Source organism: Lates calcarifer, linkage group LG10 (assembly GCF_001640805.2).
Source record: "Lates calcarifer isolate ASB-BC8 linkage group LG10, TLL_Latcal_v3, whole genome shotgun sequence".
In the NCBI taxonomy this organism is placed as follows: domain Eukaryota; kingdom Metazoa; phylum Chordata; class Actinopteri; family Centropomidae; genus Lates; species Lates calcarifer.
This window is the reverse complement of record NC_066842.1, coordinates 8,249,749-8,506,544: the sequence shown is the minus strand read 5'-3', so window position 1 is coordinate 8,506,544 and position 256,796 is coordinate 8,249,749. Positions and strand designations below refer to the sequence as shown.

Sequence of the window (256,796 nt, the reverse complement as noted above, 5' to 3'; positions counted from 1 at the left end):
CTGGAATACAACAGCAATACAAAGCAAATAAAAGAAGTAAGTTTCAAGGCTGGTCAGCCTTTTCTGCATTGACACATAAAAAAAGCAAAACTGTAGGATAATAACACAGGAAAAGAGGAAGATGTCATCCATGATTTGGTGCTGATTTTTCTGACACGAGTACTGAGATAATCAACAGACAGTAATCAAGAGGTACCTCTGTTCATCAGTAAAATTATTATTCTTATATAGCATGCTTAAAAATAAGACATCACTTCACATGAGAGAGATTTTTTAGAGAAACTATTCCCCTTCACTGATTTCCAGGAAATTCAACACACTCACACACACACTAAAGACAAACAAGACAAGAAGACAATTAGAACATGTCAGTCAGTGCCATCCTGACCTGAAAGCCTGTAGACTAAAGTTTGCTCCTGTATTGACATGTCTACCGAAGTCAGTTATTAAGATCAATAAGTAAATCAGCTGATTCCATTTAGTGGCATCACAAGGCAGCTCTTGAAAGTAGCATCCCCGGCTGCAGGGATTTACAATTACTTTAACTCTGTCCACTGTGCTGTAAATACCAGCTGTTTGCAGAAGTTTTCTCATCTGTATTTGATCCTTAGGAGTCTTGTAGCTCCTCTGTTCACATCTAAATCTGGTTTTAACCCCAGAGTGTTGGGAGCCAGACTGTCCCACAGCAGCTTAAGTGAGTGAGGAGCTGGGTGTTACACATAGTGATAAGGACTTCACTGTTGCAGATGCCTTTGTTCTGCTTATTGCACCCAGACAACACATTTTAAAATTATTTCATTTTTTATGCAGCTTCCACTCAAAACAAGGATTTAGTGTGACATCTAATATATACAGGAGAGAACATGCTCATAAATATGAACCCCAGAACAAATTTTCAAGGAGTTTTCAGGGCAACAAAGTTTTTGAGAGACTGCAAAGAGCATGGATTTTCTTTCTTACAGACAGTAAATTAACTTAAAATTGCAAAGCAGGTCTTCAAACATCCTCTGGTTTAGAGTTAATACTGTTCTACCAACTATCAACCATCTTCGCTTCTTCTTATTCAGGCACTCAGACTTTCAGTGTCTGCCCTTAAAATTGGCCTTCCATGTTTTCTCCTTTTTAATTTGGTCCAGTAGTTTCTTTCAGAACAAAGTCAAACTCTGACACCACAGTGAGGAATGATTAAACCCTGAGATGTGATCATTAAAACACATTTTCAGGACGAAAGGAAGAACTTTGCTGAGTGAATAGTGCCATATACACACAGATATAATGGCAGTGGCCAAGCTTGTACTCCTTAACAAAACAAATTGTCTTTAATACATACTGTCATACTTTTGCCCCCTATGTGTTAATACAGTTAGGCAGCCAGTAAAGGCTGCTCCCACTCAATATAGAGAAGTCATAATGTAATTACACAGCAGGCTGAGAGAGGAAATGCATCCTCCTCTGATGTAAACAGATCTGACTCATGAACTTGTCCCCCAGCAGTAATCACATCAGTAATTTGATTTCTTTTGCACCTTTGGCCAAACCTTCAGACTCTGAATATAAATACATCTCTTCAGTCCACGTCAGAAACAGATCTAGAGGAGGTTTTGACAGGTCCTGTGTTCTCCCATCTTTGTTGTTATGTAACAACTGTTTATCCTCAGGGTGGCTGCTACTCAATTACACCTCATATTTATCTGCAGCAAATAAACCCAGCTCATTAGCACTTAATTAGTTTTTGGAGCGGGTGGCTGATATTGAGATAAGAAGTGAAGAGTTTCATTTCAAAATATGATTTTCACATTTGAAAAAAGTGAAAATTAAAAAATGATAGAAAAACAAACCCTGACAGATTGAACAGATAATAAATAATGTGAATTACTGTCTTTGACAAAGTCATAAACTTTTACAGATAAACAACATTGTAAATACCGACTATGCCAATCTGAATTTCTCGCTCATTAAAAGACATAATTTCAAATTGTGAACATATTATGACTCTGATGATGATTTAGACTGCTGTGATTTGATGTAAGTTCTGACTATGAGCCTGCTGATCTGTGTGGAATCTGTGTTAGTTAATCATCACCTCCGATGGGAGCCAGGCCATTTCATGGTTGGCTTGCTGGTGCTGCATCTGTTATCTACTTTGTTCTGAAAAGAATACAGAAATAACACTGAATCACTGAAGAAAACAGGCCAAGTGATGACTCTGTCTCCCCTGCACAATATCCTCGCCATGTGTGAAGTTTTGCATCTCAGCGAGCAGAGGACTGCAAGGATCCACCACAGTAACAGGCACAGTAATTGGAGTTAGGCAGTGAGGCAGAGACAACGTCTTCTCTGCTGGATTTTTGCATTTCAACACAAAGCCCTGACAAGATTCACTTTGCTACTTGCAAAGTGCTAACTTTGTCTCCACGGTGCTGTATCCTTGAACTTATGAAAATCCCTCAGAGTACTTTATGGGTAATATGCATAGGGGAAATTAAGAGAATATTTTAATGAGATTCAAGAGGTATTCAGACATATCTGGAGGCAGTCTGAAATGAGAGGCAAAGACAATTACTATACATCCCAGTGTGGCACTGGGAAAGCAAGAATCCCCTGGTTCCCTTCAGTTGATGATGAGGGAAACTTGCTGTGTTTGACACTGGGAGATTAGGTCCAACAAATGACCTTGGCTGCATGTCAACTCCCCTTTCTGTCAGTTTTCAGTCAGTTTTAAGTACAAACTGTTTAACAAAGCAGAAAGTCCTTGGAGCTAAATGTGAAAAAGGAAGATGGAGCACTGAAAAAAGCAAAAGGGTGTTGGGAGAGATCTCCTCCACTCTTTGAAAAGGTAATTTAGTGTAGTTCTTCAGGCTTCTTATGCTGAACAGCATATTTCCAAATTATTATTAAACGTTAAATTCATTTTCATCTTGCTTCAAATCTGTGCCACAACCTAATTTTAGCTAATCTCCATCAACCAGCTTCTGAATGGCAACTCCAACCAGAAACCCTGTCTTCTTGCCAAACCAGGCTTATCCCAGTAATAACTGCATCACTTGCTCTCTGTGTTTGATGCTATGGCTGCAGATGGCTACCACTGCTAAGCCTGAGATAATGTATTTGTGTGACATGCAGTGAGAGAGGAGAGCATGGCTGGCTTGGCAGCAGTCTGAACTGTTAAGAGAAAATGTCGCTTTTAAAGTCACATGATCTCATCCAGCAGAGTCTTGGTTGATCCCACGGGCTACTGTATGATTATTAGTGCAATCCTGCTCTCAGGGCAAAATGGCAGAATGTACCAGGGTATGCAAATGGGTCTGAGCAATTAAGGTCCTGAACAGCTGGAATAAAGTTCAGTATCTAAAAGGTGAAAGTAGTAGTAGTTGACTAATTGCAGTCTGTGGATTAGGTGTTTATCCATATTTTGTTTTCACCTCACTCCACTTTTTCATTTTGTGGGCCTGATTAATGAAAATGTAAGGGATTATTAAGCCTTTAAGGCTCGGAATTATTTCAGTGTTGAACATTATTAGTGCTTGTAGCATTTTCGTGATGCTTAATTCTAACAATAATAATACAGCTAAATTAAAAAGCCGCTCCCTGCTGTTAAATAACAGAAAAGGACATTTCTGAGCATTAAAAGACAACTTTTGGCTTGTTTTATCCTAAAAGTCGTCCAGCTGTTGTCCATCTGGGGGTTTTGAGCCTGTGGGCTGGCAAAGTATTATTAGCGTGTCTATTTAGATAACAATTTGCTAGAATGGTTCGCTTCCTTAGGGCCACCATACATCGGCAGCGACGCTGCATTGCGCGTGAGGTGCGTGCGCACGCCCTGGAGTGCTGCTGCGCGCCCCCGCCTGTGTGCATGTGTGTGTGTGTATGTGTATGTGAACTGGTGGGAGAGGAGAGGACCAGTGACTGAGAGGCAGAGGAGACAAGTGCAAGAGGCTCGGCGCTGAGCGGGACTCCACGTAAATAAACACACAGCCGACGGTATCGCTCTGTCGCGGGGGACTGAAGATACAGAACAGGCTTTGCGTTTCGCACCGCCGAGGGAGGAGATAAGGTGAGCGAAATTATATAATTCATAACAAACACGTGTCGCGTGTAGCTTACAGTTCACTGTCAGGAGTTTGTGGGGAGAGAGGAGCAGCCTGCTACACTGAGTTGGATGCTGAAAGCCTGCCAATAAAATCACTGTCCTCTTAGCAGCTTCTTTCCTGAGGAGCGCAAAAACACGGACGTTGTTGTTTTTTTTTTTTAAAGCTAAACCTGAAAAAAATACAGCGCACTTTTCAAGATACATTGACATGTTAGCCTATAGCTCTGTGGTCATCAGGGGGAGCAGGGGTGCAGGTGTGCATATACATATCCGGAGCACGGCTGTCAAACCAAAGCTTGACACAATGTGTGTTGCTGAAAAGATGCAGAGATGAATTATTGTCACTCATTCTCCACTGTGAACCTTTCAGATAGATGGATAGATAGATCTACTATATTTGACAGCTGTTTTTTGTCCTGTTTTGATGAAATTGTTGTCCTAGTACACAAAATCCCTGTCCTAAGCTGATTTGTTTCCCACATGTTTAATTCCCTTCATATTCATAGCACAGCTCTGTCTTGTTTTGACTGACCACTCAGTTTGTTTAGTCTAAATTCCTTTCATCAGACTCAATCTGAGTATTACAGTCCTCCCTGAGATTCACCAATAACATCACGTTATTGGTGAATCTGCCTTTTTTCACTGGGAAAAAAAAGTAACCCCACATTCCCACCCAGTCCCCGCTTTACTCAACCCCCCCCCCCCCTCCTCCTCCTTCTCCTCCTCCTCCTGCTGTCTCCTCATGGTCAAAGCTTCAGTCCCCCCCTTACCCCTCTTCCCCTTCATCTGCTCATCCCCCAGACACTCTCACTCATATACACACACCCAAACACACATGCCTCGGCTGCACACTTTCGCTGCCTGCTCAGATAGCCACGTTAATACAATGCTAATGACCCCTGCTTCATTGTCTGACGCTCTCGCTCTTACTGCTCTCTGAAAGGGCTGACACACTTTCTAGTAATGTTTATTCTCTCCAGGCAGACTATTGTTAATCTGTTTAAGAAGATAACAATATCCTCCTATCCTATCCGTATGTCTGCTTTGCATTAATTCACAAACCGGCGGCAAAATGTGCGATACCACTTTACAGATGCATGACCCTGGGTGTTTGTGCGCCTCTTGGTGGTCTCCAGTCGACAGTAGTTTGATGGTGGTGAGTCAGGATGTAGCTTGAGCCCATGGAGCCACTACTCCACATGGCTGCTGGGGCTCCGCTGACAGGACATTTCAGTGCTCATTTGACCAATGTGGAGAAATCAGGACAAGATAGTGACCTACATTGTGCTGCCATCTTTACTTTCACCCTCAGCACAAATGGCACTAGGCGGGGAGATTTGCATAACTAAGGGATTATCATGACACACGTTGGCCAGAGTTATTGTGAGAGCACCAGTCAGTCACACCGCTGACCTAAAACCAATGGCGGGCCGGGCAGCTCTGCTCTGGGGGCTATGGGAAAAGCTTGGGTGTTGGAGGGAAAATGCCATTAATTTCACTCTGTGGGCCGGAGAAAACACACAGACTATTCTGCGAGAAGTGATCAACGCTCCTTTTTGTAAGCTGCCGTCTGTGGCATTGTGACCCCCCGCCAACCTCAGGACGGGACAAAGTGTCTCATAGATAGGGACAGTTGTTGTGTGTCACTTGTGGTAATGATAATGACATCATTTCTGAGAGGAACTGATGTGAACCTGAAAGCCTTTAACTTGGTGATTCATTTCACCAAGGACACACTTTATTTATGTAGAAGAAATGCCTTTGTATTCATGTATTCAACGATGGAAATATTAACATGACCTCAACAAGTTGCAGTCAGCAGAGATTAGTGTAGTAGACAAAGTAGGAAACTCAAAGACCTCTCCGGTGTATGGCACTGAAACACCAGACATTTTAATGGCTTCTGGTTAATACTAACTGGGCTTTTCAGTGATTTATGATTGTTTGTACTCCCACAGCTAATTGCTGCAAGTCTAACAGGGCAAAATATGAACAATCAGATTAGAGCTGAAATTATTTGTTAGTCAGCTGTTGAGATCAGTTGTTTGACAAAAAATGACCAACTAATTGTTTTAGTCATTTTCAAGCAAAAATGTGAACAATTCTCTGATTCCAGCTTCTTGAATGTCACTATTGAAGTCTTTTCTTTGTCATCTATGAATGTAAACAAAATATATGCGATTTTGGACTCATGGTTGAATAAATGAAGTGATATGAATACATCACCTTGAGCTGACAGTCACACACATATGAAATTTTGGTAATAGTCCCTCATTGCAGAGGAAAACTGTGCGCATGTACAACTACAATAGGTAGCAGGTCAAAGGTGAACTAGTGTGTTGGTCTGAAAACTGATCAAGGTTTACAATGAATGGTTTGCCTTGGTTCTCTCTTCCAAATAATGTCTGTGGAGGTTAGTCATTATCCAAGAAAGGGTTGAAACAACTAGACTCAGCTGTAGTTACTTGATGATGTTTCACCTCTTATTCAGGAGGCTTTTTCTCAATAAGTTTAACTAACCTAGCTGGTTTAAAATGTATGGTATGATTGTCTGACCACTCATGACTCTCACCCCATCTGACCTCTTTTTGTTGCCAGTTATTCAGCGCAGTATTACCAAAATTATGAAACTGAGGTCTAACTTGACAAAAACTGAAATCCTTGTTTAATAAAGGGCAATGGGCAAATTGCACAGGGTCAAGTTCAGTAACGCGCCATCATAGGTCACTCCAGCTGATTGACTGAATGATTGAGTGTCTCCTTGATACGTGTGCTGTGTGCTTGTGCTCTGAGTGGAGACGATCCGTTATGAATAGAAGTGCTGTGCTGCTCAGCTGTGATGAGGCTAAATCTCCAGGGACTGATGGAGGCCCATGCCTATCCATTAGTGTCACTGTGGTCTGGGTGTTTCGTCCCAGTGGGCCAGTCACACACAGCAGCACAGCACGCTGACATCTCCTGGACCTCCTTGTCACAAGCATGTTCGTCTCATTTTGGGACTGATGAGTGCCTCATTAGAGGACCACAGAGGGAGCGGTGTCGCCCCCGCTTTACGGCTGCCTGAACACTTGCTTGGTTGTAATTTGGACAAATGTATGCAGGGGCAGATGAGTGCATGTAAAGAAGGACATACGTGTTCATTAAACACACACACGTGTTTCACTTTCCCTCTCTCTCTCTTTGTGAGTGCGGCCTGTATGGTCGCAAGCTGGTGGGTGCAATTAGAGTTTCACACTCAGTTAGGCAGCAGATCTAATGGGAATTGACACGTTCCTGCGAATCCACTCCACACAGCTGCAACTGTTGATGTTTACATCCTAGACCTGTATTATATTATCAGGAGTGGACGGTGACAGATAACTATGAAAAATGGGTATTAGGTGATTTATGTGTTGCTCATAGACAGACTCAGACTGGTTGCCAAAGTAATTAGATAGAAAGATGTGCAGTTGCTTTGATATTTTCTCTTTTATCTCCTGAAGCAACACAGGTTCAGTGATTTATGCAATGTTATTGCTGAAAGGATCAGTTGATTAATTAGTCGATTGAGAAAAAATTATTGAGTAACTATTATGATAACTTAATCATTTAAGTAATTTCTCTCCAAACATTCCAGGTTCCAGTCTCTCTATTGTGAAGATTTTCTGGCTGTTTTGTGCTTCCTGTAATTGTGAATATGGTTTTTGAACTGTTGCTCGGCCAAAACATCAAATATTAACAAGGAATTGGTTAAATTCATTTTTCTGTTTTTATGACATTTTAAAGATTCAACAAAACATAATTGACAAATAAATTGGTAATGAAACAATCAGAACTTGCAGCCCAACCATGCTTTGGCAGTTTAAAGTGCATTAAGTAGAGTGGAAACTATTGTTGATTAATCAATTAGTGATCCATAGAAATGTAATCGTTTGTATTGTATCTTTGGATTTTGGACTGTTGGAAGTGTAGATATTGGGAAGGACATGTTTTGCTATTTCCGGACATTTTCTAAACCTAAAGAATAATTGAGGAAATAATCAGCAATCAGTTGCAGCCTTTACATTGTCTTCTATGAGTTAAGGTGCTTTACTGTTAGATTAGGTTGTATTTTTTGGGGCAGAAGGTGGTGGTGGACAGATGGGGGATGAGGAGCGGTCAGTGCGGTCTCCCTGGACGACTCACTGCGAAGGAATCATTGCAGCTGAGATTTACACCATGACAATCATCAAGCCCAATGACTTAAGAGTGCCCAGGGAACATTGTTATCACCCACGTCAGGTTATTACACTCCTTAGTGAGAACAAAGCATTTAGAGGTGCTCTTTTCTGTCCAGACCAACTGCCGAGTAGCGACAGCGATAGATCCCTCTTTTGAAGTGGGAGATTGGGATAATGGAATGTAATGTTGTGGGTTTTATGTTTCCTTTCTACCCCCAGTAGAGTGCCTGACATGTTAACTAGCTCTGTATAGCACTGGATCTGACTCCCAGTCAACCTTGAGTGTAGAGATCTGAGATGAATCAAATGAAGATGAGACTCGACATGTGCGCTCGAGAGTGTTTTTTCTGGAGTCTCATAAGATGCTTCGCTGTCTTGCCCCCTGCCAGAAGAAGTGGAGGGAGGGAAAGTAAAAGTGGGAGTGTTTTGAAGCTTTTGGGATTGCAGGAGGGAGGAGGGGTGGATCATGTACCTCAGTCGACGCTGAGAAGGTTCATGGGGAACAAAGGGGGTCTGTTTTCTCTGTCTGTACTGGCGGGGCGGCTGTTCTAGCCCTTTTCTTGCAGTGTAGGGGGGTGATGCAGGGTTATGCCCGAAGAGATCCACAATAACGACTCGGGTGTTGGAGCCTCTGTTTGAACACACAGTTGTTCCTGCTCAAGAGGACTGGAGAGGCGGTCGCTGCTACTGAAAGCCCCGGGCCTGTTGAAGCTCCGGCCAACTTTGGATGGGCAGCAGATGTTGGAGAGGTAGTAGGTGGCCCAGTGGCAGCACATAACAAGGACCAGTGCTTCCCTTTCCTGTCCTGAAAACAACAGGAGGTGGGCATTGCTCCACCGGCAGGGTGTAGGCTCCGCCAAAATTACAGAGAATTCAGGAAGAGTGTGTGCTTGAATGCTTTCTACTCTGTTCTCAAGCCTCCATCTTCCTCCTATTTGCATAGAGCTTAAGAAAAACTCGGCCACACGCATCCCACTCTCTGTTGGCACAGTGATGCATCCCACTTGTGTTGTCTAATAGCTAAGCAAATATATCACCACAGCTCTTATTCTGCTTTTAACATCGGAGATGTAAAGAGTGAGCCCTGCCAAGAAATCCACCACAAGCCTCCACACTCTTACCAGCCTGCTGTTGAATGTTACATCCTATAAACTTGTAGTTGTGGGGGTCTGCAGAGATAAGCAGAACGAAGGCGTAGATTATCTTTGTCGCCCCAGCACATGATGCAACAGTGACTGAATCAACAGGAAAGAAGGGGACACTTAGCTGTCAGCTCATGAATAAAGTTGACATGGAAACACAAAGTGGCTTTGCCATGGTTGAGGAGGCTCGCTGACCTCGAGGTCTTATTTAGGCCAGGCCCTCTAATGCCCTTACCCTCTGCTCCACCCTCTACCCCCTCCCATACCCTGACTGAGGGTAAGACACCATGTTAGCAGCTCAGCAGCCACCAGTGAAGGGCCCTTAATCCAAGTGGGATGACAGCTTGGCTCTAGATGCTGTTTCTGTGGCGCTGAGACCAATGGGCTTTTCTTTCCCTCTTTTTCATCCCTTAAACCCCCCCAAACACAGCCACAGGAATCCTGGGAAAAAATTCTCCTGGGGGGAGACAAAGGAATGGGATGGTAAACAAATCCAAGTGTAGATCTGAGATTCCTCCATTGAGGAGAAGATAAATGTGCACTGTACTATGAGATATCAAAAGCATAAAACACAGTGCAGACTTTAGCTGCTTTGTTGTCGATGGTGGTGTTTTTTTTGTCACGTGTTGTGTAAAAAATATAATCTATACCCAGATAATCTTTGTCCAGGCTTCAAAATGATTAGGGAAGATTGAGGTCAGAAAACCATTAGAATCAAAAAATTTGCCAAACCAAATCCCCTCTCCTTCCTTTACATCGATCAGCTGAGCCATAAAGAGACTACATGTAAAGAGGTTCCAATGGGAAACATGTTAATTAAGTCGATCAACAGACAGTAATTGAAATAATTTGAAGTAATTTGCTGCTTTCCTCTGTTTTACATCATTCTAGACTGAACTTTTTTTTAACTGTTAGTGTGACAACAGATTCATACTTTATACTGTATGTGTGCCATGTTGAATAGGCCGATACAGATGGTCAAACAGGTTTGAGAATTTTTCAGGACTCCCTTTATATCAAAGACATCATTTTTAAGCCACCATGAAAAAAATTGTCTGTAAATTTGATTTATTAACAAAAAAACCCAAGGACATCCACTGTCGAGTTGACTGTGCTCCGGCCCTGTGCCAGAGCAATTTAGGATCAAATTCGAGCAATGGAATAGCAATCAGTATAATCTCCTTGCGGTCAGTCCTTTGCTGGTGTCTCAGCGCTGGGCATCTTTAGGAGCTGGAAGAATGTAATTGTCACTAAGATAATTCCTTGCTGTGGGCTAGCAGTGCCCAGCTGTGAGGAGGGGAGGATGGACAAATGGCAACTTCATTTATCAGGATCTCCTCAGAGGCTGGCTGGCCTGATAACCCAATCAAATGTCTAGTGTGGCTGAGAGCTGTCTGGACCAACACTGGGCTTTTTCAGCACTGTGTTTGCCTCTCTGTCTATGTAGAAATATCAATGAATCTTTGTCAGGCTGCCATGGTTTGTAGCCAAAGCCCCATGGTCTTACTGCAGTCTCTCAAAGAGCAAATGACACTAATAATCTTTAAGTTTGCGGACATTTACAGCAGTAAAAATCATCTTTTCAATGTGCTCTTTTTCTGTATATTTCGACACACAATTACACCATTGTATATTTGGTTCTTGGCCATAAATGGCATTCCTTATTGGTTTTAGTTGGTATTGTGCTGGCAGAGGTTGAAAAGACTGGTCTGAAGCAGACCTAATGCTCGGGTCTTCAAGGTTGGCTGGTTTTGGGCCTCTTAGGGTTCAAGGCACAATGACCACATCTCTCCATGAGTGGAGCCATGGTGGACATGTTACTCAAAGGGGTTACTGCGTGACAGAGAGCACGCCTCCACAGATCCTGTGAGAGAAAAATAGGACACTTTCACCCATTGGTCATTTGTGATGTGTCACTGAGGTGGAATTCATATAGCTCCCAGTTTTGAAGTTAGTATCTTGATTGTAGCTGGCATTTCGGGCTATGTAGAAGGCTCAGTTTTGAGTCAAAGGGCACTCTTTAGATGTTCACCACTACTTTCATGAAATAGGATTTATGTGGAATAACAGATGAAATTGTTAATGCACTGAGAAGATGCATTTGGCCTCTGTACTCCCTCCCAGCTTATATACATTTTGTCAGTTATTTGAGCTAAACTTAAGTGCACATCTGAGGCTTTTACATAATTGTTAAAACCACTATCTCAGTAACAAATCACAATTTTGAGATTCAAAACGATTGAATGATAATGATTAAAATTGTAGTTTCATTTCCATAGACCGATATGCACAGCACTTATGGAATTATTAAAACCAGGTTTATAATCTCAGCTTGCAGCCATGTGATTTAAATAACGGAGCAGTCGTTACCCTGAGAGCAGATTATGAACTCATCTCTACCACTGTATATCTGTTTCTCTGTCTCAGTCTGTGCCTTTCTCTGTTCCTCTGATAATTTCCTTTCCTTTTTGACCCTCTTCCTCTTATATCACTTAGTATATTTCATATCTACATTTGCTAACCTTTGCTCTACCTGGACCTTGTGTGTTAAGTCTTTCTTAAGTTCTTGGTGACTAGTAGCTAATTTCAAATGTGTGATTTTATAAAAACAGGCTGGACTATTAAACCTGAATGTTGCGTAAATTGCAAAATCTTGTGAAAAGCACCATGTGCTGTAGCATATCCTATAAATAATATAATAATAATATTAAATTTACAGCTCTGAGGTAGCAAACAATATATTAAACTTAACTGCCAGTTCTTTTTAAATGTAGTTATGACTATGTTTTATGTGCATGCATGGAGGAATTTGAGTACTTTGCAGTTAGCCTAACATTAATAGTGCTATAAAGTGAGTGGAATCTCGCTATGCTAACCTAGCTGATGTAATTAAGTGGGTTAGCGTAAAGAAAATGAGAATTAATGCAAGTTTCCATCCAATACTAACAGTGTGAATATAATATATAGGAGTTACTTAGTCAAGCTAAACAACTGGTGGCGCTAATTCTCCAGTCGGGTGCCATTAAACTATGGCAGATGAAGGGGGCAATGAGATAATTCATTTAAGGCACATAACCATCTCTTTATCGCTCCACACAGATCTGATGTTTTTCTCCGCCACTATTTTCAATTTCTTCATCCCAACTTATTCATTAACTCTGTTTCCACTGCACTTTGTCGCATTTTGCTTTCATTAATACACCAACCAGCCAAGCATAAAACTTTGATCAGGTGTCGAACATATCCCTTTACGTATTTCACCTTAAATGGGTAATGTATTAGTAAGCAGTTGGTCAGTCGGTCAGTGAGCTATGCAAGTTACTGGGTATACTGTAAATATTCTGTAGAAAGTAAGAACCTCTTTGTGTTGTGCATCTTGTTTTCATTTAGTAATGCTTATATCTCTCCTTTGAAAACACATTTATTACAACTAGCAACAAGTTTAAACAAGTTTGAATATGTGAACAGCTGGTGTGACCGGCTGCAGTCTCTATTTTAAAGCATTATAATGCTACAACAAAAAGAGGCCTTACAATATTTCCCTTCTGATATTTTTCACTGGGCTGGTGAAAGGAACATTTAACCATATGACTCAGTGTCTTGTCACTCACTTATTTGTGAAAGTGAGACAAACCACTGTCTGATTTCCCCTGTGGCTACTGCACAAAATCTCCCTATTGCGTGCTATCACGTTATTATAATTCTGGGAGCTTACATGTTTACACTGTCTTATCCAGGGTAAAGCCTAAGGCAAGCTAGTAGCATTCATTATATCTTTGCATATATTATGAATTTATAGATTTCCCCATTTCCAACACTGCTTTTAAATGTAGGCGTTGTTCGCTACTATAGTGCCTAATAAGACCAGACGAAGGGAGCTACATGGAGGTCGGACTGATTGGATTCTCCACGGTCACCGACAGTGAAAAAAGTCTAATTAAGCCTTAGGCGTCCCAAGTCAAACTCCCCAGGATTACCCTGGCCCTGCACCCAAAACCCAACCCTGGGAGAGAGTGATAACTAGACTCCCATAATCTGGCACCGGGGCTGACTAGAGGGGGGTTGATGATGAAATCCATGTAAACTGAATCTGACGTCACCACCGTCGGGTTCAGTGGTATGCCACTCACGTCATCCCGGACTCAGTGAAACACACCAGGTAAATTAAGTTCAAATCAAACATCACAGTTTGAGATTTACCAAAGTGGAGTCTGTGTTAATGCTCAACACCGCAGCAGGAAATGGTGCATATAACTACAGCAATGTTAGTGTGTTTTGGGGAGATAATGATAGAAAAACTGATTTCATGCGGAGTTTCATCCGTATCGTTCACAATCCCCCGCGCTTTGAAGTCAAATTAGTGGTGTGTCTGTATGGGTGGAAACGACAGACAGATTAGAGAACAGAAAACATGCTTTGGAAAAGCGTTTAACCCTCCTCCCCCTCCTCATCAAATCTGCCTTTAGAGACAAAATAAAACCCAACAAAGTATCTTCCCTTTTGTCCCAACTTTAGGGTGTGGGTTGGATGTATACTCTGAAATACGGGGTTTGCTTTTCACCCACTCTTTTGTTTGAATGAAAGTACATGTTTACTGTGGCCATTGCTTTTTAAGTGTCCTTGAAAGAGTCATTTTGTGAGGAGAATAACTCCCAACAGGAGACCACTATTGATCAGGTGTTTGCCTATAGGAGGCAGGGATGAAGGGAGGAAGAGGTGAGTAGGGTGAGGGGGTCAGGATAGGGTGAGAGACAGGGAAGACCCAGTGACCAGGACATGCTCTCCTTCTCACCAGGATGCAGCCAAGTCTGAAATATGGCTCTCTTCTTTTGATCCTGGAAACAATGCACCTGCTGGAGGCCTGAGGATATGTCCTCTCCCCATGTGTTCTTTCCCATTTCTCTAAGGTATCACTGACCTGTGCCCGTGTGAATAAAGCCTCTGGAATTCTGGTATCATTATATAAATGACTCCTTTTGGACAATAGCTTCTTTTCTGTATCGCCATTAAGGTTAAAAAGTTGCAAGAGCTTGTCTTCTCTTCTTCCCCTCTCATGGGAGTCAATTGTTTGTGAGTTGTGTTTCTCAGTCTCAGTCAAAATACAGCTAGAGTAAGAGCTGAAAATGCTCCTTTGGCCTCAAAACAAAAACCCCCCGAATTTGTTTCACTCTGTGTGTTTATCTAAGCTGTGATTCTGGCGAAATGGGACTTTGGATATGAATTTCGAGTGGAAGCGGCATGTTGGCAACAGTGGCAGGGCCATGTCCTTGACAGCCCTGTTGAATTAATTTCTTCCAAATGGCTAGCTTAAAGAATGAAAAGAGGAGTCTGATTCAAACCCACTACTGATCTAATGCGCCACTATGACAGAGGTCCATTTTTAACCATAGTGTCTTGTGAAAGCATCCTTTTTTATTCCTGTGGCTCATATTGTGTGGAATTGAAGCATAATGGAGTAGGTGGCCACAGAGAAACCACCCAGGACAGCTCGTCATAGCACTTCAGTTTGATTGACATACCACTTCTTTTTTCACATCAGACATGGTAAAATGGTATAAAAGTGGCTCTTTTACATAACACTGGACAATTGCATGCCTAACCTCCTTCATTCACCACCGGGCCTCTGTGAATTCAAACTGGAGCAACCTCAACATATCTGTGTTTTGTAATGCTAAAATTAGCAGAATCTGTGGCATGTGCTTGATATGGTAATAGGGCAGGAAAACAGTGTTTGACTGTTAATTTTCTGCTTTACCATGGCTATTTGCCAGAACTGGCTTCTTGAAGTCAGACTAAAAAAATTGTAATCGATTAGTCAATGGACAGAAAATGAATATACAGCTATTTTGATCATTAATTGATTATTAGAGTCATTGTCCACATAAGAATGCTGAATATTTGAAGATATATGAGGATCTGCTGCTTTTTTCACTTTTCTATAGGTATAAACTGAATATCTTTGGACTGTTGGTTGGACAAAAAATGACATTTGAATAACTTCCTTTTGGATCTGGGAAGTTGTGAGAGGAATTTTAAATTATTGTCTGATGTTTTATAGATGAAACAATCAGTTTATTCAGAAAGTAATTGGCAGAGTATGAAAATAATCTTCAGTTGCAGCCCTGATAGATGGTATTCAGTAGACATGGCATATATTGTTTTATCATCAAGCCCTAATGGGAAAGGCTTAATTCCATATTTGCCTTTGCTCTCATAGTATCACTGTACTGATAAGATGATTTTAAGTGGGACTGTCGCACATGGAAAGTCATTTTCTAAGCTTTAAGCATGGATCACTACGATCAGCCTAACCACTCTGACCATAACTATGGCAGTGTGTGGATTAAATATAATGCAAGATAACATCTTTTAAATCCCCATGGGCTAATTTAAATAGCTGCTGTCATGGTACCATCTTGTTTTTCCCTCTGCTTCGTTCACCTCATCTCCTGCTTAGAACTAAGCTTTCTTAGAGAAGAAGAGGAAAAATGCAGAAAAACATCCCATGAAATCGTGCATTGTGTTGGATGATTTATGATACTGTGGGTAGATGTGGCATAAACGAACATATCTGTGACACAGAGACATTTTCCCCTCATAGATTCACACAGTAGCAGCTCTCAGCTGTGCCGAACGCAGGAGTGCTGCTCTAAATGTTTAATGGAGAGTTAAGGGATAAGGGGCATCTTCTGTCTCTGTCTGCATAGTGTCTCATTCCCACCTGGCCAGGCTCCAGTGCTCACTGCAGCATTCTGACCCACTACACTGCTGCATTGAGACCAGATACAAGGCCTCATTGGAGACTTTTTAGCTCCACTGAAGTTATGCGGTATATTGACTAGTTTTTGCAGTGCACTCTTCTGTTCTCAAACTTGGCCAGACTATAAAGTTCCTCAGTCACTTGACTCTTGCGCACTTATGTTTCATTTTCTGGCCAGGCCTTCTTCTTCTTCACAACCTTAGTGTCTGAGTAGTGTGCAGGTCATTTGACCACCACCCACCAGTCTGTGTCACGGTCAAAGCTTCAGCAGCCTTGGCTGTCCTTCAATGGCTCTTTCACTGGCACTTGGTGACAATGCATTTTTTCCATGCCATAAAGCAGATGCTGTATTATAGTGGCACAATGCTGGGCCCATCTGAAACTGTTTTACATGTGAAAGGCACACCGGGATCAGGATGCCTACCACTGTGTGAGGCTTTTTGACTTGCCACTCTGTAATGAGTACACAGTGGAAGGAAAAGGAGCGGACTGCTTTTACTGGCATTGTGATCACTGCATAGAGAGAGGAAATGCAGTATAAAGTGCTGATCCAGGCTATTCTTCCAAGGCTGGGACTTTTTATATTTACTAGAATACAGAGATTACTGTGGCATCAATTGAGTTTGTCAGCAGTTACACCCACCACAGAGAGCAACAGATAAATAGGCAGGAAAGTTGGATTTTAAATATTCTTCCACCTAGAAAAACATCATACCCAAAATGATTAAATCTATAAAATAATTCCACAAGTTGTTTACGTTTTAATCAGTTAAAAATATGTAGCAGGTGTCCTCCTCCAAGAGGACACCTGCTACAGGTGATCTTTTCAGACCTCTTTCTCCATAAGTCAGCAAATCAAGAACTAAGACGTGAGGTGAAAACAGCTTGACTACAGAGGCTTAACAGGCAGAACAGAAAAGCCCTGCAGTTAAATGATTAGCTTCCTTTGTGCGACCAGTACCTGTCTTCTCTTGTCTTGCTGTTTGTTGTCAGTGAATTGAAGAGGCTCCCCTTGTTCAGAGTTGTTTGCCCCCAGGCCTTGTTGCATGGTATGGTCCCCCACACCCTACCCCCCTATAAAAACAACTAAAACAGTGTTTAACCAGCGCTGCTGTAGGACTTACTGGTACTCTGTCAGCAAGGCTTTTAGTCACTAATTGAGCACTCAAGCAGAGAGGGACCTTGAGAGATCAGAGGTGCCCAACCAGACAGGCTGGTTGGTCAGTCACCCTACACAGGCTTGATTTCAAGCCCTAGAAGGACCTGCTAGAGACAGGCACCACTCAGACGTCCCCCTGAAGCGGAGGTGTCCTTGGGCCCCCAGCACCACTCAGAGGGCTTATCCTCTCTGACAAGAGCTCTCCGAGGTCTCCAGCTGGTCATCAGTCATGTCAAGGACACACATCTTTCATGTTAAGACCCTGAAGAAATAACAGCAGCACTGCACACATAAGAGGCCAGATGGGGACATGTTTAAATGCATTAACCCAACTCTGGTCCCACCTCAGAAGAAGGATGCCACTGTGGGAGAGAAGGAAGTAACTGTGGGTGTATAAACCAATTGTGTAATTTGATTTCTGCCTGTCTAGCAGGTTGATGGCTCTGCAGTTGGGTGAATGTGTAACTGAGAAAACAGTGCTGCTGGCTCTAGTTTAAAAATGATTGAGCAGGGCTTTGCATCTGTTTTTCTCAGTAAATACAACATGTACTCCATATTTTTAGCCAAGCTAGTCCACCCTTTTGGTCCAGACTGAAATATCTCAACAAATATTGGATGATTTGCCATAACTATTTGGAAACCCATTCATATTTCCCAAAGGATGAACCTCTCAGACTTTGGTGCTTACATGACTTTTCATTTAGTGCCACCATTAGGTTTGACTTAGACAGGGTGAAACATTTGAACATCTACTAGATATTGACACAAATTCATAGACTTTCATGGTTCCCAGAGGATGAATCCTAATTACTTTGGTGATCTGTTGACTTTTCCCCCAGTGCCACTCTGAGGTTGACATTTGTGATTTTGAGTGAAATATCTCAACAATTATTGGATGAACTGGCATAAAATATGATACAGACATCCATGTCCCCCTTGGGATGAAATGTAATCACCCTGGTGATCGCCTGACCTTTAATTACTCCAGTTATTTGGTTTACAACAAAATACCTGCAAAACTAATGATGCTCTCATTAGGAGGATAAAAACATGCAACACAGTCATGCACATTTTTTTACTTCCTGACAAGACAAATTGGTGAAATACAACTAAGTTTTTAAATTTGTGATTCCTTGCCTTTCTGCTGTATTTCAATCTGCTTTTAGAGCAGAAACAAGACAATTTGCATCAAGCACTCTGTTGCAGAACATCTCCTCCTATTCTATGCTACACAGCATCTTTGACAACAGCTTCTTGCATACCAATTTGCTATTTTTCTGTCCAACATGTCCATAAAAGACATCTGGTGTTGATAAGTAAGATGGAGAACACTTTTAAGCATGCTGTCGATACATTCAGCTCGCAACAAATCTCCTCTCCCAGCCAACATTTGAATTAAAAATAATGGTGATCTATTCATCACTTTTCTTATTACGCCACTCCCTGTGCTGTTATCTAAGTTATTTCGGCAGAGCATCTGTCCCATTTTGTTATATCATTTCCCTGAAGAGTACAAGGTGTCTTGTCACAACTGCAGTAATGTTAGTTTTGCTTATCAGCAATGTGTCAGAGGGAACACAGACCACAGAGACACACACACTACATATAGTAGAAACTGTATAAAATCCCTGCAGGTTGTGAATAACTGAGCATGTAGCACACATATGAGAAATCATATCACTGAGAAAACCCAGGCCTGAATGCCTGTAAATGACAAGACCGTTGTTTCCAGCAAATCAAGTGAAGGCTTTCTCCTGCAGCTTCCTCTTATCCTCAGAGCCAGTTTCCCTGACATCGTGCATTCAGGCAGAGCTTGTCTGTCAGCTTCGTTTTGTCACTAATTTATTCATTTAAGCAGTGGCAGCCACATTCAAAGACAATGGCACACAAGCTCTGAGTTGAATTAACCTCAATAATTATGCAGATTTGGGGAAAGAAAAGCCCAATTGTTACACACTCCTCAAAACTCCTACCCCCTCCTGTGCTCGACATCCAAGTGAATACATTACTACACCCAAGAAAATATTCCAACGTCCCTCTTCAGGATCCTATCAGAAAAACAGTGCACTACATCATTTGTGAATATTACCTTCAAGGTCAGCCATTCTTGTTTGTTTGCATTACCAATGGTCTTCACATAGTCCTCAGTCTAATGGAAGCATGTGTCCACTGTGAGTGCATTATCTCATACCAGCAGAGCAGGGAATCCATTTTCTCAAAACATTTTAAAGGAATCCACTTTAAGCGTTTCCAATAACGACCTGGTTTAAAGTGCTAATGGGTCATTTGATCAATACACAAGCTTTTCCACTGTAAATATCAAAGGTGGCTGAACACATTTATTGGAGAGCACTGGAATCCATTAAGTGTTCACTTTAATCCAGGAGCCATTTGAGCTGCAATAGGATGTTCATGGATGTTGTAGTTTGGGTGTCAGTGTCTCATTCAGTTAAAACACAATTCCTTGTTGTCCAATAGTTCTTATATCCATTCCATATGGGATCTATCAAACATGTAACAAGATATGTTGCAGTAACACATACACAAATCCAAAAGAAAAACATAAATGATAAGGTCTTGGATAATATATTTATCACATTTCAACTCTAAGAAAAAGAGAGTTATAGCTGATAACGCTTTTACACACCTGTATTTTACAGCTACTTTCCTGGAAACCTTTCTCATAATTCTCTAAAAAAAACTACAGATATTTTGTTGTAAATTACAAGGACATTTCCAAGAAAGACTTATGCAATTTGGTATAAATTATAAGTAAAATAGAGAATATGTTACCTCAGCAAATCTATAAAACTGCTCACATCTTTTTACCATTTCTCATTGATTTATTTGTTGACCTGAATAAATATCCTTCCAGACAGCCTGCTTTCTTCCATATCAAACGGCTGATAGAAAAACTGAGCAGCACAGATCTTCTAGCAAACATCACATAGTTCCATTCCCATTTATACAGCTGATTTTGGCTATTTGTCCGATATATACTATTAATGGAACCTTTAGTCAATTACTCAATCAGCCGAAAGTTAATTGGTAGTTATTTTGATAATCAATGCCAGACATTTGCTTGTTCCAGCTCTGCAGTTGTTGCTGTTTTATATTAATGTCTTTTGGCTGGACTGGTTAAACAAAACAAGACATTGAATGAAAAGTGATGGCATTAGAAGAAACAAGGAAGAGTAATTGATAATTAGAATAATTGTTAGTAGTATCCCTAACATTCAAAGAAAACATATCAGAAACTGACTCTAAATGCAGGACAGATCTTCAGTATTGACTAATCACATCTAATGACACCGTTGAGATATAATAAGGTATTCTGATTCTGGTCTGACTGAAAAAAACAACAATAACAGAGGCCCATTTGCATCTTGTACTTAACTGCTAAAAACAAGGGCAGCTGAAATTCTGCCTAATGCACGACACAGTGGAGGAGATGAAAGCCTACCTCCAACAGAGTGGCTGGTACTCAGCCTGTCTCAGATGAAGTCTAATGATGGATCTCGAGAATAGGAAGCCCAGAGTTGTTGTTTTTATTCAGGTGTTTTCTAAGAATAGGACAGCTCGGTTCCAGAGAAAGTCTCCTCATTGTCTATGTTTACAGAGCTCTTAATTGGTTTAATAACTATAATAATTACAGTAATGTGAGCTGTAATGTTGCACAATCAGTCTGTGGGACGTGTGTTAGCCCCTAACCACAGTTATCCCATGTTTCTCTCAGTATTACTGTGTGTTCCTGCCTGTTTGTAACCACTGCCGCCTCCAAATGCTATCAGTTACCCAAAGACAACCTGTGTCAAGTGTGTGCGCTTGTGTGTTTTTGTGTGTGTTCGGGGATATATGTGAGGGTGAATTATTGATGCCTTGTAAATCCAATCTGGCTCATGACAGGTGCGCCGTGTGCTGTTTGCTCTGTGTGTGTTTGCGCGTGTTTTTGTACGTGTGTGAGACATTGTCAAGAGAGGAGGAAGGAGCTGTGCTGTAATTAAAAGGCAGCACAGTCTGCAGTCCTGCCCACACAGATTCAGCTGTAGGCATACAGGCTATAGGCTGTAGTGCACTTTGCCTACACACATGACCACCACAGTGTTCACATTTATGGATGCTACACAGAGAACTGAGTATCTCTCTTCCACACTCTCCCCACCCTTCTTCTTCCTTCAGTCTCAGTTGAGCAGTACAGTTTGTTTTTCTTTCTCTCTCCCTCTGTCTCCCTCCTCTCCCCCTCTGTCTCTCCTCCTCTTTGTAATCTTTTCTCTCGCTCTCTCACAAACTTCACAATGTACCACACTTGAGCTGCAGCAGTCTGTTATTGTGCAGCATGCAGACAAGCTGCTAGGAGCCGGACCAGTGATATCATCCCATTGTCCCTGTGCTGTCACCTGCACCAAGGGGCATGGAGTCTGGGAAAAGAGGGGAAGGAAAAGAGAGGTGGAAGGAGAAAGGAGGAGGTGGAGGAAAGAGGCAGAGGGTGGATAGAGGAGTCTTGAGAGGGATGGAGGACAGTGTGGTCTCCCTCCACTGGGCCAGTTAGAAACACCAACCTCTGCAAATGCATCGTCTTTTGGGGCAAACATCAGAGAAGGCCAGGCTCTGATTATTTAGTGAATTACACATGCTCATGTTTCAAATTCTCAAATATTGGTTTGGGCCTGTATTAACCTCACAATGTGCCTTTGCATGAAACAGGCTTATGTCAGAGACATATCCCCTCTCATTTTAGTATATTTGATTATTTTTCAGAACCATCCTTGTATTCTGATCTGATCCACAGCACTATTATACAACAGATAATTTAGTGTCTACTGTTTTGACTATTATTTGACTATTTTTTGCTCTTATTAATTCTAATCATTTCTGCTTTTCTGTATTGTATATTGCTGTATTATTAGACTGCAGTCAATGAAGCAACAGCTCCTCTACATGTTTAACATTCAAAGCCCTATAGTGTTTCAGACAATATAATCGTTTCCTTTCTTGCTAGGCATTTCGTTTTGAGCATGATAGTAACAAAATTGGCAAGGCAGCACCTCTAAAGCTCACTTATAAACATGTTTTTGGTCCTGGCCAAGAAATAGTCCAGGACGTAACTCCAAATAAAACCCTGGCAAATTGTCACTTCTGTTTTACGCTTAAGTTTTTATATGAATTCAACAAAATGAGGTACAATGTGTTAATAAGTGAGCTTTAGAGATAGAGGTTAGGCAAATTTTGGGCTTGATGTTTCACTTTGTTTCCACTCTATGTGCTAGCCAGTAGCTGTAGCTTTAAAAAGCAGTGTTGATGTTCTCATCTCAAAAATTGTAACATACAGTGTGCTAATTAGGGAGTTTTAGAGAAACTTTGGAGAGAGCACACTGCTTCCACTCTTTATGACCAACTAGACTAATCACCTCCTCAGTCTAGCACCGCACTAACATGAGAGTTATCGGTCTTCTTATCTGCATATACAGAAGTAAACTTTTATGTCTCAAAGTGTTGAACACTTTATTTAACAGTGAGCAAAAAATGAATGAGCAGCATGAATTTGCAAGTGGAATCAGTAGACCCTATCTCTGAAAAAGAAAGAGAGACTCAGACTAGAGGAGTGGTGAGTGCTGATAGCATGACTATGGAATTAGTGCTGTGGAAAAGTACATTATTCTAAATTCACCGTATTAGCTATTTTACAAGAATTCCCATCTCCCCAGTGTTTCTAACCAAGTCTTTCTTTATTTGTGCTGGCCATTCACACGGCTGTTATTTGAGAATTTACAGTGCACGCACACACACACACCAAGACACACACTCACAGAGGATTCATGTTTTTAGTGATGTAGTCTTATGTCAAACAGACACACAACCTCACACTTGCACACATACAAGCACAAACATTTGCAGATTCATGTTGCAAGAGTGTACACACACTTCTCCCTTACCACAGACACAAACACATACACACACACACACACACACAAATATATACAGTATAGTGTCCACTGCAAACACACAGCAGATAACTAGCCAACACCTCCACACCTTTACTGTCTTTTTCACTGCTAGTCGTCTCATTTGCTCCTGCCTTTGGCATACCTTCTTCCTCTCCTATATTTCACATCTCACTGTCTCCCTCCCTCTGCATTTTTATCTCAGCACCTGCAGCAACCTGATGTGTGTGTGTGTGTGTGTGTGTGTGTGTGTGTGTGTGCGCGCATGTATGCATCAGTCTGCTGTAGACAGGCTGATTAAACCCTTCGGCACTGTCTCCTTCACCACTGCCTCAGCACACCTCAACATAACGCCACATCACTGACACTGCCACCCTGCCAGCTGTCTGGTTGGTTTCACTAGTATCAAAGTTATTTATTTTTATAAGAATACCTGTGAGCAGTATGTGTATTGAAGGACTAAACAGAAGTTGCTCTTTTTACTCAGCCTTTGTTTTTTTGTGGTTGACTCATTGAGTGCAATATGGATTTTACATCAGAGGAGGAGTAGGAGGCAAAAGATCAGATTGTCTGTTTTTGGACTCACTAGAAAGCCCATAATTTTGTGTTTTGTGTTTGTTGTTGTGTGCGTATGAAAAAAGAGAGGCACAACATGTGATTTATTTGCTGTGATGCAGGCGTTTCAAGGTGTTTCTCCTGGCTTTTGCTTTGCCATCTGTTTTATCTTTGTAGAGGTATGTAGTTGTGTATTTAAGGTGAAGCTTTTATTTAACCCATGGAATGCATTGCCTTTATTATCTCTCTCTGCTCATCCACTACACTGCAGTTTGGTGTACGGATGCAACACACAGCCAGAAAGGCAGTGTGTTCAAAAACATTATATATGATGATATATATGAGCCTTTTTTCTTCTTCTTTGTTTTTATTCTTTACATGTTGATAGTCTTGCTTTGATGCTTGTTTTCCATAATAATGTCAGGTCAGTCACTGCTTTGGTCCAGACTGAAATATCTCAGCAGCTATTCGATGGATTGTCATGAAATCTTCTGCAGACATTCATGGTCTCCAGAGGATGAATCCTGCTGACTTTGATTATTCTCTGACTTGAATTCTAGCGCCACCATTTTGACAACTATTGGCATAAAATTTGGAACACACATACATGTTGGATAAAATTCATGAGCCCCAGCTGTGATTTGTGTTTAGTGCAGATTAGTAAACACTGCCGAAGTGTTTACTAAGCTGGTGAGCATCGTACCTGATAAACATCAATGTACTAGTATTATAGCTCAAAACACAACTGTGTCTGAGAATAGCTTCACAGAGCCACTAGTACAGAAGTCAGGCATCTTGACACTCTTGACTTGACAGCAGTACTGTGTTACCTCTGTTATCCTGTGTTTGTGTAAGTGCAGATACTATATGCTCTCACGAGGTTTAGGTTGAGTTAAGGAGACAGGTGGTGTGAGAGCTGGACACAGCATGGGTGAGGATGAAGAAAAGGAGAAGAAGAGAAATCTCATTCCCCTCCTGCTGCCACAAACATGCACTTCAAAGATGGCTTCTGAAGACACCAGGCTCCCTCAGCTGTTGTTGTGCTTGACTAATGAAACTAATGGAAACTAATGAAATGTAAATCAGGAATGACAGTTGAACAGCAAACTAAGGCTCTGCTTCTGCTTCTCGGCTTCTGTAGCTAGTAGCTGGTAAAGTAATGGGTTAATGCTTTTGCACAATAAAACTGCCGTCCAGCGATCTGGCCGTGGATGGTGTGTAATGCGTCAGTAGGGCAGGTTGTTTGTGCTTATGGCCGCAGTGTTGCCAACAGTAATGAACAGCCTGGATGACGCGCCTCGCGCAGCATCGATCCCGCTCTCTCACAGACGGTGGATGGAAATTGGTCCTGGTGGGGAGGCAAAGGAGGTGCACACATGCCTACACCTTCTGTGGACACATATGGGAGTGAGGATCTGCACACATGTACATACTGGGAGAGCACGAGAGTGTCTGTCCATGTGTGTGTGTGTGTGTGTGTGTGTGTGTGTGTGTGTGTGGCAGTGTGAGTTTATTGACGTCTGCGGATGCTCACTGGACCGAGGATGATCTTCTTATTGGTGGCAGTATGGAGCATATAGAGAAGAAGATCTGCTCAGTGGGTCTCTCTCTCTCTGTGCTGCAGAAAACACTTGGATCTCTTCCACCTCCCGTCATGTCCTCAGCTGGTGCTCTCTGCAGTTGGAGGCAAGCCCCATACATTGACTGTATCAAATCTGGCTGTAGAGTTTCCTCTCCTGCTTCATTACCACATGAATGGTTGCCATGTTGCCATATACTGTAAGACTTTTGTTGGCAAGTCACTCAAAGTCACTGGCTAGAAACATGGTGAGCTAACAATAGCCAAAGGAGGAGGGATTCCTGTTTTGGATGGTGTATATCCTTAAGGTGAAATTCTTGTTTATTATAATAAAATAAGACAATCCTTTATTAGTCCCACAATAGGGAAATTTACATAATATTTTTCATATTTAATATTTAATATTCAGCTGTATTTTTGTAGCTTTTGTGATTATATTGTACTCGCCAGGTTAAGTCCTGAAATCTGGAAACACAACAACATTGCTGCTGTCAGATGATCAAACATGCTGTAAATAAGCCAATAGTTTTAACCACAGCGGAAATATCATTAATAATTCCATATTGCACAGGGAAGCTGTGCAGCAGAACAAACAAGAGGGCAGACAGACAATCCAAATAAACCTAAAGAAACCTCCGGGAACAGCACAGTTGAACAAAAATAATGTGGATAACAAGTACATTATTCCTCTTGACAGGTGTGTTTGTTTTTTAGTTCTTCCGAGATATAAAGTGTGTGATGTCCATCGAGTGAGATTGCCAAGCCATAAAGAAAAACTATGGTTTATTACTTGGGTTTTATTTTTTAAGCTCTGGCCTTTGAGTTTCCACCATCTATGATAACACTGTAGCACGGCTACAAACATTTCTAAATATTGGTACAAGTGGGCAACAAACACGAGCATTCAGACAATCATACCTGTGGCAAACAGAACCCAGGTCAACCAGGCTTATTTGGAAACAGAGGAAACAGTAAAATTAATACTCAAACTGTCAGATATGAACATCCATCACTGACAGATGGCCTTCCTGGTTTAGCTTTGACCTGCTGCACTTGCTGTAGTGTTGTGCACTCACAGTTTGCCTGTGCAGAGATGGATTATTAGCAGCATTGTGGCTGCACTGCCTTTAGGTTTTATCCTCAAATAAAGTTTTTAAATAACCTGGCAAAACTCTTGGCTTGTTTTCCATACCAGTCTGATCATCTACTGTTTGTCATGTTGGACCCTTTTCTTTAGTTATTTTGCCATATTCCAAGATTTCAGCAATAAATTTTGTTAGTGCAGTGATAGAACTGATAGATGATGACTGATAGAAGATTAGCCTGGTTCCAGACGTCTGAATCCCCTCTGACATTTCAGATTGATTGAATGATTAAATTAGATCTGGTCCAGCCAATCAGACTTTAATGGATGGGGTTAAGATCGGGGACACCAGCTACCTGACGACAGTCATGAAAAATGGCAACAGAAGAATTGCAACAAGTGTGGATGATATTGATGCAGCTGTACCAGTTGTTGTAAGACCATGAAATAGCATGTTTATTTGAGCAATGTAAATTATAAGTAACCTGCTCCTAGCAACTTCTACTGCAGCTTCTTTGCCCTTCCTTGATTGGTTAGGACAGAGGAAATTGGCTAACATGAACACAAAGTCACACTAACTGAATATAGTGAAACAAAATGGCAATTTAGTCTGATTATCAGGTTAGGAACCAGTGGCCTGGGGTATAAAAATAAAACCAAATTTTCATTGAACTGTAATTTTCCTTCAACTGTAGATGACTGAGCATTATTCAGTCCTGCTGTCATGCCTTCCAGAATCATTACATTAAGGAGAATTTCTTTATTTAATTGATTGATTATTTTATTATTGCACCTTTCTGGTGCCCAGCCCATATGGACTTACAAGACACTGAACAAATAAACCATGAGGTAATTAAGGTTACCATATTTTAAGTGACTGCACACATATATAGAGTGATCTAGGATTTTCAGATAATACTGTTTGTCTAACCCAAGGGTTTGTTTAAAACTTGTATAACTTTTTTTTGTGCCTCATCGGTCGTCTTTTTTATGGTGTTGCTGCATTCCCACATCTAAGCAGTTACCTTGGTGAGTGCAGTGTTACGATTAATGATAAGAAAGATGGCCAAAACTACAAAAATAGCACCCAAATTGAATTAAAACAAAATTATCTCTTAATAATTTACATCACAGAAACAGAATTAAGGCTGTGAAAAGTTAGGGCTGCTGCTGCTCTGGCTTCTGTTAAATGGAACTATCCTGTGTTTCGAAATGTGTCAGTGAGGGTCCTTGAGTTAAAAAGAAATACGATACACAACGCTACAGGTCCTTAACCTCAGGGATGGTCTGCTGCCTGTGTGTGGTAAATCTCTCCTATTCTTACACTTTCTTTGTTTTTTTTACTGCGCTCTCTGTGCCTCTCTCTCTCCCTCTGTCCTTTTCTTTTTCTCTCCATCATCCTCTCTGTTGTCCGTGAGCATGTTAACACTCCAGCCCTGTCAGTGAGCCTCACGGCACCATGGAAACCAGTCACACCATTCTCCATCGGTTTGTCTTTGTGTGTGTGTGTGTGTGTGTTTGTGTGTTGATGGGCGGGATCAAGGTCTTGTTTAGTTTCAAAAAGCTGAGGAGAGGTCGTAGCCATCCCTATGGGCCTCTTGCTGTAATTCATGTAAATTCCCTTAAGACCCCAGCTGCTTTGTTTTTCTCATTGTCCCCCACGTTGCATCGATGCCTGTGTAATCGATGCAGCTTGATGCAAAATTAACATTTATGGGAAATTCCTTCTCCTTCCTCCTTTTATGGTCAACCAGATACCTCGAGTTACAGTGATAGTGTTGCTATGTGATACCTCTGACACCAGACTCACTTCTGTTATTGTGTTGTGATGAGTTCAGTCAGAGTTAACAAGGCTAAAATTGCCACAAACATGGATGAGGACAAAGCGAAGTGACTGCCAGAGGACAGCGCTCTTCTGTCTTATCAAGGCACTGTCATGGTTTATTACTTGATAGAGAATCTAATTTAAACAATTACTGATGTGATGTGACCTCCGAAGCAATATTGTTAAGAGAATTCAAACAAACAAGCGTTGAAAATTACTTGTAGGAATGTGTTAGTGGGAAGCTTAAGAGGACTAAATCATCCATACTTGTCCTTTCATTCTTGCTCTGACAGCAGTGAAGTATTTCACGAGTGCCCCCCCACCTCACCCAGCCTCGATAGCCTTGTGAACCCAGCCCCTTATTCTCCTCCCAAGCCAATCATATTTCACTCCCATTCACATTTCTGAATAGGAAACTTGCTCTCAAAGGAGTCCTCGCCATGAACACCCACTGATAGGCGAATGCATGCACACACGCGCACACAAACACACACACACACACATGCAGACGGCGTGCAGCTCTAGTTAGGAGGGCTTGGTCTAGACCACAGCGTGAACTTTGTTCTGTTAAAAGTTGCCATTGAAATATGCAGTTGCCATTGAAATATTGTCCTTCTATTGGTGTCGTGACAAAGAGCAGGGAGGGCGCCGGTCCTATCTCAGTGTGAGTCTGAAGGAGCAATGGGCCGACTGGGATCGCCCAGTGTCTCTGCTCAACAGAGTCAGTATGCAGAAATAATGCCCATTAGACTTGGTCAATCACGCCCCTCGCTCAATGAAATATGTTCCTTTCACTCATTTCATACCATAATCCATACACCTCAACGCTATCCATCATCTCTGAAAGATGTCTGCCACTATGAATGCCTTTATTTATGATACATTTTTTAAATTAACGGCCTCTCACATGGTGACGCTAGATGCTGAGAAAGCTCAACGTGCTGAGTTATGTTTACATAGAAAACCACTGAAGCTGTTCATTAGTTAATTAAGGTGGAATTCCAGCACAGAGGTTTCAGGTCTCTTGACCACCAGTGCAGCTCTGACGGTCTTCAGGCTGATGGTTTCGTACGTGGGTGGAAATTATATACTCACAGTTTGCGCAACAATACCCATGTTGTGCAGCCATTGAGCAAGTCCCACTAGTGCAGACAGAAGGCATATGCCTTTGTAGGGTTATTAAGTGGTTATTCCCAAAACTACAAGGAACACTACTCCAGTGGAAACAAAACAAGTAAAAGTGCCAAAACAACAATGCAACAATACTCCATGTAAAAGCCCAGTGTTCATAATCTAACTTAAGCAAAGAGGCCAGCAGTATTATCAGCAAAGTTTACTTCTATCAAAAGTAAAAGTAGTGGTTCAACCACCAAGTGTTTCCTGTGACTGATTCATTGTGAGATATGACATGTTAATACTGATGCATCAGTGTGCCAGCAGCATTTTACTGTTGTAGCTGGTCAAGGTGGAGCTAGTGTTAACCACTGCAGTACATATACTGTTTGATAGTCTAATCCAGTGGCCCCTCTGAAGGGTAACTAGATAAATATGAGGGGTAATGATAAATGATTAATGAGGGAGGAAAGAAGAAAAAAGTTTTGCAACACAAATCCATTTTCATTTTTTGACTTTTTTCTAATCTTTGCTTTATTTGTGACACATTGAAAATTTTAATTAGTCACTTAACTGACTCCATGTAAGTAATTTAGGGGGGAAATGTCTATGTGGTGTAACTACTGACATCTCCTAGACATTTGAACTAGATAAATCATTAGTATTGTATTTTATAAACTCATCATATGCTTTTGTAATCCTGAATAAATATAGAGTACAGTTATAAAGTAACAAGAAATAGAAATACCCAAGTAAAGCAACTCAAAATTGTACTTGCACAGTACATAAGTTAATGTACTTAGTTACATACCACCACTGCAACTGAGAGGAATGAAAAAGTGTGAAATAACATTTTAGGGTTTTCTTTGTTTCTTGGATACTGGAGTCTAGATCATTGTTCACTTTGATAGACAATGTTCTTTGAGACAGATTATGTTACATTTTCTGTGCTTTTGTGGTGAGAGGGGCATTATTTAGGGCCGAGCCCAGAGAATAGTGACTCTTTCAAACCATTGTTGCCCTCTGCAACCATAGCTAACAGACACCAAAAGACCTTTTTCACATCTATTCTTTTAAAACGGGTTGCAATAATACCAGTGAGGAGTCGGCAATAAATAAGCTTCCCCTCACTGAGTCAACCAGATTAGATTGCATGGGGACATCTGTTGAGTGTAGGTGAACACTTTCTCTGGCTTCTCACTGTATGGGAAAGGAAGTCCTTCGGATGTGCCTTGAGGCTTTTTCCTTTTATTAGCGTTGCTGTGCTGCTTCTACTCCATCTCCACCCTCTATTGAACATCCAGAAAGCTGCATTGACTCGAGCACAGTCAACGCAGCTGACAGTTATTTTAGTGTATGCAGGGTGCCGTTTGATTTAACATGCAATTATAGTGTCAATTTTGCTTTTATGCTCTGCCAAATTCATATTGCCGGATGTTATGCTCTGTCATCTCCATATCCTGCTGACAGATGCATCTGATATAAAACAAATAACTTTTTGAATATTTAATGCGCTTGTACAAACGTGTCTTAAAAAACCCACCCGGTAACTTTGTGGATTCTAGTAGCTGTTTCATGTGATACCAGGAAATGTTTAACCCCTATTGTAGAGAGACAAAAGGTTGTTTTAATCCTACTGTGAGAGGGGAGGGAGAGGGGAGGGAGAGGGGAGGGAGGGTCAGGGGAGGGACGTGGGAGGAGGGGAGGAGTTGTTGTGGGTGTGTTGGAGGGGGTGGTGGGGGTGATTTTGTGAGGGAATCAGCTCCTCTCTCTTTACTGTCACTCAGTCACAGCAGACACATCGAGGAATACACAGCCACTGGGATTAAAACAATTGAACTATACGCTGAAGCAACGGATGCACACACTGAGGGGATTTATTCTGATTGACATGTTCAGAGATAAAGGTGATGTATATTCGATTTTGTTCACGGGGATATCAGACCATATAATCACCTGTTGTGTAGAAAGTAAAGCTTGCGGTGCGTTTGAAGATCTGCAGGTGATGATCCAAGTCCACTGGATTTCTTTCAACATGTTTCATCACTCCTGAACTAGTGAAACCTCCTGGAAGATTCTACTGCTGAGACACTTAATTGATTTGTCAGTGTACAAGATATTGAACATCAACAATTTTGACTTTTTTTTTTTAAAGCTATTTATCAAGGAAAAATACAAAATATTTGATGCTGAAAGCCTCTTGTGTGAGAGGATTTGCTGTTATTCTCATTGTAAGAGCTTTTGGAACTTACCATGGGCATTTTTCACTATCTTCACTATTTTTCACTGTTGATTATAGACTAAATGATTAATCAATCAGAGCTGAAATAGTAGTCGATTGGTTGATCAGCAGAAATCTGATTTAGCAGTTATTTTGCTAATGAATTGTTTCAGTCATTTTTCAAGGACAAGTGTTAAACTTTCCCCAGTTCTTTGTCATATGTGATAATATTTTGAATATCTTTTGGTTATAGACTGTTGGTTGGCTACCTAAAATAATGATTAATCACTATTTTCTGATATTTTATACACAAAACAATGACTAGTTTTAGAAAATCTATTCAATTAATCTGCAGATTAAAGAATATAATCATCATTTGGCTCTCAGAGTTTCAAGGTTTAGGCCTGTGAAGCCTTGACAGGTGAGGATGTTTTTTGCCATGTAGTAAAATTTCCTGAGCAGGCTTTTTCTCTCTCCATAAAAGCTTGTTTCCTCTGACAATCAGCTATGCTGTTAACATTTTCATGGATAGTTTGCACTTTTCCAGCACTTGCATATCTACACATCCTTCACTCTGCTGTTTATTCTGCTGAATCTCAGCTTGTCTTCAGTTTAATGGCAATAAGAGAGCATCTCTGTCTCTGCTAGCAGTGTCCCCTAATGTAAATTCATCAGAAGGGGAAAAAAGAGTGTGTAATTATTTCTCCAGTCTTTGGTGGTAATGATGCTTCATCGGGAGAGCGGTATCGTCTACTGCCACACTCTGCCTCTCATTAGCCAAGAGACTAAAATTAAACCCACTGGCCGCTATGCCGGTGCTGAGCCCCCTTCCCCTGTCTGAGGATGCGCACACACATGTAAGCACACACATCAAAACAACACAGGCTAGAGGAGAAAACCAACAGACTCTCATTAGAGAAATGTGTGACACCTCACTGCCTGGCATTATCTGCAGTGAGCAATGTTTATTCAACCTGTGGACATCTCACTTTACTTGACATGCACGCGCCTGTGTCCGTGTGCCTGTGCGCCTATTTTGCATGACGTGACAAATGAAAACATACACTAGGTCCTTAGGGGTATTTATTTTAAAGACTCAGTTATAGCTGGGCTTTGGTGGCTGTGGTGTCTGTTAGTATAGTATTTTCTTGGTCTTCACTGCTGTATTACAGTTAAGTGACAAAATGGGCAGAACATTAATTCATGTTTGTGTATTTAGTCAGTACATCCATATTAATACTAAATATTTTATATATCATTTCTATTGATATTCAGCATATGTGTTAAAAATGTAATAATTCATGCATCCAAGATTTCTTGTTATTGATTCAATGATATTATTTTTTTAACAGTAGGCCTACTTCTCTGGGCACTTGGGGGCACACGCACAGCAAGCTGTAAAAACAATGTAATGTTGTGTATCTATAAAGCTGATTATGGCAACTTGTTAGCCACATTTCATAATTGGCAGGTAGTATACAGGTTTGCTAATGATTTACAATGAGAGTGAACCAAAGAAGTAAAGTCATTTGGGGAACTGCAAAGTAAAGTGATAATTATCTGTGAGTTCGTTCATCACAGGGTGTGATCCCTTTCACATCACACATGGTAATTTGATTGAATGTGAACCTAGAAATATTGATTAGAGCAGATATAAATTTCAGGATGATTGTGACACACATTTGCTGTAAGTGTTCACCCTTAACTGTAATACTTTTTTGTTTGCTGCAAAATGTTGTTGTGCTGTCTACATCCATCAAGGATCCAGCTGTATTTTTTGTTTGTCAGCACTCATGGCACGAGAGTGCTCCCTGAGGTATTAAGGGCACCGTACGCCTCTTGCCACCCACTGTCCACATCCTATCTCTGGCTATTTTCAATCTCACTCCTCCGTCTGTTTGCTTATCACCATGGCAGCTGAGCTGGACTGAGCTCAGCCCGACTCTGTGGTGTCTAAGGGCAGAGGTGGGGCGGTGGGATGACTGGCTCGATGTCATGGGGGGAGGCCGCTTTTGATGGGATCAGACTTTAGCTCATTCAAACAGGATGTGGAAAGGTCATTTTGTTGTTGTGTTTTATTCATAGATCTCAGCTGTAATCAGCTGTTTCGCAGCTATCTAGTAAGTGCAAAGTGAGGCAGAAATTATGACCTATAAGATTGAACTGCAAGAGCTGAACAAGGCGATAGCTGTGCTATAGTTCTGTGCTCAGGTATGCTGTCAGCAATAATATAACGTGATGCTGAATGTCAGTGGTTTTTAAAATCTGGGTCAGGATCCTTTTTAAATTCAGAGCTGAGGGAATATCAGATTTTCTGGTGTAATATTCTCTAAGAAGTAATATGCTATTGACTACACAGGTGTCAAAGCTTTCAAAATCTGTGAATTGTACTAAAGCTTGAATAAAAAAATATCGATTTGCAAGAATAGTATAAAAAAACAACTCTGATGATTTTAGACAAGCTCAGAGTGTGCAGATGTTGCAGAAATGAATTTTAGGTGGTGGGACAAAATGGTGATTGTACGAGAAAAAAGCTGAAAAAACAACAGCTGTGATGGTGTGAAACAAAATTAATGTAATTCTCAATTGTAGTATTCTGCGTAGTGACAGGAGTGTTCATATTTAACTGACTAGAAGCAGCCGTGTCTCTCAATGGGGTTTCCACACTCTTATTTAGAGAAGTAGACTGAAGTCTATAAGCCTTTGCTAGAAGTAAATTGGATTGGCTTCTTCGGTCATTTCACCCATCGATTCTGGTAGGTGTGTCTGTGTTCATTGTGACAGTGTTTGAGTTGAAGTGAGGAGAGGTTTCGGCATTTAACAAAGGAAAGCAGGACAGAGTAGGAGGGTAGGAAAGTGAACAAATGCAAAGGAGAAGAGAAAAGGACAGAACATCTGCGCCTTTTCTGAAAAAGCAGTTGTCAAGTCATGTGGAATGTATTTTAGCACTGTTTTTAAAGAGAGAGTGAGTTACGGAGAGATTAATCTCAATATATATATATTTATTTGAAAATATGTCTGTACAGTATCGTCTCCTGCATGGGGGCCCCCTAACTTAAAGCTGAAAAAAAGAAAAGGAGAAGGGAGGAGATTAGAAGAGAGGATTAGGTATAAAGAAATGAAGAAAACAAAGACATTATCAGGCAGTAGGCAGGAAGCGGAGGAGGAGGAGGAGGAGGAGGAGGAAAGGTGATGTGAGGAGAGGATGTGATTAGAGAGCAGAAAAAGGACAGGGTAGATCAGAACAGGGCATGTTAGTCTTCTCTGGACTGTGACCCAATGTTTAGGTCCCAAATTTTCATGATTAGAGCAAAGAGTTGTCACGCGAAATTATAATTTATTTCCAAAAGTGTTTTTTTTTCTTTCTTTTAATCATGCTCAATGAAAGTGCTCTTTGGAGTAAAGGGCCATGACAGCTGCAAACAAAAGGTAAAAACCTGAATTGTACATAAGCCTTTAATTTTACATACCTGACACCGTTTAATATCACATCCCACGCCTGCATGAGGTTTTGATCTTAAGGATGAAGAGCCTGAGTGTTTTTTGGCAGAAAGACAGGCCAGAATATGAGAGTAGGAAAGAGAATAATAGTAGTGAGAGGAGGTGATCAGAAAGGAGGTAGAGAAAAGCCAAAGACAGAGTAGTTAGGACAGCCTCAGCCTTTCTGGTTCTTAATGCCATCTTTAGGTCCCAAATTCTCATGATCTGAGTAAAGATTTGTCAAATTGTCGTGTTAAACATACATTTTTGAGACAAACATCTGTCACTATTAGAAATCCTCTTCATGGAGGGCCCTGACCTTAAAGTTCAGAGATTGAAAATGGGGAATGTCCTCTAAAAGAAGAGGACAGAACAGAGGTGCAGTAAAGAGAAGAGCTAATGTGAGATGATATGAGATGACGAGATAAAAGAAAAGGGCAGGAGAGGTCAGAACAAGGTATCCCAGGCTTTTCCATCTCCCTAGATGCCATACTTAGAATTGTCATGTGAGAGATGACATATGTTACAGAGAATTGCAGTTTATCTTTAACAAATGTACTGAAAACATCTGTCATATCAGTCATGAATGCACCATAACTTTGTGCATATTTTATGACTCCAAGTGACCTCCTGACCTTACGGCTGTAAAAATTCTGAGATAGGAAAAAGGAGAAGATGAAATGAGAAAAGAGGAGAACACAGGATTGGACATGGCCGGTTTAGAAAGCAGAAGAGAAAACAGGAGGGGTGAGAAGAGATGGAGGGCAACAGACAGAAAGACAAAAGAGGAGACAAGGTGAGAGAGAGGAGGACAAGAGCAGAGGACAGGAGATGGCAGTAGGTAATAGAGGACAGAGAATAGGGAGTATAAAGAAGGACAGAGGAGGAGAGAAGATGAAATGAAGGAGACGAGACAAGACGAGGAGAGACAAGGGGAGGAGATGTGTCTCTCCTCCAAGCTTTCAGCCACAGGCTTTTGTGTCGATCAGTTTGGATTACACACTCCTGCCTCTGAAAATCCTTGTTCACACTCTGGTTTACACAGCTTGGGTGTTTGCTTTCTTTTCACCACTGAAACTTGTCACAGTTGGAAGTGTTTTAAGTGCATTTCCAGCAAGTCGACACACTTGCAGATGCTCTAGAAAAAAATTAAAGAACCTCCTCTTTCATAAGACCAGGCGTTTGATGAGAAGAAGAGATTTGATGTTGGAGCATCCTGGTGTGTAATCTGTGGTGTGACTGTGACAGAGCAGGAGACTTCCAACATGAAAAGGATTGTAGCAGATTATGATAAAACCAAACATGGAGTAGGGGAGCCATTGTGAAGTCAAATTGATGCACTGGATGTCAGAAAATATGCATAGCTGTGCAAAACGTCCTCCCCAGAAACCTTATTAAGAAAGATTGGATTTTCCTATCTTGGTTTAAAGTCCTGGTTGTTTCCACAAAGGGAGAGGAGAGAAGTCTAAATTATGAATACTAAAATTTGTTATTCTCTTCCATTTTTGTTTAACCAGATTGAAGAAAACCACAGAGGAAGACGAACAAGACGACTTACCAGGGAGGAGGAGGAGAGAGGGGATTTGGGTTTCTCTGGTAAGTTGGAAACATTTCTGTCAGACAGTCTGAAACCATTCAGAATTAAACTTTCCTGTTCTTCTCAGAGGCATTTCCCCTCACGTAGGATGTGAGTGAACACAAATGTCAGTCTGTTTGCCATGCCTGGCAAGTGTCTGCAGTCCAAATATCTTCATCTATGATGCTGCCAGAGTGCGAATGCATTAATATTAACACTGTCTGTAGAGCTCGTAAGTCCCTAAACGACTCCCCAACCTTTCCACTGTTATGACTCTCACTCTTTCGGTCTCTGTTGTGATGCCTGCACTTTTGTTCTATCTGTAAGACAAAGGTCACCACTTGCTTGACTGGCATTTGTCCACTGGCAAAGTGTGTTTTTGTGTCGGCATCTATTTTGGCAGCAAGGTTTTGGCAGGGAGTAAAAACAAAACACTGGCGTTTCTAGTGTCCAACTGTCTGTTTGATGCATATGGTTGTCAAGGTAACACACCCTCTCCTGGCCCACTGCTGTGACAGTGGGCGTCAATACTTACAAATCACAAAATAGCACTTATAGCCTAAATTGTGCCTAGTGCCGCTCTCTTATTGACACATAATGTGTCGTAATGGAGTTCGCAGAGGTAGAAAAGTTCCCCTAATGGCAGTCACATAATTAAGAGCTAAAGTAGCTCCCTTAAGCAAAAGGTCTTGATGTGCATTAGAGCCCAGAGAATTGACTCTCAGCTCACACAGTGTTTTTGAAAATGACCCTCTGTAACCTTTGGCTCATTCCCTCATTCCGCGGCGCTGAAAGTGTGTCTGTGATTCAGCAGGGAGTTGATCTAATGCTCTGTGAGTGGAGGTGACACGGTGTGATGTGTGTCCACCGTCCAGTGGAGTGTGAACGAAGAATCCCACCTCAGCCTTGCTGCACGCCGAGCCGGGCGGGGAGGCTGCACGCACACAGCTGAGTGGAGAGTTAAGGGACTCTGACGGCTCTGAGCTCATCTGCCTCTGCTGTTGGTGCCACGCTTGTTTTACTTTTGGCGATAGGGGGGCTTTCTCTCTCTCTCAGTTTATCCATTGATGTCCCTGTTTGAATCTTTCACGTCGCCTCTGCCTATCTGTCACTCCGTTTGTCTCTGACTCTCTCATTCTTTCCGTTTTTCTCTTGTCATTGCTCTGTGGACAGCTGGTTGTTGTTGTGAATGTGTGCTGCAGGCCAGAGAGGCTGAGTCCACAGTTTTCAATGGCCGAGTCATAGAGGGCCACACTTAGGAGCTGCAGACCGAATTTGTGGTTTGAAACACACTGAGGCGTGAAGCGTCCATTGTGAGCAGCAGCATTCAGGTCCCAGGCCCTTCAATAGAAGGCTGTAGAGGTTTCTGTTTACCTCTATACTGCGGTCTTTCACTGGTTTCCCTCACGTGGCTGTCAGAGAGTGTGGTATCATTGTTTGTGTGTTTTGATGCCAAGTGGGGGAGGATGGGAAAAATATCAAGGATCATCCAATCAGAGCTTTGCTTCTACAGAAATAGCTCTACATTAGTATGGCTTTTAACTGTAAATCTTTGAGACAGAATTACATAATCTGATCTTTTCCTGTACAGTGTGAACAGAAAGTATTTGCAAACTACTGCATTTTCCTTTTTTATTTTACTCTACTGCAATATCTTGGATTTGAAATAAAAACTATGAGGCTAAAGTGCTGATTCCCAGTTTTGAGGGCATCCACACACCTATTAAGTGCATATTCCATCCTGAATAAACAACAGGATGTTTAGCCCTTTTTAGAGGCCTAAATTAAGCAGTGCTGCAGGGCAACAATCCTCAACACATAAAAAAGGCAACCAAGGTGTTTTATGGCCAAACTTTTAATTGTCCAATTCAGCCACCTGACCTCAGGCCAGCTTGTGTGTTTCACTGAGAACCAGCCTGAGGGCTGAAATCTCCTGACACATGCAGGAAGTGCAGATGGCTGCAGTACAGGCCTGGCAGAACAACACCAGGGAAGATGCCAACTGTCTACCAATGTCTATGTTGAGGTATTTTAAAGAAAAGAAAACCCACTACAATACAATGTATATGGAACAGCCCACTGGCCTAGAATGTCTCCAGACTCTGGCTGTTAGTGGATGTCATTTTTCACCTCTCTTTTCTCATATCCTAACACTTAAAACTGCTAAAAACTGCTAATTACTGCTATAATTCTCAGACATTGTTTGTATCAATATTAATAAATCTGATCATGCCAACAGTTCTACAGAGAAAATCGGTGTTTTTAGTTTTAGTCTTTGTTATCCTCCAAAGATGTTTTTCCAACCTGAGGGTTTCTTTAACTCTCTATAGCATTGTCACCATTTTCCATCAGTTTGTGAGCGCAATGTAGAAATGTTTAAAACCAGAATTTCTCTTTTACTTGTCTAATTATATTTTGTCCTCCAAAACCGGGAGGCATAAAAAACACATATAAAAATGGTAATAATTCCGACACTAAAAATTTGACTGTGAGCCACTGACTCTCAAGAATCTACTTTACGTGAAGCTGCAGCTTTATCGCAAGCAGTTGGAAAGTAGTTATATTACACAGCAGCAGTTCTGAGATCAGATGAGCTGCAGATGGGGAGAGGGATTCATATATGCACACAGGGCCCCTGGGCTGCTCCCAGCGCAGGTTGTTTTAGATGTGCGCGTCAAGATATTTGTTAGGTTTCTCTTTGATATGCGCCTGACAATTCTCCATCGGTTCTCTATGTCAACACTCCTGTCTGTGCACTTTATGTTTAAGAGTTGCTGTATGTGAGAAAGAAGCCATGTGTGGATGTTAGTGAGTAGATGTGTGTGTGTTTTTCAGTGTCTCTGTGATTGTATGGCAAGCAGAGACGCAGAGGTGCTGGGAGACGCTGCTAAAGTGTCAGAAAGAAGGACATGAATAAACAAATAGATGAATAGGTGGATACAAAGACAATGAAGGAGAGAAAGAGACTGAGTGATGTGAAAGAGGTTGTGAGGTCACTCCAGAGGGGCTTCTGCTCTCCCTCTCCATCTTCCAGGGTTGTGGAGAAAGTCGGCTTCATGCTAAATCTGACTCACTAACTGCTTAGCAGCCAGCCTGGAGAGGCTGAGGAGACACTTCTATATCTGGTGCTGCATCTCCATCTTTTTCCAACTCCCTTCTCCTTCTCTCACTTGGACAACCTTCCTCTAGGCTTCGTTCTACCTTCACTGCTTATCCTGTCTGTGCAGTTATCTGGTCCAGTCTTATAGAGTTTACTCAATTTCATTACTGATTAGAGTTTTTTTTTTTTATCACTCTATCATCAATCTGTCTGTTTTCCATTGAAGTAAAACAATCTTATAATTCCATTATTCATCAAGTAGTTTGTGGTGCAGTCAGCTTATTTCAGTATGCTGTACAACTCTACAATAGCAAAGTGCAGTAACTATGTATTTGATTGAAACTGAGCCAGTGTTTTAAATAATAAAAGATACCACAGAGATGTGTTATTATTTGAAAAATAAATAAATAATTAAAGACATCAACAAATGGAAAGTACACTATTGGCTTTCTTGCTGAGTCAGGAGACGATTAGTTTAGCTTAGCTTAGCTTAGCATAAAGACCAGAGGCTAAGGGGGAAACAGGTAGCCTGGCTCTGTGCTAGACATAGTTCCAGTGCATAACTCAAAGCTACCTTTTGGTTTTTGTTCAGATTGAATAAGCATATGATTCAGACAGCGTAATGATGCAAAGCAGGGGAATCAGCAGGTCTAAGTTGGCATATTTAATTGTGTATTGATAGCTGTCCAAAGGAATCAAAGTCTATCTAATCTAATGCCTCTAAAGCTTACTCATTAACAAGGTAATTGTCTAGTTGTAGATTGTCAGGGAGTTATGTGCCAGAGGGTTTTTTTTTTTTTTTTTTTTTTGACAAAGTCAAGCTAGCAGGCTAGCTGCTTCCCCCTGCTTCCAGTCTCTACACTAAGCTAAGCTAAGCTCATTGTCTCCTGGCTCTGCTTCATATTTAATACAGCCATGAGAGTGGTATATTAATCTTCTGATTCCCTTAAAACAAGAAAGCAAATAAGCATATTTTCCAAAATGTTAAACTATTCCTTCAACAGAGTGATCCACTTCATGTTTCTAAGTTGTTGCTCTTGTTTCAAGTAGCAGCATTTCTCACTTGAACTGAAGAAAAAAAGATGTTCAGACAGAATACTTGACTGTCCTAAGAGGATGGTATTTTTTGAAAAAGAACATCATGTAGTCCACTTGCCCTTAGTGTTTTTATTCTTTATTTAGACAGAGAGAAAGTAGTGGAGGAAATAGAGCCCATAGTGGCCATACATGTGAATCCTGACTATGTAACTACCTTAAAGCATAATGTGTTCTTTTTTTCAGCAAACCTTAAAGGTCCATACAAAATTCTGTATCTTAGCACAGGATTATTGTCTCTGCATGATTTAAGGTCTTTCTGTTTAATCTTTTTTACTTGAAAGGACTCTGAATATATCATAACACAGTGGATGATTTCTGTGTCTGTTTAGTCTGATTCTCAGTATCAACGTGGCTTCAGGACACAGACGATTGTCCTCACACCGTCATAAGCTGGTGGGATCTATTTGTTTGGAAGGGCCTCTAAGAAACCAAATGATTTATGTGGCTGTTAGGCGTGGGTCCTGGTCCAAGGCCAAGTCTATCTGCTCATCAATATAAACAGCCGACTCCCCGGGTGTTGTGGTGGAATACAAATGGCTGAATTTAGATGTAACCCCTCACTCACCTGCATCTCAGCCAATTCTAATGAGAAATCTCTTGCTGTACCTGGTGAGAAAGCGAGCGAGAGAGAGAGTAAAGGAATGAGTAAATCTGAAATGTGAGACTAGAAAAGCAATATACACAGACATGTCTGTGGATTCCTGCTCCTTTTCTGTTTCTAGATTTCAGTTCCACACTATTGGATGTTGAATTATTTTATTAAATGACAAAATAAGTTTATCACAACTTATGCATCTTTGCCCATTTCTGGTTGGTGTTCACTGCATTTTATGGAACCTGGAATCCAGGGTAAAATTCACCTCTTGAGTCAAAATCCTTTCTATTTCCCTTTTGAATACCCTTAGATTTTGCTTTCAGTAATTTTGACTCAAAAAGTTCTAAATTATTGAGAATCTCTACAGTGTCATGTTCTGTCATGTTCAACCCACAGGTGTTTTCACCTATTTTACCAGTGTAAACTTCTTCTCAGGAATCTGTGGGCATGTACAGACTGTGCTTTATTACATACCTCCTGACTTTCCTGTTACAGGTGTGGTCAGGTGCATCGTTGGTGCATTGCTATCTTCAGGCAGTGAAAAAGCGATTGACCAACAAAAGGCTGGTCTGAAGTCCATGATGCAGTATTTCACTGTTATTTTAAGGGCACAATATAAAGACAGCAATATATGCCTGCATAGGTGGGGGCACAACACATGCTCACTGTCTAACACTGAAGATGTTTGGCTTCTTTGGCTAAATGATAAAGTAGAAAAACATGTTTATATCTTTTAAAGTTGGTATCAAGAAGTCTGTTTTTGGTATATAGAAACCATGATGATTGTATCAGCTCTAGTATCAGTGAAATTCAAATGATACCCAGGACACATTTATATAGGTGACCATAAAATGCAGATAGTCATTCTTCATGTTTAGACAGAGGAGGGCAAGGTAGTTCCTGTACACATACTGTACCATTATCTGTAATAGTAGTAATTTATTCCTCTGTCATGTTCAACCCAGGGGGCAAAAACAAATTGAAACACCCCTGGTCTCCTTCCCCAGAGGCAAGTCACACACACACACCTTGTACGGCCACGGCGTTTTCGCCTCCCACTGCCGACCTTTCCTGTAACTGCACTGACAGAAAAAAAAACCTAAAGCTCCACTACAGCCTCACCCAGGCATTATCCAGCACTCAGCAGACACTTCTCCTGCATTAGGGACCAGTCTCATCCCGTCAAACACAGACACAGGACAGAGGCTGTTAGCGGAAGCTGGGCGGACTGTTAGTGTTAAATGGAAGCAACGCATCCTCCGGAATTACCGTTTGACAAATGAGGGCTGATGGAGCAGTTCTTGTCGGGGCCATTATTTCTGATGGGGCCAGACGATCTGTAAGGATGGAGCACTGTTTGTCTGAGCTGCGACGCCCTCTGGGCAAAACTACCAGACCCACTCAAAACACACTCAAACTCTCCAAATGATGGATGTAATGGGGAAAAAAACTCTAAACTATAACACCAGGAAACCTTTTTTCAGTGTTGGGTCTCTGGTGTGTTTTCACTTCACATCCCCAACTAAACTTGTGAGGAGAGTTTTACAGCTAATAGAGGAACTTCCTTTATGTGAAAGCGAAGTCCTTCATTAGTATCATTAATACTCATTAGCTAACATTTCAGTCATCTGGACCCATGAGACAGATAGAAACATGTTCACTCTGAGCCTTGATGAAGTGCCAACAGTCACCATCAGTCAGTCACCATAGGGGCTTTTCGTTGTATTCTTTAATCTTCAAAATTCTCTCTTTAATTTCATAAAAACCAGTGCTTCAAATAAAATGGGGTCATCCAATTACTTCCTGACAAAAAATATTTCCATTCGCTTAAGGGAGATGTCGTCTCGTTCTCTGTTATTTTGTCTTTTTTGGTAAAATATCACACGTTTTTCAGTCTCAGAACTTAATTAGATCAAATTCCTTCCAAAGCAGATTTAAAATGGAAATTCACAGTGCCGCTCTTCAATTCAGATGCAGTCAGAGTTTACTTAGGGATATCTTTGATGAATTGTTCACTTCCCCATGAGTTGTTTGTTGAGTTTAGCATATGAAAAACTGGCTTGAGAAATAGAGTGGCCATAGCTCAAGCCAGTGTAATCAAAGCTCATTCAGACTTCGCTGAAAGGGGGTGTTTAATCGGTCCGGGTGGCACACACATTATTTTCACATTAAGCAACATTTCTGCATGTGCTGTGGTGTATTTCAGATCATCATGTTTCTTATGTTAATTATATTGTTTATAATGACAAGTTGGAGAGTGTGTACAGTTGTTTATTGTACACACTAACTTTTACTGTGTCACTGTTTCTGCGTGTGGTCATACAAGTGTTGAAAATAAGTCAAAACCAACAGTGCCGCTTCAAAGTAGTGCTGAAACAAGTTGTTTCAAAAGTAGCTATATGTATTAAACTAATCTCACTGCTGCTGCATTTGCAGAGTCAATATGAAATTGATAAAAACACCTCAAATACTCAACCAAAACAACGATGTCACCTCAAAGTACTGCTGAAATCATAGGCCACTCATCAGTTTGTGGTTCGACAGGCCCTTAATCGGTATAAATCACAACCACATTGATAATGGATTAACTGTTCATTTATCAATAAATAAATTCCAAACATTTGTTGGCTCCAGCATCACAAAGATGTGTTGCTTTTCCTTCTTTAGTGCATCAACAAAAAGCACTGACAAAAATATGCACTTCTTCACTACTTAACCTGTTGCACCGGTACACAGGATTCAATACTATCTCCATTTTGATAAAAAAATGTTGTTGACATATTAATCGATCATAAAAAATCATTTGAAGCAACCTCACAACCTCAAAGCATTGAACTTTCAGCATTAAGTCCTTTGAGGAAAAAAAATAAACAATCTTTTATTTTTCAGACCTTGTTCAGCAGTTTTGAAGGGTTAACTACTGATTGTGTCTTCCATTAAAAAAAGGCCTTGATTTGATTTTCTCACACTTTGAAAGGACTATTGTTTGTGTCCTCTATGTCTGAAATTGGATGGTGAGTCCTTTTGGAGAGCAGCAGAGGGGAAATGATTTGTATTCACCTGCAGTATCTGAATAGAGCTGAGGAGGGGCCGGGAGAGAGAGAGGGCAACTACATAGTGCTTCCTTTATGTGATAATGGATTGCTCTGACATTCACACACATTGTGGTGTGGTGTGTCTATCAGTCAATACTCACTAACTCGTGGGATGAATGGCAAATTTTAAACAGATGCCATTAAAGAACTGTCTTGCAGTGACACAACAGGTGACAGAGTTATGTGTGATGTGTCTCCTTTATGTCAAACCACTGACTGCACCAACACATGCAACATATGTGTCTTCACATCATCCTCTCCTGCAAATGAACCGTTTTCTCATTTTCTTTTTTCTTTTTCTTTTTCCTTTTTTTTTTTTTTTACGTAACTGCACTCTCTTGTATTGGTGCGGCTGGACAACTGGATTCTTCTGTCAGCTGCACAAAAGAGACAAAGTAGAACCGGGGATGGGCAGTAATGAGCAACTCCTCTTACAGTGTTACATATAGACCGGCCACGGTGTGGGGAAGCCTTCTGGAGACAATGGAGGGTTTTGAGAGGTCTGGAGTCCTCTGAAGCCCCTCTTTGATTGGGTTTCCTGGCACTGGGCTCCAGTGTTGGGGCTGATTGTGGAGTGGGAGCTGTGGGTTCAGGGAGGGGGGCGAGGACCCTCCTCTGCGCTGACCTTTCACAGACACAGGTGGGGTGGAGTGGAAGGGGCTGGCGGAGGGGGAGGAGGGGAGCGGCAGGAGAGGCCTATTGTGGTGCTCTGTGAATGTAGAAGGTGGCACTCAATAACACTAGACCTCACTGCCTCTGTCCACCTGCCGGGGATTTTCTCACCGCTACTTTCTCACTGGGAAATTATATGTTCTGGTAACACACAGTGGCAACAAATTGTTCCTGTGCACAGTCATTGTTCATGCCTTCTTATCTGATGTTGTTGGGGGATTTTGCTCAACAACTGTAGGCACAATTTGCTCTTTTTAGCCATGCTATGTGGCATGGCTCTAAGGATAGAAATGTTGGTGTATTGACATTAGTTAATCCACCACTTTGGTCCAGACTGAAATATGTCGACAATCAGATGGATTGTCATGAAATTTTGTACAGACATTTAATCCCCAGAAGATGAATCTTACAGAATGGCCACTTTCTGTCACCATGAGGTTTACATTTGTGGTTTTTGGTGAAATATCTCCAAGCGCCATTATTTAGGCAAAATTCCAGATCATCTAATACTTTGTTCTATGACCAAATACCTGCAAAACTAATGATTTTCTCATCAGCCTCGCCTGTACTTTATCTATTGGTATTTTTCAACTATTAGAATGCTAAAATGCTAAACTACGATAGTGAACATGGTAAACATTAAAAAATTGTCATCTCGCGCATGTTAGCATGCTGATTTTAGCATTTAGCTTGACAACTTTACCATGCCACTAGCATGGCTTGAGACTTTTGGTGTTATTTTTGCATATTTTTGTTTTCTATACAGTGTTACAGGTACCTTTTTAAAGACACTGCCTTTCACCTCTTTTACTTTTCTTAATGCCTCTAAATCCTTTTTCACACTGTGAATGAATTCCATGGTTAGGAGTACTGGCACGGCCTCAGGACAGAGCTTGTCCTCAATAAAACTAGACCTCAGTGCCTCTGTCCACCTGCTACTCTCTCACTGGCAAATTACATGTTCTGGTAACATGGAGTGGTAACAGATTGTTCCACTGCACAGTCAGTGTTCACGCTTTGTTATCTGATGTTGTCGGCAGATTTTGCCAGACTGAATGGTACCATACAAAGCGTACGCAGCTCTAAATGACCCATCGCTCCCTGCCTGCCTGTACTGTATCAGCACAATTCAAATTCCACCAGTAGAGTGTTTATTACATTGTAGTGTTTTTCTAGAAAGGCCTGGTTGTATTAACTGTTGACCGGGAGTGATCATATAAAAACACTGTTTCTCTGTGTAACCCCAGCTGACGTGGTCCACAGGAATTCATCTGGTACAAAACATCACAGCTGCCAGTTTTTGTGTGTCTGAGGTGAACGTTTCCTGCTCTGCCTGTCTCACGCAGATTTTTTTTTATTGCACCCCTAAGCTTAAAGTAAACTCTACATATTGGCCCCATCTTGAGAGACCCTTCACATGTGGAGTAAGCCATCCGGTGTGGACACGGTAGCAAACTGAGATTCTAATCATACCTCTTTTGTTGAGCTCGGAGGAGGTTGAGATGTTTTGTAGGGCTGAGCAGATGTCAAGCGTACAGTTCCTCGCCAAGGTTACTTATGAGATGACAAATGGGTCTGGGCCTCTTTGTCCCTGTTTTTTTCATATGTCTGTGTTTGATGAGAGGTTTGACATCTTCTTGTCGGCATGGAGATCTGAGAGCACTGGGGGATTGCCATGGATACAGAGTACCTTTTTGGAATGCAATTTTGAGTGGCTCTTCTCTGCTTAAAAGTGTATGGAGAGTCCCTATATTTAGCTATAAAACATTTTTCTACATTTGCTGAACTATGAGGTTTATTGATTATATTTGTATAACTGTTATACCAGTATTTGCGTCTGATTCTAAGTGTGCATGGATGTTTCTGTCTCCGGTCTCAAAGGATTTTCTTGTCTTCCCACAGCAGATTGGTTTTATGTTGATTACTTTCGCAAAGCTGTTATGTTTCTGTAGCTAAAGTGTGTCTTGTGATGTTGTATGCCGAGGATTTTGAGAGTCCTTTTAGCTATTCAGAAAGCCGGTCAGCATGCATTCCTCCCACTCTCCTGCATTTGCTCATGATAATGAACCTCTGCTCAGCATATGAATGGCCTCACCCATAACACTCTCATGTGGCAGGGCAACCGCACTCAAGCTCCGTCCTGTGTATCTGACGTCCTACACTGACCCATATGCTGTGAACACACATAAACAAGGAGGATGCATATGCAAATTGATGCATTCGAGTATGAATTCGCATACACACACGCATGAGCAGGACAGCTAGGGGATATTGAAACATCCACTCTTAAGCAGTAATTACAGTGAGGGGATCAGCTATCAAATAAAGGTCAAGTTCAGATCTACAGTTGCTCATTCAGGCTTGTGCTTCAACTCCTGATCTCATTTTAATGAATGCTTTCTAAAAGTGCCCCTCCCAGCTCCCTTAATTCTCCAGTAATGAGCTACTGTACAAGTCAGGGCTCGGGTCAGTCTCTAAGTGTACAAATGCACTTCGGAGACTTAACTTTTTGCAACCTTGCTGCCATTGCTACTTTATTAACAAACGATTTAAAGCGTTTGCTACATTGTTAAGCAGTGAAAAGATTGAAAGACCTCCGATTTTCCACCAGCAATTATCCTGACGAGAAAGAGAGGGCTTCATACACCCATCCCAATCATGAGAAGCCTCTCAGAGGGAGTGCTGGCATAATGTGGGGATGTGACTCACTGACAATATGTTATATTTAGCTGGTCTGCAGTGATAAGATGAAAGCAAAATGCCTTTCAGTTTCATTCAGGTTGAACAGGCAGGGATTTCCTCCTTAACACCGTCGTCCCATCTAGTGGTGCTGCTTCCATCTGCATGCTAAAGAGGAGCCCCCTCTCAGAAGTGCCGGCGCCGGCATTGATTAGCATTTGGGCAGAGGGGACAGAAAGCGAATCCCGGAGTGTTTTTGGCATGTACGGGGAGGAAGCTCGGTGAATGCCAATGTGCGGTGTCCTGTGAAAGGAGGAGGACCAAACAAATTGCCGGACATGTTGCATTAGTAGCAGATGCCTATTTGCATTAAGAGTTGTGGTATAATGATAGCTGTGGAGGAAGTATTGGAAACAGAGCAATAGATCTTTAAAGGTTTACAGGTAACTAATATTGTGCTTTCATTAAGTTGGGAACATAACTGAGACAGCTTTTAAAAACAACAGTTAAAATTAGACCAGCAGAGGCTGAGAAATACTCACTTTTATTTCCTATTATGGATCAAGGTTCAAAAACACTTTATTTCCCATAATGCAGTATAGTACAGAGTTTATTCTTTAGACCCTCCTTGCCTGTTAAAGGCTGCTAGTTTGTAACATGGGAGTTAGTTTATGTTGTGTACAACTGGGGGAGTCTCTCTTCAGCACATCATAAATTAGGGTTTATTATTAGCAAATAGACAAAAGCTATGTAAGGTATATAAATAATGTGGATCACATGTCCAAGTATCAAAACCATTTTTGTTTTAGCTTGTGGTATTCATCCAACCAGAGAGGAAAGAGGAGGATATAAACAACAACATATTTACAGTGGAGGAGATGAATCAAAAATCCACACTTTATTGTCTGGTATTGTACAGTGCACATGAAAGGGCCGTGGTGTGTTTTTGAGCTGCAGGGTCTCCCCGAACAACAGGACCCCAATTCATATGTTAACCACACCAATTATTTGCATACGGTCCCCCAATTATAAAAGCTAATGAGAAGATTATGGGAAACGCACGCTGATGCCGGCCCGTGGAATTTCCATTGTGATCCTGTAGCTGCAGATAAAAGGCCTGTGAGAGGTATTAGTCAACACCAGTGAACATTAAGCACCATACATCATGGCTGTACAGTTCACTGCTAATGCCTGGCCGCTACATTAGCTGTGAATCCATAAAGCAATCAGAGACAGCTGCTAAATGTGACAGATTTAATGTTTCTTTCAGCTTTTGTTTAAAATGACAACAGAGGATTATTTAGCAGAGTGATGTCTTTGTCTTACATTCAAATCCTATATGATTGCGACTTTCTAAACTTTGGCTGAAGGACTGTCTTGCTATCTGCTACAGCAGTGCCTTTGAAGCGACCCCTCACTCCCTCATAGATGTTTAATGACACAGAGAAATGGGCATGCAGCCCTAGGCATGAATAGCAGGCAGTGACATCCTGAGCTGCAGCGGGAGCAACCGGCAGCCTCGGAAAAATAAACTCTTCCAACCGTATCCGTTTTCTCAACACCACCTTCCTGAGTGCAGAGCCATTCTCATCATTATACCCCCACATTCAACTGTCTGTAGGGGATCCCTGCTGCTCCATTAAGGCCATAGCGAGGCTCACAAACCCCTGATTGCATGAGCCTTCAATAGCGCTGATTATGGGAGTTAATTAGGGTGCTTGGCATGAGAGAAAGGCTTGTCTTTCATCATAGATGTTAAAACTATACAGTACTGATGCAACAGCAGTGATTCTGTTAGTGTTGCAATATTGCATCACTATTGTTTGGCGCAGACAATGACAATATCTTTTCTAGTGGTTAGCATAAAGCATATGGTGTAGTATTATCTGTTACTGTAAGGGAAATTCAATTGGGCTTTTTCCCCTGCTGACTGCTATTCATTTACACTGTGGTGTGTTTCAGTGCTCAGTGCTCGTGCCCCTGTCAGCTCCATCTGTGTGCTCAGACATGTCTTGACCCTCACGTTCCGCAATGTGTGTGTGCGTACAGCGCAGTATGTGCTACATCTCTGACATGTGCACAAAACCAATTAGTTTTGGGATGGTGAAGTAGCTGGCCATGGGAAAATGACAATGGAGTAATTGAAGAGGCTGGCTGAATGAGAGGCCAGACAGCTCAATGCAGCTTTTACACAAGTGCTGAGTGTTTTTTCTCCACAGACAAAATGAACAGAGCAAGAAAAGCAAGTCCAGAGTGATGGTGGTCTTATGTAGTTGTAGACATTAACAGTCATTAACATTACAGCCTTTCAAGTTACTGACATTATTTTTTTCTGTAGGAACACTACTAGTTAAGGTGTGTATTGGCATGTAAAGGTCTTTTAATGGTGATTTTTCAGCCTGTTTAATAAGGTACATCATAGCTCACCACACTGTTGTATCTCAGGTTTAAATTTTTTCCAATCATTTCATGCAGTTGACTTGTATTCATTTCTGAACTGAACAAAATCAGTTGAAACTTGAATAACTTGTGTCATCCATCACTATGAACATCCAAGTCTGCATTATTTTTTGTCTAAGTCACATTATTCTTTCATATTAATGCAGTTTAAAGCCAGATCTGTTGTAAATGGAAACCAATGGCTGCCAGAAACATTCAGGAAATTCCAGAAATAAAAATATCAAACTCTATCTGCTGCCCCCATGTGGCCAAAAAATCAGCTAATGCAGGTTTATGAAGCTAAAACTTTCCAAATCTCTGGTAGTGCTCTTTAAGTACACTGGAGGTCGTCACTGTGAGGTAGTGCCTTAACTAACTATTATATTGAGTTTTCTAAGAGAGACAGCAGCTCAGTTTATTATCCTCCTGTTCTCATCTGTTTTGAAAAATAGCTAAAAATCCTCAGTGGAAGTGTCCTCACCAACCTGTCGTGTTCCTCTCTGAGAGACCATTTCCTGTTCGATTTTATCAGTCGTCTGACAGCTCTTGGCGCAGCACTCCAAACAGTACTGTGGTTTTATCTGGGCCTCAGCAGTCTGCGGCGAAATGAGCTTTATTGACTTTGTCTTTTCCAGTTCTGTCAGCAAAAGATGCATAGGTAGACAATAGTGATGGTTATTCCCTGATTATGTGCCCCCTTGAAGAGTTGTATACTCATATAAGAAATGCGCTTTCTTCTTTAAGACGCAGGACTACTTTAACTTTAGCTCAAAATATACTCGTTATGCAACCCTTTGCCTCGTGCCACATCTGTAAAGTCAAGGTTTTAGAATCAGGATCATGAATACTCCAGTACTTAATTTGAATAGAATAAAGTAAATCTGTCAGGATGTGAATAGTTTCATGCCCTGCTGGTTGGTTCATCATCCTCAGAGCCCCACTTGAGTTTCCACCATCGTCCCACTGTGAGAGGGATGTGAGGGGTTGGCCCTGTATCACCGTAGCTCACAGGGATAATTATAGCACACACACACTCAGATGAATACAGGCACACATATACAGTATGCACACAACACACACATGCTGACCGACTGGAACTGAGCTGCTACACCTCATTAAATTGGGAAATGAATCCTGAATGAAGCCCTGGCTCCTTTCCAGATAAGAATCACCAGGCTTTTCAGGGATTCAACATAAAATTTATAATTAACACATTTATTCTCTTGCTGTCACAGGCTGTCTTTTCTTTTCTTTTCACCTGAGACTGTGCATTGCCAAGTTCAGGCTGTACTTTATTCATTTATTTATTTATTTAACAAATAATTGTTCTCTTGGCATTAATAACTTTTTATATCAGCAAAATTGGATTGGAGCTGAGAAATTATTACAGTACAATACTTTACTCATCATCGTGAATGGATAAGTGACACCTGATCATAATTTCTAGCATAGCAGGTTGAAGATAAACATTGAAGGCAAGAGTCTGATGGAGGTTTTCTGCTCAGAATGGGTCAGCACCCCTGCCTGCAGCCTGCAAATGAGCTTAATGAAATTGCCCCCTCCTTCCCTGGATCTTTTTTTTTTTTATGTCAAATCCCAAGATGGAGCTGCCTGATGGTGTACACAGCAGTGTGATTGGGTGCCCTAGGCTAATAATACAGGCCATCCCTTGAGAGGTGTAGTGGAAGCTCGGAGCAGCAGACATTGGCCTCAGTCTCCTCCCATGCTACCAGACGCCAGCTCTGGGGCTGGTACCGAATCATGACTCGAGGGCAGCAATAACAAATACATTGGTTCCCCAAGGAGGATCAGGCCAGGGTCTAGCCTATATGCCGTCTAGCCTGTGGTCTCAGACACAGCTTCCACCTTCCTCATCTGCAGCCTTGACCCACCCCCACACCCAAAGGCAGGAGAGCGATACACGTATAGCTCCACCTTTAATGGGATTGATTTGATTCTCTCATACACTAACCGGCATTAATATCCCAAATTTGATAGTGTGGTTTTGTGATAATGCAGCAAATTAGTCTGCCTAAGCTCTAAATTAAGCTGTGACATTTTAATACTGTGCCAGCGGATGCCTTGGGTAAGACAGGCAGGAGAGCAAGATAAAAACAGGTCAGGCTGCAGTTGTTAAAAGACAGAAAACGACTCCTCCCTAAGTTCTGTTTCCTCATCCTTTTTATCCATCATTTGCAAGCTGTGCTCGCATTCATATAAAAATAATGAATTATGCTGATCATTTCATGGTGATGGCGCAGAATTATGCAGATTGAAATTCAATTGAGCAAAGTCATTTTAACTGAGTATTCATTATTATTATCTGAAGCTTGGATTACATTCTGGTTTTGATGACCCTGACAGTGATTATTTTTAACATTCATCATTTTGTTGTTATGCCTTTTTAGCTTTGTCTAAAAAAAAAAAAAATTGCTTCTGGTTGGATGAAGGTGTGATATGGCAACACTGAGCTGCCTGGCAACAAGAGAAGAATCTGTAACCTGGTATGTTTAATACAACCATTTCTGTTTTGGTTTCCTGTCTATTCACCACGCAACACTAGAGTTGTGATGGAGGCGTAATTAGGTTACACTGTGTAACAAATAAATCCTCACTTAATGAACAATTAATCAATGGCCAATTAGCCTTTTACCAGTTTGTTCGAACCTGTTCAAACAAGTCACCCCGCTTGAACCTAAACACCCTGTTTGAACTTTTACCATCTGTCCCCACTGAACGGAGTCTGCTAAGATGTCAGAGATGTAAGATCTGCCCAGTCACGCATGATGTTTCCATCTCATGAAAGGATGATGGTTCAGTGTCTGAAATCTGACCTCATTGCTGCTGGATCAGTCAGTCAGTCAGTCAGTCAGTCAGATAAAGCTGAGAGTGAAATGGAAAGTGAAGTGAGAGTCCGCTTGTCTTGTCCCTTGGCTTGTCATCTGCTGGCTGATGTGATCGATATGGCAGAGAAGCCTAATGGCATCATGGCCACGGCAGTGATTAGCTGAGCAAAATGAGCCCATGTGGGCCGTGTCGGTCCCTATTGGAGTGCACTAGATCAAAAAGATAGCTTCCAGCAAACTGCACTGCATGGCAACTAACATCGATCTGTGGCCAGAGCTACAGTATATGTGTCCGTCTCGCTCATTCTCTCTTTCTCTCTCTCTCCCTCTCTCAGCAGCTGATGAACACAAAATAGAACAAACTCCATATTATGATTGATAGCCTCAGTAACTGGATGTGCTATTCAACCCAGTAATCTCTGCTTCTGTTTCTATCCTCTTATCTCTGACTCTCTTTCTCTCTCTTTCTTTCTCTCCCCTGTAGTTGTGAGTGTGCACGTGTCCTCAGACAGTGTGACCGAGAGGGGAGGCGGGGCGTCGCTGTATTTTGGGGGCAGACCTTCACGTCACACACCGATGATGGAGAGGAGGAGGATGGATGCAGCACTCCTGGTGCTGTTAATGGGACACCTCGCCACGGCGCTGGAGGTCCCACTAGACCGTAAGCCAACAGAACACATGGCACACAGCACATTCTTTTTGTCTTTAAGCAAGTAATTGATTAGTTGAAAGGCAGAAAATTGAATTCTCAAATGTTTCTTTCACATATGACAAACTCAGTATGTTTGGGTTTTAGTGTTAGTTTGACAGTTGGGTTCTCAGAAATTAATGTAGTGTATGTCAATCTTTTTATCTAACCCTTGGCAAGAGGGAAATTTGCCAAAATGTAGAACTCTTCCTTTCATCTGTTTATATAGGAAATACCCAGATTAATTTGCAGTGAATGTAATTGCTGCAGGCCTGGTTTTATCAAAATGAGAATTTGGTTGATAAAATTTTGGCTTTAATTTCTTAACATGCATTTTTCCCCTTTTTATCTCCCCTCAAGTAGCTTTTTGGTTTTTTGACAGTATCGCATTCAGGGCTGCAAATTATCTCAGAAACTAGTAAAAAATGCCCACTGGAATTTTCCAGAGCTTGAGATTATTTTTATCTGACCAGTCTAAAACCTTAAGATATTCAGTTTACTATCATATATGACTAACACACATCTGAGAAGCTGGAACTAGCAAATGTCTTGTTTCTTTGCTTTTTTTTTGCTGCTAGTTGCAGGTTAATTTTCTGTGGATTAGCTCTACATTTATTCTGTCGATGCTTATTCCATTTTTTTATTTTTATTTTTTTTTACAGTTCATATTATATTCTTGGAGGAAACTCTAAATGTTGCATTGGTTTTATAAAATAGTTAGACACAGTATTCGTCACTTTGACTGATGTGGTAAAGAAAAGAGTTTCCAGACTGACCTGCAGCCCTGCAGCCTGATGTTTCTGTGGTACTGTTTTACATCCTCTACAAATCGTTTGGAGCTGTTGTCCACTGGAGGCTGTCATTCCCCATCTGGGGAAGAGGCCTCATCCAAATCTTGTTCTGAAGCATAAATAATGCAGGACGATATTTTTCCCCACTAATGTCTGGTTCTCTTTACTGTCACAATTCTTCTTTCTTGTTTGCTGATTCTTTGGGAAAACACTAAAGTTCTGGAAGGATGTAAGTGTCAAACCAGTGTGAATTCACTGCAGAGGTTGTGCTAGCAGTGTTTTTTTTTTGTTATTGTGCACTAAGGGTTATATTTGATTTTTTTTTTTTTTTTTACTATATTTTTGTATTAGATTTTGACTGTTTTATGATGCTGAGTGTGATTTGGAGTGGACTTCATCATATTGCATGCATTGATCCCTTTGTTTCTTTGTTTGCTGTTTTCTATGTGTTTCTGCAGCAGTAGAGTGTTTTTTTTCATAGAGCAATTTTGCAAACAGCATGAGTTCTTAGATCATTTGTTTTGTCATAGTCCATTAGTTATCTCCCTGTCACTTGACAGGAATGCATTAAGCATCGGATCATTACAATAAAGTGAAATGTACCTGAGCGTTCTGCATGCTTTTTTGCTCCTGTACATGTTATGAGAGTTTTTTGAGTCTGTCAGCAAACCGCCGTCTGGCTTGAGTCAGTGTGGTAAGTCTGCATGTGATTGGTAATGACTGCTTGCGTGGTCAATACAGCAACAGAAAAAGGCTTAGTTATGCAGTAAAGGTCATGATTAAATATCGTCCTCTTTCTGATCGCTTTTAGTGCCGCAGCCACCGACCATAACTCACCAATCCCCCAAGGATTACATCATCGACCCACGTGAGAACATTATAATCCACTGTGAGGCGAAGGGGAAGCCTCATCCCAGGTAGGAATCTGTAAACTGTGATTTAGCATTCATGAAGTTGTCAGAGGAAGAAAAAAATATTCCAGGTGTGGATTCAACCATCACCTATCATATTTCCAGTTAAAAGCCTCAGCTGACAGCAGGTCTCCAGAAATTCAGTCTAAATTCTGATGGGTACAGTCCTGGTTTATTCAAATTTTGTAATAAATAAAGATAGTATTTGTATTCCTGCACATGCTTGCTTTGCCTGAGGCTTCAACACCTGATTAGTTTGCTGGCACCAACACTACCTGTGCACACGTTTTTAGGCAGCTCAGTGCCAAAATACATTTCTTAGCCCTTAACCCTCACTTTACCCTTATGTAACACTCTTTTGAAGAACTGAAACCTGGAAAATACAAAAGACTTTGTACCCCCAAAACCTTTAAAATGCTCTGTCAAAGTCCCTGAAAACTTGAATTTAAGTCTTAAGATTTGTTCTGTAACATTAAGTATTCATGACTGCATAAGCAGCAATCAAAGTTAAGTTGAAGGAATGGGACCTAGTAGAGGTATTATTTGTTAGGAGGTTAAAGCTAATGTGCTTCATTAGAACTGTGTGGATGTGGTTTGATCAGATTTGATTGGACTTGATTGGTGATTGACTAAAAAAGGATTATGGATCTGTTATCAAGAAATATTCCCTTATGACACTGGTTTGTTTGTTTGTTTGTTTGTTTTTTTGGCTCAGTTTTTCCTGGACGAGAAATGGGACCCACTTTGACATTGACCAGGACTCCAATGTAATCATGAGGCCCCACTCAGGGACCCTGGTGGTGGACATCAGCAGGGAGAAGGCTGAGCATTATGAGGGGGTGTACCAGTGCACGGCAAGAAACAAACATGGAACAGCTGTTTCCAACAACATAGTCGTACGACAGTCCAGTAAGTGCTGTGCAGTCTATCATAATATTTCTATTCATTTTTCTCTTCTTCCATTTCCTTAATACCATGCATATCTCACATCATATAAAATCAATTTCTTTTTCTTTTTCAAACAATTAAGTTGCATTTTTCATCTTAAGAGTACTCCTGCAAGGTAAAGGTGCATGTAGAAAGCAGCATGTTTTATTTCTCAGGATGTATGTAGCTGAACATCCCTCTGTATTTTTCCTCTAACATATTGTCATTCAGTTAGGTATCATCCCCCTTACCTTGCCTCATCACCTCTGTCATCATGTCAGCACCAGTCCATTAGCAACCCATACCTCACGTCAAATTATGAGACTCCTCATCCGCTGATGTGTGTTTCCTCTTCCAACCACTCCAGGGTCCCCCCTGTGGTCAAAGGAGAAAATCAAGCCAATCGTTGTTCAGGAGGGTGTGTCCTTGGTGCTTCCGTGTCGTCCCCCTGCCGGTCTGCCCCCTCCCATTATATTCTGGATGGACAATAGTGAGTATTTCAGTCATGGGGAATTTTTTCAGCTTTCGTAGCAAACTTGAAATTCACTGTAATAAATGACCCAACCCAAGCAAGTTTCAACAGTCAGTTAAGTGATTTTCCTGTTGTACAGAGGTGAATGGCAACCAATGGCTGCCTTTAACAATAGAAACGGTACATCCGACTGTTTAAACAAGGCAGCACATAACAAATTTAACAACTACATATTTAAATTTCCTGTACACTTCAGACTTTCAGAGGCTGCCTCAGAGCAGCAGGGTGTCCCAGTCCCTGAACGGAGACCTTTACTTCTCTAATGTGCTCCGAGAGGATTCCAGGAATGACTACATCTGCTACGCCCGCTTCCCACACACACAAACCATCCAGCAGAAACAACCCATCACTGTCAAGGTCCTCAACCGTAAGTCTGACTCTGTGTGTGAGGAGACGAGCACACAGAAATCCACTGAAAGTGTAATGAGCTAGCATGACTGAGACGAATAGAGTGACAAGTGTTTGTGTGTCTGTGTGTGTTCAATTACAGTAGTATGTGCAAGCATGACTGCGTAGGAGGGAAACAGCATTTCCTATCTCTAATCCCAACCTCCTAGACGCCAGTGGTCGTCGTCCCACTGAAAAGACATATTGTCAGAGCTCTCATGGCACCCTGCAGTATCTGCCAAGCAGGCGTTCATTTATTTCTTCTCTGAGACGTTCTGTATATGCAGTCTGCACCAACCACAAAGACTGCTCTCATTCAGTCTAGCATTTGTAGTTGACATGACGGCAGACTGCTCCCACTAGATTCTTATGATGATCCTTCCTAAGCTCTTGACTTTTAAATCATCTCAAGTTTTGTTCTGTCAGTTTTGATTTCACGTTAATTTGTCAAAGCATGTGTGTGTGTTTTTTCTGATGATTTCAACTTGTGGCGTGTGTGATTTTTCTGTTGTGTTACAGTGGATGCAATCAATGACACAATGGCAGCTTTTTACAATGACACTGATTTATTTAGTGGTGAGTTTTGGCACCCCCTAGTGTTTACTTCCCCAACCTAGTGCTCCAAACTCTGGCTCTTACCCACTAACACTAACCTCTTCATCCTGACAACCCCAAGGCTTTGTACAGTCACACCGATTTAGGTAGGGGGGGGATGTGGCACCCTCTAGTGTTTACCCCAACATAGAGCTCTGAACTGTGGCTGTTACCCACTAACACCTTCAAACCTTTAAACCCAAGAATCTAAGCCAGTTCTATATCCCTCCTTCACTCCCACTCTATCCAATCAAAACCCTGTTGATAACTATTCACTTCCTCCTGTAATCTGCTTAAATAAGCACTGCATGGTGATTTCAATATCAACTGAGCTTTTTGCTTAAGTCGGGCCACATCTGTATAATCTTGAAAATCAAAACACAGCTTTGAGAAAACAAACCAAGTGTCAATAGAAAATAAGTAATTAGGAAATTAAAATGAACACATTAAAAATGGAATTAACTGATGATTAACAATACATTTCATGAAGTGTAGATATGTTAAAATTCTCCTTTCTGTTTGCTTTGCCTCTGTCAAATGGCCAGCTGCAATCTTCATTTCCAAAATCACTCTTTCCCTGCTGCCCTGTCTAATTTTAGAGAACACCTAGTTGTTAATCTCTCTGTCACCAGCTATTTTCATCTCACTTCATTCAAAGATCTTCAGTTTGTCTCTGTCAATCCCAAACATCAGCTAGCCCAAAACATGCAAGCAGTTCAATTTTGATCAAATCACTCTCATGCCCGGGTGTTAATTTATCGTCACTGTCATCATCAACTCAGTAGCCGAAAACAGATCTGTATTCTCAAGTTTCGATTAAGTTCATTTTAGCTTTTGTTATAACCCCAGAGGGCAGTTAATTGGCAATAAACACCCACAGAAAGCAGGGCAATAAAACACAACATGGCAATAAAATTTACATGTAACCATAAAACATGAGAATTGTGGTCTGCAATGAAGTGGATTAGTGCCCGTGCATTGCAGACCCATTATAGAACAGAGGTTTCATTATACCACAGAGTAAAGCATGTTGTGAACTGATGCAGAGGAGATGGTAACAGTTTTCTTTGTCAATCTCTGTGTGTGACTATAGAAGACCCAATGGATGAGAGGAGGCCAACTTTCCTCATCCCATCTGGCTCCTCCAGCTCCAAGATGGTGTTGAGAGGACAGGTGCTGGAGATGGAGTGTATTGCAGGGGGACTGTAAGTGAAAGAGCTCTCCATTACTTGAGTCCTGGAAGCCTCCAGCACCCACCTGCTCAAGTGTCATCATCGCTCTTTGCTTTTCCCCTCCCCATCTTCCTCTTTGAATCCAGGCCCACTCCCGAAATCTCCTGGACCAAAGTCAGCGGAGATCTCCCAGCCAAGCGCACGTCCTTCCTGCACTACCAGAAGACGCTTCGTATTGTGAATGTGTCGGAGTCAGACGCAGGAGATTACCGCTGCACAGCCCGGAACCGGCTTGGCTCGGTGCATCACACCATCCGTGTCGCAGTCAAAGGTGAGTCAGTGGTGAAACGCACAGTATCTGGTCAGGCCAGACCTCCATGTGGCCGCACAGTCACCCCCTCTTTCTGTCACCTCATTTTCCCTTTCCCTCCATCTCATAATTGATTTATGCACAGATGCCAACAGGGCAGTGTGTTCAGTGATTAATTCTCCAGCCTTCTGTTCTATTTTCAGCTGCTCCGTATTGGATCAGTGGTCCTTCCAGGAACCTTGTCTTAGCTCCAGGAGAGAATGGTGTGCTGACCTGCAGGGCCAGTGGCACTCCAAAGCCCTCCATCACCTGGGCTATGAATGGCATCCCAATAGAGAGTGAGTGCAGCCTGTTCCTTTTGGCTAAAACTCACTCTGTTTTGAAAATAGACTTCCAGACTATATGATCTTTTTCATTTTTCATATAAGCTGAGCATGGTTAACTTTCATTATCTAAGACAGGATTTTATTATTGTACTGATATGAAAATGACTCTGTCACACACATATATATACACCGATCAGCCATAACATTATGACCACTGGTGGATGAAGTGCATTGATCATCTTGTTATAACACAATGTTCTCCTGAGGAACCTTTGGTCCTGACATTAATTTGGACATTACTTTGTCACGTACCACCCACCTAAATATTGTAACAAACCAAGCGCACACCTCTCCAATGGCAACAACACTCCCCAATGTCAGGGGCCTGACGTGTTGTTTTTATGTTTTGTTTTTGTATGAACACGACATAATGTGTTTTGTTATCTTTTAAGAGCAGTAAGCTAGCTACTTCTCCCTGTTTACAGAATTTATGCTAAGCTAAGATAACCAGCTACAGGTGGTAGCTTCATTGTAACATACAATAATGTCAACCAAAATTCACAAAGCCAGAAATATATCTTATAACTCCTTGTTATCTATGAATAGATTCACCTAATGATGTTAGTAGAAAAGTGGAGGACGACACCATCATCTTCACTGATGTACAGATTGGATCCAGCGCCGTCTATCAGTGTAATGTCTCCAATGACTATGGGTACCTCCTGTCCAACGCCTTTGTCAACGTCCTCTGTAAGTTCATTACATTAGATCCGTTTGTACTTGAATGCTGTTTTCCATTTACATTGATTTCTGGAGTGTAATAACATGTCAATAATTGCTGCTGCCTCACTGCAGCCGAGCCGCCCAGAGTGCTGACACCGGCCAACAAAGTCTACCAGGTCATCAAAAATCACCCGGCCCTGATAGACTGCGCTTCCTTCGGGTCACCCATCCCTAAAATTACATGGTGAGTTAATGAACTTTATACAGAGGAAAGCATGCTATTATATTTCTGCAGAAGCTCAAAGTGGTTTTTCTTTCAGGTTCAAAGACAGTCGGTCCAGCACCCTGGATGGAGAACCTTACATCAAGCATGACAACGGGACTTTAGAGATTCACATAGCACAGGCTGAACACAGCGGCAAATACACCTGCGTGGCCAGAAACATCCTTGGTATCTATGAGAATCACATCTACCTGGAGGTCAAAGGTGAGAATGTTTTTGTTAAAATAATAATAAGTCTTGGAGTGCATACAAATAACTAACACACTGTTAGTATTATTACAGACAAAAAAATCCCACTACAAGGTCCACTTAGCGGCTACTCTGGAGTTTATTGATTCTATCACTCATTCTTCAATCTTTCATTCTTCTTCTTCAATCAATGGCATCAACGACATCAATCTTCTCATCTAACTCTCAGCAAGAAAGTGAATACCCCAAACTGTCAAACTGTCTGCTAACTTTAAATAGGCCTTCGTCAGTATATTTAATATTTTAGAGACTATGTGATAAATTTTTGACTTTCCCTAACCTCCCTCCTCCCCTGCTTTCAGAGCCCACCCGAATACTGAAGCAGCCAGAGTACAAAGTGGTCCAGAGGGGTAAGTCTGTGGTGTTTGAGTGTAAGGTGAAACATGACCCCTCGCTTATCCCCACCATGACCTGGCTCAAAGACGATGGAGAGCTCCCTGATGATGAGAGGTGAGAGCTGTTGTTCACAATTGGAAATGTCTCACTTTTTAGACCATTAACTCTGTGTAACTCCCTTACCTTAAATGAATATATGTTGATATATGTTTGTTTCTCTTTTTTGTCATGCTTATTCTCAGTTTTACTGCCTGGCTGTAAGTTAAATACCTTTCGGATTACATACAATCTGAAGGTGCTAATCTGTCTGTATGAACTGCTTTGTTTACAGATTAATTGTGGACTCTGACAGCCTTACCATCAATGATGTGACAGAGAATGATGCGGGCGTATACACCTGCATCATGAACACCACTTTGGACCATGATTCAGCCAGCGCTGAGCTCACTGTTGTCGGTATGCTGCTTTACAGGAGCTATATTTCACTGACTCATAAAACAAACTCACAAATTATTAAAGCGTAACCTCGCTCCACCCCAGGTCTTCTCAGAAAAGTGAATCTGTCCAATAACTTGCACAACAGATTGCCTTTCAGCCCTTCAAGGTTAATTGCCCGAGAGTTTACTTAAGAGGGTTGGAGTGGATTTATTCAGATATCCTGTCAGCAGCATGAATATTTAATTGTTGCCTTCTTAGCGAGCCAGATAATCTTCTTTGTTTTCTTATGGCTGACTGACCACTAAACTCCCTATTTCACTCCTGCCCTCCTACCTGGCAGAGGCCACACCAACACCAGCTGTTGCCTACGGTAAACCTGCAGCACACACGAGTACCCAGATGTGCTCTGCTGACATGGGCTTGTGACGTTCGTTTCTGTTAAGTGAAGCATGTTGTGGCCTGAAGATGCTGCTTGTTTTGACAGTTACTGAGCATTTTCAGTTTTGTCTTTTATTTTTGATTCACCAGCACTGATTTTTTTGTCTCCTTTCATAACTTTTTGTAATTAACTGTATGTTTTTACATTTTTGTAAGTTTGTAAGTTTGAATGCATTAAGCCACTGATGCAAAAATCAAACATTTAGGCACAGGGGAAGCAATTTCCTCTCACACTTCAATGACAATTTGTAAAGCAAACATCTCTCCATTTCACCACTTGGGATCTTTTCAAATGCACCATTTCCTCATCACTCATTTATTCAACGCATGCATTTCACTTTATCAGTGCAATTCCAAAAACACGAGCATCAATTTATCTTCTCTAGTGAGCCTGAGACTCAATTTCATGCAGAGTGATTATGGAAGATGCTCAAGTTGAGCATCAGTCGTTTCATATGCATGATGCAGTGTCTGCATGTGTATCACAGGATGAAAACATTGTCAAATAGAACATGTAAAGAAATGGAGGAGTAACTGAAAGGTGTGCTTGGTTGTACAAACATACTTAGCATTTATCATTTTTATAGTATCATGCAAACAAATGAATATAACCAGATATCCTGTTTTGTTTTTGCTTCATTTTGTGGTGGCATGAACCCTTCATATGCTGTAACTATAATATGAAGTCAGTGTGAATGTCATTCCAGTAAAAAATGATGTGTTAATGTTGCTCCCTGTGATGCATCTCCCTCAGAGAAACCTGACCCCCCAACTGACCTAGAGCTGACGGACAAGAAAAAGAGGAGTGTTCAGCTCACTTGGACCCCTGGGGATGAACATAACAGTCCTATTAAGAGTATGTCTTAAGTGTTTGTGTATATGTGTGTGTGCAGGAGCTGCTTTATATGGCCGTTTTTCTCTTTGGCTCTTATGTGTATGTCCTCTGACAGTAAGCCTACTCTAAAAACTTGAGGTCTGGCATTTGAAAGAAGTCGACATTTAGGAGACAGGGAGGGTCTTAATGAATATGCTTTTGAGCTGCATTTTGAAAATTAAGGATCCAGTGTTACTGTCCAAAGAGTAAAAATCAGGATATCTTTGCCTCCACTGTTTCAATTTTGACCATTTTCTCATCATTATATATGAGTACCCCTTTAATTCATTACATGACTCCTAAGCATAGAGTAGAGATATGTGAACAAAATCAGAATGATCTAAAAAGAAACTTGAGTCTCCATAGTTATAATCACTCAATACTGTAGTCTGCAAAAGTAACTGAAATATTTTTTTAAAAAACCCCAACAAAATCTGTCTTTAAGAGAAAAATAATACTTACACCTGCAGGCATGAAGGGAGACTATAGAAAGTTTGTCATTTCAGTTCAGTGGTTGCTATGGATTTTAATGGTGAGAAGTTTTAACAGCAAGTCTCAAACCACTTGTGCAGCATGTGCTATTTCTTCACGGTTAGTGCTGTCAGCATGTAGCATCATTTCACCATCTCACAGCTCTGCTGGAAGTAGCGTATTTAGACATATTCTGGCAAAACTTTTTGTTTTTTGAGATACAGTATCCAAATACACCTTGAGGGCATTCATTCCAGTTTTGCGAATCTACTGTCAAACCGGGTAGAAAGTGTTCAGTTATGTACAGTGCTTGTCTTTTTTTATTTTTCACAGAATTTCTGATCCAGTATGAAGACTCGCTGCACAACCGAGGTCACTGGCATAATCTCACAGAGGTTCCTGGAACCAAGACGACAGCTCACCTCAAACTATCCCCCTATGTCCACTACACCTTCAGAGTTTTGGCCCTCAATGCCATGGGTTTCAGCCGTCCCAGCTTCCCCTCTAAAGTGTACAAGACAGAAGCTGCAGGTAGAGCCTCAGCTGATTTTCTATGTAGTGCCTCATTTGGAGTTCCACCTCTAAATTAATGCTAAAATACATAAGTAATTAGTGAATCAGCTGATATTTTCTAAATACACATGATTCCATCTTGACAAAGCTGTAAGTAAACGAATAAAAGTAAGGTCGCATAGACATCAGTTTTTGTTGAATGCCTTATTTCAGAGGCAAATCAGCATGTTGATTTGAGCCTTGGGGGGGAAAGGCTTTCCTCTGGATAATGTTTCATTTTGTCTTTGTTAATATATTTTTCAGCTCCAGACGAGAACCCAACAGGTGTACAGGGATTTGGAACAGAACATGACAATCTTGTAATCTCATGGAAGGTAATAAAGCTGTATAAGGCTATCCATTTTAACCCTAAGGCATTTACTGTTGTCCAGGGACTACAATGAAATTTATTAGCTTTCCCTTGTTCTTGTTCTTTTCAAAATTTCTATCTTTTCTCTCTTATTATCAGGCACTAAAATCATATTTTATAAAGTATAAAATCATTTACTTTAATTTAACACACTCCTCTGCAGCCATTGTCAGGCCTCCAATCTAATGGTCCAGGGCTTCATTATCGAGTGATGTGGAGGCAGAAGGCAGTGGACAGTGAATGGACCACAGTGACTGTGGCCAACAACTCCAAGTTTGTTGTGTCTGGAACGCCCACATTTGTTCCATATGAGATAAAAGTTCAGGCTGTGAACGACCATGGGGCTGGACCTGACCCTGCTATTGCCATCGGCTACTCAGGAGAGGACTGTGAGTTAGACCGACTGTGTACAAGAGCCTGGGGTGATGCATTTGGCTGGGTAACCTATAACATTTACTCAGTATGTTTGCTTTTATATTTAGCTGTTGTTGCATTCCTCTGCTTTTGTACAGTTCCAGTAGCAGCTCCAGAAAATGTCCAGGCTGTAGTGCTGAACAGCACTTTGGCAGAGGTGCACTGGGATCCTGTGCCTCATAGATTAGTCCGGGGACATCTCAAAGGATATAAGGTGCAGTATAAATAGACAACATGCAGTGAAGCATGTACACCAATCCCACCAACCATAACACAGACAAGCACAGACACCCTCACTGTTAACTGTATACAAACTGTATGTTGCAGGTGACCTACTGGAGAAAGAACAACATCCACAAACACAACCCCTATCATACAGAGAAGCTGTTCCTGGTCTTCAGTGGAAACCACAGCCACGGCATGCTACCTGGTCTGCACCCCTTCACTCTCTACTCCGTCAATGTCAGAGTTTTTAATGGTAAAGGAGATGGTCCTGTGAGCTCCGACCAGCACTTTGAGACACCTGAGGGAGGTAAGAGAAGGAATGTACACTCTTTATGTTTGTTAAAGAACTGGACTTTATAACATTTTCGTTTTAGTCAGAGTTTATCCACTGTCTCATCTGGAGCACATGGAACCCACAGCATTGTATTTCAGGCACAATCGGTAACCCAAAGGCAAACAAAGATGCCTCTGTACCAAGAGTGAAACACAATACTCAAAAGAAAAAAACTGGTTGTGGAACAGGCATCTGTACTAAATGTCACATTATGAAATATTAACAAATACAAAGTGATTTTCCATCTTCAGCTCAAACCCTCTGTTTGATGGTGAAAATCATCTGATGGTCAGTTATTGATAAATTAAGGATCCCCTCAAGAAATGTTTGAAGATGTAAAAAATACTCAGAATAATAATTTGTATCTGATATGGTTTTTAGACACACACGCGTGCGCACACACATGAATATACAAATATCTTTCATGTCAAACGTTTCATCTCCTACTTCACCTCACTCACTGTTTCCTCTGCACATACATTGTTATGTGAATGTCAACATCCAAGTGAGGGAACAATGAGTGAATTTGGCAATCTGCATAAAGTGAAACTCTAAAATCCTTGTCTCACATACTGTGTCTCTTCAATCTCCACAGTGCCAGGGGCTCCTACTTCCTTGGTGGTTACCAACTCAAACCAGGATTCTTTAACTCTTGAATGGAGTCCTCCTCATGATCACAATGGACGTATCACTGGCTACACCCTCAAATATCAGCCAGGTGAGGCTTTTAATGTCATTAAAACGAATCATACCACTGGGTTTCAGTGAGCTTTTATATACTTACTTAGCCAAGTGTTTAATGTCACCTTCCGTCATGTAGTTTGTAGTTTTGTTTGTCGTTCTTTTTCATGTCCCGTACTGCCATCCTGTTCAAAGTCAGATTATGAGTGAAGGAGTTAAGATAAAGAATTAGAATCATCAAACAAGTTATTTTGTAAATTAAGCAACACAAATTAACAAATCAACTTTTGTCACTCTCGCCTTCTATTCCTGAACCCTACACCTCCAAATGCTTTCATTTCCACCTTTCTCATCATTGACACTCCAACCCCATCTACAACCCCCCCAACCCTTCCTCCTCATACTTCTATGGAACTTACCTTTACTACTTCCAAACTTCCACCCCCTTCCATCCCATTATTCTTGTCACCCAACCTCCACCCTTGTAGTCAATAACTCCAATGAGCTGGGCCCAGTGGAGGAGCTGGCCCTGCTCGCCAATGAGACCTCAGTCACTTTGCCCAACCTCAAGTACAGCACACGCTACAAGTTTTATTTGAATGCGAAAACAGTCAGGGGAGCAGGCCCAGCCATTTCTCAGGAAACTGTCACCATCATGGATGAAGGTAAGTCTACAAATGCAGACAATTTAAAAGAAAATAATCTGATTCTTGATGTTTCTTCAGCTAGAAAGCTAGATGAATATTTAAACTGATTAATATCTTTCCTGTATAATTCAGGTAAGAGTATCCAACTTTGCATTAATTTACAGATCATGTTTGATTTACACTGAAGGCCATGCAAAATGAGAGCACATCAGACAACTCTTCAGCACACCATACTTTATTCAGTGTTTTCGACTCTCTTACCTTTGTCAGGATGCTTGATGGGTTAGAATGAAATATTTGATAATGGCTATTTATTTTTCTCTCGGAAATATTTGTATCGATTGTGAGTAAATATTGCATCTTGTGAAAAGTAATTAAAAAAGATGATGGTAAACCAGAAACAGCCTCAGATTCTACCCTAATGAAGGCAAGATAGTCAAAAACATAACCAAAAACATAAATAAAAAAAACATGGTGTTATGTAGAAGAGTTGTGCCTTGTATTCCTTGCTGTGTCAGAAATTGTTGGTTTACACTGACACTCTCCAAACAGTGAAATGCTGTTTATTGTAAAGCACGGTGCAGAAACAGACCAAAACAAAAAACATTTAATCGACAAATGATTTTTTAAAAGCAAAAACCTCAACATTTTGCTGATTCCAATTTCTCAGATGTAAAGATTTGTTCCTTGTTCTTGTTGTTATGTGACTCGTGTATGTAAAATGTTCAGTGTACAGTATAATGCACATTATTCCATAGCATTTTTATTTTATTTTTAATACTTTCCATAGCATGCTCTATATTGGTTCTTCATCTATGTCCATATTGAGTGGAACATGAGTGTGATCCAGTTGCATTGCTATAAAAGGTGACCCATGCTGTTATGAAACCTCAGACTGATCATCTTACATTAAATTCACCCTTACATTACACAGCATGACCACCTAAATGTCTCACTGTTACATACAGTGTCACAGGTGGTGGTGGGGTTGTGGGGGTCATCTTATAATGACTCCTGTCCTGTTGTTTTTCTGTCCTGTTTCTCTTTACAAGTTCCGATATCACAGCTTGACGTAGATGTGGGCCAAGGTACCAGTGGTATCTAGACTGATGCATGTTTTGCAGATACAGCCATAGTTTCAAAACCCCACCGCGAGCATGCACTCCTTGCATGATTTGAGCAATTTCCCCAGGCCTCTTTTAAATTCTGCTGCCCAACAAAATGCTCCACTGAGTTCAAAGCTGGGGAAAGTTCAAAGCCACATAGATAAAGATGCTATGTGACGTGTACCTTTTTAATGTCATGTGATAAAACTACACAAGTCTTTTCAAAGCCCTCGGCTGCTTTTTTTTTTTTTTAAGTGCCTTTGGCGACTTTGACCCCTTCTCACTTCTTCCATGGTCACTGCTGGTGATGCTTCCTGCTGTAGGCAAGGCTTTGCTTGGCATGCCAATGAAATATGTGCAGTGTGTATAACGACTTCAGCGTCTGTGGTGTCTCTGCCTGTGCTTTGTGTCTCTGTGTATGTCTTGTGTGTGGTGCGGTCTTTACACCTCTCCATGTTGTTTACAGGAAACCAAACCTCTCATCCCATTGCACGGCCTCCTCCACAACATCCAACCCAAAAGGGTACAGATACTGCTGTGATTGTAGTACACTGCATGCCTGATTTACATGATCAGCTTTGTGCATTTTTTTGTCGGTTTAGTGTCCCGTTTTATAATTGCTATTGTGTAAGGCTCTAGATTCAGTTATGCTAATAGTATTTAATGGGACTATAATTAAATCAAAGCATGTAATTGCCAGTTATTGGATTGTCCTTTGACCAACAGGCCGACCTTTGATGGTTGTCTTTTTTTCTTGTGTGCTCAGCACGGCCTGCGAGTCCTTTCGGGAACCTTAGCTCCTCGGTTGGAGAGCACGGGGCCCTGATCAGTTGGGAGTACTGGGGCTCAGGGAAAACCATTTATGTAGAATACATAGTAAAAAACAGTAAGCAAAGCAACACATCGTTATTTGTGTCAGTTCTACACATAGGTGACAAGAGACCCCTACTTCACTATTGGCTTGTGCAGGTGAATAGAAATATTGGCAGTCACGTTGACTCTGGCTTCTGCCAACGTGGACCCAGATGTGATAAACAAGGCTGTCTGTGATTGGATTGCTAATTACTCAGAGCTGTTGTTGACTAGAGTCGCGTTCATTTCCCGTGATAATCTCGCTGGAACGTCTGTAGACAAACGTTATGAAAAGCAGCACAAACATTCTTGTTATGCCAATTGATTTTGACTGAAGTGCTCACTATTGTTTTTATCCACCTGCAGTGAGGATGAAAAGCACTATGTTGTTGTAGTATGGCTCTCTCACACCTACTGTTTAATGAATTTAGTTAGGGAATATCATGATCATAGATCCCAGCATTTTAGAAAATGTCGTTCTCAACCTTGTGATCATCACCGAAACACATTTCATAGTTAGCTTGTCACCAACATGTACAGTGGCTCTGAGAGCTCAACGCACTGCCACTTACGAGAACACATTAATTGGCGAATTAAGCCAATTTGAAAACACGCGTGCAGCATTCAGAAAACAAGGAGTCTACAGCCATGTTAGCTGCTCTGTGAGGCTGTACTGAAAGCACTGTGGTACTTTCAGGTAAATGATAATGTTAGCATGCTAACACATTCACAGTGACTATCTTGCTGCCGTTTAGCAGGTATAATGTTCACCCTGTTTGCCTTAGCATGCTAACATTTGCTAATAAGCACAAAGTACAGCTGAAGTTGAGTGGACTGTCATTAGTCTTAGTATTGGCCAAATTGAGATTTTGACCTGATGGTGGCGCTAGACTGAAAGTCAGAAGATGTCTAAAGTTATTATTTCAGCATTAGGTGGACATGAATGTGTGTACCAAAATTCATGGTAATCCTTCAAAAAGGTGTCTACACATTTCTTTAAAAATCACCTCATGGTGGTGCCAGAGGAAATTTAAGAGGATTACGTAAGGCACTAGGAATCATCCTCTGGGCAAAATTTCATGGCAGTCCATCCAGTAGATTTTAAGATATTTCAGTCTGGACCAAAGTGGTTGACAGACAGACTGATATTTATATTTCTAAAGCCATGCTGTGTGGCATGGCTAAAAATTCTGCAAACTGAGAAAACAACCAACACTGCACAGAACACAAGGGAAAGTAGTGTTCGTCACTTTTTATCATCTCCTAGAAACTCCTGTTGTTTTGTAACTAATTTCCATTGGATCCTTTTAGCCCTGTAGTATTTCTGTGCGTGGTTGAGTTTCTGTAATTTTCTCATTTTGCAGTGTTTTTTCTCTTAGTGCTACACATGTGCTGTCAAGTTGCTTGTCTAGTTATGTGTGTTTTTCTCAGAGCTTTCAGGGTCTCTGTAATAAATAATTCAAAGACTAAATTAACTATTTAACTGTCTAATATAGAAAACATCGCCTGTAGTGTAATCCCATGCCCATAGATGTTTTTTCAACCATTTAGTTCTCATGTTGTCATGACCTCCATTGCCCATTTGAAGTTGTGTCCGCTCCCTCAAACGTACCTCTCTTCGTGAACGTCCCTCCTGCAGGTGAAGGTGAAGAGGAGTGGCAGAAAGAGCCTGTGAACGGCTCTCAGAACGTTACGCTGAAGGGCTTAAAGGGGGGCCTCTCCTATAGGGTGCGTTTGGTGGCCAAAGGTCACCACGACCAGCCGCTCCACCACTCTGAGGAGCTGTTGGTCACGGTACCAGGTGAGGCAGTTCCTGGGCGGTCGCCTCCACCTCGGCCTGGCCTGGCCTTGCACTGTGTCGTGTGTAGAGTGTGTAGTACTTCGTGCCATTGAGTAATTATAAGCCAGTCAAGCATGGGTTTAACAGATGTGTTGTGGTCACTCTGTATGTGAGGCATGTGCTGTAGTGGTATAGAGACAGCATATAGCAGCGTGCATGATCGTATGGTTCAATTCCAGTATAACTAAGTCAGTCCTGTAGACTTGGTGATTAGAAAAGTGGATATTATTCTAATATAGAAGTTGATTATATGTTTAGTGTTATAATATCCAACCTAATATCACCCAGTGAACCTATCTCTATGTGTGTGTTTGTGTGTAATTGTGATTATATGTGTTTGTGTGTCAATGACTGTCTTTGTGTGCACTTGTGAGACAAAGATTTCATACATTTAGTACTAATGTGGTTTCAATATCTTCAAGTCACCATTAGCTTAATTTAGGAGATTTCTAACTCATCTAACATGAAAGTTTATTTTTTTGTAACAATAAGCAATCATGATCCACTCATGAGCTGGAATCCCTAACTAATAGGTGCCAAGAGAATGCTTAAACATATTTATTATTACACTCGTTAAATGTTTGTTTTGACACATGATTGTGGATAATTGTTGCTATCTTTCCTTCCCAATGGAGAAAAGATAGTCCAGCCATAAATTCTAAGTGTTCCTCTCCTCCACTGGCCAGCTGTGGCGAGCAGACAGGTGGACATTGCCACTCAGGGATGGTTCATAGGCCTCATGTGTGCCATCGCTCTGCTCATCCTGATCCTCCTGATTATCTGTTTCATCCAGAGGAATAAGGGAGGGAAATACCCTGGTGAGTAGTTGCTTACCGTCATGGACACACTCATATATAAACCCACACTTAAATTCTTTATTTTCTAACATTCACTTATATTTAATAGGGTTTTTAAGATTAGATTTTCACCTGTTTTGTTTTTTAACAGAAAGCACATTCATCAGATAAAGATTCAAAAACAAATTAGTGCACCATTCTACATAATATGCAATGTTACACACACCCTCATGTTACTCTGCTCCATAAGTTGGTTTGTCTAACTTGCCTCCTCTTTTCTCACCAGTCAAAGAGAAGGAGGACGCACACACAGACCCAGAGTTCCAGCCCATGAAAGAAGACGACTGCACTTTTGTGGAATACAGGTGAGAGAAAGTGCTGTGGCCTCTGGAGTCCCCAGAGCCCATTTTACCCATCAACCCCTGCCCCGTCCCTGCTTTGTGCCCAGGTCTGCTCTCTCTGGCTGGGCTGGAGCTCTGCACCCTCTCCCTCCTCTCAACCTTTACAGCTGACCAATAAATGACCCAGGATCACCACTAACAGAATTCAGAACAAGAAGTCATTGTCCCCTCAACCATTTGAACTTCTACCACCATGAAGCACAAGATTTTTTTTTTTCCTGGGTTTTGGGACGTTCTGGATGCGACTTGTGTTGGACTTAAATGTATTGTATGTGCTTGATATGACATTGTGGTGTCATTTGATAGGATTCTTCAGGTTCAAGGGATTTAGGGGCTTGGGTGTTTTAAAACTTTAAATAAGACAGTCAGGAAAAAAATAAGCTAAATTTATTTGCAACACATCCTAAAATGACCCTAGGCATCCAATCCCATCACAACTAATAAGCTACTCATAATACATTGTGTGTACAGTATATATAGTATTAACACTTTGCCTAGTGTATTGCTACTTACATACACGACCCTGACAGGATTGAGAATCACGGAAACTATCATTCCTGCTAACTTACAGCAGTTATCCAGCTATGCTTGTTAGCATCCTCTTTCTAGGCTGCTTCTCCAATCGCACGCTAAATAAAGAAATATGAGGCACTTTACTTCTGTATAGCTAGCATTTTTGAATATTGTTTTTTATAAGTCGATTTATAAGATGTCTTGCTTTTATATTTTATATTCCTTTTTGTATTATGTATACATAAATCTATTCTATGGATTTTTTTGCTGTGATAAATACATATCGATAAATATATAATATGTGATATGCATGGTGTGAAGATCTAATATATGAAAATATGCTCTAGGCAATAATGTATTGAATGGAATTATTGTTCATATATAGATATACAATATATAGATGCATATTGATCTACTATGAAATTATCAGCATGTTTGAGGGAAGCAGTCACTGCTGAGTTTATAAGAGTTAGTAAATGCTGTTTATAACAGGCCAGTCTTTGATAGTAATATTATTTAAAGGATAAAACTGGTGATATTCTATATTTTATTATAGTCAAAAAATTCCATGAAAAGACCAAAACTGACAATGTATAAGTCCAGTATATTTTATATTTATATTATATATTTACTCTCAATATATTTCAACCTCAGTTTCAAGGCCACATTCTTGCTGAAGACTAAGCTAAATAAGTTCCTGCTGGGCACTGCAGTTTTTGGTAACATAAAGAGTAAATTGTATATTGGTTGGGAACTATTTTCAGCAGCAGATTTGTCACACTTGTGAGTATTCACAGCAGTAGGACAGTGTATGAAGGATTGACTATAAATAAACTGCAGCATCCATAACAACGGAACATGTCACCCAGTGCTACAATGTGGCTCATTCATGTGTTATTAATAGTCTCTGAACAATAATGGAGCTCTATGGGACAGAGGAATGAGATATATCAGGCTTTGGACATGCAGTCAACACTTGTTATTTTTATTAATTCACTCTTTGTTTTTGTCTTTTTATGGGATTTGCTGACAACAAGAAAAATGTAGAATATCACAAGACTCATCCTTTAAAATTGATAGTTTGGGAAGATAAAAAGAGGGGCACTGCAAGGAAATTTCTTCAACGGACATCAAACAACGCAGTAGACAATAAATCACAAGGCAAAGTGTACAAATATTATAGTGCCTTTGTGAGAGTATAATTTACATCCATGCTGTTTCATTAGGCTCAGCTGGCACCTTACAGTATGTCAATAAAGGCATAACATGACTCAACTGAGCTGTTGTTGTTTGACTGCAGGAGAGCATACTGTAAGTTCAGACATGTACATGTATATGGCATATGTGCCTGTCAAAGTGCCACACTCACATAAAACCTTTTAAAAGTGTGTGCATAGTGCAGTCATGTCAAGGAGCGACTGTTGTGTTGTGTGGGATCTCAGCTGGATCTCCTCATCTGAATCCAGGGGTGTAGGTCTCAGTTAAGGTAAGGGTGATGATGGTGTGTGGAGGGGAGAGGTTTGGGGGGTGGGGAGGGTCGTCGTTTTGTAAGTCTAGCATGTGAGCAGGGTCAGTGGACAGTCAAGTCACTGTGGAGAAAAATGCTCGCTGTACACACATCCCAGGTTTTCACGGCTGCCATCAAGTTTAATATTTGGTCATAAAGCCTTCATCATGTACAGTGCATAGAGAAATCTTTTAAGTTATTAATCTGCAGCTTTACTGTGCTAGTTTTCCTTTCTGAAAATGCTTTTACATTCTGATTATTATCTATTATATTTCATTTTACGAACATTTCAGCATTATGATGGCTTTGTGATCTTATCTCATTGATGTTCAACTCATGGATGTGGGATGTTCTCACCTATCTGATATCCAAAGAAAACTTTCTTTGCAGATTTTTCATGCATTTTGCCAATTTGTGATTATTATCATGCTTGCTTTGGGGGATGTTTGGCTGAATCCTTGCTTTCCAAGTTTTACTCATATCATTGCCTTGGATTTTTTCAGTTTTCTCATCACAACCTCTGTCTTGGGGGCAAAGTGCTTTTGTCAAACAATGCATTTACCACCTCATGTTTTGGTTTCGGGGGGAATTTGAACAGGGTATGATTGCTTGAGTTTTATTCCCCTGTTGCCTGATGGAAACCAACTAATCATTCATAGCTACCATTTTTTAGATATGGAGCAAGCCAAATTCAAATTAGCTTCTCCTGCGGTGGGCAGAAATGTTCACTCTTATGAATATTAATGAAAGCTGCTGAGTTTAGTTGGAAAAAGTAAAGTAAGTCAACTTATTTTAAATATGGGGAAAAAAAAAACTTTACCATTACCTACCAAATTTACAGTAGGTCGTGGTAAAAGAAACCATTGGCTGCTCAATGCTCCATCTAAAAAAGTGATCACTAATCTCATTGTGGCATCTGTCACATCATCTCACCTGTAACACCTGCATGTTATTTTCTCCTTCAGTGACAATGAAGACCATAAACCATTAAAAGGGAGCCGCACACCGTCTAATGGGACAGTTAAGAGAGAAGACAGTGACGACAGTTTAGTTGACTACGGGGAAGGAGGAGACGGACAGTTCAACGAGGATGGCTCGTTTATCGGCCAGTATAGCGGAAAGAGTGCCAGCAGGGACACTGCTGAGGGCCACGAGAGCTCAGAGGCCCCATCTCCCATTACTGCCATGAACTCCTTGAACTCATTTGTGTAGCCAGTCAGTCCTTGCAGACCACTACGAGGTGCTGCACTGACTGCTCAATCCCCACACCTCTCTTAGAGGGCTGTCCCAACAACGCATGGCTTTATGATCACATGTCCACATGAAATACAGACAACGCATCAGAGACATTTATTTTCACTTGGAAATCTTCGTGGAGAGGCTTGGAAACTGATAGCTCATTATATAGGAAGTAGCTCAAACAGTCATATGATTTTAACAGTGCATGAAATACCTGATATTACCTAAATCCATATATAAATTAACAGTTTGACATTAACAAGTGTTGCATTCTTGCTGTACCAGGAATCTCTTACAGACTATGCAGTGCTCATCTGAACTATATTTGTTTTTGTTATATTATCTACTATGTTCAAATAGTAATCAGCATCAACAGTGAATGAATATTACTCAATGTATTTTTTCCAACACAGAAGCTTGTACAGGAATCTGTATTTAATAATGTAATTAATTCATGTAATTCCATCATGCATTTACAGTGCACAAAGCAGTTCATGTACAGTGTGTATATATATAAATATAAAGTGAACTATCTGTAAAGTGAATATTGGGAGCAGTGCACACAGCATGCTTGAGATTGCTGCATTGATACATCTTCATCTGTCATCACTCTGTCAAATTATATATCTGCACCTATGAACGCAGAAGCTGAAGTGCTGCATGGCATGTCAAACGACCTTTGCCCTGCATGTGACCTCCTCTTATTGAGCTTGATCTGAAGGCCGGTGGGAAACGCTGATGGTGTGACAGCTTGTCTCTGTCCCTGCAGTGCTCCTTCAGCAGGTAGTGCCTTTTCTTTAAAAAAAAAACAAAAACAAAAAAAACAGTTCAGTTCTGAAGTCTCTTTCTGGGGTTCAGTGACTGGAACAGAGACAGTAGTAGGACTGCAGAAGTCGCATCCAAGGATGGATAAGATAAGCTTGAGAAGAGGGCCCTGTGGAGGGAGGAATAATTCATACACTCTTGTCATCTTTTTTTTTAAAGACTCCTCCCAATGCCTAGAGACACTGGACTGGCTTTGATACCTCCAAGAAGCTTAAACGTACCCACATTGGATCAGACTAAAACATTAAATTCTGCAATCATTATGTACAGTACCTGATTGTATTCCTGCAGTGTATGAATGTATGGATAACTGTGAGTGTATAGGTGTGTGTGTGTGTGTGTGCAGATACATTTCATTATTCAATCCCAATTAGGAAAAAATGTTCACTTGTACTAACTACACTTGAGGGCCTTTGGATGGGATCAAGATTTCTTTTCTCTTAACTTGCATCAAGTTTTTTTTTTTTTTTAAAGATATGTAGAATATTTGTTGAATTTGTAAATACCTTCATTGATTGTACAGGGATAAGCAGCTCATAAGGCAGCCTAAGAGGCAGTATTGTGCATGATATGGTTTAACTTGTTGATAGGACTGTATTAAATATAGACTACTTGTAGAGGATATCTATATTCTTTTTTTCTTGCTGTGCCCAGTGTACATTGTATTGTAACTAACTGGACAGAAAAGTGCATATAAATTTGAGTTCGTTTTCCGATTTGCTTGTCAGCAAGTTATAAAACTTTGGTATTGTACAACAACCATTAGGGTATAGCTACCATGTTAATGGATGCACAGAATGATATTCTGATTTGTATTGGTTCTACGCAGTATCAGTATACTGCCAAAATGATGCTCTTTTCTGACAGTATTGGAAATGGTTTTGTATTTAAGAAACAGATTTGTACTAACAGATACTTTCTTTGTCTCTATTTAAGTTTATCCTTTTAGTGCAAGTATGAAATTCAAGCTCCTGGAAATATAATGAATGAATAAATAAATATCTGCTTTAATTTCAGTATTCAGACTCTTCTGTCATTTCCTGCTGAGTGATGCTCTGAGTGGCGTTAGATTCAATGACTCATACTCAGGCATGCTTAGTGTTTTATAATGTAACCACAAATCATTTATTGTTTAACAAAAATATATATAGTAAAAGTAATCATTCTAGGTAATTACCTCCTATGACTGACATATCATTATAGAGTGTAGTGTAGCACATTATTTAGTGGTTTAGTCCAGTGGTTCCCAACCTGGGGCTCAGAGACTTTCTGAAAGTTGACAAGATAAATCTGGGGAGTCTTGAGATGATTAATGAGATAGGAGATAAGAGTAAAAGAATTTAGTTGAGTAAATGTACCTAGTTACTTTCCACCTGCGTTTGTGTGTGGGTGTGTATGTGTGTGTTGGCACTGGACCAATACCATCTCCTGCTGCACATGCCTGAGTTATATTTAAAGCTACATAGACCTGGGACAAACTGTGCCAAACAAACATCATTTCATCCCCTCCAGTAAGATCCATGTTCAAATGAACACATAAAACATCTACACATACTTATTCTGCTGTATAGTCAGCAGTAACACCACCCCATACACTGAATAGAAGCTGGGGGGCTGTGTAAATATGGATGCTGCCTTCACCTGTCTCAGTCTCCTTAGTGTGAAGCAGCTATAGAAAGGCCATATGGAACACAACAGTTGGGCTTCATCTTTTTGGCTCTCACTTGTGGCACTTCCACTTCCATTACAGTCATATTGTCAGGGTAATAGCAAGAGAGCAGCCCACCATCTGGTGCATTATCACACAGCAATGGTGTCAGGAAGCGGGGAAGTCTGTATCTTGTGTCTTGAAAATACTTTCTCTCCCTCTGGCAAGGACTCTTTGCCTTCTGTTCTTTCAGGTACACTAATTCTTCTCCAAGGTAAAGTTGTTTAGGGATATCTCAAAGAATTGTTTGCAGTTGAAACAGCTGTGATTAAAAGTGGACTGCTCCTCCTCATACTCATGAGTTGGGCTTGATGATTTTTTTTTCTCTCCTTTCCATAATGAGCCCAGGAGAGTTTTATGAAGGATGATGGCTTCAATGTGAACTGCAGCTGGCTGGAACAATGTCTATGTCATTTCAACCCAAATACATGACTCTCACTCTCAGCAACAATGATGTCAAAGACCTGATGACCTTCAGCTACTGGAAGATGATTCATCAATTTGTTTTTGACTGATTCTCCCTCTTGACTTTACTGCCACCTAGTGATAATAGGCAATTACACTGATGACTGAAACTAGCAACAGGCTTTTAAGAACACTGAATCAGAATTGTAATGCAATTAACATAGATTCAAGTGTGAATAAAGTTGGTTTTTGGTCATTTTATTGTTAAATAATTCAGAAAGAATGACTGAAAATATCTTATAGTAGCTTTAAAAACTATTCAAATCACAATGTACTGAATAATTTTTTGTTTTAGCTGCCTGCGTATGAGTCTATGAATTTATTTGACTTTCTGGTGACATCCCCTGTCCTCACTTACAAAGGCTTCCTGTAAGAGGCTTAGCTATTTATTTTCATGGCAACGGAATCACATTATTTGTCCGTCGATTGGTGATCATTGCTACCAAACAAGCAGCTGCCCCATTACCTTTCTAAACTCCATCCACCCCCCATCCTTCCACCCACTCCACTCTGACCCCACCCTCCATCTTCTCATTCCTCATCCAATCCTCAGTGGATTCATTCTGTGTCGTCTGTACATCTGCCATAGCATCTATTATCCATTCCCAGCTCCTCTGTGTCCTGCTCCTTGATTTATTGCCAGGCAGAAAGCCTGGTTTGAATTGATTTACAGCAGGTTTTATGTCCACCTCCAGTCTGCTTTCAATGGGGAAAAAGATCATTACATGGTCTCATTGTGATGTCCTGTTTCCAAACAACCTTGGATGCTTTCAAATGCATCCCAGATGCTCAAGTGAAGGATGAGATCTTTCAGAATCTACAAGCTTCCCAATAAGACATTATGCAGAATAAAGGATATCAAAGGCAGGTATTAGAAAAACACCATCATTTAGTTTCTGGTATTTTTTAAGTGTGTGCTGAGCTTCAGGGCGTCTGTTCCTTAGATGTAAGTGGCTGAGCCTTTGTGCCTTTATGTTAATTTGCCCTTTTCTGATACTCTGAGAGCTGGGGAGGATAATTGTTTATGATTACTCTGTGACATTTCCATATGGCTGACGAACGGTTTGCCAACACACATACTCACTTACACAACACACACACACACACACACACACACACACACACACACACACACACAAACACACACACACATCTGTCAAGACCAAGCTGTTTGGAGCCTGAATGGTAGATTTGGTTTGCATGAAACTAAAAACCCCAAATGGGGGGAAACCACCTCCTCTAGTATGATGTTATGATAGTGAAATAAAACAACATAGTACAAAGTAAGCACAGGCAGAAATACCATCTATATATAGCCTCTCTATATCTGCCATTTTATAAAGACACATTAACAGAAAAAAGAAAAACTCCCACAATGCTTTATTCTTTTTTCACTGTCTTTATAATACAGATTCTGTGGGTCATTGTTAAGAGACCTGTGAATCAGAGGCCAGAGCCTGCAAGCGTGTCATTTCTTCACTGGGGGTTTTTATCAACCCAAGAAGGATTTTTTTTCCCTGAGGGGGATTGATGAGTTGATGTGGTTGGCAGATATCATTGTATTCCTGTTGGATGGATGCAACATAAAGTGAGAGTGCTTTGTTCTATCGATCTGACACTCTCTATCAAACCCCCCTCTCCCTTTTTATTGTGATGCCACCAGGATTATAACCCTCTCCACACCTCAATTCTTATTCCCCATGCACCCCCTCCATCATGTCTCATGTGTATTTGAACTGGGTGGGTGGTGGGTGGTTCATGGGGTTACCTTTGCATGAGCCCCTATGGAGATCACTGGGGCTAAATCACATTTACCCTCCCTCCTTCCCCTTCCTCCTCCATCTCCCTCCTCCTCTGCTAGGGAGATAGATGACAGCCACCTATTCTTTCCTCCAGACAGCAGGGTGTTTGCTGTTCCTCTTATCCACCCTAGAGACCGGCCTCGTAACAGTGTTATTCACCAGCAGGATCTATCTCTATTTGCACTGTCATGTTGTAAGAGGAACAAAGGTGTTTGTCTGAGGGTTGAATACATCTAGATCTCGGATAACCTGTGTGCAAAATAATATCCTTCTGGGCCCTGTATTAAGCTGCTCTATTTGAATGTCATAGATTTCCTCAGTGTTACTGAATTCCTGTGGCCTGGCTATTTTCTGCGGAATGACATATTTTTCTAATACATCCCCCTCGGGTGAAAATAATGTCTTTTTTTGTGTATTAACAACAGTTCCCATCTCAGAGGAAACAATACTTTTTTTGATGAAAAGTCAGAACAATAACAACAGCCTTAGGGAAAAAAGCAGCACTGCTTGATATAAAGCTATAACCTTCATGTAAAGTCAGTTTCTGATCACATTAAAAAGAACTTCTTTGATATGTTCCCTCAAATTCATCCAAGGGGTTAAGTCCTTCAATTAATTCTACGCTGCTCTTTCTCAAAGATTCCTGCATTATTTATGGGCTGCCGCCACTGCAGATTATTATTTGCTGTGTGGTGTTTACATCCAAGATTTAAATCTAATCCCAGGGGATTGAGACGATCTCATGTTTGGAGTGACACATGGGCATGGCGTTGTAATTAGTAGAGGTACCCTTTTGATATGCGCCTGATGAAAAAACACAGGCTGACAGTTAACATGCGGGATGCAGCCACACTCATTGCTCATTTACTCCTAGTGGTGTCTAGTCATACAGATCGATAGGTCTACATCTGCTCGTGTTTTGAGAGCTCTTTCTGAAACTTTTGCTGCTGCCATAAAACAAAAAAATAGAGGGGAATTTAGTTTCTCCAGAAAAAAAAAATATGTTCACAAAACCTCACTGTCAACAGTTTCACAGGGACAGTTTTTCTTTGAAAGTAGTTTCTAGCTTCAGCTGCTATGTGCACAAATGCCACTTCGATGTAAAATAAACAGTGAAATAAATAAACCACTTGGGAATAATGTGGATATGCATTAGGTTTTGCCTGTCAAACAAAAACACTTTACTAGGAAAGAAGACAGGCGGGCAGACAAAAACAAGTCAAAAACTGATGCAACATATAGTAAACAAACTGGCTAAAAGGTGAATGCTTGGTGGTGTGTATTGTTGGGTCTAATGACTAATGGGAAGCAGGTGTGTAAGCTGAAGGCTGGTGCAGGGACAACTAGTGGACAGGTGAGGAATGGCAAGGAATGACTGGAGAGGTTAAAGGAAATGGAATGAGAAGCTAATCAAGTAGATAAAACCATTACATTATGAGATAACACATTTGCTCTTCTGTTAACACTGTTAACAGTGCCCCAGTTATTAATTCTTGGCACATTAATTCAAGACTGTAATGTTTACAATGTATATTTACTCAAGTACGCAACATTGTTTTTGGTCAAATATGGAGAATTAACCCAACTCTGCAGCTCTAAGAAGGTTTTCAGCCACTGTAAACGCTTATTTTCGTATTGCATATTTGCTGTATGGTTGAGTTTCAGCATCCCTTATCATTCACAGCCATTTAAACCTCCCATTAACAGAGCTCCGGTGAAGTGTATACTCCCACAAAGTGAGAGTTAGCAAATGGCTAGGAAACACATTTGGACGCTACGTGAGTCGCTATCTCGAGGTGGCCAGTTGGGCTAGCTGTTTAGTATGCTAATTTGCTAACCAGTAGACGAAAATAAATGATAGAATCTGCAGCAAAACATTAACTTTGCTTTCCACCGCCTGGAAATAGCTCTAGACAAGCAATGAAGTTTGATGCTGAACTCCCAATATGTCCTCTAGACTGGTAAATAAACAGCTAGCATGCTAACATTAGCTATGTAGTCAAAAGGCACAGCTCCTTTAAGAAGCTAGGTTAGCGCTAGCCAGCTTAGTGGGTAATGGGGATGGTATATGCTGTATGTCTCTGGCTCCCCATGAAATTACATGCAGCCTTTGTATAGGCATGAAAAAAGCAGAGGGATGCTCTGTTACATGAGAAGACTAGAATTAAGAGTCCATTGGTATTAATTAATTTTGATGAATGAACAGTGTAGCAAATGATTCAGTGATGACTAATGCACTAATACACATTGTAGCTCACTGCCCCAATAGAAGCTTATTTTTTATACAACCCCCTTTAAAATGTTGCCATAATTAAAATGAAAAACAGGAAACAACATACTGTAATCTGTAATAGACTGTATGTTAAGCACACATATTAAGGCTAAGTATGATCAGAAATGCATTACAAAGGCTGCAGAGTGAGAGATATTTAAGGTTTTATAGGAATTAACTTTATAAAACGTTAGTCAGGTTATATAAATGCTGGGGAACCTACGATGGAGCTCTGGAGTAACCCGGACAACACTGTGGGAGCCACTGGGAACAAGCAGGTCTAGCGCCCCCCTAAGTTGACAGTCATAACCCTTCATCCAATCCACGGGGACAGGACCGCGGCTCTGTCAGTTCCTTTCCCCCGCTCTTGAGCGCCCGGCGATGCGGTGCTGAGCAGGTGTGAGCATCGTGAAGGACACACAGACGGACGCATTTGCCCGCTACGGAAGGTAAGGAAGGACAACGGGGAGCACTGGGCAGAGACAGTGAAAACTATTTTTTTTTAAATTAAAGAAACATTATTTCCAGAGAAGCCGGGCGCTGCATTTTTGACAGCTGGGAAATCAGTGTTGTTTACAACAGAGCTGAGTGGGATGTGCGGATGGAAGGGAGCTTATGCAGCCCTCCGCAATGCAGAATTGTTAACGATTTAAGTACGAAGAAACTGCATTTTGCATTTTTGTGTCGCAATGATAGATATAGGGAGATACTGTGTGTGCAATACATGACTTATCGTGGCGTGGTGGGGATGCTGCTGTTGCATGATCTGCAGCACATCCTGGCATGTACTTCCTTCCCAAAAAATGTCGATGCACAGAGTGGATGCGATGGTTTTGTGATGTTTCAACCATATATACCACATCTGCGTTAAGTGAGTCTGAGCATTAAATTCAGGATTAATTAGACCACGCCAGAGGCCGTGGCTTAATAGCGCTGCACATACCGACGATTCAAACTGTCGCCTGCCTTTAAGCCAAGATTAGGAAGCACCCGACGACTGTAAACACTTTGATCTGGGTGGAACTAAAACGCATGTCCTGGTGTTAGTGCCGCGATTGATTGAGGCATATGGTTCGGCTCTGTCGTCTTCACTGGCAGATTGAGCCGTAGTGGCTTAGTTATGGCCCGTCGCAGGGTTATTCTGTCAGGATGTCAGGTGCTGGAGAAGGTGTCATGGGCGCGTCCTGGCACACCAGACTAGGCTTCAGTGGAGAAAAACTGTTCATGCTACACGTTGCCAAAGTAAGGTTTGGGTACTTTCAGACGTCCCTAGAGAGATTTCCAAGGGGGTCTTCATCATGTAGCTAAGTGGTGAAGAGTATTTTGTGAAGTTATTTCACTCATTTGGTTGCATGATGACATGATTGATGATGATTTTCTCACATACAATTCAAAGAAGTCATCAAAATATCAGATATATTTTTTTAGCTGTAAAACAAATTTGATTACATTGGTTCTCTAGATCTATATGGGGTCAGTGATAGGAAATAGTTTTCTGCAGCTATAACACAATTAATAGCTGCAGTGGATCTGGTATGACCACCATCACAATGGATGTAGAAATACATAGTTATAGTTTTCATAGTGTTGTGAAGTAATGACTTGAGTGCATAGCTTTGAGCACATGTCCCCACAGACAGCAGAGTATCATTTAAGCCACTACAGCTTTCTATTGTGGTCTAATGAGTTTGTAATAGTGATTCACGATGTAATCAACACCACCTAACTACAAGGGAAAATTACTTCTAATGGTCTGTTTGCGGTCTACAGTTCTAAAGTTGTTTTGCTCTTGCGAGGGGTACAGCTAACTGAGTCAGCATGTGTTATTTTGAACTTGTGGTCTCAGGTTAACATATAATGTATGTTTGTGAATTGGTATTGTGTTCCTTTAATAACTTACTGTAGGACTTGTACCCCCAAACTACCTACTAACAATTATTTCTCGTCCAGTATAAAATGTATGTATTTTCAGATGATCAGTAGATACTACTATGTTTCTAGGAACTGTGCATTCAAATATTTTTTTGACTTGATCTTTCATCAAATCTTTTTTTGGTGATGTTTTTGCTGTTCAGTGCCATGTGCAAGATTCTCTACCGTGTGCTTGTCCTGACTGAATCAGAGCCATAAATGTGGCACAAAATGTCAGTGGGATTCTGTGGCCGCCTGTCAGGAGGAGCACTTTATGAATCTTGTAAGCTTGACTGCTGTTAATGCATCCTGTGCTGTCCTGTGTACACCCCCGAGGACAGACCCTCTCCTTCATGCTAGGTGAATGAATTTACTCTGCTCAGAAGTAGGCTAACCCACTGCGTGCAAAGCAGCATCTTGCGTTTTATCCCCCTGCTCTACAGCCAAATATGTCTGAATATAGTAGTTTTGAATTTTGTAATAAGCTGTTCCCTGCCAGCGCATTGGCAGAGCTTTTTACATAACACCCTGTAAGATGTGGCTGTCCTGTGATGCATTTCAAGGCCTCAGTCTCCATTAGTGTCACAGTCAAATGACTCAACATAACCGTACACTTACTTCTCCTGTGGTTTGAAACTTCAGTCGCACACTTCAGTCACTCATGTATTGAGGTAGACAGGGTAACCTCACCTGAGGCGGAAACTAGAGCTGTCTTCAGCCTCCACATCTCCACCTCAGCATGTAACATATGAACATGAGTATAAGGGTGGGAGAGATTGGTTTTTCACATCTTGTGTATGGAATTTTACTGCAATCTGTCTGGTGCGTGAACAGTTTTTCGTTTTATATTCAGCAAGACAATGAACTCCCCATTTCCCCATCTCATTTAAATACTACTGTCTAATCTAAGCAGCATGATTTCAGCGCTCACAGCAGACTCTTGGATGTTTGCCATCTAAGATTAAGGTAATTTTAGAGTTGTTTTAGGAGATTAGATTTGTTTCCTGATGTCCTTCCGACCCCTGGGTGACAAATTCTTGGGCAAAGAGTCAAGGCAGTAGTTGAACAGAGGAGGGTAGATTTTGTGTGTGATTTTGAAAAGGCTCTAAACTGATTGGCAGCGTTGGCATTTGGCATCAGCAAGGCTAGTTTGTTAGGCGCTGTTTGTTCTGTCATGCTGAATGAAGTGTCAGTCACGCTGGAGGGAATACGTCCTGTAGACTTGTTTCATTGTTAAAGTTTATGCACTAGGAGAGGATATGGCAAGACGAGACAACCTGTGCACATGAACGCTGTGTGGGGAAACACACACACAAACACCAGCCTTTATTGCTGCAGTTGTCTTCACTGTGCGTACATGTGCGTCTCTTTGTCTTCCGGATAAAACATGCAGTGCTCTCCTCTTGATGCTTCCTTTAGATTGCTCAGCAATTTACGCACTGGTGATCAATAGTGAGATCCACTAATGGTACGGCAGTGAGGCAGAGACATGACGTCTTCTGTGTTTGCCTGGAGACAGACCTCTCCTCTGTTCATGCCTGAGGAAGAGAAAGGGCCTCAGTCCCCATCTGCCGTCTCTGGCCATCTGAATACAGTTTGCACTTGGCCTGCCATCGATTCTCCCACTGTGGAATGCTTCCTGCTCTCTGTATACACCAGATCCATAGATCTTATGTGGAGAGACAGAGCTAAGTGGGAAAAACTCTTAGGCACATTTGTATTCCACTTGTTGATCATGCATCTAATTTGTGCAATGTTAGACTTAACATTAGAGCTAATGCACATGTAACTTTTGTTAGGCTTTCAGATATTTTTCAGACAGCTTTGTTATTTTCATTCTGTGAAATGTTGAGAATTGTTTGCATTGTAAAGCCAATAGAACGAGAAGAGAACCATGCAGCTTAGAGTCAGTTCAGTACAGTCAGTTCATTGACAGAAAAGTGATCATTTGAATGTAAATGCAAATGTAAAAAACATGTTTAAAAAATGCCATGGGTATTTTTCAGGATTTTTTGGATAATTTACAGAATGATTAATTCTGAAAATAACGAGCCAATTAATTGGAAATCAAAATAATCATCTGTTGCTGCCTTAATGCAGGTGCCAGCATTTGCAGCTAGTTGTATCCTTTAAGCACATTTCTGTTTTTTAAGGATAGGAATTTCGTCTTCCAGCCACACTGGATTTAAGCCTTTTTAGTGTGTGTGTGTGTACATACACACGAGCAAGTATGTGAGTGTGACTCATCTAGCTGTTCTGCAGTCCATGATTTGTAACTGCCATATCTATGATGAGAATAAAATAGAGAATAGCCTGTATAAATGGTCTTTTGTTGATCCACACAAATGCAGCTCACTGAAGATAAAAATAGATTTATTTGATATCAACTGCTGGCCTTTTGTCTATTTATAGCATTAAAGAGAAGGATAAGGAGAAAGATATTATTCATTTACTTACTATGATTACTAGAGTAATCAAACTCCCTTCAAGATATAGCTTAAAAGTGTCTTTTATGGTGGAACATTTAATCTGTTCCTCTTTTCTCTATCAGTGTGATTTTGTTTGTTGATAAAGTGTCAAGCATCCTCAGTGTGACTAGTGACTCATGTGGTTCCGTCAGTTTGTCTGTTTGCCAAAGTGATGTCTCATTCAAAATCTGATTACCCCATTTCCATTAAGATAATGTGGACCAGACAAGCAGGTAGTGTTCGGAAATTGCCTGGTATCTCCCCTTGCCATTCATGGGGGAAATAGAATGACATTGAACAATGTCATCAAAGTGTTATCATGCAGTGGGTAGATATTTCAGGTTTACTGACAAGGATTTGTCATTGGCCTGTTGGAGCAACTAAAGATCAATTCCTCAAAACCACACTTTACATCAAGATTGATTTACTTAAGAGTTTGCAGAGGAACTGGATAAATGACAAACCACTGTCATTCCAACTATTATTTTGAAATTTATTTATTTATTTATTTTGTAATGAACGCCTCAGTTTTTGGTTCCAGGCCATCTACACATTTTAAAATATTGAGTTGATGATTTTTGCTATATTTAGGAATAGTTCAAATCTGTAACTAGGTTACAACTGACAAGATCTGATGTCTTTTCTCATATTTGCCTCTCAGTTTTCTCTGAGATATTTTTAGACTTTACAATCAAAGTAAATCTTTTGGGATTTACAGACTCAGTTAGAGAGAGATTACAAATGTGTGCCCTTCGCCTGTTAATTTCTGTTAACACCATGATCAGCCATTTTAAATTTTCCTGATAATATTTGACTTGCTTCATTACAGTGTCAGCACAGAATATTGTTTGTTTGCTTATTAGCAGGGCAAACCTTATCTGGCTTCACTGGGATGCGTTCAGTTTCCACAATAATATTGAGAGTTATTTGCTCATCAAATAGCTAATTGTATTTTGGTTGTTGTTAGCCATTGTTAAAGAGGTTTGTATTTAATGATGATAAGTAGTAAAAGTGACAAGACTGCAAGGTTAACAAGTTCAGGGCACAGTTTTCCCTAATTAAGTAGTCAATTTTAAGCATCTTAGTGTGAATGGGTCTTAATTAAAGTACTCCTCAAAGTGTCAGATTACCTCTTGCGAATTTGTTTAACGTTCTACTGAGCAGAAATATTGTGTTACACACAGTGGACTGATTTCTCACATGGGAGTCTTGAGCCATCTGCTTTTGCACCTCCGTAGGTGCAGTCACATACATTGTTTACAGGGCTGTTGAGAAGCTGTGCAGCCAGACAACACTACATGCTATTTTGGTCCTGTAAGAGATGACTTTCAGTTTCATGCAATTTGAAAATCAGTGGAGTGTGTCTGATTTGTTCCCTGGGATTTCAGCCAGAGAGCCCTAATGTAGACAATATCTACAGTTGTAAAGTGAATTCTTCATCTTTTCAGATATTTTGATTGTTTTCAGGGTGTTACAAAGCATGTTATAAAGTCCAGATTAGACCAAGATTGTCTGAGAAAACTTTAAAATAAAGGGGTAGTTTTTACATGGTCTGCAGGAGATGTTTTTTCATTATTAAAAGGTTGGAACAAAGCCTTACCTATATAACCATATCCCCTCTGACATATAGTAATTTATTCTGTAATCTACCACATGAAAGCTAGTATTTAGCAGCATTGTGAAGATTAGATTACCTCTGTATCTTTCATCATTGATATTCTCAGTAATGGGCTACATTGTTTTGGCTTTAATCCTATTTAATCTGTGTTCATCATGGGGATGTGGAAGCTTACAGTAGTTTCAGCCGCTTGAGCTGTTATCTTATAGTGCCTGGGATAAAGAACAAGCCTGATGGCACAGGGAACTATCCAGTTAGGTATGAAAGTGTCTTCCTTGTTGGGGCCAAGCCACTCTTGGGGCCTTTCAGCAAGGCCTGTTGCTATGGTGCTGGGAGCATGTGTGGAAGACAAGAACACAACTTCATCCACATGCTAGTTCAGCATGCAAAGCTCCCAAGCATAACCACACTTCTCTGCTTATACATCACTGTTCATGTATACTGTATGTTGTTTTTCATGCTAACCCAGTGTATGTTGCCTCATAGTGATGATGCATGCTGTGTGTGGCTGACAGCTCGGCCCTGTTACGTAGATAGCATACTAAACCGGAGTCAGGAACTCTCCACCAGTTGTGTGTTGAAAATAATGAAAGACTGAGGGGGGTCAAAGGGGATTCATACACTAATCAAAAACGTCCTCGGTGAGAGTCACACTAGTTCTTTAGCTAGCTGACCTCTAGCCTTCTGTGGGAGGGACTACATGTATGAAAAGTGTATGGATTGAAGGGTAATCGCAGAGAGAGCCCAAAGGCGAAGGCCTCCTGGCACGTGGAGCGAATACTGAGGACGCCAAGCTCTTGGGAAGCCTCATTATACATTTAGGGGCGTCCTGTTTTCCCCCTCTCTGGACAGCTGGACAGCTAAATTGTTAGTGGATCAATAGTTTAGCTTCCTACTGGCTCCACAGAGTGAGTGAAGTGCATTTAAACCCAAGAAATCCCATTACGCTTGGCAGAGATGGGAAGCATAGCACTAGGGGCCTAAGCAAGTGCTATTGCCATGCCCATTATTCAATCTGCCTGTTTGTTTACCTGCAGTGCTTCTGCTGAGACCACCCAAAGTCATTTTATGCTCATGTTATCAAATTGTTCCCGATTTCCATTTTCTTTGCCACACAGTTTCCTCTATAAGTATCCCATGATTTTCCCATTTGATTATATTTTTTAAGATAATGCTTTATAAGTTGTGTTTTTAAATCACTCATTGGAATCTGTCATTTCCGGGACACTGCAGATCCCTGACAGATCTTCACTAAAGGGATTGATTGAAAATTATAAGGTTGTGTTGTGCTCCCCTACAGACCAGCTGATTGTATATTAATCTTTCTTATTATGGCCAGAGCCTGACTACAGCCTGTCTGTATTGATTCAATACTTATTTAGAATGCTTGGTGTTGTTGTTTTTCAGTCCAGCTCATTGGCTATGTAAAAGGCAGAGGGAGAAAAGGGGTAGAGAGAGAGGGATTGGGGGGGGGGGGGTATAATGAGAAACAGAGAAGAACAAAACATTTGGAGCTCTCCCTTCATTCCTTAGATCAGTGTAACCAGAAATAAAAGCTGTGGCTGGTGCAGGCTCTGGGCTGTGGGCCGCCGCTGTCCTCTCCTGGCTCTCATGCTGTGCTGCCGGTGTATTAGTGTTTTGCTGGTCAGCCTCCGAGCTCCTGGGCCCTCGGCTGTACCTCTACATGAAGAGCCCATTGATGTGTATAACATTAGCATTCGATGTAGGCAAGCACGACAAACAGGTTGGTTTTCCGTTTCACACTAACAAACCTGTTCTCTCTGGATCCTCTCAAAGGGTCTCAAATCAACCCTCTTGTTGCATAGCTAATGAATGTGGATAAAAGAGGTCAAAGAATGCTTATGTAGCCCTCTTCAGTCCAAGCACTGCACTCTTTGTATAAGACCTTGCCCTGCCAACTGACATGTCAGCCCAGCACTTTTTAGCTGGCATGACACTGTCACATCTGGCCCACAAACTCACAAGGTGATGTAACCACCTGCGTCATGTTTTCTGTAAGTGCTAGTGGGACAATACACCAGTACTAATAGCTTCCGACAAACTACCCTAAAATGTCCCTGAACAAAAGATGTTCTTTCCGGTTGGCATATCATTATTAAGATCTGATCCCAGCATTCTGAGGGAATCTGGCTGACTTATGCATGAGACTTGCGCACTAATTATGCTCCAGATTCTTCTTCCTTGGCTCAGTTTGTAGCTGCAGGAGCTTCTGTTGCAATCTGCTAATTCATGCTGCTGACATTATTCTCACAAATTTTACTTAGCAACAGCAAATTGCCCCCGAGAAGAAGTGGCTAATATTACTCCATGAAAAATAACACATGTGATCTTGGTGTTCTCCATCTATGTGTTTTAATTATCATGAGTCAGAGTATTCCTTGAATGGGTCATCTTGATGCCAAGAGAGAGAGCCAGAGAGAGAGAAGGAAGAAAAGAGGGAGGGGGCAGGGGAAGCCAGCTTCCTAATTACAGATTTTTTTCAATATATATTTCAACATAAGTATAGAGGAATTTATATGAACAATAAATAGGCAGTTAATTAAGATGTAAGCAAAGATACCACCATTATAATTCTCTTTACTTCCTGGCTAGACTGAGGGAGATGCCAACATTCACAACATCAGTTCCCTACCCATCTGAAAAATTCTCTCACATCATTCCATGGAGGAAAATAAGTCATGCATGCATATTAATAGAGTATTTCTTCACAGTTCAGTAGGGCATGGTGGTGGACAGCCTCCATACTGTATGTGTGGTCCTTGTGGTGAAATGTGTCAGTAGTGTAGTGGCCAGTGTCACTGGTTGGATTATTCATGAGAAAGGTGTAATGGCAGTGAGTGGGGGAAAGGGCATCCAGAGGTGAATCTGACTGGGAGAAAGAGCATTGAATCCTTTTTTTCTGTGCTCTTTTTACACACACAAACACACACAACACACACAGACACACACAGACACACACATACACACACCCTCTTTGCAGTACTCTGACTCTTATCTGCAACACACAGCTCCACTCATGCTGCACACACAGGGCCATAGTGTGTGGAGGACAGATGGAGCGAAGGGCACAGAGTCACAGTCAGGCAAGCACACCCCCCTAAACACACTCACAAATCCACAATCATATGCACAATGGATAGAAGGAGGGGGGGTTGTACTTGTCTTAATTCCCCTGCAACACAGGACAACCAGACAAAGCAAAACACTGCTCTTCTATATGACTGAGGGGGATGGAAACTACTCTGCGTTAGACTGCTGGAGTATATAATGTTATTCACATTGACCTATGACCAACCAGATTATGATTTGACTCCTCTACAATGTAATGAGGTTTAAAAAAAAACTGGTCTGCCTGCAACTAAGTGTATATATTAAGTATCACACCAAATAATTGATGAATCATGTTTTCTACAAAAATGAACAAATAAATAATTGCAGTAAAATACAATATGACACAGGAGCCAGGGAGATGGTTAGTTTAGCTTAGCATTATATATCTGCGATGTTACTAATTAACCAACGTGTAAAAACACGTTGGTGTTTTACACGTGGTTTTATGGACTATGTCATGCCTGGTTCAGTGTCTAGAGTCTTGTTATTGTGAGGTTGCCAGCAGAGACCAGCATAGATCCCATACTATTACTGGACAGAACCAGGCTAGCCATTTCCCGTTTTCAGTCTTTCTGCTAAGCTAAGCTAACTGTCTTCTGCTTCCAGTTTAATATTAAATGCACAGGCATAACAGTGGTTTCACTTTTCTCCTCTGCTGTAACTCTAGCAAGGGAGCAAATAAGCAATTATCTCAATGTGTCAATCTAGTCCTCATAAAGCTGAATTGAAATAGTCTGACATTAATAGAGCAATTTTCTTTCTTTCTTTTTAAATTTTTGATTATGATATCTGGTAAATAAAATATGTTATTTGTTAATCCCGGTCTGAAAAGCAGACTTAATGCTGCTAAATTAGCCAGAGAGAGTCATGAGAAAAAGAGCTTGGAAATATTTTGGAAAGTTATAAAGCTGCTGTTTGGAGCTGTAGTTTTATTTACACACTGGAATGAATCAAACCCATCAGAATGTAGGTGAAAGGGCCCAGTGAGTACTCTTAGGGCAGTCAAGCAAAAGCATCTGTTGTAATATACAAAAAAGTCGCTTAACCTAGTTAAGCTTGATTGGAAATGCTGTAAACCCATGTAGCTACATGAGCTGTTTTCCGAGCTGTGTCTGTAACAGCAGTTGGGCCGTGTGCAAACAGCTTCATAACAATGAAAAGATGGTTTCCTTATGTGAAAAGATCATCTTGTGATCCAAATGCCAGAGTGCTGTTCTTCTCTGTTGTTTAAGTGGGCACCTGTTCTGCGTTATGAGCCACGATCACATGGTGTGACTTGGCCAAGAGGCACCAGATGACTCAGGTCTTTGCCCAGGCTGTGCTCATTGTCAGTCGGCACACACACTGCTTTCCAACAGGCTGACTGACTGTGGCCATGTGCTCTGCAGTAAACACAGGTGACTGGGTCTGTTGACATGAACACTCTGTTCCGGACATGAATGTATATGATGGTGAAAAGCCTGGCCCACATAAAGTGTTTTTTTCCCTTTGCAAATATCCTTACATGCACAAATGAGACTCATTTGATTATTACATAAGAAACAATTAACAGAGGAACAGGAAATTGGATAATGTGTTCACATAGCTTAATATATAAGCAAATATTAGCTTGTCCCAGCTATCATATTCAGGTTTCTGGCAATTTAAATAACAGCTCGTGCTGTGAGTGTTTAAAAAATATATGCTGCTTTTTAAAGGAGTATTTGAGTGCCAATTAACAGGGGAATATTATTTTACACATAACTGCGCCCATTGAGAAAGACTGTGGAGCCTGCAGTGGCACAAGTAGTAAAGGAAGACTTCCTGATGGGTAGGCATGAATATGCATGGTGCTGCTTAAAAGCACTGGCACAGACTAATACAGTATGGCAGTCAATGGATTCACAGAGCAGGCTTTGTCTCGTATACTTTCAGCTCTGGAGGAGGTGTCTGAGCCTCTTGTTTGAACTGTTGAGCCCCAAAGTGCCACTGCAGAGATCTCTGATCTTGCTTAGGAAAATCTTTAAGTCTTATTAATGTCATATCATATGAGGAGCTTTAGTTGTGTTAATTATATTTTCTCCCTCTCTACTTAATTACTTATTTATCAGTACGATTGTAGGGTGTTTACATTTTTGCCCAACTTGGAATTATGATATTTCATTTGGGATTCATTGAGTTTGAGCCGGTTTAATGAATCGTCAAGTGATACGTTACCAATGTAAACAACTCAGCATGTGTCTGATACGCTAGAGATCTTTAAAAAGGCCTGTTGGTCTGTTCTCCCTAAACCTCTTTTTGTGGTCCAGACATACAGGCACCAACACTGCTCAGTGGCAGGGGACTTGTTCCTCTCCTTCTCATTTCCTAGAATAATCTGTCATCCATCCTCAGCTGCCTCAGAGAGAAATTTGGAAACAGGAAATATTAGAAGTAAAGAAATATCTGCAGGGTCTGCTGTCAAGTTCTTAAAGCTACAACTTGGCAATGGGACTGCTGTTGCATCAAGGCTGCAGCGACACTGGGAGTTAACTGCCACAATAACTTCACCAAATCTGTCTGCCTTTCTCAAGCCTCTGTTTTCGTCCATTCTTCTGCAGTCTGTATGTGGCTGTGTGGTTTGATATAAGAATGTGAGCAAAGCCACAGATTTCCCTAGATTTTTTTTTTTTCAAAAAAAAAAAAAAAAGCAGATGTGGGTAGAACCAGACACATTGTTCTGTTTCACAACAATACAATCATACTGCAATCCACTGCTGATTGAGAAGAAAACCTAGGATATAAGAATATATACTGTATATACTGTAATCTGAGCGGTCACGATATGGGATTAGATGACTAGATGACTAAAAACTCAAACAGAAAACATTTCATAATGGTAAAGTGAGGGAAATGTCGATGGTAAACTCATGCCCAGAGTGTTCTTCTGTTCAGTAACTAGTAAGTTCAGTAAGTGGAAAAAGGGATAAAAAAAACGGCAGCATGAGAACGGGGGAAAAATAGCTACAGCCATTGATACAGAAGCTGAAGGCTTTAAAGGTTGAGTTTAGTGATGTTCTCTATTTTTATTGTTGACAACAAATCCCATGAATGTACTAAAACCAACAATACATTGATCCAGTAAACAAAACAAATGTAGCCTATTTTGAGTCCATGCCACATACACTATCTTGGTACTGTAAATACTCACTAGTGCACTAGATCCACAGCTGAAAAAGTAATGATTGCCAAAAACTACAGACTCTTGTCTTCAGTGGGAATGAATGAGCTTGGGGCTTAGAGCCACAGACAGACTGGTGGAGTCATAAAATACTGAGACGCTTAAAACATTGTTGGTTTTGGTCTTTGCTGACAAAAAGACATGTCTTAGTAAGAAACAGTGGGACACATTAGCACAAACAACAGCATTGGAAACAAAGCCACTTCTGTAATCATCCTAATTATGGTGTAGATTGATTGCTGTGGTGATGGTGGGAGGAATAAGTCCTGTATTAATGAATCAGTACTGTGGAATTGATCCAGCCTGTCTGACTCAGATTTGCCTGAGCTGTAATGACAAACTTTGATTCATCTTCTGATGGATTCCATTTCTCAGGTATTTCTCTGTGCATCGTAATATAAGAGTGAAGTGATTAATAAATGTCAATGACTGGTTGCTGTTTCACCCACATCCACAAAGACATTTCTGTATCTCTTGCAGTGAAAAGCATTTGTTGTGACTGTGACTGTCACTGACTTACATTGTGTCTCAATGGTTATTATATCCTCGTGTGCTTGGAAGGTACATTTTTGTCTGCCATTTTATAATCACTGCAGCTGGTGGTGAAAAGGTCCACTTGAGTGTTAAAGCGAGAGAACACTGGACTCTTCAGCTGACTTGCACTTATAGTGCAGTGCACACATACTACTTATTAGCACACATCCGACCATACACTCACTCACTCTTGAGTTGCCAGGTTTCTCAGACAAAGCTGAGGAAAAATGTTGAAATTAAGCAGGTGGCGGAGACGATTGTTTGGTTTGACTGTGTGTCAAGCCACTGTAGAGGAAGGTAAAGATTACAGCCATTACACACATACAATACCTCTGTGTCTGCTAATAGTCGCCACTTCAAGACTCCTCTGCTCAAATCTTCTCACCTGCAGTTTGTTCAAACAGTTTTCAGAGCAAGCATGGATAATGATGACAGAATAGGGCATGGTGAGATGTAGGCTTAATGCTTTAATATATGGTAATGATTAACAGGCAGCCTGATGTTCAGTGTTCAGTTCCCTACTCTGTCTTAATGGGAAAGAGATATTTGTATTTGAGCAAGTCTGCATTTGAGTTTACTACAGAGAAAGTGAGAAAGAGGATGTGTGTCAAAACACCAGAATAGTGGGAGACACAAACATGGAACCCAGGTTATGTGCTGTGACCTTGTTTGCTAATTAAGTGTCAGACCTATTTTTCCACTCCAGAAAGAAGAGTTCATATCTTAAGGCTTAGATTGCCAGAAGGCAATGGGAACACTCATTTTGCTACTGTTGGCTGGCTCCTCAAGGGCTCTATCTTTGTGTGTATGTGGGTGTGTGTGTGTGTGAATAAAAGTCAGGCGTATCATTAGATGCTACTGTATGGGGTAACCCTTTCTTATGAATACTGCATAAAGCTGTGAACATAGATGTAACAACACAGTATAATGCTGCAAAAATGTCACTGTGACTGTCACAAGTATTGGCTCCAGTGATCACACAGGCCCAATCCTTACACAGATACTAAATTAGTCACATGGAAGACAGCTCATAAGTAGAGTCAGGCAATAAATCAAGTTAATATTTTTATTGTGATATTGAATCATTTTAAAAGTTGACTTTTGAAGGTCTTTAAGGCAGTGTTACGTTTACATTATATAATTTTTTAGGTTATCTTGTCGTTCTGCTTGTTTGTATTCACATTTAGGGCTCAGACTGATAAACTGAGAAATCAAATGCTAACTAATCAGTCAGTATTAATCAGCAATCATTCTGATAGTAGTTTAAGTCATTTATAGAAAAAATGCCCCAGATGTAATTGTTGCAGGTTCTCACATGTGAATATTTGCTGGATTTCAAAGCCTTCTGTGATATTACAGAGATGCAAACCTGTCACCTTGTGGCAAAAATCTCAATTTTGATTCCAAAATAGGTTATTTGTGTGATTTGTGTAGATCTGATGAAGATGTACATGGTTCTGCAAGGACATAGTCACGGGGAATGAAATGAGATCCACTAACGCTACTGAATATTAACCTCTGACAGTTTTTGCAGTGGTTGTGAAAGCAATTTATAAATGTCATGTCTCAACCCAGTCTTTTAATTGACGAAACAGCAGTTAAAAGAAAGAGCAAAAACCACATTCATTTTTACAAGCTGTGGTTGTAGATTGTATCCATATGGCTGGCCCCTACTCATAGAGTCTAACTGTTAGAGACATGTTTTATTAAAAGAGATGATCTCTCTGTTAACATTAATTTATACCATTGCCTTTACATCAAATTCCAGGTTCATCATCCTGGTCTGTAAAGTTGTTTTCTTGACATATTTCCTCTTGTCTCTTTGCATCTAGCTGCCCACTTTACACTGTATGTGTTTTGTTCAGCGAGCATGAAAATTGCCCTATTTAATGACGCCCTCCCATGCTTCTCAAGATGCAACGCCTCTTGATGCACTGAGAACAACTCATTGACCCTTAATCTAAAGGCTCCCACTGAACCTCTGTAGAAGGTACTCCTCTAAGTGAACAACAGGGTTCACTTCAGATTTCTGGTTTATCCCTATTGTATTGGGCATTGTTATGTGCTAGTGCTGCAGGGCATAAGTGATTGTTTGTCCAGTCCTAAAAAGAGCAGCACTGTTCATGAGACATATATCAGTCATTTGAATCCCAGTGTTGACCTATATGTAAAGGCCTGGGTCAAAGGAGGGGCAGGCCAGCCAGAGCGTAGGGCAGATATCCAGTCTAATGAGCCTTAATGTAGTACCCAGTGACACGACATGCTTCAGACTGTGGCACTCATAGATATAGCCAAGAGGAAGACAGGAGTTATGTGGTTCTTCAGTGAGTTATTCTAGCTGAAACAACTGTGTGTTTTTATTGTGCTTATTGTTGTGTAATACAGACCACTGCCTTGTGGATGAAAATATCATGCATGAAAACTGTCACACATGCATGCACACATTTACTGGAGACTCCTTTCTGACACTACAGGGAAATTCTCTTTCTCATTCTGCCTCTTTCTCTTGCTCAGTCTTGCTCTTACTCTGTTTTACTACACATAAATACATCTAAATACACCTCCAAATTGCATAATTCCTAATTTGAAACCGATGAATCCATTTGCTAATTGGATGCGTACAGATGTTATGTTAGACAGGACAGACAGTTGAGGACAGGAGAAGATGGACTGACTCCCTAAGGGGGGAGGGATGGATGCAGAAAATTCAGTGTGACTCTAAACCTTATTATCTATGCCTTGATGACTCCTCTGGTGCAGGAATCAATACAGTCTGCCTGGCTCTAGGGGCACAGGGCCCACTACAGGAAGCGGATATCTCCAAACCATCCATTATGGATGAGAGGAGAAGTATAAGGATGGATAAAAGAAGATGAGAAAGAAAGGAACACTGGGCCAGTGCAGAGGGATAAGAGGGTAGAAAGACAGGAAGGAGGGATGAGAGGAAGGGAAGTAAAGGATGGGTGGAAGAGCTGATTCAAAAGATGAGTGGTTCAGTGGAGAAGGAAGAAGTGACGGTGAAGATTGCAACAGGGCAGTGAGCCTTGCAGCTGTTTGTTTTTTGTAACTGCTCAGCTGCCTTGGTGTGGCTGGTTCCTGCTGTTCCTCCATTGTGGTTGTACTGTTTATTTCCAGCTGAGAGAACGGACACAGCCCTAACAGCTATCAAAATTAAATTGTCTTCTTTCCTCCCTCCCCACAGTTTTTTCTCACCTCTGCAACTTGCAAGCAACATTTTTTGTATTATTTCTTTGTCTTCTTCTTCTTCTTCTCCTCACAGCAGCATCCTTCCCATGGTGCATATTGTAGTCTTCTTATTCTTCCTTGCTGTAGTAATTTCTTCCACCCCACAGTGGCTGCCATGCTTTCTGGCCATACCCTGTTATCATTCTCCCTCTCTCTGTAAAACACACATATGCGACCCCAACCCCCCTCCTCTCTCTCTCACTCTCTCTCTCTCTTTCTCTCCCTCTCCCCCTCATCACCCTCATGCTCTCTTTCCTCCTCCTCCACTGTGATGTGAGGTCACAGCTGGGGAGCCCTATGATTTGACAGCTAAATGTTTATGTGTTGGTGATGGAGGCGGCTTCTGTGCCTCTGAGTGCCTGTGATGGAAGGGGGCAGAATGCCATGACAGCGGTTGCTAACCAGCACTAGCAGACTAGCAGTTTATCCTGGGGCATACTGTTGAAGAGAGATATACAGCTGGCTCCACTGCTGCCAAGTCAACGCTAACGGGACTGTAGCTACTAGGCGTGCTAGGTGCGTCACACCTCAGGGTGTGTGCTTGGGAACAGAGGTGGGTGGCAGAGTGGGCTCGCTGTTTGGTTTGTGTGTGTACTGTGTGGAGGTGCCAGAGCAGAGCAGTGAGTTAGGAAGTTTGCTTGCTTCTCTTGGGTTATTGTAAGCATGTGTGTGTGTTCTCCAGCACAGCTCAACTCTGCTGGCTCTGGGATTCTGTCCTCTGCAGAGGGAATAGCTCATTATCTGCCTCTCAGAATGAAGCATCCTACCTCAATTCTGCAATGCTGCACACTGAAAGGATGAACCTATTGAGGCATTATGTGTGTCTGTGTGTATGTGTGTTGTGTGTGTGTGTGTGTGTGTTTACTGTACATGTCTTTTTTAGTTTGTAGGTTGTTCAAAGAAAAAGGGGTGGTGGGTATTGCAGTATTGGCGTCTTTGTATCTCCTCTTCCGTGTATGTGTATGTCTGTAAGTGCATGATGCAAGTGTTTTTTCTTGTCATGTTTACATTTTTCTTACTTGAGGCATTGCTGGTACATGATTGAACTACCAAGGAAGCCCTTTACTAAAAAATCATGGCTTGTATTCATTCTTTTTAATACTTGTCTCATGTGTTGTTTATTCATATTAAGCCTCAACTCTGAGGCATGTGTCCTATATGCCCAGTGTAGCCTATTAGGGCAAACAGTCCAGCTTCATCATCCTGTATGCTGTAACAGTGTTGTGGCCTATATGTGCATTGTTCATTCATGTATGTGGTGTTTGTAGGCCTTAAGTATTTGAGCAGTGTTTGGAAATGTAGCTTCTGGTGAGTGTTTTTTCAGCTCAGAAGCTGCTTCACAACCCAACACCATATGATGTGAGTCACAATATACATAATGACTTTCTATGCATAATTTTATGTCAGTGGGTTTTGTACAATCAACAGCATCATGACATGTTTCTCCTCACCTTCAGAATTGAGGCTCTCTTTCTCTCTGTGCTTTCATGTAAAAGACAACCTGCATGTGCAATTTTTTTTTCATTATGGTGATGGATGGATTATTTCCAGCCAATTATGCAAAATGAATATTGACCACATTGCATAGGAAAATGCACCAAGGAAGTGAATCGAATGATATGCAGAGGTTAAAATGGATGTGTGTGTCCATTAGAGGCCCAGAAAACCAGTTTTCTCTTTCAGCTACTTTAGTGTGAAGAACAGAGATCTACAATGTAACACAAAATGTTCTGAACATTTTGAATAGCTCTTTTCTTTTTAATTTCTCTATTCAAGTTTTTCTCTGTGCTCTTCTCACTGGTTTGAAGTGGAGTTGGAAAAAAGGTCATTTCGCTGGTTTGCTGATGTCCTCAGGCCACTGTTGACCAGATCTTGTTATGTCATGACTATTTGATGTTATAGAAAATACTAAGAAAACCAAGTTTGGAGATGCTTAAATAGATGCTGTCACATTTGGATCACAGCTAGTAAAAAGAAATCAGTATTTTGTGTGTATTTTCTTCTCTGCCATCAGCTAATCAAAGTAATCCAATTGCACCATACTCCCTTCCTCATTCCCCAGATGACACAGTTAAAAAAACACTTGCAACAAGAGCTGCCTGCCTTTCAAGGTACCTTCATTCACTCAAATCTCCTAGCGCTACTCATATTTACATGCACACAAAAGCTCTTTTGGGCAATTTAGGCCCAGTTGGGTTCGTCTCCTATGTCACAAGTTGGGTAGCTCATTCTGCATCTATTCTCTTTAACTGACCCAGTGAGAGGCAATAAAAGGGCTCTAAGAAAAGATCAGATCTGGATAATTAGAGGCAATTTACTTTGGCTTAAATTCAAGCCTTTAAGAGACTGTAGTCGTGTCTGTCCTTTTATTAATCCAGCCATGAACAACAACAGTAAAGCCCTATTAGCATTATGCAAGTTAATTTATTCATGTGTGGCATGTGAATAAATTCTGATCCACTGACCTGTTCTTAACCTATAGTACATGAGGTGACAGTTCACAACATATTGAGCACAGAGTTGATGACACACACACTGTCGCTTGCTTAGTCGCCAACACATCTACACACACGCACTAGTTTAGAGCCAGAGAAGCACAAGAGGGTGTTTGTGGGAATAGAAACCAGTTAAACATGGTCAACAAATGAACGTTTGAAGTAAAGAATGTTTGACGTAAGATGGCAATGGAAAGATAGATTGTAGACCCCCAACTGTTGAACTGTAGAAAGTCTGTTTTAGGACAGGAAGTACTTCATAAGAGCTATAAACAGCGTCATTTCATTCAATATGTGTTTCTGTTTTTCCTTTCATGCCTCCAGTCTCCTCATTGTATTGCTGACACGCAACACCAGATCAAATGTAGTAATAGGGAGCAGGGCACAGAGATTTCAAACAGCTAAAAGATTTTCTCACATGCCTTCATGTGTCAGTGTCAAATAGCTTCTATTCCATGTTGTTGCAGAACCCAGTTTAAACTGTACTTGCAATTGACATTCTCTGTGTTTGTGTGTTTTAACCAGTTGGAGCAAAAAATAGGTTGAATTTAGTGATTTAGTAATTTGCACAATTAGATGCATGATCAGTCAGCTGCTGATCATAATTTGCAGTTACACACTCTAAATAGATAATTGGTAAATGGCTGGTGATTTTTAATTTCACAGTCTCAGATAATCAAATCAGTTGTTGTTCTATAAGCTGCTGCAGACTTTCCAATAATACAGCAAACCCTATCCACCTGCTACCATAGACTGATAGATATCCAGGAGCTACTGTATATCTAACTGAAACAAACACCAACAGTTTCCTGTAAATGCTAATGCTATTTCTATCTGTTTTGGTCAGAGTGAAGTTGTGAGACAGCACAAAGTCTTATTTACACATTTTGAATGTACTGTAGTTCTGGTAACATAGACAGATGGGAGGAAATTATCCTCTTTTATTCCTGTCAGTGGTGTGATTGGGCTGAGTCAGAAGTTTTGGATAAATCACATTGGAAGAAAAAACCTGGAGCAATGAATCCAGCCAGACACAAGCCTTATGCTCTGTCATCGCTCCATGTGCCCTGCTCTATATGCTGTATGCTTGTGAGTGATTTGCAGTGGTTTTGATTAGTCAGATAGCTCATGCTTTATGAATAGTGGCAGAATGCCTGCTAAAAGCAAGAAATGTTACTTCTTGCTTCTTTGCACAGTTCTCCTGACTTTTTAGTGATCTATCTGTTTGATGTAAATGGAAGCCATTAGATTGTATTTGGACTCACGCATCATCTGCAGCTCTCTTGACCTGATCCATTAGCTTTAATGACCTGAAGGTTGAGTGAAGACATTTGTAAATTCCATTTTCATTGAGTACATATTAGTACAAATGCAATCACACTGAAACACTGCTCTTACCACTTGCTCTCCATAATCCCTTTTATTTTCGTGTAATCACTCAATCAAAGTTGAATGACCCACAAAGTTAATGTTACTTACAGCCTTAGATGATACAAGAGGATCTGGCTTTTGCTCTATTTCTAGTTCTTCAGTCTTTTCTGTCCCAATCAACACACACACAATTTAAGACCTTAGGAGTGAGACAAGATCAATTAATATGTCTTTCCTTCCCTTAAAGCATCAGCTGGACATAAATTGCCCAGTAAGATAGATGGTGGTAGGGTATCTGGAAAGATCTGGGACCTCTGCATTATTAAACACCATGAAATCCAATAATTTTAATCAATTTATCGCTCTGTGTTTTGTAGTCCTGGCACAAAGCCTTTTTTTGTTTCTTTTTAGCTCAATCACACAATTTATCATGTTGTCAGATCTGGCTGGACGGCATCCAGGCAATACCAAATCACTTGCTAAAAATGCTGCTGTATGTGTTAATACAGACCCTAAAGCTTACTGAAACTCAGACAGATTTGTTGTGTTGCCCTTACAAAGCTCCAACTCTCCTAAATCTGTTGTAGTTTCCCTTCTACCAAATCCCTGCAACACTTGCTCAGCATTTCCTCAGTTAATGCAACCCAAAGGTACTATATGAGAATTTGTATAATGGTGGCTGCCTCCTGTGCCCAGAACAGAGCAGATACACTTAAACCTTGTGTCAGCACACAGAGTAAGAATTCACAACTGGGAGCAGCTGAATAATATATCATCCTTTTGCTGTTTGACCATGAGCTCTGGCTCCACTGGAGAGGTTTGGGGGTTCAGTGTTTTGCTTAATGGCTGTTGAATAAAGGCACATTACTTATTTTATTGTTTCTCTACCTCACAATTCCTACTCCCCTGTACTAAATATACTATAGTCAAAATCTGTATTCTTTTTGGCTAAATGTAATGAAAAGTTTTTGAGGAATATATTGAAGTGACAGCCTAGATTTTAGGATAGAACTTTATGGTGTTGGTGACTTTACTCTTGTGTGACAGATGGTGTCTTTAATAACTAGAAGCTTGGAGATATTCAGTGTGCATATTTGTTACTAAAAAAACTTTTTAAAAAAAAGTAAAAGTAGACTTAATCCTACTTCTGTTTAAGGTTAGGAGATAAATGAACTTCAAAGAAGAGCTCAATCATTATTGGCTTTCTTTAGTAAGATAAAAAGAATAGGAGAGGGAGGAAGTGCAAAAGAAGCAGGAACATTAACTGCACAATGTGCTTAGTACTGTTATATCAACTTTTAAGTGAGCAACGCGTATCTCAGCAACAGTCTCTCTTGTCTTATTGTCACTTCATTGGTCTCTTACAGAAGTGCACATTTTTTTTGCAAAGCATGTGGTTTTTTGGCCTCTTCAGCTTCTCAGCAATGAGCATCTTTTCCAGGAGAAAAACAGCTTTCTCTGCGACAGTAGTGGGGATGATGATTATGACAGTGCTGATGATACATCTGGCTCTCTGCCAAGCTAATGATGAGAGTGAAGTCGGGAGGATGGAGGGTGGTGTTAAACTTTGGATGCAGCAGGAGAGGGGGTGAAATTGTGTGTGCCTGTGTGTGTGTGTGTGTGTGTGTGTGTGTGTGTGTGTTTTTCAATTTGTATCTTTTTTGTGCTGGAGTGTTTCTGCATGTGTGTGTGTGTGTATGTGAGTGGGACGGGAGGGCTTAAAAGATTAAACCGCAGCCTGGCCACAGTGACGAGAGAAGACCCCTCTGTGGAGCGCTCTCACTGCAGGGAGGCTTCTTCATTTGCATGGCTCCCTGTCCTGCTCAGGGAATTAGCCTTTTCTTTTCCCATCGTCCCTCTCTCCTCCTTTCCACCTTGGAGAGAGTGCTTCCATCCAGCAGCACTGCTCCTTTCTGAGGCAGACAATGGAGTATTTAGGACACTTGGCAGAGTAGGCATGTTGGAGGGGATGGGGACACGGGCTGCTAAGTAGCTCATCTCGTCACATAGCCACTGGCATGATAGCTCTCCACAGCAAGGTAAGCACTGAGCAGTCACACCACACACACTCCATGCCATGGATTGTTGTACTGTGTCTTGTAGGTTTGTATAGTGATGGTTTTCCCCTAACAGGTAACCTCTGCCTCATCTTGACCATAATGCAATTAAGGAGGATGTTTGTGGCTTAATTTCTGATTACATATAAACATTCCCCTTGTTAATGTATGGTCTAATGTGTTATTCACACCCTCTAATCCAATAAGGGGGTGCATAATAGATTAATCTTTCCTTTGTCTGCCATTTATTGTTGCTACCCCTGTGGAAAAAATGCACTGTATTCACACTTTCCCTCCAAGACCTGTCTTTGTGCAATCTGAAGGTATTGATTGTTTTTCTCAGTATACGTCAGGACACTCTAATTGCTATATATGAACTCAACTCTCTTATCTGTACAGCTTTGCCATCAGCTGTGAGCAGCAGATTGTCACTTAGTAATTACAGTTATTTACAGCTGAGTGTAAGGCCATCAGTGAATGGGGACCAAGATATGTTGCCTCTAATGTCACTGCTCTCCTAGAAACCTCTCAGCCAATATCTTTATTGGACAGATGTAGCACAAAGTAATTAAGCTGAATGCTCTTTCTTTATAGAGTGCAAGCCTCCTCTGACCTTTGCTTGTATGGCACAATTTATCATAAACGATGTGGCATACTTTCTACTTGGAGGCATGTATATTATTTCAGCTCTGGATTTGTCTTGAGTATCATGCAACCATAGCATTAGTCACACTCTACCAAGGCTGCTGCACTGAAAGGTCGATGCATTTCTGTGTTATTAATGATTCCTGTACCTTTACATAAAAACTGCAAACCTGTTTCATGTTGTGATTTTCAGTGTCTTATATCAATTATAATGGTAACAAACAAGTGTACGGCAGAAGAGGCCACTTTTATTCATAGTTACCTCTAAGATTCAGTCCTTTTGGGGTAGTATCTTTGATAGTATTTCAGATGTAGAGTCTTCATCTTTGGTGATTAAAAAGATCTATGATCTACTTCAACCAGTCCACAGGCTGATATTTTATATCACATTGTCTTATTCCTGCCAATTCCTATTTATTTAATTTTATTTGACACTTTGCAGATGGCAAATTAATCAAGAGGGCTATCTCTGTAATAAGCCATTACAGAAATGGGCAAAGCACAGATTTAAACCATCATTCTAGAAGTGGAAACGTATACTTACTCATGATAGCAAAATTATCAGCTGTCATTGCATGCTCTTGGTTCGTCGCTCACAGTTCAGGAAGAGCATCGAATGATGGCTTCCTTGTCACACAAAAGTTGTAACATTTTTTATGATTCAAGATGCATTTTTGTTATTGCACTCCTGCATTAGTTTCTAGACATTATGATTTGAGGTTAATGTAATTCATACAGCAGTCCAGCTCCACTTTGATTGAATGACTGAAGTCATTGATATTCAGGTCAGCTGAGGTTGCTGAGCCTGTGTGGCCCTGGGGGGCACTGTGTTGACTGCAGGGGTTGGGATAAATAGCTTACATTAGCATGGCAGCTTCTGTTGGGTGAGAGACAGAGAGAGAGAGAGAGAGAGAGAGAGAGAGAGAAGGCAGGAGGGAGGGAGACAGATTAACACAGTGAACGAGTGACTGGATCATCTGCAGCTGGATTACATCATGAATAATACTTCATACTGAGTCTGTCTGCTCTCTTGGTTCAGGAGGTACTGAGGTATTTTTGCTGGTGAAGGACAAAAATAACTACTGTTGAAAGCAATCTGTGCATTAGATTGCACACAACAAGTAAAATTAATGCAGACATGATTTCACACTGTAACACAGCAGGGACATTACATTAGACTGCAGTGTTCCTGTTATTCAATTAGTCAGTTTCATGCTAAATTTGCCCTCACAATTTTCTTTATCAGTGAATAATAATTAGTTATTGGTTAGTTTCTCATTTAGAAGAACAAGATCAACATAGTTCTGTTGAAAATAAAACATTTTTCTCTCCTGAAAAAGTGAAAAATGAATTCTGACTGCAGAGGAAATCAAGCTGTTAGATTCTGAGAAAGTTATTTTTTCTATCAAGAGCTGAACCAGTTCCTGCTTAGCAACAGGGGGCCTGTGCAGTACAGAGCGTGTAGAGAGCATCTTTTTCTGCAGGTGTTGTTGTGTCTTGGGGTTACTGCTTGATCTGCTGTGTAATAGGCTTGGATAACCTATGTCTGTATCCTTTTATTTAATTGAGTCATTCTGTTGGTCTTCTGGGAGGCATAAACCTGTTTATCTGTAGCCAAGTCCAGTCTTATTTTCCACACAGATATGGAAGAGAAGGAGTGCATCTTTCAGAGCTGAGGTTGAAGAGACACACAGGCTGTCTACGGCTCATTTTGGAATCCAAATCATTGATTTTGTCATAAATAATTCATAAATTAGACTAAATGTATCACCACTGCTTTGTGGTAAAGTAACACTGATTCAGCAGAAAAATGAAATGGATCAGAGCGTATTTCTTCTTGACTTATGCAAAAATACAATATGTAGTCATATCAGTTGTCTGATCTCAGCAGATGTAAAGTGATTTGTGCTGTTTTCTATTTCTTGCTTTCCATTTCAGAGAAAATCATGTCAAACTACATTTATGAAGTTAGCATTTGATAGCAAAACCTCATACACTTTGGCTTTTTCCACTGATCAGAATATGTTACGAAGAAACACGTTATAAAGCTAGAGAAAGTATAGTTAGTGACACCATGGCTGATATCAACTTCTAAAATTAGACCATGAAAGAGAGAGAACTGTGCATGTGTCTGGTAAAGTGGCTTCAAATATGCTTTTCTGAATCCCTGATGGAAAAATTAAATGATGGAAGTGGTTTTACTGGGTAACTGTGAGGCATGTTTGTGTATAATTTCATGAATGTTGATCGGAAGGACAGCAACTCTCAGCAGGCTCTGGATAAATACAGCTAAAGAGATTGAGCAGTAATGCCCCTTAAACCAGACTAAGTCACCGGTGCCTCTCTCAGATGATGTCAGACCCAATGTCTCACTGTTTCATCTTAATTTAATCTGGATCAATATTCCTCTCACTGTCTTGCTTGTTTTTCCACCAGCAGAATTTGGCGATGTCACTAAATCTTATCTGCTATATCACAAAATGTGTGATTTCGGGATGAGTAGTCATCAGATACCTTATTAATATTGGATTCCACGTCTCATGCCTTGGTCTCCAGTGGTAATACACCAGAAGAGGCGTGGTGAGATGAAAAAAGTAAAATAAAATCCCACATTAACCAGCAGACGCTCTTCCAATATTGAAGGAATAGTTTGACATTTTGGGAAAAACACTCACTTTGTTGCTGAAAGTTTGATGAGAAGAGTATCACTCCCACGTCTGTCTGCTAAATATAATGCTATAGAAAGCAGCAGTAGTTTTACTTAGAACAAAGACTGGAAACAGAAACTGCTAGCCTGGCTCCATCCAAAGGTAACACAGTCTGCGTGCATATTTACCATGCAGATATGAGAGTGATATTGATTCTCTCATCTAACTCTAGGGAGGAAAGTGAATAAGGCTCTTTGCTAAAATGTTGAACTGTTCCTTTAATATATGGTCATATATCACAATATGATGTTTAGGAATTAAAATGAAATTTGTTTTCTGAGACATTCTAATTCTAGAGAAATTATTCTGGGAGATAAATTAAATGTGCTAGCTGTTATGTTAATTCAGAAAACAAAGCAATTCATCAAACTTCATAATATTAGAAATACCACAAATTGATAATAACAATGGACAGTGAATGACAGAAATCATTATATTGCCCTGCCCCACTGTTAACTGTGCTAAAATAGGACAAACCAACAAAACTTATTTTCATTATTGACTATTCTGCTGATTATTTTCTTGATTAATTAATCACTCATTGTGTTTATAATGAAAAAGTAGTGAAAAATGCTTTTCGAGTGCTGAAGGTGTCGTATTCAAGTTGCTTGTTTTATTCAACCAACACTCCAAAAATCGAAAGATATCCACTTAAAATAAAACAGAGAATAGCAGAAAATCCTCACAGGAACTGGGGCCAGATAATGTTTGGCAGTTTATTATTAAGATAGTTGGAGATTATTTTTCAGTCGATCAGCTTATCAATTAGTGGATGAATTGTTTCAGCTCTAAACAGCACTGTCTGTCTTTACTGCATGCTAGACATGTTTGCATCCTCCTGGAATTCAGACATGACTTGGATGCTGCAGAAGCTGGCTCTGTGTCTAAGCAGCGCTCATTTTTCCTTCTCTAACTGATTAAGACCAATCCAGCGTTAACCCCATCTTGGCTTCCTCTTGCAGGATTACAGCAAATCTGTTGTTAATGACTGATTGTGGTGGTGGTGATGATTGTGTTTGTGTGTGTAAAGGGTGCTGCTGTTGGTGGTGGTAGGGGGGTGGGGTTGTTGGAGCAACATCTTGTTTTTGAAGCCTACCACTCTGACCCCTCCATCATCCCCTCCTCCACCCTATCCTCTTTTCCCTTCATTCCTCCTCCCCCACATGAATGGATCTGCCCAAGCTGATAAGGGAAGACATTTCTGTAAAGTTCCCCACTTGATTATGCAGCTCGCATCAGGCCAAGCACAGAATAGGAGGGGTTTCAAACACTTTCACTGAGTCCATAGTGCCCTTAGGAGGTTATGGAGTCATGATAAAAAGCACAGATGACAGAATTGGTCAGCGGAGTGCAGAAGTAAAATCCTAAAATCTACCCCCAGCAGCCTTGACTCGGTGTAATATGATTTCTGATTTCAGAGTAATGAGGTTGAGAATTCTAAGGGGAGTAATGGGGGAGAGACAGAGATTGAAATTCAGTGAGCAGAGCAAAGCTGGGAGAGGGGAAAAAAAAACCTTGACAAGAAAAACCACCAAAATCAAACCACAAGCAGTAATAGCTCTGGCAACGTCTGCGGTGTGATTTATGGGAGAGAAGAAATGGCCTTGTTTGAGAGCTGTCACATCTAGGGCTTGTGATTTACTGTGATGACTGGAGCCTTCTCATCACGTGTATTCAGGCTGCTAAGATAGGACAGGAGAGGTAGGAGGCCCCATTAATACTGATTATAAGAGCATGCTGCCTTTCTGTGTGGTGCTGGTCTGATGGTTTTTTACAGTATATCAATTCACTGACAGTTCTTAATGGGATAGATATGATTGGTTCTTTCAGAATGTGCTGTGACGCTATAATAAGGCTCCTTGTCGTCTCCCCTAATCTCCTAAGTGCATCTATTAAGATCATTTATGATTTATGAGTTACAGAAATTATACTTACAGTAACAGTGTAGCTGTAGAGTGAAGTAGACGGAGAAAGGGAAAGAGAGAGACATAAACATATTTTTACAATGCTCTGACTTCAAGAGATGAATGCCTTTAATAGATGAGCAGAGCACCCTAGGTCTTCGTTCCACAACAGCAGTGTTGTTCCAGATTAAAATGAGTGTTTGCATAGTTTCATTGCTGGTCACAAAAGGCCCCCCGCAGCACACAAACTGCTCCTTTTGAAAGGTGTTGCTAGGATACAGGCCAGCGTGAAAATGAAATCCCCTCCGTATTACTTTCCTGCAGCTGTACAGCTCGGACATTATGTCCAACTTATTGTGTGTGGTATAGTTGTACAGTATGTCTGCCCCATTTTCCTGAATTTATTTTTGTGTGGCAGTGTGCGTGCGTTTTGAGTGCTTAGTCATAAGTGTGATTTTGTTTGTGTCACACAAAGCTGGAATATTAAACAGACTCTCTTCTATCATCCATTTACAGCAATGAGACTCCATTTGTCTGGAGACTATGAGATCTCAATTCTGCTGTCACACCTCTGAGTCTCAACCAGCTGATACCTCAGGCTGTGCACAAAGAATCAATAGTGTCTGCCTCATGTTCAATTACACTCTAATCAACACACAGCAGTCCAGCACGACCTGGGAATGAATGGACGGATTTGCTAATATTGAGCCGATACTCAGCACTGTGATACCAGTAAATGGATATATGAGGTGTTAAATTGGGTTGTGAGTTTGACAGTGTGCTGCAAAATGTACTGAAAAGACATTCTGAGTAGAATTGGCTTATCCTGACAAAAATTATGCTTGCTATATTTTATACTTGTGGATTTAGTTATTTGTGTTAGTTCTTTTTCAGCTCTAAAAAAGGCAAAAGACTTGATGTTGTAAATCTTCGCCTCTGTGATGGGCAGCTCGTGCTTTATTTATAAAACACATAAAACATTTTCAGTCCAAATTGTTTTAGAGTATAAATGTACGGAAAATATTCCCAACCATTATGGGGAAATAATCTAACTTCCTCTTGACTCGCTCCCAGTGTGCTTCCACTCTCAGACAGCTGTTGCTTTTCATATTGTGTTACTGAGGGTGAGCTTGAGAGCCAGTGTTGTGCTGGTAATTCCTGGTGAGGTGTTAACTTCTTGGGGGCAGTGACCAGTGAGATGCCTGCTCAGCTAAACCAGTGCTCCTGATTTCCTCTGGCAACTGTCCAAATGTCAATCATCAGGTTCAACCACTCAAGGAGCTTGTGCCTTGGAGGATGACAGGAAGCAGACACAGCTAAGATGCTGTGTATTCATGGTACTCGTGGAAGCAGAGATCGGCTGGTGAAGCTTGTTGTGTGCTATGGCACAGACCGATCCTGATACAGTTTCTACATTACATACACAGTATGTTCTATATGAATCTTATGTTTCTGTCATGGACAGTATTACTCATAATGCAGGGGTGATTATTTGGTGAACAGAAAATTAATCAACAGCATTTTTGATAGTAAATTGTTTAGGACATTTATAAATCAGAACAGCTTGAAATTTCCTGGTTATAGCTCATCTAATCTATTTTGCAGTTTTCTACGATTTCACAATGAGTACGAACTTACACACATACACAGATTGTAATGGTCTATGGTTTTGCAAATTGAAATGAAATGTACTTTATTTCAGGCTTATTCATGCTGACCCTTGACTGTGGTTTTATGTTATACGACAGCCTGTTAATATATTTTGTTGATGTCGTAAATACTTTGACCTAAATTGCAGTGGATATTTTATCATATTTCTGTAAATTAATAGTTTCAGCAAACAAAAGCATTGTTTTCTGTAAGAATCTTTCATTCATTTGACAATCTGTCTCTCTTGCTGTTTTCTTCTGTCTCTTCAAGGAAACCCAGGCAGTCCTGCTAATGTTCCATCAGCTGAGCTTCTAGCTGTAACCCCACCAGGTGGTTCTCACTTCAACATCATGCTGAACCTCACCCTGCTCCTCCATCTCCTGGTCCTCTTGCTCTCCCCTGCAGGTCAGTAGCACATCAGCTGGGAAGGGAATGGCTAAATGAATTCACAGAATGTGTTAAAAGATATTTTAAGACACTGTGTCACAGCTGTTGGATAAATATCATACATCACACTCAGCCTTTTTAATGTGACAATCTAGTTACTTACATATAACTACTGAATGTTCGTATGACCCCACAAGTCATTACATGTCTCAGCTCAGTGCTACAGTTCAAATAAAAATATGTAAATCACAATTTTTTTCCGTATTTGGCATTAGTGACACATAAAATGTTGTAATTCAGCAGTAATAGCAGTTTGCTCTCTGTTCCTTTCAAACACTGGCCATGAGCAGCACTTAAAAATCAAGAGGACATTGCTCACTTAGATCAGCTCTTTTTTACTTGTATGTCCTTCATCCGCATCAAGTGTCACCATTTAAAAATCCAGTTGTCAAAGACTCATTTGGCACTAACAATCTGTGCAAAGTGCCTCATATAGCAACAGATTTTGATTAGTGGCTCCAACTACAAAGCATGAAAATCAAACAGGTGGCAGGCAGCTTGGATGGTAGAACTCTTGTCAAAAGTGTCAAAAACAAAGGGTCAACAAGCTGGTAATGTATGCTTCAAGAAAGAAAGTAGAAATTAGTTTTAGTTCAGTCTTGACTACAGTAAAGTTATGATGTGTTTTATTGTCAGGTGTAAATACAAACTAGCTAAATCAGGTCTAGATTAATCATATGAGATGCATGCTATGGCTAAGCTGTAAAAAAAGCACAAACTGTAGGAATATATATGTCTGATAAACCAGGCTGGGCAATTGTGTGCAGGTTTTCGTTCCTTTTTTGTGATCCTGCTGTGCAGTCATCTGTGTTGGAAACAAAGCAAAGTGGACAGAAAACAGCAGGCCTGAAAATGACCTGTCTAAAAAAGATACAACCTCCTCTGTGTTCCCATACTATTCTCACTTGTTTCAGACTGGATTCCACATGAATGAAAAAAATGGGAGCTTGGATTGGGAATTCTGGCTTCACACCACAACCTTCTCAAACAGACATTGAGATCTATTTATTTTTGTTTTTGGATTTTTTTTTTACATGGGAAGGTACCTGTAGCGTTGTGGCTGAGTTCACCAAACATTTTGGCAGCACTACAGCTAAAGCTTAGAATATCCTGTTGGAAATGCACTCACATACAGCTACAGAAAAGGGCAAATAATCATACATCAACATCACATACACAGTTGCACTTCTCACATACACTTTATGTGTTATATACAGCCACACAGGGCTGAACTGTATTAGCTGCTCTATCCAAGCAGACAGCAGCCAACCAGCAGTCTCAGGTTGTTATTGTGGGTAGAGAACATTGGTTTGACATAGAAAGAAAGAAAAAAGTTAGATGGGTAATGTGACGTTAATGCTATGACAGGAGAACAAAAGTCAAGCACAAACCACCCTACTACTGAAGTATAGAGTGTGTGTGTGCTTTTTATGGTTTAGCCAGGCCATTGTAATGCTTAGACTGCAACTTACAAATGCAAGAGTATTTAACAGTCATAATAGCTTTTAAATCATCCAGTCTTTATGATTGTCCTATCTCTTTTGTCAGTGTACCATTTGAAAATCAGATCAGAGTTATTAAATCCTCAAGGCCAACCACAAAGGTTTTGAGTTTTAGATTTTATTGTGAAGGGCAGGATGTAGTGGATTTCACAGAGATGGCCATCAGCCAAGGGTAGTCTTTTATTCCAAAAAGCGGGGTTTCCAGCCATTCATCACATTCTCAGTAGCAAAAAGTGATTCTATCAAAAGACCCACACCTCACCAAACCAAACTTTCTTGATGGTGTATGATAGGTTTTGATCATTTTTCCTGTTGTATCCTGTTTGAGGTGAAATACACCTGTAGTCAAGAACACAAGAAGTAATTGAAATCAGCAGTCATTTGTGTTTCATGGTTCAAAATTCTGACATAATGTCCTTTGTTGCAGATGCATCATTTCATGGGGAAGTACCTGACTTTTATGGAGGTAAGGAAATGCATTTTAGAGCTTCCACCCTACATTCACGCACTCCTTAAATTCATTCATGAGTGTCCAAAGTTTTAATATTCTGAAAATATTCAAAAAATATTATACCAGTGGTGATAAGGTTTCAAGGTCAAGGCTTATCAGGAGGTTTAAAAACCAAAGTCACAGAGTTGACAAGCAGTTTATTTTTGTGAACATCTGTGTGTTCTGTCAGAGTACCCTTGAGGAATTCATGGGATTCCTAGCTGCTCATTCAGACTAAGACCATGAAAGTGAATACCTGAAATGTGAAAAAAGGATAGCAGGATAGCAACAAAATTCAAAGGCTTTCCATTTGATTTATAGTCTTCAAACCAGAGACAAACAAGCTGCACCTGTTCAGTGGCAGGTTAATGAGGCTGTGGCCTTGGAGTTTAGAGGAGGAATCAAGCTGTGATTCATAGCCAAGGCTACACCACTAGATCTGTTTGAGAAGAATAAGGCCAGTGATGTTTGATTGCTTGTTGCATTAGTCTGTCAAAACAATTCCTGCATGAGACCTTTAACTGGCATAAGTTTTGAATTTCATTTGATTTGCCATGGAGAAACACTCCATTGACTATTATTGACCGTAACATAGTTGTTTATTTGTGGACATCAGCACACAGCTTTAGATTCCAGTGAAAAGACATATTACACAACCTTCCTATCCGGGGGGGGGGGGCACAATTATCTGCTTTGTTTCAGATTTCGATGAACTCCATACACTTCCATAGAACAGGACAATGTGCAACCTCTGGTGGACATGGAATGCCTTTTCAAGGAAAATTCAAATACTCTTGTCAGGTTCAACAAAGGAACAATGCAGTACAGTTATAAAAATATCAGAGCGATAATACTTCATTGATGTCAACCTCCTACTTAATTTAAACTCTGTATTCAAGCTTTTGTATGCTATTGTTCGACTTCATTTACTGAAAAACAATTAAAACCAGAGAAAAGAAGTATGTTAAATCCAAATGGCCCATTCCAGCCCCTGAGGTGGTAAAACTACAATAGCATGTGCATGTCAGGAGTCGTTAAGCGACATGCAGTGACAGACTGCTCCTTTTCTCATGGTCTACAATAGGGCAGGACTAAAAAAATGTACCTGGAGGTCACGTTTCTTCCCTCTGTTGCTATTTTTGGATTTCTCCTACTTGGAAATGTACATTAATGGAGATGGTCCAAGACATTGCACTCTACTGGGCAGATGAATCTAGGATGGTCATTAGAGCCACAAACTGCATTACTGTTGCCATGACTCATTCTGGAGTTATACTGATGGCCTGTGACACTCATGTAGAGGGATGGTCTTATGTCACTTGTGTCAGATATAAAAACTGCACAAGAAGATAGAACTTTGGAATTTGCCGTTATGCACTGTTGAATGCAATTGGAGCTGTGTTTTCTTATTTCAATAAATTCCCAGAGGCTGAGGCAGATTCCTTCCTTTTAATAGTTTTATACAAAGAAAACTACAACAATACCACTCTCATGTCTTTATGCTAAATATGAAGCTAAAGCCAACAAGTAACTGCTTAGCATAGCTTAGCAAAGACTGAAATGGGGTTGCCAGGCAACCAGTTGAGACTTCAGGAAGTCTCTGTGCCAGGCCAGCAAGTAGTCCAGAAATAGACCATATTGATCTTTTCATCTAACTACCGGCAAGAAAGTGAATAAATGTATTTCCCAAAAATGTCCTACTGTTCCTTTAAGTCAAGTGTGGAAATCAAATGCTCCTAGCTCAAGCTCATGTCCAAAAACAGGTCTCTATTCATTAGTTTAAATAATTAATTGAGAGTATTCATCTGTAAGAGCACCCTCCTGTTTTCCCAAGTAGTACAGGTTGTCATTATGTACTGTCACTTTTCAGTATCTAAAATCATATGATTTGTCTGTCGTGATTTATTCTCTGGGAGAAAATAAGTGGAGGCAGACTGTCAGCAAGGGGTAAATGGAAAAAAGAGGGCTTGCTGATTTGTTGCTTGGGAACAAGTTGTGATGCTGCACGCAGGCTGAATTGTTGGTGGAACCAGTAATGAGAGGGATCTTTTTCTGGTGGTCTCTCTTTATTTTTCTTACCCATTCATTCTCTTTGCTTCTCCATGAAGCATCGACCGCAGATGATTTTCACAGCCTATGAGCCTGTATGGAGTGTCACCTCCTGGACATGTTGACATTATCTCCACTTGTCTGCAGAAATAACACAGCATGATGTAGCTTGGACTCTGCTGAACATTTTTGATGATGCACATATCAGTCCGATACACAAGACTACAGTGTTTAAGGTCACTCAACACTGAAATATGTGAGAAAATGCTGCTTAGGCTTTATAAATTTTGACCTCTTTGTCAAACTTGGACAAAGATGAAGGCGTAGTCATAGGAGGAGGCAGAGTCGATACCACGCTCCTCAAAGGTCAGAACATTGTGTAGGCTGCCATCCAGCTGGGACACACTGCTGAATCCCTCGTTTTTTCATACAAGCAAGCAGCTTATCATTCAGCCGATAGCAATATTAATGCCCATCATCATTCTGCTGTTAAAGCTATACGCCACTCAATATCTGTCTCTTTAATGCCACTCAGTTTAGGCTTGAAAGAGCGTTAAAAGTTTAAAAGTATAAAAATGTCAAGACATTCATCAGACCCTTTCTCAACTGTTTAACCATATGTTGAATGCTTATGCTGAACTAACTACACATATTATCTCTCATGACAGATCCTTCATCATAGTTTCTTTGTCAATGTCATTATAAAATATTGAGTTTCAGTTACATTAATTTAGTCACTCAGTTGTGGGGGCCACCAACTTACCTTACATATAAATGATTCTACTGAATTCAGATTAGTACTTGGTATTGGCAGATGATTTGACTTGACTTGGACTGGTGTATCCCTACTAAATAACTTCCATTTTAGTCCCCAGACATCACCTTGTTGAACTGTTGGTTTTAGCACCTTTCTTTTAGTGTATTTAAAGTTTTGGATACTTTGGTGATTAAAACACATAGCACAGATGGACAACAGAGAAGTGAATAATGCTGCAGAAATAGTCTGAGAAGTTTCTTTTAACATTTTGATTCTTTTAATGCAGTGAAGCTTGTCTGTGTTGGAATCTACTGTAAGTGACAGCTCTCTCCCACAAAGTAGTGTAGAAAGCTTTTAGGACACCTTTCAATCCAAGAGATGATGAGTTTTCAGTGCTCTTAAGACTGATTTTTTTAGTACTGCTGGACTAATACAGTGATCCAAGTGATGCACTTTTAAAACCATAGTCATTATTTATTATCATTGTGGGGGAAATGGAAAGATCTGGTTAGTAGATGTCCTTGCTTGAAACATCTGTTCTTGGAAATGTTCTGATAAGAGTGTTCCAGGAACACGGGGTCTAGTTTGTCTAGTTGTTATGACTGTTTGGTTTGGTGTTCTGTATGTCTGCCAAAAGGCACTGACTGACGTTTTATAACAGAGGAGGCCGTCTGTATTTGAGTGAGAATGCCACTTGCACACTGACCTGAAAGGTTGTGTGTAACTGTAGTCTCCATCATCATGTAAAAAGTTATTAAAGAGCATCTTCACCTTACTTCATCCATGGGTTCAGGGTCTTTCTCCAGTAAGCTAAATAAGAGAAGAGAAGGTTGTCCCTCACACCATAGCAGACTGTGTTTCACATGAATATACAGTGTACAACAAAACTGATTTTTGTTGTTCAACCTTCTGCTTTTAAATTCTCCAGTGGTGTTCTATTGGATTCTAGTTAGGGGGCGTACTTGGCCAGGTCATAGTTTTTTTTTTTTTTTTCATCTTTAAAATTCTTGTCTGAATTTTTTTGTGTTTAGGTTCACACCTCTGTCAAGCCTCTCGAGTCCTCTTGAGACTGGGAGTCATGTAATTCAGTATTTTGGTAAACAAACATGCATTCATAGTGACATCTATAAATGTCTTCTCCCCTACACCTTTTGCACTCATGCAGCCACATATCAGCAAACTACCAACTTCACAGTTGGCACTGTGGAATCACTGTGGTAGTCCTTCCCACACCAAGCTTGACACCAAGCATGCTGGACCCCATCTGATCCGCAGAAATTTATTTTGGTTTCATCTGACCAAAGAATGTGCTGCCAATATTTATCACGCTTCTTTTCATGGTCTTTGGCAAAGTTTAGTCTTGTAATTTTGTGCCGCTTTGTGAATAATGGTTTTCCTCTTGGATGCCGTCTGTAGAGGTTGACTTCATGCAATGTCCTTCACACTGTCTGAGCAGGCACTGAAACAACAATTTCCTTCATTAGTGATATTGCACAGAGGTGTACTCTGATTTGTTCTGTATGTTATGGACTGTGAAAACCTCATATGCCCTGTTACTGTATAGTAATAATAGTTCTGCTCTGTTCCAGCCACCATTTCAGAGACTAATTCTTTTTGACAGCAGTTGTGATAGCACAGCTGGCACCGCACTGAGCAAACACTGACCGACACTGACCATACCTCTGCATATACCTGGAGTGGAGCAGAATAAAATATTATGTATTTAACACAGAAAATTATACACCATAGATTTTTCACTCTAGGGACAATTTTGTCTGCTACCATACCTCATTGTGTGGCTTAGGGGCTTGTGGGTAATTACTGCTACACTGTGCTTTTGGTGCCTCCAGGAAACAATATGTTATCTGTCCGACTTGGACACTCTCCTGGTCATGCAAACAAACTATGCTGTAGATGTAGCTCAAACACACAACTGTGTGTAGAGTTGAATTCATCAGAGGATGAGGTTCCTCCGGGATTGAGTAATTATATGACTCCTTTAAATGTGGGACAAAAACACACCAAAATATTGTGTTTGCAAAAAGGAAACTGCAACCTAAGAAACAGCTTGAATTTTAAAAGAAAGACACTGAAAAGAAAAACAATCACCACTAAGATATATTACAGTTGTTTTATGTTTACTTGCATTACATTGTTTCAAGTAAAATTATAGTTAACACCTCAATGAATTATTGATGTCTCATTAGAGACTGATGCTGGGGGAGATAGCAGACTCCTAAAATAACAGGCTGTATGTTATTTCAAATTCAAATGACAGTCTAAACTTACCTGGTCTTTAGCTGAATAGGAGTCTGTGTTTGATAATGAAGTCTGTCCTGAGGAAGATCACTTCCAGCAGCCCCTGGAGACAGATGGCCTTTGACTAGTGTTTGTTTGTTTGTGTGTCTTTCTTCCCCTTTTTGTACAGCTGTGGCCTTCCCTAAGACTAACTGTCCATCTTTCTTTCTTTGTGTGTTTTTATGTGTGTGTGTGGGAGGGGGCATCTCTCCTTTGACTATTGTTAAAATAATTGCTTGCCTGTTAAACAGGGCAACTCTGTGTATCCACGCTCAAGTAGTGCCAAAAGAGAAAACAGAGAAAGGGTTTGATTCAGATGAAAGGAGAACCTGAGAGAGACACGGATTAGTAGAGATAATAAAACACAGATTGAAAGACGGATGTAGAATTGCAGAGTTGGAAAGAGACACTTTGTGTTTTGGACAAAATGTATCAGTCTTCTTCAGGAAGAGGGCGGAAAGAGTTTATGAGAGAATTTACTAGGTAATTGAGAGTGTGAGGCTATGAGAGAAAAAGTGAGAAAAACAAGATTTTGAGTCAACTTACACTATGTAGAACTCTGTGAGGCTGTACTTGTGTACAGTGATGATTGATGCTTTGAGATAAATGCCAGTCAGCAGGCTAATATGCTCACAGTCACAATGCTAACATGCTGATATTTAGGAGGTATTATATTAACCATGTTCACTGTCCTTATTATGCATGCTAACATGCCAACATTTGCTAATTAGTACTAAACACAAAGTACAGTGGACACTGTTGGCAATGTCATTAGTTTTGCAGATATTTGGTCTTTTGGATATACTGAAAATTGGACCTGATTATGATGAAAAATTCTGAAACCGTCCAATAAAGGGCAAAAATATATTGTTCTAGCTACTAGCATGGTTAACTAGAGTTAATAGAACCTTAGAAGGGAAGTAGGTGTGAAAGGAAAGGTAAAGAAAGAGGAGCAGAGTGTGACAGTTAGATATAGGTTAGGGAGATGGAGATGGGACAGAGGAAAGCCAGAGAGAGTTGCACACAGATAGCTAGACCCTGGACACAGCAGATAGAGTGAAACATGGCAGAGGGAATGTGAAGAGGCCTGTGTGTGTGTCTCTAGGCAGTGGGCCTAATGTGGCCCGCTTTAACACTCCCCTCCACCATCTGTCACATCCCACATTACAAGCAAAGGATAGGAACGGCACCAGCGCTCATCTCTCTGAGTTACACTCCAACTGCTTTTTCAGCACCATTTCCAGAGCCTCAGTGATTCCCCTCCTCCAGCCCATCCCACATTTATATTTCATATTTACATGCAAAGCATTTATCTCACAACACCCAAGCAGAACAACTTAAGTCCAACAGTAGAATAGGGTCACTAAATTCCCTTTACTCTGCTCATCCTTGTGAGCCTGTTTCTTTCAATTTCTCTCTTTGCTCTTTTTTTTTCCTCCCTTATTCCCAGAACATAGTTTCTCACTTAATTTGCGTTCCATCAGCCCCACAATGCCCCATTTATAGTATGTTTAATTCTCTCTCAACCAGCAGTAATTCAGAGTCCTTGGGATTTGCATCAATGTCAAGCACTTGCACACGGTTGGCTGCTGGAGTGTATGAGTGGGAGTGGATCCTGTCTCCTAACATCTTAATTGCTATCTCCTGGTTGGCTATATGGGCTACAGCTCACTTGCTAGTGTGGTTATAAGTCTGTTTTCATGCTGGTTAGGATTGCTAAACTTTTAATTCCTGTGCTTCCTGACAGCAAAGGCAGATAAATATGCAACTAGTTCAGCGATGTGAGACTACGTAGTCAGTTTTGGAGATTACTGACCAGTGATGTCAGTCACACATTTAACTGCTGGAATGTGTATGGTTCTTGCTTTATTTTCTTATTATTCTGCACAAATATATCTGGCTGCTTTTCTGGTAGTAAATAGTAGTGAGAATGCAGTTTGGGCAGAATATTATGAAAATAAAAGTCTTTTATACAGGTTTCTGAATGTTGTGCATTGTCTGTCAATATGACATTTTCAGAGCGAGTGAATCCTAAGCGCCAATGCAGGTCTGGTTGGAAGGATCGAATAGAAGCAGGATATTACTGTCTGAAAGAGCGATCTTCTCCCCATTGAGGTGTCAGCTGTGCTCTCTTAGAACTCAGAGACGCAGGGGATTAACACACATGTGCACACACACACACACAAGCTTCATATTTGTATTCCTGCAGTCACCTACACACACTCTTGATCTGAGAGAATAATCAGCTTTTGAGAACATTTTTCCTCATTGCTTATTCATAGCTTGGCATTGTGTTTATGTCTTATTCATGCCACAGCTCATAATGTCTGTCTGTTTTAATGAGTAATTGGGGCTAATTGTATGTATGTGTTGATGGTGTAAAAGGCAGATTGAACCAAGAAAGGCATTTTCATCAAGAGGACTCTTCTCTCTGGATTTGCATGTGCAACTGCGTCACAGCACTGAGGATGACATATGCAGTATGAAAGGGTTTTGGATTATGTTAAGTCAAGTTAGCATCTCCAGTTCCAGGATTTGTATTAGCTTGTAATAATATCATATCCACTGGCAACAGATGAATGTGACAGTGAGATATGGCACCTGAGTGGGCACATCTCTGTCATAATTAGTGTGATGTTGTGATTTGGAATAAAGCAGGGGCTTATTACTCTGCATCAGTGCTTGAAAGAGAGTTTGTTTGGATTCAAGGATTAGATTAGTTACAGCTACAACCAGGATTTATCTGAAACCAGCCACTTAGCATTAGAGGTGTATGTCTGTGAAAACCACAAACCATGCTGAAATGTTAAAAGACAGGTCTTCAGAGGGGCAATCTCACCGTCTAGTCAGAATGTGTTTAGTTTGTGTTACATCTGAACACAGCTGTCTCGTTTTTTGATGAAACTGCCCCAGAACTGCCAGAAATTGACACTGAGCGCTAACACCTTGATATTTCCTGTTTGTAAGTCTGACCCAGCTTGTTGTTACTCACCCCGGTCTTGTTTGTTTGCTGTCGGCAGACGAAGCCACAGGTTATGGGCCAGTGTTTGAGGAGCAGCCGGTGGATACCATCTACCCCGAGGAGTCACCCGAGGCCAAAATCACCCTGAACTGCCGGGCTCGAGCCAACCCACCTGCCACATACAAGTAACATATGTTCCCCATAAAGCCAGTCTCATTACTACCCACTGTGCATTATGTGTACCTCCCATGGTTTGCCATCTCTCAGGCTGCATTCATAGTGATTTTAGGTCTGCCTGTAAATGGCAAGGTCACAAGGATGTTTATTTTAACCTTGAATCAATTCCAAGGTTTACTATGTGTTTGCGTGTGTGACAATCTTCAAATTAACATTTAAAAAGGTTGTTGTTGTTAAATGGTCTGCACAAATAATTTTGTTCACATCAGATGTTTTTTTTTCATACTAAGAATAATTTAAATGCCAAAATATGACACACCAGAAAAATCTACTAATAAATAAGATGTTCCTGCAGCTGTAGCACAAACGGCATTGCCATCATGTCTCCACCTCATTTTGCAGCTCAAAATTTAAAAGCATTTTGCGTTATCCATTTCAATTTAGATGTAAATGTATGTAAATGATATTGCTCTGCATCCCCCAAATCAGTTTCACTGTCAGGGAGCCCAGAATTAGATGTCGGAGGGGAAGGAATTAGCTTTGACCACAGCTGGTATTAAGTATTTCAGAGGTTCAAATACAGTACAGTCCATTATGCCTTTCGAAACATGAAATTTGCAATTACCTTGATATAGAACAACTCCCAGTTTGCAGATAGGGCCAAACTTCAGGTGTTTGCCACATAGGACAGGAACCAATTAATAACCAATTCAAATACTGTCACTGTCCTATCTTAACTCAATATTCTGCTTGTGGTGCTTCATGTATAACAAACTAGTTGTCAACCATTTTAATTATAATCAAATAGTGGTTATACCCTCCCATGTCATACATTGACACTGACTGCTTTCAAAATGCGCTATTGTACTGACCCCAATTGTTTTCCTTGTAGGTGGAAGCTGAACAACATGGAAATTGATCTGAATGAAGAGGGCAGCCACTACAGTTTAGTAGGAGGCAACTTGGTCATCAACAACCCCATTAAAACCAAACATGAAGGAAATTACTCCTGTTTGGCTTCCAACATGTACGGTGCACTCATTAGCCAAGTGGGCTCCGTCCAGTTTGGATGTAAGTGGCCCGGATGTGAACCCCCCTATTAAGACTGCAATGTTGTACAGTACAATGCTGGCTTAACATAGAGCTGCCTGGAGCTGTACTTTCATGCATATTAAGTGCACTGAAATTGCAAGGGCAGCTGGGACAAATCATAAGTGGTGTGGAAAGTGCAATTTGTGAATGTTCTAACTTCATAATGCCAGTGTGGCTAATGTACTTTTCTATCAAAAACCTCAGCTCAATTCAACAGCAGTTGTTAAACTTTATACAATCTTTAAAGCTTTAGCGCCAGTTCTATGGAAATAAACTATAGGAGATACTCAAATGTGAATGAAAGACAGCAGATTCTGAGGGAAGTTTGAGTCTGAAACTATCTCACAGTTGATTTTGGTCTCTGTCTCTGTTAGACCTCGATCTTTTCTCATCAGAGGAGAGGGAGACGGTGAAAGTCAAGGAGGGACAGGGGGCAGTGCTGCTCTGTGCTCCCCCACCACATCATCCAGGTACAGCATGTGACAACCGTTTTGATTTCTGGTCACTGGTCTCTTCTTGATTATATGAGTTTCCTCTTAGGTGCTGCAGTCTGCAGCCATCTGTGTCAGGTGGACTGAAGATTGTATATTTCCTATATATGTAAATTTAAGCGTGACAGATATAGTAGTCATTAGACATACTGTGCCGTAAACTTTTTTTATCCCCATGTCCACATTGGTTTTTTTTTTATCAGACTAATGAACCAAATTAGTGAAATAATGAAATGAACCAAAGTCCCCTGTTGGCTTGGGATTGAAATGCCCTTCTTAATGTCCTCCAATATATATATAAAAATAATGACATCACTGACTCTTTCAGTGTCTCATTATAAGATTTTAAGCCTTTTTTCTCAGTCTGCAACCAACCCCATGCTGGGTTGTTTTCTACCTGCTCATGGATGTAAAAGATAAATAATACAAAATGATTTCATCAGTCTCATATTTAGGTCAAGTTAATCTGCCATCACAAAGGTTGTTGTTTGCTTTCTAATACTGCTCTGTATGTGGCCTCATTTTCTTATTTTTCACACTTTTTCATGTCATATTCTTTGAACATGGTTAGATAAAACCCTTTTTCTTCCTACCTTTAGCATTGCTGTTATTTAGCCACAACCATCAACCCAGAAAACACATATTTATAATATTCATGCTAATGCAAATCCGTTAAACACAACAGTCTGAGAGCATTGTTAACTCCTCTCCACAGCTTACAGTAGCTCTCTATTATGCCTCTCAGCTAAAAGAATTATAAGATTTCATCTGAAAGGTCAATAGATGCTTGAATAATAAATTTCCCTCAGCACAGAAAAATTGCGCTATTTTTATTTTGCATGTATTCAGATTATTCAAAGTGAGCCAGCTCTCACATCCACTCTGCTCTTTCTTTCAAAGCTGTTCCTGTGTCCATGGTCTTGATTGACAGGTGGCGTTTTCTCATGTCTCTTTCTGTGCAGCTGAGCTGTCATTCCGATGGATCCTTAACGAATTCCCCACCTTCATCCCGCTGGACAAAAGGCGTTTTGTCTCTCAGTCAAATGGAAACCTCTATATCTCCAAGGTGGATGCCTCAGACACCTGGCAACTACTCCTGCATTGCATCTAGCCAGTCCATCTCCAAGAGCGTTTTCTCCAACTACATCCCCCTAATGCCACAGGCTGAACGTTAGTATTTCACCTTCCACCACTCATTGTCTTTCTAGTTGCTTATTTCTTACCTTCCTGTGAATTATTATCACAGTGATGCCGCGGTTTGAGCTTTGTGGTTTCCTTAATTTTACAACCAGTGATCTTATATGACACACATAAAAGCCCAAGTCAGGATCTAGGCTTGTTTAACTATCCTGTACGAGATTAATGGCAGCATGATACTTGTAAGTGATTCTGCCTGGTTGCAGCGAGATACTGCACCAAGTTTGCTGCCCCCACAGAAGCACCATGCTCAATCACAGTAGTGTTTGTTTTAAATGTGATGAGGTCATGCCACTGTTGTTGACTCTTTAAATGAGATTTACAGGAGCAAATTAGCTCAGAAGTAGACTGACGCACAAGAACATGCTTTAAGACAGAGCCAGCATGTTATGAATAATGAAATGGAACATAAACAGCCTGAGAGATGAAGACCTCAGAGAAACTAAAGCAGTGTGTTTATGTTTATTAACACTCTGTGCATTTGCAGAGCTGAATGTAAGAGTTACTTATACAAAAGCAGGCAGCTATTTTAACAATTTCCCCAGGGACCTTCCCAGAATCCATCAGATGTTTACTTTCATTGTCTAACTTCAAGCCAGCTTCACCTGTGGCAAATGCATCTTGAATAGCAGAACACAATAGAACACAAACTAAAATGTTGTGTTCCACCAAAAAGGTTAGGAACTGAGCTGAACAGTTGTTTGGCTCTCTCATGTGTATTACGAGATGCCTTCTGGATATGATGTGGCCTGTATTTAACTAGTTTTTGTGTCCATGTGTGTGTGGGAGTGATACCTTTGCATGTTGCCAATCCTTTTTAAATTCCTTGTGTGTATGTGTAAATAGGACACAGTGTGACTGCATTTGTCATGATTGTTAATCCTTAAGTATCATATTTGCATGGACTTAATATCACAGGTTATGATCTGGTGCAGTATCCCGTGTGTTTGAGCATAGTAAACACTAGCTGATTTTAGAGACCAGGATAAGCCTTTGTACCAGACCCACACTATGACAAATCTGGACAATGTTTGAATCACCTGTCACTAAGATGGTTAAAATGAATCATTTTAAAACTAGTGTTTGTTTCAGGATTAGCAGCTAGAAGTGGGTTTAGCACCTGAGTCATTATTCTGGCCTGTTGTCCACTCCTCTCAGGTCCCATCAGGAAATACCCTGCTGACCTCAATGTCAAGTTCCCAGACACCACTGCTCTGGTCGGCCAGAATATCACCTTGGAATGCTTTGCTTTGGGAAAGTAAGTGAAATGAACGACTCTTTTATTCTCAGTCAGTAATTAGATTATGAGCATTTGAGGTTACTCTGTTGTTACTGTGGCATGACATAAGTTAATTTATATGATGCAGCATATCAATACTGAAGACTGATAACTAACACTAAATTAAAAGTAATATGGATGTATCAGTCTCTCAAAACACCATATTAGTTATTATATCACCCCTAATGGATATTAAATGTAATTTGCAGTAGCTTAGACCTCTCTTAGAATCATTGAGCTAAATGATTTAGAAAGCAAATCTCTGAATGATGATGACTTGAGCACAGTGATAGTGATATGCCTTGTATATTGTATTATTTTTCTTTCTCTGTGCTTCTCAGCCCTGTCCCTGAGATCCACTGGAAGAAGTTAGATGGACCGATGCCAAATCATGAAATACGAATGGCAGGGGCTCATCTGCACCTGTACAATGTTCAGTTTGAGGACGGTGGCACCTATCGGTGTGAGGCAGTGAACTCAAGAGGGAAGGACTACCACACTGCACGTTTGTCTGTAGAAGGTGAGAAGTATGTTGTGTATCATGTGAGCCTTGCTCTTTGAAAACATATTGCAGCGAATACACACATTCCTTAAATATACATTATAGAAGAAGTCTTTATCAGCTTTGTCAACTCTCTGCTAGGCATTCTGTGTGGGATAGATTCACCAGTGCCTAGTAGACTAAGTTTTTGTTTTTTTTTTAGAACCAACACCTACTTAAATGCCTCAATGCCTAAAAGTCTCACCCCATATCATATATTATTAAGCTTTGTAGTTTTCTCAGATTTTTCTCAAACACTGTAACTCTGATTTTCCTTATTTGCAGCTTTTCCTGAGTGGGTAGAGCACATCAACAGCATAGAGAAAGACCTCAACAGCGAGTACACCATGTCCTGCATAGCCACTGGCAAACCTAAACCACACATCCGCTGGTTGAAAAATGGAGAACTGGTAACATTCAAACTCATAAGTTTTTATATTCCTATAACTGAGCAATATAGTTATAGGGGTAAAATACTCAGAGCCCTTCTGGCAGCTTTGTTAGTGTGCATCCTAGGGTTGTTACAGTAGCACAGCAGTGGCAGGAAGCTGGCACTGTGGAAATACATCATGTCAGGAGAAAGTATCTGTTGTTGTTGAGCGTGTGCCAGCATGGGTTGTGTAACCTTCCATAGAAACAACCGTCATCATGCCTGAAAAATACCCAAGAGGGTTGGAGCCAGTGACAGCAGAGTGGGGGAGGTTGTTTGATATATGCTGCTGGATACATCATTACGTACTAATGAAATCCCCTCCCAGTCAAATTAACTAACCGTCATCTGTAGCTCTGCAGATGTCAACAATCAACAGATTGATTGTAAACCTTTGCTCAGTAACAGAATCTAAGCCATATGAAAATAGTGAGAGAGAGAATGATGATATTTTAACATTACACTCCTGTTATTTTCCACAGCTTGACAGGAAAGAGATGAGGTTCAGCAGCTTGACGTTTGACGATTCAGGGATGTACCAGTGCATAGCAGAGAATCACCACGGAGTCATCTATGCCAATGCAGAGCTGCGTGTGTTTGGTGAGTCAAAATTTGGCTGCAGCTGCAGCATAAAGGGCTGCGTCAGAGATTTAAAGGTCATGCTGATGCTGACTAGTTTGAGCTCATTAGAACATATATAATGCTATGTCAGATTTTAGTATGAAAACCAACTTTTACATTGCTGGAAAAAAAAACATATATGAAAATGTTTACAAAAACTGATTTTGGTACATCAAAGTAGCATGCACAATATATTAGATCAGTATACTACTCACTTTTATGAATGCAAAATGTGTCATAAATGTATGCATGCAATTAATGCATATTCTACTAAGTTTGTGATGAATAATCCATACTGTCCCTCCTCAGCCTGTGCTCCCACGTTTGAACACAACCCTGTGAAGAGAGTCCTGGCAGCAAAAAACGGTCGGGTGGTGATCGAATGTCGACCCAAAGCAGCGCCAAAGCCTACCTTCTCCTGGAGCAAAGACACAGAGCTGCTCTCCAATTCTACCAGGTGAGCAGTCTCTTATTCAGATGGCACACTTCCCTTTTGTACTCTGGTCTGTAAATATTGTCTGGATATGTATTCATTCGGAGGCTGGCTTGTCACTGAAGAGGTTATTTTTCATTTTTTGTAGTTTTTAAAGCAAATATCAAACTTTTTTCTGTAACTGTGAGACACAAAGACAATTGTAATATTGTAATAATTATAAACAATTGTAAACAATTATAATGTAGTGTCTACTAGCGAGATACATACAGTATAGTGATTTTGGGGGTCTGTAAGCCTTAGATATCCTATACCCTGAATCCCAGCACAATCTTTAGGGTTGTTGTTCATCAGTGACTGGTATGCACGGCTTTGCTGTTTTTCAGTGGCTGACATTAAGCTCATTCTTAAGCTCATCAGCCTGGTCAGACTGGATGTGTTAACCCCTGCCTTGTGCTTCTCACTGACAAAAAAAAGCCTAATCTGGGATCCTGGAGACCCCCCCAACCCTTTCCCCCACCCCATACACCCCCATTCACCACAGTGGGACTCACATAGAGGAGGAGCAGCAGCCAAATTACTATGCAGCATATGCCTCCTAATACTCTCTCTGGCTGCTGTCTGCGTGAGAGAGGGTGTGGAGTAGTGACGGGGCAGCTGGCACGATGCCGTTTGTCATGCATGAATATGAAATATGCAGAGAAAAATGAATCAAACATTGTTGCCTTTAGCGCAATTTAATGTTGCTTCAACTTTGCATACTTTTTTCCTTGGAAAACCTTATATCTATTAGGGAACTGGCAGATAGTCAGAGCTCTTTCATCATTTTTCATCATCCACATATCCATGGAATAATATACACTGGACTTTTGACCTTCATATTGTGCTGAATATTTTATGCCATATAGTTCTTTCTCCAAAGAGTGTGAAAAATTAATTCTGGTTTCTGCTCAGGGTGTTCATCTGGGAGGATGGGAGCCTAGAGATCCTCAATGTGACGCGAGCAGATGAAGGCAGGTACACCTGCTTCGCTGAGAATGACCGGGGCAAGGCCAACAGCACGGGCTCTCTGTTGGTTACAGGCAAGTTTCGGCTAATGAACATTGCTTAATTAATAACTCTCTTTATGCCTCTTTTTTTCTGATGTTTCTAGGATACTTGACTGATGTCAGCCTTGGCTGGCAATCATTCCCGTCACTCTTGGTCCCACCGAGCCATCCCGGCCTCCAAATGTTGGTGGTTGTTGAATTATGTCCCTGTGAACAGAGTGACAGTATAAAGGCTACTGGTGGATATTCAGTCATTCCCCAAGGGCAAAGGCGAGAGGGGACTGCTTTAGATCAAATGTGATGAGACAAGGGCTAGATCTTCACCCCCGTTCAATGAAAAATAAGAAAAAGAGTTATGAATATGTTGAGATAGTTTGATTGAATAGCAAATAATAAAATTGGTATGGGCTTTTTTTGATTGTCATTTTTCCAGACATGCAATCTTAGCTGTCAAACATTTTTAGTTTTTTACAGTTGAGCTCCAGTGGTGTTGGAAATACAGCTCTTTTCTGCCCTCTTCTGGACATTTGGGCGTATTGAACAGTTAACAGCTATTTCATATAAATAGCATATACATTCTAATATGTGACTGCTCAAGACTCCTTTTTCCATTTCCCTCTTTTGCTTGCCTGTAATTTTCTTCTATTGAAACAAATTTCTTCTAACCTAAAAAGAAAATCCCAGGCTGATTTATTCAGGGGCTGGACTGATCTCTACATCCTTCCTGTGTTTTTCCCCAGAGTCCACAAAGATCACCTTGGCACCGTCCAATGCGGATGTTAAAGTGGGTGAGAACGCCTGGATGCAGTGTGCTGCATTACACGACCCCTCTTTGGACATCACCTTCATCTGGTCCCTGGATGGCCGGGTTATTGACCTACACAAGGACAGCCAACATTATGAACGCACCCCTGGTAAGACATCATATTGATCAGTTAATGTTACTAAAGGGAAATGAACATACATAGTCAAAATTTATTGCGCTAGCCCCATCCTCTCTCTGACCACAAAATCTCAGCTGTAGCCTAGAGTTCATCCATGTCAAATCATATTTGAGGTTGAGTTGATGTTTGTAGTATTTTCACTGGAATACCTGCAATGGAAAAGTACGGCCTGCTTTAAATGAATGTGACTCTTAAAGCCATTTCACATTCCTTCTCTGAGTGGAATAGTGCATTTTATATCAGTTTAACAGCAATTTCCGTTAACATCCATTACTGTTGACATGACCTACTCTCTCTCTTAGCTCAGCTCTGACCATAAGCTAGCAGTTAGCATTTCTCATTTGTCACTCTGCCCACTAGGCAAACACCATATTATGGTTATGATTGATGAGATCCCATTTTTGTACACAAGAAGGATTTTCCCCTCGTAAAAGTGGGGTCCAGTTCCATTTGATAATGTTTGTGTGGTATTAGCAAAAAACTGCTTGTGTCTCCAAAGTCGAGTTCAGTGCAGTCATGTTTCTTTAAAGTAGATTTTTGTGATGGTTTTACCTTTCTACAGTGAGAGTGCTGTCTGGAACAAACACTGTTTGGAGCTTGACATTTCTCCACAGGAAAAGAGGTGATAGACCTTTAGCTGAAGCCCATGTCCAGTTCACTTAATTGGATGCTTGAGGTGGATATGTCAGTCCCTCTGGTCTTGTGGGTGGCTGAAATAATTATCTCCTTTTCCATATTTCAAGATGAGTTTCAGGCTCAGTGAGAAAATCTCTAACATGATAATTTTCTTTTGACAGGCACACAGTAGGAGTGCTTTGCCTCATGATGTATCATGTTTTGTTCACTCCTAAATTATCTGTTGTCTACTTTGCTGTTTCATGCAGAATGGGAGCTCAAATGGTGAGTTACTGATTAAAAATGCCCAGCTGAAGCATGCTGGACGCTACACCTGCACGGCACAGACCCCCGTTGACAATATTACAGCCTCTGCCCACCTGGTTGTCAGAGGTAAGTCATGAATGATGCAATTATACATATTCATACAGTTATGTATATACATATCTTAAAACCCCTAGAAATATATTTTCTTAATCCACTTCTAATTTGGAGCAGTGGGTTCATACGTGAACACACCATTCTCCAAAATTCTGTTATTTTGGAGAATGGTTATTTTACATCAGAGGTTTCTGTATTTTGGTTATTATGTCTGTGCTCTTCTCACTGGTTTGGGATGCTGATGATGTCACTCATCAGGATGAAGTAATATCTGTGTCAAAATGTGGGACAGTTAGAAGGTTGTTTGGGTGCTGTCAGTCAAATCTGATCAAACCACACACACACACACACACACAGCCCAGATGAAGCAGATAAGTGTTGGAGTGCTAAACTCTAAAATAATACCCAAAGATATATTTTTGAACTGTTGTTTATTTCTCAATATGTACTATTGAAAAGAGAAAGTTTATAAATTTGAAGCCAAGTTTTCAGGAGCTTTAATTCTACAGTCTGTTAAACATAGAATTTAAAAGAATTCCACACTTCATCAGGCATATTCCTAAATTAATCATCAAAATCTTCTCCAACTTTTATCATCAGACCATTATTACACAGCTGGAAAGTGCATGTGTGTGTGTATGAAAAAAAGAGAAAGAGACTGAGAGAAAGAGAGATAGCACAAGAGCTGTATGTTCTCCAGCGCATGTTTGAAGAGAAGTAAATCTCTCTAGAGTAATCAGACCGTAGCCTGTTTTGCCAGATAATCTGTCAACCCTGAGACTCCATGTGAAAGAGAGAGAGAGAGAGAGAGAGAGAGAGAGAGAGAGAGAGAGAGAGCTGGAACAAGCTATGGAAGGAAATGCCTTGTGTCCTCATGCAGGAGACATAGACACACAGAGAACACTAGCTATCTACCTCTACCACCCAGAAAAGGTCAGACTAACTTTTCAGGCTGCCTGCTCAAAGATGATACATTTAGATATCGATAACTGGCTACAGCCTTTTGAAAAATAGTGAAGAAGTCAACTCAAACATATCTGTATAAAAGCTGGTGCCTGGCCTCCAGATAACACTGTTTGGAAAACTATTGGCACTTTGCAAATTAGCTTATATTTATCCAAAACACCTTCTGTGTCCAGCAAGGCAACTAGGAAGATAAACTGTTCAGTTTTTGCATGAATGTGTTTTTTTTTTGTTGTTGTTGTTGTTGTTTTGAGTCCTGTTTTGATAACAAGCAGTTGCTGTGGTTGCATTGTTAGACACAGTAATAGACTTGATTAAATTGAGTAGAACAAGCAACACTTCTATGCAATTAAGAAGTGTTATGAATAGAGTGTCAGCTCCCACTTGTCTTCATTATAACTGAATAAAGTAGCATTTTTATAGAGTAGAGAGAGCTGTTGGCGTCACTTGTACGTCTATAGTTATTAGTTGTGTAATGCACTGTGATCAGTGTTTGGTGACTTCAGCGTGTAGAACATTGCAGATTTCTTTCTCTTGCCACAATATTTTGTTACAGTGTGCCATTGATTTCAGTTCTTATTCTTCCAGCCACGTATAGATATCATCATGTACAAAATAAACACAACCACACTTCCGCAGTGTTCTGTCTGTCATTTACTGTATTTCACCTCCTGGATGAATCATCAGGCTTTGTTTTCACCCTCCGCTTCCTGATGAGTGAGAGCTTGCCTTACAGCCCTCCCCTTGGGTCTTGAAACAGGCCCAGTGTTGGCGGACAAAGGGTCTCTTCAGATAGGAGCCCAAGATCTCCGGCAGTGATCTGGTTGCCAGTGATCCCTGTTGTGCCCTGGGTGTGCTGCCACCGCTGCAGCTTTCAGAGCAGGTGTTGACAGATGGCCAGGTGAACGCACAGCGGCTGACTGTGACGTTTCTCAGAGTGGAACCAAAACACAGGCCCAGGGCCGCTTCTAATGGAGTGCCAAATGCCAGCAGTCCGGGGTGCAGCGAGGGAGAGATGAAAGACAGCCATTTATCACAGCAGATGAGGAAGCAGATCTGCTTCAGGAGATTGTCTGAGCTAAAAACACAGCTCTGCACCTGTAGCTTGTTATTAGTGGGGATTTGAGATAGGGAGAAGAGTTGTTTTCATATCATGGGTGTGTGTGTTTTTGTAGCGTAATGTTACAGTCTTGCCAGGAACAGTGTTGAAATGTGACTGTGTTAACTGAAGTGCCTGTGAATTAGAAGAACTATTCATAAACTTTATTAAATTTGTTTGTTGGGATACAGTATGTCCTTTAGCATGATGCCTAACACTGAAGCTTATCGGTTCAAATACACACTATTTTAAGCATTCATGCATATGACACAGTATTGTACAGACAGACAAATCTGCACAATATTTCATCTCTTAGACTGAATTATGAAATAACAAGCTTTTTCATAACTATGCTTTCTCTCCCAACTCTTAGAGGAGAGGGGAAGTTTAAGAGCTGTCCAGCTTTGGCTGTCTAATCGCCTTACTTGTCTCGTCTCATATTCATGACTTGGAAAAAGTAAATCCTGGCTGATTTCGGAGGCTGTGGGTTGGGAGGCTAACACTGACACAGTCTGGGTTTTCTATTAGACCATTTTTATGTTCCAAAGGAAGAATCAAGAGGAACAGGAGAACCAAGAGAAACACTGGATTCAAAAGCTTTTGCTTAAGATTAAGTTCATGTATGTCAGTGGGCTCTAAGCTCTAATGCCTTAATCCATCAGTCTTTGCTGATGTCTCCTAAAGAAGAGACAAGAGGAGATGTGAGGGCTTTGATGTGTTGTATTTCATATGCATCAAACAGTAGTCATTTAGGAGACTGGTGTTGAAGAAAAAGTTGTTGAATGGCTCAGGACTTTTGACAAGAATTTCCCCATGAACATGAATGAAGATAAAGGTCTTTCAGTAACACTATAATGTCATTTTCTCTTTATACAATTTGTGAGCAAGTAGGGTGTTCACTGTCTGCCAGAGGAACAAGTCAAACTTGTGAACTGAACTCACTACACTACAGCCACACTTGTATTCATCACCCATCAAACAACACTTTTAACTTGTCTCTTATTCTTTTCTTTACCCCAGGTCCCCCTGGTGCCCCAGGTGGGGTGCGAGTGATAAATAAAACTGACAAGAGTGTAACGTTGCAGTGGAGCCGTGGAGCAGACAACCACAGCCCCATCTCCAAATATACTATCCAGTACAGGAACTCGTTCTCAAAGGATGTCTGGAAGAATGCCACTACATGTGAGAACTCCATACTAGTTGGTCAAATAAACACTGTTACCTTAATGCTGAGCTGACTCTGGTGATATAATCATTTGGGTCATCCCACATAGCGATATTATAGGTCTACTTGGTGGCTGATGTCTCTGAAATTTAGTCATGCCTCATGGGCTTAAATATAGCAATGGGTTCCAAAAATGCTACTTCATTATTGTTTTAAGGATATTTTTGTTACATTGTGGGACAGCACAACCTGAGCTGTGTAATGTTTTAACATACTGTGCTATAGCCCTGAAATGAAATCTGTGCATTTCTCTCTAGCTCCTGCAGATGTAGAGGGGAATGCAGAAACATCCACAGTCAAGGATTTGTTCCCCTGGACAGAATATGAGTTCAGGGTCATTGCCACCAACACTCTGGGGACAGGAGAGCCAAGCAGCCCGTCACCTAAGGAGAAAACCTTGGAAGCAAGTAAGATTGTGTCCTGACTTTAGTCTAACATACAGTACATACGATTTATGGGATAAAGTCAGAGTAATTTGAAAGGTCACGGAAATGTGGTACTACAGTCCAGCTTTCCATTCTGATATTTATTCATCATCATTCTATTATAGCACTGTTTACTTATGTTAAGTATCGCTGTAGAAATGAGTCAGCATAAATCCCATCATGCTGCACTTCCTACAGCAGAAGCACGCTGCCAAACTCACCACACAAACCTCTACAAATGAGCACTTTGCTGAAACTGTATACTGAAATTCAATTATAAAATGGAAATCACAGGCCTTCAGTAACCTCTCTTAAAAAAATAATCATCATTTGAGAATGAGCTGCTAGACTCAAGGCAAAACAAGGGAAGTTTTGCCTCTCTGTCTCCCTCAATGGCAAAGTTCCCTCATGGACATTAAGGTGTTGCATTTGGAACAGGAGAGGACATTGATATTGTATTTGGTAAGGAAGGATGTTTCAGTAGTGCTGCCAGGGATAGGTTACAGCCTGTGTGGGTTGGCGTTGTTTGTGTGGATTCTTAGCATGCGGGCTCAGACTTTTGCTCTTGCTGTCTCATTGTAGTTCCTGTGGTGGCGCCCTCGGACATTCGGCGGGGGCGGAGGGACCAGCAGAGAACTGACCATCACGTGGACGGTAGGTCCGGACTTTCCACTGGGCACAGGGGTAAACAGGTTACAAGTTCATGTTAAAGCACTCCGCTGCTACCACATGCTAAAGCAAATTAAGTTAGCTGAGGAAAAATATTTTCAATTGGTAATAATGATAACAACATTTTTTAATAGCACTTTTCAAAACAGCCCTTTTCAGGACCAGAATTTTGACAATACAAATAAAAAGTGGTACGGCAAAATGTCTCAAATTAATCAGACAAATTAAAAGTAGGGTACAGAAAAACCATTCAGTTCAGATTGCAAGTTTATAAAAAAGAGCCTTTAGCAGAGATTGAAAAGAAGCCAGATTAAATATGTCTCAGAGAACTGTCGAAATTGAGGACAACACACCACAGAACATGTAAAACAGGAAGAGGAACTGAAGAATAAGTGTTGGGTAAAACAAAACAATTACTATCAACAAAAATCAATGACTGAACTGAATCATTATCTTCCATTTCCCTGCTGTAGCCGCTGATAAATTATCTCTCATGGGTAAATTGCCTTTTGCTTGGCTGAGGCATGGCCGTTCAATTCCAGAGCAGCTGGAGGACGAGACGATGTGTTTAGGGGTTAGCGATGCCTAATGCAGGCATGTTTTGCTGGACATATGGTGTGATGATAAAGCAAGAGTGCCAGCAGAGGAAACTGAGGCGTGAGGACAGATTAAGAGGGACGAGCCAGTAAAGTGTCACAACTCTTTATACATAAATCACAGAATGCACTCATTTTACTGAACAGTATGTAAACATCATCTGATTACTGAAGTTGGCTCTTTCTGAGTCTTGCTGTTAATCCTAGTATATGTATTGCAAGCGTAAGTGGATGATGCATGATATACATGGTGTGAAATCTGACAGGATTAAGAGTTTAATTCCATGCTTGAGAGACATGTTGGATAAAACATAATTTTTAAAATGTTTTTCTTTTTTGCCATCAGCCTGTACAGCCACAGTACTACTACGGGCCAAATTTTGGCTACATTGTGGCCTTCAGACCTCAAGATGATTACCAGTGGAGAAGAGTGATAGTAGCTGACCCACAGGCCAACCGCTACGTCCACAAAGAGTCCTCCATCCCTCCTTTGACACAGTTTCAAGTCAAAGTCAAAGCATTCAATAGCAAAGGAGAGGGACCCTACAGCCTAACAGCCATCATCTATTCTGCACAGGATGGTGAGCACTGAAGAGATTCACAGCTCCTACTCAACACTGAGGGAAATGTGCCAAAATAATCTCACAGCAGTGTCACAGATCGACCTCATCCTGTTTTCTCAGTATCACAGAGAATAAGGAATCCTTCAATATGCCAACACTCTGCTATTTCAATCTGTCAGTGTCAGCTACTTATCACCACCAGGGTTTTCAATGGAGTAGGACCCATTTAATAGGAGTTCTTATGTATAGTTGTGAGGAATTTTAATACCCCTTGAAAGTGAACCCATCTTCCCCTCTCTCTCTTTCCTTGCGGGGGGATTATCATGATCTGTGTAGCATGAACCAGAAAGCTGATAATTCGCCCAAGGATGCAAAGCATTTAGCCTAGTTATTAACTTCCACTGACAGACAGTTGAGATAACCACTGGCAACCCAGACATGATGGGTCACAGAGATGTCCCGTTGCCTTGGTAACACACTTTGGGAACGCTTGCCGTTGAGTGTCTATGATTTTATAGTTAAGCCTGAAAGGCGCGCTGTCTCCAGGCATGCTGGTTGTGCAGTATTGTCTTTGTACATCTGTCTGTGTTAAACACAATGACAGTCAGTGATGGGTTGTTGGTTCAAGGCCCAGTGTGACAATTTAACATTCAAGGACAGTTTCCTGGCAGTGACAGCTTACACACAGTGTATAACTGGCCCATAAGTCACGGAAAAGTGTACAATGGCCTAGTGAAGGAAAGTGGTCCAAGAAGGATTTCTCTCACTTCACTTGTTCCCTACAGTGATTAATTCACTTTACTAAAATGATGCATAAGCACCACTGAGTGAAAAATGGCATTAGTAAAGCCAATAGACACAAATTAGGAGGCGCAAGATAGTTTATGGTCAAGGTAATGGATCCATTAGTTTGTATGGTACAGGGGTCGATAGCAAACTAAACATATTCATACATTTAAAGTATGCTGTGTTGGAGTTTTGTGTGTGCAATATATAAATTACCTCTGAAGGGCATGTCCTCTTTCTACATCATAACCTATTTATCACACTGTATCCTGTGTCTCTCCTCAGCTCCATCTGAAGCTCCTGTAAATGTCAATGGCAGAGCTCTCTCTGCCACAGAAGCCATCGTGTGGTGGCTGCCCCTCTCACAGAGCAATATAGATGGATACCAGGTCAGCATAAAGTTTTACTGAGGCATGCTGGCAAAAAAATAAATAAAAAATTTCCAACAGTATTTTTGAGATGCAGGATGGCTCAGGTCATGTAGAACCTAAAAACATGTTTTTGTAACACCCATCAGTAGAACTTTAGTACCTGCTAGTGTCTATAAATTAGCTTTGTATCCAGCTTAATTTTTCTTATTTTCTTTTCTGACATTTTACTTTTCCTCATGCTATAAACCAGTTCACATATGTGCTATAAAAACAATGGTTTGGATCCTACCCATCTCACCTCTGCCCTGTGTGTCCCAGGTGAAGTACTGGAGAAATCAGGAAGACAGCGAGGGCGGGGCTCAAAGGGTTGTGGTGCCTGGCAAGGAGAACCACACCAGGCTGGAGGGTATGAAGCCTGACTCCAGTTACCTTATTGAGATTCGGGGCTACAACTCTGCAGGATATGGGCCACCCAGCGAGCACCTCCAGGTCCACACCAAGAAACCCCGTATGTTGTGCTTTAAAGTAGTTCAGGATTAACCAGCAGGATCTGCAGGGAAAATGTTAGAATTATGTATAGTCCCTACTGTAAATAATTTACTGTAATATAATTGTTATTCAGTACTGTTTTTGTGTCTGTTACCAGCTCCAAGTCGACCCCCTACAATATTAGGTACAAAGTTAAAGGGCCAGTCAGTTAATATTGCCTGGGAACATGTGGAACCACTGGATAATGAGGCATCAATAGATGGTTACAAAGTGAGTACAGTTCAACATTATAATCACTCTGAAATAGTAGCTGCTGGGAACCTTACATTTCTTACACTGTATATGTATATTTACCTAGGTGCTGTACAGGCAGCAGGGTAGCTCCACAGGCACTCTGTACACGACAAGTAGGCGGTACATAGATCTTCCCCTGCATGACGGGGACTATGTGGTGGAGGTCCGGGCGCACACAGAAGGAGGAGATGGGGCCGTGGCAAAAATCAAAATCTCAGGTAACAGTTTTACAGACTATCATAGTGATGAAGAGACAATATATGAAAAAATTTAATGATTAAATGCTATACAAATACAGTTATTATACTATAAGGATCATCAAATTGGAGTTTATGTCTTAGATGTTTTATGTGTCTTAGATGTTTTATGTTAAAGGTGGGCTTTTCAATAAATATGTACGTTTGTTCTGATAAAAAAGAAGGATTGTGTATAGCAGAAAAGCTGATGACACAAAGGCACTAATTTAGAAGAATGAGTCCTTCATTTCCTTTCAGTTGTATTTTCTGTTAGATGAACACCTAAATTAAATTTAGCGTGTAGTCGCTTATGAAAAACATTATGCCATCTTCACAGAGGCATCATTTCAGTGGAATAAAAATAAAGAAAGCCTCCGGTTATCTCATCACATTTTAAATTCATAGTGCTTAGGTGACACACTGTGACTATTCAGTCCATTCCTGCTATTTTCTAGTGGGATTATACCAGGTTCAAAGTTGGCGGTAGGTTATCATTTGTCACAGCTAGAGGGTTCCCATGGGCCAGAGCAGAGCTGTCACTTCAGGTTTCATACCGTAGATTGGAGGGCTAAGATGGGAAACCTAACGGTTCATGACTAAAGCCTTGATAGCCCAGTGACTGGATCCTCTCACTGGCTGATGGACTGACAGGTAGGCTGACTGGATAGAAGAGGCCTTAAGCCTCTGTAATTGATCTTGATGAGTAGAGGAAACCCCTCCTGTGGTTTTCCTTATCCCTTATCGTTCTTTCCAGACCCCACCTGACAGCTTGATTTCACAGGCCGTGGAATTTAAGCTGTGGAGGATTTCAAATGCAGGGCATTGACAAATGGAGGGGCGTTGAGGGGCAAGTGATCTCCACACAGATGGGTGTAATATCAAACTTCACACTAAATATGGTCTGTAGTTTGATGGATGAGAGGTGGACACTCAAGGGACATAGCGTTTTTTCCCCTCAAAACAGTACATTTGATTGTCAGTCCAGTACATTTTTGAGCAAAAGCTGACTTACCTGTATCCATGTGTCTCTCAGGTGGAGGTGTGATGGCTGCCCAGTCCCTCAGTGTACTCTCCCTGCTCCTGGTGGCTCTCCTCTGCCTGAACCTCTGAATGTAGCGCCATCTTTGTCTTCACGTCCATGTGAAGAAGACTCTTTATCGTTGACGCCTGTGAGGACTTTGGGACTTTCCACTTTCTTTCGGTTCCACCCTGTAAACCCGGAACATCGTATTCCAACTCTTACCCTCTGGAATATGTTTGTGGAAAAAGACAGAAATGGAAAAAATTGGAAATGGACAAAGACATCCCTTATTTATCCACAAAAAGCCTCTTTGGAGGAGTGTCAAAGGAGTTCTGTCAACTTTTTAAATATGCCTTATATAAATGACTGCACTTATCTTTCACAGTAATTTGTTGGATCATGACTGAGAGTGTGAACGTAACGCAGGTTGGCTGTTAAGTGTTTTTAAAATGTAGGCTTCTTTTGATCTGTGACATTTTGAAAAATCTATCCTACTGTGCATTCCATAGTTTAAGGTAAACAAGTAGCTATGAAGGATAAGTGTATGAGTTTATAAAAATGTCTTTATGTCTTTCTTTACTTGCAGTTCAGTGGCATTTTCTTCTGTTTTCTTTTCTAAATAAAGCACATCCTCTGTTACAGAGATACAGTCAAAGCAAATCTCAACCACTCATATACTTTTTTATAATGAGCATCATAGCAAAAAGAGCAATTTATGTCATGCTGAAATAATATATCCAATAACTGATATCATTTTGCTATCTAATATACTATGGATGTTATGAAAAATAGATCGGTTTGACCTGCAATCAGTGCTTATCTCCAAAATCATAACATGAGCTCTATTAATAGAGTTCCACTTTAAAACTGTGTGCATGTTGACATTGTTACAAAAGTAAGTGGAGTTTAGGAACATGGATCAATATTTGCAAAGCTGAATGTAAAGCAAACTACAGGAACAGGAAGTGAACATATCAAACATGCAGTGTCAAATACAGAACTGCAGCAAACATATAACTGTGGTTGTTTTGATTGCTTGCCACCTCTGCTTATATTTGTACATCTGTGCAGTGATCAAGGCTTTGCCACAACATGTGGGTCGTTTGTTGAAACCGATGCTGAAAACTGCTCTGTGCCAGTGTGACCTAAACCTAAACTAAAATTACTTTTGTTTTGACTGTATCATTAGGACCTCAGTGGTACCAGCTGGTGCTTTGTAAAGAATGTTGGCATTTTATTTAGCATAAACATTTTCATTTCATCTCTCTCGTTATATGGCTTTGTGTGAGAGTCACTATTAACAGTTACAATGAACGGTAGTGACGCTCATGCCCTTCAATAATTGTGCAATGTCTGATTCATCTGTGGCTACTTTATATTTTCTAATAAGACAACTTGCCTAGCTCCTATAACAGTAATCTAGTATATTTCATTTTTCATGATCTTGTATTAACAGAAGATAAGCAAAGCCATCCATGTCGGCGGTAAGAGCCCATCCAAAGCTCATGACATTGTTTCCACTGCATTATTTTTTGTCTTTTTATTAACATGTGATCAGAGATATATAAACATTATGTAATTTTTGTTCATGATTATTATATTTGTATGTCTTGACCCACCTCTGGTTGGACAGTTTAAAGGTTTATTTCCCTCAACAACAAATGCTGCGTTGAATTCCTCTGATTCACTATTTGTGTGACTGACGCTGGCCATGCTTCTACATTGTGACTATATCAACATCCACCACAAAGTGCTTTTGCCAGTTTTCCTTCATGCGACAAATCATAAAAAGAGTTGCCAAATGCATGAATGCCTTGAACTTTGACATATTGGCCGAAGCAGTGGCTCTACATTCTAACATGCATGACATTGGAAACAAAGTGTACATTACTTTGCAACAAATCAGCATCATAGCGACTTCTCAACCTGTGCTCCATATGAAATACATTCCATTACTGAGTGACATCCCTTTACGTCAGAGACCGTATAAATCTCAACCTAATATGTGCATTAGCTGTTAAGCTTCATTAAGCTAGTCATCTCATATGAAGTCATGGGGAGAGTTTTTAGACAGAAAATCTTACACTGACTAAAGGAATCTCACTCATTAAAATTCAGAAATGGTTCTGCAGTATCATGCACACTATGGTTGGGATTTGATGGCATCACTCGTGGCAGTGGCAGCATGTTTGGCTGTTTGCTGGAGTTCAGTGCTTTCGCTGGACTTGAACGGCACATGTGAGGGCTAAAACTGGAACCTCTCATTGGCTGGACAAGGAACAATAAAAGTGTAGTTAACTATTACATTGCTCTGTTTTTTCTTCCTCTGTTTCGCAGTGACTTCTCTGACATGTGAGTCTTGGGGAGCACTCAACAATTTGAGTTTACTGAAAGTCTAAGTGGGAGTGCAGCTGACTGTGTGAGTCTGAGCACTGGTGAGTCAGATTTACAATTCAGACGTATTCAGATTCTTATGTCAAACTAAGTAGAAATACCACAATATATAAGTTCTCCATTACAAGAACAAAGCCCTAAAAAATTCAAAAAGTCAAAGCACACATAAGTAGAATTACTCATAATGCAGATGCTAATTTGAAACCATTAATGACACCTTGCAAGCTACACACAGTAATTCTGTGACTGGTAAAGGTGGAGCTACTTTTTACTTTCTTAATACTGTTCCAAACTTTGCTCTATAACAATGCATCATATTTTGTAAACTAGTTATATATTTTATATGTAAAAAATATTAAACAGCAAAATAACTTGTAACTTTAGCTGTCAGATAAATGTAACAGGCCAAAATGTCCAATATTTTCCTCTAGAATGTAGTGGAATAGAAGAATAAAGCAAATTAAAATGGAAATATCTAAGTACAGGTACTTCAAAGCTCTTACAAGTACTACTATACTTACAAGTATAGTAGTACTTAATATATATAAAGGTTACATTCCACTTCTCACAGTTGAAGACTACAGCGATGTGCCAATTTAAGATCTTGGCATTTGTTCAGTAGTAAAAGTGTAAGTTGTGAGGGTAAAGATATTAATAGCTGAGGTATTGGATTGCTAAAAAATTGCTTGTCCGCGTTGGCTTTAAAGCAGAGGTTCAAAGCTCAATTTTGACCTTGGAAACAGCAGTTGAGAAAATAATCTCACCACAAACCCATATAGAAGCTGTTTTGTAATTTCTAATATCACATGATCATCATCATTAGCTTAATGTCCTATGTAACCAGAAAAGGACGAATAATTGGAAATCAAACATCCAAACTATTTCCACAAAAGTCCCTGTTTAATGTTTCAGCCCACAGTGAGTCAGACTGAGTTCACCAGTCACTGAATCATAAATGTGGCCCAGAAGGGATTCCAGAGGCCTAGTCTGAAATACTGATGTTATTGCGAGATTAAAGCAGAGACACCACAGCAGAATATTTCCTTTTTAGCATGTCCACAGTTTCACTTTAAACGCTCACACAAAGCAAACGTGTCAAAAGTTGTAAGCAGGGCTATCAGATTCAGACAGATCCTCCGCTGGGGTCGGATAGCTGGTGGTCTCAGGTGATTTTTGCTCTGCTTTTAGATGTGCTGAAGTGCCGACACCCCTGGGGTGGATTTGAATAAAAATCACTATTAGTCATTAGTCACTGCTGCTTTGGGATTAAAGTATCTTTTGCACAACTCGAACTTCAGACAGGTTATGTGTGAAAAATTCATAGCAATGTGTCAGCTCTCACATATCAAATAAGAGAAACTAGAGCATCATTGATGATTTATGAGTTCCCCTCATTATCAACTCAACTATTTGCAACAAGTCCTCGATTTATGGGTGGATTTTATTCCCCTTGATTTCCAGGAGAGAGCTATTCTCTCCACTCCACCAAATATACCAGAGATAGTGTTTCCATCTGTCCTCCATTACAGATAAGGGCAATTCTGTCGATGGCTAGTTTTTCAGGCAGAACCAGCTGTTGGATTTTTGTCTCCTATCAGGTGTCCAGCAGATGAAAAGTAGATTGGTATCTTTCTCTTCGTGGATTAGGTCAGACCAAATGAATCAGATTTTAGATTCTTCTCCGTTTCAATCAAGGGTTATAATGGTTATTCACTGAAATCAGCTCAGAGAGAGAACAAAAGAGGGAGATAACTTTTTTCTCCCCTCCCCTCCATGATTTTGTCCCATGATTCAGTGGCTTATCAGTTGAAGCATATGGTCTGTGTGATAGGTCTGGTCCCAGGTGGATGTGTAACATTTTCCCCAAAACACACTCATGGTCCTTGTTACCCAGACTGCAGCTTGGGTCATTCTGCCTCCTCATAGATCATATCCTCCAGACTTTAAACTCATTCATTCTCATACTATCCACCAACATTGATTTAAACAGATTTAATTGAATATCACGTTATAAAGTAATATTAGCGCCACTATTTCATTTTCAGTGATTGACAAGGGGGGGGATACTTTCTTCTGACCTCCTTGTGCATGTGTTTTTGCAGACAGGTGTGCGGTCCCGGGACAGATTGCGGTATTGTCTTTGTAAATCTACACCTGTTCTTTGACAGCTCAGACAACACAAAACATACTTTAAAGTGGTGCACAGCAGACTAGAACCAGACTGTTTCGTTGGGAGACCTGAAACGTGACGCCCTCTCTGAGATGCCTGCAATATGTCATGCTGTGTCACGCGGTAAGGCGGCCCTGAACTCTTTGCAGGAAGGCTTTATAAGTGAAGGTCTCCATGCAGATATTGTGTTACAGCCAGAGCTCGGCTTTGGCCATTGAAAGAGCATTGACCCCTTGAGACAAGTTTCACTGATATATCATCGCCGTGGAACCTTTGTAAAAGGTACACTAGATTAATTTAACAGGGTGCAGAGGAGACAGAATGAAACCCCACTGATAATGCCTGTCATGATGTAGACCGTTTTTAACTGAGTCGTTTTCAACTGAGTTTGAGGCTCTGTTGACAAGTGAACCATCCGGGAGTGTGTGAGAGAGTGAGCGACCTCTGCTGGAGAGGATTTATATCACACAACTAGTTTACAGCACCCATCACATCTGCACGCAATTACACCAAACAGTACACAACAAAATCTAAGTGGATTAAAAAGTACCACACTGTAAAGATGGTGACATATCTGAGGTTAATTCAAGACAATTATGTTGTTGTATGTGGACGGCAGGAAAAGCCGCAGAGGTGTATGATGACCCTGACCAGAAAGTGCTGAGGTGAGTCAGCAGGGTGAAGTTTTGTGCTCAGACACATGACTTCACTGCTCACAGCTCATGTTGTGAGAGAAGTGGCGCAGCCCCTCAGCTCGGCCTGAGCTGCGCAGACCGCTCAAACTTTTTTTTTTTTTAAAGTGCGCTCATGCTTTCATTTGTTCAGACTTGTACAATAACTTTGTCCTAACTCATTGTGCCGCGTGGAAAAGTTCCCTGCGCAAACTATGTGCGCTGATTGCCCAACTTCTTGCGGGGAGAAGGACCCAATCTGCCAAGCTATGAACTCAGGCGGCGGGATGGCGTCGCAAACCGAGTCTGACGCGGGTCATCGCGGCGAAGGTGTTTGTCAGAGAGGATGCGGGCTTCTGTTGTCCGGCGAGGACTTAAACAAAGGGGGTCACTGCTGTGTGGACGCGCTGCGCACGGTTACCGACGTGCTGGAAGAAAGGAGCGCAGCTTTGGAGCACGAAGCCCGGATGGCGAGGCTCAGGTGGAACAGGAGGGAGCAGTTCCTGTTAGCCCAGGTGTCAACTCTGCAGAACGAGGCTCAGCTAGCTGCTCTCAAGTACCAACGGAGACTGCACCAGTACATGCTGCACATCAACAGCATTGCAGAACAAGTCATTGGGTACTACAAGGTGAGAGGGATGATCTGATTGATATATATGCAAGTGTAATGAGCATGGAAAACTATGCTTTCACTTTGAGTCACTGGATGTTATATAAAGCAACACATGACAGGCTGATAAAATGAACACTCTTCTGTGTTTGATTTCAGAGTGATTTGAGGACAACTGCTGACATGCAGAGCCACATATCAGGGGAAGCAACATGTGCAGATGGAGAGCCACAGGAGCAAGTCAAAGCACCTGAGGTAAGAGAAGCAAACTCACTGATCACAGCTTAAATCTGTATCCCCCACTGCTGGAAACACTGGGATTTATGGCTCATTCATAAAAGTTTGAGAACATAAGCTCGACTGTACTTATCCAAAATACCCAAAGGCAGCAGTGCTCATGCTTTTTGATTTTTCTTGTCTGTCAGTATCTCTGTTATTGCCCGCTAAGGCACTTCACAGTATTGTTGATATTAGGATTTAGGAGGGTGTTTTAAAAGCACTGCAGTGCCATGGATTTAGCTTCTTACTGCTCTGTTTCACCTGCTGCTTCAGCTCAGGCTGTAACCCCGCTGCCAGACAATTCATAGTGTAAATGTTGACTCTGGGATCAGAGTGAATGCTTATGGAGTGGTCGCAATCCTTTTCTCACAGTGAGAGTGTGTGTTTGTTGACAAAGGAATTTGCTGTATAAATACCAAGTTGAATATGATATTTGTCGCTCTCCAGTTTGTGTATTTGCCAGAAATATTACATGATCACTTCAGTGTCATGATCAGAGCTTTATCTGACTTTGATGAAGCAATCTGTTCATTCTGTTGTCCATCCTGTGTGACTCAAGAGATGATTCTAAAGTGGTCTTTGTCCTTGTCTTTGAGTGTGAGCTGATTTTAATGTCAGAGACTTGGTAGGTAACCTTTCTGGAAAGTTTGTGGTCAGAACACCTTATCACATTTCACCTGGAATCACTGCATCCTGGCTGTAGTCTGGGCTTTCACAGCACTGAGAGGGAAGAAAACAAAGGTTATTCTAGCACCAAAAACTTACCAGCTCAGTTACATTTTCAGCTGACTTAATGCACTACATTAAATACAGAAACACTATGTGAGTGGGAATGGATACATTGTACATTCCTGCTGCAGGCATGATAGAAAATGGAAAAATACTAGAGAGTAAGGCTTCAACTACTTATTTTCATTATTAATTACTATGTTGGTTATTTGCTCCATTAATGAGTTAATAATTCCATTTTTAAGATGGCAGAAAATGGTCAAAAGTGCTCATAATTTCCCAAATCCCAACAGCAATGTCTTGTTTTGTCTTATTTATTCACATCAGATATGTTGCAACCAGAGTATTTTGACAGTTACTTTCTTGGAGAAAAAAGAAGACACAGTACAATTAATTATTAAAATTTTAGTTAATTAATTTTCTGGGGATTGACTGATTATTGCAGCTCTGCTAGAGAATAAAATATTCTCACTACTGGTGTTACCGGCTCAGATTAATTGTTAATCACTGCCTGAGCTGTTGCATAATGTGTTTTCTCAAGGCAGCATGCAATTTTCTTGTAATTACTTACAACCTCATCCATGTCAATATGTAAATGATGGGCTAAACTATATGGACGTGGTTTCTAACTGCTACTGAGTCTTTGCTGTTGCAGGGAATAATTTGTTAAACCTCCCAAAGTCCCTGCCAAATGTAATAATAGCTCTTGTTTTAGTAAGCTCACAAGGTAGTTTAAAAGTTTGTGTTATTAACCCTCCAGCCAGAGACTGTGTTGTGTTTGGGTTGCTGGTGAGGGTGGATGGGTTTAATCGTGGTAACGGTCACATGAAGTATCTCTCTAATTGCCTGCAGCGTGTTGTGAGAGCAACAGGCTCACCTTTGATTAATGTGGAAAACTGTTCACTCTCCTCTGCCAGCGTTGGGCAGCGACGGAGCGTCTATTTTCAGCTTTCTTCTTTTCCTCATCTAAAAACTCCTCTCTAATGCGTCTTTAATGGTTTTCTCACTGTGTGTTTTCTTCTTATGCTTTCCAAGTGGATTTTCCAATACTTTAGAGAGCTGGGTTACAGTTCATCAAACAAAGTTTTACAGTAAAGTGGAAATCCACTTTGTTGGAAAAGTGATGGGTTTTCTGTCTGCATGGACAATAGAGCTAGATGGCTAATAAACATCTCAGTAGTAGTTATGGATCATCACATTTAGGATCCTTTTGTGTGGTTAGAAAGCAAGCCTAATTGACCCTTTTAATAAGCCCATTTAGCTACTGTTGTTATGCCTGTCAAGCTTTCCGTTCTAGCATGGCACACATGCAGCGATAGAATGGAAATTCTGTTGTAATATTAAAAAGAATGGTCCTCTGATTTCAGACACTGGTACACCAAATCAGGCTCCTCATTACTGACCGTAATAATATAAAAAGACTGAGGCTCCAGGTAGAAAGTCAGCAGCCTCATGAACAGTGTAGAAGATCTGAAAATAGAGGTGCATCATTGTTTGCAGGATGGCTAATTGGTCCTCATATTATGATTCAGTATGATTAGGAAGTAGAGTGTTATTTTGTTGTAACATAACTCTACACACAGGTTGGATTTCTGCACCAGTTTTTGCTGAATAAAGCCCTGGACAGGAGCTGCGGCCATTACCCGAACTCTGATTTAGTAGCACCCAGCACCGGCTCCCACACCGTTGGGGATACTATATTACACAATAGTGCCAGCAGTGAATGCAACCTCTTTCTAATGCAACCTGTAACCCCACAAAATACTGTAGTCAGCTCGCATTAATGATATGCTCCTTGGATTTGGAGCCACATTTGTTTACTGTATGTAGGAGGGTAGTTAACTGGGCATGATAAAGATTGCAGCTTATGTATAGTCAGACAAATGCACAATTTAATCCATTACTTAAAATTGTGTTCTATTGTTTGTGGTTTTTGGAAAAACATCCTTGAGATTCTTTTAAATATCAAATATTGGTCTTACTAGTTTGACAGGCCTGATGTGCCAAGTAGTTACAGTGGTTTAGCTATGATTGGATGACTGTTCATAGCTTGCTAGATTGAGTTACACCTTATCTCACGGTTAAAGTTTTCTTTATTTAGAAAATTGGCCCAGTGGGTTGTGGACAATGATGTTATTGTAAAAAACAACAACAGCATTTGAGTCTATTGTTGAAGTGGCCCCAACCACTGAGCATTGGTGTTTGAAAGGAGAGAAAGACATAGAGAACAGAGATAGACCTCTGTTGTGTGGCAGTGGACTGCCGTTCAGACTGACTTACTGCAAGTCACTCCATATTTTTCCACGTACTGTACCTCAGAGATGTACTGATCTAGATCCAGCTGATTGTGTGTTCATTGGCCTGACAGTGGTGAATGCAGTCGGTGGCTGTGGGTGAGTCAGCCAGTTCTGCTATGTTGAAAAGGGATAATGGAACCAAGCACACACAGCATTGAAATGGCAACAGGATTAGTCACCGCTGCAAAAATATACCATCGTCTTCATTTGCCCATGTAATTTGCCTGTATGTTTGTTTAAAACCAGATGAATACAGGAATGAAACCGCAGTCCCACTCCTCCTCTTGTCTGTAGCCAAGATCCCCCACCTCCACACCCCAACTGGGAGTCAGCAAAAACATCTGGAAACTAAGGAAATATTTTTATGTCATTCAGAATGGATAGTTCTTTTCATCATCCATTACCAAAGCTGTGGAGTGTGTGCACTGCACAGGAGAGTTAAAATCCATTTTGTTTACCCAAAATGTGCCTGGGACACTTCAGTGAAGGGCCACTGACTGAGAAAGGGGTAGGGAAGAGGGAGGGAAGGAGTGGAGAGTACACAACTTGAGTATCGGTGTCATCAAAATCCAATCTTGCGTGACAGGCGGGGACGAAAGCAGACCAGTTTGTTTGCTTCCATAACAAAAGATGACAAGAAAAGATTGCTTTGCGACAAGAGAAAAGATAGATTTATGACCTCCCGCTTTTATGTCTGTTGATTTGATTTTCATTCCTTGCCCAGACTGAGTGAGCAGATTTTGCCCATTGATGTTGGGTGTTGACCTGGTTGGACTGGAAAAAATTCAAATTTTACTACCTGAGAAATGGGGGAAAAGCTTTTCTGTGTGTTGCCACAAACAAAGGCAGCTGTCTAATGGTCACATCAGTTGGGCGAACAGTTGTACACATCTTTTTACTGCTTGTCTAGACAGTTTTATAGTCCCTTTGTGCTCAAATTCTCCAAAGCACTTAGTTGAAAATGGGAGAGAACGCTTGTATTCAGGGAAAATAGCATAAAGTCGTTGGTTTAGAGCTCCTGTCTGTTTCCCTCACAGCTGACAGAGGAAGAAAATGGGATTGGTAGATATGGAAATTGAGTCAATCAAACAATCCCTTCAACTCCTGCATGGTTTGTCGAGGTGTAAATATTGGGTTGTCACATCCTGTGTTCTTTAGCCCTCTGGAGGTGTTCTCTCTACCTGTTCTGCACTGTTTGGAACGTCATTTACTCAGAATTTACATGGCAGCTGTTTATCCTTTGCCTGTGAGAGAGGGGCCGCCCTGCTTACCATTTCCTATTTCCTCTCCAATTCGACAGACACACACGCACACACACACCAGGCTGCTAAAACAAACTTCAGCTTGCATTAATTTAGATTGATCAGTTAAGATAAATTTGATTTAGATAAGCACTTAATTATTCACTGCCTCTTTAGCAGCATTTAGACTCCTTATTTAATGTCTTACTCCTGCTTATCTCACTACTTATTTATAGGAATTTTATTGGTTGAAGGAATTTGCAATATTTTTGTAGGTGCTGGTTTGGCAAACAAGCCATTTTTCCAAACTTCTTGGCAAAGTGGCTGTGTTAGTTAATAAGGCAGATATTGAGATTAGGATACTCCAGATTCCAAGGTTGTGGATTTGGACCAAACCACGAGCAGTGGCTGCAGCAGTTTTGTCCTTTGCTGTGTATGTCCGTTTGTGCGTGTGTGTTTGCATGTGTTTACTTTTGCCGTCCAGGTCTGTTGTTTTAGGCACAAGGCGTGAAAAAGAAAACTGTTCTGCTAAAGACCACCGCGCTCGTAAAGAGGAGCACTCTGGGTAAATTTGTCTCTACCTGCTGAAAGGCCCCCTTTTTAAATGTCAATGGGATGTCTGTTAGTTTGGTCTGCGGGATGTTGGAGGGTAAATCATACTGACCTGAACTCAGAACTGTTTTGATTTTCACACACTGATGACAAATTATGTTCCTAATTAGATGTTTTTATTGAAAACATCTGCAAAGTGAAATATGCAGCCAGCTGACTGGACCGCAACTCTGTGTGTATGTGCTTGAAGTTTCTAGTTTATTAGGTACCCCCAGTTAATGTTGATGCAGCCTAATACAAGAACCCTGCATTAAATCCCTCTTCATGTTTGTTGAGGGTTTTTTCTTACCTCATTTATACAAATTGGTCGGACAAAATTGTAGAATCAGCAAAAGTACCATTTATTCACAGGTTTCTGCCTCTGATTTCTGAGGACTGAAATTTGAAAACTTCACCTTAGGCCATGGCGAAATCATTACCGCCATGTATCACAATTTTTTGACATTTTATTGACCGAACAATCGCTAGTTAAATCAATGAAAACAGTTGTCATTTGCAGCCATAGTACAGTACATACATTACACATAGCATTCGACAAATAGAAGTCACTATATTATTACTGAAGTGCAGCTCCTGTATGTTTGTATCTGACAAACTTTGTGTACATGTTTGTACATGTTTGCCTCTGAGTAGGTTTGTTATTATATATTTCCAGTATTGACTTTTCTCTCTGGTTTGTGTGTTCTGCGCTCTCTCTGCAAACTGTTTCAGTGCTATCTGAGTGTAGCAGATGTTCATCGTGGCTCAGCCCTATACTGTAGCTCTGCTCTCAGGTGTACTGCAGGAAGCATTCAGTGACTTGGGTGATTCATCATTTCAGTTACCCAGGAGGAGAACACTCAGCTTTATTCACACCTTAATGACTTGTAGCCCACCGGTCTCTCCGGCTTCACTGTGAACAGATTCAACAACCAACATCTGGAAAAGAGCCTAGTGTCAAAGAGGCTGAAAACTCAGAGGGAGGCTGAATAGAAACTGATGAACTTTCCAGGTCACTTCGTAGTGTTGTACTTAAAGGCAGCTCACTGTGTACATGTAGCAGCTCATTTATACTCAGGCACATGTGCAAACATAGATTCATACATGTTTGTTCAGACAGAAGTTTTTAGTACATATACACTGTTGTAATGCACAAGCTCATATACAGCTGGTACAGATGTTGCTGTATACTCCCTAGTCCTCTAATAACTGATGTCACGGAAAGCTCCACTGTTCACAAAAGCTCTCGTGCAACCAAACACTCTCCTCTGTCTCTTAGTGTGATGAGAAAATGGCTTGTTGTGAAGTTGATTCACCAGCTAAATATCTGTGGTTGAATCTAAATCCAGTCGCCCCCTCTGTTCCCATCTTTGCCACCACTGGGGGGTTTTGGTTAGTCAGTGACCTGATGCCTTTTGAACTCACACGGACCTACTGATTTCCTTTAGTCTTGATAAACATGTGGCTTAGCCTACAGCTGTTACAGGGAGATTACAGTGAAAGCCTTTAGTCAGCATATACGCATGTGTACACAACCAGCTGTGTGAGTGCACACACACACACACATACACAAATGCATAAACAGCAGCGGTCCATTCTATCATCAGGGTTCTCTGCACAGCTTGTAATGAGTGTGTAATGAGGTAAAGTTGTGGCCAGACCTTCCACACTGAGACCTGAGACCTGAGACCTGCTGCTCTCCTCCCAAGGTAAATCCAACATGAACAGTGCCAAACAAGTCTTGTTGATTTAAAATCTATCTATTTATACATTACTTAGATGTTAATCAACCAATGAGTTAAGAAAAAGTGTACATTTTAAATCATTAGAATCAGTGTGAGAAATGCCTGTTTAAAGCTCCTGTACAGTACTTAGATATTTTATGTAATTACAACATCTTTCAAGTTGTGTTGGTGTTACATTTGTTTCTTGAAAAATAAGACAACTGTGGTGAAAAATTGTAGCAGCTGTGTCTCTCAGACTGTTACGAGTTCAGACTGTTCGGAGTCTTTGGGTCAGATTAGTGGTGGATTAGTGTTGTTACGGATAGTCCACCTGGAGTTGCTAAAAAACAAAGCTTTGATTTAACTGATATTTCGGTAGTTGTAGTCACTAGTACATCAAACAACACAGAAAAGCAGCCAACACTGATTTATTTGGACTTATTTTCAGTCAAGCTTGAGCCAATGAAAACCTGGGCCTTTTACTGTTGAATCTATTACACACAATGTCGAGAGTCTGAAATGCCTCTGTGGATCATGTTGGGCTACACATCATGACCTTTGTCAGAGACTACTGTGACATTACCTTTGGTCTGTCAGTCAAGGTTCAGCATCAGTGCCATGACTGCAGACTGTATTTACTGCACATTCATCTGCAAACTGAATTAAGGCTGCCTCTGCTTTTGTCGACAGGAGGATTAGGGCTTAATTACATCTGGGCAAAGACTGCCATATAGTCAGAGAAACAACTGTGCAGTGGGAGACCAGCACAGTACATTAGGGAGGTGTTGAGGAGAGGGATAAGTCCGTGTAATATGCCAGGTGTGTCCAGGGTATTAGCAAACACTGGCACGGCACTATGTGCCTGCCAAGACAAGGGATCTAAACAAACCTACCTCTTTTGAATCCTCTCTCTTTTCTTCTTGAAGGCCAACACTCGGCTGTGTTGGGCATTGAAAACAGAAAACAGTAGAACATTTTGTCTTAAATCCACACAGAGTAGCCTGCACAATTTAGGCAAATGCAGGCACACAAGCTCAAACACCACAGACACAATACACCCACACACATACAGGCAGATCTCAGAGAAATTGCGTTGGTTTATCAGACAGTTGCTTCTAGTGGTATCTAGCCATGACGATGGTTTTGGTTTCATTTGTCTGAAGATATCTGTCTTTGACATTTCTGTTTTTGACAGAACCAGGCTAGCTGTTTCATCGTTTCCAGTCTCAGCCAGATGTCTGCTCGTGGCAGCTTCATATTTGTAGTACTTCATACAAGCAGTAGTAGGAGTAGTAGTAGTAGTAGTAGTAATAGTAGTGGTGGTGTCCTCTAACTTTGAGCAAGAAAGCAAATTTTCCATGATGTTGTAGAGATGTCTGTTGCACATTTTACTCATTTTGCTTGTCTTCCCATAATGTTCCTGTTTGACCCTTGAACGGCCATAAAAGAATAACTGCTCCTCAATTTTTGTCTCACAAAAGCAGGCTGCTTCTTCTGGAAACATTACCTTATGAATATTCATTTACTTCATTGTATCTGGCTCAAAGACTTGCCTCATTCCATTATTCCCTAAAACAAGATGTTGAACAACAGCAACAGAAAAAGCTCTACAAGTAACATCAGATCTCAAGTCTTCCTCATCACCTCGAATAAGTTGGCTTTTCCCTGTAATAGCCAGAGAGCGGTGTTTGCCCAGTGTTGCATGACCTCTTGGGAACTAGTTAGTGACAGGCTCAGTGTATTATTTTTGCAGCCAGATAGAGCCGTCTAATTCCATTCCAATCATCGCCTTCATGTTATTGCTGGAATTGAGAAAGAAAGCTCTGATGGATGTGTTTTTAATTAGCTGAATGGGCTTGCAGAGAAATCAAGTATGAATATTCATTGTGATCGCTGTTGTCCTACCAATAGAGCCAAGTTTAATCATTATAATTTCAACGTCTTGAATTGTTTCAAGTGGACTTATTAAATGTTCCTTTTTTTCCAGTAACACAGATAGTGGAAGTCTTTAACATTATGTGGTAATTTTAGCTAGGGACTACTTTATCTTCAGTATTATGATCTCAGAGATCATCTTATGGGCTTGTTGATAGAACTGTTCACTTTCTGTAAGGGAAAGAGATACTTATTAGTCTCTTGGGGCGAGTGGAGTCTCATGTCCATTAAGAAAAAGCTGTAAATCACAAATTTTCATGAGCAGATTTCAAGTCCGACACAAATCTTTCAGGTGTCTGAACGCTGACCATTAAAATGACAGTTGATACTTGGTTACAGCTTTGAAAGGGGAACATTCAAGTGCTTTCAGTGCATAAGCCTTAATAACTATCTGTCATGGAAATAATGATAAATAATGATACATTTTTACTTATGTTAACAAACAATGCTTTATATTAATTGTTACTAGGTTATCTTTTTTAAGTCATACATAGACCATAAATGCTTTAAAATAAATATTTTACAGTTTAAAATACAGATGACTCTGGTTCCCCATAAGCACCACTTTTGGAGATTGATCATCTTGGAAAGAGGCTTGTGCAAAATGCTTTCAGAGAAACTAATGTTGGGTTTTTCCCTCAAATCAAGTATGTGCAAATATCACACACTTGTTCATTGGTAAAGGAGCATATGATAGTGTGACAAGCTGGAATGTGTGTTTGAGTTTGAATTCACAGTGTGCCTTCACAGGGCAGTGCACATACGTCAGTGTTGCTTTGCTCCATTTCCTGCTAATTGATCTCCACCATGTAGAACAGGAGGCTGATTGCAATCTGCATGTGTGTTTCTGCATGTGTGTGTTTGTGTAACTACCACCAACAGTTAGCCAGATCTATTGGACCACAGTACAGCTGGTGGTGTTGAGTCAGCATGTTGAGGTCGCAGCACTGGTGTTGGTACCAGACCTCCATCTGGTTGTTCCAACAGAGAGCAACGCCAATCTCTCACTACATCTGATTCTATCTCCACCCTCCAAATTGGATTTGGCTTTGCTGCAGCTTCCCCACATTGAGAACACATTGTTTTTGAACATCATGTGTTTCTCATTAAGTGGTGTTTGTTTGGCAGATTGGGTTGAATCCATGCACCGCTTCGTGGTGAATGCCTCCTCTGCACTGACTTGGGATCAGTTTCCACTTCTCAAATTCTAACCTGAGTGGTGCTACAGCTGAATGCATGTAGGGAGTGTAACAGCTGTGTCTCACCAGCAGATGGCAGAAAGAACACATGTGCAGTCACACAGCCTATTGGCAGCCTGCTACAGATGTTGGAAGAGTGGTAATTTGTAGTTATGTATCTAATTAGGATTGATGGGGATAGATTGATTCATGAAAATTTGTTTAGATGTTTGGCTGCACATCTGACAGCTGTGTGTTTTTGAGTCTCATAGATGTGTTTTTGTTCATTTGCTTTTACCCTGGTCCTGAGTGTAACATTATATAGGTAGGATTTGAACTTTGGAGTGTTTTGGGAAAAAGGAGGGAGCTTTCCAAAAAAAGGAGTATACATAATTATTTTTCATAAAAAATCAAACACTGTCTGCTGATAAAGACTGTGTGATATGGTTGAAAGTAACAGAACAAGCATGTACGTTGGCCTTAGTGGGACAGTTTCGTCACATGCATCACATCCAAGGTTAAGAATGAGCTGTCAAGCTTATCTGTTACCTCCTCCTCTTGTTTAAGGAAACATTGCATTTTTAGTGAGAATTGGTAAAAACTGAAAATAAAAACCATGCATACACATAAATGAACCTGTTTCTGTTTGCACAGGTTTATAAAATGAACACTATTGAATTCTTGTGTGCCTTCACTCTTGGTTTCCTCTGTATATGAAAACTCTCCAAGACAACAATATAAAAGAGCACCATTTCTGCGATACTTGAAAGGATTTGGTGGTGATGTGCTGCTCTGCTCTCCACTCCACTCTCTGCCTCCGTTCTGTGCATTTGTATGAAGTGGGTCATATAGCGCTCATGTAACAGCAGCGCCAAGCCTTTCATGTTATGACAGACAGAAAAGTAGTTATAGATCTGGTCACGTATGGATTAGATCAACACTTAGATCAACGGAACTTTTCTGGGAAACTTTGCAAAAAAAATAGGCTCGATGACTGATAGAAAACACTTTAGAGGGTTTAATTTTTAGTTGTTTAATGGCTTCAACCAGCCAGATTGGCCTGCTGGGAGAACCAAGACAAACTTGCCTGTTTGTTCTCCCCATTAGCCTGCACCAGTTGTTGATTAAGTTTCAATAGACTCTCACTAGTTGGTTTCCTCCGCTTAGCCTCCTAATGAATGCCAGGGATGATTTGGCTGCGATTGTCTTCCCTCATCACTGCAAATGACCGCTGAGTGCTGCTGCACTGTGAAATCAATAGCCTTGGACTATCAGAGTTTCGAACACCCGTAGATTACTGATGAGAGTGATTTTAGGTGTTTAGCTGGAAATGTGTGTATGTATGTGTGCGTGTGTGCATGTTTGTTTGAGGGAAATGAAGAAAGACAGATAATGGCTGTGTGTGTGCACAAAAGAAAGAGAAAGCAAGAAATAATGATTGTAAGTATTTTCTTGTGTGCTTTTTCTTTACATGCATGATTGTTTCCTCCAAGATAATGCCTTGGCTTCTCCTTGAAAATATCTCTAGACAAACGATAGAAATTTCCTCTTCCCAACAGAGCAAGGGCTAAAATCGATGTCAGCTAGCACTCTGTGGCTAATCAAAGTGAGTAGTAGGCCCCCTGTTGCAGACGGCAGCTTTACTCCTTATTGTTTTTAGGGCTGTGTAATTGGCTTGAGCTCATAGAGGCTAGAGAAGAATGGAGAGACAATGCTTTCTTTTGTCCATAATTCAGTGTTGCATTGTGGTACATAAAATTTACCAGGCCAGTCGTGGATGAGGATGTCAGTGGAGAGAAACAGAGTTTATTTCTCACCCTCATTCAGTGCGTGATATTGAGTGATACTATAATTTGCTATTCTCTTTGTCTTGAGTCAGCTCCCCATGGATGGAGAACTTGCCGTGCCTTGCAAGGCAAAGGCAACGTGATTCATCATTTTGGTAGTGTGCTCATAGAATTTTTATTCCAGTTTCATCCACTCGCTTTTTTTCTGCATTATGAAGCTATGTTATTTCAAAGATCTTTCCATCTTATCAATGTGTATGTTTGTACACAACAAAAGGTCATAAATCAGACCTGCATTTGCACTCTGCATAATGTATCTGGTGTTTGGATGAGGAAATGTGGGTGATCTTATGAATAATACAAGCTGCTCAGTCTTTGATGCCAGTGTAGATAATAATAAAGCAGGCTTCTATCAACGTGGGCCAACCAGGAGAGCCAGAGAGGCTGGTACATTAGCTGTGGACGGCTGGTAATAAATCAGGCATTCACAGAGAGGATTGCTTGGCACGGGGAGCTCCCTCCGGAGGCCTCCCGGAGCTGTGCCATACGGTGAGGCAAGGCATTCAGAATGCCCTCCTTACCCGGTACCACAGGTCTCTAGGGTGGCTTTTAATCGCCACAAATGGGCGGCGATAACAACTAGCTGTATTTCACGTTCTGTCCAATAGTTACGGCCTCCTGTAGCTTTTACGACAAGGAGATGTCAGGTTCCTGGCATAATTGGCTCTTCTATGGGGATTTTATGAGTCTGTTTACTTTGTGAGGAGTACTTGTCTCTGGGATGCGATGCTCTCCTAAGGGCCCAATGGGTTTGGTGGTTGATATACTTTCAACTTATGTCTGTGTATGTGTGTGTGTGGGAGGGGGTCTAATGATCAGATACCATATTGCCTACTGATTGATGTGCCTAAGGCCAAAGCCTGGGGTGGTAGGAGTTATCGGAGCCCAAATCTGACCATCTTCATTCACACACTCAGAATGGGAGACAATGGAGTGGGAGACTCGCCTCTGTCACCATGCTGATGGATGGCTGCTGTCTGGGCCAATCCAGGGCTATTTTTCATACATTTCCATACAGTGGTAGTGGGTGGGGGAGGGGTTTGCCTCACTGCCTTGTGAAGTGAATCATCCTGGTAGAGTGAGTGAAGTGTAAGTAACCTCTTTTCTTGTCTTTAACCATGCAAGCTTGTAGTTTATCCACACAGCACATGTTTCTGTCACAGTGCAAAGCTTCTACAATCAACAGCAGTGTATGCATACATGTCTTGGTGTGCTGTAATAATTTATATGCTCCGTGTTGACCTGCTGTGGAATGGAAACATCATCAACAGATGAGAAACCATTAGGCATAATCTGCCTGTGTTGGAGAAAATTGTGATGCGTCTTTTACCCAATGAGCCATGGCAGAATTAACTTTGTGTGCTGATTTGTGTTTCCCGTTTGATGTATAAGTATGATGATGTGATAAGAGCCCGACTTCAAATGTAGATAGTGCCAAGTCCTGCACATTAAGTCTCAGAGGCAAGCCAAGTTATTATCTCATGTTTCCTTTAATCTCCTCTCCTATTGTCAGTAAGAGCATTCCAGCTCTGGATGGAGCACCAGGGCCCACGGCCAGTCACATGCTACAACTAGAAACTAATCGTCTATAGTGACTAAATGCACTGAATGACTGCAGGGTGCAACAAAGGAAGCCAGTGATAGTGAGAGCGTTTGTACTCGCAAAACTGTGGTCTGGTAGTAAACATCCTATAAGCACACAATCACAAAGCTATTGAGTGAAAAAGATGTTCAAAATACTCAAAGCTTCATCCATAGAACAACAGTGGACAGCAGAGACAAGATTCTTTACTGCTCCATGAGCTGATACTTTCTCAGTCTTTGTTCTGGTCTGTGCTTGTGTTGTCATGGATTTGTGAAATCTCAGTCATGGCCAAAGTACTGTCTAAATACAAAGTCTACATTGAGTAAAAAATGGTTCAAATGCCTGGAAGTGCTCTCACTCTGGTACTTTTATTGAGGATGCTTTGGGAACTTATGTGTACTTGAAGTAGACGGGGATACCTGCATAGCATACCAGCAGAGAAGACCAAGGATGGCTGTTTGAGTTTAATATAAAAGATGTTTCAAAGTTTTTGAATCATTTTAATTCAAAAGTGGCTTTGTTGTTGTGCTAGCTGCTAGGGAAGTTTATCCCTAAAAGCAAAACATTTTTGTAGTTTATATTATCACAATGCTGTTTTTATTACCTGTACTACTGTCCACTGTGATTGTAAATAAATAATATGAAATTGCAGCCACTATGTCTTATTTGGTACTTTACATGTAGTACCTTTAATATTTCACATATTTACTTTTGCTCTTTAAAATACATATATTCAGCATGTTCTTACCTAACTGCCAGATTAATTGCCAGAATTATCAGTGTTTGATCAGGAAAATATTTGGTGGTTTCAGTCCTAGTCACAAGGTAAGTCCATGAAGCACACAGTTGGTCCCCTCTCTGTTGAAGTACACTTGGCCTCTGCCCTCTGACCGCCTCTACTGACTAGATTTGTATATGAGCTTAAGTAAAGAAGGCCATTGGTTGAAGTCCTATTCACAGCCATTCTCTTCTACATTTTTTTATAACTTTGTTGTTGCCTTGCCTCAGTGAGACTTTACCAAAACACGCTTCTGCTCTCCCCTCTAATCTCCAGCATGGTAGTGCTTTGGTAACCACACAGTCCCAGAGCTCTGCATTCATTATTTATGATGATAAATATCATGATGTTGGAAGAAAGGAGTGCATGTGTGTTTGAGTATGTGTGTGTTTGGGGGTGACAGGATGTTCTTGGCTTGTCAACTGTGATCACTGGGGACCCTGGCTGATGCCAGAAGCCGTGTGTTTGTATGTGTGTGTGTGTGTGTGTGTGTGTGTGTGTGTGTGTGTGTGTGTGTGTATAAAAATGAGGCACAGTGCTCCAACAGCAGTCACCCTATTGTTGTCTCATTTCCTCACTCCCGTTCCTTGCATGACACCATCAAACTGATACACTCCCTTGTGCTTGGTAACACACAGTTGTCTATTAGTGACATGTGCATGTGTATGTGTTACCCTCATGTGTGTATGTGTCTGATTGTTTCTGACTGTGTCTGCGTGTGTGGTCACATGCTGTGCTGTGGCGCCGCTGCACCTGTTTCATGTGTCTTAATGTCATTCCGCGAAGCCTTCCAGGTCCCTGTGCCCCAGACAAAAACACACACAAAGACACACACACACTTACACCTTGATGAATAATTAAGAAGGCAGCCATGTAGATAAGAGGCCAGTGTACCTGAAAGAGCGTCTCACCCACAGCTTTCATGTCGAACATGCCTGGATTAAACACTCTTTGTCTACTCAGTCATACGTTTGGCTTCACGAATGTCAGTCCTGTTGAGGTTCAGGAAAAGTGACACTTTGTTTATGCACACACACACACACACACACACACAGTCTGAACCCCATTAGTACAATACAATACAATGCTTGACAGTCAAAGGGCAGGGGATTAAAATATAGAGCAGTTAAGTCGACATGATTGACTACATACATTAAACAGTGGTAGGTGGTTTGGGGAAAGCAGGGTTGGTTCACCAAAAACACACTACAGTCAGTTTTGCTTTTGCCCAAGATTTTAGATATCCCCCTCCGAGATCTCTCCTTTCACCCCAATGTAATGGAGGTGAATGAAATTTTGCTTGTGGTGGTCACAGTATGAAAGTAGCAACACAGTGTCCCGGTTAATCTGGATAATCCACAGACTTCACTGTCAACAATTTTTGCTGGATTCTCTGTTGACAGCTCTTCCTGTGTACACCGTTTCTTGAAAACAAGCTGCTGTTGAGTTTTTCATGCGTCTTTTTTTATGCAAATGCAAACTGTATTTCATTCACCTCCATTGTATTCAAGTGGAAACTAATCAAAATGTGGAGTAATTGAACTAGAAATCTCTGCATGGCTAAATACCACTACAGTTGTATGAACCAATAATTTAACTTTTCCATTTTTATTAAAACAAAATGCTATTTCCCAAAATCCCATACCATAAAATGCATAATTACGATAACTAATAAATGCAAAGCTGCTGTGCTGAGGCAGCAAACATTTCAAAGGAAATATCAGTGTGTTTGCATATCTAGTTGTAGCATGTCGTCAGTGTGTAATTGAGGATGCTGTTATCATGGCTGTCAGAGCACTGAGAGCCATTAACAGACCAGTCTTTTATGACATTCTGTATTATGGATGCCTTGTGCGTGCAGTTTCATCAAAGGCCATAAACATTGGCCCAGTCAGCAAACTCTGCTCATTAAGAGACATTTAAATGTAATTATTTATTGATGCCTCTTATGATCTATTGTCCCAGCTGCACTGGTGTGGGTTTTTATTTTTCATGTCATGAGGCCTGGTCGCGGAGATTGCCCAGGTTAACAGCTGTCTTAACTGTTGCAGAGCTAATTAATGCGTCCTTTTGGTAAGCTTTGAAAGGGTAAAGGGTGAGGTTTGTCTAGGAAACAAAAATGTAGAAAAAAACATTTCTTTTGCCTTTTTAATAAGCTTTGAGCAACTCTAGCAAGCTTGAGTCTCCAATGGGAAAACTTCCCACTGGCTGATGTTTGTGTGTTTATCTTTCTGACCTTCAACAACATCAGAGAGCCAAAGGAAAAATGATTAAAGTCACATGTCTTGAATTAATGTGAGAAATTAAGATACTGCAAAGTATATGTTTCTCAGTAACTCATGAAGGGTTTTAAGAAATCAACACACATTTGACTAGTGTACCTACATTCATTATAAATAGATGATTTCATGGACCGTGTAAAGTTTTATTGGCCATTTTATGAGAGACTTTGATAGAGTGCCAATGAAACTCTCCCGTTTGACATTTGCTACAGCCAGGACGATAAAGCTGTTGAACCGACACATTTTATGAAAGACATTTTTGCTCACTTAAGGTTTTATTAGACTACAGAAAGCCACAGACTGGCTCACACAGCCACACAGGGCCGTGAACTGGAGCTGAAGAAAAGTCATTAAGAGTTCAAGAGCTGTCGAGGGGATAAATTAGACCATTTTCTGAGAAGAAGAGCTTACATTCACATGGAAACGTCACACCTCGCTGTCATGCCAAACCTTACCCTTGACATTTCAGCTGGCACTGACACGACCAAGAAATTCTAGCTCGGAGCTACATATCTGCAGATAGCTCAGTGCGATTGATTTTTATGGCTTCACTATAGCTAATAATATTTATTTGGTGTCATTCCTTGTGTGCTATGAAGAGTTTAGCTCTCAAGATTTCAGTCAAATAACAAACACAGCCCAAACCAAAAGATGAAGAATGTTGGGCACAGCAGTGTCTTGAGCTGAATGACCGAATACCTGCAAATTAAAATTTTGACTTGATGATGGTGCTAAATGAAAAGTTATGGATTATACACGCTTTTACAATTCATCCCATGGGGAACATGGATCCTGTGGGGAACAAGGTAGTAAATCCATCCAAATGTTGAAAGACATTTCACTTAAAATCACAAAAGTCATCCTCATGATGGAAGTCAGAGGATCATCAAAGTCATCAGGATTTATCCTGTGGAAACCATGAATGTCTGTACAAAATTTCATTGCAATCCACCCAATGCTTGATGAGATATTTCAGTCTAAACCTCAGTGGTGAATCGACAGCCCGATTCACCAGTGGGAGTGTATGCTAGGCTCTAGAGAGCCACACTGCTAGCATACAGGATCTAGAAACACCATGAATGAATAAAGAAGAGAAGACAAAGATGAAAAAGATTCAGGAATACCTGTGAGTGTAGATTTCTTCCCACTTGATACATAAGTGGCTAAATTCCAGTATCAGCAGTGGTAATTGTGGCCTGTTTCAGTTGGCTGCCAGCAGAAGCCTCCTACTGTTCCTTAAGGTGTGCTGGAGGGTTAAATCAACAAAGACCAAACAGCAAAGACCCGTTGGATCTAAAATTTGATAAGACTCTGCAGGGAGATTCATGTCTGGCTCTCCATGGCCACTTCTAACAGCTTGCAATGTATCCAGATATATGATCACAATGAGTTATCACGAGAATCAAGCAAGGGTAATCAGAAACACAATGGGGAAGGTAGCATCTCTGAGAGTATAAATGCTCAGTGGTAGATAGTAAAAGCAAAGTGCATATATCTGATAATGCTCTGTCTTGCATTAGGAGTGTTTTGAGGTCATGTTGCTCTTCAAGTGGTTTTGGACACAAAGCACCTCTCATATCTCCCCCACACTCCCTGCATCACCTCCTCATGTTACTATATATCATACTGGTCACCAGCAGTAGCAAGTCTATTTTTAGTATCCTCGAGCTCACTATTGCTGTGCTGTCTCTGTCAAGGTTAAATAAGCAATCAAATCAATCAAAAAGCTATCTATCAAATAAAAAATGGAAGAAAAATACACTCAACCTGGTTGAAGACCTGTAATTTTTCAAAGGAGCTCCTCATACACAGGCTATATATTATACAAACAATTTCTTATCTGACATTAAGCATGAATAGATGTGGGGTTGGGGCCCTCGTCAAGGATCAGAAGGGGTCTAGCTGATTATAGGCGGATCCAGAGGGATTGGCCTGCCTCGGCAGATAAAAGAGGTTGGCAGTGCGGAGACAGGCTTCATCCATCAGACACAGAGGTGGCACGTCAGTCCACTTTTACACAGCACTGCAGGCTGACTGATGGCTCTGCCGCTGACATGAAGACATCTGAGGGGCTGTCATTACCAACGTTCCCCTGTAGCCAACTGGGAGGGACAGTGGCTAATCAATATCAATGGGAGTGGATAGCCAGAGAGAAAGCTGGATAGACAGGTGCTGAAGTTAACCTTGATATGCCAGGAAGTTACTCTAAAGTTTGCAGCCGGAGTTGTACTTGCACACTGCTAGGGGAAGGCGAGTACAGTAAATTTCCCTAACAACCTGTCAATGCAAGTGAGTTTGTAAAAAATCCTCCAGAGACACTCTCCTTACACTGCTACAAAATCAAGTCAGTGGATTATTGTGATTGTATAGATGCTGTTGTGCATCCTTAACTGCATGGTCGCAAAATAATAGGAAAATAATATGGATGTTATGTTTGAATTCTTTTTAATTAGGCAATCAGTGGCAGCGCGTGCCCATTTACCATCTGTGGAGTGTGTGGATCATTACCTTACTGTGCCAGGTTTTGTCATAAGTCTGAATAGAGACATAGCCGTACAAAATTCCATCTCTTGGGTTAGTCTAAATGCACCTCCTAATTGAGATGGATATGTTTTTAATGACCAGCATCATTTGGTTGCCAATTCAAGTGATATTATGCAGCATGAGAGAGAGAGGAGAATGTGCAGCGCTAATAAGGATACTGTGGCTAAAGGTTACCATTAAAGCTCATATTTGTATTTCATTTGATTTCTTCGGCTGAGTCGGGGACCATTTTTTTCCCTGTCTTTTTAATGGGGGTAGCAGTAATTGCCAGTCTAATGGAGGTTCACTCTCCCGCTAGTTAGCTTGGCGGCAGTGGCTTACTGCTCATTTCTAGAGCTAAGGCAGGGCAAGGGTGTTCATAGTTAGAAAGCTATGACATTAGGAGCTAATTTTACTGTACAGTGTTTGACAGAGAGCTAACCCTTCTTGTTATTGACAGAACTGAAAGCCCAGGAGTATTGCTCCTGCTTATTTAAGGGCATGCACACAGCTCCATTTGAGGATTAAAAGATAAACATAATTAATCCTCTTTGGTTCGATAAATTGCAATATTAATGTTGATAGCATCACACCCGGTTCGGGGCCCCAACAATCCGCCATCATTACAGAGTCAGAGCTGTTGTATGATCAATGTATTGTTCAGACATGCTAGGGAAAACACCACAAAATATGTTTTATTTTATTTTTTTTTGGTGGGTTGCCATAATTGTGACCTGCAGAAAAATGGTGGACCCACAACATATGGCTGTGCTCTGACCGATGGACCAGAATACGGGTATGTCACAGGGCCTCATGTACCACAAGAGATATGGGAGTGTGACGGCTGCAGATCATTAGGATCCCACAGCTGGGAGAATAGCCTTCAGTCAAACATTTATCTCTGGTCGTTGGCACCTCAGCTGAAAAGTCTTTGTTCGCCCTCAGTACCACTGATGGAAGTTATTCCTTTTCCATGTCCTCTGAAATCAATGTAAAGAATGATTCTGTCAACCCGTCTTCATCTCCTTCAATGGCAGAAAAAGAGGAAAAAAGGACAAGTGCATTTCACCTCGCCATTTTTAAAATGATGCAATTTTCCTTGAAAACATTCCACCTTAGCCTCATTACAGATGCACATATCCTGTCAGTTCATTTCCAAGCCATCAGATTTTTCTCCTCTCTCGCACAAACTACCCCTAATTTAGCCCTGTTATCAGGAGTCTGGGGCTTAACCTGAGATGGCGAACAGATGCAGCTCGACCATCATTTCACTAGACTTTGTTGCATTTGAGGATACCCCTCCTCTTTCTCCATTGACAGAAGTGACACAAGGAAACATTAGATTTAATTTAAGACAGGACTGTATTATTTTGAAGTCCTTGGAGAAATAACACTTCTCTACAATGGAAATGTCATTGGCTTGCCCTTTATGTTTATGGATGGGAAGCCATGTTGTGAAGGTCTATATAACAGGGGTACTTGGAGTTATTAGATGCGAGACACTGCAAATAACAAGTGCATTGTCCTCTGGAGGATACATTAGAAATATGCGCCATTATTTAGTTTCAGTGGTTCTTTAACTTTGCAGATGTGCTTTAAAGGACAAATCAATGTGTATCCAAAGTGTTATTGTATTCATTATAGATCATTGTTTTATTACATATACCAAGCTTTGCTGCTGCTGTAACTTTGACTGAAAGCACTGTACCAATGTTGATTTTTCAAACACTGCAGATAGCTAAGGCTGTGTGCAGACAATCAATACCACCACAATAAAAACTGTATCCCCCTCATTAATTTTAATGATACAATTTTGACACAGTGTCGGCACAGAGGGGTTGCTGACACATCTTCTGATGAAGTCGAACCTTTCCCAACTTTTGAATGTGGCTCAACAAAATGCAATGTCATTGTCACACCAGCATTTATAATAGCTGAATTTTCAGACAGGATTAAATTTTTTCAATCGATTTCAATCTGAGTGATCAATGGATTTGTTCATGGAGGAGTTGTACTCTGGGGAATTTTGAGACACACATTTGTGTCATTGACCAACGGCAAACCATCTTGACAGTGCTGGTTGTTAAGGGAACAATGACCCAGAGAGTTCAAAGCAGTATCGTCATCATATTATCTGTGTCCTATCATCCAATTCAATATAACCCTGAAGTATAAACTGCTTAAATAATCAGTTGATGAGATATACTTTATTGTCCCCTTGGGGGAAAGCCCAGGCCCTAATGCCATCACTACTTCTTTCAGACACCACTTCTTTCCAGCCAACATCCAGGCAAACTTTTTGTCCCAAAAGGTTTCAAACATGTTTTATATCTGGACAATGTGTCACGAGCCATTGTGCTGGAGAAACTAAAGGAAACCTACAGAAATGATGGCAACAATAGTCAATTAAACTTTAGTTGCGTAGCTCAAACTATGTAATACGAGCATTACACATTATCTGTGGGACACCTATTTCTAACAGGCCGCCAATGGAGCCAAGATTTGGAGGGAGGCAGACTTTCACAGCTGCCTTGTTACAGAAGTGTTGGAATATATCAAGTTTTGCAGTGTAAAGTTTTTCATTGAAGTAATACACAACAATTGTATCCATGGGGATTCATTTGTGTCATTTGTGACAGTGACTGGACATTGTTTCCTAGTGTAGAGAAGCCAGACTATCAGGTCTACCTCTCTTTTTTGTTGTCATATTCTGTACAACTATCAGATTATTAAAAAAAATCCTCCAAGGGTCTTTATTGAGACCTGCTCACAGTCAATAATAATATCTAAACAATCTCTCCACGCAAAATTTCAGAATCTGCATCAACAGTTCACCTGCCTGTTATTCATTTAATTTCAAATCTCATTTTCATGAGTGGGTAGGCCAGCTTGGAGGGTGGGTATCATTAGATATAAATTAGATTGCTGTGGATTGCCACGGGTTGCCATGGAGGAGACCTATCTGTGGGGTTACCAGGCAGGGGAAGCGGTGTGTGATGGTGCCGGGTGGGAGGAGTGGGTGGATGAGCGGGAAGGTTAGAAGATATGGAGTTGATTACTTTGGGTTGCCATGGTGGAGGAGACTAATACAGCAATATCCAGCTGGTTTTCCTTGGCTGCAGCACTCCATGAATGGGAAGGTGATGAGGATCTTAAAATGAGGATTAGATTGGTTTCATTTTCCAATAGTGCAAAGCCATCTGCTAGCGTGTGATGGCAGTTAACAAGCAAGCTTTTTGTCTGTTTTGGTTTTCCTCCTTGATTTTCAATTGACCCCCTAGTTAGATGCATATTTGTACAATAATCTTTCCAGCCAAATGAGATTCTGTGCCGGTCTCTCATTTTCTCCTTTTTTGATTACCTCTGTATTCTTACCCTCCTTCAAATACTTAATTTCTTGCTGTCCCCCCCACCACCCCCATGCCTTATCCCTCTGCCTCTTCATGTTTACCTGTGGTGCCATTCCCTCTGATTGTCTCTCCCAACAGTTGATGAGAGTGTTGATTGGCTGGAGGTGGTCTCTGGGGTGGGGTCAGGAGGGCTGGGACTGAGCCATCCCATCTCACTGTGTCGCAGCAGTCTGCAATCAGGCAAGCAGGATGAGATGGTGCCTATGTAGTTGCTCACTACTGTTAAGGACCCACAAATACACACACACACTCACTCTGTCTCTCATTACTATGGTGCTCAAATACACAGAGAAAAGTGGGATTGAGGTGGAAAGGGGGAACAAGGAGTGAAAAGAGTCAGACAGCGAGAGAAGCAGAAAAAAGAAATCATAAACAAGCACTTTGATAGAACATGATAGCACTGAAAAATGCAGTCTGACAATGGAAAAAAGAGAATAGTTGGAAATGAGAAGCATAAAAGAAAATATAGATTGTGTGTGGAGTGCAGAAATATGTTTTTTTTCCTGTCTTTTGAATAATATCCTACCTCATTGATGCCCGGTGAGATAATATTAGCCAGGCGGGCACAAACAAAATACAGATGATAGTGCCTCATGTCCACAGCTGTGTAATTAAGTGATATCACTGACAGATATGCATATAATGATATTTCCAATGCCATCAAAGGCTGAAGCTTCATTTCCCGATGCACAGCGGAAGAGAAACAAACATCAGCCATGCGTTTGATTTCCTCTCCTCTCTTCTGATCGACTGCAATGCTATCACAGAAAGAAAAAGGAGAGATAGAGCCCTTTATTATCCATCAGACCAGGGAGTGCATTAACATAAAAAAAAACCACAGGGTTATCTTCCAGAGCTTAGTTAATTGAAGTTAATCAGAGGCAGTGTTTCCGCATGTCGTAGTTGTTGCCGAGGTGGATTGGTCTTTGTTCCCTTCAAACACCTTTTAAGGTTCTTAATTAACCGTCCTGACACTCTGACATGGGACCTCTCCTCCAGATCGGCCTTGACAGTTAATTACAGTCTGAGGGAGGGAAGTGTCAGGGATGAGGTGGTACTGCACTGGCATCGACCTGATCTGATAACACACCATCCAAAGAATGAAAAAACTGTAGCAGGGGTGTTGTTTGTTCTCTCCCTCTTTGATGAACTCCAGTGAAGACTTACAAGGAGAATGTGAGAATACATCTACATACAGCACAGTACCCTACAGCAGCACAACTCTGTGCTTAGGAAAAGTCTGACTTTGCAACATGATGACAATACTTGGTCAGTTTCTGCTGGGCAGACACTATGGATTAAGCAGGTTGCCGTTGACTTATTTTAGAATCATGTTTTTCTCAAATTGGTTGTTGAATTGTCTCAATGATCAGTGATATGGCTGACGGATAATCAGATGGATTTCTGGCCTGTCAGAAATTTTGGTAGGCAGTCTTGCAGAGTGATCTAAGATCAAAGGATCCATTATAAACTGTAGCGAGCTTGTTTTAATATTGCTGGAGTATTATTTTACACATCTTGGCTACTGCACCCTTGACTGAGACTTAGACTGATAACTGGCAGTCTTTCTTTCTTTTTGCTTCCCATTCATAGAAGAATTGTAGTTAAAGTTATGCACCTTTCTTCATGCCAGCATATTAGAGGATGCCTTTGTCTTAGGGATAAATGTTATCAGAATTGTCAGTAGACAAAACCAACTTGAGATTTTGTGTCCACATCCACAAAAATTGGTTGATTGATTTGCACAGTGTGAGATTAGAAGTTGTAGCTGTGGAGAAACACTGATCAAATCTAATATGTCCAACTGTGCAGTGTTGTTTCATATAGATTAATATAAGTGAAACGTCTGCACTGGAAGTCACTTGTGATGAAGCTAAGAGCTGAAGTCCTTTGCCACAGCTGTGTGCCCCTACTGGCCTGAGATGAAATCCTTTTCTTTCTTTTGCATGCCTTTCCTGTGCTTCTTTTCCCACAGTTCTTTGCCATCATACACCATTCCCAGTGGAATTTCTGGGATGTTACAGAATTCCCTGAGGTATATTCCAGGAAGCAAAGTCAGGGAATTTAAATAGGTTATCTACAGAAGTCAGAAAATAGCAGGTAATTCAATAAATGGGTCACTTCATAGAAAGACTGCATAGGTGAATATATCTACTACACTGGGTTAGTGAGCTTGGCTTAGGACTTACAAAGAGATTACTTATCATTCTGTATTTGAAATGCTGTAAAAAACAGTAGCTTTCTTTTTTCTTTTCCTGTCACTGTTTTATTTCTCAGTCTAGGGATTTCTTGCACCAATTCACCTTCTTTCAAGGTAAGAAGTGAAAGGAACGACTTTTATTGCAAGAGAAATGCTTTCTCAGCTTGTGGCAACACGTAGTTATCACAATAAAATTGTTCTTTAGACTACAGAAGTCACATAAACCTTTAGGGTTATTTTTCCAGGCAGTATTAAATGTTGTATACCAATATTACATGTTTAGTATGCAGATCAGCCCAGTCCAGTGTCAATTTTGAAATCACAGTCTTATAGTTTAAGTTATTTTATAGAGTTCTACAGCAATGATAAGGTGACCTTCAGGTGCTAATGTCATTATAGGACATTAGCTGCTTAATGTCACCACCACATTTATTTTTAATTGTGACTGCATTATTCATTTAATTGGGTCTGTGGTAAGTACGAAACCTCATTTAGCAAAAAATTGAGCTCTCGGGTTCATTCTCCATAGTGTTTAATGATTATATATTTGAAAATTGTTCAGAAATTTCTTGCCATCTTTAACAAAATGTACAGAGTGCAAACAGAGATATACTGTATTTGAACACTGATGTGGTAAATACCGCCATATTTCTACAGTCAAAAATGATAGATAGGTACCTGGGGACATTGCCAAGATGGCCTCCAACACCTGTCTATAAGGACTTTAATTTAATTCCCTGTGAGACTTTTCTGAGAGGGAAGCAAATCAGGAGATATTCCAGTCTATAGGCCATGCAAGTATTCTGACTTATATGTGACGACGGTACATTTGGGCCCCAGTGGGAGGATTGTCTACAAGAATAAAAAACAAACCTCTTTTTTTCAGCAAAATGACAGAATAAAGTGTCTCTGACTTGAATGTGTTGCTGCTTTGGTGCTACAATTGAGTTAAGAATCCTTTAGTAATCCTCTCATGCAGTTTATTCAGCACATATTGTTAAAAACTGCGTTGTATGCTTTATAAACCATGGACGCCATGTTTTATTATCGCTTGTTGGATCTGCAGGTCAGCAAATAGACCTAATGGTGCAAAAAATCAACATAAAACAGAGACCATATGCAGTGTCCTGTGCCTGGATGTTTATAAGCCCTGAGCTGAGGATACAGTAAATCACCTCTTATAATCAGGGCCATTGCCATTGGCCATGTGTAAGATGAGTTATATGAGTTATATTCTTCATATCGCTTGGTTGTCATCCCCTTCGTTCAGCCCCCCACCCCTCACAAACCAATGCGAGGCTATCAGCAGCGACCTTGCCACTGCACCCCAGCTCCAGGTGGAAGTGATAGATACTCACTCTCCATGACAGCCGGGTCTTTTTGTATAAGAAAAGCCATATTGATTCATGAGCCAATAAATACACACACAAGCGGTTTTGCCCTAGCTACTCCTCCCCCTCTATATGATTCCCTCTTCTCTGTATTTTTTTTTTCTTTTTGTCCACTCGGTGAGAAAAACAGCAGTAAAGTTCTTGTCCTTATCAGAGCATCAGCACTGTGCCAGGCTTGATGGCAGAAACAATGGAGGGTCAGAGGGAGGTGGTGCGTCAGCCACCGATGCAGGGATCTTATCATTGCGTTCTCCATCAGTAGCTGCCAATCAGGCGGTTCTTAGGCCACCCACAGAAAGAATGGTCTCAGCCTTGTGCTTCAGAGATAACCACACAACCTGTGTCCTCCATCCTGAGGGCTCCCTCTGCTCAATGGATTAAATATCGATCATAACAATCCTGAAAATAGAGTTATTATTTTCTCTATGTGTCATTATAGAGGTCTCTGCTACATCTCCTGTGTGGTAAATGACCACTTTTTTTGTTTGTTTCATTTCATTTGAATTCTAAAGGTAAGAGGTATATAGTCTACACATACAAATTGGAATAATTATGCCATCATCAGTTTGTGAACACTCTGACCATCCATCTAATTAAAACTTACAATGGGACAGACGTGATGACAAGACATGGTGATGCACTTTTTAGGGCATGTTTGGAGCTCACAATGGTGTGAGAATTACTCCTTTTTTATTCCTCCTCTTCAGTGCACCAATAAAAGGAAGATAAAAGTTTGTGAAAGTGCATGACCCACTATCAGAGAATGCAGGCTCACATTTAGCACTCACTGAGTTACTTTATTTCAAGAAATATGCAATTGATCTAAAATGATGACAATTTTGGCAAACTATTGGCCAGAAGGTAGAGAATGAGCTTCCAAATGAGAGTTTTTTCCTTACATTATTATAACTAAAGAAAAATTAAGTCAAAGAAAATTTTAAAATTCTGAATTGAAGTAATATTTCCCTGTGGTATAGTGGGAGAGAAATGGAATACATATATGGTACAATTTTCAGGGTTTTATGGTGCTTCACCACTTAGTTTAAGTATGGACACATATGCTATTACCATAGCAACCCATACACATTCAGTTGGTTAATCATGCAAGAGAATGAAGTTTCTGGTGTACAGCCGCTCCTGAACATCAAATTGAACAATCAAATTAACTTAGAAGGGGACAAGGTCATCTTTTTTTTTTTTTTTTTTTCAAATATCATAAATCTTGATTTAGAATATTTGCAACAATTTCCAGCCCAGATGCCTCATAACCAAGCAGAAAGATGGAAAATTGCATTTTTCAATGGGATGTGCCTGTGGGCTTGCATTTTCCTGGTTAGTATACAATGTCCTCCTGAAATGCCAGGTGGAGTTTCAGGGTGCTGTATTAGCACCACGGTCCCAGACACTCTATTGATTTCTAGAGCATTCCTCATCAAATAATAAAATACGCCTGGCTTGTCATACATTACATTTCATGTGTCCTTACGGTGACCTTTGATTGCTAACACAATAGCTGAGAGTGGCTGTACCTGAATGTCACATTGATTAGGATTGGGTGGTGTTGCTTAGCATGTTTTGCTCAGTGCTCTGTACTGGTGAAATAAGGCACTGCCACTGACAGGGGCAGCCGTCCGTCATGATTAGTGATGTTGCAGTTTCACAATAAAAGGATGGAAGCATGTTGAGCCAGAATACGTTCCTGGCCAATTCATAACCTGCTGGGATGAGTGAGAAATATCACAAGTGTCATGTCCTCCACAACCTTGAGCTAGCTCATTTGTGATGTAAATGTGCCTGACATGATGAAATATATTTCTCTAATTTCTGATTTATCAGTATATTGCCAGTGATTTTTGTAATGTTGTTATTAAAGGCACAGTAGCACTTTTCATTGAGCCGTTAGGGGTGCATATGTTAATACAGATGCACTGTTTGTTTAATTCTTGCATGAATTCTTGTGTTATTGCACCTGCTACAGACTCCTATATTTATTGTCAGGCTATGAATTTAATCTAGAATATTGAAAAGCCAACCACTCTGCTTTTCATTAGAAAAAAAAGAGATGAATAGTTTTTTCCAACAGTGTTCACCAATTTATCCTAATAATATTACTTGACATTATCTTAACCGGGTGACTCTAACGTTCCATGTCTTGTGGTAGTTTCAAAATCGAATTATGGCTTAACTGCAGCTAACCTCAACACAACAGGAACATATCCAATCACATTTGTGTGAAAAATGAGACAGGCCATATTTTCAATTACATTTCAGCATAAAGGGATTGTTAATCCTGTCTCCCGTGCTGCCAGAAGCTGTTAATGAATTTGCTTATCCTCCAAGAAACTGATGTGACTTGCTCCGCTTTGGGAGAAAGAAAAAGAGAAAGCACTCTTTTTCTTTGTCCTCCTCACACAATACTGTGTCTGACTGTAATAGATGCAAATCTATTCACAGCAAGGTTAAACAGTTTGTTTTGCTTAAGCTGCTGCTCTGTTTATGTACAAAGTTGTATCAGATGATCTCATATGCTAAAGCCCCGAGCCATGATTTGCCGAACGCTTTAGTCTCCTGCTGTAGTCTGCTTAGTGATTTATTGGATTGAAGATATTTTCTCATTCAGAAATATAGGAGAGGAGAACCTGAGCCGGCAAAGGTGGAAGAGGTTTTTTGTAGGATACAAAATGTTGTTGCACACTTGAGTAAACTGATAGTTGTTGTTACGATGACTTTAGAAACTTCCCCAAAACTTGACAATTTATTGGTCGTGCCGTGCACCGCTGAGAAGCTTCGAACACATACACCCTGAAAGCCAATAGACTGTACACAATATCTCAGTAACACCTTGAGGGACGTTCTTCAAATTTGATACAAACATTCATTCAACTGGACTCAAGACTGAACTGAGAAGAGATTGGTCATCAAAGGTTAACACAATATACCAGGAATGCCCCGAGGGAATTTCATTACACTTACCTCAAGCATTCACTTTGAGGTATGAATCAGTCATCAAGAATGACCTGATTAGAGTTTGGTGGTTAAAAGTCAAAGGCCAAGGTCGCTGTAACCTCAGAAAACATACTTTTGGTCTTGTGAACGCATCATTTCAGGAACATGACAGATTTGGCACAAACACTCACTTGGACTTAAGGATGACCTGACGATTAGAATTTGGTGGTCATATGTTAAAGGTCAACCTCACAAAGCATATTTTTGGCCATAACTCAAGATTTTACACACTAATTAACTGCAACTGGACTGGTTGGTGGAGGCATACAACTGTGAGGTGGCAGTTTTTATTAATCGTCTTTCTAAAGAATGTCCAAAAAATGAAAAATCACAAGAAAAAAATTCACTACATTTTTCACATACAACAAAAATGCAAAATGCTTTTTGTGTGGAGAGAATCTATTTGGATTGCCCACAAACAACTTCTCTAAGTACAAAATGCTTTATTCCACCATTACTCAAACCCTTCAAGAACATAACCCCCAAAAGGACAATAAAACAGCTTTTTTTGTCTCTAATTTGAATCAGAGCAAGCTGATGCACAGACTCTTTATATACCAGGTCTGGTTCACATTAGGAAGCATGTCTGGTCCATCTAAGGTCTGAATCAGTCCACAGTTAGCTTGATGATGGATGGTATTTTAAATCTCTCAGTCCTTTTCTATTGTCACTGTGCATTACACAAATTAGGGTAAACAAATGCCCACCCCCCACACTTTACCAACCTCCCACACACACACATTCACACGTTGTCCCCACGTCACGTTGCTCTGCCTGTGCTAATACTGCTAATAGGCTTGATGTGTTTGTGTTACCTTGTTGTTACCTTGATGGTGAGCTAAGTTCCATTGAATTAACTCAGATGGATCTACAGATGCATTACATCACCACATCTGGCTTACATCAGCAGCACTTCACATTTGTCCTCAATGACAAATGGGATTTTTATCATAATCCTGTCTGCTCTACTGTTCCCTTCTCTTTTCTACGTGACAATAGCTAATTTTAAAGTCAGTGAAATCAGTGGGTAAGATGACTTGTATGTGTATTAAAGATCTTACACTGTGGGCGTTCTTTCACAGTCTGGTGTGTGGTTTCTGTGGGTGTATGTGTGGGTTGTCTGTCTGAGACATTTGTGGCATATGCATGCATCACACATGTGCATATACACACACACAGATGCATACACACACACACACACACACACACACAGAGGTGACACGGTCACCGTCATTAGACCTTCACAGGCATCTGCTCATGCCTGCAACGTGATGTGATCCTTCACCTTCTACATGACAGTTGGCCATTTAGCACTAAATTTATGCCGCCCATGCCCTTTATCAATGCATTCTGAGAAAGGGGTGGGGGGTGGGGGGGCAGATAGAGGGCGTCACTCAGGGTCCTAGCTTTGATTTGTGTTACTGCTTTTACTCAACCAGACATTGTAATGACACATTGGGCTTTTGAGAAGCTCTGATTGATTCCCAAGTAATGCAGATGCATTACATTAAATAACACCTGAATACATCTTGGCATCTTCCACGATATACATATTATAGCCTTGTATAGCCATGTTAATTAACATTTTAGATAAATGCAAATCTAACCTTAGCAGTGCAGTCAGATAAATCTTTTCACTTTGCCAAGTGAGACAATTTAGAGTTGTAAGTGCACTTGTGGACAAACTATGTAATTGCATCACTAAATTACTCAGACATATCAGTTCTGCACTGCAATTTATTGTTATTTATCAGGGAACATATTATTGGCTGGCCTCTAAAGTGAAATGTAGGTAACTGCAAATGTTAGAAAGATGTAATCCTAAAGGCATTGTTTGGCATTTTTGGAAATAAGCTTATATGCTTTCTTGTAGGGAATTTGATTTTAAGATTGAAACGCCATGCATGAAGTATGAAGCTGGAACCAGGAGGTGACTGAGTTTGCTCTGTGTAAAGACTCAGCAGTAGAAAAACAAAAGCCTAGTTCATCCCAGTTTCAAAATACACCTACAAACACCTCTACTAATTAACACGATGTAGTGCCAGGTTAACTGTTTTCCCCTGCTTCCAGTCTTTATGGTAAGCTAAGCTAATTGTCTCCCAGCTCTACAGTGCCCTCAAACAGAGAAAGAAAGATGTTCTGTATTGATCTTTTAATTTAACTCTGAGAGAAAGTGACTTTCCTAAAATCTAAAACCATTTCCCCTGAAGTAAAATAAGATAACAGTGAGAAATGCCACCCAGAAAGGCCTCTTTGCATTGTCCCACAGTATAAAGAATTTCAAAGAAGGGTCACTATGTGGTGGTTGCTCACTCCTGCTCTGCCAGTTTTCTGTATGTATGCTTGCCTGTTCTGTGGTTAACTGAGGTGAGACATGTCTTATGAAGTGATGACAAATTATCCCTGTAGATGAGTTTGTTTGGATTCCTTTTGTTTCTTTGGGAATTAAAATCTGATCATTATTCAGGAGAAGTGCTGGTTTGATAGGATTCAGGGATGGAAAAAGTAGAAGGAAAACAAACCCCTGGTGAGGACTGATTTTGTTATCATAACTGCTGCATAAAGTCTGCAGAGGCAGTGCATTTTGCAAGACTTTGTTAATGTCTGAACAGACACTTTTTAAATTTCCCTGGTGGCCAGGGAAACATTCAGAAAGAGGCTGTGAATGTCTACAGAGAGGGTCACCTCTCTAGCCTCAGTTGGCTTGAGTTTATAGATAGTAAGTTACACAATGATATACTTCCACCTTAACCCATGTATTATTCTGACATGCAGATAGTTTACAACATAATCTTTAATGGAGAATTCATACACAGTCAGTTTCAGTGTGGCCCGGTTCTCCATTTTGCCATTACAGCAGAGTATCATTCATAAAATGTATCAATTAACAAAATGATATGGGCTTAAATATGTTTATTATCAAGGCGATTGTCTGTGAGAGATATTTAGGCACATGCTATCCTCCAGTGTTTTGTTGTTAGCTTGCTTTTTGCATAAATTAATTCCTTAAACATCAGCTTTATAATGCTATGATAATGTGTTCTAATTAACCAAGCCACATAAAAGCTGTCATATGGTAATGAGCTTTGTCTTGTGTCTCTTATGCCACATAAAACAGATAAAATAGAGCTGCAGTGGACTAAAAGATGTGATTTTGCATGCATTTTTCGTGAAGTTTTGTTTATTAACCACCTTCAGTTTATGACATTTTAAATGTATAATATTTTATATTATGTTTCCAAAGTTTTCAACTAGCTCATGTTTAATGTCATGCTCAGCTTTCCAAGGCTAACCATAAAGGTTGAATGGGTTAATGTCACGTAAAACTGTCCTTCCCTCTCTTTTCCTCTACTCCGTCTGTTTGGAGCCCTCTTCACCTCTTGGCTGACAGGGAGAAAGTATGAATGGTAATAGAGGCTGACTATCATTGCAGGCTAATGCTGCCATTACCCAACCTCAGATAGATGGAGCCATAGGAGGGTGTTATCAGAGCCAGCTGTGAGGTATGCATTATACATGGTCAGTAGCCCTGACACTGAGTGGAGGCACACACAGAATTGCAGACGTGTGTGGCACACAGACTGTAAAGCAATTATGTACAGATATATTGAGTGTTCACACACTTAAAATCTCCAAGCAGTATGTCACGATTGAAGCACGGAGATATGATCGACAGATTCAGTTCCTACATACAGGATCAACTCAATAAGTATGAATGTGCCACCAAAAAAAAAGTGAAGCAAATATTAAGGCATCTAGGTATTTTAATATGCCTTGTTGAATATATACCTTGAAGAAATCAAGCATGAAGGCAATAAGGTGGTCCTGCCTGTTATTGGCTGGTTGTACCTGATAAAATGAACACACACTCAGGAAATGAGGTGGCAGTTTGCTTTGATGAAGTGCTACTGGAGTTATCTGCACCTTTACCAACCCTCTACCACTGCAGCACTTGCTATTACATATTCATGTACATACAAATTGCAAGCATGCACAGGGAAAAAAAATAATTTTCTGACTGATATCTTGTAGTAAACAAGTTAAATATTTTTGTCAAAAATAAGTTATTGGAGAAAAACATGTTAGGTACATGAAGGTATATTCTTTTTTTTTTTTTTTTTTTTTTACGAGGCACTCACATTATCAGTCGAAATGTCAGAATTTTCTGAGTGTAAAAAATTTACACTACTCAGTTTTCCATCTCCATGTTTGGAGTCCCCCCTACTGAGAGCTCTCAACCTCCAATTCTGCTTCTAAATGGCTGGAGTGGTGAACTGGGAAGAGTGATATTCAAATCGAAGCTGCCTGAGCTTAATATGGAAATGAAGTCTAGTCAATGACAGGAATTCATAACCAAGCTGACGTATCACATGTTCAGTGATATCCAGCAAATCTTGCAGCATGGGGACACATGGACAATAGGATGATTAGGAATAGCTAATGAAGCGTAACAATATGCCTCCAGTACAATAATTGCATTTGTTGACATAAATGTATGGGAAACGATGGTGTTGTTGACTTCTCTTTTCAAGCATTTAGGCATGGTTGATTTTAAGCTTCGTAAGCTTGTCCACCAGAAATAAAATAAAGATGTAAAAGAAATCTGATCACTATCCTCTGGTGTTTATCCAATGTACATGATCACAAGAATCACAGATGTCAGGATTGAGTTTTTATAGATGACCAGTAATGCATTTTGGAACTTAAAGGCAGGGGTCTGCTCAAAACAAAGTAAATTGAACCAAGTTTTGTCCAACCAGAACGGAAGGTGTTTATCGCTGTTCCAAATGACCACACTCAAAGATGGATTAAAAGCCTGCTGCCGTAGAGAGGGGTGTCAAGCAATAATATACTTGCAGTGGCTTTGGAAAGTATTCAGTACCCTTCACATATGGGAATACCTGCAAACACCCTCAGCCAATTTTTCCTTGAGAGAATTTATAGTGTTGAACTATACTGTACACGTGAAAAGTGACAGTAGTAGTTGTGTGAAGACTGAAAAAAGAGAGCTGCAGAGAAAAGTTCATACTCAGTTTATTGTTTCATCTCTGCACACCTGGCCATTTGCTGCCTGCACTGGGCATGATTGTCGTGTTGTTTGTTTTGGAAAGTTACAGAAATGACAGAAATAGCAGCTCACCCTGTTCTGACGCTGGAAAAGTGTAGGGGTAGGAAGTTTCAGATGCTGTGAGACTATGTTTGAGTGCACTAGTGTCTCAAGCTCTCCTGCAGTGAGACCTGAACTTGTGGGTTGTGAGAACGTGCTGGCAGTTCTTCTCTTCCCAGATGCTCGCTTGTTCATTGCTTTTGACATCCTTCATCCTGAGTCTTTGCGATAATTTTTCACCACGTAATTTCTCCTGGTGTGTCAAAAGCTATTACCAGACATTTTACAGAGCATTTAATGCTGTCTTTGAACTGCATCCTCTGGATGGCTGATTGGACACTTTTCCTGCAGCTAGTTTGCTAGCTCAAAAGCTGTTTGGAAGGTGTGTATTGTTACCAAGGACATGCTGATATGTCCATTTTCTGGGCTGTCCAATTTTTTTACACTGTTAACCTTGTCACTAACTCCACTGTTTTACCCTTGGGAGGGTTGTAGACAGCTTTTGATAAACTCTTTTTCTCCCAGCTGGGAGTTCACTTGTGGTGCATAACCTGATCAGTTGTTAGGAGCTGCGAGTTTTGAAAAACCAGCTCCCCACTCACAAATATACATGCCCAATTGGATCACTATAAGGAAGAGAAATCTGAGTTGTGTCCCAGTTCCATACTTCACTTAAATTCTGTGTAGGTTTTGAGCAGGTTAAGTGTTCACATTGAAAAATGACAACTCTATAGTCAAAGAAGTCCATATGCATAGTAAGAAGATATTGAAAAATGAATGAGCAAAGAAAGTAATAGTTTTTAGAAAGACCTTTTGGTTTCTCTTTGTGAGGTTGCAATTTGATTGATGCCCATTAGTACATGTATTGGATCATTTGCTGTTAGTATTAAATACACAAAACTGTGTTGAATTCTTGAATGCTAGCTCCAAAACCAGTTTTGCATACATCACTTTGTATAGTATATACAGTTAGTAGAAACTGTATGGAATTAGGAAACAATGCTGATCTCGGCAGTGGAGCTCCAGTGGCACCGTCTGTCCAGCCAATCTGACCTATCAATTTTCAAGTTTTGTGGTTGTCAAGAAGGGTGAGGACTTCAGTATCAGGAACCTTATCTTGTCTTCCTGTTTGTTTTTGTAGTAGTTCAACTGTCTGTCTGCTTCAAGACTTAATGTACATTCCAAAAAAAAAAAAAAAAAAAAAAAAAACGTGGTGCATGGTAGCTCACATGGCTAGGCACTTACCATTAAGGCTGAGTCCTGACTGTAGCTCCTGTGCTGCATGTCATCCCCCCTCTCCTTCCCTGCCTTTCCTGTCTCTCTACACTTGCTGAAATCTGTTTAAAAAAATAAAATAATCTTTAACAATAAAAACTGATATTAAACTGTCCTGTTATACCTTTACCTTTGTGGTAAAAAAAAAGGTCTCACAGAAATTTGTACTCCATGTACCAAAAGCCTTACAAACCTTGACTAATCTTTGATTCACTTCCTCATCAGTGTTCACTTGTCTGGAAAGCGTTAAGTGTAGATGAATGTTTCAACAACACTGAGAGTGTCTTCACTGACAGTAATGCCCAGCTTCATGGAGAGTTTTCCTCAAGTAGAATGGTACAAACTGTAACATCAGGTTTCAACGGGACTCAAAGGGTGAATTTTTTATCCTTATTCCCCATTGTGAAAATGAGTCGTTCACTGAAGGCTGGCACACTCAGGTTCATTCAGAGAAACCATTCAACAGTGAAACTGTGCAGCAGACTGAAGAATAAGAATCTTTAGAGGGAAATGTCACCCGAAATGTGCCAGAATCTTCTTTCCAGACAAGAGTAAGGAGAGAGGGAGAAGAAGGCTGACAGAAAAAGAGGAAGGTATACAAAGGTTTTTTGTTTGAACATTGAATGTGCTGTTTGAGATGCTTGCATCGCTCAGTGCTCCAAGGACCCAGAGGCCAGGGTCATGCGTCACTAAATAAGAGGGTCATGTGTAGTTGAAGTTAACCCTGAGGTGAAATGGTCCAGATGGACTGCCTGAAAATTCCTCTTTATTTTTTGTGTCAATTAGCAGGCATTAACACTTCAGTGATCACCCGAAAGACAAGTCTGGTGGTTCTGGCCTATTTGATTGAATCCAGACATCTGCTCAACAAGGCTGTACATAATGATTTTTACTGTCTTATACAATTTTTGCTTAATCATTTAGTCCTTAAAATATGTTCTATGTCCTATACAACAAACACCGCTGTCCATGGTTCTGAAACAGCTAAGATACAAAGCTTATTTGCATTGGTAAAGGCATTGGCAATCGCACTGAACATCATCGGTCACTAAGCTCATCGTGTATTGGCACAACACTAATATACGTGTCAGAAAACCTTAGAATATGCAACATGTTGGTTTTTGTATCAGAATGTATCTGTGTCAATTGGGCAGTATACCATCACCTACAGATGATCAGATCTACAATAGATCTACAGCATCTCTATTGATCTCACAAATTTTATTTACAGTGGTAATATACAGCTGTGTGTGTTATTGATCAGAGAATGTGACAGAATGGGCGCAAAATGGTCGTCAAGAGGGGCCCATTCACTGTGGAAGGTCACCAGGTGGAGGAAAATGACCCAGAATGGCTGCAGCCTGTAATCATCTGTATTAATTCTGTGTGGGCTGTTACCAGCGAAAACACATCTGTCCAAAGTGAGTTATTGATTTCATAAGCCTGCCAGTAAAGCCAGTGGTGAAGCTCAGCAGCAACAAACTGGAGGTCCCGTGACCGAGACGAACCGTCGTCTAGAAGAAAAGGACCTGAGCAGAAGCGTGAAACCTTTCAACGATTCTCAATCCCCTAATGCTCCAAGGAAATCCAATTTCACATGGCTGTAATTGAAATTTATTTTGTCACCACAATGGCAAGTCGACATCATTTATTGAGCTCTGTCTTTCCTGTGCCAGGGGATGTATCTCACACCTCTATGGTGTTGAAGCTGTAACTTGTGTTACTAAAAGAATGATAATTCTTTTTTCATGAAGTATTCAGATTTCGACTGATATTTTCGCACAGAAGAAATTTGCAGCCATGATAGACTCATTGGGGTTTTTGTGCTGCTATGCTGGAAATTGAAACTCACACATAATCTTTAACTTCAGGTTTTGATTCATATATTATTTTATAAACCATTGGCATGCGCTGGCATAAGTTCAAAGCCCAGTCTAATACAACCATCACAGTCTATCCTGATAGATCAACATTAGCACTTCCACTGCTGCCTTACTCTCTATGGATCCTAGAGTGTGATGTAGAGGCAGCCATAGGATCGCCCTTCATACCTCTCAGCCATGCTAGGAACGCACAGCATGAAGAGGTCCATTACCTCTACACCTTCCCTTCCCCTCCTCCACTCCCCCTTTGCACAGCTCAGAAACGCACCAGCAGAAATAACATGGAAAACCTGACGAGCGTTCAGCCTTGATAATACCAGACCCGGACTTACAAGGCTGCGTTTGAATTATGCTGCAGATTAAAAAGTGAGTGAATCATATTTGAAGCGCATGGTGGTTAAGCAAAAGCGATCAATCAAATTAGGGGTGAGACGCTTTTCAGAGGGGTTATTACATATTCTAATATGGCCATTTCCAATCAGTAATTGGATGACTTCGTTAGCAAGCATAGCATGAGGGAAAGGACTTATGAAAGCAATCTTATTTGTGTGTACGAATGAATGTCTGTATCTGTCTGTGTGTGTATCATCCTGCTTATTTAAATTGTTTAGACCCTGTTAACCTCACGACAGCTTCAGCACATTACAATTTAAATTTCTGATTTCATTTTCATCCCCAGCCTTTAATTAGAGTTGTTTTTTAAAGGTCCGACGTCAGCATTAGCTAAAAATGCTCCTTTTCTTCAGTCTAATTGAGAGTTTCTGCTCCTATGTGCAAACGGAGAATGTCGTGGAAAACCATGTGGGTACTTGACAGGTGGGCTCATAATGTCTGGTCCCTCAGGGGATAGAGAGACATGTGAAGTTGTTGCTGTAATTGCTCATGCAGTGAGGTGGCCTTCCCTTTTGTCTGCACAGTTCTGTCAGACAGTGGGGGGGCCTCCCTTCTTTCTCTGTGGTGATAACTTGATGGTGAAGTCATTGTGCTTTTGGTTTTCCATTGCCTCATTCTAAATGTGTGTTTTAGTGCAGTCACAAATTGCTCTTCCGGTGTCCAGCAGACCTGTTGTACTATCAGTTGCTTGAATTTAGAGTTGATACATTTCTCTGCAAAGTCTGCATCCTCAGTGTCTTTGTGAGGAAAATCATAATATATATGAGTTTACTCGTGCATCTGTGTATACATTTGGCTTCATTGTGAATAACAATTGCATCTTTCTGCATGTGTCAGGTTGTTTGTTTGTGTGTGATTTATGCTTGCTTCTGTGTATGTGTGGGGACGTGTGCAGTGCTTCGGCTGTAACATCTGGCACTAGTGTGATTGGTGTGGTGAGCCCTCAGGCCTTTTCACAGGTGATAGATGACGCCTATCACAACCTGTCAGCAGGGACCCAGCCAGCCAACTAGCCAACCAACCAGCAGCCTGCCCTCCTTCATCTTCACCCCCAGTTTTTACAGCACGGAGAGATGGAGAGATGGAGAGATGGCAGGAGAGTGACTCATTGCCTTTTATGAATACAAAGATGTATGCAGCGTTGTGTTACTTTGCAGCATTAAGACCCTGACATTATATAAATAGTCCCTTTTTTTTCTTTCAAGTATGCTGTCAGAAAATTATGTAGTTAAATTAATGTATATAAGTTCTAAAGTAATTTCAGACATTCAGCAGGTGGTCAGGTTTCAGCAGAGGACAAAGCAGTTTGCACGCTTCCTGAAGCTGCAGCATGTAAATCAACATCACAGTGAATGTGAATGAGGAATCCAGATAAAGAACAGTCTTCCTTCTCCAGATGAGGTGTTTCATTGGCGTCCAGGAACAGGCTGTGTTTTAGCACAGTCAGAAAACCTGCCAACCAGCTTCTCTCCCGATTCTGTATGCTGAGGCAATTAAAACCCATCTGTTATACTGTTTTCCTTGCTTTTTTTCTCTATCACTTTTTAACTCTTCCAAGATCAGAGGCACTAGTAGTGCAGGCCAGGAATCGGTCTGCCTTGTGTCATGATCTCCCTTCTTTTGATGTCATTTGCTGAACATTCTGATGTGAGACCAACCTGAAACCTGATAAACAGAATCAAACAAACAAAATATTACCAGTCCTTGAAATCTATCATCACACTAAACATCAGTAAAGGAAATGAATCTACTAAGTAAATATCCCTAATGATAACTTTAACAATATAACTTTATTAACATTTTATGTTGTGATAAACTATTTGGATGTTAAAATTGCAATGCACAGCAGAGAGTGTAGTCCTGTGTAGTTGTAGTTGTAATGTTATAAATCTTACTAAAGCTACACACTCACACCCACTCAAGCAGATGCACAGTACACAGTAAAGTACATCCACACTGCGTAAGCACACACATGTTAGTGGATTAGCCAGGGAGCCCTGGATGAGGTTTGACGAAGTGCCGGCTCAGGGCCGCAGTGGCTTTCCTTGTGCCTGATAATAATTGATGGATGACTGTGGTACAGGACATTGACAGCCTGGTTGCCTGGCCTTTACCCTCTACCAGCTCAACCCTTACATGTGTGAAATAGCCAATTACTCTGACGCCTATTGAAAGTAATAGGCTGATGAGCAAATGGCTACTGTGGGACGTCGGGGAATGGAGAGGCGAGACGGAGGAAGAATAAGATAAAGTTCTGCCCAGAACAGCTGCCTCCGCCGGGCCTGTCGGGGGCTGCGAACGCAGGAGGGGAAAGGGGTCAGTTAGGTGTTTTCTCCCTCTAACCACGGTATTCCTGTGCTGTATTGACTTAAAGTTTATGATCCATGATACAGTCATGTTATACAGGAGCTAATTTACAGATATAAATCCTCCTTTTAAAGGCTGTTAAATGGATAATGGAAACGGCGGGAGCCATACATTCTCAGGGAACCATTAAACACCATTTTTGCTGGGGAATGGAAAGTCATATGCTGCGTGGCGAGCTAACGCTAGCCAGCCATAGGATATTGACAGAACAATCCATCTTTATAAAAGACAGTGAACAATTCCAATCTATTTTCTGGGATCACATTATCAGAGGCAATATATGGCTGCATCTAAATATATACAGGAGATGTATGTGGGGGGGGGGGTCAGATGGGGTGTTCCTCTACAGTAAAGCATCCCAGATAGAAAGGCGAGCAGTCTCTCTTCATAATTGGACAGGTTATTTTTACACAATGCTGACGTCTTGCGCTGCTTGCTGACATGTGTAGCCATATTTCTCTCAAATTTCCATGCCACCTCCATCTCCCCTCTTTGCATGCCCCCCACCACCATCACCACCACCATTCATCCTCACACTCTCTTTTGTTTACTTTTACTCTTTCCATCTTCCCTCCAGTTCACCCTCATCTATTGTTTTTCCTCTGCGGCATTCTCCCGCTATTCAAACAAAGCGTAATTGACTGATGTTTCAGAGCATCTTACTCTGAAAAGAGACACTGATTGGACACGGCTTGTTCTCCATGTAACCAAAGCCATTCACTTTGTGCTAATTCAATTCCAACTAGACTCCCACCCTAATCTATTGGTGCTTCAATCGGAGGCAAAGGAAAATTGAATCTAGACATGGATATAATGCAACTTTTTTTTGGATTTCTTGTTTACTTGTCTTACAATTAATTCATCATCAAACAAACTCATTACTGTGAATATCTCAGCATGACAAATTTTCTCTTGTTTCTCTTCATCTCATTATCTCTCGGGTCTTGATAAGTCAGACTCAGATGTTCTTTCAACAAAATAAGCTTTTTAACTTCATTTCCCCTGTGCACAAACTCCTGAAGGCATTTCAAGTCTAATCCAATCATGCCAATATGAGCTCTGTTACCTCCACTTAAGATTTCAAAGACAGACCCGGTCTGCCCTTGGCGTACGTCTGACACGTGGGTGTATCGGGCCCTCCCCTGCCTCATGCCAGCCAATGGTGATGGATGACTTGTCATACATCACTGGAGCTGGAGCTTGGTGGGCGGTGGACCTGATTGTCAGGGTTGTTCTCAGGTATTGGCCTGTCCATGAGTAAAATGGAGTTTTAAAGAAATGAGCTCATCACTGATGCGTCAAACTAAGGCTACTGCACTACTGCACTTCATTCTGTAAGACTACTGAGTTTAACAGAATGAAAAGTTGCGGTCATTTGGTGAGTCAGAGTCTTTGGGTCAGACAGAAATATCTCAGCAATTATTACATAAATGTTCTTGATCCTAAAGAATGAAGCCCACTGGCCTCACTTTTCCCGTCGACATGTAATTTGTAACAATAACTTTGCTGATCCCAGACTTTTCAACTCGCACCATCATCAGGTCAAAATTTGTATTTGTTTCATACTCAGGTTTATAAGCAAATACCTGCAAAACTACATTTCCCATCAGCCTCAGCTGTACTTTGCATTTAGTACTAATTAGCATAATTAAAGACTAATATGGTGAACAACGTAAACATTACAACTGTGCCAGCTGTGCCTGTTCGAATTTATTACAGTATGACTATATAATATTTCAGGACTTGGCCTGGCTTGATTGGTTGTTTGAATTTCTGGTCAGATCAGCTGTTGGCCATTGGTTGTTATAGCTGTACTCAGTTTAATTATACAGGCCTTGTATTTATTGTAAAGTGCAACAAGAGTTGACAATTTAATTGGACAAAGTCCGTTTATAGTCTAGTCTACTGAGTCTACTGCTTAGTGGTATTAAGACTAATATCTGTTTGCTGATAGTCAAGTACACAAACATGATACAATGCATTAGCTGAAGCATGATTTCACTGGTCAGAGGACTGTATATTTTGATGGCTTGTAGGGGCTTACTGCCAGAGTTAGGCTGCACCGCATATCTATTACTGATGGTGTGATTGACACGGGCAATGGGGCCTGGGATTGGAGATGGCTGTGCTGAGTATTGGTGTGAGGGAGAGTTGTGTTCCCTTCATTAGACGGGCCGGGGGAATGCCCTGTTGACCCAACACTGACCCCTCCAACACAATTACGAACCACAGGCCTGGCGCCGGTTATTGATGCCCATCACTGACATGAGCAGCTGCACAGGGTTACCATCTCACTCACTAATGTGAGCCACAGTGTGTCAGACTCACTGAACTATGGAAACACACATTAAAAAGGAAAACAGGCGTATACATCCTGTGTGACTCATTGATTTAAATTCTGTTTCCAAATGCTTTTGTGAAAGTGAGACTCATTTTCAAAATTACAGTTGGTAAACATGTAGAGCCTGGTTTTCACTGGATCTTTGAAGACAAGATGATTTCAATATTTGATCATTAAAAACTGATAACCACAGATTGGCCAATATATATACATTTTTGTTGTTTGTTTTTACAGTCACATGTTTGATAAAGACCCTCTCATTTAGGTTATTTAGGAGTTGTGACCAAGATATATACTTATTTACTTAAGTGGGACATTTCATACTTGAAAATGTTACTTAAAATTATCATATGAATTTAATTCTACACAATAATCTTAGCTGGGAATTAAATTAGTATCATTATAAAAACAGAACCACAAAGTAAATACAACAAAATTATGCTGAATTTGAAATAATTCATAGCTGATAGATCACATTAACTGTTAACTGGCAATCAAAATTCACTGTCAGTTTTCTGAGGACTAATTATTTAACCATAGCTTGAACTTTCTTCTAGTGCTGTATGAACAAAAGCAGATGTCCCTTTAGAAATGGGATTGTTCTAAGAGAAGAGTACCAGAGGATATTACAGGATGATTGGAACAAACACCTGTGATATGGCAGAGGATTCTCTAAAGCAAGAAAAAAATGCTATTTGTTGGATCTCACATCTCTGATATGAGCCTCTCTCTCTTCACCAGCTATAGGTGTATATGTGTGTTGCAGCGCTACTTAGCTGTGCCTTGTTGTTGTGTTTGTGATGTAATATCCTCGGCTGCGAGTGTAAGGGAAAAAAAAAAACCTGCTGCTTTTGGTTATCTTCTCATTTTTCCCTCAGCAAGTTGGCAATAAGCCAACATTCAGCCTATCGATTTTCTCCACCTTCTCTTGTAAAATGAAACCTGAAATAGTCCCCCAACCCAACCCCACCTTCCGCTCTCACTTTGCAGTTGTAGCGCTCAACAAACTTTGCGGCCTGTGATTTATATAATGCTTCTCTTTCTGAGCCTTGGGAAAACACAAGGTCTATTTTCACCACACATTCTTGTTTTTATATTGTTCTATCTTTTGGCCTGGTGCCATTATACCTGCCTAGATTGCACGTTGGCAGTACCTCTGCATATCTTATGGCTCTTGATTCCAAATTGACCTGAGGAATCCCTATTTTCCACCTCTCAAAGGTAATAGTGGGGAGGCCCCGTTAACAAGCCTTTGTCCCTGTTCACTGGTGGAGGGCACATGGCTCTGGGAAAGTGGCCTATGTGATTAGTAAATTGTGGTTAATTAGATAGAGAGAAGGGTCACCAGCAGTGATGAAGTCAAGGGAATCACTGAATGATGGGGGTGTCAGCTGATGCTAATAAAGGGAGAGTGCTCAGAATAGCATAGTAGTGGCCTTTAATAGATAGTCATTAAGATCCATTAAAAATGACCAGACAAAGGCAAAACTGTGCTGGGCTGTCAGTTAAGCAAAAGCACTCACAGGCATAAATAGTAAATGCTGAGGAACAGACTGATCTCTTACCTCTTCAACATCAATAAGAGGAGTCAATGAGGTGGACAACTAGATCTAATAATACCTGTGTGATCTTCTGGAAATGTTAATGTAAGAGGAAGATTAAGTGGCACTACTGAATGATGTACAGTACAACTCAGACTGGCTTGGTTGTTCATGTTTTCATGGTCGAACCATCAGTCTAATCCATTCAATCAGAAAAAGATTGGTAGGAGGTTGGGTAGGAAGGCAGGGGGCTGATGATACAGGTGGAGGAGGAGGAGAAGACGAATCACAAATATGATCCAAAGTGAACAGATTAGATCCATATCAAGGAGAGCAAGCAGTGGATCTATCTCCACTATCACACATCTGCCTCTTATCTGACTTTGATTTATGTTTTAGCAACATACAGTCAGTGGGGGGAAAAAAATATTTGGTACTCGTGTATCTCCAAACAATGGGCCACAGTGTGAGCGATTACATCTGATAGACTATTCTAGACAACTCAAGGAGACTCCTGGTGTGGTGTGTAGTGTGTCCTGCTGTTTGAGGAGTTTACCCTCTGCCTGCCTTGGCTTGTAGCAGGTGCGTGAGCCGACTCCCCGTGTTTTCTATGGCTGACCTCCCTGCTCTAGCACCGGGCAATTAGTCCACAAAATGGCTGACTGTAAATCTCTTGCGGGAAGGGTTTGGCAGGGCCACTCTGGGGTGAGCTCCACAACGAGGAATTAAACACACAGTATTAGCTAACAGCAGTTTTATGATGTGAAGAGCAGAGCAGGGTGAGGAAGGGGGCAAGGATGCTCCTCCACAGAATCATCGAGGGAGCTGTATAGAGCATTGCTGGTGTTCTCCTCAAGATCAGGGTTCCTCTGTTATAAATAGGAAGCGTACCATATAATAAGACTCATTATAACCTAACATAGACCTTGGATGGGATTTACTGAGCCAAGGCAAGTAAACACAGGTAAACAGCACATGAACTATTTAGATGTAATGAGAAAAATACTGTACACTAGAAGTATGCCATTTTCTCCAAGATAAACTGACACCCAGTACAGCAGTTGAAACCTTTCTGACTGTCGCAAAGTTCGGTGACTTTCATAGCATACAGAAAACTACATTTCCCATGAAAATTTACACCTATTATTTTTAACAATAGTAGCTTTAAAGTAAACTTCCCGAATTTTTAGCTGAGCTCTCTGCCGTCTAAAACATCTACAGTGTAATCTTTCTCTTGCTGTTATTAGAGATATAACTTAACTAGCCATGGCCCCTAAACTCACGCATTGTCTTCTCTCTTATGTTAAGATGTGACATTTAGCCCACAGTGGTTTGGGTCTAATGAGAAATAGTGTTTGTTAAAGGCCACCAAACAACAGAAATATTGAATATTCAATATATCTGTTGTTTGGTGGCCTTTAATCTTAGATAATGTTTTTGTTGTTGTTGTACTTATCAAAACTTATGGAATGAAAGATAAGGTTGGATTTTTACTCATTTGCATTATTGCAAATGTCAAAGTGGGATTTTGGATGAGGTTTACTTAATTCAGTACAACCCCTGAAATTTCAGTTTCACTTCAGCTCTCTATTTCACCATCTCAAAAAGAATCTGCTCCACCCCGCAGACTCAGCTCTGTGGTAACTTCCAAAGCTTTCACTTCAGTAATGTGGTATGAAGCCAGCCCCACTCCTGACTGGCACCTGTTTAATATGCAACAGCTTTGTTGTGGATTTTTTTGGAGGTGAGAATATTTAACTAAGATACATTGGTTTGCCCTTATGAAACCTTTCCTTTCATAAAAGTTCTTAAATCTTACTTGTGACTTGTAACAAGACCTCCTGGCTTCTGTCTTTTTTTCTTCGGTCACATAGTCTCTATCCTGTCAATCTCTTGGAAGTTTTCAGAAAGGTTTTCTCTGGCTGCTTTTTTCAGTTATTTTTGGTTCACCACCTTCTAGCATTACATTCAGTGACACAATATTTCTTAGCCTCTTGAAAGATGAATCTCTGTCTGTCTGTCCTGTTCTCTGTCTACCTCTTTCTGCAGAGAGTTGTTGGTAGATGCTTTACACTCTACTTATCACATCTGTGGCAGGAAAATGCCTAACATGAGCCAGCAGGAAAATCCTATGGGTTAAACTTCCTGGCTTCTTGGGGCTTCCTGGGCACTTTTGAGATTATAAATTTAGCGGATACATTGTAGATAGACAGATAGAAACTCAGAAGCCTAGCAACATTTAAGCCAAAAAACAAAACAAAATGCACAACAATACCGTAATGAAACAATCTCACTCTAGTTCTATCACTTCTTTTCGTCTACCTAGATTAGCATGCTAACCAGCTAGCCCTGGCTTGGCCAGCCCGTCTCATCACTTTCTGATAGCAACTTACTATAGTGTCCAGATTATCTGAAGAAGTAGCGCTGCTCAGGGGCTGTATTTTAACCTCTTGTATTGTAAACACAACAATGGCAAGCAACCACCATCGCCACCCGCTCCTGGCAAGGAACCACGTTTGGTGGCAGAGAAAACTTACAAATAGCCCCTTTTAAATAAATTACCTGCCCTTTGTAATATGTAAATGTATAATCCTTGAATAAAATAGACCCCCAGCACAAATAATGTCTTATATGTGGGGCCAATATGAATAAACAATGATCTGAAATTCAAATGATGCACTAACAATCAATATGCTGCATATACACAGCACTATTACAATAATTTACTGGGCATGTGTAGGAACGATATTTCCACAGGAACCCTTGACAATGAAACTGGAAATGGGGAGGAAATACATAATGTCACCTAGAAGAAGAACTGGAGCCCTCCCAGCATATATATACTGGGGAAAATCTAGATGGTGGAGGAATCTGAGGGGGTAGAGAGGACAGAGAGCTCTCTGACAAATAGTGTTGCCTCTTTCCTCATAACCATCGGCTGATTTGTGAATATTGTTCCCCTTTGGTTTAATCTGCCATGTGCTGTGAGGCAGAAACTATTCCCAGAAGGCTTCCAGAGGGGGTTGTTAATTTATCTCCCGTGTATTAACAGTGTCTTGGCAGGAGAGCACACCCTGACCATCTCTTCACCAAAGTAAATGGGGAGAAATGTTGACCTGTCTTGACCCAAAACCTTGAGATTGTTTCCATTAAATGACAAGTCGGGCTCTGAGGGCACATTTGAGTTTTTTTATGATTAACCCCCTCACATTCCCCAGCCTTGACAGACATTTATCCAGTGACACAGTCAGTTATATCCCCTCGTGTGTCGCTGTAGGCCTACGCTGATGGGGTCACCCTTGTAGGTCCAACACAGCAATATCTGATCAACAACACACTGAGGTGATTTCTCGAGGGCGCGCCACTGGACAAAAAGACATATTTGTATGAGAGTGTGAAGTCCTGTGATGCTTCAGTTCAGGATCACAGCAGATTTGTTGGGTGGTGAGGATGCCCTGCAGCTATATGAGGTCCATCAAGCATAACAACAGACAAATCAATAAAACACTACGTCCAAGATGTATAATCTCATTAAATGGCCGCTACAAAGAAATATGACCTTATATGATTATGCAGTAGTTTTGTCCACTGTGTAGATTTAAAGCTCAGATTTTATTGCTTGTTGACCATGGTTTGTCTGTCCTGATCAATGCTTTTGTGTCTGGAGAATGTTTTGATGCTTCAGCTCTTGTACTAAATGTGTAATTGCAAATCTTTTCCAAGGATTACAAATTTTGCTTTTGTTATAAAACTTCTTGTGGTGGCCCACAGTTGAAATGTCCATGTGGTGCAAATACTGAAATATTGAAAACCTCTTCAAAGGGTCAGTGGTATGTGTGTGTGTGTATGTGTGTGCGTCTGTGAGTGTGTGTGGATTGGAGGGGGTTACCTGGCTGTGCCTTCAGCAGAAAGGCCCCTGTTTTAAGATGAATCTCTGCAGAACAGTTCTTTGTCATGAGCTCTGTCAAACAGCCTGGGTTGCCATGGTGACACAACCAGGTTCAGAAAACCCATCGTGGAGAAGTGCCTGTGGTCCCCAACACTTTATCATCTGACATTCAATAATTTGGTGTTGATTATAACTGGAAAATCGATGGCTGTCCTTTGGGATATAAAGTGCTGCAGAGACGGACAGCGACAGGGAGGAGTCAGCTGTGTTAGTTTATTTGTTTCTGTGTTCAAGAGTGCAAATCAACAGGGACATTTATGTTTCCATGATCAGGTGCAGTTGAGGACACTCACTGCCAGTGCCAAAAGTTTTAACTGACACAATCTAATGCAGAGATTTTCATGCTGTGTACATTTGTGAAGTAATTGTGTCAGGTCTCAATTTGGTATTCTGATTGTGAATCTTTTAACCGTGTGACATATTTACCCCATTTCGTATTCTTTGATCAATGTCAAATCCTTTCACTTTAGACTTAGATTTGTAGACATTTCTCTTTGTTCTGTCAGAGATAATAGAGGAGCAAACAATTTCAGTGGTTTGTGAAATTGTTTTTTCCCTCTTTTGTGGAGATTGTCTTTAAAAAGATGCATATAATAAACTACAAATGCATAGACCCATTTTTGATCAAATTCTCATTCTCCTCAAACAGATGAACCACAATGAACTAAAGAATGGAACACAGTGTCCAGGAGTGTATGTCTGTCCTCTGCAAACATGAGATCATTGTTAGCATATAAAATGACCAGGTCAGTCCAGTACATTTCTTCTTCTGTTGATTATTTTTCGGTTAAACTATGAAGCATTTAGTTTATGAAAAATACATTTGAGAAGCTTTAAAGAGAAAATCTTTGGCATTTTAGTTTGTTGGTTCAGCATTGGTTGTTTGGTCCAGTTCTTTTTCTATATTACAAATAGCTGTAGAGATATTTCAGGGTGCCATGAAATTTTGTACAGACATTCCTGGTGCCCAGAGGATGAATCCTAATGATTATGTGGTTCCCTGATCCTTTAGCATCAAAATCTTCACTTATCCTCAGATTTATCTCAATCCAATATCAAATTGAATTTTAAAGTACTTTGATTTTTTGGTTTTTACCATCAGCCTCAACTGTACTTTGGTGTTTCATGCTAATTAGCAAATGTCATTGAGTCGTCTGCTAATCAGAAAGTTGGTGGTTTGATGGTCCACATGCCAAAATGTTGTCAGGCAAGACACAGAACCCCAAATTGTTTCTGCAGATTTCACTCAGTAGCTCTTGCCTCCACTCCTTATTTATGTGAGCTTCAGAGATAACCACACATGTAATTAAAGGTGGTTTTATGAAGTGCTGAATGGATGTAAACACAGCAACTCTATTCTGCCACAGGACATCAGGCTGTATTTGTCATAGCCACCAGTGAAACATTACCAGTCAGACACTATCTGATCCAGTCCCCTAAATTGGAGTGCCAACACACCAGCATGCAGCACAGCATGTTAAATCACACACATCTCCCTCTCCCTCTCTTTCCTTTTGGTTGTCGTCTGCTCTTGTTTTCTTATCAGGAGGACAGAAAATAAGATTCCTGCCCCCTGGGTATCATCATAATTCCAGACTAATCTGTGTGCTGCAAAACAAGCGTGTGATCCATCTGCAGGTCTGTTATTACCACCGGATCTGTAGCCATTCTCATTCTGGAGCATTGCAGTTTAGGGGAAGGTTTTAAGCTGATCCTCAGGCGCACCAAAGACTTTCTACCATCCGGGATGGCAAGGAATAGAAGTCACTGGGAAAGGGGGGGTGGGGTGGGGTGAAAATTGAGGTGTGTTTGTGCACCGCCAGGCCAACTGAAGCACTTAGAGGAGCACAATGAACAAGCTCATCGTAACACAAATTATAGAGTACATGAAGGTGGTGGTGAAGGCCTGCTGCTGCATCAATGAAGAGCAAACACAAATTACTGTGCTGCTAGATTCAGATGTACTTTGTTTGTTTTCAACTTTTCTAAATGCTATTATTTTCTACATATTATTAGTTTTGCCGGTGTTGCTGTTGCTGTTGAGAAATAGAGAAAATTACATCAGTTGATTTTAGAAAACCTTAATACCAAGGTCACATTACCAGCGCACTGCAGATTGTGCTATTACTTTAAAACTACAAATTGACAATAAATTGAAGAACAGTTCAGCAGAAAATGTATTCCCCGTATTAACATGTAGCTTTTTCAATCTTGCTGCCAAAACACAGATTTGTTTTTTAAATATATATTCTATTGATTTATTTTTCACTTTGATTTTCACTGTGAAATTGTGGCTGCAATCAAGCTGTAGACCTACTAAAGTGGCAGACATATGCACTACACAGACATTTATTGTTGGCTGGCTAATTGGTGATATGTTAAAGTTGCATTAATAGTTATTTTGCCTGACATATTATGTATTTTACTTTAGATATTCAACTTTCTTTACAAGCTTCTCTAGTTGTCAATTTAGTCCGTCTGTGTGCTGTTTGGTGCTGGGCAGATACCATACAGTGGGATTCTTGTTTTCTCCTTTGAAAAGCTGCCTGAGCTGTGAATGGAAATGAGGCTGAGCTTTTACAGACCGGAAAATCAAAACAACAAGCTAAAAGATGCTAAAAGCTTAACAGAGCCTTTGAGAACTGTTGAAGTGGTTGATAATTCTCTGTGGGTTTGTTACTACGAGCGACCTCTTTCATGTTACAAATACTTTATCCATTGTTATCATAAATACTGATGAGTGCTTTGCAATTGCATGGTGAACATGTTTGCACCATCTTTTGTACTTATTGTCATGTGATCAGGAACACTCAAGGCAGTTACATCAAAAAGATGCAAGATGTGGTTTACGTGACTTTGTCTCAACATGACATTGGGGAAGAACTTGAGGACACTGCTATTGTGTCCCTGAAATGAGATGACCTGTTGGCGACATTGCCTCAAAAGGGCTTGTGCAGGACACAATAAGAGATGGTCGGTTTTCTCTTAATGCTAGAATCAGCATAAGACTTGAATAGATGGAGCAGAACAGGTTGGTATGGAGTCTAACCTGTTTGCCCTCTGAGCCGATTGTCTCTATAGATCTGCTCCCTCTCTTCAGGAGCAGAAAACTCTCATCCACATTCAAAAGCGTATTGACTTTGTATTGACAAGTACTCAGCCGGTGGTTGGCAGTCTAAAATCGATGACATGCCTGTTGTACATGTTTGCTGCTTGTTGTCAGTGCGATTTGCCACCTTGAGCTTCCATGACCAATTGATTAACCCTCATTCCAAATATAAAAACATTAAAAATTACAACTTTTGTGTATTTTTGGTTTTCACCAGTTATTGAAATTCATACATAGGGAAAGTCTATTAAAAAGGCAATAAGTTGAGTTTATTGCAAATCTGTATCACTCAGATAATCTTCATTCAGGATGATGGGAACCTTGTTGTTCACTGACTATACCAAAAGCGTTTTTTTTTTTTTTTTCTGGACACTAAGATGTAAACACCCCACTGTCTGATACACTCTCTTGAACATATATAGGAACACAAGATTAAATTTTCTATCTTGGTGAGTCTATCTGAGAGTAAGAAGTATGTAGGAATTATGAATTTATCACCATAGTGTCCTTGATCATAATATTTATTGTATCTGAAGACCTTGTTTCTCTTCTGATTAAGTGTTATCTCACAATCAAGAGGCTTTGTGATCCTTACTGATACTTGCACAGTGGAGATTTATTCAGTACAGCTTGGTATTGTTACTGTATGTCAGATAATATAATAAAATAGGTGGAGCCCACAACACAGAGGGATTGTACCTAGCCACAAATATCATTAAATACTCCAGGCAACAAGAGCAGGCAGACCTATGGACCTCAGACATGTCTCTGTTAGATCTACAGATATACGACACATACTTCCCAGCTAAGCTTTATTTATGCTCGAGTGCTTTATGCATCTCAAACGATTACTATTCATCACAGGCTGGCAGGGGAAACTTTAACAACCATCAAGACTGGGCATGAGGGAGCCAACATTTTCACCTCCGTTACTCCAGAACTGCAGGGAGACAAGTGCAGCGTTAGCGCGGATGTCCTGAGGGCATCCTGCTACACGGGTGGTGTCGAGGTCATGGTGTCATGCGGTTGTGAGTGTTTTCACGGCAGCAGTTAGTGCAGGCCACATGCTCTGCAGCCTTGGGTTGAATGAATATGGAAGCAGACAGGAGCATCCAGCAGAGAAGGTAGAGGAAGTCTTGTCTTTCACTCACCGCTCCCCTCATCCTCTCTTCTCCTGCGGCTTAAAGTGTCAAATAGATTGTTTCCTCTCTGAAAAGGTCACTAGTCTTACATGTGTTAAACTGATGTAGTATTTTATTTTATTTTATTTGTTATTGTTTTTTGTTACTCATTTGCTGAAACCGCAACTGGTTCACACATGATAGGCATTTCTGACATGCAGAAGAAACTGTGAGTAGTACACAGCTATGATGAAAATGTCATTTGAATTGGATGATATGGACACAATCTTTTATGTTGCTATGTGTAAATCTATATTGGGATATTGATATATATCTACCGGAGACAAACAATGTATAACAGAAAGACTGTGTTACAAAGGAAGAATGGTGGTGATGCATGGGCATTAAAGGGCACGGAGTGCCCATTGAAAAGGTAGTGTATACACAGGTGCATAGGCACAAAGGAAAAACACACCAGAGTTGAATTGGGTGAAGTCATGTTCACGTTGAGTATTGTCTGAAGAAGATATACTGTTGAAACATTGTACTAAATAAATCATCTTTTTTGGCAGGCATCTGTTCCATGTGGGCACTTTTTCACTTAAGATTGTTGCATTATGGGAGTGCTCCGTTTTAAGAAACTCTTGGTAGATAGATGAAATACAGTCAGATCCTGTAATCCAGTCCTTTATCACAGTGATGTAAAAAATCCTGTCTGTCCAATGTTACCATTAAACAGTCCTGCTTATTGATTTGTAGCATTGTTTTGAATGGCCCATTACCATCAGAATATCAAAGAAATAGTAATAATGTTATGACAGATTTCTATTGTTGCATGGTTTATTGAGTGTTTTCATATTGCTCAACCCTAACTCAAATCATGCATATTTTACCAAGACCAAAAAATGTCTCAGATCTGATACCGTGGGTAGAGGCAGCACTCACAGAAGCAGGACTCACTATTTCACCTTGGTCCCACAGACAATGTCATTGTAATCTTCTGCTTTTTTCCATTCACTTAACACTATGCTTGGCACATGTCACCTTTTTAGCAGTTACCAAGTCAGGCAGAGAAGAGAAGCTGGAGATTCCTGTCTGATGTGCACAGATGGGGGGGGGGTTTAAACCAGATTTTATGTAGGAAGCCTGTGTTTTGTGGTGTGTTTATGTTATGTGCTTCTTTTTGTAGAAACACCTTAGAAGCAACTCTTCTAAGGTGTTGTGAAGTCTCAGTGAAGAGGCTCATTAGCAGCAAAACAAACATTAATTTCAGGAGTCAAGCAAAATGGCACTACACACTTTTATTCTTTCTGGCAAAGCTTTGTCAAAATTCACCTTTAAATGTCACCATTAATTTACAAGAAACAGCAAGGGGTTTTTGTGCTTTGTCTAGGTTAATGTCTAGGTTACTCATATCTCATCACAGACATTGGTGAGTTAGACACTGTACATAAATGCAGTCATATTATTAATTAAACATACTAAACGTTATTTAAAAATAAAGCCACAGACACTTTGAGTGGGCAGATATATGAGTTTTAATTGTGTTTCAGACTATGAATTAGATGGCCATTTTGTCGATTGCTTGAAAAGCAACAGTGCATGTGTTATCATGCAGAGCAGCCTAAAATGTGCTGCTTTTCCTCCATGGTCATGTTCCCACATGAATTAAAGATTCAAGCTTTTTTAATAATTTATTGTCATTGAGGAAGATGTTTTGGTTGGCTTCCCACAGTCTGGCCATGCTGGCTTTCATGCTCCCACCTGTGCATTTGTGTGAGCACAACGCACCGACTCCCATCAAAGCTGTCATCAGAGAAGCAGGCTGCGACGATGATTCATTCAGAAAAGGTCCTCATTTAATTATTCCCAAAGCAGGTCACATGGATACCCAGGAGGTGCAGCTGCTTTTACAGCGGCAGTAGGCGATCAGATCTGAGCCACGCGTCACATCTCAAACCACTCTTAGGTCCCCACGGCTCTCCATTCACGTGAACAGGATTTCAATCTTCATGAGTTTCAAGTGCTCACACCAAAGAGATTTCTGCCCACCTGGTGTATCAGAGCTGGCCTAATAAACCTGTTTATGTATTAAACACTGTGGGGACACTTGATATTCCTTACAGACATTGCCATAGACAAGTAATCACAGCAATACCTGCTTCTTATTAAATCTTCACTTCTTTTAAGATGCTCTCTTGTTTGTTGTCAAGGTTACCACGAGCTGTTGAAACACAGATATCTCTTCCACTAGTCTTGGATGATCGACACTATTCTGGCCCAGCCAGACCTAAGTTTTTTGTCCAGTAGATTTCATCTTTTCCTATTTGCAATATGTGGCAACCACAATGTTGTGCTTTCAGAATGTTTTACCTACTTAAGAAGGTATTCAGATGCGATGCATATCAGCCTGTTCAACCAGACGCAGTGCAACATTGAATTAATTCATCTTTTGTGCTCTTGTGAATGGCATTTGGCGGTATTTATCCCAGGACAAGAAATCAATCCAAATCAGTTTGTGGGTTATTTCATATTCCATACTGGTGGCATTCTGAACAGCTGTGTTTTTGTTGCTCATTTTGCTCTTGCATGTGTGAATGTACTGTGCATATATGCGGCAAGACAGACAGAAAAAGACTGTATGGCTGTGAGCATTAGACAGGCATGTCTGAGTACACGGGGGTTTACAACTGGCCCATATACCTGTATTACACACTCGGCTGAAGGTTATAGCTCCAGGTTTAAGGTGAGCTCAAATATCAGTTTGTCAGAAATGCAATTGAAGAAACCTCAAAATACACCCATCACGGTGAGGACAAATCGCTTCTCCATGCCCCACGATGTGAGGCCCATTAACTGAGAGACTGAACACGATTGAGGGCCCATTTCTACCCGAGCAGGCAAAGGGCAGAGCGGATGATAAATAACTGCTGGACAGTAGGAAAGGACAGTGGGGAAGTGGGAAGGACAGGAGGAGGAGACAGAATCAGTGGTCATCAATATGAAATACAGACTTATACACAATAGCTAGTTTCATTTTCTATATAAATGTTAAACGATAAATTTTACTGAGTAAGTTTCTTCTTTCTTATATTGTTAACATTGATCATAACTTCCACATAAAAAGTCTAGCAGGGACAGGCAAAGAGACAAATTGTTCGTCCAGTGAAGCTTCACATTGTCAGAAAGTAAATGGTTTTACTAACTATAACTATAATGTGCCAATCTTGCCCTCAGGTCGCATTGGAAATGCAGTCTCAGGTAAATTCACCCTGTCACAATGTAAAACCCCTGGTCATAAAGCACCTCGGGAGAGCTTTTATCAGTCTTAATGCACCCTTCAAAGAGCATCCTTCACTCTACATGTCCCACTGAGAGGTGCTGCTTGACCGCAGGCAGAGGCTACTGTATCAGTCTCGCTTCACAGATGATGAGAAAGACCATTTGGGTGACCGATGAGCATCTTAACCTTTAGGGGTCAGCGAGTGCTACATCACAGAGTGATGGTCATCCAGACCTGAACTCTGAGTACACTTCTTTACACAATCTAATATTGGATACTGTCAGCAGATTCCCAATTTAATATTTGTCTTTCTATACGGGGAGAACATTGTATTTGACCCTGAATGGTTTACATTTTACATCTGTGCTGACTATAGACAACTACACAGGCAGTGCTCCTCACGCACAACCACTTCATGGCTTTCAGTCCTTGATATACAATTTCAGAGAGCTGTCTGACTTACATTTTCTTCACAGTCCATTTTACCGCAAGCAAACATAGCACCCCTGTTCATCAAATGCAATATTATATCCCCGCTCCCCAGTCTCCCAACAAGACCCTTTGATGTCAAATTGACACTTTAGTGAACAGCACTTCGTGGGTTTGATATTGCCTGGCAACTGCAGAAAACCCACTCCTTGTGGCTTCTTCAGGATGAGGAGCGGATGGTAGCGAGGACGGTTTGGGTGGTGGAGACGAAGAGGAAGGAATGGAGGATGTATTAACCATAATGGTGCTGTGTGATGTAGGTTTCTGTTTGGCTTCCCTCCAGGCACTGGAGCAAAATTAAAGCCCAGAAAATCGGATTATGGAGTCCCTGGGGGTGGGATGCCCAGTAGCCAGCTGATGAGCGCTCATCTACTCTTAGCTGTATTCTGCACAGAGAACCCTGCTGTTGGCTTGGAGGCCAATTTATTAACAATTATTGCTCGTTAGTGTAGCTTCCTGCTAGTGAAAGGGGGCTCCATGGCCGAGACAATAGCAGAGGTCTATTGTCTTACAATTATCACAGTTTGAGGGAAGGCAGTGGTTGATATATTGTGTCTGAAGTCTGTGGCTTTACTGATTGCCAATTTGCTGTGAGGACCCCCCATTACCAGTGACACCTGTAGTGCCTGCTGAGTTATAAATATGAGTTATAAATATGTATTAGATTTTTTTTTTCTCTTATATTACGCCACTTCTCATCCCAGGCAGTCTATGTCAGTTCATATTTCACTGTGAAGCTAGTTGGTCACTGCAGTGTTGAGGTTGATTAACTGTATGTACTCCTGAAATACTGTACATTGTAGTGTGATGATATAGAGAGACAAACTGTAATGCTGAAACTCTCAGCTCTTCATTATAAGCAGGGCTGCAACTAATGATTATTTTTCATCTTGGGGTTATTTTCTCAATTTATTGATTAATTGTTGGTAATTATTTTTGGTAATTATTTTTTCCTTTTCCTTATTTTTCCTTAATCAACAAATTAACTCTTCATTTCAGCTCTAATTATACAAATTAAGAAATGAGGAGACTTCCATGAGGCACCAACTTTCATAACTGATTGATTTGTTGGTTATTTTTTCTCAAAGCTGAAGAAGAGGAAAGATACTGCGTGTTTTGGCAGTCTAAAACACAATGATATTTCTTATACAGTGATGTAAAACAGAGAAAAAGCAACAAATTAACTAGCTGGAAACTAGAAAATGTGAAGCCGTCTTGCTTGAGAAATGACTACAACAAATGACTTGATCTCTCCTTAACTGATGCGATTCCCTATTTCCATCAGAAATAAACACACCACATGGCAACACATCCTCCACTCATGTGAATCGCATCAGATGCAGGCAGGTTACCCATGAGTGTCAGAAATCCTCTGCCCGCAGTGTGCCGTCTCTGCGCTGTCAGCCCTGCCCAAGCTCCACACAGGAGCTGCTCGCACAAAGGAGCTTATTGTATAACTGTGCCTCACTTTTAATGAACCAGCGCTCCTGCTCTTTCACGCTCCTCCTCCTTCTCCAGTCCCCTCCCCTGCCTCTGCCTCCCTCATGAATATCACTGTTCCCTCCCTCATTATTCATGAGCTGGTATCAGCGTAGTCATGTGCACCAAGGCTGAGGAGGAAAAAGGGGGGAGTGTCTCAGTGAGCGAGAGTCACAACTCCGGCATGCGAGTGTGTGCGTGTGTGTGTGTGTGTGAGAGTCTGTGAAATAGAGGGAGCGGGAGAGGAGAGAGGAGACGCACTGGCTGATGCTGAAACGGCTGCTGCTTACTTGTACCACTGCTGCCACATCGTTCACATCTGAACCCTTCATCTGTTAGACTCAGCTGGAGCTCTCTGTTTCTCTAAGCTGAGGCTGTTTGTGACTGTCTGAATGTGTGAATGGGAATGCCTGAAAGAGATGCTTGCTAAGGAGTGACTGATGAGAACCAGCGCTCCGGTGTGGAGGGTGACCCCCTGTGTCCGTACCACCACCACTACTCGGGGAGAATTGGACGCCTGGCGTTTCCACGACGACTATAATGGGCTGCAATCTGTGCACTTTACAGAAGCGAGAGGAACACTACAAGCTGCTGTATGAGATTGCACAGGTGAGCAGAAGCACGGCCGACTCTTGGCATCGATTTGTGTGTGTTGTTGTTGTGTGATTCATTATGCGTGCTGTGCAGAGAGCAGTTTAAGGCTGCTGCTGCTGCTGCTTGGTTTTTGGACAGAGGTTCCAAACGAAGACAGGATCCTTAATGGGAGTGTTTAAGGGGAAAAATGGAACAATGTATGAATGAGGGATTAATACACAAAATAAAAGAGAGGCAGCATATTGGAGAGAGAGGTTTCTTACTCACTGGCAGATGTGTTTTGAGTAATGAGCAGTTGTTTAGAGAGCAGCGAGTGTGCAGCCCATTCATCCTGCTGGAGGAGCTGTGCTGAAAGAGCAAGTTTTTCTTTTTACTGAATACAAGCACCTGAGTAGAGGAGAATTTAACATGGTATATTTGTGCCAATGTCTGAGTTCTTGCATAATGCTCAAGATGTGTCTTTGAACATATTTGATGTTTGATTAAAAGTTTCCTTTCTACACTTCTGGTGTTACTGTGAGAGAGTTTGATGTTGTGGCAGAATTTATTTCTTGCTTCATGGGGAACTCTTTGGTCTTAATGGTATTGATCTCCACACACAAACACAATATACATTGATGGCACCCTTACAGCTTTGGGTTCATTCATGCTCACATTTTTATGAGAAATCCATGCCCTGATTTTTATATGCAATTAATTCTGGGTATTTAGTGAGTTAACAGACAGAAGCAGAGGACAGTAGGTCTCATAGACTGAGGGGAAGCAGAACAGATAAACAAGTATTCACCTAACCACCTCCAGTCTCCCATCAGCCTTCCTGTGACAGGATAATAACTGTGAAGCTCAGTGTCTCCTAGACGTGGAGTAGCGCTTACCCCCCCTCCCACCCACCCACTTTGAATAGCGCCTGCCTTCACGCCACTGTGATCACAGCCTCATTAGCTGTTTTATACAACCATCCTGTGCATTAATTAGACATGGAATGTCTCTCTTTACCCTTGCGAGGTGATGGGATGAGGAGAATCAGGGGAGGTAAATGAGCTTGGGTTAACCACTGCCTGCAGCTTTTCAGCTCGAGTGTGCAACTTGAGATGCTCCGGTTGAACTCTGGTGACGGACAGTGCCGGTCAGATTTTTTAAGCTGCATGAATGATTATGCTGTAAGCCTCTAGATGAGCTGCGAAGGAGGCCCCGTTCACTAATGGTCTGTTTAATATCCGCAAACAGACAGGATTGTCAAGACACCATGAATGATGAGTAGGTAGCCACCGCCGTGTCTGCCTCTCTTCAGAAGGACCATAAAAATAGTGCCGTCTGGTGCTTATCTTGGCTTTGGCACCTCTCTCCGCACCAGTTGTTAAGAAATAGCGTTGACTCCTTTTCTTGTGGTTTAGCAGAGGGGATCAGTATCCACCAAGTGGGCCAGTCTCCAGGGCACACTCACTGTTGACAGGAGCTCTCTGGCATGTCTGTCCACCCACTGATATAGTGTGCTGGTTCAGGCGGGAGCTGCAACATCAGCACCTACTTTCTGATCACCACTGTGGGAGGGAAGGCAGGCAGGAAGGATATATAGAGCATGGAGGATAAAGACTGGGATGGGAATAGAGAGTAAGCTGTTAAAGATGCAGCTGATGGGGAAAGTTCTAGGGAAGTGAGAAGGGTAGAAAGGAAATTAAAGAAAGGAGCAAACAGGTGAAACGTCATTAACACAGGCGGAGGAATTAAGAGAGGGGGAAAAGGAAGAGGAGAAGTGGACTTTTTTTTTTTTGCTCTAAAGGCTTTCATCATTATAAAAAAACAACATACCTCATAGAAACGTAGAAAACCACCTCTGCTCCCAATCTTGCACGCGACACATCCACACACGCTCACACAAGTCCTCCGAGACCACAAAACAAGCCTCGGCAACAGCATAGCAAATATATAAAAACAGCAACACTGCTGGTAGAAATGAAGAGGGAGACAGACAGGGAAGGGTCTCTCCTCCAGGAAGTGGCGCTTCCCCTGCAGCTATAGAAGTGTGTCACTGTGTCTTTGTGGTCAGGAAGAAGTGTGTTGTGACAGTGGGACCGCTCACAGCTCACTACGCCAGCCTACCTAATCCTCTTTCTTACATATTGTCTCATCTGTCTGGCTTGCTCAGCTCCTCCTCGCTCAGCTCTTTATTCTGTCTTTTTGTCCTGTCTGTCCTGCTGCTCAGAAACACACACACACCTAGATACAGACGTACACATACACACTCACTACTCTTCTCTTGTGATTATGCAGAGTCGATGAATGTGTGTATGCAAATGAGGCAGTGGTTTGCCGGTGTCACAGCGTGACTGACCAGCCTTTGCAGCAGGTTGATTCGGGGAGCAGGAGTCAGTCACAGTGGTTGGTTAGACACCTTCCTCCCCTTCCCTTCACACCCAGAAACAATTTTGACACTCTCCCCGTCTGCCTGACCCCAGTAGCTGTGGGAGATTTATGACTAGCTGGCTCTCTCACTCTCTCTCCGTTCCCCCCTTTCTCTCTGTTCTCACGGCTGCGGGTGTTCTGCATAGAAATGCTGGTGATGCTCACCTTTCTCAGCTGGCCTGCGAAGCTATCTCACAGGGCTGACATTTGTTATTTATTAAATCAGCTCTCTTGCCTGGACAAGAGGACGCATGAATCTTGCTGTAGCCTCGCTGTTCTTCTCACTTTCCCACTGTCTTATTTTTATACCTTCAGCTGATCATCCCTTCTGAACCTTTGGTTTCTTTGTCTTTTTATCTGCCTTTCTTTCTATTTTTTTTTGATTCCTCTGATCTCTCTGATCTCTCGTCTTCTTTGATTACATTTGTTTCAACCTTTGCTCTGGGCTGCTCTCTGCTGGATTCCACTCCAGTTAACCTTCCAATGATTGTCCTCTGCTCGGAGGAGAAGAAGTAGGAAGTTTTTTTTCCTCTCATCAGTGGTCAACAAGGATGAAACCTCGTTGAACTTTTTTGACCTGAGGTTCAGCAGCTCAGCCTCTTACAGCTCGCGCTCTCCACCAGGCTGCAGGTCATTTTTGCAGACAGTAACATACTGTAGTTGATTCGCTCTGTGATCTGGCAGAGCTTTGTAATTCCCATTGTGTCCATGAGCCCCCCTCGTGAGTGTCACGCATTGTCTGTGCACCACTGAAACCCAGTGATGTGTGGCTTTTTTGGGGCTAATTAGCAGGATGGCAGATGTTGATGAGAGGTGCAATGCAGCGTAGCTCAGAGTTATGTGGGTAGGATAAGATCTTTGCAGTGTGCAAGTGTGTCGATGCATTAATGGTCTGCGATGCTCTTGACAAAAGCCTTTTTTGCAAATTGCGATGAAAACAAAAGGACCCAAAGGGACTGCAATAGGTGTCAGAACTCAACATTTAGCAATGATGTTAAGCTACCACTAGGCTACAGTAGCAGACAGCTACTCTTAATGTTGCTGGGTAATGAATTTCATCCTTCACAGCACAACACAGGGTATAGACCCTCCATATTTCATTATCCTGTATTGTAATTTTTCAATGAGCTGGGCTTTGTTTTTTGGTACCAGAAGTTTTGGAAGTAGCATAGCCAGTTTTATAAGTCTTATTAAACAGGAGCAGAATCACTCTCTGCTGCCTTTGAGAAATAAATGGAAAGCAGCTTCGCGGCTCAATGAGGCACAGCCGTCCCTGATAACTTGCTGATGCACATGAATGAGAATGAAGCACCCACAGCACACTCACACACACACACACATATCTGTCTACGGGAAACAAAAACACAGTGAATATTCTAACTTTAAAAGCACAAAACTGTGTTCATGAATTTTAGAGTGTGACAGCGCTCATGAGGCTGACTGTAATGGAACCTGAGAGTTTAGCGATGTCATGTTGAGCGGTGTCACCAGGTTGACAGGACAGGACAGACAGATGTGAAATGAAGCAGATCTGGAATTCATTTGTTCCTGGGGGTGACTGCGATTCCATATATATATCTATATATATATATATATATATATATATATATATTTGTGTGTGTGTGTGTGTGTGTGTGTGTGTGTGTAGCAGCAGCAGATGTGAAACCTCTGGGCCAGAGAAGGTCTAAGGAGGACACAGCTGACTTGCTTATGCAACACCACTGACCATGTGTGTAATGGATATGCATTCAATAAAAGGTTGCACAGCTATCACAAGAGCCAGGCGTTCTGAGGAAAAGAGTTGGCAAGCCGCACCAGGCTTCATGGATCATCACATACAGAAAGACTGCACCAGACGTCTACATTTGTGTAAGCAAGGGCATTCGTTTTGCATGTTGTGTATGCAAAGTGGGAGAGGAGTTATTTTGGGCTACAAAAGTAAAAGTTTATTTTCTGCATAGACAGTGGTGGTTGAGCATTAATTCTCCCTTTGGGAGTTGAATTGCCAGTACAAAAGATGACAAACAGTACAAAAAATATCTGTATCACTGATAAAAAATTAAAGATTGTACTAGACTGGTTACACTCAGACTTGCCAGGAAGAACGTTTTTATTTCTTTTTAGAATAAAATGTCTGTGACACAAAACAGATAGCGGAGTTCCTCAGGGAAGTGTTACGGGCCCTATTGGCCCCTATGCATCTTTGCAGTTATGGTGCTGTTATTATTACTAATTATTGTTTTTATTTTTAAAACCCTAATAAACACTCAGTAAACATAGTAAACTGAAAATCTTTGGGGTTTGGACTGTTGGTCACCTTAGGTTTTAGGAAGTTTTGACAAGCATTTTTCATTGTTTTCTGATATTTTATAGACCAAGCAGTTAATCGACACATTGAGAGAATAATCTGCACATTAATTAAAATGAAAAAAATGCTGCAGGCCTACTGTGAAATGGAAATGTACATAGGAGGAAATACTTATGCAACAAGCAGTCCACCCACTTTAATGCGTGTTCCTGTGATGGCTTTGATGGTACATTATGGCTGTTGAACCTCACTCTTACCCCCCCCACCCCCATCTTCAGCACTATGTCCAGAGAGTTAGCTACAAATGTTCTCATCCATCTTCTTGTCCCATTATGTTTTTTTGAAGGATGTCTCTCAACCATTAAAATTGATAGGAGTGAAGAAAGAGGGGGAGGAGAAGAAAAAATGCTCTGCTTGATTGATCTTGTGTCCACAGAGGAAAGATTAGCCTGAAATATAATCTAGGCTTTCTGAGCCGCATTTACAAATTTCCAAGCAATGCAAAGGTCCAGATTTTTTAAACTCTCATCAAGAACAATGGACAGACAGATGACAGATGCATAAACACACAAACTCTTTTCATGCCTTGGCAATATAAAGAGCCATATTTCTGAGTCAGCCCCTTTCCCATCATCAGTTCTAGTGCCCTTCCTGTGCTTCATCCTACAGCTTCTGAGCAGATGCCTGATCTGTCAGCCAACTGTGTTTGATTACAACACAAATGGATGTCTGCGAGCTTTGCCGCTGTCTGTCTCTGGGTTTCCAGCAGCAGAAATTGAGATCTAAATATGCTGAGATGATCTTTTTCCACTTAGAGTGTTTACAAAGACGCTCTATATACTTACTCTATAACTCCCCTCTCAGCATCTAATGCTATTCCCATACTTATCAGGTTGAAGATGCTGGGGAGAGTGTTGCATAACCACCTCACGCTGACTGTATAATTGGAGATTTCATAGTCTAATTTTGTGTGAATCCCACATTCAGTCGCTTGACTGCTCCGATATAATGGATTGCAATAGTTGTTTTTAAATACAGTGTTGTTTTAGATAAGGGGAAAAAACCTGATCACACATTTTTTTCCAGAGATGTGTACTGTATGGATACAGATGATGCCACATTTGCCACGAAGTCAATGGGTTTTATCAGTCAGTCCACTAAATCTTGCCATGGAGGAGCAGAGGGGATTTAAGAGGGAGCTGATGAATTGACCTTTTCTTTTTCATCTGTTTCTTATCTCAATAAGAACCCAGCTGACCTTTTCAGCCACATATCAAGTCTCTGAACCCCTGCCTCCTTACACCTCTCCAAACTCAACATGAACATAGCTCTTCAAAATTAGTTTTATCTCCCACATGTGCTTCCGTCTGTACCAATTTCTTTCATCTCGCTCACAGCTATCGCAGAGGAAAAGCCGCACAAACAAACCATGACATACCATTTTCCCTAAGGATCCAAAGCTGTTTATCAGAGAACATATTTCTCTACATCTCACACTGCTGGGTGTCAGATGTGGAAGTACTTGTTTGGCTGTTTGCTGTTCTGGAGGTTATCATCGGATGTACGTGCACAAAAACAACAAGAAACCAATTATAGAAGCAAGCAAAGTCCTGGAGGTCATTACACTCATTCACCTTCCTATTTCTTTGTCTTTTTCTTCTTTAAATTTCCATCACCTCATTAAGTCATTGGGATAAAAGTAATCTCACTCTGGGTAAGTCTCACTTTGGCAAATGAGGATGACATCAGGATGGTGTCATCCATGAGTAATACCGAGCCTTGTCTGAGTGCATGTTTTACTTTCACATGCTCATCAAGATCAAAGGCCGTCAACTTCAATCAGACTGGATGAACAATGGAGAAAATAAACTACATTCCTGAGTATCTTGATGCCAATCCCCAGTGAACCAGAGCATCTATTTAATGAATTGAACCCTATGTAAGATGACTCAGTTGTTGTTGTGTGTGTGTGTGTGGGTGTGTGTCTAAAAGCCTAGGAAACCGCATGTTACTGTGGCTTGGGGGATATAAAATATTTTCTGTCCTAGTCTTTTTGCTTGTTACCATATCTCTGCCAGTAAACAAAGGACAAAGGAGGCATATTTTTTGCCCCCATTATTATTAGCCATGACTTGCTGCCCTCAGTATAACTCAGAACATGACATTATGAATTTCAAAGGAGATTTTTTTTTTTCCCTTTACACACACGCAATTCTGGTGTGTGCATGAATGACTGTTTATGGAAGTATGCGTGTGTGTGCAGAAATTGTGCATCGCTTTCTAAATTGGGTTTGCGTCTGTGCTTGATTGCTGCAAAATGTGTATGTGTGTGTGTTGTATGTTAATGTGTGTATGTGGTGGCTTTTATAGGAGACTTCGAAATGTGTCTGCTCTCGGCTTCTGTCTGTGTGTGTGTGTGTGTGTCATGTGTAGAGTGCGAGCAGTCCTGACAGCTTGTGCTTTTCACTACAAACACTGGTGAAAACAAAGAACTATGGGATATACACACACACAGGGCTGTGCATCTGCATCCAGGGTGCCTCTTAGCTGATTATCTGTATTTAAGCAGACAGAAGGGCCCTCATTAATTTATTGCCATTCATGAGAGCGCATATTCCCTTCTCATTCCAATTAGTGGGGATTGTGTGCTGGGAAGGAAGAAGATTTCAGCTAGAAAAGATATTCTATGTATGTAGCAGTCATAACAACTATGAAAAGTTATATACCTCTGAAATGCAGAGGCCTTGAAAAGTAATTTTTCCCAGACAGCTTGTATTGAGTAATTTGATCCTACGTGAACTCACAACTTTCTGCCACAGCTAGAACTGTATTTGTCATGTCAAATGGGAGATTTCCTTGCCTCAGTGATTTGAAGTGGGCAGGGCTCTGTTGGGGGAAACAAGAATTAGAATTAGCAATCCATGAATTAAAGTATTATTATAGTATTATGACAGTTGTGGGGTTGCTTTTTCCTCTAGTGTCTCAAAAGCACTCACTTTCTGTCTGCAACTTGTTTTCTTGCACTTGGTTTTCCCTTCTCTCTCAGCTTTTGACAGGCTTGTGTTAGATAAGACCCCCCCCCCCCCCCCAAAACATTTGGCAACCAGTTATAATAGGATAATGTTAACCATCATGGAGGTGCCACACAAATGCTTGATTTTTTGATACTTCAACAAATTGTTGCTTATTTAGTCATGAATATTTAATGGTGTGGGGAAAAAGTTAAGTTTTAAACAAAGTTTTCAGATGGTTGCTTTCCTCCTTAACTGTAAGTGTTTGGTTGTCAAATACTAGAGCTGGTTTGAGGCCTATAGATGACATGGTTGAAATCCGTATCACAATATCAATTGTATTTGTCCTGATATAAATATATATGACAATATTGTAAATGTAGGCAAAATATCATGTACAACATCACACTGACATTTGGAGCAATGAACTGTGTTACAAACAGATGTGTGAAACAAAAGCTTCAGTAATTCATTTAGTTAGTTTTTAATTACGGTTTGCTTAATTTGGACAACAATATTGTGCAAAATGAGAATATAATATGTTCATGTAATCACAACATAATATCAGTGAAATTCAGATTATGACATTATTGAATTGTATCTAAGTCTGAGCTGGCTTCATCAAACAAACTGGAAAGAGATAGAAGAGAAAAAATGTTCTTATTTCTTACTGCTCTTTATTTATTTGTGAATCAGAGATCTGCATTATTGTGAGTGTTTTCAGTGCTGCTGCTGGATGGTGACAGAAACGAGCTCCCCTTTTTGCTCCTGGTGAAATGAGAGAGGACCTGACAGAATACACAGGCTTACTCTTATCTGTACCATACAATATGTTCAGCGTCCAGTTCAACCCCCACCCCCCAAGCCGTAAGATATCAGCCCCAACATCACCACTGACATTTGGAGAAATGGGATGGTGTCAGGGCAGGGGCTGCCTGTGTGATCTATAGTTGATAAAAATGGGTGACAAAGCCTTGAGTTCTTGTGGTGGGTGATTTCAGTGATGGCCTTTTTTCACCCTTTGTCTGTCTTTTACTCTCACACTCTCCTTTTCTTATATTGGTCTTACTTTTATCCTTCAACCTCTGCGCGAGTCCTGTGACTCGGAAGGTGTGGGTTGTCTGTGACAAGTGTTTGTCTGTGTGTGGACCTGCAAATACTCGTGCGCCTGTGTGAGTGGACGACTGATGCTGGTGTAGGGGGGTGGAGGAGGGGTGGGTGTCAGGGTGACACAAAGCCACAACCCCCCCATCCACCCACCCAAGGTGAGGCAGGCAGGCTGGGTGTCACTCCACAGGTCAGCGGGCACCCCCTGCAGCTTCCATGATAAGCCTGGCCTGACAGCCATTTGATGGGAAGGGTGACACACACTCACACCTCCCTGCTCCACAGCTCGCATGGCCAGACCCTGGGGAGGAAAGCGATAAGAGGCTCCATGAATGCGGCCACTGCATTTTACATTAGCCATCTAAAAGTCATTCCTATGGGCTCAAATCCAAAGAAGACTCAAAACATGAGGAGCCAGTTGTATCAGGTATTATTAGCCAGGGTACAATAGCAAGACAACAAGCCTTTACCTCTGTGTGTGTTTTAAATAAGGCTTGGGTTTGTGTTTTCAGATTGCAGTGTGTGGAGTGTTTCAGTCGACTGTAGGGAGCTGAGCTGTGGCTTTATTGTTGCTGCCACTGTCACACTGACACACTGACACAGTTTCAAAGGCCTCGCTTTTAATGAGCTGTATTTGCAATGAGAGCATCACAATGGCTTTTTTAAAACTCCTGCCTTCCTCGAATTAAATCAATGCCTCATCGATGTAGGATGAGTTTCAGTTGACACCTCAGTGTAAATGTAATTTAATTGAATTGCAAAGTCTATTTAAAAGCCCAGACGCATTAGAATTTGAAGTAAGTGGGCCTATGGGTTAATTGATTTGTGAGGAAAGTTTTATATGGAAGAACTTGTTAAATGCTAATCTCCATATGGGAAATCACGTTTGTCGCAGCAGAAAGCAAAATGAAGATGCCGTTTTAAAATTGAGGCACACTTCTTTTATTTATTTATTTATTTATTTATATTTTTTTAGTATCAATACGAGTAATGTGAGAGAATGGAAACTATTTTTACAACACAAGACGATAGTGTGAAACAGCAGCTAGCAGAAGTTCACAGTAGGAAGTAGATGCAATCTTTGTGAGGTTGGAATGGTGACCGTGCTTTCTCCCCCGCAGCACTGCAGTCAACCCAGCACCTCCTACACAACCCAGATCCTCTCACAGTCAGGCCTCCTCCCTCACAGCCTCAACACTAGCAGGCAGACTGACACATTGAGGAGGGGGCCACCTGCCTTATTCAGCTCCTTGTTTTGCAGAAACATGAAGTTACATTGAGAGATTGAGTTGGTAAACGCTTGAAAATGTGGAGCTTTTGTCTTATTATAAGACATTTTAATTTAATCATAAAACTGTAAAATGCATGCATAATCCAAATTTATAATTTGGGCTGCAGTCTCAAGAGCAAGATTTTACCTGCCAGTATAATTCATGTGCTTGTCTTAACATTTTGTGATAGATCCCTTCATTTGTGTTTCATGAACCCACAGTGGCACTGTTTTTATCTTTAGGGCAAAACTGACCACGGTCCACCCACCTAGGAGTTCCAATCAAAGCCCTGGCTCTAAAAAGGGGGCCTTGGTTTTCTGACCTTAGGCAAAATTACTCTTTTCTATCATGGCCAACTAATAGTTTTAATGGTTTTGAATCTGTCCTTTCTGTGGGACCAACCTTGAAACCCTCAGTTTTTGTTTCCAGCTCTGAGTAGTGACTGAAATAGTGAAATCACATAAATGAGATTCCACTGTAGGTGGTTTGGCTCCACCTTAGGGTGACTGCATAGGGGACTTGGAGCATGGAAAAGACCTCCAACTTGCATTTAAAGGAAGTGGTTGTGGTGGTTTGGGCATCTAACTCGAATGCCTCCCGAAAGCCATTGTACTCGTGGCAAGTACTCCAGGCACGGCCACCTGGGTGGAGACTGCGACCAGACCGAGAACACGCTGGGAGAGATTACTGTTTATATCCTGTCTGGCTTGGGGACACCTCAAGTCCCCCCAGGAGCTACAGGATGGGGCTGCAGAGAAGGACATCTCGCTACCACGAGCCAGACCTGGAAGCAGTGCAGAAAGGATGGCTGTACAAGCCGACATATACATACACTGTGCACTTGAATATATATCTAACTGTAGATAAACGTAGGTCTCAGCGGATGTGCAAATTCCCTCTTCATCAATATTACTGTCCTGTGGGGTGAAATGTGTGTGTGATAGGGACACAGATCAAGAAAGACGAGACAGAGACTGGATAATGTCAGGGGAGCGCTGAGTGGTAGTCTATTAGTGTCACTGGCACGTCACTAACTCTGAGTGTCATCGGTCCATGTCAGTTTCTCTCCGTTGCTTGTCAAATGTGAAGTGGGAGTGGCTGCTGTCATCACACAGACATGCTGAGACACACTTCCTAAAAAATATAAGACAGTGACAGATCAGTGCCAGAGGAGCACGTTGGATTCTCAAAGCTTGTTTCAACTAAACATACTCGGCAGCAAATGGTGCTTTATTTAACTGTGAACAAGGTTTGTGATTTATACAAGTTATATACACTGTATACGGTTGCACAAAATGTCTGATATTGACTTGAAATTGCTACCATTTTATAGTAATAACAGTTAAACAAAGCAAATTTGATTTGAAAACAGTGTTTTCCTCAGAGGCGTTCCTTGGAACTGAAGGAGCCTGAGGGAATAGCACAGAAGTAATCAATACAGGAATGTCTGTTTTTAGACACTGAGTGCATTTTAGACTGTTTGTGAATTAATCAATAGCAGAATATGTTTTGAGAAAGAGAGAAAAGGGGATGGGATTAGGATAGGCTACTTCCTCCACCTGAGGGCTGCTATTCATCAGGGAACAGACAGAATGCTGTGGGGAAAAAAAGGGACAAGGAGCAAGCAGAGAGCTCCTGCTTGACACTTCTGTGTGTTTATGTGTCTGTATAGTCTGGTAAGGGTGGGGAGGGGGGGTGTTGATGCAAGTGTGTGTGTGTGTGTGTGTGTGTGTCTTTGAACGGCAAAACATCATATCATGCTTTTTTCAGCTCTCCACTAGATTTCCCTGCTCTAGGGAAAGAGTTGTATTTCAGGAAACACAGAGTCTGGAAATATCCCAGTTGCTTGGGGAAAATCTATCACACTTGCTTGTTCTTTGTACAGGAGTGAATTTGGCAGTCACACAACTGAGGGAGTTCCGTTTTCTTCTCCGTCTTTGACAAGTCTACAGCCCACACCTCAGCGATGGCCCCTGGTGAATCTAAGATATATAGGTTTTCTTATGACTGAAAATGGCCACTCAAGGCTGAAGCCTGCAACAGCGGAGAAGTCCTGCATCTCATACATGAAACTTTATTGAATACAGATGCTGATTTACTGAGAGCTATCAAAACAACAAAAATAAATTTGTACCGAAAGCAGGCTATATAAATGTTTAACATTAATACACAGTGGCATTTAGGATAAAGCTGAAATTTATGCTTAGAATGCAGGTCACTTGGGTTGTAAATAAAAGCCGCTATTCGGACTGGAATTCATGTTCAGCCATTTTATTGAACAAACCTAGGATGAATTGTGAAAACCAACCATCTGTATGATTCTAACACATGGATTGTCTCCAGCACTTACAGTATAACGCTTGAGGAGACTTTAAATTTAGAAGGTGGGTGAGATAAGAGTGCTCTCATCTCTGAAGTGACAAATCCAGGCTGTAGTGTGTCTCAAAATTGCTATAGCAGCATATTTATTAATGAATACAGTATCTGCTGGGTGTACAGGTGGGTTCATTTGCAAGTCAATTATAGTCAGTTCTTCTGTTTAATATATTAACTCGTATATCCTAAAAAAAAAAAGAAAAAAAAAAAAGACACAAATAAGACCATAAATTGCTGCATGCTGTTTTTCCATTAGCTGTAATACAAAACTGCACTTCTACAGATAGCTTTGGGAGAATTAAACTCTCCTGTCCACAAAAGTCTCAACTTCACTGTTCCTTTCAAAGCAAAAGTACAGTGAGGTCGGTGTGGTGGTTAGACACAGTATTCGACTTCAACTGGGGTTTAAGTTGAATACTGTGTGTCCACTCGCGTTTTGTCTCCTCAGCAACTAGCATTTTTTAAATCATGGACACAATCTTTCCCTGACATTAACCAGTAATTTTTAGTGTAGAGAAGAGTGCAGTCTTAGCCATATTTTAACTAAAGAGGCAGCAGTTTTAGACGACTCTCATATGGGCCATGTTGTGTTGCTTGTGGAGTACGGTGCTGTTGTAAAGAGGCAAAGTTGTGCATGTTTGTTTTCAAATAATATCCCAGTTCAGTATGTGTGCAAGTCAGTGCAATTGACCTTATTTTGAGCAGACAGTTTGATCTTTTAAAACAAATGTAATTAATAACATTAATAGCTGCACTACATTTAGGTGTTCCAGTTCTGGGACCCTGGTGGTGTGCAGGCTCACTCTCTACAATGATTTACTGGCACTGCTAAATTGAACTGAGCCATCATTAATTTTTTTTTCTTTAAACAATATTTTTATTGAATTTTTCTCAACACAGGGCACTCTACAGGGGAAACATGGGAATGAAATATCAAAAATAAAAGGGGAAAAAAAGAGTAATAATTCCACAAAACCAGCCCCCCCACCCCCCACAACTCCACCATCAGACAAAGCATCATACTGTATTCACATGAGCTCTATTTCTGCACCCACTGAGCTGTTATCTTCCTGCACTAAATCTGTGTTTGGGTTTCCTCTCTCAATCTGTTTTGTGTGTTTAATTTTCTGCCAAAGTGCCAGATGTGAGCAGGCTTTAACAGGTTGCCCTAGTGCTGCTTAGGACCAATTAGCATTTGTCATGACCAACTTCCACCCTGCCACCAGTTTGTATGTTTTGAACACATTTCTTTTCACTCACAATATGGTTCATATTTTATTAGCTTCATTAATTGTCTCCATCCACAGCCTTCCTCCACCTGTTTCCAAGTCACAGAATTGTTATCAAAAAATCACAGTGGAACAGACGCTTTGCTCCCAAGCAGTTGCGCTCATCTAATTATAAAGCACTAGGTAAATGTTGAGCAGATGCCCTCCACCAATACTCCCAACCTCCCCCTCTCTGCCTTCCAATTGAGAGAGCCATTTGGTCTCATTCTAGTGTTACATTGGCTCCACATGGAGTGGGGATCCTTGCCAAGCGGCTGCCGTGGTATAAATGAACCTAATTGCTCGCCAACTCAACACACCGTCCAGCAGACGAGAACAAAAGAAGAACTTCCTCTTCAGCTAAAGTGGTTTGCCACACCCCGATGCGGTGCCTGACTCCTCAGCCTTCCTCTGCTTGTGGTGTCTAGTTTTTGGAGCTTGCGTCCACAGTGAGGAGGCATGAGCACGATGGTGTCTGAGGATGCCGCACTGCCTTCTATTGACTAATAGCTTCAGTGTCCTTGCACTTGGCAGGGCTGTGCCACAATTAGGAATCTGTTGATGGTGGAAGAAAAATAAGGAAAATAGACAATAGGGAAGAGGCGGGGACTGAAAGAGAAAATTAGACTTTTACCAGTTAATGGAGCAACATGTGACCTTGGATTTTTAAGTACTTCACAAAGCAAACCTGTCGCTAGCCAGTGCATTAAATGGCTTTGTTGTTTTTGGCCTGCTGCACATCATGGTCCTTAGATTTTCTCTAATCTTGTTTATTTTATCATTCTTTTCCCTGTATTATATTTAAGTGTATTTAAGAATTTGGCATTTTTTAGATCGGATTCCATCACACCTCTCTTCCCAAATGCTTATTATGACTTGGTTGTCATTAGTTGTCCATATTCTAGTTGTTTATTTCAACAAACACTTGCTGTTGCAGACACAGTAGTAATTTGCACATTTGCTTGATCAGTTATGATGATTGCTATCACCACCTAAATATACCTGGAACTTGGATAGAGCATGAACTCTGAAATAAGGCCAGAATTTAATTCCAGGAACATCTTTATTCAAGTTGGACACCGTTCTGTCCTTCTCCTTCTCCTCTTCCTCCTCCAGTGTTCACGTCCTCTTCCTGGCCTCATTACCCCTCATACCATGCACTCTGTGCTGGGGAGGCAGAGCAGCTGTCATTTCTGTCTGGCAGGAGTGTCTCTCCTCTCCACCACAGCCACAAGTGACCTGTTCCTGTCTCCGAGCCAGGACAGATGATAGCCCCACCGCAGCCTGTATGGTCCAGGTGTGGGCACTGGTTATAAGCTTCACTGGGATCATGGCTGTGATTGCGCTTAATAGCTGATTAAATTTTAATCTTGGCCTCACAGTTGTAGGGATGAAGCCTTGTAAAACAACACTGACTTCATGCACAGGTACGGTGTGTTTTTTCCTGCATGTGTGTACTTCAATTGCATGCGCGTGCACATGGAGCATCCGTTACACAGTTGGGCTATAAATCTGCCTTGGAATTAACCAGTGAGTAGAGGCTGATTGCTGTAGCAGTCCCCTTGCACTCTCAGGAATGAGAATAAATGAGCGGACGCTGGCATGAACAATCCTTTATTACACCCATTAGCCAGAGGAGCCCGAGCCTTATGAAGCAGGGGAAACCAAACAGGCAGCACAGTCGTCACATACGTGGCCTACTTATGGTTCCCATGACAGTGTGAAGACCTCCCCCTGCCCCCACCATCACCACCACTTCACATGCATACTATTACCACATTACCAGCCACCCCCAGTACAATCAGTGGATACAGTCATCTGCGTACTCCTTGTAATGTCAAAATATTTCTGAAGTGCCAGCTAATAAGTGTGGCTCTGGAGTGCCTCCACCAGCTCAATATGTTCATCAACACATTTTTTTTTCTTTTGCAGAAACTTCAGTAGATGGCAGAATCATTAATCAGGAACTTTAGCTGTGTATTGCCTGTAAATCATTCCACTCATTCCTGGATGCACTCCTCAAACAACAGCACCAGGTGCTCTTAATCAAGATTGGTTTGTTTGCTTGTTTTTCGCATACATTAAAACTGCCAGGTGGACTATTTTTTCATTAATGAATTCTCCATCAAGAGCAAGGTAATGTTACAGCTCATTTACTGTGCAAAGCTTCAGGTCATATAAACATGTTTTGACAGGTGTTTCATTACATTCAGAATAGACTGGCTGACATTGTTGTAATTTCTATTAGAGGTTACTTAATCCCTGCCAATAGACAGCAATGTAGAGACTCACTGGTCTTCATATTGTACAGAGCATTTTGCAGTGTCATTGAAAACTTATGTGCAGCAGTTGTCCTGTGGTGCTCTAATGCCATTTCATTGATTATAATACTCCCTGACAAAGCTCTCTCGTCATTTCTGTCACTGCATGTCACTTAGAAGTAAGCTTTCTTACAGTCTTTTTAAGTACTGTTTGCCAGTAGGAGAGGAAATGTGATGTTTGAATCTGGAGAACTGGACAGACCTAAAAGTTTGGCCCAAGTCCAGCCCAGGTCCACCAAAATTTTTACAAAAACTGATCCTGATCCAGTATTTTAAATCAAACCTTGAAAAGCTGATGTTCTCCAGCCAAATGCAAAAGGGTACATTCAACACAATTTCATATTGGCAACTGCCAATTGTTCTGCCTTACACTGTCTATTTATATTCTCCAGGAATAATTATTTATCATAAGCAAATCACTTCGCTAACACTTCGACTGAGCTGTCGTCACCTGCTGCACACACTGGGTGAACTATGAATTTCTGCAATAGAGTGATGCTTGTGTGATGAAGCCAAACCAAAAATACATGTATAATATTATGTATTGTAACCATTTTTTTCATTGTAATTTTAATATTGAAAGTAATACTCAATTGTGAGGTTTAATGTTAAATGGTAACTGGGATCAAGTATGGCAGTCTGAGTCATGAGGGTTTCATGTCCTTCCTGTATCTAACTGACACACACAGGTACAGTATTTTTGAATAAGTGTAAAGTAGCTCTTTTGAGTGTCATTTCTTGTCTCCACTGTTCCAACTGTGTAATCAGGACGCAGTGGGAAACACTGAGTTGCATCCAATTTCCTCTCACTTCCCTTTGTTTATTGACTTGGGGACCTGACAAGGAGTGAAGGACTCGAGTGGGTTTAGAGAAAACCGCAGACATTAACTCCCCTAACCTCTTGCTGGCACTTTTGCTGTGCCATGAACAACACAGCAGGGAGCCTTGGAGTAGATTGATTACACTTGTGATCACTCTTCTAAGATAATGTCCTTCCTTTTAATCACGCGTTGTGCCTCTGCTCTTTACAAGGATAAGATTATCATCAGCAACTTCATCACTGTCTCATTGTAAATGCTGGCCTAATTGGACAGCTCTTCTTTTCATTGGAAGTTTTGATCTTATTTACTCCTGTGTGTCCTTCAGCTGTGATCACTTTTGGGAGGTGTTTTGTGTTTGTTTTCTCTGTGCTGTCTTCTCTTTCACACAGAGGAATCAAATGTGTTGTCTTCACTTTCTAAGAGCTGCTTTAAAAGATTTTTACTGCTGGAGTGTCAATAAGTTAGTTGCCAGGTGAACGTAATTACTCTACTTCTAAAACTGCCGTTTGTAAAATCAAAGAGTTGGCAGTATTTGCAGTATGTTAGCTTGATCCCTGTGGTGTTGAGCTTTGCTGAGTGCTATGAAGTCAATAACCTTGTATTTACTTATTGGGCACCAGAGAGGCCTTATAATCCTGCAACTCCATAAACCTGACATTTCAACAAAACACACCAGGCATTTACCTGCCAGACATCCACCCAGCTTTGCTTTCTCTGAAATATTTTGAGTGTTTGAATTACAATTTGAAGATGAGTTTTGTGCAACGAAAGCTTTAAATGAGAGTTCAGCCCTCACAGCCTCAGGCTATCATCAGTAATCCCTTTTGTTCACTTTGACATTGGCAGAATTGACCATACCTGCTTTCTGAGGCAGTCTTGATTTTTCTAGCCTGCTCTCATGTCAGGTCCTTTGTGGTGGCTGACATTTGTGACTGGACATTAATGACTCTATTTGCCTCAGAGGAAAGTGTTAAAAACAGCTGCCTCAGGCATAAGATACCTGGAATCACACACATTATGTGTAAAAATGAATGGTTTCTCCAGAAGGTGCGTTGGGCAAGAATTTGTAGCTTTCCATTCTTTCTTTATTTCTCTTTCTTTCCTTGCCTTTTTCCTCCTCTCCTTCCTTCCTTAACAACCCAACTGACCTAGCTCCCAGTTAATGGCTAATAGGCAGATCAGTGGCTAACCACGGGGGTCCTGACTGACCTTTCAAACCCGTCCAGTTTATTATTTGCACTGTCAAAGCTCCACGTGCCACCGTCTGACCTCCACTCTCATTCCCAGACCAGCGACCATGCGACAGCCTCGCAGACAAAGAGCCAGTTTGAGAGGGGAGGGATGGGGAAGTCGGACGAGACGCCTTTGTTGTGATCACAAGTGTGTCTGGCATTATGTAAATAGTGCTTATCCAGTGTTAATTGCCTCTGCTGCTAGGATGAGCATATTAAATGTGAAGGAAACAATTTACCACTTTCAAGTCTCCCCAGGCCACCGTAAATAAGACCAGGCCTGGCATTCGACGGCATAGCTAGTGCCATCTGCTACCTGTGTCATATCATCTGCACTCTAAACATCATTGGAAATAGCAGATAATAAAGGATGAATCTGGTTCATTACAACTTGGGTGTTATTTTTCTAGTTTTTGCCATTATTTGTCTCTATAATAAGAACACTAAACTTAACTTGATTTGCATTTTGTGCATTTCTAATGTTGAAAGTACTCCTACCAGGCATCTTCATATGTCATACCCTCCTCTCTGGCTCTTACTCTCTCATAAATAGGTGTTCCATGACTGTACGCACTTGATTTTCTTCAGTCAGCATATGGATGGCACCATTACTCCTTACAACCTCTTTTCACGCCAGCCAGGCCATTTTGCTGATCTGCACAGCACATAGCATCATCCGGCTACCTCCCCTTCCCATCTCCTGCTCCTCTCCTGTCCCCCAAACCAATTACCAGTTATCACCAAGGAGTAGGCTGTTCATCCATTAGTTATTCATCCACCCAAGTGCCGCTTTTACTCTAATTCGATTTCTCCCTCCATTTTACATTAAAAATCACTCCAAGATGGAAAGATCTTAAAGTTAAGCACAGAGATTAACTGCGCATCTCTAAATCTCTTTAACAAATATACTCTGCATGTACCATTAACCTTGAACAAGCTGATTAACTTAGCACTCCGTTTGCCTCACTAGTCCCAAATCATATTTAGAATCTGCCGCAGAATTTCATAATCCAGCCAAAATAGGATAGTGCAATTATCTCGCATTCAGCTGTAATCTGTTAGTGATGAAGATGGAACAGCATATTGATCTAATTTCATGGGAAAGTGATCATAAGCAGAACAAGAGGATGTTGTGGATATTATTACCCGGCGTATCTGACAAATGGGGCCAAGTACAATAAGAAATGAGATGAAATGTTTGCTCAACAATCTTTCATGTGCAGCACTGTGTGTGAGTCTGTGTCTTTTTATATCTGCCTTCTCTGTGTACACACATGTATTTTGGTCATGGTTGTTCATGTGGTTAGTGGTTGGTTGGCTATTGCTAAACCTGGAAGAGGTGTTTCAGGTTTCAGCAGCAGCATTAATGCAACAACAACACCCACAATCAGTGTTGGTTAAGTTACTTGAAAAATGTCATTACATATCTTTCATTGAAAAACTAATTGCATCGCGTTGTTAATAGCTCAGTGGCAAAAGTAATAAGTTACCTTGCTCATTACCTCACTTTCATTTCTCAGCCCAGCCTCATCAAAAGTATCCTTAAACAACTCCAAAGTCTCCACACCCTCATGTCACATATTCTGTATTTCATGTGTAAAAATGGAAAATGACACATTATAATTTAGCAGTCACCTATGTTTTAGATCTACTGACCATCAGCAGCCAGCCTAATGTTAAATCCCAGCCAGAACACACAGCTCTCTAGAGATATCCTCCTCACAGTGAAGCTGTATACACTGTACAACTCTGAACAAAGCCAAGTCATTCCTGACCATAGGCTTACTTAGCAAGCCAGCTAACAAAGAGCACACAGCATGTAAATGAGAAAACTTTGTAGTTACTGGGAGGTGTTTTTTTTTTTTTAACTTTCTTTTGTAGCCTTTGTGCCAAGCTAGCGTATTCCAAACAAGTTTCCTAATTGAATACACAGAGACCAAATAGATAGCAACTCCTGGTGAGACAGTGAAATCAACCCAAATTGTTGAAGTAACATGTGTCAGTGGGATTAGCAACTGTAATGCATTACTGAATTTCAAATCATAATGGGAGAAGGAAATGGGAGGGATGGTGGTGACAGTAGACGGTGATATTACAATCTGTGCATGACCTGCACCTACTTCACCTTCTCTGCTGCTCAGCACATTTGACATTGAGTGTTTAGTAAAGATCTCTTCTCCCTTTGTCCTTTTTATAACAGTTGTCCTTGCACTGAGCGATTACGCCAAAAGATTGGATAATAAATGTATGTAACAAGGCGGACGATGAATTTTAGGGCAGATTGAAGGAGGTGATACACTTTGAACGAGTTGCGCAATAAAGGGAGTACTCTACACAAGATTGGTGCTCAGAGAAGAAAATTGGCAGAATTCATCAAATGTTCTGCAGGCATAAAACCTCAGCAGCAGTGTGTAGGGCCTTTAATGTGAAAAATAGCCCAGGGGCCTTGTGCAGTGTGTTTTATGTGGTTGGAGGGGTTAAAGGAGGCCTGTACATTGGTTCATGTAGAGATGTTGAGGGGATTGTCAGATTTCCCCAGTGGCATTCTCTCTCTCTCTCTCTCTCTCTCTCCCTTTCTCTCTCTCTCTCCTTCCCTCTCCTCCCCTCTCCCAGTTTCCTGTCACTGGAGCGTTGCTTGAGTCGCTCAGACAGTGGCGATGACTGTCTAGGAGTGATTTATGCAGTCATAAGGGCTGTACTGTAGCGGACCTTGGCCCGTATTTTATTCTGACACTTATTATTGAAATGAGACATTTGGGTGTTAAAAGGAACCCAAGCCGTTTTCTCACTGAGAGGATGAGGTAGCAGTCATGCTCACATCCTTCCAGCATGTGGAATTACCTCAGGGAGTATTTAATTCCACTTCTTCTGAATGTTTCAGTTCTCACTTGTACATAGTTTTTATTTATGAAAATGCAAATTGAATCCCACATTGTTGAAAGATGGAATTGCAAAACATTGGTGAAGTTGGAGCTGCAGTGTAGCAGCTCCTGATCATTTGCTTGGTGCTGTAGAAAAGGCAGACTGCATCAGTCAGTCAGCAGTGAACAGCACTCCTGTCTCACTGTTCTTTGCTCTACTGTTGCTTAGACTCAGTCGGGTAAATCAACAAACAATAGAGTAGTGTAAAACGGGAGGATTATTCTTGCCACTCAAGGTCCTGGAAGTGTAAGTCCACTTCATTCTCTGCTTACACTATGTACATGAGGGGTAGCTCAAGCAATTCTGATGCTTGGTATTGGAATACATTTTCATTACAAAAGGTGAACAGCTGCATTAACACTGAAAGAAGCCAGGTATGACTTCCAAGGAGTGCTCTGGTTCCCTAAGAGTTCAGGGCACAGACCATGAACTGCAACATGCCCAGTCTAGCCAGGGACCTTTGTTGCTTATCATTCTGTAATCTACTACTACTCTTGTCCCACTGATAAAAGCATAACATGCCCTCCAAAAAATTACAACTTCCACGGAGCATTTTGGTATGAAACATCCAATCAGGGATGTAAAATTCTGCAGCTACTTCATGGAAAACCTGTGGTGGGAAATATACTTATTTAAGAGTTAGGTGAGAATATTGGCACCACAGTCATGTCTGTACACTAAACATGAAGCTACAGCCAGCTGCCAATTAGCATAGCTTGACATAAAGATTGGAAACTGGGGAAACCTCTAAGCCTGTCCCTGTTTGGAGTTAATACTAGTGCCCTCTCCCATTTCCCAACTGTGATTGCCCAAGCTGTGTGAGAAGGTTTAGTCACATAACATCTGTTCGTGTCTCACTCATAGAGTGTTAGAAAACTGTTTCCCATTCCATCAGCACTGTTATGATGGTTAACCAGCAGTAGTGGTCCCTCCTCTATCTCCACAGTACAACTCTAGTGGCCATGCTTCCTTTGTCCCCCTCGACTGTACCTCCACTTCCTCTGGCACTATCACCATCCTCAGCTTCCTCCAACTCGTCTATATGAGGGCTCCACACACCTGACTGGACCCTGATGCCGAGGGGTCATGTTGCCTTCTCCCAAAAGATGAAAAGATGGACAGGCGTGTAATCGACAACTGTAAGCGCTACACTCCTGAGGCTAGATGACCTACATGTTACACTCCCTCCATCTGCCTGCATACACTTAACACCCCACAGGCTGCCACTCAAACCAGCAGGTGATGGCACACAAGAGATGCAGACTGTGTGTTACAGAGGCTTATTGCATGTACAGATGTTAAGCACAACACCCAAAGTTAGACGCACTGGTGAAATATGAGCATCTGATGCTCTTTCTACTTCTACTGAAAGCCTTGTTTACTTGTCAGTGCAGTTCAAGTAGAAAGGATGACCTTACTTCATTCAACTCACCACATTTCCAGTTCAGCCAGGATACAAGTGAGGACTAATACTCTCTCCTTGTGCACAGCATAAACTCTGTAAAATTGAAAACAAAAACATTTCATTAAGATTCAAAGTGCTACATGCAAGTCATAAAGCAATGTGTGCAGTTAATTCAAAAGCATAAAAAAACTAATGGACTATTAGAGTCTACTGCCTGAGGCTGCCTTTTCTCCTTGCAGAAGAAGTACATCAATCACTTCTATCAGTAAGCTGCCGGCAGTGTCTTTGCCTCCTGCAACAGACATGGCCCCTCAGCAGAAGCAGCATCACATGTGGCTGAAGTTGACATCTTAACAGATAAACTAGCCCCACTTTACTACCACTGTCACTACATTCTGCCCTCAGTCTTTGGAGATATTGATGGGAGGCAGCAGTCGATGAGACTAAAGCACTGACAGGCAGAAGGGACGCCTAAGGAGTCCAGCTAAGCTGCTGCATGTTTGTTCTTTCTCGCTTGCCCTCATAGCTGGAGGATAAATGATAAGATGGGACACAGATGAGAAAACCTTCAAGACTGTGCTTTGCCTTAGGCTGTAGTTGTAAAAACAGTGACTTGTGGTGAAGTTTCAAAGCAAGTCGGTTTGTTTGCTTGAAACAGCTCCAAGCAGCTGAAAGTGACGTGAGGTATTCACTGGAGCGGAGACGTAGTGCACTCTGCTGCGTCACAAGTGCACAAATTCTGAATGTCTTTGTCAATATGGGACTCTGCCACAGAGAAAATAAAAGAAAGGGAAAGGGGTTACATCCTTTTGTTACACTCCACTAAGCTGGTTTACTGCATTTGTTGTGAGAAAGCTGGTGGTCGTCTCTGGGGCTTTGAATGAAAACACATTTCTCTTCTGGCTACAGCTGCGGTGTATCCGTGTGCAAACAGCCAGCAGATGTGTTTTGGTCCAGCTACTCCATCCCGGCGCCCGTTTCCTTCCAACTCCGCATTTACCTGATCATCTCCTGGCCCAGTTGTTTAACAAATGATCTCTCATGAATAATCACTATTGTTTTGTTCCAGACCAATAAGATAACTCATGTTGACTCTGTACATATGGAGCAGTTTTGGCCATGGAACATGTGCAGAGCTGAGTTGGACTCGATAAACACCACAGCTGCTAAATAATTTGTTGCAAACAGATTTTGTTTACCAGCATGTGTTTATGAGTGAATATGTATTTGTATGCTTTGCATGCACACTTGAAGAGGATAGTTTATGCTAGTTTGAGTACATTAAAATATGTGTGATGAAACATTAAGAGGCTACAGCTTGTACTTAGTGGAGCCAGAGAATACAGGCAGATATTATCTTTAATTCTGTTATGTTTTAAGCTACTTAGGAAGTTAGCCAACTTCAAAAAAAATAAATAAATAAATAAATAAATAATAAAAAATATTCACATGAAAATTTCACAGTATAAAGTCACCGTCACTATGTTTAGGCATGCTAGCTTGTGAAGCACTTTGCAGAGTGTAAAGCTGTCCCCAGAAATCTCAAGGACTGTGCTGAAGGCAGATCCTCACTGTGAGAATATCTGAGAAGATCTAGGAAGCTGCAGCCAGGCTTACAGAAATCCTTCCCATCTGTCAGACAGGACTACAGAGCCACACAACTAACTGAAGCAGCGTGTTTAGCTGGATAGACATCAGCCAAAAGGACACAAAAAGGATGGCAAAGTCCCCCATGCAGGAGTTAAGGCTACTTAATATTCCTGTGTTGATTGGGAATTAATTGTTCCATCTGGCTCCCATGAAACCCAGTGATGAGAATAGGAAAACAACACTCCCTCCTCTTTTCCTAACGTGTTTCCCCTTGTTTCATTATGGTCATGGAGTATGGCTAGCAAGTGGTGAGGCTTGGAGGTGGAGAAAGAAGAGGAGGAGCTTGGGCCGGACAGGCTGTACCAGAGGGAGAGCTCGTAAATTTGATCATTTTTCTCCAGGACTGTCATACGCCATAGGCTGCCTCATTTGTCTACTCCAACTCCTTTGTTTCCACCAGGCTCCCTGTTCCAGGATTAGGCTGCGGAGAGGGAGACAAGCAGGAAAATAAGACAGAGGGAGAGAGACAGTCAAAGGAACTATATAAGCTAATTATTATACTGCTCCATGTTTCTTAAATACAGTACTTAAAGTCTAATGTACATGCTGCAGTATTTTAATAATCGCTGACTGGCCAAAACACAGAATGAAAGGAGGCATGAGGGAAGGAAGGATGAGTGAAGCTGCACAACTGCATGTTTTTTTTCCCACCAAATTGCCCTGCAGTTCCACAGGAGTGGTGTTGACCCAGTTTATCTCCCACTCAGGTGATTAATGCAACATTGCTACAAACAAAGGTCACATCAGGAGGCAGGGGAGCAGGCCAGAGCACAACAAGAGCTAAGGGAGTTATATATGGCTACTGTTATGGCTGAGAAAATAAGTTGTTTGTTGTTTTGTAGGGCATCAGTCAGTCTCTTGAGGCACACAGAGAAGCACACACGCACACGCACACACAGGAATGAACCAGGAATGAGAGCAACACACTAATATTGTGTTATAACCAACAGTTGTTAAATGTCTTCTGTGGCTCTTCTGGGGAGAGCTTTCTAAAGTTAGAAAGAAATACCCCTCTGATTATGTCATCATGGGGGTATCTAAGTATACATTATATGAAGTGTAGGATCCAATGTTTTTGGAGCTTGGAGCCTACTCTCTGCCTTTACTTGGTCATTTTTTACCATTCATTCTTTCTTTCTTTTGTGAGTCCCCCAACACTACAGAAGTTCAGTACTTAATTGCTAGAAGCAAGAGATGGAGCAAAGTTTGAGCACCAGCTGTTCAAGACAAAGTCCCAGATGACATGTCTGTGTGTGTGTGACCCAAAATGGGAACAGAGACCCATTTTTGGATATTTTTAAACTGTCTTTACTTTTCGTTTGTTCACATTATGCAGCAGTTCTCAGCCTGGTGTCTCAAGACCAACTGAAAGGGTTCAAGGAATGATTAATTTCTGTTACACATTTTTGTCCTCATTTTTCTTTAATATGTGGTCTTTATACAGGATAGTATAACATTATTGGGTCTCAAACGTGATTTTAATACAAACTGAGAGGGGCAAATAACCTACAGCTGCTTACAACTTGCAGAGAAATGCACCCTGTGACAAGGGATTAATCAATAATAACAGTTAAATGTTTATTGGAGCCTTAGTAATATAAGTCAGAATGGTTGGGAACCACTGGTTATGTATAGCTCAAATTTATACAATCAGTGTTACATATAGCTGGATATTACACATATTTATTAGGAAGGAGAGGATTTATGCTGTCAGGTCCTATCAGTCCTTTGCTGCATCTTAAAACAGGTACTAAGACACTAAGATGTGTTACAGAACATGCAAAAGTAAAGAATTAGTGGTAGAACATCTGGGGTTGAAAATATAAGCTCTCTCTGTGGGCATTCCTTGGTGGCCTCTGTGTCTTTAATGTTCATTTAGAGGCACCACATACACACAACCAGAGTTACTTGAAACTGTCGACTGCTCATGAATTTAGGTCATTTTGTTAGTCAGAACTAGGCTATGGGTTTTCTTATTTCTACCTCTATGTTGCATTTTAAAGAGAAGTTGTGATGGCTGCTTTTCAGTTTCCCAGCCTTGCTTTATTTTCCACAGCTGGCACTTGTGAATATAAATGCTCTCTTTTACTCTTCTAGTTATCATTTTAACTCATTTCAGTTTGCCGTGTGAGCAAAATGCTCCACTCCAAAACCAGATTTAAATACAACTGCAAGGGTAATTATGCTGTGTCTACCTTTTTTTTCTTCCTCTCTCTCTCTGTGGTTATCTAAATTATAATCTCTAGTTTCAGCGTTTATACCAGAGGTATTCCACAGCTATGGTTTCTCTTCCAAAGAAATTAATGGTGCTAAACGAAGCAATGATTTTCTTTATATGTGCCAGCTGTAGTGCAAATGGTTTTCAGTCTGCCAGAAAATCAAGTTCATTTTGTGAAGATGAGGTTGAAGATGGACTCAATGAACAGGGGTCATTTGGGCTTTGATCTAAGATTCGCTATCAAGCTGTAATTTTGTGTGTATGTTTTCCAATGTTGTATTCATAAAGATTTCTTTTTGATCATCTGTCCAGAAGACATTCAGGGTAAAGAAAGCACAATTTAAATTTCTGTCTGAATGCATCCACCCTAAGCACAACTGTACAGATGTAGCAGTGTGGGAAAAGGGCCCTGAGGGCACAATATTGTCTGCATTTCTCAGACCCAGACCTGTATATCTTGCTAGAAAGAGCATAACAAGAGCAAGATTAAAAGTAATATGAGCTGTACTTTGGCTTTCCTCTTGGCTTTTTTGCTGGCTTTTAGTCTAACCTCATTTAGGCAGAAAACTCTTCCCACTCAGGTTTATCTGTACCAGTCAGCTTGTGTCTGTCCCTACAGCAACTCTGCTTCCCTGAAACATTTCTATGGCAAAAACCATCAAAACAGGTACAGTAATATATCTCACACACAATATCTTTCCCTGTCTTCCTCAGGTGAATGGAAAGGAGTTGTCCAAGTCCAGCCATGAGGAGACTGTGGAGGCCTTTCGCGCTGCCAAGGACCCCGTCGTGGTGCAGGTCATCAGGCGGACCCCCAGCGGCCGCCCCCATGGCCCCCCTCAGGAAATCCATGTGGTGGATGTGTGCACTCAGACCGACATCACCTTTGAACACATCATGGCGCTGGCAAAGCTGCGGCCTTCGACCCCTCCTGTGCCTGACGTCTGTCCCTTCCTGCTCTCTGACAGGTGAGTACAATAGGAAATGTATGTAGTTATTTTACATCTCTGTAAATCAACAATAGCTCAATAAGCTTGTGAGTCCTATTTTCTTATACCAAATAAATGTGATTCAGAACAGGAAAGATAGTTTTAAGCAGCTCAGTGATTTGATATAATTTCATATATTTTTATTTAATTTGGAATTATAACTAATTATTTTGATTCAGTGCCACAAAGAGCAATGAGTTTGTTGTTGTGTCCTTGTTTTGACTTTGGCTGGAACTGATGATTATTAAGAAGGAAAAAATAAGTAGTGAGAAGTGTTATTGAGCCATGAAGCAGAAATATCAGTGTTTGCAGAATTAGCATTAACAGTTTGCAAGGCTCCTGTAAAATATAAATGAACTGTCTAACCCGCTGCATAGTTGATTCAGACAAATATAGATTAGTTTGTTCTCAGTGTCCTTCACATCTTCTCTTCACCAATTGGACACGCAAATAAAAAAAGTGAAATAAAGGGAAAGAGAAATAAAAGACAGGGCTAAGTAGTCATAATTTACCATGAATACAAAGTGTACATGTGTAGAGTGTGCTCAGAGTCTCAATGTTTAGCATAAAGAATTTGTTTAAATGAAGTAGATAGATAAGCAGAGAAACAATAATAAATATAAGCAATCAGGACCACAAGTCACAACCTCAAGTGGCATTGAATACATGAGCATTTGGATCATCATCATGTCATCATCATGAAATTGTTATTCCCATATGACTTGAACACAGCACAAAGAGCCACATGGGAGATAGAATGTGACTGAATGGCAGATGCAAAAGACATACATACTAACAGATAAATCAATATAAAGTTATGAATTGGGGTTAGAGCACTATCTTTCACGTGCTTCATATACACTTAGATAGTCAAGCACATAATTCAGCAGCAAGATTAAATATGTTTGTTTGGCTCACGGTGTCTATAAATTTAGAGGAGATGAAAATCAAAATGACACAGTACAATCACTAGTCTAATCACATCGCGAATGGATGCTGAGTAGCACAATACCTCAAAGACGTGTTTTTATTGTTTATGTGAGAAAAATGCATAAAAATATGTACAAAAAAGATCTTGAGGGTGTAAAGTATCAACAAGAGGTTTTCCTGGAAAACAACAAAAGATACAGGATTCATTATTTTCTCTTCTGGCATTTTAGATTATATTCTGGTCATCTCAAAGGAGAAGTAAACTGTGAACAAGAAAAGTTTAGCATAAAGGAGGATCTGGGTTTCACCTCTTGGGATGAAACAATGGAACAATGGCAATGTGAGAGCTTCACAGCACAGAGCTGGGAAGTCAGGACTGTCTCGGTGAACCAAGAGTGTTCAGCACAGTGGATAATTAATTCCAACTGATAAACATCCTGAATCTGTTGTCGTTTGCCATCAGAGACTTGCTTAGACATTCAGGCATGGACTTTCAGTCAGCTGCTCCGTCTGTATCGCTCTTTATTAGACATCATTAAAAATGTTTGTTATTGTCAGTGTTACATACTAGGTATAAAGTACTATACATGACCTGATCCAAATCATTGCCACATTTATATATCTCTCAGTATAACCACCATACGATTCCCCACAGGGCCTTCTTGATATAATTGGAGCTGCTTGGTGTACCCATTTTTGGCTCATGGAAGGTTTACAAGGTGATTAAAGCAAATGGGCTAATAAAAAACTAGGCAACACAGTGCAACGTGTGCTTGTGGGCTACTTACAGCCCTAGGCCGAGCCCAAATGTAATCAATGTGTCCCATAAAACTCACATTTTCTTGTCTTCATCTGAGATCAGGTGCACAATCCAATATACAGCAGGTTTTATAGATATAACAAATGTTTGTTACTCTTACTTTTGAGGCTAGATTGTAAAATCTGTAATTGTATTTTTTGCATCCACTGCCAAAAGGGTGTTATATGTGTAATATTGAGGCATCAAAAGTATAAAGCATTCTGACATTTACCAGTCTGGTTTTGTGACTGGAAGATTGTTTTGAGACAGTTTTACAGTGCTGGGTAATCTGAGAGTTAGACAGCCCCTGAACACATCACTCAACATGTTTAACAGAGTGTCTTTTTGAAGTTTTTGCCCACCGTGTTTATCTTGTGTGGCACTGAAGCTGCTCGTCTTGTTAGACCCTCACAATGCTGTTTTGTTCAGTTACTGAGGGGAGCATAATAGAATTACACTGTACAATGTGGGGGGTTTTGTCTGTCAAGAGCAGGAAGCAAATTATGTGGATATGCCTGTTATTAACAAGGGGCTGTACTTTTATCACACACACTCCAGCAGCAGTGAAAGCCCTTGACAAATCCTTTATTCTTCAGATTCCAGCAAAGACAAAGGCGAGGAAATCCTGTCACTTCAAGGTATTGAAAACATTTAAAAGAAAATGAGCAAAAGGATCTTACTGACACCCAGCTCTCCGCCCCTTTCTGTTTCTTTGCCTCCCTCCCTGTCTGTCTTTTCCTCTCTTTCTTCCTCTGTCTGTCTCCCCTGACAGCTGTCATTCTCTTCATACAATGGACCAGGATTACTATGAAGGGACAGACTACCTCTCCCCTGTTCCAGCTGATGGAGAGAGGACAGAGGAGTTTGAATATGAGGTAAGAATCACTTGACTTGCCATCACTGCTGACTACAGCCTGACAGATTTATGGGCGTGGCTATATATTATTGGCTAATTTTAACTTATCACTGGTACATATGTTGGCAGATAAGTAACAAGAAATTGTAGCACAGAAGTTCCAAAGATAGAAAGAGAAATAGTCCATCCATCTACTCATCTATTAGTTATACCACTGCCAGTCCCAGCTGACATTGGGTGACAGGCAGGGTACACCCTGGGCAGGTCAGTCTATCACAGGGCTGACATATAGAGACAAACAACCATTCACCACCACTCACCACTCACCACTCACACTTATGGGCAATTTAGAGGCACCAATTAAATCTAACCTGCATGTCTTTGGACTGTGGGAGGAAGCTGGAACACCTGGACGAAACCCACACAACCTCCACATAGATGAGAGTTAGATGAATAACTGGCTCTTTCCAGTTTCAAAAATCCACCTGCTGGCTCTTCCAAAGCTTACCAATTAACACATTTTTTTTCAAATGTTTGTTTCATCTGTACACAAACAGAAATGTAAAAAATGGGGAGTTACCTTCTGTAACTTTTGGCCTTGACAGTGACTTCTGGTCTTGATGTCACCATCTTGATGACCAGGCAACCAGTAGAAAACCACAAAATGGTGTTTTTATATTTTCTTGTGTATGGATTACACAGTTGAGAGAGCTGTCACATAGAAACACATTGAGCTTTGAAGATGCTGGTTGGTGGATTTTATTAGCTTTGACAGAGCTAAACTAACTGTTCTCTCCTGCTTCCAGCATTTGTAGCTACATGTCCCACTATTGATCTAATAACCAAAGGCTTTGTGTTTAGCTTAAAAAAGTGGATATTGTCCAACTCTCAAATACTGGTGTCAGCATTGACCTCAAAAGTATAAGTTCTTTATTGCTAACAAACTGCTTACACCCATTTGTACAAGCACAAACACACACCCTAACCCCTGCAACAAATGGACACACATTCCCTTAACACCCCAAACTTAATGATGCTTAGGAATTGGTGGAAGGGCCCAAACACTAATTGACTCTACAGGCAGATCCCAGGGGGACAGTAGTGACAGATGATCAGCCACATTGCAGACAGCTTGAAAAATCCCTTGCTTCCACTAGCAATCATGACATGCTTTTTTCTCCCCTACAAGGCAAAAAAAGAGAAAATAAAAAAGCTCCAAACAGTGACAGCGTTACCTTAGATTTGCTGATTGTTTTCACAACTCTGGAAGAAAAAGCTAGCGAGCTGGTTGACTCTGAGCTTGATCAAACCCAATTAAAGTAAGGTGTGTGTGGCAGGTGCTAGAAAGGGGGAAAAAAAGAGATGGAAACACATTTCTTTGCTCCTGCATGTGTAAGTAACAGAAGCAGTTGGAGAGGTGATCTTTGTTGCTTTGCTGTTCATCTCTGACATATACAGATATACAGTACATACAGATGCACTGATTCAGCTGTGACGGGAAGAGATAGACAGACTCTGTCTCGGCTCTCGGCTCTGGTCCAATATTCTTTATTTCTGAGTCATTGAGGTGCGAGCATATTGCCATCGAGGGCTCAGAGTGGGTCTGATGTATGATGATTGCTCACCCCTCCCTTCCCTCCCTTTTATTTGTTTCATTTGAATTTGTTCTGAATGCTTCCACCCACTGAGCTTGAGCTGTTTCTTCACATCCTAAAGAGATTTGTGCATCCACTTGGATCGCAGAGGCCCCAGTGTCAAATCGGAATAAATATAATAAATGAAAGCCTCTCTTTATGCCTCATTGCTATTAACAAATCCTATTATACTGTGTATGCTTTGTAGCCTGCATCTTTTTTTTTGTCATGCTCGGGGCGTTAGATACCAACTAATGCAGCCCCACTTACTGTATGTCAACTGAAAACACTGTGAGGGGGATGTAGGTGAAAGCTAAAAAGCCACTTTTCAGGGTCGACGTGATCCCTCACTCCCTTCTGAAAGAAAGAAACGAGAATGTAGGAAAGGCATTTCTTTAAATTACCTTTGTTAGATGAAAAAGCACAGTGGGGGAGAGCAGTTTGCCATCACATCATGGAGAAACCATCTAAATCTAATTCACCTTTCTAATACTCCAGGCCATTGATGTTTCTGTTCTGGAGTACAGTAGTTGATGAGGTGGAGAGATGCCAGTGCCACTGTAATGTGCATTCATAGTGTGTTGTGTGTTTGTAAGTGGTGTGGGTTCATGTGAAAAGACAGTCTGAAATTAGATTTTCATGTTTCTGGACTTTGTGCTCAATAGATAAGTGGCCACAAGATACACCACATACCGTCTCCATCCAGTCCAGCTGATATTTTCACAGTTATTGGCTTATGAGGACTAAAGACTGTATTCAGTGAGACATCAATAGTAACATCAAAAGACAAAAACCTGTAGAGTTCATACAATAGTTATAACCTTCCTAGAACCTGCATCACTGTCAGTATGTGTACATGCACATAACTGCCTAATATTTTTGTATTAACAGTGGATGAAATGTTTGATGTAAGTGTAATGTGAAAGGTGTCATTCATAGTGATGAACCCACAGGGAATTATCACCAAAGTTGGCATCTTTTTGCTCATTGTTTTGGTTTTTACAGGCCAAAGCTTTAGTGGGCTTTCAGACCAACAGCCCAGTGTTAAAACAGCTCAAGAGGCTGTATCGGTGAGTGTATGTAACTCTAGGTACCACTGAGACATGAAATACAACTGAAGAAGGCTGGCTGGGTAAGAACACTGTAACGCTGGTTGCAGTAGTCTGGATCACGGCTGTAACTATTTCATTTTTCAACAGGAGTGGTAGTAATGGGATGAGGGCTTATTCGTATTGGTTGGCCTTGCTGGATGATGTTATGTTGCACTATATGGCATAAGTTGAGCCAGGTTAAACTTTTTTGCTGGATGACCCTGTGTTTTTTTGTTTTTTTTTTTGCCCCTGTCTGATGCATTTGCACCCCCACTGCAATATCAGACTGACCTTATTCAAATGAAATTTTTTCACACAAGGCTAAAGTCTGTCTGAATGCAGCCTATCTGTTTTGGCTCAGTCTCACTGCTGTTATTAATCCCTGTTTCCAGCCACAGCAGGCAGCCACTTTCAGTGAAACAGTGCTGATGAACCCACTGCACACTGTATGTCCTGCACTAAACAGCAGTCAGCAGACAACGTTTGTGACTAGCTGGTGAACATAGTTGGGGCATTTAGTAAAAGAATGAGAGACTTAGCCATTTATGGCTTGCTCTGATGTCGTATCACAAATGTAGGTTTAAGTAACCACATTACTGATGTCATTTTATAGCAAAATAATTTCTTAAACTTTTTTTTTTTTTCATGTAAATGACAACAACACATCTGTAACTTGAGGGACAGATTAGAGAAACCTAGTCAATGCAGCTAGATTTCTGCTGGATTTTTTTTTTTTTTTTTTTCATCAAATCATCATCAAGAGTATTGCTATGTAGCAAGATGAAAGAAAGACATTTGCATCCAAAGTCATTAAAACCAAGTCAGAGCCTCACTAAAATGAAAACAGACCCTGAAATAAAGAATAGTAACTTCTACACTTCTGTAAAGGTCAATTTCCACAGATGAACGGTAGACTATCTGTAAAAGTCAGTCACATTCTTAATGCTTCACACTTCAAATACACTAGCCTTGATGGAAAGTATGTGCAGGGGTAGAGAGGAGAGAAATCTGATTACTGACCGGTTCTACAGTGACCAGGTTGCTGCAGTTCATGTAAACCCATACTCCAGTTTCCCACTATAATGTGATTTTTCCCAGTAACCTTTAATTCTGTACTGTACACATACTCAATTGGGAATGACAGTGTAAGTCCACCATTATTGCTCCCCACTGCACCTCCCTCCCAGTTTATCTGCTATCTCAAAAGCCCTGAAGTTGGACTTGAGTCTTGCTTCACTTAACAAGCCAGGAAGAGGGATATATTGCAGCTCAGCTAATTTGATTGTTCATTCGGTAGGAAAGGTGAGGGAGACTTTCTGCCACCCCTACGATTAAACAAACCCTGGACTCCGTATAGAGTCTATAATGTCTGTCCTCTCTGTTGGCTGGCTTGGTTGGTTTAATGAAACACACAGGCCATGCCTCATAGCTGGAATTTCACACAAAAAACCATACATTTCCAAGGATCCCTTGATGTGCTTACAGCCACAACATGATGTTACTCGCCATTCCTTTGATTAGTTTCAGTGAGTTCTGACGACACAAAGTACTCCAAGCTCAGAGATAGTCTTCCCACTCTTCCTGCCAGTGGTAGCCATCCATGCATTTGTGACTGCTTTTTCAATTACTGGTAATCAAAGGCGCCATTATTATGACAGCATCCAATGTGCTTTGATGGTGGGCGCCAATCTTCCCCCTAATCATGCCATCGCAGTCATTAATTTACTGTCAGCCCTCGTCCCTGTGCCACGTTGCAATCTCCCGCCTGAGAGGCAGAGAGCTCGCCTGGAAAATGGAGGGGAAAAAAAATCAAAAAGGCAAGAGGAGAGACAGAGATTGGTGAATTTGTGTTTGATGGATCAGGAGACACCCTCCTTTTACTGAGGCATCTGAGCATAAGTGGGTGCTTTTTTTTCTCTACACAATATTGTCTTAAAACAAGGGACCAAAAGAACATCTGGTAAAGACAAGAGGGTTGCATATATGTGCTGCACATAGATAAAACATGCATGCACGTTGGATGTTTCATCCAACATACAGTAATTGTAGCAATCAATTTTCTCTGATCATTTAGCCATAGGTCTCCTGCACTATATCTATCCATTAATTAGTCAGAAGTAACTTTAGGCTTGTTTCACTGAGCCAGATAGGGATGATGTAGTACCTGCTCACACCTCTGCTTTGCCTCAGTCTTAGCAATTAATTTGTGTGGTTTATTTTTAGACACATGTCTCTGAGACATTGCTGGTGATTTCAGTATTTCCCACAGATATCCCACAACTTCTCACATCATATTAGCATGCAAGATGTGCACTGTCTGCATAGCTCCCATTACCTCCATGACTGCTTCGTTGCATCAGGAGATGTGCCGCTTTAATAATATCGCTACAAACAATAACAGCGATAGCTCATTAGTAACATTTTTTAATATAGCTAATGACTTATTTTTGCAGCTCATTTTGTTCAAATAGTCAGCATTAAAGCTTCTTCCCTCTTTCACGTTGTATCCTTACATATCAGCCGGGGGTTTGAAGTTGTCATCGCTTCTGAGACAGTCAATTAAAGATCTGAGCTCCCTGTCAGGTGGAGGCTGTCGGGAAAGATAAAACGACAAAGCTCAGATGATGTCGTGTTTCTCCTCTTTTTTTTCTGTCTGTGCTAATGCGTGTGCTCTGCTGAGTATACCTGTGTGTGTAAGCATAGGGTTTGCACAGGGATGCAGGAATTATTCTTTTAAGTACATGTGTGTATGGGAGTGTATGCAGCCCAGCAGCAGCAGGTCCCTGGTCAAAAAACACCTCAAAAAACACCTGCTTTTCAAACTCTGTGAGTGTGACAAGCAGAGGTAGAAAAATGAAGGAAGAAATGAGTGACAGGGGAGAAACAAAAATGGGAATTGAGCCTTAAGGTGTGTTTATGTGTGTAGGTGAGGAAGTGGGGGTTGGAGGGGGTCATAAACAGCTTAGAAGGGGTAGCCAGAGGCACCAGGTGGTGCCTCTCTGGCAGTGGTAGCGGCCTTTCCCCTTCTTCCCAACATCTCATTCCGCCATGGTCAGATGCTCCCTCACCCACCCCCTTGTCCTCCTCCCAGGCCTGCCACATCTGACACATGTAACCAGCCAACCCACACTTGTCACAGAGGAAATGAATCTCTCAGTTTCTGTGTGAGACCCCTCTGAGCCCCACCAGAGCCTTGGCCACCGCCTCATTTCTCTCTGCCCCCCTCCACCCTCCTCTCCACTCAACCACCTCACTCCTGCTGCTGAGAGTTGGTGTGTTTCTGCTCTAATGAAGACCTTGGGAAGAGAGGCCATTTCACACTTGATTCCCTCCAACACCCTTGATATATTTCAGCATTTGGAGATGGCACACAGGCTGGTGCTGTTTGGTGTTTGGCGTTTGGTTGCACCTCTGTTGTCGGGAACTGAGAATGCAAAGTGGTTTATGTGAAATTGTGGAAATTATAAGTTGTATTTGGTTCATTTTGATATTAGATGAAGGGGAACTGTGGCACTCACTCAAGTTCTGGGTGCGGTTAATCACATTTCACTTCTTGTGTATTTGTTTATATGAACTTAAATGAAGAATTCATGTAGACACCAGGGTACTAAGTTATGTTCCAAGAGGCTCGTGGGAAATTTGGGGACCGCTGATTTGTAAGTCAATAATTTGTTTATCTCTCCCCACGGGAAAATGAGAAATACTTTAGTGCTGCAGCAAATATGTATATCTAGTAGCATTAGCATAATTATAGTGTATTTATAGTCTAACATTCTATAACTTGGCAACAACTTGAGAGAAAAACACTTGAGGTCCTCTGACATTCATCAAAGCCCCACCGATCAAACTCTGCAAGCTCAGAATGTCTTTCATGATCAAACACTTTGAGACTCAAAAACCTCAGACAAGAGCTGGCAATTCAAACTCAATAAGAGTCTCAAAAACAAGTTGAATTTTTGTGAAGAAACTTGAAGAACATTGTTATTTGTTCTCTGTGTTTGTCTAGCCATTGTTATTGGTCAAGATTTTAGTTTTATTTAAGTGTATAGAATTCAGTTTGAGTCTGATCAGTTTCTATTTCTTCTTTAAAGGTTACTGAATCAAGGTAAACAGAAGGACGGAATTCACATTTGTTTAACTTTTGTTACAATGCAAAACCGCATCACCACAGGGTCTGTTTAGTAGGTGTTCTGGAGCTTTCAGTTAGGTCACATCATTCAGTCTTCATTGGCAGATGGAGTTGGTCCAGGACTTTCAATAAAATGGCACCTTCTTACCATTTCAGGGATTTCTATTCCATGTTGATTTTAAGTGTTCAGAAAAATGGAAATTTGACCTTTTACAATTCCACAACAATTTGTCAAACTCCATTTCCTTAGAAAGTCTGTGAGATGTGATCAAAGACTCCAGAACAGCTACTGAATAGAATTATGGACTGTTTTGTAAAAAAAAAAAAGAACTCTCATTGTTCTATATATCCTTAAATGTTCAACTTGCCTTTACTCCAGGGAGTACAATGTATGCCTGTTGGTTGGATTTCAGACATTTTTGCAGACATTCGCGGTGCCCAGCTGATGAGCCCTCTGCCTTTTCCTCTAGTGCCACCATGAGGTTGACATTTATGGTTCAGAGTGAAATGTCTCAACAGCAATTGGATGGATTGCCATGAAGTTTGGTGCAGAAATTTAAAACCCCTTTCAATATGAACCTAATAACAGCACTTTGTTTGGTGTTAATTAGCTTGCCAAGATGCTAAACTAAGATGTTGAACATCAACATGTTAGCATTCAACACAGAGCAGCACTGCATCTGGCATGCATGGCTGTGGACTCTTAGTCTTGTTTTTACATTTTCTGTATTTGTCCTCTTATCTACATAGGAAGTGGAATTGTGCCGACTCAGCAGTCAAGAGAAGTTGGGGTTAACTCTGTGCTACAGGACAGATGAAGAGGAGGATGTGGCCATCTATGTCAGTGAGGTGAGTAGATAACTCAACGGATAAGACTTGGATGAGTTGAAAGGGTTAATTTCCCCCAATCAAGACTGTGAGTGTTCCTTCCAGCTAAATTTGCCATTAGGAAGCACAAACTTTTCATACTTAAGTTTTTCAGTTGGGAACTGTAAGCACAGAATCATATCTCTTTTATCTTTCCCCTCTCTGCCTTGCTCCTGGAGATAGTGTAAAAAAAAATATGCATCATACATGTATCTTCTCCCTGCTAGTTTTTTTTTTCCTACCACCACAGTTAGGACCGCTAGCTGTTTGAGAAAAGAAAATATTAATACTCCTGGGGCAAAAGGTATATGCATATTCCTTACATTTCAGTTCTTTTAAGTCTCACATTTACATATCATACACTATTGTAGAAGCAGACTATCATCATGGCCTGATCAGAGTGCCTCAGTAAAATGCCTCAACAACTGAGAAGGCTAGATTTTTGAGACTAAATCAATTGTGACATTTAATATTCATTTTCCAATTTATGATTCACTTTAGTATTCATGTGAGCAAAGCAGGTTTCTCTACTGGGTATAGTAATTTTAAAATTGAACTCTTTTATCAACCACAAATGACATTATTGAACAGTTTGGCAATGTTCTAACTGCATGATTACACTTCCAGTTGCCAACATGAAATGACTGCCAAGACAGAAAAAAACTAAAGAAAAAACAAAAACGCTTTCAGGTCTTGTCTGAGTTGTGCACCCATTACTTTCAGTATAACAGACATCAACAAGCAGGCTGAAAAATACATGTTAGCAAAGAGACTCTTGCCCTCTGATTTTCTCCCACTTGTTGGCAGTGTAGAAAATACTGTTCTCCATTCTGCTCAACTTTCTCCACGATTCGTTTGAAGTTGACTTGGACCCTGCAAGGTGTTCGCTTTGAGAGCTGAGTAGAATATAAATCACTGAGGTCTGTGGCTCCTGGCAGCATCCTTAAGTGTTCGCTCTGCAAAAAAGTAGGGCTAAGAGGAGTGTGCTGCATTTAGATGAGGTGGCTGAATGTCACTGTATACAGGATGTGTTCGAAGTGGTGTTGCATGCTCTTCTCTTGCATAAATAGCAAGAACACATCAACGCAAAGTTAACAATGCAAGGTCATTTTAAAACAAGCCAAATTTCCCAACTTTGTAGCCACTGTTGAATGGTCACGTTGTTTCTACTTTCTCTGTTGTTAAAGTTGATTTCCCTTTGTTTCAGCTGTCCTTCACAGTACAGTGGTCAACTAATTCACAAGAACAAGAGTAGATAGAGTACATTTCCTTTGTCCACCAGTCTGTTTAGGGGCTCATGGGCTGGAGTCTATCCAGCCCCTGGGCAGAGTCCATCCTGCACAGGTTGCCAGTCTACAGCAGAACCAAGACAGGCACACCAATTTCCCACCACTGCACAATTTAGAGTTCTCACTCAGCCACCACCTCTTTGTTTTCTCCCTACAGTTTAAACCCAGCGAGAAGAGAAAAACTCCACACAGAATGGACACAGTCGTTTCACTGCTCACAATGATATCTTAAACAATTTACAGATCCCTATATTTTCCTATATTTCACTTTTTGGTTGTAGATTATTCTCCCTCTACCTGCAGAAAGATTACCTTCAATTTCCCCTCCAGTCCTACCCCCATTCCTGTCTAGTGACCTCCCTCCCAGTTTAATGAGTGGTCCTCTGTGTAGGAGTGCACTATCATGAAGATGGAGTGCCACAGCACCTCACCATCTGCAGAGATCCCACCTGATAGGAAAGAGTGAAACGAACGGCCCCAGACACCAATTGATTGGCCGATGAAAGAGTGTTCTGCCCCCTTGTTCACTAACATTAAAGGAGGAGCAGGTGCATCATGTATTGGGGTTGAGTTATAGGCTGTAGTTGCTAAATACACAGGCTTGTGCTCCATCAACATGTCAGAATATAGCAACTGAGGTGCATACAATTGAGGACTTAAATGATGAAGGAGATAACTCAGTTTGTTCTGGCTTTTTCTCAGACCTAAAATAGCTTTGAAAACTGACCAGGCAACAGCAGGAAAATCATTTGACATCTACAGTCTTACCGTGGCAGCACACCCAGTGTGTGTTGCTCACATTGTTGATAAAAGTCTAGACATGTCTAGTTTGGTGATGTCTTCATAATGAGTTAAAACATTTTTTTCAGGCTCTCCTTGATTCCCATGAATGAAGATTGAAAGTGTGTCAGAGGCATTATTTTGTTCCCTCTACCTTCACAGATCAGTCCAAACAGCATCGCTGCCAGAGATGGACGCATCCGAGAGGGGGATCGCATTTTACAGGTACAGTAGGACACTTTCTCACCGGCCCCCTCGACACCGGCTTTCATTAGATTCAACATAAAAACCTGCTTTTATTTTGTCGCACACAACCACTGTCTCCCAGCACGAGAGCCCATTCATTTTTAATGGCAGCACATTAAAGGGGGAACTCGCCCCCGCTGTGACTGTTAGAGGGGGAGAAGTGCCCCCCTTGGCTGTTTTACTTACCAACTCAGCACCGACAGGGGTTTTTAAGAGTTCTGGTTCAGGATGGTGCTGTGCTGCAGCTCGCAGCTTTCTGTGGGATAGCTGGGAGGCTATGACTGTTATTAGCCCCTAGCTTCATCTTCAGGCCTGAGATCTGCAACCTACAATGAACAGTATTTGTTAGGGCTGAGGGCTGGATAGGGTTGCCTTTATGAGTTAGGTGAGTGATTACTGTTTTTGTGGGGTTGAGTTAGAGCCCCCACATTTAATGTTAAAGCTGCATTAATGAGTTTGCCTCAGCCATTTGGAAGAATCTAACATATTATCACCTTATTAAACAGTTAGGGCAAACCATTGCCCATTTACAAATTCGGCAGAAAAGAGCTACATAAATAGTTTGGTTTTCACCAGTGCCTGCAGGAAATATCAGGTTCTTATGCTTGCTGGGTGGTCAATATCTTTACCACGTAGTTGCTAGCTTTGCCTGTCTGCAGTTTTGTCCATGGAAGGTAATGTACAGTGGTTTCATCAGGGCTTTTTCATTGAAAACATATGCCAAACTCTGCTAGAAATGTGCTGGTTGGAGTTTGCAGGCCTGGAACACACCTTTCAGATTACGTATAGTCATTTGATCCATTGCTTATATGAAATATATTGACCCTTAAGGCTAGTACAGGAAGAGGTCATTGTGATGTCCTGAAATGGCAATGTTAACTGACAATGAACGGGTGCTACAGTATGAATGGCAGATGAAGGTTTGTATGGTTTATTGTGTAGTGCCTTGTGAGAGAGGAAGCAGGAACAAAGTCAAGTGAATACTCTCCGCAAACAATTATTAGATGCAGGCGGCAGATGCATAAGCACTGTTGGTCTAATTGTCTACCGGTGTCTACCATGTGTGACTGATTTAAGCCAGGGGATGGGTTGTGTGTGTTTGTGAGGCAGACCAGTACTCTGGCACTATTATCCACCAGTGACAGGGCCATTACTCTGCCTGCAAAAAGATGGACGCCCCCTGTCAGCGGCCAGTTAATTGTACAGCTAGATGTATGTACGCTGCCGGATACTTTGGTGAACATAACAGCGCCGTCGGCCCACGGCCACTGTCCCATTCATAATCACTGTTGGCTCCTGTTCTATATTAGGGAGCAGCACAGAGTGTTTACAGTTTACCCACCAAAAAAAGGCATTATTGTGCAGCACCATTTTTATTCTGGTACTTTGTTTCTCTTAAGGGCTTTTGTATTGAAGAGGATAAAGCTGGCCTCATTGTATGTGTGTGCATACTGTATATGCCTGTGTTTGAATGTTTTTATACATGTACAGAATACATGTTTGCTTGCATCTGAGTGTGGTAATCATGTTTGTCTGTCATCTTCAGATTAATGGCCAAGATGTACAAGACAGAGAAGAAGCAATGGCTGCACTCTCCAATGATGAGTGTAGGAACATCATACTGCTGGTTGCCAGGCCCGAGATGCAGGTTAGAAATGACCACACACTTACCTCACACAGACATATCTTTAAGCCTCTGACTGTAAAAACCTACTGTAGCCTGGGGTAACATGGGTAATTTACAGCAAATTACAGTCCTGAAGTTTTGTCATTTACAGTGTATTTGCTCAGAATAAACCTTAGTAGTCTGGGGTAGCCAAGCCTCACCCCTTCCCACCACCACAACCACTCCTAGTGGAAGCCACCACAGAGACACCTCATCATGTTTTATTTTTATGTAGCGCCACTGTAATTGACTTCCAACACTAAGCCATAAAAGCTAATGGCATGCTAATGTGGAGTGAGTACAGGCCCAAGGCCGACGGCAAATAAGTGGAAGGACTCTGTCGCAGTGCAGATGAGCCAGGAGCAATAGTAGACTCTTTGTAATTAAATGTGTCTCTAAGTAGTAAATCTTTGGTCTTCAGATATGGATCCCATTTGGCTTACATCAAGCGGACAAACAGATGATGGATGGTGTAGAGTAAAGAGGTCAAAGGTGGCACTCTTATGTCCATTAAATTGTATTGGCTTGATTTTAAGATCAGAATACATGTTTTAAAGATGAGGGGCTGTGTTTTGTTGGTTAAGAAATAGGGAACTGAATATTGATGCTAGCAGTTTATTTCAAAACCATGCTGGGTGTTTTTTCAGAAAATCCCATTTGGGCACCCATTTGGAACACCCAACTATTTGTTTTGAGACTATTTTGCTTGTGTCGCCACAAGCTTTAAGCCTTGACAAATAACACTGCCCCCTCTCTCTCTCTCCATATGCTTTCCTCCATTCACCCTTAGCTGGAGGAGGCCTGGCTGGATGATGAGCACAGTGAGTTCCTGGAGCAGCTGAAGATGGAAATGTTGGAGGAGCAGCAGAGAGAGGAGATGGAATTAGCTGCCTTACAGGAGGAGCAGGAGAATGAACAGGTCAGATAGCAACAAAACATATGCTTTGAGTAACTGGATTAGCCAGTCCATGACAAAGCTTTGTTATCTGAGTTTAAGATACTCTGGAAAACAGTTCCTTTTTATTTGCTCTGTTTAATAAGAATAAATAGAGCAAACAGAGCGACTGCTGTGCTCAGTTTGCCTACTTACATACTCACACTTGCTATTTGAGTAGATAAGTGCATTCACACTAGCAAGTACCAGGATGGGTTAGGGTTAGGGTTAGTCAAAACTGTCAAGTGGAGCCCTGGAGTGGTCATACAGAGAAAAAATACATATATCACGTTTTACTACATTGTGAGATACAATTAATTTCCATGTTTTGATAAATTAATTCCCATGTAACCAAAACATGGGATTACACATGGAATTACAATTAAAAGGTGGGAATAAATTGTACTTTTGCTAAATGTAGTAAAACATGCCCTTGATAAATATTTTTTTCTCTCTATTACCACTCCAGGGCTCTAGCTCTCACCAGCATGATTTACATGACACATGCAGTTGCATTCTGTGGTACACAGTGTATTGCATATAAGTGTACTAACTGAAGTACCCGATTTGAGACACAGCAAAAGTTCCCAGCCCTAAAACAAGTGAGTTAAAAAGCATTAGATTTAAGTTACCCCCCCGGTTGACAGGCTGTAGTACCTACTGTGTTATGAAAATCATCCCGTCACACTGACCAATAATTGCTCTATTATTAGGTCATTTTCACAGTCAATATTAACCTTTTCCTTGAAATTACTACAGATCTAGCTGGTGGCAAAGATGGAATCAAACTCTTCATTGACTTTCCTCACAAAACTGAGTGAAAACAGGCTTTGCCCTTTGAAATATGAATACAAAATAATGATTATGAATATTTATGGCGGGGGACCGTTGAACCATTTAAATTCCAAACATTAGTAATCATAATTTAAAATTCTGTGTTGTTGGAAGGCTAGCATACTACAAAAATCCATATAAATGGGACTTCAAAGACACAGCAGAGAGGGAACAATCCCTGAAGTAACAGAGCTGTATAACAGAGTTACACACAACAGCATATGTAATCCTTCAGGAGAATACAGAATAGGGTTGCACTTCCTGAACTCTTAAATACTTTTGGTGATATTTTTTTGTTGTCTTTTTGTCCTCATTCCATAATGAGGAAGGTCAAATGTAAAACTACACAACAAAAACAATAGTGCATTTCTAAGTATATTATCATATGTGTAAATACTGTATGTTTTTTAGCTAAAACATATATAAAAGCATGGAATCATTATCAATCAAAGAAACTGTTCTACAATTTTGCATGTGGCATATATTTCTATATCTGATTTTATTTATTCATTTCAGAGAGCAGAAGATGATAAACCCACCTGCTCCACTCTCCCTCATCATAAAGACAGTGTACGGAATATAAAGGACAGAATGGAGAGCTCAGAGCATAATGTACTGGCACACATCCAGAGACGTCTGTCCCAGTGCCTGAGAGACAATCGGGACACACACAATACCACCAGCTCCACGTGGCTAGAGGACAAAGAGGATGAGGACGATGATGAGATGGAGGGTGATCGTTTCCAGCAGCTTTTAGAGCTGAAATGTCAGATTCGTAACAGCGGCGAGTATGACCTGTTCTACAGCCACCGCAGCACCATTGAGTGCAGTATGGGGGAGCAGGGCGGTGTACAGCATGAGCTGCGTATGCTAAACGAGGAGCTGCGCAGCATCGAGCTTGAATGTCAGAACATCATGCAGGCCCACAAGCTTCGTAAGGGCCAGCAGTCTCCTTCAATGGGCCGCTCTGCACCCTCCACCAAAAACCAAAGCCTCCACCACGGCGAGCCCACAAGGGGTAAGCTGGCAGACATTAACGAGAGGCTGGAGAAATCGGACAAGGACAGCTCCAGTGCCTATAACACAGCAGAAAGTTCACGCAGTACCCCTCTAGCAATGGACCGCTCCCCAGAGCACTCACTCCAGAGGATGGTTAGTCTCACCAACCAGAGGAACCTCTGCAGCAGCCTTGCCACTGGCCACTCTCTTAGCCCGAGCCCCATCCCAGTATGCCGTGCTCCAGTCCCAGGGAAGAGCAGCAGCCCTGACCACAGCAATCCATCTGAGTCAGACCAGACACCTCAGGCTGAGGAGGAAAGCAGGGGGACATTAAAGCCACATGCTTGCCAGATTCCTTACTTCTCTCCATCCCACAGTTCCCAGCAGAGGCAGGCCAACATCCCAGCTCATGCTCGCCACTACCAGAGCTACATGCAGCTGATCCAGCAGCGCTCAGCTGTAGAGTATGCTCAGAGCCAGCTCAGCCTGCTCAGTGTGTGCAAAGAGCCTCAGAGGCCCATTAATGAGCCCAAGATGGAGTGGAAGGTGAAGATCCGCAGCGACGGCACACGTTACATCACCAAGAGGCCTGTGAGAGACAAGATCCTGAGGGAGCGAGCCCTAAAGATTAAAGAAGAGCGCAGTGGGGGAATGACCACAGATGATGATGCGATGAGTGAAATGAAGATGGGGAGGTACTGGAGTAAAGAGGAAAGAAAGCAGCACCTGGTCAGGGCAAAAGAACAGAGAAAGAGACGAGAGTTCATGCAGCGTAGTCGGCTAGAAAGCTTGAAAGAGAATCCTCAGAGCAGCAGCGAGGGCCGCAAGGAAGTCAGCATTATTGAGCTCAGCCACAAGAAGATGATGAAGAAACGCAACAAGAAGATCCTGGACAACTGGATGACCATCCAGGAGCTGATGACTCATGGTACTAAGGCCCCTGAGGGAGCCAAGGAGCACAACGCCTTCCTATCAGTCACTACTGTATAAAAGAAACACACACATTCTACCCCATGCGGTATAATATACTTGCCTCGTTCAATGTGGCATTTTTATGAGGACAATAGGAATATTTTTCACACTTTGTAACCCAAAAAGCATTTTGTAAAGAATTTATCAGTGGTATCATGTCATTTTTGTCATGTTTTTCCAGTATTGTTTTTCACATCACTCTGCGGGAAAAAACATTTTTCTATGAAATTATGACTATATAATTATTTTGTTACTTCGCACTAAACATGTTTATCTTTTCAAGCTTTTCCAATTCTATTTTCATATTTATGTTGTAACCATATAACTCACCTAGTTGTATGAGCATCTTAAGAAAAGTTTAGCATTTTCTTTTGCGTATACTTTGCAAAATAGCAAATCAAGGAGTCTGTGGGTCAGATCTATTTATCCTTTAAAGCTGAAATCAGTGCATCTCAGTCTTGTCAAGAGGTCGTTAAATTACATTTCAGGCTATGAGTGCATAGACACAAAGTCAACTACACAGGCTATCATAAAAAAATGATAGCTCAAATGTTTTTTTTTTGTTTTTTTTTAAAGTTAAAAGAAATAATAAATATTACACATTCCAATCATAGTACTGTATAACTTGCTCCTAATAAGAGGTTGAGGGTAACTACAGCAAGAATGTGCTTAATCCCTAAAACCCACTGAGGTTGAAATAAGTTGTAATTTGGAATGCAGTTTCGTTGGTCAAATGTTTTTATCCTGACAAACATAGGAATAGCAATTATGCAATGTTTAAGTATTTCAACAACTATATTTTTACTCTATTATCCTGTTATTAAATACATAATACTGCAGCAACAAATGTATTCCAGCCCACCCAGCTGAATTAAAGATGACACTGACTTACTCTGTTAAGTTAAAAATCCCCTTAAAACCTTTGAAGTGTCTCACCTCTGTTTTGGGGTTTTAGATTGCTGAACATGGGCAGATAAAACTAATAATAGCAAAGTTATTTGTTATCATTAGACATTTTACAAAAACATCTTTTAAAAATTGGATACCTCACAGTGAAACTCTTTGTGTTCTTTAAGTACAAGACTCAAACATCCCAAAAAAAGTCCATAGGTCCTGACTCATTGTCAGTGCTGCAGCTTTGTTTGTCTGGCTTGCAGCTTTGGGTAAAAAATATTTTACATTCAGTTTTACTTTTGCTTAATATTTTGTTTTTTCTACATATTCAACAACAGATGGACCTGCTCTTAGCTTTTACATACCAGTATTTTTACATAATTTTTACTCTCCACATACACCTTTACTCAGCATAGCCTTAACAGCAAAAACTGACTCAATGATAAGTTGGTGTGGCAACCTTTCATACACAAACAATAAACTCAGTCTCTGTATATCTCTGTGCAACAGAGAGGTATTATTCAGCCTTATTCATACATTGTATAATTTGAGGGTTTTTTTGTAACTGGATACATTAATAGATATTGTATTGTCTTTACTGAATTACGTTTGCAGTCACAAACTGGTGTTAGGATGATTGCCACTGAGCAGGACTCAGAACACAGCATATTAGATCATTGAAAAACTAAACTGGTGAAATTAATGGGTTGCCATTTATCAGCAGACATTATAGTTCAGTTACATGTACAGTATACCAATTCCAAATGCCTCATTTTTAAACTGAAATATTGTAAATTAAAATTTTAAACCAATCCCTGTATTTGTTTTGAGTAAATGTCTGATGGTCTAATTTCAAGTAATGCGTAGTTGGCACATTGGTAGCTGGGTAAAATGTGTGATAATGGTGAACTTTGCAAAAGAAATAATAATAAATTATTGTTTTTTGGTATAACATGGCACTGAATCATGTTTTTTATATATATATATATATATATTTATCAAGACATTGGTTAATTGGTTGGTACTAGAACTGTGTAGTAAGAAATTTAGCTGTTGAACCCTAAACATAAAACTAACACAATACTGAACTCAGTAAGGCCCCACCATACTTTGTATTTAAATAAAAGTTATTTTTCCTAGTTGTTTTACACATTTATTCCTAAATTTCACTTTTCTGTGAAGTGGTTGATGTGAACTATGTGAAAGTGAGCAACAGCAACAATCTGTGCTGTCTTTTAGTCTTTGGGAATGAGGGAAAATGGATAAAGAGGAGAGATGAGGAATTTTAGAAAATGCTGTCATATCAAAAAAGTAAACAACGAGAAAGTCATTGTGGTCAGTCAGAACAGACCAGTCTTGTGAAGTGAAACAGTATTACTTGCTCACTAAACACATATTCACCTCATGTCTCCAAGAGTGACTCACTTTTTTTCTCTCCTCTGTGAATGTGTTATTAAACACAGGGAGATTTCAATTAAAATCACCTTCCACTTGGATGGCTTTGTGTTCATTAAAATGTACCAACCACTTAATCATCTCTATGGCCTTGTCATATGCGAGGGAGGGCTACTGGGATACTCTGGTCTCTGTATTATCTTAGGATGTCACTGTGCTATAGCTGAAATTGGAGTGTCACAGATACAGTACTGCCTGAAGACTGTTCTGTGCTTCTGTCTCCATTTAACTGAAAACTTCATTATAAGAAATTGGTAAAAAAAAATATAAAAGGGAACCAAGTCTTCCTGATATTACTCTACATGTTTTCTTTTGAGTAGAATTTGTTCTTGGTTATCATTAGGCATTATGTCTATGTTTTTGTTACCAAGTACTCTGTATTTTATTTTCACTGTTTGGTTTTCTTTTGTAGTTTTAATATTTTCCTATTTCCAAACACTTAATGTGTGCAAACTGGCCTGTGAAAAACTCCATCCAAGTCCTTACAAGACAAAAAGGCCATGTGTTCCATCTGTATCTCAATGAAAGTGCTTTATAATGGCATACTCTACTTCATTTACATACAGTACAGGTTCATAAAGCCATGGTATTGCATTCAGTGTGATTTTGAGGTTGTACCCCATGGTTAATACCTTCCATTTCCATTATAGTCTGTGGCACTTAAAAGCATCTCAATTTAATCGAATGACCAAACATTAACATCAAAAACAGACTCCTGCCATTCCTCATGCCCATTTGCTCCCCCCTCCTTTGTTAATTCTCTCAGTTTTTATAGACAGAGACCATTAAAATGCCAATGAAAAGCCACAGAAGAAGAAGAAGCTGTGAGGGCTGTACCAACCAATGCCAGAACTAGCCTGAGTGCTTGCTAGCTAATTAAGTTCATCCCAGAGCCCCTGAAAGACCCAGTCAGGTGTAATTAAAATCGAGCCTGTGACAGCCATGGCATTTGTCAGAGCTACCCAGCAGTTCAAATACCAGTACTGACAGAAATGTCAAACAGATAGCAGTGGCTCATCTCCTCTTCAGTGCTTCACACTCTCTCTCCCTCTCCCTCTCTCTCTCTCACACACACACAACCACCTCTGTTACGAATGTTTTCTGATAACCTTTAGGATTCCCTGAACAGCAAAAACTACAAATTCTCTCTCATTATTCATCCAAGGGGGCCCATATTTATTGATATACAGATCCACTTGACACGTGATGGTGCAATCTACTTCGTAGTGCACCCACTCCCCCCTAATCTCAGAGGCATGTAACAAACTGGTAATTGCCTCGGATCACGCGTCTCTTGATGTCACTTTGGAAACTGATGACAGCTTTGAACTTTGATATCATAACTGCTGTGTTGTCATAATTGGTCCTATCATGCCAGATGTAGTGGTATTCGTGTGTAGTGGTGCTACAGACAGACTGCTACTGCTGAGTCAGGTGTTCTGAATTTATACGCCTTAATCAAGCAGAGGACAATAGTGAGTCCGCTGATGTGGGATAATGGTGCCTGAAATCACTTAACAGCTCCTCTGAAGGTATTAAGATACACAATGGGGTATTTTAAATACAGACATGTCAGGTATATATAGACAAGTAACAACTTCAGGAAAAACCTGAAAAATGAGTGAAGAAACAGAATGACAATCCCCCCATCCATAGGGCACAAGGGGTCATATGCTATGGCCTTCACAGTCACTAGATCTCAACCTAATTGAACACCTATGGGCGATTTTGGACCAATGACTTTGGTAGCTCTCATCACCATCAACAAAAGCGAGGGAATATCTTCTCATGGTGAATGGTGTTCCATTCCCTCCAGTAGAGTCCCAGAGATTTATAGGACCAATGCTAAGGTGCAATGAAGCTGTTCTGACAGATTGTGGTGACCAAACACTTTATTTAAACACTTTGTTTTCCTTTAATTTGTCACCAGTCTGTTTGTCATGATGTCAATCTCCGTGTCAAAGTTTTCCATCATGGGGGGGATGTCAACTAAACCACAACAAACTAAACCAGACATGTTAACTCTATGGTGGCAATAGAGGAAATGTCAGGAAATCGCCAAATCGCAAGACTTTATCCCCAAACAAATAAAGAAACAGTCTGACAAAAACTTTATGGTGAGCCATTCAATCTATATATATAGTCTGGACCAAGGAGGAGGACCAACCATCAAACCAACAGACCAACACTGCCATCCATACATCCACACTGCTAGCTTGGCTAAAAAGAAACAATGTTAAAATGCCAAACTGCAGGTGAGTTAGTCTTAGCAGAGACCTTTAACTAAAATGTTAAACACAGTGAAACACACTGTGGTGATATTTATCCTCATATTCTTTACATGTACAATGAACCTTGGAGATTACACTGAGCTGAACAACAGCAAGCAATGGTGTAAGCTCACTTCAGACTTCAGTAAGTTGCCTCATATCCCAGCACAAGAAAACATTCATTAAAGCCTATTGTAATTGGTAGAGCAGAACATCATGGGCCTCAGAAAAAACTGCACCTTCAGTTCTGATTTAATAAACAAATTTGTTATTTCACATTCTGTTCATTTCCAGCATCACAACAGCATGCAGAAATCCTGGTTTATAGCCAAGTGTTTACAGCCAAACTGTGAATATAATACAAAAGTTACACAAGTTAATAGTTTTAAGGATTAGATGAAAAGTCTAATCTTCTGTTTCACTGTTTGCTTCATCTCAGCTCTGTGTATTCAAACTCTCTGCTGGATATGTTTGTGTGTCATTATTGGCAGAGATTTTTTATTGCTTCTGTGAACCATTTGGACTTTTTTTTTTCCTTTCACACCCCCTGTTTTATGTGTCATTTGTTGTTTCATTTTCACCCCAACCAAATGCATTAGGGGACCTATTAAGCAAAAACCTGTGAATATTTCAGAGCATAATTAGAGCTCTAATTACAATTCATTATTCATAAAATGGGTGAACCAAACTGCAATACATACTGCAAAGGTCTCAAACATGTACTATGTGGATAGCATTTAGAATATGTATAATACTCCCTAAAACATACTGTAATACTGTTAGCCCTTAACAGAGATATGCTAGTATATTATTCATAAGCACATATTGCAGATTTTATGAGATGGGTAATATTGGCTGTTAAAAACATAATCTCTCCGCAACATTCAACTCACTATTATTCAGATTATACAGCTGGTTTACTCCAGTGTTTGCAACCAACCAAACAAAAATGAAGCCAGGCTATGAACTACTTTTACCTCACTATCAATTCAGCCACTTAAATCCTAGGCTTTAGCAGGGGATCAATAAAAGTCCTAAAGTCTTAGACCTAATTGACATTTTGACTGTCACTGCCCACTCAGCACTACATTCAAAATTCACAGTTCTTAGATGCTACTATTTGGTCAAAATATTTTTCAAAACTCCCACACACATGACGCCTCCCCAGCCTAAAGTGGTAAACTCAAAGTCGCTCACCCTCACCATTCAAGGTGGAAAATAATTGACATGTGTGGTCAACCATGCAAACTCTATGTTGTATACAAATGTAACTCTTGCTGCTTTGCACATTCATCGTCTCTATGAATTCCATTAACATGCCTGTAAAGTTTCTGTTTTCCTTATTCATGAGCTGTGGGTCAGAGTCTGTATCCAATAGTAATTACTAGTACGATTCTGTCTGTGATTATCTCACTGAGCTTGAGAATTAATAATGTCTAGTAGACAGTGCATAGGGTCTGTTTTACAATTATTACACAATGTAAACATTGATCCCCTCCCCCTTTCTGTGTTACTTCAGTGTCAGCATTGTTGCTGAGAAGAGAGCTCTTTCATTAGTCATGGTGAGCTTAGTTAGATCAGTTACTGTCATATTGTGTCATATTCATGTGCATTACACTATGTTGCCATGTCATGAAGGAATTTCATAACTGGACTTGTCTTCACATTGATTTAATTGGATCCTGGTGTGTTTCCTAATGAAATCATGGCATGTAGAGTGTGAAGTGAACTCATATCTCACTATAAGGGTTACAAGAGACTTTGCTGGTTCAGTTGCATTCTGGGTAGCGGAACACCTGCACTGTGAGTAATGAGAATCTTGCCAGGAGGCCTAGATGGTCAGAGCTCAGCTCTTTACTGCTTCCAGGCTTTGCCACAGGCGAAATCAAGCTGGGAATGATACACAGAGCATCTGCAGAGTGCGAGCCAGCGAGTAATGACCTCATCATAATGTAGACAGTGCTTCTTTTGGATCACTGAGACACTGCAAATAAGTTAACTTACTTTAAGTTTCTTTGACCAACTTTGCACATTTATAGCTCTCCAAATGGCAGTGAGAGGAAACTGCATATCAGTCAACTTCACACAGCACACCAATTCTTAATAACACAACTAGTGTGAGAATTTTTAGACAAAGGACAGGGTTAATTTCACTGTTGCATTTACAGGAAGTATTATGCTCTTCTCTACTGTAGCCTCACTTTGTGATTAAAGTTAAGGGAGTTAATTTCTACAGAGGAAAGAGATCACACCCAGAACAGCTTGATTTGAAAGTTTTTGTGATTAAAAACACATTTTGTCTTTAGGAAGGGCCATTATTGTTGAACATGACTTGCTCCCTTCACAAGTCTGTAAGTGATAGCCTTATGCGATTTTCTAGTGTGGAAATGGTAATGGCCTTGTCTCATCTGGTGCTTTCTTTAGAGATGTGCTGGGAAAATAACTCACATCAAAGCTCTTCTCAATTAACAACTGAGACTCAAAACATCTTCTCTATCTGAGTCATTAATGCACAAACGTTTCTCCTCCATTATAATGTGCATAACTACTGTATCATTTTTATTTAAAATCCTTTGAAGTCTCATTGGTGACCACATAAGAAAAAGCTTGTTTCAGCTCCTGTAGATAATAATCTGCATTGACTTTGAAGTGAGCTGAGCAAGGTGTGCTGCTGTCCAGAGGAAGTTGGTGAACAACAGTGGGATTAAGTGAATGCAAAAGGGAGGTTGTTGCAGTTGACTGCACAGCAGAGTCTTTCTCACAGTGACTGACCTTGAGGCTGGAGTGCACCATTATACTTTATTACAGTAGGTTACAGAAGTCTGTGCAGGCTTTATGATTCATGGCTACTGATTTCATAGTGCTTTGCAGACCATTTGACAGTGCTGAGTTTTATAATGAAAAAAGAGACCATGATGGAGGAGTGGCAATAGCCACTGAGGATAACTGCTTTTGTTTCAAATTGCCTTTGGTGTCAAAAAGTAAAGTTAGATGTGACTTGAGCTAACCAGCTGATTAACACCACCACCTTGCAGTGACACGCACACACACTCAGTAGCAGAGTGGGTCAGAATGCCATATCACAGCATGCTGTAACTATATCCCTGGCCTGTCTTGGTCCTCTCTTTATTTTCTTCTATCCAGCTATTAAGATGTCCTCTGGTCCATTTAAGAGAAGGTCACATTTAGAGGGAATGTAAAGCTACATATACATCACAGATAGGCTGCTGCTGAAATACTGCTGTTAGTTTTAATATTAACTCCTGCAGTCTCACTAATACAAAAAGTACAGATTCAAAAAGTGGAGCAGTAGTATACGCTTTAGGAGCAACACACACCACAAAATGTACTGATGCTCCCAACAGCAAATAGACTATATATCACTGTCATCCTGATGC

The 256,796-nt window shown here is 40.9% G+C and overlaps 4 protein-coding genes across 16 annotated transcripts; all 4 read left to right on the top strand.

Annotated features, from left to right (window-relative positions):
* Positions 1 to 3,848: 3,848 nt before the first annotated feature.
* Positions 3,849 to 77,013, top strand: LOC108888543 (neuronal cell adhesion molecule). 12 transcript variants are annotated; one of them, XM_018684567.2, is made up of 32 exons: positions 3,849 to 4,054; positions 36,667 to 36,745; positions 53,734 to 53,910; positions 55,540 to 55,645; positions 56,355 to 56,548; positions 56,934 to 57,056; positions 57,295 to 57,465; positions 58,005 to 58,061; positions 59,173 to 59,284; positions 59,398 to 59,582; positions 59,765 to 59,899; positions 60,494 to 60,637; positions 60,743 to 60,854; positions 60,931 to 61,097; positions 61,445 to 61,592; positions 61,810 to 61,934; positions 62,257 to 62,286; positions 63,109 to 63,210; positions 64,033 to 64,230; positions 64,516 to 64,586; positions 64,785 to 65,010; positions 65,134 to 65,249; positions 65,363 to 65,567; positions 66,190 to 66,312; positions 66,764 to 66,940; positions 67,975 to 68,010; positions 68,495 to 68,551; positions 68,795 to 68,914; positions 70,520 to 70,681; positions 71,407 to 71,538; positions 71,804 to 71,882; positions 74,904 to 77,013. In XM_018684567.2, the coding sequence occupies exons 3-32, from the start codon at positions 53,826 to 53,828 to the stop codon at positions 75,148 to 75,150; spliced, it is 3,945 nt and encodes a 1,314-aa protein (XP_018540083.1). In that variant the 5' UTR covers positions 3,849 to 4,054; positions 36,667 to 36,745; positions 53,734 to 53,825; the 3' UTR covers positions 75,151 to 77,013. The 12 variants fall into 12 exon arrangements, with proteins under 12 accessions (XP_018540083.1, XP_050929185.1, XP_018540086.1 ...); XM_051073228.1 differs by lacking the exon at positions 58,005 to 58,061; XM_018684570.2 differs by lacking the exon at positions 62,257 to 62,286.
* Positions 77,014 to 82,490: 5,477 nt separating this feature from the next.
* LOC108888544 (contactin-1a-like) lies at positions 82,491 to 129,948 on the top strand. The gene is given in 15 exon segments (XM_018684580.2): positions 82,491 to 82,698; positions 111,458 to 111,592; positions 113,564 to 113,602; positions 121,751 to 121,877; positions 122,762 to 122,940; positions 123,336 to 123,431; positions 124,415 to 124,533; positions 124,535 to 124,622; positions 125,808 to 125,907; positions 126,270 to 126,448; positions 126,755 to 126,879; positions 127,382 to 127,499; positions 127,830 to 127,977; positions 128,908 to 129,035; positions 129,743 to 129,948. Coding segments are annotated over 14 exon segments (1,692 nt in total). The 5' UTR covers positions 82,491 to 82,698; positions 111,458 to 111,537; the 3' UTR covers positions 129,934 to 129,948.
* An 876-nt stretch (positions 129,949 to 130,824) lies between these two features.
* LOC127142871 (contactin-1a-like) lies at positions 130,825 to 141,983 on the top strand. The gene is given in 11 exon segments (XM_051073297.1): positions 130,825 to 130,954; positions 134,025 to 134,186; positions 134,487 to 134,636; positions 135,237 to 135,270; positions 135,272 to 135,308; positions 136,266 to 136,500; positions 137,554 to 137,657; positions 137,958 to 138,147; positions 138,286 to 138,398; positions 138,487 to 138,640; positions 139,692 to 141,983. Coding segments are annotated over 11 exon segments (1,386 nt in total). The 3' UTR covers positions 139,769 to 141,983.
* A 2,930-nt stretch (positions 141,984 to 144,913) lies between these two features.
* LOC108888545 (PDZ domain-containing RING finger protein 4) lies at positions 144,914 to 250,619 on the top strand. 2 transcript variants are annotated; one of them, XM_018684582.2, is made up of 9 exons: positions 144,914 to 145,543; positions 145,684 to 145,779; positions 230,479 to 230,732; positions 233,255 to 233,357; positions 240,943 to 241,041; positions 243,291 to 243,353; positions 244,921 to 245,022; positions 245,831 to 245,959; positions 247,325 to 250,619. In XM_018684582.2, the coding sequence occupies exons 1-9, from the start codon at positions 145,130 to 145,132 to the stop codon at positions 248,795 to 248,797; spliced, it is 2,733 nt and encodes a 910-aa protein (XP_018540098.1). In that variant the 5' UTR covers positions 144,914 to 145,129; the 3' UTR covers positions 248,798 to 250,619. The 2 variants fall into 2 exon arrangements, with proteins under 2 accessions (XP_018540098.1, XP_018540099.1); XM_018684583.2 differs by lacking the exons at positions 144,914 to 145,543; positions 145,684 to 145,779 and adding an exon at positions 203,031 to 203,466.
* The last annotated feature ends 6,177 nt before the right edge of the window (positions 250,620 to 256,796 follow it).

Coding starts and splice junctions, on each gene's coding strand:
- LOC108888545 (XM_018684582.2), top strand. CDS start 145,130: ATGTGCGCTGATTGCCCAACTTCTTGCGGGGAGAAGGACCCAATCTGC. Junction 243,354..244,920: donor AGGGGGATCGCATTTTACAG/GTACAGTAGGAC, acceptor TGTCATCTTCAG/ATTAATGGCCAAGATGTACA. Junction 245,023..245,830: donor TTGCCAGGCCCGAGATGCAG/GTTAGAAATGAC, acceptor ATTCACCCTTAG/CTGGAGGAGGCCTGGCTGGA.
- LOC108888543 (XM_018684567.2), top strand. CDS start 53,826: ATGATGGAGAGGAGGAGGATGGATGCAGCACTCCTGGTGCTGTTAATG. Junction 64,587..64,784: donor ATCTTGTAATCTCATGGAAG/GTAATAAAGCTG, acceptor ACTCCTCTGCAG/CCATTGTCAGGCCTCCAATC. Junction 70,682..71,406: donor GCTGTTGGTCACGGTACCAG/GTGAGGCAGTTC, acceptor TCCACTGGCCAG/CTGTGGCGAGCAGACAGGTG.